The sequence below is a fragment of the Chaetodon trifascialis genome, chromosome 16, assembly GCF_039877785.1.
Source record: "Chaetodon trifascialis isolate fChaTrf1 chromosome 16, fChaTrf1.hap1, whole genome shotgun sequence".
Classification (NCBI taxonomy): domain Eukaryota; kingdom Metazoa; phylum Chordata; class Actinopteri; order Chaetodontiformes; family Chaetodontidae; genus Chaetodon; species Chaetodon trifascialis.
This window is the reverse complement of record NC_092071.1, coordinates 12,511,486-12,738,853: the sequence shown is the minus strand read 5'-3', so window position 1 is coordinate 12,738,853 and position 227,368 is coordinate 12,511,486. Positions and strand designations below refer to the sequence as shown.

Below are 227,368 nucleotides of genomic sequence, written 5' to 3'. Positions count from 1 at the left end.
GGCCACATATCACCGGATTCTATTTCACTGCTTTGATACAGATTATATGATAATAGCCCCCTCCGCTCTTGTGCCAGTAAATTAGGTTTTGTGCGGTGCTCATACATTGTGCAGCAGTGATGCTTTTTTCGTTATTTATCTTTTACATGTTTCTGGATATGTACTGATGCTGTGAAAGGTTTTGGTTATGTCATTTCTGCTTTTTGGAGTGTACGGTGTCCCTGAGAGCTCAGCGCACTACAACACTAGAAAACACATGCAATAGACAGAACAAAAAGCCAATGAAGAAAACATCTTCACCAATTTGACAAAACAGCATTAAAAAAAACGAAAAAATAAACTGCAAAGACGTCTTTTCATTTTGTCTTGTCCCCTTGAAACTCCTGTTGTTTTGTGAATCATTTCTCCTTGTAGTGTTTTCTTAATTTGGCTGTTTCTTTCATCCATTTCTGTGTTTGGCTGTGTTTTCTGCTTTGCCGCACGCTTCTGTATATGATCGTGTTTTCTGTCTTGCAGCTTGTTTGGTTGTGTTTTATTTTTTTTTCAACTCGTTTCTGTCTCGGTTGTGTTTTCTCTTTTTACTGGTGTTTTTTTCTAAATGCTCCATATGTTTTTTTGACCTGCACCTGAGCTTTCGGAGACACCATACTCACCGAGCATGAAAGATGACCTACCCATAAATAAACAATGTAAATGTCATTATATGACCCGACGGCTCATGACATATGGTTTGGACGGATAGTACAAGTGGGTTTTGAGAAAGAGAAATGAGCATGAAAGAGACTCAGTAAATCTGCGAGAACATGCGAACATACATGTTATTTCATGTTTGTCAGGAGTCAGCACATCTCAGCTAAGGCCATCCTGTGAAAAGATGGTGAGAGAGAGTGCATGTGAGTGTGTTTGTGTGTTTTAGCCATGCATTGTCAGCACAAGTCTACTCTACCTGCCATCGGGGAGCTGATGCTATGCTTTTCTTCAACATTACCTCAACGTGGTCCCTCATGAATGTGAAATTTATGTATTCCAAACTTTTAAAGAAAGTTCTCCGCAGTCAAACAAGTCACACACTGTACAGCCGCTCAAAGTCACATAAACTATTTGAAAATAAAGGGGAGTAAAATATTTATGCCTTAAGCTCATTTAAACCCAATCCTTTGATTGCGCTGTCTCGCGTTTCTTTTTCATCCTTTTACTTTACTTACTCCTTTTACCATTCTTTCACATGGAGACACACACACACACACACACACACACACACACACAAAATAAAACTGTACTTCTGCTCATCTCTTTCTTGACACCTGCTTTTTTTCTTTTAAAACTAATCCTCCATCAGCATCACCTTCCTCTAAATCTTCATTTGTGACAGATGTGACAAAAATAACAACCAATTATCAGAGATGAAGCACATGAAGAGGATAAGTGCCTGATCCTTTTCCTCGGCTTATCAAAACGCAGCTGTAGTAACACCTTCTGATTTACTGTTATTGATGGAGACGTTACAGAGAGTGTGGCATTTCTACTCTGATATAGTCTTTTGCCACGAGTCTTATTTGTAGCAGGAATCATGTCTGCTCAGTGTTCTCCTGTCTCTCGCCTTAACAACCCTGTCAAGGTGTCTTAGCAATATGTCAATCCTTATACCAAACAGCAGGTCATTTGTAGGCTAGACTGTGAGCTGAGCTGATTGTCAGGTTCTCTAAATGCCTTTTAGCTTGCGGTGTGGTTAATATTTGGAAAATGTTTTCAATTAAAATATGCTTTCCCCTCTTGTAGGAAAGGGTGAATTCACTTTTTAAGTGTATGGCTGTATATTAAGTTTGAGGGCTCCCCTCATCCCAGATGAGCCTGACAAGAAGATCCGTGCAGCAGAATGCCAAAAAGAAAACCATATAGAGGTAAATGACAGAGCAGAGTTGGGTCAGTCTCCTCTCTGCTTGCAGACACGCTGCCACAGTGTGGGATGGTGCTGAATGAATGCAGAAGCAGTCAATGCCGAACACTGTGATCACTCTTCTTCCAGCTCTACCCCACAGCGGTCTTACATTAAATTCAGCCTCCGCCTATTTCCTGAATCCATTATCAGTTTTAGTCTATTCATCTTCCACATGCCGCGGCTGCGGTATGAAGCAGTTCCTGATACGAACTCTGGTGGGTGCTCTGAAACCTTAGATCTCCCAGCCTTAAAGGTAGACCCCATCTACCCATGACAATGCCAAATTTGTAATCATTTTGGGCACCTGATGTGAGCTTGTGCACAAATATGTGTTTGTAACAGAGTGGGTTTGGGTTTTGTTTTTTTTGTTTTTTTGCTAATGTGTGTGACTTATATTGACTTCTGTTTTGTGGTATTTCAAGCCATCTGTGGTCACTGTCACACAGCATATACTGCCAGTAAATAAAAAAGACTGGCTCTGAAGTGCACATGTTCCTGTAATAGGTTACTTTTTTTAGATTTTACCATTTCAGTGTGAAAGCTGGCAGGAGAGAATACATCACACCTCATCCAGTGCTGCTCGAGCCCAGTTAGATAAACAGAAATGTGAGTTTATACAGCTATGTGTTGTTATTTCAAAACTTAGTTATCTTGTGTTATATTTATCTCTATATCTCTATCACTAACTGTGGCATTTTGAGTTTTGCACAATTTACCTGTGACACTATGGGACGCATTTTATTTGTAAGAAAAATAATAAGCTAAAGATTAAAGAAATAAAATTAAATGAACATGAATATATATATATATATATATATATATATATATATATATATATATATATATATATATATATATATATATATATATATATATATATATATATATAAAATTTGTATGTCATTGGAATATACAAGTATAAATATACAAGTAGTATAATATACGAAATACAGTAAATATCAGTGATGACGCCTTTACAACAGGCTTGTTTCAGGCCTTCTTTAGTATTCCCCTCTTCAGTCTGTGTTTTTGATAAGGTACGTTGCCATTCAGGGGTCCTGTCTCAGGGGCTTGTTTCAACACACAACTTTAATGGGTTGAGGGGAAAAAACAACGTAATGATGTTTAGAATATGAATTTGAATAAGATGGAACAAGCCAATTAAAGATGTGGTGTGTCTCAGTGGGCATGCATAAGTGGCCCTGACTGAATGGAAAAGGATGTTTAAAAAAAAAAAAAAAGAAAGAAAGAAAGAAAGAAAGAAAGAAAGAAAGAAAGAAAGAAAAGAAAAGAAAAAAAAAAACTCTGGAAGTTTCCCTTCTGCTGCCTGTCAGTCAGCTGTGTGGCTGGAGTTGCATAGCAGATTAGGAGGTGAAGGTCTGTTGTATTCATGAGCTTTCCTGTTTGTATGTATCAGAGGAGAGCTAAGTTGCTTTTTAGCTCCTCGAATCATTGATTTTAGATAATAGATAGATAAATAGATAATAATTAATTAGAAGTGTTCAAGTCCTTGGCAGTTTGTGTTTTTTTGCGTCTTCAGCTTCAAGTTTAATTCAAGTTTGTAACAACTTGGGTCTCCTTGATAGACGTTGTGGTGCCCAATGCTGGCTGGATTATGTTCACAGGCAACATTATTTTAAGTGAATGAAGCAACAAATTTACGTACCAACCCGGAGCGGTAAGAAGGTGGTAGACAGCCAAATTAAACGCAGTGTTTTGACACCAGAGAATGGGCCTGTATGTGTTTAGCTTTAGGCAACAAAAGCCCTTTGGTTAGGGAAAGTTTGTTGTATTGATTAAACGCAACTAAGCACGCCATGTCTCTTTATCTTTGCTTCAAGTCACTGCAAACTTTTTCTGGATGACACTCAGACCGTGCTGTTTTTCCTGAGCCTTAATCAAATCATGTGAGCGCCTAAGAGTAACCATAAAAAAGTTTATTTGTTGCTATGAGAATTAAGTATTACAGAAAGAAAAGCCATTGTCAGTGAAAAATCTACTGCTAAGTTTAGTATCAATGTTTTGCAACTCACCATTTCACCAACATTTCCTTACTGTGTTGATAGAAAACATAATAGGAAACAGGGTTCCTTATTATCAATGTTTTGCTAATAATTACATGCATAAATAACATTGGGAACACACTATCATGATTCTTGTGTTTCTTGCCCGGTCGGACTTCGCTTTAGCAATGTCGCATTGTTCTCAAATCAGCAATTACTGACGGCCAAATGTGTTTTAATGAACTCAAATTATCCTTAAAGTAACTGCTCTGTTTAACCACTTTACTGCTGCATGCAACTGCACACTGCAATACAGTGAATGTCCACTGAATTAGTGTGTATAATACACTGCAGATTGCTTGTCATTACATCTATTTATGCGCATACATATGTGTGTGAGAGTGAGTGTCACTGTATGTGTGTGTGTGAGGGTAGGGGTCACTTGTGTCCTCCCCGGCTTTGAGCTTATTAGTGTCAAACAATAGGAGGAGAGATGATGGGACAGGGCTCACCAAAGTGAAACCAGGTGAGAGATAGAGGTGTGGGTGGATGTCGTTTTCATTTTCAGCTGTTACATATTCAGCAGGCAGAGTAGGGCAGGGCAGGAGTGGTGCACTCTACTTGGTGTGTATAATGACATAAAATGAGGGTACTGGTGACGAGAGGTAATGTAGGAAAGATGGGCTGCAAGAGGGGAGGCTACCTATTTGAAAACTACTTCAGCTTAGTCACATTCGTTTATTATTACAATTAATATGCTTTTGATTTATATAAAATAGGTGCATGTTCAGGATGAATGTGAAATGGCACAGGGCAGTAGCAGAGAGAGATGGTTGGTATTCAAGGAGAAAAATTTAGTGCGTCGTGATAGCACAGGGATAAACAGGAAGGAAAGCGTGGATAGAGGGAGATGAAGGCGAGAAAGAGAGAGAAAGAGAGGTGTGGGTCTTCATGCTATTGGCTTCTCTCCTTTTCCTGCCCCTCCTGCTCAACCTCAGGCCCATTAAATTTACTATAACCTTTGCTACATCTGTAATGTGGCATCTCAGCTCCCCATCCACCCTCCCCTGGGACACCAGGATAATCTCTGCTAAGCCTTCATGAGAGAGGGATTTTATCCCTCCACTGACAGATAGAGAGAGACAGAAAGAGGGAGAGGGGAAAAGAACTGGCTACTGGAGGATAACAACATAGATAATGAGTTAGCTGTCAAAAGATTTTTTTTCTTCTTCCCCTTCCTCTCGTCCCTGTTCCTCAACTTGCCCAGCTGCTTAATCATTTGCAAGTTGCTTTTGCACTAGCTTAATATTGTATTAAGTGGACTGTACTGTATAGAGGAGGTACGGTAATACTGTGTGTGGGTGTGAGTGTGTGTAGATCTGTTTACACAGTTACATTGTGGGGACTCGCCTCTTTTATTATGACAATACACAGGTCCCCATAATGTAAATGATTAAATTTTAGGGTTAAGGCTTGGGTTAAGGTTAGATCAAGGGTCAGGGTTAGGCAAGTGGTAGTTATTGTTATGGAAACACAACTCTGTGCATGTGTATGAGAGAGTTATTTTTTCCCTTGAGGCTAGGTGTTTACTTAATTACATTTATAAACTGTAGATACTGTCAGAGATGTTTTTTACAGAAATACTGAAACTTTTACCTGCTTGATTAAAGGTTGAATCTCGTCCTGATCAGGGCCAGCACTGCGCCATGAAGTTATTTCAGTGTGGTGGCCACAGTTGGAATTGCAGGTCACGTGATGCACACGGGTCCAAGCAGACTTTTACCCATACACAACATCTTTATGAGTCACGAATCACAAATACTCCTTGTTGTACTGGAATTTGAGCCATAAGGATTGAGAAATCTGTAACAGTCATGTCATGTAAGTAATTTTCAAGCCTTTCACATGTGTGAGGAGGCACCAGGAAATCACCCAGCGCTGCCTAAGAAGGACTCTAATGGCCCAAAACGTGGAACTCTGGCATACCCATATGTCTTTTTTTTCAGCAACTATATCCATTTATCTTACATACAAGGTATTAATTCCAAATCCCACCAAACCAAATCACTCTTTGCTCACTCTTTTTACAGAAAACCACTTTTCTTCTTTAACTAGTGAACTTGCATATAGACTGAGCACTGATTTTGAGAAATAAATCCAAATTACTTTTGTTGAGGGAAGCAAACTTTTTTTTGACAAAAACAAACTCTAGAGTCTAGTTAGGGTTATATATGCCTGTCTTTATTCATGCATGAACAGTTCACAAGCAAGCATGGTCTCAACAAGAGGACTGCTAGGTACAGAAATAACAGTTATGAGAATGATTTGTAGCACTGTACCATGAACTTTTTGACCTCAGCTATAGTAATGATCACTGAGCTCCAAACTGTAAGGAAAGCATAGAGCATACTTTAAAAATGTTGGGGTAAGAGATGCATGTACTTATGTATATGTATATGGTATCTTTTGGTATGTGTAGTACTGCATGTTTATATGTACGTGATGGAATGTAATGTATAGAAAGAAGTTTTCACACAACAACAACAACCAGCAAATACTGAGTTGATTTTGTCTCCTTTTTTAGAAATACTGGTTTAACACAAATGAGCTGAGATGAAAGGTGTTGATATTTTTTTTTATGTATTACATAATTATATTGAGGATTATTTAGGTTAAAAAAAAGTTGCTTCAGAGTCAATGCAATGCTCAGAAATATCAAACTGACAGCTTTAAACATGTTGCTCAATATTTCAGTCAAAAACTCACCAACATGTTGGAACTTCTCCTTTTTGTAGTGAGACCCAGATTAAGATCCAACATAAAATTCTTACATATTAAAGGTGGTGAGGTGCTTTCATAGTAGTCTTGCACTGATCTATTTCTATTACCTGGCAGTGATTAATGTCTGTTCTCTTGCTCGACAATAACTGCATTTTGATGCTGTCCATAACATAATTGAACTTGTGTTGCCAATTTCTGGCAGGACTGTGAATTAGTCACCTACCTGTATGTTAGCTCACTTCATTTTCACCATCCCTCTTAGTTGGTCTAACCTGTACAGCTCTGTTATGTACAGTATATGGTGCTTTGAAGCATGTAGGTACAAATCTGATACTTGTCTGTTTACTTTTGGTGCTGCTTTTCTGTCGTTCCAGCAATCAGTTCCAGCATCAAATGCATTACGTTTTGGAAAGAGCACACACGCCAACCTTGAGAGAGACCTGAAAGATTTTCAAAGCCAGTGGTGCGTGTGCGTGTGCGTGCGTGCGTGCGTGTGTGTGTCTACTTGCACTGGCTACATCTTGAGGACACAAGATTATAACCAACAGAGTGAGGACATTTTTGGAAAACATCATTCACAACTTTATGGGGCTGTTTGAAGGTAAAGAATCGGCTTTAAGGGGCATTTAGTTTAGGGAATGCACCGTGTCAGTGGGGGTCTTCACAAGGATAGAAGTCCAAATGTGTGTATGTGCATGTGTTCACTGAGTTTATCCATCCATCCATTTATCCCTTTCGGGGTTGTGGGGGGTGCTGGGGCCTATCCCAGCCGTCAACGGGCAAGAGGCGGGGTTGACTGCAGGGCACAAACAAACAACCATTCACACGCACACACACTCACTCCTAGGGGCAATTTTACAGTCACCAATTAACCTAATGAGCATGTTTTTGGTCTGTGGGAGGAAACCAGAATACCCGGAGAGAACCCAGGCATGTACGGGAAGAACATGAAAACTTCGCACAGAAAGGCCCGACCCAGGAATCGAACCAGCAACCTTGTTGCTGTGAGGCACGCGCACTACCTGCTGCGCCACCATGCAGCCCTCATTGAGTTTATTTCTTTTTAATTCCAGTAACTTGTGAGTGTATCAAGAAAATATCAGGGCAAAATAGAGACAGTGAGAGACAGCGAGAGAGAGAGAGAGAGAGAGAGAGAGAGAGAGAGAGAGAGAGAATAATAAAAAAAATGAGAAATAAAAACAAGCAAGACAACTGTGTTTTGCAAGCTGTGCCTTCATTGTGCACATTTCTTTGAAAAGAGGACCATGGTTGGGTCAATGTCAGGTCAACAACAGCAGCTGTTTGATGTTGACAAGCTCGACAAAGACATAACTCTTACTACCAGTGAGCCATGTCATGGGTAAGACCCTGCAGACACCTTCAGTGCCAGTAAGACACACACGCTGGGACAAGAGCCCTGCTACTGCGGCCAAACACAGAGTGACAGGAGAAAGTGGGCGATAATACCAGTGGCAGTGGGAGCCAGTATGACAGGTGGGAGTGTATAGAGCCCAATTATAAGAAAGTGTGCAGGGAGCAATAGGCATGAGGAATACACACATTTTGCACATCCCCTATCTCCAGCTTTATGGGGATTGTTGTCAGATAAAGATCAGAAAATGTAACAGAAAAAGGACTTTCAGTATTTCAGAAATGTGCTCCAAAGTATATTCCTCAAGCAAGGACACTGGTGGGGGAAACTGTGCTCCCCGACAAAGGCACAGTTGCTCCGTCGCTTACAGAGTGGATAACTCCCAATGGATGGGGTACATTTTCTTTACTTTGCTTGCATACTTTTTTATATGACAACAGCTTGCATCCCTTTTACAGCTTCTTTGGTGACCTGAGACTTTCAGGTCATATTGCAGACCAAGAGCAAATAAACATAAAAAGTGCATGCTTGTGTTATTATTATGAAGTACAGATCATCTGGGGACAGCGGCCAGCCACTGCAGGGAAGTGAGAGGGAGAGAAAGAAAAACACCACTGCCACACTCTCTGTCAGATGAACTTCTGAAGAATGTTCCTGTGTGGCCTCGAATCCTGAGCACACTACATCACGATAGCTCACGGGGCATGTGGGTTTATTGCACTTCTTAAGCAAAGTTGCGAAAAGTTAAGGAAATATCCAGGAAAATGTCACGTCTTTGCAAATATCGCCAGGTTTGGTTAAAAAATGCAGATTTTTGCAACTGCAAGACATCAGATTTCTTGAGAGACTCATCTTTTAACATAAAGTCTCCATAAACTGCAAATGAGCTGGACCCATTTCATTCCTCATTGTTGGGGAGGGAGGGCTTCTCTCACAATACAATCAGCTCACAAAACTCGATGAATGCTGGATTTGGAGGCTAACTGGTATGGTCTCGTTGGCAAAAGTCAGCAGTGTAAGAATTCAGCCTACAGGAGATGAAAATGCGACTTTATTAGAATTCACAACAACCAGTGTGTGTAAGATAGAATTTCTCCGACCTCATTTAGGAGCAGGGTTTTCCATTAGTCAAGTGTTGTTGCTGCTTGCTTAACCAAGGGGAAAATGGGTTTTTAAAACTGCCACTCCTGAATATGTTCACTGTGTGTGTATGTGAGATCCTGTTCATATTTGTGTGTGCGCACGTACATCTCGGAGGTGACTGCAGTGTGAGCTTGTGAGTACAGGTACCGCTGTTCGAGAGTGCACAGAGCAATGGGGCACTGTCTGCTGGATTTAATGCTGACAGAGGGGTTCAGCCTAAGGATTTGACAGTCATCGCATTCTAAGTTAAGGGCTACTGCTGGGCAAGAGAGAATAAATTTTAAATGAATCACTCTCAGACTACAAAGGTACTGTAGTGGTATGTGCTGTTTCAAGGAGGTCTGAGTCAACATCATCACTGTCGAGGCTATATCTGCATATAGAGGCACAGATGATCACAATAATCAAGATCATGGCCGCAGCCAGAAAGAAAACAATCAAGTCAGAGCCTCAGTCGTTCACGCTCGGCATTGCGCATCACCATGGTGCGTCACAACCTGCCAGTTCCATCCTCCTTCTTCAGCAAAGGCATTTCAGGCACTCACAGCAGGTTATTAGTGGAGTAAGAGATATAGACATGAGAGGGAACAAAGAGGCTTCCTTTAGAAAAGAGAAGAGAAAAACAGAAACCTAGTCTTCAGTCACACTCAGGAACAATGTGTAGGAACCAATAATCATTCTCTCAACCAAGTCAGCACATTAGCTTTGAAGGCAAGACCCATCCCAATTACCAGTACATCTCTTATAAATACCTGACAGCCAATGGGGAGCTACTCTACAAGCAAACCAAAATAGGAACAAACATCATAATGAGTACTGCACACCTTCATACAACACACAGAAGTTGTAGCTGAGTATGCACAGTAATTCAGGACTAGCCCGGAGCAAACTGGAACAAAGGGATCACAGCAAGAATGAGACAAGAAAACGGGTGTCGGGGGGGGGACCAACCCACTAACACAAACTCACGCACCCTTCAAGATGAGTATCATTCTGAGTCTCACTGGAACAATTAGAGTGTAAAGGAAGGCTGAGCTCCTGACGGCACATCTTCACTGAGGATTAATTAATTCCACTGTAGTCTGTAAGGATTACAGCAGGAAAATGAGGAGGGGGGTAAATCAGATGGAAAATATTTATAAAAACACCTTAATTGACAGTTTATGTGGAATGTAACCTCAAATTTGATGTTTTTGCAAATTGGTACCGAGTACATAAATAAAAAGAAATTAAAAAAACAAACAAACTGCACATTGACAGAAGGTTTTAGTCACATTGCCTTGTACAGGTCACCAGTCATGGGAGTCATGCTTGTAGCCCACTGGTTCTCCTTCAGTCACTGTCTTAAAAAGTTATGCAAGCAAAGACTAAACATGCAAAACCCCACTCGCCCACCCCCCTCCAGCAGCAATGTCTTATTTTTCAGCTCAGCCACTGGGGAAGAGTGTGAGGAGAGCCCAGTGCTACTTCAGACAGATGGAGATTTGCAGTTGAGAGGTGATTTCACACTCAGGGGATCCATCATGTGTTAGCAAAAATCACTTACAGATAGGAAGAAAGAAAAAAAAAAAAAGGAAAAAAAGGCATTTTTTATGTCGGACACCTCCACATACGTACATTTGGATTTCCACATATTTTTTTTTTTTTTTTTACATTTGCATATTCTGAGGGGGAGGAAGTGTTATCTTTTTCAGACAGATGTAGGTCTTTGAACCTGATCATCACTGATGTATTGCATGATTTAAACCCGATCATCTCGACGATGATCATCAATCAACACTAGCTTCGTTATGAGGTGCGTACAGAGACTCATTAATTCTATGCTGTGTTCAGACACATGCATAAGTTTCAAAGCGCGTGCCCTGTACAAATAAATTGCTATTTGATTTCGGTTCTACTAAAGTATGGAGAAGAAATATAATTTTCCATCTATCCTCATGTGAAAAGTTCACTTGCTGTAGCTTAGGCAGTGTAGTTTTTTGTCTTTTGCCTTAGGCTTTCAGCAAAGTTTGCTGAACTTTTTTCTACTGTCTCTCTCTTTGTATCGGAAATGAAAGCTAGCACGGACTTGGGTTTTCTCAAAGTATCATGGGATTGTCTGTGCAAGTCTTTTGTACTTTTCAAGCACTCCTCATCATCTCCATCTCCCTCTCTCTCCTCTAAAAGACCCCTGTGGCTTGTGCTCAGACTGCTGTACAGTAGATGTATGTGTGCCTGTGTCCATGAATAAGTACATAGGATTTTCAGTCAGTGCACACCATGTGTAACTGAAATGTGGCGTTAAATAGCAAGAGCACAAGGTCTCTTTGACGTCTCATAAAGTTTTCTCTCTGGGGTTTCCTCTATACACCTCTTTCTATCCACCACATACTGTTTGGCTCGTTTCCATATCAACTATCACACACTGAAATTCAAATTAAAGTTAAGCTATTGGGATTCTAACCCAACTCTAACAATAAAGATGCTAATTACTGTCGGACAAGAAGTTACACACATTAACTGGCCTCAACAGCTTTATATAAGATCTCTTATATCATTCGCCTTTAGGTTAAAATTTATTTCTCAATCTCAGCTGAATATAAGACATTGTGTTCTGAATGCAGCATGCTAATTTTTTGTCAAAATGCATATCACAGTTAGCTGCTGCACTATTTTTGGAACCTGTGCAGCCCCAAGGGAGAACTGTGCTATTGCTTAATGGAGTTCATTCAATTGAACCCAGAACAGGCTGGCAGTTGAAGAGCTACTTATTGCTCATTTGGAACTCAAGGATTTTGACAGCGATAGGAATGGGGGTCTCTCATATTAAAGAGAGGAATTCATTTTGATGCCTCATTATTTTACAATTTGGGTAACAGAAAATGATATCTCCATGTGTCTCTCAGTAAGACTGTACTCTGTGTTTGAGTAAGAGTTGGTAATGCGGAGGCTGAAGGCAGTGTTAAGCAGGTACAGAGCTACAATGTCCAGAGATACTTTAGGCCAACAGAGGTTAAGTTCTCAATGCACAGTGTGTGTGTGTGTGTGTGTGTGTGTGTGTGTGTGTGTGTGTGTGTGTGTGTGTACATACAATACACTAGTGATGGGAGTTCTGGCTCTTTTGGCTCCGAAGCGGCTCCTCAGATTTTTTGTTGCTTAAATTAAATTATTTCTTGCCAAAATAATGTAAAAAATTTGTGTAAAATTAATAAATTAATTACTAATGTACAAAACATACTTTATGTCAAATTTTACTGCATTTCCTGCGGTCACTCATTTTCTCACCTTTCCAGCGTTTTGTCTCTGTCACGGCCCTGTGTGTGTGTGCATGCGCTGTGTCTGTGACCCCCGCCCCTTCCCCTCCTGCTCAGTGCGTACACATCATGTAGTTGACCAATCACCTGCGGCTTGAAGAGAAAAAAAGTTGAGGAAAAAAAAAAAAAGGAAATGACAAAGCGGCTCCCGCTCCGGCTCCCATGCAGGAGACCGACACATCACTACAGTACACACACACACACACACACACACACACTGTGCACCCTCAGCACACATGCAGATGCGCACATGCACACACTTGGTTGTGAATCCACACACTCACAGCCAGCATGTGCGAATATTGGCATGCTGCACAGTTCCTCACATCGTTTGCAGTATATATTTGTTCTCATTGAGACAAGTATGTTAAGCAGTTTATTGCTGTCATGGAAACACATTTACCTTTTGAGCATATTTTCTGGAAAATGAGCTCTTTTGTGTTTGTGTGTTTATGCCAGAACGCTGAGTCAGTGCCTCATAATTAATTGCAATCAAAACACATCTTACTGTGTCCTTATTGTCAGCTAGAAATCAATCTGGGTACATTTAAGCAGGTTGGGAAGTGGACATCTGATTTAAATTCAGTCTGAGCAGAGCGATGTAGTGGTGAAACCTGAAGAGCCATTGTATAGACAATGACTTGATGCTTCCCTCCAAGAGACAGACAGAAATGCAGAGGTCAGAAAAGACAAAAGTCAGGAGGAAGACGCTGTGGGCTGCAGGAACGTTGCTGAATAATGAAGAGAGAGAACAGGAAGTGGGCCAGAGGAGAAAATTGATGTTTAACATCAGACGCCGAGAGATCGGACATTGGATGATGAAGTAGTGTGCCAGCAGGTCAACTATGTATAAAGTTGTGCTTTAGAGTCTCCAGAAAATAAATGAGAGTTTCAGGCTGTTCTTGCAATTGAAGGTGATAACCTGCAGAGTGATACGTTACAATCTAGTCTAAACTCCTATGTGCTGTGTGATTGAAAGATATTGTCTCATTAAGATTACGTTGGCATATCATGTGGTGCTCCTAATTTAGGCATCTTTTCTGTTTTATGTGCTTATTATACAGTTATCCTTGACAAGAAAAAAGGTTCATTTTGCAAAATATAATACTATTTCTTCCTAAAAGCACAGCTTGAATGAGCAACAACTTGTATTTGTGAATGAAGTAAAGAATTGTTTATTATGACAGATGATACGTGATAATGAAGTCTTATCAGAAAGCCTTTTGGGCGCTTAGACTCGGGGAGATTTTGTAATTGAGGGGCATCGCCCTGAGCAGCAGCAAGATAAATCCCCCCATGGAGTCCAGACACTGGGGGTGACTGATGACTCTGTTGACTGATAGGCTAATGAAGATTTGCAAGGGCTGAGCTGTGATGAGGAGGTGGGGGGGTGCGCGTAACAGCAGCATGAAAGAACTAAGGTAGAAAGAGAGTCATATTCGAAAAGACAGCAGTGAGATGATAGGCTGACAGTGAACATGTGTCGCTCTGCTATTGGACAGATGTGACCAGCTGATATCTCAATTGAAAGCCACAGACAGTGACAGCTAAGAAATTATGAGTGAGCGTGTGTGAGAATGAGTGAATGCAGGATGGTTTGAGAAATAAGCTGCAGGCCGACGCATGCCAAAGAATGGTCTTCCTGGCTGAACTTCATTTCTGACCCTCACGTCGGCTTCCTGGTTTGACAAGCTGCCAAGGAACAAATAACAAAGATCTGCCGAGTTCATGAAACACCTTGTAACATAAAAGATTACAAAAATAATCAGAAATCAAGCTTGGGATGTTGTAAATCCGGGAATACTGCTTTAAGGGAACATTTCTATTTCATTTTACTTCAAAATAGTTGGTGGAAAATCAAAGGAAGTTTGAAATAGACAAGCTCGTTTGAGGCTCCAAATGAGTGCACTGACACCAGCTGGACATTTTAGGAATGTGTGTGTGTGTGTGTGTGTGTGTGTGTGTGTGTGTGTGTGTGTGTGTGTGTGTGTGTGTGTGTGTGTGTGTGTGTGTGTGTGAAATTCTGAGAGTCAGAGCTTCCTCCTTATTGTGCCAGCTTCATACAATGATTGTTATGTGCATATCTTGACTGAAGGGACCGGAAACCCTGAAACAAAAGGAATTCTGTTTTAAGGTGGACTTCTTCTTTAATATTTAATTGTTTTCATCAACGCCAAAGCTTGTCTTTGTCAGAACATTTCTTATAGCTCCTCCTTTGAGAACAAAGAAATCTGCTACTTGAGGTGAAAGAGAGAGGGAGAAAGACACATAAAGAGACTGACACACTGACAGCTTGCAACCCTGTGTCTGTGTGTGTTTGTGTGTATCCACGTCTGTGTGTTCAGTGTTGTCAGGTTGATGCCCCGGGCGAGTTATTAAGCAGCAATCCTGGCGCCTCAGGCCACTGTAAGACCTTTACTGTCTCCTAATGCAGCCTGGGACTGTGTGTATGTGTGTGTTGATCTTTGTACATGTGAGCACTGGCAACTGTGTGTCATTGCATTTGTGTACATCTGGCATACTGAGGAACGGTCACAAAATGTGACCTGCGATATGCAGGTGGGGGGAAAAAAGAGAAATGTGTAGTTGTGGTTACACAAACGAAGGATTCTCTGGAGATAGCCACGTCTTTGCTCTCAGCGTGTGTTTGTCCTTATCAGGTGGGGAATGCTTCATTTTTTTTCCTCCCCCACCTCACTTCAGAGTTTGCTTAGGCTTGTGCATCATTTTAGGCAAGTAGCGATAAGTCTCCTCTATCAGAATATTTCAGCAATGTGTACATTGTGTGCCAGACTGCTGCTGGCACATCAGACCTATTCTGGGGCCCCTCAAGCTATGTTAACAAGTTTGCAGCACGACTAAAAGTGAATGGGCTGGAGGATGGATGTTCATGTGTGCCTGCGTTGACGGGGAGACACATCCATACGTGTGTGTGTGTGTGTGTGTGCGTGTTCTACCCTGACCTGCAGTAAAGGCTGTGAAATTGTTCAGGTCAGAACTATTTACTAGACTGCTGTAAATGCGTGTGTGTGCCCTCCACACATCCATGTTCCATAGCTAAATATTATTGCTGGAGTCAGAGATTACACTCTTTATATCCCTATTACCAGCTGCTCTCTCACTTCCTCTGCCTCTCCCTCTACCTCATATTCATTTTCGTCTCTCCATCCACCGTCTGCTTTCATATGTCTTCCTCTTTCACCACGTATCGCTCTCCCTTTTTAATTCTCTGCTTCTCTTGGGAAGCACTGGAGTCAGGGAAGGGGCTTAAACATCAGGGTAAACGGGGTGATATTGCATTTTGACACGCCTCATATTATTTCCCCTTCAATTTCACTGCTTGGCGAGGAATGTGGGACTTTCTTCCTCCCTGCATCTCCTCTTCTCACCCTTTCTCCTTATCTTCCTGTCATAATATGGTGCAGGTGGGAAGGCGTAGTGGCTGAACAGATTGCACTATACCTTCCAATTCCCTCATTTTTTTATTCATTTGTTGACTGTCCTATGTACAACAGAAGGGGCTACAACAGCATGAGGAGACAGGAGAGAAAAAGTAGGAGACAAGGAGACAGCGGGAGATTATTCATGACAAACTGACATTGCGCTGCACGGCCAGCAGAGGTCAAGCAATTTCATTTTCCAAGTTAAACTTTAGCTCAATCTTGCATTGGCCCCTGCTTCAAATAAATTTACTAGCTATTGATCATTTGGCTTCGCCCTGCCTGGGAAGCACATGCACACTCAAAAGTGCAGTTACACTCAAATTTCAAACACTGGACAGAGCTCTGGATTTAAAACAAATGGTCATCCAATGAGATCATATTATTGTTTTTACATGATTTAAATCTTTCAACACAAAATATCCACCATTAAACCATGAACTAGAAACCTGTTTCCATTAAATGCTTTTATGTCTACATGGACAGGAAGCGCTCCAACCCGTAAGCGTTTCGTTACACAGTTTCTGTTATGGCTGTTGTTTATAGCCTGCATAGGCAAAGAGCTATTTAGCATACATATACATTAAGATCAGTTTTACTATTGCAGCAAATTGATGCATCATGTGCAGGCAGTGTGACTTCAAGTGGGACAAACTGTCCTGACCCCCTGCACATACGTGCCGCGTCCCAGCACTTTTCCAGCTCTTTTGATGCATCCAATTTTTGTTTATCGACAGCTACATTAATGAGAAACATCACCTTGATGTATGTGGTGTGTCATAGCAACCATAAATTGTGTGCACATATTGAATGTTGAATATTAAATGGCATAATCAAGCAGTTAATATGGCTAGAATCTTTATTTTAGCTGTTAATCCGGTTGAAATTCTGACTAAACTTAAGGGCAAAGCTAAAACTCTGGACTAAAGCTTGCTTAGTCTCCCAAAGCATAGATTAGAGGAGAGTTTTCTGCAAACTAATCTTCTCTCAGGTCAGATTTAAGGTCTTTGTGCTTGCTGCAGCTTTTGAGGTATGTGTCCAAAAATCACTCCTATAGTAATATCATGGATCTGAATAGCCAGTCAGATTGTATCCATGCAGAGAAGCACTGCTGTGGCAGAGTCATCTTCGCCCAAACAGCACTGGCATTTAAACAAGATGAACACAAGCTGTTTATGTTTGCTTGTTGTTTAATGATGCCCCACGGTTATCTTCTGGATGATCATTAATGTAAATACATTGATTTCTGGCAAAACATTTTTAATAAACTGTAAACAATCTCATGGAGTTTATGAGAGCGCTCTGATGAAAACACCTTAATTTGCCTCATCACCAATGGGATGTAAGCAAGCGAGCAGCTTTTAACACAACAACATGCAAATTATTTGCACTGTCACTCGCCATTTATCATGCAGTAATACAGTTTTTAAGAAGTACATTCATCACTCAGTGTCACTGTCATCATAAATCCCTACACACACATTGTACATTTCATTGTATTTATTACTTATTGCCTCATCATTCTTTGTATATATATTGTTTATTGTTTATTTCATATTTTTGCACCACTTATCTTGTTGTTCAGTCTTTTCTCTTTTGTGCTTTTCTCCTTGTTGAGCTGTATGTCTTTATTTTCCCTATGGAAAAACCTAGGACATAGAACAGAGTGCAGTGTTTAAACTGGAATCAAATTCCTTCCATGTGCACACATATTTGGCCAATTAATGAATAAATGAATTTACTGCAATTTTATAATTTTCAAACCTCCATTTAAATTATAACTAACCATTCCTAATTATAACTAACCCCTCCATCTGTTTAACCTCCTCCCACTCCTCTGCAGCATCCTGAGTTGCTTCTTTTAAGCTATAAAGTTGGATCTTCTATAGTTGCTATTTCCTCTCTCTTTTTGTATTCATCCCCCTTTTAAATACGGATTCAGGAAATACAAAAAAGAACACATCGTGGGTTACTATATACCACAAGTTTTAGATGCTTACGTAAGTTAACCTACGTGAACAAGTTGGTTACTGTGGGCTGAATTGGTAGGTCACATAAAACAGTGCATTGTTTCAGCTTATATAAAAATGACTGCTTACTACAATTTCTTTTGCCGCTGTTATTCCACAGAACAATGACCATGCAAATTATGTCTGCCTCTGAAGCATCTACACAATTTACTGGTAAAGTTAACTGTAAATCTATGATTTCTGATTTCATTTCAGAGATTTGACAGCGACCAGCTCGGATAACAAACATTTAAAGGTGATGGTGAGCAAACTGGATCGGTTTCTGACCACTCTGCCTGCCTCCCTCTCTCCGCTGTTCAATCTACCTGCCTCCCTTGACTGTCTGACAGGCAGATGTTTGGGCTGTGAGGTGAGGAGGTGACTCCACTGGGAGTCCTCTCCCCAGTAATTGGCTGTCACACACAGCTTCCCAAAGTTGGCAAATCGGATTTCTTGGCATCCGTGAACATGGGGGGTAAGGCCAGGGATAATATGGCAAGGTGAAGGCTTTAACTGCAGGTGCAAGTGTGTGTGCTTAACCTCTCACTAGCACTCTCTGTCCCTCTCTCACTTATCTACCTCTTCGCCTGTCTTCTTTCACTCTCACTCTCTAACCTTCTCCTGATCTGATACTCAGGTTATTCCTCAATCTCTGTTTTTCTTCCAGTGGTCACTTCTTACTTGTTGACTACCTCCTCACGAATCCTCCTTCTTTCCTTTACTCTCATACTCTAAATAACACATATTGCTGGTCTTGCCCAAGATTTTGTTGTTTTTTTTGTTTTTTGTTTTTTTTTATGTACTCATCAGTGGAGATGCACAGGAAGTTTTTCCTCCCAAACCTTAAATGAGCAGGAGAGAGACAGATTCAGGGAGAGATGGAGGTGAGGATATCCAGTCAACAGTTCAGCACACATGGCAGAGATGTGGCTCTAGGTTCAACTGCAGAGGTTTTATTTAGGTTATATTTAAAACAATAACCTGCTTAAAAGGTTTATGGAAGTAAAAATGTAGTTTACTGTAATTAAAACGGAGTGTCAAAAGGCAGGTTACCAAGCTTTACAATGTTATGCTGTCTCTGGCTAATAATGAATAAAAGCACTTTATTTCTGCACAATCAAAAATAAAAGGGGAGAAATTAGCTTTTGTATGACCATTTCATTTCATGCCACACATGCTCTGATTCAATAGCACCTTCAGGTGCAGTGTGACACTTAGTGACAGAGTGAAAGACGAAGAAGCGGCATTAAATCCTTGAATGAGTTAAAAAAAAGGGTACAGTTGGTTGGTCTCAACAGCACGCGACAAGACAAAACAAACAAAAAAGGAGTGTAAAATATTAACATGAACAAGAATATCAAGCTAATGTCAAAAAAGAAAAGTAAAAAGAACCATAGATAAAAATACTCAAGCGAAAGAGTAGCAATCCTATCCTCTAATATAGCCACCATGCCAATATGGCACAGTTTAATGTACACCTCTACCTCAATAATTTATTCAGTCTGTCCTGGCACACGGCCAAATGCGATCACTGCTGGGGCAAGTTGCACCTCAAATAGGAAGAAGATTCACATTCCTGCAGTATCAACCGTGTCAAAATGAATTTTCACATGGAGAAACTCAAGCATTCCGGCCGGCAACCCACACGATGCAAGACAGTCCGACGAGTGTTATCTCAGCTGGGTATTTAAACTGATGCCAATTAAAACATGTACGCCTCACTCACCATGTTGCTGTGGTAGCATTCGCCTCACATGGAAAGCGACAGCTGGGGGCGAGCATCGCAGTGAGGTGGCAGGTAAGGAGAGGCGGAAGCAACATTAAGGGGAAATGGTGCAACAGCCCTGCCGCAAATACACATGCAGATCTGAACAGCCAGCGCCGCAGCTGACCTTAGCCTCGGTTCAGCTGTGAATGTAAACACCATGTAGCTTAATTCCTAACCCTCACTCTTTTTCCTAACTTATTTTAATCTCCTCTGAAAGTGTGAAAATATCTGTAATTTCACACAAACTGTACAACACTAATCCGCCACAAGCTCAGACCGGTCTTTAACAGTAAGTGGATAGTTCACAGCTTCCACCTAAAGCCTGTTTGCTAGAAGGAACTGAAAAAGTTCAGCTGAGCAGATGACAATAATGCTGTCCGTTCAGGACACCGTTCTGCTATTAATCTCTACAGCATTTGCTAAAAGCTGGTCATGTTGGTTTTGTACACAGAATTTAAATTGCAAGCTGATTAATTAGCAATAGATTTAAACTCTCTGTGCAGCATACCAATGTCAGGATCTGTATTGGAGCAATGTTAAATTGCATCATCTCTATCAAATAAAATCCAAATACAGAGTTTGAACGCATCAAGACAGCTGTAAAAATAGTGAACACATGAGGAAGAAATCATGTTATATGAAGAAGAGCACTGCTGTCATCTAACCTAAAGGTGCGCACTGTGTTTGAAGCATTAACTTGTGACACGAAGTCTCTTATATTATAAGATTTTTTTAAGCAATTTTTTTGTAAGTCTGAGGCTGGGACATGACTGAAAAGCATCAAGAAACGCACTCAAGTCCCCATCCTGCGTGGCGGTCCCCTGAGACAAAGACTCTTATTAAGTTCATATCGCTTGCCTCGGGCTTAGCACCAACAACAAAGATCTGTTTTATAATTATTGAGTAGCAGACAATTACAGGACGTCCAGTTTTTGATGCAGTTAATTAGTGATCAACCAGGGCTCAGACTACCAGGGGACAAGAATGATATCTATAGTCAAGTGTCATCAGTGTAATTATGATATTAAACATCAGCTTGGGGCAGTGGTTTGGGGCAGTAGATTGGGATATACAGTTTGTAACTACTGTACACTGCACCAACTACAGTGTTGTCACTGATGCAGCTAAGGCACGATGAGTTTAGGTAAAACAGTTTGTTTAAGGTAACATGGTGGTCAAGTTGCAGAGTGGTTGACTAAATCACTAAAAGAAACCAATGCTTATCTTTGAATGGCAGATTGTGAGGCCATCCATCCACCGTGTCCTCCTCCTGAAGACTTCTTGTGTTGGTATAACAATACGTGCTGCCTCTACCTTTGCTGCTGAATGCATGTCACTTCAACAAATGATCAGTGCTGACAGCCATCATTTCTACACCTGCAAAAGGTTGCTTACAAGTGAAATGTGAACAGATTCAAGCTGTCTGAATATATGAGTCAGTGCTGGCTGGATTTCATTGGTGTCAAAGTTTCAAAACAAACCTTTGCGCTCATGATACACATTAATGTCTACCCACCATTGAATGAGAGGCTATTGTGTCTTACAATTGTATTCCTACTGGTAGCATCACCCTGGCATGCTGATCCCTTGTAGATCCACAAGAGTTGTGGGACTTTCATAGGCAACAAGGAGCCAGCTGCCGTTAGTTGTGATTGGATTTCATGCAGCTCTGCTCATTCTGTTGTGTTGAATTTTCTCGGAAAAGCAACCGCCTCCCCCTCCGTTTCCTCACACTTTGGTGTCCAGACAGGATAAGAGTAAAAATCTCTTTTGATTTTCACACAGCTCCTGTGTCCAGTCTGGCAGGCTATCTGCTGCTTCGGGGCAGTAAAAATAAGGTTTCATGGATAAAGACTAAAGATGATTAAAGGTTGTGTCAATGGGACGGTGTGACAAAAATCTGAAATGGTGTGAAATGTCTCAGTAGCTTTCAAAAACATTTCATACGACCATCACTTCACAAAGCCAAGCACAAAACGGCTTTATTTTGGATTTAATCTTTACTTGGTGAGGTAACTCCTCTATTTCAAGGGCGACATGAGCAAAAACCAGCAGCACAGGGCATTTGAGAGAGACCCAACAGGACCTACCAATGAAATCATACACAATTACTTGACATATAAATGTATTATACATTATTACAATAATTTATAGCAACAGGTTAATAGACCTGTAATTATTCATATGCTAAGTAAAGATCTAACAGTGTTTATGAGAATGAAGAACTCCTAAAACCAGAACAAACAGCATTAAAACTTGAGCCAGTAAATAAATCAGGCTGTTCCAAAGAGAATGAAGTGGCAGCATTTCCAATCTCTTCTCTGTGGAGAGACTTCAGATTTTACGTCTTGATAACAATACAGGTTCAGGTATTAGTTTTTTGGGAAAGGTAACAGTAAAAGCACCCTGGAGGACCAACTGGGGTTATGGGTATATTTTCCTGTTGACAGCACATAGCGCAAAACATCATTTGAGTAGAGAAAATCAGACATTGAGTGTCTGCAAAAATTTGCCTGCTATACCTGCAAATTTTATGTAATAAAGTGGTCAGTGTGTTGTTTATCAGAGTGAATGCTTATTTTCCAAGACCATTAATTAAAAAGCCCCACAATGGGTGATAAGAATTAAAGTCAAACCAACCCACTATTAAAGTGTCCATTTTCATCAAATTTGCCCAAACTAAATACTAGTGGAGCTCTAATTACAGCTGTGGCCGAGCTGCTCTGCTTGCTACTTTGTTTTTCCTCTGCTTTTCTTTTTTCACATTTTATGCAGCGCCCTTATATTTATATCTTTTTCTACAAATATATCTTTTTCTGTGCACCACAGCGAGAACACATTTATTTCTATGATCAAGCAAAGGCTCTCTTGGCTAGATGAAAGGAAGAAATTTGAACTGGTCAGATAACACCAAAGGAGCCATCAGTAGAGTGTGTCAATATAGGAATCCTTTAGCCCCAGGCTGTTCTGAAAACACGAATGCACCCAAATGGTAGCACAGCGTTCAAGTGTGAGATAACCTGATGCAATTTAGCCCACTATGCTGTGCCTTAGGAGCCCACGTCTTTTCACGACCTCGGGTTTTACATTTCCCAGAAATTAGTGTTGGTTATTGTGTTGAGCGAGTGTACAAAGTGTGCTTACCAGTTGCAGAGTAAAGACATGCTCAGAAGAAGAGCACCAAGCACAGGTGTGACTGCAGAGTGAGAGACTGAGGGCGGAGGAATCACTGAAAATGAGAAGAGGGGGTACCAGGGAGCAGGAGAAATGTAAAAAGTGTGAGTGTTTGTTACCAGGATGCTCTCTCGGTATGATTGGGCGTGAATGCACATATCTTCGATAACAGCTGAATGAATACACATGTGTGAACGCACACACATGCACAAAGACACACATGCTCTGAAACATTTATGAGCTGAATAAATAAAGGACTTCTACTCTCTCTTTTCCACAGACTGCATGTGTGTGCGCCCTTATTGATATGTAAATTTGTGCACAGTAGAGATTTGACTTTACATCCTCTATCCCTACAAGTTGAGTAAACCTTAAAACACAAAAGGTCCACAGGTTAATAATTAATAAGCGGCATGTGAATTTGGTAGTGTTTGCGGATCATGCTGTAGGTGAGTGTGAGGCGTACCAGGAGACCTCGACTACACGCTGCTGCTAACGTGGAACTGTCAGCCCACAAGCACCAAGGCTCCAAGGAATTGTGCCTCTGCCAGAGCTGGATATAAACTCTCCTTATTCTGTCGTCTTTCAGCAAAAGCACATCACCCTCTGCAGTTGCATGCAGGGTTTTGGGAGAGCTGGTTAAATTCAATAGTGTGCTTTCAGGTGTTGCAAAGGAAAACAGTATAAAGTAGAGTGTACTTTCAATATGTTAATGATCTAGATTGCTGGATTACAATCTTTATTTATGGCTGTGATTCTTCTCACTCGTTTTTTCAACTTTTCTTCTGTGCTGCAAAAAAGTCACACCCGAATGAAAGAAGAGGATTGAGATTATTTAAATACATCAGAAAAAAGGTGGACATACACACACCTTTCAGTTGACTATGAGCAGGTTTACTAACAAAGATTCCGAAGATTTGTCAAGGAGAAGAATGTGAAAGTGGTGAAGTGACTGGCAAAAATAAAACATCCAGTATATGTCAGCTACAAACTCTACAAGTGGGTAAGAGACTACAGCGGATAAGACATTACTGCTTCACTGGAGTCTGAATATCCATACATATAGTGTACGATGATCCCCTGAGTGCCTTCATGGAGTGTCCACAGATCATCCAAGTGGCTGCAGCCGGGTTTGCAGCGAATTGCATAATTCATTTTATGAATTATCTATCCAGCATGAGCTTTTGTTTTATGCATGTCTGTGTGCATTTTATGTATTTCTTCATATGTGTGATATAGGCTGAAGTTTTGTACAGTTGAGAGAAAGCTCAAGGAAATAAACATTATCTGAATCTCATGCTAAAAAGACCAGGAGAGCGACTGTAGAATATGAATCAGTCCCCACAAGGAAGAACCAAGAGGAGCGAAAGAGGGAGTGGGGAGTGATGATAATACAGCCGCAGCAGTAGTAGCAATTGAAAGCATGAGGCTGTCGTCCCAAGAGAAACAATAGCATCAGTCATTTCAGTCCATACCCAGTGATGACATTATGTTTACATTCAAGTGACAAAGCCCTTTAGTGGCCATAGGAGTTATGACTGTCCGTGTGGAGCAAGGGAGGAAATGGTCTGACTTTGTAGAGCTACAAAGCCCACAGAGATAAGGCATGGATGAGTCAACCAGACGTCTGTGTGTGGCACTGGAGATTGCCGACTGCTGTTGCCTACTGACGGTAAACACTGGTGTCTCGAAATTCTCTCAAATATTCTCAAACCTTAACCAAGATGTAGTTATATCAACTTTAAAGCTATTGTAACCCTTGTTACACTATAATATCTATCAATAAGGTAGCTAAAGATGGACCAATGTCAGAAGAACTAGAACGGCAGGAGCCCAAGATTTTGAATGGCAGTAATGAGAATCAGACATGAAAATGAGTTTCCATTAACATTTGTATTAATCATAACAGCATAGGAGGTTGATCACAAATAACAGACAAAAACAAGATAAAATAATAAAGTGTGCAAAAAATAAAACCCTTTTTAACCCTGAGTTCAGTTTTCTGTTTCAGTCAATAGATCGATCGTTGGGGCCCAAAACTGTGTTTGTGTAGTCTATCCTTCCACACCAGGAAATGAGGAAAGGGATCCTTCTTCAAAACAACAGTCTGTCCAATCCTTCTTTCAATCCTTGTAGATTGGCTCGCCATCCCGTGGGTGTTTTGTCTGGCTTCAGAGTTGTGGAAAATTTGTCCGTCTACAAAAACCTGACCTATAGACAGGTCACACACCCACAGTTACATTTATACACTCATCAATATAGGTTATATTTTACTTCTAATTTAGCTTGAAATATCAACAAGTTTTAATAAAACCTATAATTCAATTCATATTTCAAATTGTTGCACAACAAAACATGCTGTGAATATCAAATTCAGTGTAACATTACTTCAAATGCTCCACAAAATTACCTTGATTTAAGATTTTACAATTACATCTATCCAACCCTTATCACATAAGGCAGTTAACTTTGTACACAGGAGTCACTTAAGCATCATGGAAAACACAGACCACACAGATTAAAAAAAAAAACAAAAAACTGTGCAGCATAAGGTGCTTTAATCTACACCAAAATGAACACAAACCATGACGTAACAGCAGTAAAAAAAAAAAAAAAAGTTTACTGAACTAACATGGCTAACAGACAAGAAAACTGTGGTTTGCTAACTGCGTTTTCTTCCACATAAACAGCTAACACTATTAGCGTTAGTCTATGGTATTTTACACTGTATAAATTAGCCTAGCGGCTAGCAGATTTTTCCGCTCCTAATTTTTCGACAGATAACGACTTTTCTTACTCATCACTGAGTGGTCTGAATCACCGCACCTCCGGACAGATCAGCACAGTTAATTTCAATGTCTGTTTGATCCAAAAAAAAAACCTTTGGAGCAGAGCTACCATTATTAATGCAGCAGCACAAGATGAAGAAGATGGCGGTCTCCCGCGTGCCAGACTCTCCACAGACTTTATAAGGCACTTCTGATAACCTGGGTTACATAATGCTATGCAGTAATTATTGCTTACTGTTTGGAAACAGCACAGTTGCCAGAGCACTCACAGCCCAGTGTACCACCTGTAGCATCACAGACCTACTTAAGGCAGCAACTCAACCACCATATACCTGATAAATAATGCGCTGATCAGGTGTTAATGGCATGGTTTTTGTATATCAACAAACAGCTACGCTAATAGTAGAATTACTGGTTTAGCCGTCCTTAGTTTAGCTTGCTAATATGCGTAGTAGTCGATAATAATTACCTATTATACTAATAATGTAGTTAAAATGCCTGTCAAGTTACAGACAGCAGTCAATGAGCCAACAGCAATATTAGTTAATTGTTCTTGTGTCCATACAGGAGTCCTGACCTCGGCTGTTATTGGCTGGGGTCTACACACCCACTGCCCAAAGACTGCAGCCCAGAAACATCCGGACCACTGCACAATAAGAAGACAACAAGCAAATACAGGCAGAGGGCAGGTGGTGAAAATGCAACAGCATAAATGTTCAGTCTGAGTGACTACAGAGACAAGATGCCAGACGTGTAAATGATATGTAAACACAAAAACCACATACGCCATTTCCCACACATAAACTGGTATCGATAAAAGAAGAATGCGAGCACTTCAGGCATACTTCACACCAGGCATACACACAGTTTTGTAGACATAGCTGTGGGTGATATGATAAAGACATTAAATATAAGGTGAGAAACATAAGCTTGTAGTAAAACACTATTTGTTTAGGTTTGCAAATTTCACTGATTGTTATATTGCTACAGTCTACTCGGTGTCATTCAAAGGCACATTTTTAAACTTAATTTTAAAGTATTTATGAGGGATGAATTATGCCAGTCTTTTTAAATACTGTAGATTTGAGCCATTATTTCCCTGTACTAATGCTTTTCACTTTATCCTGAATCATGAAGCACCTTGTAAAGCCTGCTTCAAAATGAGTGCTACAAAATCATTCATGATGGTACATGTGATTAATTAGTAGTGTGGGAACTATAAAAAGCCACAGTTGTGTAACTGTAACTGTCACACGTTATGACAGCTGTTGTGGTGCTAGTGGAGAACCTCATCAATGCGACACAATCAGCACAACTGCACTTCTTATATGTCATTCATTGACAGGTCTAATAAGTGGTGGAGTGGGTACAAGTATCACTATGCGAATAGATGTTAAAAGATATTTCTGCACCCGTATGTGGCAAACTGGGGAAGTGTAAATGAGGTTTGTGCACGTGTGGCAACTCCATAGTGACTGAGACTCACATTTGAATATGCATATTTTCAGGTTTTCATTGGCTTGTTTTTAAGCGCATTTCCAATTTGCATATAAAGAAAACTAAGTGGACAGAAAATTTGAAAAAAATCACATCACGGCAGTGAATGGAAACGCATTAATTCAGACTCAAAATCTGGTTAAGATTTGCACTACATTGGATGGAAAGCTTCAGGGCATTCAATCGATCGCAACTGGACTTTGTCAGTTTGTCTTGGAAGACGTTTCGCCTCTCATCCGAGCAGGCTTCATCAGTTCATGCGCACCGGACTATTCACAGGCATTGGATGGAAAGCTGGTTAATGTCTTTGTGCTTGCATTTTTTTACACATACAGTAAGGCCCCAGATGCTAAAGGCCTGCTTGAAAAAGGTGTGCTCGTCATACTCATCAAGTTACTCCCCCTGGAGTCTCAGCATTGCACCAGACGGCAAAATCACCCTGTTGCATCATCCAAAGTAGCAGCATAGCGAACTAACTGCCTGTAGGACAGGTATTGGGCCTGCCTGTGGGAAAGAAAGTAAATTATTAACATGTTTTGTGAGAAACTCTGGAATCTGTTGTTCCAAGTTGTTGTCCATCACTCCCTTTGGCTTACAGTCTTCGATTTGTCTTACACTGCTGTCAAAAGAATAAAAGCAAAAAGAAGGATTAAGCCCTACTTGTCTGCCCAGCCACTCTTTATTTGACTCCGTTTGGGTTCCAGATTACATCAGAACTCTCAGTGGGTGAAGCCTCCATCAATATGTGGGATCTTCAAAACTGTAACTGGGTCAGCTGGTCTTTATTAAGTACCTTATTTCTTAAAGCAGATGAAAGTGTATGAATTGTGATCACTTATCGGGGAGAAAATAAGACATGCTTTAAGGGTCTAACCTGTCTTCCTTTTCTACTCACATTTCTCACTCACATTTACAGTGAAAGGCCCCGCTGCTTAATTCAATATTGTATATGTGTGATGTGTGAGTGTATTTAGTTTTTGTGCAGTCTCACAACTCAAACTTCTTTTGAACTTTGAAAATTGTTTGATGGCCTTATGGGAAATTTTACTCTTTGAATGTGGTGAATTTCTAAATTGCAATGATAAATCAATGACTACAAAGAATCCAGATCTTAAATTAAGTTTGGAAATAAAGTAATAATGAGAGTTTCGGGGTCTTGCTTTGAATAAAAGTCAAACACCTTTGTTGTTGTTGTTGTTGTTGTGTATGTGTGCTAGCGAATTGTGTCAATATGTTTAGCCTCACGGGGATATGGTTGATTCTTCCTGATGGCGCATCTCTCCGATCTTTTTTATCCACGAGGGTGGTGCTGGCTGATCTTCACAAGGAAATGTACTCTTGTCTGAAATCATCTTGTGCACCGTCTTTATCACGGTTGCCATCTTTTTCACTTATCTCTTATGTGGGGGGAAAAAAAAAATCATATCCCGACGCATCTCAACACCTCGCATTTCTGGGCTGACATTTATGTTTGGGGGATGTATTTTTTTTCCCATCCTGTGAATCAGAGTGTAAGTCAAATGAAGATTTCGAAGCATCAAGATATTTCCAACGCACATGCAATTCTAAATGTTATCTAAAAATATTCATCTAAAAGTGATAAGCATCAGTACTGTATCATCGGCCAGGTTTTGCCATTTGTTGCTGACAATCAGAGTAATACTCAGTTAAACAGGCTGAGCAGGTGAAGCAGAACGCCTTTCTAGACTCACCGTGTCGCACTGATACCCAACAATCACAGAGGGAGATCCATTAAAGAGAAGATTTTTTTCATTGACACAAGCATAATGAAACGCAGCCAAAGTACAGGTTAAATTTTGAGAAAAAAGGTGCAATGTTCACACTCTAGTTAGCTGGAGACATTGCATACCTGCACGGCCCAGTTTGACTGAAAGCAACAAGGTCCCTCTCCTTACCTGGGCTTTTGAACATAAATCTACAAAACATAAGGAATCAAGCCAGCTGAAGAAAAAGTAGAAAAGGCAGATTCAGGGGAAAAGGGAGGTGAAAACCTACATGGAATGCACAAATCACGACAGTGTACATAGTGATTGCAAAACCTTATTTTACTTTAGTTTCTAGGGTACAATATTATTGCTGCTGTGTGCATCATATCAGGAGATATTTGGCTGTTTTACCACATTAAAATGCATTAAAATGATTTCAGTTGGTGCTCTTTGGGATTGTACATCAGTAGTGTTTCTGAATTCCTCAGTCTGTTCTAAGACGGATGTTCTTATATGCATTTTAGGTGTAATTTGTATGACCATAAACATGGCAGCACTTGAGGAAGAAATGGGAGGGAGGCTGATGGATTGAACAGTACAGGAAGGGACAACTAGGCTGATGGGTAGGTGTATAGAGAGGTTGATGGATGAAGTGCTGACCTTTGTGAATGTCAGTAACCATAGGTGTGTAATCCCAGCTCCCATCTCAGCCCTTCATTATGGAGACATTGCCTTTTAAAAATGCCTGGAAAGTGTTTACAAAGATCAAGATAAAGAAGAACTGGAGTGATGCCATTTTTGTTACAGACATTCTCGTGGTCAAGCAAAGTGCACTGCTGAGTATATTACCCTTGAATGGAAATGCATAGTGCTTTCACTGGGATTTCAAAACACACATTTTAACTGCTGACCTTTATGTAGCCCAATTTCAAAGCTATAACACCATTTTTTCAATATGAATGCTCAATACAAGATACTGGATAATGCAGCTTCTTGACACGAAGATGTATACTGAGTTTTAGTTGAAAGTACTGCTTTCAACAGAAGGTAGGCATGAAGGTCCATTTTACACTGACTCTCTATCCTTGATGCTTGAACACTTTTTTTTTTAATGAATTGTTATATATTTTATGTTTATAGGAACATGCTTTGAACAGCACACACTGTGAATAAGGACAATGCTGAGTGTATTTTTGGCTGAGGTATTTAAAGCCGCTGACTAATAGTCTAATTTTATTTTGGTATACACTTTGTCACTGCATTAACATGTACAGTTTTTAACAATTCTGTTTATACGGGCAGTTTTAAGACTGTGTGCTTCTCCATTTCCACTGATGGCTCTACTGTACTGTACAAGCAGGACTCAGACCCTGAAAGCAATCAATTGTTTGCAAGGAAAGAGTTCAAAGCAGAGTTCGGCAACAGGTAATCACTCAGCAAGGACAAACAAAGCCGACAAGGGGCAGGCAAGCGGGCAGGTGAAACTGGGAACAAGCTGTGGTCGGGAACAAGCATGCAAGACACAGAGATGAAGGCTGGAATGCTAATGGTGCTTTCACACCTAACCTGATCGGTTCAGTTAAAATGAAGCCTGATGCGTTTGCCCAGTTGGTGTGAAGGCTGTCAATTCAATCCTGGTACAGACCAAACAATCAGACCCCTGAGAGGAGGTGGTCTTGGCCCAATTTTTTGGCCCACACCAGGGTTCAGAGCAAAGGAACCATAGGTGTGAGACGCTGACAAGCTTAGGCCTGGTTCAGACTACATGATTTTTTTGTCTTAAACGATGGTCACCGTGTCGGATTTAACGATCACACTGCCAGAAACTCGTGCTGTGTCTTGGTCGGGTGACAGGCAAGACTACACATATGACCCCGAGCGATCACGACATGTCTTCCACATGATCACGCAGCCATCAGTCAAACTGACAGAAGCGTTGTGTGTGATGCTGGTGGTCTTATGTACCGCAAAAAAAAAAGAAGAAAAATGGCTATGGGCTCCAGCAACTTCAGCATCCCTTCTCCTCCTCGCCATGTTTACCTGTTGCGCTCTGGAGAGAGCACCTGACACGCTAGACTTTGCGTTGTGTTGTCGTGGATGTCACACTACACAATAACAGACCTCCGACTGTTGTTCATGATCTGCCACGATGGTGGTAATTCGTTGGCCACGACAAAATCTGGTTGAAATCATGTAGCCTGACCCTTTCGCGTTAGGCAAGACTTAAGACAAGCTTCTACAACAAGCGTTTTATTTGCGCTGCCTTTTCGAGACATTTGGTATTTATGTGGGATTCACAGGAGCCACAGTAACTGTAACGTTAAAGTCACGTAGGTGAAAATGTTGAAAATCAAACATATGGTGTAAACTAATTTAGTGGCAGATACAGTAATGCTGTGAACAATTTCAGTAAATAAACTGCCAATTTGACCAGTGTCTGGGAAAAAAAGGCTTCTGGTCTCATCGTTTCTCACCTGGTGATAAGCCTGTTATCTGTGCCTCCCCGCTCTGCCTCTGGCCCATTCTCCTCAACACTTTGGCCGGTCCAATCAGACAGGCAGCCACCTCAGAGTTAGCCAGGGACTCAGAGAACCACGCTGAGGGGACATGGTGACTGTCACTTCAAATTATGAAGTGAATAGAAAAATGCCATTTCTTTTGTAGTGGAAGGCTTGGGTAAGAAATGATGAATCATTCCCATGCTATTTGCACATTTTTTAAGCAATTTTCAACTAGGGCAAATTCAAATTTTCATTTTTAAAGGCAACAGACGTGACCACAAACTTTAAGTGCCCACTCTAGCAACATTTAAAATGAGCAAGTGAAGCAAGCAGATGATAGTCCCTCATAAGGTTCAATTAGTGCAATAGAAAGACTAAGACTAAAAGACTAATTGAGACTAATGAAGACAAATGGAACTTTACCAGCTTTACCAATGAATCTCCCTTTCATTATTTATCTTTATATTTAACCTTTTTTCTTGGCACTGTTGATGCATTAACAGGAAAGCTTTTGTCGATTAGTTCTGAGTGCTTTTCTACATAAACATCATGCAGCTAGGCCATTTTTAGATTATAAAATAGGAAATTGTTCAACTCAAATTTTTTTTTAAATTATTAACTGCTTCACATGAGACGAGAAGAAGAGACGTACTTTATTAATCACTCCGCAAAACCACATGCATTACATGCACACGCCATGCTTATGTGAAATTAATTCCTCCGCGTTTGACCCATCCTGGTAGTCCTTCCTCCATTGCAGACCAGGAGCGGTGGGATGCCAGCCGACAGCGGTGCCCGGGGACCCAGTTCCTTCCTGTCACCATTGGTCAGGTGGTGATCTTTGTTTTTAGTGTTTTTTTTGTTTTTTTTAATGGAGGATACCCCAGGTGAACACGGGGAGAACATGCAAACTCCACACTGAAAGGCCCCTTTCCTTGAGCAGCAGGCACCGAAGGCATGGTGGAAGACACGCCCCCAGCGCCCCAGGTGGGAATCAAACCCAGGATCTACTAGCTATGAGACATCAGTGATACCCCTGTGCCACCATGCCACCGTGCCACCTAACGTACATGTTAAGTCCATTTTTGCTGCTCTGTTTTTATGGCATTATCGTGTGCTTCATACATTACAGCTTTTCTAAGCTGCCTGTTTTGACAGCAGGAATACTCAAAGGGCAAAGTATGTCTCTGACTTGCTGTTCTCATCGTGCAAGTGGGTAACAGTGTCAGTGCTGACCAGAGTGGATGAGTCAACCTGTTTCTCCAATGTAATTAAGTATACAAACAGCCGATTGCCTAAAAGAAACACCCTATTGCCATGACAAATAAATCCTTTTGACTGAATGATCTGATGCTTTGTCTAGGATTTCCTGTAAAAGACCATTTTGACCACACGGAGGGCAGAGCTCCTGTGTTTCTCTACCAAAGCCAAATATGTTAACAAGGCAGCGGACTCCAACACTCTGGGACCTCCTCCAAAGCATTCTTGGTACCTATCCAATGTTTGGCTGCATATGTACCGTATATGGTTGCCTGGGCTTGCAGGTGGCAGAGAGGAGGCAGATGTTGGACCTTTGTTGTTCCCTTGTTAAGTAGGCCTCTGGAGAGCCTTTTTTTTTTTTTTCCACATGGCCATATTAACAAGTCCACTGCCACTGGCTTTCACATCTTTTCTTTCTTGGTTTCTTTCCTTTCCCTTTCCAAGTATTTCCGTAAAACACAGACGCATATATGCATTTCCCTCGGTGGCAAATGTGTGGGCACAGACAGACATGAGTCACCTAATGAGATCAAACGGTGTCTGATAAAAATGACAAAACACAATGACACAAGCAGCTTCTTTCTGTTTGTGTTCTTCCTCGAGGAAAATCTGGATGAGTCAAAATGCAAAAGCTCATTGTGGTGCCTTTGATGCGAATTTCAAAGGTACATCAACATTTTTCCGGATATATTTGTTTCTGTGCAGTGTATATCCAGTTCTTTACTGTACTGACTTCATCGTGTTTGATTACAGCGACTGAACTTATTACAACTGAAACTTTTAAATGCAGTTTGTTAAGAATGTAAACAACATGATGTCCGTCCAAGACTTGAATATACTGAGCTTCATGGAAGATATGCATGCAGCAATCTAGTTCCCAAGCAAAGTACAGCTCAGAGTGCCATGTCATGGCAAACATACTACTAAGTAACCACTCATGCTTTCTACCATCTCTCCCTCTCGGTTTCTCCTGTGTCTCCCCTCTTTCATTCCAACCTTAACTTTTCTCCCCTCAGGCTCTTCTTTTTTAATCCTCCAGCAAACCTCACTCTCTCCCCTGCGTCTAATTTTCTCCACACTCTCACCTAACTTCAACCTTACTTTGCGTTCTTTCTCCTCTAGCTAGATAATACCTTCTTGTCTTGCTGTTTTCTCTCCAGCCTGACTGATGATGCTGTTCGGATGATGTAAGGTTGCTGCAGGTGTGTAACACATTGTCTTTGGGGGGCTGAGAAAGACAAACAAACCGAACCAAAGACATTTTATCATTTCTTTTCCAGGATTCTCTCTGCTTGTATATCCAGGTTGTTCAGCTTAGAAGGCCTGTGATGGTTTAGTGAGGCTAACCTTCCCCATTTTTGCCCTCCTGTTCATGCCTGCCTCTCTGCAAACTTTGACTCATGAGCTCTGAATATTTAATAGCCTTTCCCACTCTCTCCCAGTAGAATCTTAAGTCTTTTCTTCTCTTCTCCTCACCTCCAACTTTCTTACAATCGCACTCATCCAAAGCATTTTCTGTCCCTGAAAATCTATGAGGCCGACATTGGCCTCAAAGATTTTCTTACCTCTCCTGAGGCAAAGATTGCCACCTACGAGAACTTCACCGTCAATGTCTTACCATGCATTAAGGATGTGGGTGAGCGGTTGTCTTTGCATATATCGAGGGCGGGGGGAAAAGCAGAGATTATTCTCATGGCATCTCTTGTGAATATCATTAGTGAAGTGTGACAGGAAAGACACAAATTCACTATGCCAGAAGTATGCCATGGAGAGAATGTAAATGTTTGAGAATGATGAATTCTTGGGTAAGGTGCTGTTTTGTTTTATTTTATTCCCCCAACTCATCTTTTAGCTACAACTACACAGTGTGGTCACTGTCCATAGAACAGATTTTTACTCTGCTCTCGCCACTCTAGTCTCTATCTTGTAAATTTGAAATCCGTAACAATACACAGGAATTCGATCATGTGCCCCAGACAAACATACCGAGGCAATAGTGTCACTGTAGTAACATTTTGGGGGATCTAACACTGTGCTTTATTTGATTTTTCTTGCAAAGTGACTCAAGAAGTGAGATTCAAAGGGATTGGAGGACAGATGCTGTACATGGCAACCTTTGCTTCAAGGCTTTCTCTAGTCAAGGATTGGCAATGGCAGCCATTATGGTCTACCAACTTGGACAAAAGTTGCAAAGTAATGACGGCACTTCCACAACTGCCAAATATAATACAATAAGAACGTGAAAAGTAAATCAAAAGAAGGTTATTGCAGTGAAAATTCAAAGCAGAATATATGCCCACCATGTTGATTTTGCTGACAGAAATTTCAATTGGTGCCATTGTGCTGAGGTGTTAACAAGTATACTAATGTGTACTATCTCTCAAGCATTAACAAGATTAAAAAAAAGAATGGAAAAGAAGAAAAAGTGTAGCTGACATTGAATTCAGACTTTTGTTTCCTCATAAAAACAAAACATAAAACGTCAGGACAGCGAACCACAGCTTGTTAACTACAAGATACATAAATCCAGTCAAACGGCATGTAAACATAATTCATGACATAAGAGTCGTACTTGTGACTATTAAGAATCACAGCATATTGCACAAAGATCTGGTCTACTCTATGTAGACTGCATAAATGTGGGCATTATACAATGTCAGACCGTTCAAAAACACAGGCGTTCAGAGAAGCAAGGTCAACATTGTGTGTACACCACCAGAGCTCCAAGAAAATAAGTCTGACAAAACGTGTTGTGAGGGTATGTGAACAAGTTTCAAGAAGAAACACTGTGGCACTGCAAACTAAAACTGACACGCACGTGTTCGGCGTGCAGGGTGTAGAACTGGACGGTGGGCCAAACCGAAGACTTTCTAAGACAAATCTGAAGATTGAAGGCAACAGAATGGCACAGAGAGAGAGAGAGAGAGACTGCTCTGTCCTGAAACCCAGCTTCAATTTTTCTCAAGTGTCCTTTACAAAGACATGAAATCCCCTCCAACATTCATGCTCTGTGGCCTGCTGTGCTCTGACCTCTGTGTTCACTGCAAGATCAATAAAGTATCACCTCGTTCTCACATTGTACTGAATGTGGACGGTTGCAGGTCCAAGCAGATAGGAGCAGAGGATGGAAGCTCATGAAAGATTCTTGATCAGATACAAGAGAGGAGGAGAGAATTGAGTGAACCAAAGCGACCATAAACATTGCAGCACTGCTGAGACAATACATGGATTTGAGCTGTGTAGACGGCAATCGAGTTTCTGGTGAGGTTAGCTGGAGGACACTGGTTTCAAAACCTTGCCTGGAGAGACCGGAGTGAGAGGAGTATAATCAGCGAGGTTACAAAAGTTTGTGGGAGAGGGGAGAAGGGTCATGGTTGGGAATAAGTGCTTGGGATGTCATGAACCTCTTCTTCAAACTAGCTGGCAAAACACTCTGTGGGAAAGAGGAGGAAGTGGAGGTAGAAAATAGTTTCCTGAAGCTGAGGACTGGGAATCTTTTACTGGTCAATTGTCAACCACTTCAAAGGATCTTAAACATTCTGGATGGTTTTTCTACATTTCCAAATGTTTGTACTGTACAAATTGACTAAATGTTAGGGCGTGTAAGGGGATACTGTGAGAGTGAGGTTCTGAAGAAAACATGAATGAAGCCGTGAAGTGAAATAGAAAATTCAATATTCTCAGTGCACTCAGCATCTGAGGCTTTAGAGATGGGAAAGTTATCTGTCCTTGTCTTTTTACCATATACCTAATAATAGAATATAGATTATAGTCTTATTCGTGCAAAAGTGAGTCTTTGTATCATGCTTGAGGGTGTGTATGTATGGATGGGCACTTGCGCAGGCATACTTTGTATAGGCACTTTTATAGCTACTCCATAAAAGGGAGGCAAAACATTTTATCTGCTAAATAAAGGAAGTGCTACCAAATACAAGACTGTGGGGAAAATGTAAGAAATCATACAAAAGAATTAGGCAGGCACATTACAATTAATATTCAAAAACAAGACTGTGAAAGTATTTTTACACAATATATGTGCTGCCAGTATTTCTTTTTGTAAGGTCTTTCGATTCACAGCACTTGTGACCTTGGCCTGAGGCATATCCAACACTAAAGTTGAGCTGGTGAAGATATGATCCATCATTACAAAATATTCAACAACAAAGCCTATTAAAAGGATAATTCTGATCAATGCAGGCTGGCATTGTTTGCATGTGACGTGTTTTTCATGGAACAACATCATATTTCAGGGATCTTTCTTGATAGACTTTATCTCCACATGACAGTGGTAAGATGGGCCAAAACCATTCAATACAGCAGAGGAAAATCCTCACACTGTTTTTATACTGTTTGAAATAAGATAGACTAAGAAACATGACGGTTGGCCATTAAGCCTGTGGTACTGTCTACACATCTGTAGTAGGTCTTTGTTAAGATGCTGCATGTAAAAACGCAGCCAGTCCAGAGGGGCTGCAGTCAGCGACTACCTGCTCAGTATATTCATGACATAGCCTCCCAGCAATGACAGTGACAGGTGCCATAAAAGCCCTGAAAAGAGTCAAGGATATGAAAGCAGACACGTGCACCAAGGAGAACTGAGGCATTAAATGTTAAAATAAACACCCACATTATCGTCTCACCCACAAGCCAACACATGTGGTGCAGCTGATGAAGTTACATTACTCTGCCTGGGAGATTGTTTGTGTATCTTTGAAATATGGGCTGAGGTGGATACAGTAGGCTAATCACAGATACGGAGTCCATGCTGTGCATTTCCATCTCTGACTAGACAAGTGGATTTGGGCTTCAAATTTTGCACATGGCAGCTATGCTTTTACTGGTGGCACTTTGTCCATTTTTGGCACATACTAAGCTGTGGCTTCTAGCTCAGTACTCTGGTGCTGAGAGGTTCATGGACTATCCTGAGGGGCCCTCTGACAGTATGTGGGGAGTAGGGGGGTGGGGGGGGGTGATAGGAGACTAGACTGACACCAGGGGCTGATAGCAGGACTAAAACCACTGACTCTCTACCTGACATACACACACAAACACACATATGCACACACAAAAGGGGCTGAAAGGAGGACAAAGCCTGAGGGTCTCAGTAGGGAATCCATCCTTGGAAAGATGGATTTCAAAGTGGAGGTACCTTGCTGCCTCTACCCTTCCCTCCCCTATCTCCTCCTCTTTCTCCATCCCTCTCTCAGCACCGCAAGGTGAAAAAATGACCTGCTGCAATCAAGAAAAAATGTCAGCTACACACACACACACACACACACACACACACACACATACACACACACACACACACATATATATAAATGCACACATGCACTACTTGCACTACATGCAAGAAGTGGACACGCACTCTTTTTGCCAACCTCTCTATCCAGAACACAACAGCATCCAGTTAATGGCTATTATCAGCCATAACTGCTATGCCAGTTTCGGCAATCACGTCATCCGGGTAAAACACATAGAGAAGGAGTGAGGAAATAAAGCGTATCCCAGTAACACAACACAATTTTACAGTTGTCGGTGTAAGTGCCCCAGTGCTTGAACACAGTTCACCTACGTTTCTGTCCTGTTGCACTGACAGAGAAAGATGGCGCAAGTGAAAAAATAAAAGGGAGAACCAGTTGGGTACACAGATGAAGGAAAACAAACAAGGTCATGTAAGAAACTAAAAACTGACCTCCTATATGTGAACATGCCTTGGACACAGACCTGGCACGAGCACACATTTATGTGAGAGAATCCTAATTATAGCCTTTAACAATAATGCTGGCAGCTCTCTAATTGCCAATTAACTCAGGGTCACTGCTGTTATCTCTCAATCGCGCCAGCGTCTCTGCTTTGCCCCCTACTCCTCCTCCAGGGAAAGAGAGAGCTTTGCTCCTTCCCTTGCTCATTCCCCTCTGTGTGCAGACCCAAACCGAACCACTGTTTAATTTGTTGTAGTTCTTTTGAAAAGCTGTGCAATAGCGAGGGACATGACAATAACTAAATGGTTATCGTTTTGTGTCACCACTACAGAATTGTCTGCGCTCCGGCTCGCCCTGGCTGGTCTACATTCTACTCGACTGCCACTAAATCACCTTAACCCTCTCCTAAGAACAAACACACACAACAGCTCATTACACACACACAGACACACACACACACACAGACTAAGCCACTAAATCACAGAGAGCAAATGTGACAGGATACCTAATCTAACTGTAAACACATTTGCAGTTAATCCTGAAACAGAAAAGGCCCTTAGAAAATATATAATACATAATAGGAAGAAAAAAACAAATTCATCTCTGGAGAGACAGAGAGCTTGAGGTGAGAGAATGGATGTTCAGTTTAATTCAAAATAACCCAAACTCTCATTTAAACTGACAAATACACACAAGCACTCTAAGTTGCGTGTTCAGGTGTCTGCACCCTTATCACCACTTCATTGAGAGCAGATATAGAGTTGTTAGGAAAAGTGCACACACATTACTGTACAGCAGGTGCAAGGCTGTTAAAAAATCAAAGTCAACAACCCCAATTCACATTTTTTATTTAACCCTTATTGGCCAAAGTTTCGATCGAAAATTGATCTTCCTGCGCTGAAAAAAGAAAAACACAAATCATAAAAGGGAGCTCTGCTCTGGTGCCAAACATTGTCAGTTCATGTTTAAATACACATTTCTGCATTGGAGATGATGTTTAGTGTTCCTGCTGCTCAAGTTGTATCTTACACACTACAACTGCAATAGCAAGATGTTAAGATGTGTTTTTCTGTTGCACACATTGGGGTGAACATGCATGCGTGTGTGTTTGCGTGTCTTTGTGTGCAGTTTTTCACATCATTGTTTGAGAGTAAGATGAACAATAATGAGCCCTGTCCAAGCCATCACGTAAGAATAGAAAACGCCAGAAGGACTACGCCTAATAAGACACATAATGGTAAACTTGTCAATGCATTTCTCTTATAAGTAGCCTGCTTGGTATTTCAGAGGAGTTCTTTAAACATGTCCCCAACAAAAGACCGAATAGGGGGCAGGGTGGATGGGGAGATGAACGACTAAGCGAGTATACCGATGAAGGTGGAGGATTGGAGCAGACAGGAAAAAAGGAGGTATTAAGGGCAGTTACAGCCTGAAATGGCTTGCAGGGTCTTAGCACTGAGGGGTAATGAGTAAATAGCTCTGTCGAAATTAATTTTTCTCAACCTGTTTCTTTCCAAATGCATAAGCACATGGTCTCTTCTTTTGATCGATGCCATTTGCCAGAGATGGGAAAGGTTAAAAGGATCAGTGGTTTCATAGATAACCTCTCTTCTCCATTACATAGGCTGCATTTACCATTATCCTTACCAGGCAAATCATAGCAAATACCAAAGCTGTAATGACAAGGTTTATAAATCCTATATTCACACAGTGTCAAAATAATATCTCCGGATCACTGAAATGGTTTCAGTTAGTCTCTGCGATTAGCCTCCCTGACCTTCACATCAAGTCTAGAGTGAATCAAAACAAAGGTCACATGTTGTGTTTGGGTATTTGTTTAACCGTGCACACAGGAAACACTGAAATGCTCAGCCAATGAATATTACTTGTGTCCTCCAAAACATCAGAAGACAATGTACTGTTTACTCAGTCCCCAAGACTGCAAGATCTTAAATGAAATTGGTTTGACAATCCAAAAAATGTGTGTTAGAACTTAAAGATGATATTTAGAGTGTATCTGTTTGACCTATGTGTGATTTTGTAGTAACAACAAAACAGTTTCAGGGAGTTGGAGTGCGTACTTTCATTCTCGTCGCATGTTAGAGGTCAGTGTGAGTATGGAGTGAGCTGGAACACGCAGAGGCTCAACATTGTGCTGAGGAAAACCTCCGAACACACAATCTTTATAGGGGAATCCAGCCAGTGATATTACAGTGAAGGGACACTTCCTCTAGCATAAGGCCCCGATTACAGTGTGACAAATTCTCTGAAGCTTCTGAGTGTGCAGGAGCCCAAATAATGACACTGTGCAAAGGAAACAAACCAAGTGACCTGCCTGCATGACGGCACTGGTATGGCGGCTGTAATGCCTAAATCTACCACCTGACGCCAGGTTCAGACAGGAGCCAGAACCACCACAAGGTGCTGCCTGCTTCATTTAAGCGCCCATGTTAACCACTGGGGCTGTTCAGATATAATTTATCATGGCCACAATCTGATTAGCACATCGCCAGCAAACCTCGCAAATAAACACACCTATAATATATGATACACTATATGAATTATGCATTTGGTATAATTGATCTGATGTATGATGAAATATACATCCCATGCTTGCCAACCTTTGCCTGCCCTTCAACCAGCCAATAAGTAATGAAAATGAATGGAAATGAGAGAAGACCGATGGGGTGATCAGTTTCACATGTTATGTCGGATGGTGCTGATGACTGGGATTGGAATTGTAAATAGTGTATGATCTAACGCCGCTAGTATCACCTTTGGGCTAAATGATCACGGAGACATGTGACATTGGATGTCAAATAACATGTTCGGATGTCTGCACCAATTTGGGAAAGCACAGCCCGCCTGCATTTGCTGCATACAGTGAATGATGGGATGAAAAGTGATTTTCATGTGGTGATAGTAGCACTGTTGAACTGGTTTGTTGGTTAATATGATGTTGACAGAGAGTCATGCGAGTTGGCCTCCACCCATGTTTTGATGAATCCAGTTACTCTTGTTTGTGTTTCAGGTGCCATTAAATCATATTATGTCTTTGGATTTTTTTTTTCTTAAATGTGCTGTTGTGTCTTTGTCCACAAGTGACAAACCTCTGGCCTCCTCATCATCAACCACTGTCCCCTGTAATAGCAGAGGTAAGACGAGGGTTGGGGTTAAGAGGGTTAAGAGTGTGTGTGCCTCTTTTTTTGCTAGAGAGTTAGATCTCTACGCAGGTTTTAGCACCAATTTAACAAATTTAACATTTGGTGTGTTTTAGAGATGTTGGTAGGTGGACTTAGCTTTAGTAAGATTCAGGCTGGCTGTGTAATCATCTCCAGTTTGGTTGCTTAACCAAATGCCGAAAAGGTTAAACTATTCTTTAAAGGTTCAGCCTTGGATTTTGGATTTATATTGGAAATAAGATGCTATTTTATATAGATAAAAATATTACTAGGGGTTTGATTTATAAGTGCAAACAATGAAAGTTGTGAACAAGTAATCAAAATGTTTTTATGTGTATTTTCTTTCTGCAGCCGCTTTTGAGGCCAAATATAAGCAGGGGAGAATGCTAAGAAAAGGAATCTATGGAACTGTCTTTGCTGGCCCCCGCAGAGACGACAATCTACCTGCAAGACATGCCATACAACACACAAACACACACACATGCACACAAACACACACTTTGATTCATGTATCCACCCTATATGTTGTATAAGCCAATCAAATGTCTGTGTTTCTGTCCTGTAGGTGGCCATAAAACACATCCCCCGGGACAGCATTGAGCGCATATCAACAGTAGGTGAAGTTAATCATATGACATAATTTCTTGATATTTCTCTTTTTATACTTGGTACAAAGATAAGATATCCGCATGTTCCTCTTGTAACTCATACAATGTAACAGCTAGAATACTGTTTACTGTTGTATATGCGAACACACAAAGGTTTCATTGTTTGTTTTTCTTCTTATATAAAGTTTCTGGATGGGAAAATTTGGCAGAATCCCTATGGAGTTGCATAGGGATTCCCCCCCCCAAACCGATGACAGTGTGGCAGCTCGCTGTTTGGAATATCGCATGGACATCTGCCCTTGAGCCACAGCCATATGATTGCCCATGACAATAAACATACACCTACAGCACAATCAAACACACAGAGAAACACACGCAGAGCAATGTATTAAAATGTGATTTCTGTTTGTCTCCCCAGACTGCCAGGATTTTCTCTTGAGATGGTTGACCAAGAGGCCACGGGCCCGACCGACCCTGAGGGGACTTAAGCGCCACCCCTGGCTGAACTGATCCAGACTGAACCTCCAAGGACAACAGTTGAAAGTCCGGCTCTCCTTCGCATCCGGGATCAACTCTGCTGTAGTTCCCATGTATCGCTCTTTTTGAAGCTGCAGACGTGGGAGTGAGAGATGAGTGGCCACCATGTTCTTGCGGAAGCCAGGAGCTGATGCAGATCAATTGCCAGCTTCAACACGGACCCAGCCACTCTGGTCAGTCTCAATCTTTGACAACGCTGCCGCTTCAAACACCCAGCTGTCCGTGGAGAGGGGACCTCTCTTTGAATTGCCTCTCCCGAGGTTTCTTCTGTTTTCCTTGTGTGCGTAGGACTTACAGGAGTTTTTCTTCGTCTGCTTTGAGGATTCGAGCTGGGTTGGAAGCTTACTGATAAGGGCCTGAATTATTCTATACATGGGACTAGTCAATAAAGTAGTTAATAATATAATATAATATAATATAATATAATATAATATAATATAATATAATATAATATATATGGATAAAAAATTGACAATATAAAATAATTTAAAAAACAATGTTGACAAATAAATACATAACTAAATAAATAACAGAAAAAATAAGCCTGTTACTAAAAAGCAAATCATCAAGGTCTATTAATTAATTAGCAATTATCACAGTTTCTTTGACACTGTGAAATCGGTACACTATAAAAAATGACCCAATACAAATTAGTTTGATGTACAGTATTACGAGCAAGAAATATGTGACTAAAAACAATATTTGTATATTTTAATAGTAAAATACTATTCAAGTAAAAGTACTCCTACTTAAAAGACATTTTACTCAAGTAAAAGTAATGGATAGTAAGACATTAGATAGTTGTGGGCTACAGCTCGCCCTGCCTCACTAACCCTGATGTGGAAGAGCAGAATCCTGACTGTTCATTGATTAAATCATTTTGTAAAAAAAACTTAGGGTACGTTGAGTTTTTGCATAAGAACGGCAAAAGCAGTGCAGTACTACTTATACAGTAGTATGAAAGTGTGGGGAAAAAAATAAAATTAGACTCATTGTCTCAGAATGATGACTTGATGAATGATGATGATAAGGATTTGAGTATGGATGTGGATATGTGTCCCTACCAATGTCAAGGTGCTGCTGGATTTTTACAAATCTCAAACAGTTATTTTAACTCTGCTGTACCGAATAGTCACGTTCGATGACAAATATCATTTGAATTTCTGTTTGTTTGTTTTTTTCATTCTCTGTAAACGTGGTATTTCTGCATAGTTGCAGATAAAAATTAGGTTACTCTAATTATTATTATAAAAATTAAGAATAAACTAGTATTGATTGTTTCTGACTGTTGTGATCCAATTTCTAATAACTGCAAGTCCAAAAGTCAACATTGTTGCATGTTTTTAGCAAACAAAATATCTTGCTGACGTTTGCTTTCCCACTTGCAGCACACAAGGGGAGACTCACTCTTGTATCAACGGGGCGGTCTAGCAGCAATGTAACAGCAAATCACACTTATATAAGCACAATAACAAAAAAAATCTATTCTGGCTCTGACACGATTATAGCAAATTACTTGCCGGCGTAGTTTGGGTCTTTTGAAGTGGAGATGTTGATGTACTTATCAATACTCAGTGTATTACCTCTGGTAGATGGCGGCCAGCGCTCACCCAGCCTGAAGAAGCAGGCAGCTGCTGAAACCACTGAAAGTCTGACCCTGACCCTAGCATGCGCTGGCTTGGAGCTATGTGATCACTGAAAGATGTTGAAGAAATGTAGGATTTTAACATTGCTGATGATGGTGATCCCAACAAAGTCCAATGCCAGTTATGCAAATATATGTTGATGAAACTTACAAATTATAAACATTAAAGAAAGTTGATGTAACAACTCGGATCCAGAGCTGTTTATCGGCTGGAGGAGAGTTTAGAGTTTATCTGTCAAACTTCTGGAATTAAAAAGTGGATTTATCTTGATTTTAACTAGTCTGCAGCAGCGAGCCATGGGCGTCCTTAACAGTACTGAAATTAGTCTCTCTGGATGACTGCTTCCTGGAGGAGAAATGTGGTTTACGTCATAAACGTACAGGGGAAGGGGCAGAAGAAAAGAGACTGGAAGGAAATAACATAAAGAACTGCAGAGTTCAGTCAGAGGCTGACCTGAGAACAGACACAAGCACCCTCAGTGCCTGACATTGCTCACTAGTTAACGGCTAATTTACAGTGTTCTGGCTGTTTGGGGCAAGTAAAGACAAATTATATTGTCATGGATAAAACTGTCAACAATCTTTGATACCAGTCCCCCCCCCATTTAATAATTAGGATCTAATTTAGGGTCATTTTCATACATCAATCATTAAAAGAACATAAAGTCTTACGTCAGTCATGTGAACCAATGTAGTGGAAGGTTCTATTTCCAGCTTTTTTGTATTTCAGTGTGTGTTTGTGGTTCTTCATTGTTGGACTCAATATAAACTTTTTTGAGGCATAAGTAAATTTACCTTTCACTTGTCCAGGGCAAAAACAGTCGAAACCATCCAAACAGTCTCAACATATGTAATGTTTTCACCTGCATTCAGATTAAGACAAATAAGTAGGTCAGTTCAAATGCACTCTAAATAAACATTTGCTTACTCTTTGCTGTTGTGTTTAGGTGCGGTGGGACATTTAAATTCTTTCTGCTTTTGAGTCTGTGTGGAGGCACTCTTTAACCTACAACTGATTTCAATGATGAATTCAGCTCTATAGATTTCGGCTGACATTATCATTATTTAGTGAATTACACAGCGGCTAATGCTAGCTAGCTAACATCACTTGTCAGAAAAGTTGGGTTGCCCCTGGCAGACGCCACATAACATAACCCCTTCCTCTAAGCTGCAATGCACACAGTGAAATTCACCTCTCCAGCTGTTGACTGATGTTCGCTCTCTTTTCAACTCATATGGTGCAGTTGTTGATCTGCTTGGTGCTTTCCTGGCTCTTGGCAGGGCGGCGGAGCCTGAAGGAACACTGTACTTCGTGGGTAAAATGTTTGAACTGAAAGCAGCAGGGATCAAGTCCTCATGGGTCTGTGAGGAACAACAAACATGGAGAGAAACGCATTCATTTCAAATGGTATCCTGAATGTACTGATTTAACTAAATAGTAGAGTAACGGGTGGCACATAACCTGCAGACTCTGTAATTAACTTTTAATTTGTCCAGTGTGGTAAGTAAATTGCTCCTCTGCCTGTCTTAGAAAAGTGGACAAGCCTTAATGTTGAGCCCTGTTTGCTTAATGATCACAGATGAACTAACCAGCTTCAACACACACAATACTCCTGACTGAAGAATTTCAAGATAAACACTCTTTGTGAGGAGTAGTCATGTCACTGTCAGTAACCAAATAACTGATTGGTTCATTCTGAGTCATTCCCTCAACTTAAGACATTCCAGTAAATCATCTGTGAACATGAACAGCCCTCTAAAAAAGGCAGAGAGGGGGCTAAAAGCAGCAGAGCGTAATCTCTAATGTCATATCAAAGCACAGCCTTGAGCAGCTCCATTGAAAATGAATGAAGCGCTAACTGTGGACACGCAATATGCTTGTCTAAACTTTGCTCTGTGTTTCCCTGTTTTGCTCTTTTATTGTCTCTGTAGCTTCTCTTTCAGCTCTCTCTCACTGTTCTTAATGATGCTAAATGATTTAGTTTCCAATTGATTTACTGTACGTAACTTGCAAATTAAAAATGATCCCTCATACAAATGGAAATTATTCATGAATAATTATTAAGAAATGAAATTAACATATAGAACATAGCATATAATAATCTTAAATCCATTATCATTCACATACCATATCATGCAAGTAGACACTTTTTATGCCTCTGCGTTGGCAGCATCCATGGCAGGCAGCATAATATTTTAGGGTTGTCTGTACAGCGCAGATACGTCCATCTGTCCCATTCTTGTGAACGCAACATATCAGGAATGCTTTGAGGGGATTGCTTCAAATTTGGCACAAATGTTCACTTTATTTTTATTTATTTATTTATTGTGGTTTATCTAATTTTGCTCCATTCAGTTGATCTCAGTTGCATCCACATTCAAGTTAATCAATCACAGATCTAACAAATCTGCTTCAGTGGAGTTTATAGTCTGACAAGCCTCGACTGTCACTCATAATTACACTGCTGCCAGTTAAACCTTGGAACCTGGAATATTCCATGTTTGGGCTGCTGTCAGTTTATTTCTCCCACCGACACTGCACCTCTCTCTAGTCCCAGTTTGAACTACCACACTTGTGAATTTTGTTTATCCCATATCTCAGTAAATTGTGTTTCTGTTAAATCCTTCTCTGCTGCATGGACAATGCAGAGCAGAGCCTCTTCTGTCAAATGAAACTATTTTTCCGTGTGATGCATGCAGTTCGGAGCAAAAATAGATCATGACAATGAACCGTTGATAGTCATATGGACGTCACGCTCACAACATTCACCTTTCATCAAGTTTCATGTCTAGCCTTTATCTGTAGAATATGTCAAATACATAAAGCTGGACTGGGGTTTTTTTTTCTTAACATCTGAAGCTTCTTCTGGTCACTGCGACCTCACATCTGTCGCTTCATATCTTGGGAATGCCTTCAGGGAATGTCTTCAAATTTGGCACAGACAAACTCAAGGAGGAACTGATTAGATTTTGGCAGTCAAGGTCACTGTGATCTCACAAAATACATTTTTTTTTTTTACAAAACCTATAACTCAAGAATTAATACACTCATTATGACAAGACTTCACACAAATGTCTCATGATAAAATGATGCCGTGATGACATTTTATATTCAAAACGTCAACTCATAATGTTCAGCAAAACCCTTTTGTGGCCATTATTCAACGCCCTGACTCGGGAACAGAAGGGGAGATTGTGACCATGTGTTGTATTTGGTCTGATGCTGAGTTGGTGACACTTGTCTCGGGTGTCCACCTTGAAACTGTGCTGGGTTGAAGATGTGTGTGAAGCATCCACATTTTACAACTTGTGGCTTCTTTGCAGCAACATCCATATTTTAAGCATTGTAGTTCACCACAAGCTGATTGGTTTTGCTGATATTGAGCTTCAGGTGATTGTTGTTGCACCATGTGATGAAGCTCTCGATCAGTCTCCATACTGCTCTGTAAAAAAAGGTCTCTTAGTGAAGACAACATGTTTTTCACTACACAGTCTGTAGCCCTCTGCAAGAGCACATTAGTGTTTTGTTTTTATTTTGCCCTTGCCTCACCCATTTGTCCCATATACTGATATATAATCTTATACACATACAAATTATTTTTTTATTTATTAAGTTTTCCCAAAATGAAACTGGTTTGAAAAGAGTAATAATTAAGTTTTATTCACACAAACACAACCTTCAATTTTCTTTCCCATGTTTTCATTCAGCTGTTTTAGTGCTCATGAAGATCCAAAGAGATTGACTGGAGTTACACAACCTTAATGGATCACTGTGCTGTTGGTCCTCAGTCACGTCTCCAGTGAGACTACTGATGGATTAAATCAATTAGATGAGCCATATATTTGTTTCTTCCACCGTGGATGCAGAGGGGCACAGTGGGGGGTTCCGGCTATTCACCTACCGCAGGTGACGCACAAGCACACAGTGACACATACATAAACATTTCCACATACTGTAGTATATGATATGAATAACAAGCGGTCTAGAGAGAATTAAATCCCATGTCTAAGTATTCTGAGTCCCATAGTTTTTTATTCGATCGCCACCCTCCAGCCTGATATGAAAGCTAAAACATGGAATTGTTTATCAACCGACTTCTAACGAGCTACAAGCCAGCAAAAGAAAATGAACACCAAACACCAAAATCTACCCTGGGAAACATGCAGATGTGATGGTCACTTATTTAGATATGCAAATGTTGATGCAAACACGGTCTCTGAAACCGGCACACCACAACAATAGCCCACGAATAATGGAGATGTGTTCAAAGCCCTGTCGATATTTGTTCATAGATTTAATTTGCTATTCCTGTTCTGATTTATTAATTGCTGCATTCGGTGTGCATGGAGGATTTGTTATTGTTGTTGTCCTTTGGCTGTTTGTCTGGACCAATTATGGTTGATCCTCCCGGGAGTAGACTGGACTCTTCAGATGTCTGCTTATAATCTATTGATTCCTTTCATCTCTGGTTGCTGTTGGCTGGTGTGCGTGTGTTCGTGTGTGCGCACATGGGCTCATGTGTGTGTGAGGGTGTGTTTGTGAGAGACAGATGGGGGTGGGTGGTTGTGTCTGTGTGTTGGAAATGAGTCGATCTCATTTACGCTGGTCTCTTCACCCGACAGGGGAGGGAGGGCGCCTCGTGCGTTGGTTGCCTCTCTGTTTCCTTCCTCCTTCTTTCTCTCTGTTTTCCCACATATGCTCGTAGCATTCTGTCGTTATCGTCCTCTCTCTCATTTGTCTCATACTCTCCCTATATTGTACTTCGCCACTTATCTTTGCATTATAACCCTCTATCTTAGTCTGCCAATCTTTGGCTGTCTACCTATTCACTCTCAATTTCTATCTTTGGCTATTTTCTATTATTCTGTCTATTTTTATTTCACTAACATTCACTCAGAATCTGTTTTAATCTCTTACTCACTCACTCTTCCTCCGTGTACTTACTCTGGCTCCGTCTCCGTCTCTGCCTGTGTCTTTCACTGTCTTATCAGGCAGTGTTAACTCAAAATCACACTTGCCAAAATAGCGGGATGTTGATGGCAAAGGAAATTGTTTCAAACTTTGTGCGAAAGGGTAATTGTTGAATATTCAGATTCAGCACGTCAGCCAAATACCAATGACTATCATGGCCATGCCAAGGAGGCAAGCGTTTGAAATTTTCAAACAAACCGCGCTGCTACGATGAAAATTAATCTACTGGAAAGGTGAGTTAGCTTGTACAACCTTCATCGCAAGGGCTTTGTTGATTCAGCTCAACGAAGGTCGCCCACATAACATGGCAAACTGGTGTTGAGAAAAATATGTGGATTCATCTGAGCTTCACGCGAGTCTTAGAGGGTCTGGATGAATTCTCAATGCCACAAGTCTTTATTGTACCCAATAATACATATTCAAGCATGCTTTGTGATCATCCTGCCATAGACCGACAGGAAATTTGAAGATTTCAAAGCAACATCGTTCAGTGCTGAGATACAGGCAATGCTACATCCAACAAAAAAGATTTTTCCAACCTCAGATCCACCTTTATATGCAGTGCATTAATACTAAGTATTGGGTAAGTCTTTAAAGCACAAAATTCAATATAACATCATGCTACAACAAACGCCACAAACACACACAATCTTCTTTCACACAAACAGATAGGACTGGAAAATCACAACGCTTTACTGAGGTGTTAACCAGGTGACATGTGTGATACATGTGTCTAATCATCAGGAAGGATATCAACAACTGCGGTAATTAGCCATTATAGATGTACACGTACACACATATGCAGATGTACAATTAGCCATCTCGCTCTCTGTGTCAGCAGTTGTGATGTGAGTGGAGAGATTTTGTTGCTACAGTGGATGCTATGACTTGATGTGATAAGCTCCCAGAGTGGAAAATCAAGCGCTGTCTGGTCTCTTTACCATGATCATGATCCCATCACCTCACACTCATTATACAATTTAGAGCAGCCATTTCGATCAATCACCACCCATTGTAGCGGCACTGTAGCAACCTTGAGCCTTTCACAGCCTTGGGCTTTCTAAATAACTGCCTCAGAGAGAGTGAATAGGACCACAGTGATTCTGTCTGTCAAACATTTTCTCTCTGCACTCACATTTTTCTGTTTATGCATCTTTTTTGTTTTGTTTTGTTCCTTAACATAGGTAATTATTTCTATCTGTGTGCAGCTATGTAGCTATATACATGCATAGCTTATTTGTATTTTCATGTGTTTGTGTGTGTGTGTATTGGTGTTTCAGTTTCGTGCTAACAGTCAATGGTAATTCATACTTTGCAACAACCAGAGCAAGCAAAAGAACACAAAAATTGCATGTTTGCTGTTGCTTCTACCATCTTGGCACTTTTTTTTGGCTTCACCTTTCTGACTTTCTACTTCACTTCAAATTTGCTCTTGTTTGGTCACAAAGTTAGACATTGCAAGGGAGCTGCCGTCTTCTAAAGTTTCATGTTGAGATCAGGTGTTGTTATCATTGCATACGAAATTGCATCAGCAGTAATTGCATTGTTTCAGAGCTGCCTTAAAAACAACTGTTTTGCACAACTGTTTTGTTTCATTGCGCTTTAAAGGCGAGCATAAAAAGAGAGAGGGATTCAAACACCTTGGGGCAGAACTTGCTTCTTCAGCAGTAACAGTAAAAAGGCTTTGTGGCAAAGCAAAGCACCATTTTTAGAGTGCAATTAGGGAGACTTTAATCACTTCTGACTGCTCACACCATGTGTATTTGTGTGTGAGTGTAAGTGTGTCCATGTATTACTGACGTTGTGGGGACATATATCTGTTTATACAGTCACATTGTGGGGACTCGCCTTCCTTGTGGGGACAAAATACAGGTCCCCATATCTAAATCATTAAATTTTAGGGTGGAGGCTGGTATTAAGGTTATGGTAAGGTTTAGGATTAGGCAAGTAGTGGTTATGGTTAGAGCATCCAGGAAATGAATGTACATCTATGTAATGTCCCCAAAAATGATGAAAAACTAAAGTGTGTGTGCATGTGTGCTTGTGCGCACTTTTCTACACCTTATGAAAAGCAGCTGACAACGTGGATTTTACCCTGTCCCTTGTTCATCCTTTATGGGCATCTGCATATGTACATGCATGTACGTACATACACTGTTTGTGGGTGGGTGTCACTACGCCCTCGTATTCTGCTGAGCTTGAGGATGAATGCCACAAGGATGGTAGGATTTTAATTGGAGCTCCGTTACTGAGGTGATTGTACTTTAACCAAAGGTTTTGAGAAAAAAGACGGGGCACACAGGAAAGGGAATGATACTAAAAAAAAGAAGATGAGTAACCAAGCTGTAAGGTAACAGCGCCACTCTTAATAAATGGATCTTGGACTGTATTTCAAATGTAAGCAACAATGAGGAAAAAGAGTCTCTATAAATCAAGAAGAGTGTCGGCATTGTGACTGACTGAGCTCTTTTTTCCCTGGAACTTTACTTGAGCTTCACGGGTGCTTCATCTAATGACAGCCAAAACTTTACCCATGAGGTGTAGGAGGTGGAAGAAAAGCCAAAGTGAGCAGTGGAAAAGAAGTTTTCTCACACAACCAAAATTGTTGCAGACTTATCAAGCTATTGTAGATTTCAAGGAAAAAGATGCCCCCTGAGAGTCCCTTGCCTGCCCTACTCAACGAGGTCAGGTTCACTGCTGATTACGTTCTCCACATGACCTGCTGTGCCTCAGTCTCCGTCAGCAGGGGGATGCACAGTGGTGGCACTACACTGGATAGGGACAAAGTCACTTACGTGGATGAGTCGGACTCTCCTGCGGGTCTATTTGGGTCGTCACTTGAAGCCATTTGGGCGAGATTTGAGCAGAGGAAGAAGGAGAATCAGTCCCGACATAGCATCATTCAAGACAGGACGTGAAGTCCAAGCAGCCCATGGGTGCCCATAAGCCTGTCACCCCGCTAACGCCTCCGAAGAGGTTGCTTCCATCTGCGAGTTTGGGCTCTCTGCCTGTGCCTCAACCAGTCAATCATCACGCCAGTTGGCTTGGAGCAAGGGTTTCCCTTTCCCCGTCCATGCCCCCACAACAAGGTCCTAACTGCCAAGAGGGACAAACCTCACTAATCCTAGCTAGCTCCAGGAGTACGCGGAAACAGCTTTCTGTCGCTGGCAAAGATGCAACTTACATGTTCAGTTTAGGGCTACACTGCCATACGGTGTCCCAGCTACTCCTATAGCTGCCAGTTTGAGTGTGTTAGTTTCATTTTCAGATGGACATAACAAGCATTCATATTGTCATATTGTGCTGTCTTGATGAAAGCAATGAATGACATAAGGATGTGTAGGAGGGGAAGATTATCCTAATTATAATTTCCTGACAACTGAATGATGTATGTTGACCTAACAGTATTTTGGTAGACTTTTGGGATGTTGTTTTCATGGTGGCATTTGCTGTAGCATGGCATATTCTTTAAAATGAGCTACATAAAGTCTGAAGAGTGGCACAGTAGGTGCAATCATGAAAAGAAAGTATTAAATAGCCCTAAAGTGTCTCTACAAAATCTTTCCACAATATCCTTTAAAGGTTTCTTCTTTTCATAACATCATTCAAAAATGACACCTTGAGAATGTTTGATTTTGATTGAGGAAACATTAATGGGTTCTGAGCACCTATCTTTTCACTTACGGTAGTCTTAACTTCCTTTATTGCTGTATTTGTGTCTGTTTCGCAGTGAGTGACAGACAGACCGACGGCAGTTTAACTCTACAACTGCTGTCACATTGTGATCTAAGATTGTAGGTCCTTCACGGTTTTTGTGACTGACTTGTCACTATGTGCAGAACTAATGGCAGTCTGCAGCTCACATCACCTGACTCTCATTGCGTTTTATGTTTTATAGTAATGTTTAATATTGATTTGGTTGCAACATATTACTGTAAGGGATTACTTTTGTATTTATTTTTGTAATGTCTAACCCCAACATTGTTTGTTTTACCTCACACTAAGCGTAATAATATTAATAGAAATACATATCCCTTGTCGAGGAAATGACATCCCCATTTTGCATAAAGTTTCTTATTAATGTGAAAACATTTGCAAATAAGTGTATTTTTATGCAGATGTACTTGCTATGTAATGCACTGATTAGCAGTGACTAATAGTATAACTGGAATTGTTGAGTATTTCAATTCAATTACAGCTGGAGTGCATGTTTTAAATTGTTGAACATTGACACATCTCTACTTCCATCACCGCCTCCTCCCTTATTCCCCACCCCTTCACTTCTTTCCAGGCTTTTTTCCTCATTGTCGTCTTTGATACGTCTCCCTCTCTGTGATTCTGTTGCTCCCCCCATCCCTCCTCTATCTTAAGACAGCCTGGGCTGAGTAGAAGTCTGCTGTGGGATAACTTCATTACAAAACAACCAGGGGAATCGAGAGAGGTTGAAAAAGAGGAAGAGGGGGAAAGATGGGAGAGATAAGTAGCAGTGTTGTTATAAAGCTGTCTTCTTTTAAGCCTTCATCTCATTTCTCTGCTCTTGTCCTTCACTAATAGAGAGATAGTCTGACATTAACTGAAGAGACACTCACCTTCTCCAGGGTACCACAGTAACAGAAATATCACATCACGGCTTTAGATAGCGAAGTACAAAAGTAATATTTCTATTGAATTCTTGTTGGTTTGGATTCTTTTTGCTGGTGAATACAGCCAAGAGGCGACGCTAATGCTGTGTAGGGCAAAGGGGATTTTCATGTCCCTTACAATGTGATTGAATTGTATTGTCTTTACAGTTTAATACTGGGAGCTATTGTCATGTTGTGTATGCACAGTATGCGTGTACATATAAAAAGAGAGAGCTGTGAATGTGCATGTGCGCACGTTTGCGCCTGATATTTGAACTTTTTTCTGTGTATTTTTGCAATGATGGCAACCTCACTTGCCTCAAGGAAGCTTGAGTTACTCATGATGCAACCAACAATCAAGTGCTTACTTCAAGCATTTTAGTTTATGAGATAGTTAATCACCCTCTCCCACATTCATCTTCAGCGTGTTTGTCCCCCTCCCCCCTCTACTTTCTGTCTCGGTTGTTCCTTTGTGCCCCCCATCCCCCCTCTTAAGGCAACGTGTTATTACTGTAATGAAATATAATAGACAAGAAGAGATGTTTAAAGCTCAGCCCATTAGGCTATGAAGCAGTCATCCCACTATCATTTTAAGTTTCTTTAATTGAATCCCAACAGGCAGAAGCAAGTGTATGAAGTCAGTCTTTGGTTCCTCTGTGTTTGTGTGTGTGTGTGTGTGTGTGTGTGTGTGTGTGTGTGTGTGTGTGTGTGTGTGTGTGTGTGTGTGTGTGTGTGTGCATGGGTCCACGTATGTGTCTGTGGGCATGCATGTCAGTGTTTTTGTCTTGTAGCTGCAGTGTAATATCCTTCTCTGGTTGAAAGATATTTCTCTCACAAAAAGGTTTTGTAAACAAGAGGAACTTGAAGACACTTTGCCCCAAGGCAGCAAGGCTGCTATCTCTACTATGTACTCACTTGTGCATGCATTTGTCTTTTGGGGTTCACAACTTCAAAAGTGACAAAGATGGAACAGCAGACTGCAGTGCGATCAGTGCTACATATAGAGAGGGTGCATTCGATTAAAACTGTTAAATACTTGTTTAGTTGCCACTATGGATGGTCTTGGGGGTGGTGGAGATGTAGTGTTTCGCTCAGGGACACGATAACAGGGTGGGGTTTTTTGCTGGGAGTTGCACTTGCTCCTATCAAACCTGCACTGATGCTTTAAAGCAAATTGTTTTGATGGTTCAGATTTGAAGTCACCTCCATGCTTTATCATCATGATGGCATGGGATGGTGTCAAGGCGTGATTCATATTTAGAAATGAGGTGTAACAGTTAGTTGCACTCCAAAACTGTCAGGGCACCAAGACGAAGAAGAAGAAATCACCTTTATTTGTCACAGCACAAAGAGTTACAGGACTGCACACGCCATGCAAGTGAAATTCTTTCTCTGCATTTAACCCATCCTTGGTCCGTCTTCCTCCGCGGCAGACCAGGAGCGGTGGGCCACCAGCCAACCAGCGCCCGGGGACCCAACTCTCTTTGACACCATTGGTCAGGTGGTGATCTTCTTGCATGTTTTTAGTGGGGTTATATTTTTTGATATTTTATGGAGGATACCCCAGATGAACACGGGGAGAACATGCAAACTCCACACAGAAAGGCTCCTTTCCTCAAGCAGCAGGCACCAAAAGCATGGTGGAGGACACGCCCCCGGCGCCCACAGCGAGAATCGAACCCGGGACCTTCTAGCTGTGAGGCAACAGTGTTGTCACCATTCCGCTGTGCCACCAAGTCATCAGAAATGCCAATGCTTGCATAATTGGGCTTTAAAGACGTGTGCTAGATTCTCCCATTACGTGTGTCAATGGGCTCCTCTGAAATTCCATACTCTGCATGACAAACAGTAGTTTGCATCTTCTGCAAATGAGAGCCTCCTTGGAGACGTGCCACCATGATAACCTTTGCCAACCAACCTCACCACTGCCTACATTTGCAATAATTATGCAATTATCCAGCGGTAATTGTAATTGTAAATTCAGACATAATTGATATTAGGTTGTTGTAATGTCACATTGCACTGTGGGATATTTGTACTGATGCAGAATCCAGTTTTCGCATAGTGAGATATTCAAATGTAATATGCAACTCACGTACTATTTACGTACTATGGTTTGAGATATATCAAAAAATCTCACATGCCATTTTAGCATATTCAATAGTATGTTTGTGCAGAATATGGGATGGGCCCCGTCTCACTCTCCCTGCTGTCACTCCAGACCCATAAATGCATTCACCAAATGGCTCGTGGCCGCTTAATAAGTGCAAATTAGAATCACGTTTTTCATAGCCTCTGTCTCCTTTCGACTTCTCATCGAGTCCAAAAAAATTACACAAGCAAGTAGGCTCTACGATGTTATGTCACAGGAAATAACAACTGTAATGTTCACAGCAGGATTTCTGTCGTTTTTTTGTTCCTTAATGCTTTTTTCTCTGCTTCTCGCTGTACCTTGCTCTCAGCCCCCTGAGAGTTCCTGAGCTGAGAAAGGGGAGCGAAGCAGGGTAAGAGAGGTGGTAATCAAATGCAGGTAATAATGGATAAATGAGGTCTTATAACAGAGACAGAGGTCTGCAAAGTCCCTCTGCTTTTCTCATTTAGCCTCGAAAGTTCTCACATTCAACCTAACACTCTCACCTCTAAAAGAACGATACCTATTTCCCTTAACCTTTCAGAGGGAAAGCTTGCTCTCATCCATTACAGCTATTTTTTTCTTTTTATGGCAAAATCCAGCATCATTTCTCTCACTTTTTAACCACTCTCTAACACTTTGCCCAATTTTTATATAGCCTCTTTCACCTTTATATTATTTAGAGTTCGCTCAGTCCTTGGATGGAGGAAATAGGAAAGGTATACCAATACAGAAATCATTGCACTGTTTTTGTCTCTGCTTTGATTTACATTTTTTCTCTCTTTTAGTTTTTTGATTGACATGCCAGCACTGTGTAAGCTCATCAGCAGTGGAAAAATGGATTTTGACTACCAATGTGTGTATGTATGAAAGAACCAGCAAAATCTGAAGGCAGCTGCCTCCTTTAGCAAAGCACAGTGGTGATTTCTACTGTCCAAATCATTCTCTTAAGGAATGCTGAAAATTTCATTTGCTCCTTTATTTGAGTCGATTTCCAGCATTTCATTTAATGAAATCTGTAGATATTATTAAGTCAAAATACAGAGAATCCAGGTTTCTTTGTTTTGTCTTAAAATTTCTACCCAGCATGCCTATTCCATCGCAGGGTTTAAGTGCTGTTCTCCCTCTGTTGCCATGCAAAGACTGTTGAAAGGCACTGGCACTTGAAAACAGACTGGGCCATTAAGGCGCTTTCACTGTTTCTACAACCAGTATTTGCCCGATGCATATTCAGGCACAGAATAGCGATGACTGGGCTAATTCATTTAAGATAATTAAGTGGATTTTGTTGTGTCATTTCAGCCATCCCTTGTCTTCTCCATCCTGCATTTTTTCTTTTTGGCGTAACCTTCTGGAGAAGCAATTAGGCCGGTGATCCACTGAACAATACAGACAGCACCCGCCTCTTCCCTACCTCTTCATCAGGAGAAATATATGTTTCCGGGTCTTGAATGTCAGTATGAAACTTATGACGTTACCATGGAGATAAATGTGTACAGGCTGCATCTTTATTGTCCATATGTCATAAAATCATGACAGTGTGTAGTTTCATACCATGTGACATTCCTGCCTTGCTTAAAAACACCTTATTTTGTAACCAGGTGCTTTTTTTTTTTTTTTTAAACACACTCCTTTCTTTTTCCTCATCTTCTGTTTCTGGACTAATTCTGCCCCCTACTGGGTCTAGTGCTTTTTTTTGTTTTGTTTTTTAATTATTTAATGTTATTCTAATTTTTCACTTTACAGCACAATAAGCAGCTGTTGAGTGTAGCTTTCAATATGCAACCTTGTCTTTAACAAGATCTCATGCCCACATTCAGGGATGCGTAGCTGCAGAATGTGCTGCTCACGTTCATAGTGTCTTTCCAGTGTCATATTCAGTCAGGACGTAGCAGGAGTAGCCATCTGTTGTGACTTCACATGCGATGTGATTTCACAGGCTGCTTTTACTGCCTGAAACTATCCTGGCCTCCTCAGCCTGTCTTTATGAGACACATCAAGGACAACTAGCTTGTAAAGTGTGTTTGTGAATATGTGTGCGTGCTTGTGTGTGTTTGTGAGCAGAGAGATTGCGTGAGAGAGGGATAAAGGCAGAGAGTCCACCATCTATTGCCCTGTAACAAAGGCTGCTCCTGTTAAATCACCCAGCTGAATACGCATAAACACTGAAATGCATCACTTGCAGAGGCAGGCAGAGACATTCCACCATTACACCGTTCCAGCTACTTGACTCAATTTTTCAAATATTTGTCCTCTAAATAGCTTCACTGGACAATTGGTTTTGCTTATTCAAGTATATATTGAAATAAACCACTTTGCAATGTCTTGCCTTAAAGGTGCAATGTGTAAAATATGGTCATCGTTTCTGTTGAAAGCATCCAAAAACACAACACAATATGACAAAATAAGAGCTCCAATGTTATGTCAAAGACGTCTATGTATTGTGTTGCAGTGATACCTGCTGAATTTAGCATGCTAACCAGCTAACCCTGGCCCGTCCTGTCTCGTAATACCACTTTGTATCACAAGACTCCAGATTCAGAAGACTCCAGTCAGCTAGTCAGAGGGTGGCATGGTGGAACGGTGGAAACAGTGTTGCCTCACAGCTAGAAGGTCCCAATTCGATTCCCGCTGTGGGCGCTGGGGGCGTGTCTTCGACCATGCCTTCAGTGCCTGCTGCTCGAGGAAAAAGGGCCTTTCTGTGTGGAGTTTGCATGTTCTCCCCGTGTTCACCATAAAAAAAATACCCCCACTGAAAACATGCAAGAAGATCACCACCTGACCAGTGGTGACGGAGAGGAACTGGGTCCCCAGGCTTGATTGAAACTTGTAAATGACAAAAGTTAAAGTAGAGACACCATCTAAAAATGACACTTTTGACTTTGCATATTATGATGCAAGGGGAGCAGACTAAAATGGCATCCATAATTGACAGAGGTATGTCAGTACTCAAGAATTCTGAAGCAGATTACAGCCTAAAAATCCCATTAAGAACTGAATTGAATAGAATTGAAGGGACCCGCCATAAGTGTAGTCTTTCTGCTGACACTCTGATGTTAATCCCACGTTAACGTCATGTTGAATTTACCATAGATGTGAGCAGCCGACTGGGAAAAAATCAGCATGTCAACCTCCTAGTGCTAATTACAAGCAGGATGTGTGGGAATTTTTGTTGGCTCCGATATTTCCCACTTGGCATTACAAATTGCATAAAGCTTGTCAGCTGGCAAACTCAGCAATAAACCCACTGACGTCAGCAGTCCAAGGTAATGTGAATCAAAATGATCACTTGTCATCATGCTAATAAACTTCAAAAAGCCAGTAATGTACATTTGTTTGTGTTGGACTTAAATTGACACATAAACTATGTTGGATTTAGTCAGCTCAAAGAAGCATCTCCAAAAAGACATTAGAAAACAGAAAGACCAACTTAAAAAATTAATTGGCTGCCAGAATTAAAGAAACGGGGCAGTTGCACCTTGGGCATTAGCTATTGATTTGTGTTGAGTTTGCTGCTTGGAGAAATCTTGCTCCTTAATTGGTCCCATTACAAACCTGCTCCCCGCTTGCTGATCATATCAGATGAGTACCACAAACTTTGCATTCAGACAGTTGAAGGAAATGAAAAGCTGCTTTTGCCTTAATGTCACCTGATCGCACATCACAACTGACACCGCAAACCGCTCTGACACACCCTGACACACCTACACTCTCCAGAGATAGCAGCAGATCCCAGATCAAACCTAACTGCACACAGATCAAGCAGTTTATCAGCAGATCAGCTCTGACACAGCTGCCTCATGGCTGCAAAACAGTTTCAGTGACAGCTAGAAGCATTTACCATGCTGCATCTCTTGCAGTACCTCACCCATGACAGATCCAGAATCAGCCCTCTGGACAGCGGTTGAGACCATTGTTCTGAAAGCATCATCTTTGAGATGGTTTTTGCATGAAACCACTTTCATCTACCTTTGTTTTATTAACCACTTTTTCCATATAAGTGCAGTCACCTTGCGTGTGTGATCAATTTCGTCCCTGCAGAGCTTCAGCACATTTCTACACGATCTAATAACAGGTTTCCCGTGATTCCGTCATTTAATCCAAGACATCACCATGTGTGTTAAGCACATCTTCAACCATTTTTCCCCCTTGTGTGTTTTAGATTCCTCTGTGCGTGTGTTTGACTCCTCTTGACTCTGCAGGGATTCAGCTCCACATTTCCACATCCTCGTGTGACTCCAGAGGCAGCGTACTTCATCATTAGACTGTTTTCAGCCCTGATAATGAACAAACACAACCAGAGAAAGAGGAGCAGACCGAGGGAGGAATGTGCAGAAAAATAAACCCAAATGAACGTGGCGATATCTGAGCAACATAATTATGATATGATGTTTGAATAATCCTCTTTATGAAGGGTATATATGCTTTCCAGATGGAACACCAGATGCACATTCAATATTTTTCTTTTTTTTTCTCTTATTACAGTACAAAATTCAGTTACATATTTCATAGTTAAAAAAAATACTGTGAGGTCTTGAGGCAAGAATGCATATTGGTTTGTCGTGATACACTCACGTGTTGTGGTCAGAGGAGGAGCTGTAATGTCCTTCCCTCAGATTCCCCTCTGGAGGCCTACACTTGAACGGTTTCATTTCTTCACTTATGGTTGATTGTCAGTGACAATCTGAAGTGTCATTCTCCTACACTACAGTTTCTTGTAGTGTTTTTCAAGTTTGTCCTGTTCAATGTCCTGTTTTATTTTGTATATTGTCCAAAAGAGTCATGAGTCTGGAACGGTCAAGGCAGGATTTTTTAGAGTATTCTGGAAACTTTTTTTAATGATTCCTATTTTTTTGGGACATTTTATGCTTTTTATTCTTATCTGTCAGTGGAGAAATGACAGTTTATTTCACCAGGATAATGCACTCATGTGTATTAGTAGGGGTACAAAACAATATTACAATTAGACATATCAATAATTACAGTCTGTTGGTCAAAAGTAGTTGTGTCTGGATTTCAGTTCACATTTGAATGTTAGTTTGTGCTAGACGAGCTTGTTCCCTTACAGACCCGTCTAACCAATTCCAGGTAGTAGCACCATAAGACTGTGGAATACACTGCTCCAAGGCCTTTGCTGCTGAATTCATGCAACCATTAGGGGCTGGAGCCCACCTAAACAGTCCTGTCAGCAAAAGAGGAGCAATTTGACACATGGATTTAAAGACGACTGTCGGTACAATCACTTGAACTCTGTCTACTATGCTGCCAATACCATCCGTTTGCATTTGCAAGTTCTTCAATCTTTCTGTGGTCTTTCAAAGTAATGCTTTTAATGAGACATGCAGCTGTTTCAACAACCTCCATCTTTTTCCACTGAATAGTGACAGACTATTTTGCACTTAACCAACTGTGCCAGAAACCAGCTCATATATATATGCAGAACAGTCGAGATCTATGTACACCTCCATGTGGCACACCGAAACTGCATGGGGTCAGGCTAAATGGGGAATTTAAAAGGAGGCATATGGACTCCTTTCTTGTGGACAGGATTCAAACAGTTTCATTGTAACAGAGTCAATGCTGAGCCGAAATGAGGGGAGAGAGAGAGAGACGGGGGATGACATGCAGCAAAGGTCTCCAGCTGGACATAAACCGGAGATGCTGCCATTAAAATAGGCACCTTTGCCCCGAGGCAATCAGAGCAGCTACTTTTTATTCTCAGCATGAAGAGATTATCGGCCATTATATAGCATTTTCGACCTATGGTAGCAGTATAATGACATGGTAATCTGTGACATGTTAATAGAGGCAAAGTGACCATTTTTTTTAACCAAAAACAAAGCACTGTCAGAATATAGATCTTCATTTAAAGTTCTGCCATCTATCGTTGTTACTAGGGAATGCTGTAGATTTAGATGTTTCATTCAAATGCTCAAATCTATCCATTTCCCACCCTTGACAAACACTGTTTGTATTGCTCTAAGACTATCTTTACCAATGCTTGGGTTGATGTCGTGTTCTGTCAAAAGTATTTTCAGTGAAGTACACATTTTTGTCAGCAGTTGCTTTAAGTTCTCAATTCATAAACACATCATTTATTTGTCATGCTTGACTGCTGATAGATGTAATCACCACTGAAGGAAATAATAACCCTGATAATAAAATCCCTCATTACATAAATTGGCTATACTTGTAATGAATTGTGGTGCATTACAGGAAGATTATACAGTAAGGATTTTAGAAGCATAATCATCATAATTAACTCAAGAAATTATCAAATATCGTCAACATGAACATCAGAATATTCACTTAATTAGATGTTGGCCTCTAATTAGCCATATAATTGCCTCGTACGAATTCCAGACCTTAATTCTCCATGAAAGATATACATTATAGTTTGCAAAAATAGCTAATAGGACATTTCAATCATCTATTCAAAGAACCAGCAGCATCAGTCGATAGAATCAGTATTTCACTAAAGGAGCATTTTGAAGTTCAGAAATGTTTGGCCTTAAATCTTGGAAATGGAACCAAATAATGTGGAAGCTGCAGCCTTTTGGTGGACGGATAAAGAAATGTACACAGACCTGAGCTGTCTGATCTCACTGCCTCCTGCCATTGACTGCGGCCTTCAGCTTCACAAGATGATTCAACTCATCACACACACTTCGGCGGGGGGGGGGGGGGGGGGGGGGGGCTACCTCAGCTTCATGGTTGAGTCAGAATGTGTGTGTGTGTGTGTGTGTGTGTGTGTGTGTGTGTGTGTGTGTGTGTCTTAGGCCCGGTGGGTAAGTATTTATTTGTGCTTTTCTTTGTGTGGCTGCTTCCACCCTTTCATCGCTTACAAAAGCACGGACTTAGCGTGTCTGTTTGGGTGGTTCTGCTTTGTATTTGTGTGTCTGATCTGTCTGGCTCACAGGAGTGAAAAGGTTTTTTTGGGAATGTTGTCTCCTTAAACACACAATACCAAGAAAGTCTCTCTTTGGGTCAAGCTCTCTCTCTCTCTCTCTCTCTCTCTCTCTCTCTCTCTGTCTCTCTCTGTCTCTCTCTGTCTCTCGCTCTCTCACATCCCTTTTGTTGGTCTCAGTAAATATCTGTTCAGTCTGACTGTACCTGCCTGACCTCGATGCTGAACTCTCCAGCACTGACTCAGAATTAGAGGTGGCAGTGGAAAAAGCGAAGCAAAAAGCAACTGAATACCAAAGCAAGTGAAGATTTTTCATTTTTTCCCAGGCTCCACAATAATCCAGCAAGCACTTTATAGAACATATCATAAAGTCTTGGGGCATGAACATGCATTAATGCCTGGTTCAGACTACATGATTTTTTGGTCTTAAACAATGGTCAGCACATCAGATTGACCACACTGCCATAAACTCTTGCCGTGTCTTGGTTGGATCACTGGCAAGACTACCTGAGCAATCACAGCACGTCTTGTTTGACGATCTTGCACAAGTTTGGATGTCATTGGGGAGGAGGGTGAAGCAACTGTCAATCTCACTGATAGAAGCGTTGTGTGTGATACTGTTCCTGTCTAGCGAAAAAAACAAAACAAAGAAAAAACAGCTGTGGATGGGCTAGAACATTAAAAGCAAATGCAAGAGGAGGCGTAAACTTCGGGCCATTCAGTCATTATTTATACATCTAGTATAACATCAAGTTATACTAGATGGGTAACATCTAGTTAACAATTAGCAAGGAGCAGGCTTAGCTGTGTTGGCTGCATCAGACAGGCTACTTTAACATTTGACCTGGAATTAGTAATGATAAGAATATTCTCATAGTTAGGACCGGGGATAATGAAGTGCTTCCACGATTTCTCTCCAACATTTGTCTTTTTTGGCTTGGTCATGGTGCTTCCTCCAGGAAATGTCCAATAGGGAGGGGTACTACTGCCACAGCTCAGCAAACGTTTCCTCTCTTTTGTCGTCCTATCTGAATCCGGCAACCTCACCATCCCTCCTCCTCCTCTTTACTATGGTTACCTCAGTACGCTCTGGAGAGAGCACCTGAATTCTGACATGCTGGTCTTTTTGTCAAAGGGTCCTAGGGGGTCCCAGACTCTGTACAATAGGTTGCTTAGTATGTCAAACTACGTCACACTACACAGTGTCGGCCACAACACTGGTAATTGGTCAGCCTCGAAAAAATCGGTGCAAGATCGGACTAGAATTGTGTTGATCCAGACATTAGAAAGACAGCCATGATGTAAACTACAGCCATACTGCTTGCCAAAGATAAACCTTGTAAACAACAGGAATGCCTGTTCCATACTTGTCATCTGTGTTTCACTAAAGATGAAAAGAGAAGCAACTGTTGACATGAAAACCACACAAATGCTAGATGGTGTCAGACTGTGGATCAGTTAATAATACTCCAACACACTGAGACTGGATTAACTTCCTCTAGTGATGCTGTCACAACACATAATAAGACTGTGGCCCGTTGGCAAAGTGACTCATCAGAGTGACTGGTTAGATGTTGCCATACAGTAGTATATAGAAGCTATTATCACGATGAGAGCTTTACTTATGCACTATTAAGTACCAACTGTTTATTTTAGACGCCCCAGATGATTTCTGATCCTTTAGTAAGTTTATTTAAATGTCACCTACTATGTAGTATTGCTTAATGTACGAGAAAGTTGGGCACATTCTTTGTCCTAGCTCAAAAACTCTGGTGACTAAATGGCGTCTGGCACCAACATCATCAGGCCCTCAGTTAAAAAAACAATTTTGCTGTGAACATTGATGCTCCTGGGAGGAAGAGACTTACAATCTTAGTTATATATTCTAGCTATGTAGGGCCCTATGATTTCTGTGATGCAGAACACATGGACGCGCAGCACCAAAGCTGAATGAACTGAAAAAAAAAAAAACTATGCCGCTATGTTTTGGTGTCTCACACACACTCACACTCACACAAACAGAGTCATGTCAAAGAGGTCCTCTGAGAGAGCGAGAGGCAGCGTGCTAGCAAGAGCTCATCACTTCAACAAACTCTCAGAGGTGCTACTACATCAGCAGATTCAAGACACAAGGTTGTTGAAGGCTTCATGGCTGTATGCGTTAAGTCAGATATTCTGTTGGAAGAAAAAGTGAAATACTACGTCCATTTCTGGTCAAGCATTGTTCACAAGGAGGTGCATTGCCCAAAGACAGTTGCCTCCATCAGGCCCACTTGCTGGGTGTGTTCAAGCTGCATACGCAGGCTGCTTATTAAAAAAACACTGCAGTGCAATGTTCCATCACATTCAATGAAATTCATTCAATTTTGCATATTTTCTTATTAAACTGTTAAAATTGTATTCATCCACCACACAATTAGACACTCTTTCTGATGACAAAATGTGCTTCATTTATAAAACACAGAATTCAGAAAAACTTCAGAAAAGGAAAATTCAGAAACTGGGAATAAATAAAACAGAATTTGAAAACAATAAATTGGATTTAATCTAGCTCTAACCAAGTTGTCATCAACTGATGTTTCTCAGAAGTCTGTGCTGACTTCTTAATCAAATGGTTCTCCATTTTTCTGCTGGGAGTGGATATGTGCATGTGCAAATATTAAAATGTGAGATCTACTCATCAATGACAAAAAAGAATTGATGGACAGAGTTGAGCACAGCGCAATGTTTAGGTAATTACTTATTGTAACATGATAGTGAAACACCTTTCCTCTCACTTCATGTGAATAGATCAGCTAACATTTTTTTTCTGTGCATCCCTAATATGCTAATGCTAATATTTTTACATTTGACTCCAAACTAATTTAACTTCAAAGTCTGGATGCAGTTAAAAGGGGCCTGATTAGGCATTGTTGCAGCTGCACAGCATTGCTGTGGTTGCAAGACTGAAGCCAGCAAACTAATGACCCAGAATATCTAATAGCTATGATGTGTATGCAGAAGGTTAGGAGAGTTAGGTCATTAAATAACAGTGAGGTTACATTCCCCCTCTCCCAAAACTGTTCCTGTCAGTGCCGCAGAAAGTTTGGGAAGTTTCAAAGAGGTTTAAAGGTAAAGAAAAAGAGAATCACTTTTCAACATTGTTATACCGAGCTGCTGTTTGTTCTACGTGGGGATGGAAAGGGTGAGGAAGGCAGTCGGTGTTCTTTCGCTTTGTCATTAGAAAGTTAATAAATTTGTTAGTTTATGTGACTTCAGTCTTTTGTAGTTGCTTCTGTGCCAATATTTATTTCTCTCACTCTCACACTCTCTCTGACACGCACACACACAGCTGTCTATGAATCCCTGGAGACCAATTTGCTCCTGCAGCTGGCATACTGTAGGTGGTACAGGCCATGGGGCATTTACCCATTTACCAAAGTAATGAGGCTTACTACTATTCATGGATCTCTTACTCCTCCACTTTAAAAAAGCTGAATACTCCCCCACTTCCTCCCACACAGAGGGAAGGAAAGTTTCTTGTTGACTTTGGCTCAACCTTAGTCGAAAAATTCCTATAGCACAAAATCAAACTCGACTGAAGTGCAATTTAGTGCTCTTCTAAGGCACAATGAGCCCTAAAGGAACCATTCCTCACACAGGACTGCCATGGGGCAAGAGCAACAGCACAAACACATCTATGTTTAACAAAACAGCCCCCACTGAAAAGAGGTGGTCCAGCAAATACATAACCTGAGGGAGGCAGCAAGGTGTGCCAAAGAGAATTCACCAGCTGTGCAGGACCAATAAATGAGCAGGGAAAGAAGAGAAGAGAAGAGAAGAGAAGAGAAGAGAAGAGAAGAGAAGAGAAGAGAAGAGAAGAGAAGAGAAGAGAAGAGAAGAGAAGAGAAGAGAAAGTGTGCAGTGATTTTATATTACTAAGATCCCACCTATATCCATTACTTCTCCGGATATCCTGCCAGGATACACTTTTTCCATGGCAGCGCAGCAGCTGACAGTAAACAGAAATCTTTCACTGCTGGCACTGATAACAATCAACAACAACAGTTTGCATCCGTTCTGGAGAGGCCTCCTCCTGTGGAGCTATTGACGGGCCCTTGACATAAGTGGAGGTGGCGAGATAGAGGGTCATAGCAGCTTACACTGCAGTGACAGCAAAGAGACACTGACATTTAAACTAGCACAAGCACCCCTTAGCTAGCAATTGGTTGACAGCGAGGCTTGTGCACATAACCCACTGAGTCGACTGGATAATAATTAAGAGGTGGAGACCAGGCGTGATAAGGAAATTAGAATGATAATTGTCCTCCTGCTTGAACTTCAGCTAACAGCTTTTTATCTTAGAGAACAATATGTGCAAGTTACTGTAAGTCTAAGTTCATCATTTCCCAAGAGGGCAATTTGAGACGCACATAAAAAGCTGGACAATAAAAAGAGGACATATGGCACATAAAAGCACATATAATATAGAAATACAACGCATAGGAACTTGGCACAGTACAAACATGAAGCATGAAGACACATACATAGCCAGGGCATTGTCACTCCCAAAGCATCAAAACCAGCAGCTCAATCAATTGCTTTTTGCTTCAAACTATGACGGTAGGCGCCTGTCGAGCATCATTTCTGGAGGAACTCTTCAAATGTAATGTTTTGATGATGTAAAATTAAGAGTGAGAAAAGTGTATATGGAGGATGTTGGGGTGGCTGGATGGATGTCCTATGTGAAACCAAAGGCGTCACAGTATGTTGAGTCTCTTACCTGCTGCCATTTTCCTTCCATCCGTTCACATGCTCAGTCAGTACTTTTCCATTGTCACTCCCCTGCCAGCCACACCCACCTGCCCACTCACCTGATCACACACCTGAGATTCATTCAAAATCAGTCTAGTATTTAAGTTGCTCTCCCACATTCAAGGTCAAGACCAGCAATAACTATTGGACTGAGCCCTTGTTGCTGAATCTGCCTGCCTGTTCTCCCTTTCACACAGTAATTATCTCAACCTTTTGTCTCTGTCCTCGAGTCTTGCCCTGTACTTTCTAGATCTTTGTTTTTCTGTGACTGTTTGATATTTGGTTTACCAAGTATTTCAAGAGAATCTGTATTCCATTGAGGGACTATACTGACCAGACTGAGAGACTTCTGAACTATAAGGTTATTTATCTGTCTCTGTCCAGCCTTAAATTAAAGTCGCTATAAGCTAAGCTTGAAGCAGAGGGCCACTGACCAAGCTGCCTTATTTGCAGAGTTTGGAGGGAGAACATGTTGCTATAGCACATAATATCGCATGCACAATGCTCCAATAACAACACGCAACAGTGGGAATCACACCCATCACAACTGTAGGTCCCATTATGGAAAACACCAACTCACATCCCGCTGCTCATGTTCAGGAGACTAACAGGCATCAGCACAAATGAGTTTCTGTAGCTATGGTCATAACGGTGGGCAGTATATACAGGAACCAGTGGTAGGAGTAGAAACTTGTGCTCAAGTCAGGAAGAATTTATTATTGAGTAGGTGCATGTTAAGACAGCTGAGGGACTGGAAGATTCAAGCAGACAAATGAAAGCAAGTTGCAGTCCCCACAGAGATCGTCAGCAGCAGTCTGAGGTCTGAATCTGAATTACAGTCCAACACTCAGCCATCTGTTTACTTGCTGGAGCTCACCCTGGTGCGGCAGGAATGGTAGATGAGGGCAGAGTACCCTTTGTGGATTTGTAAGCCACATGTATATGAGTTTAGGGATTTGTGGATGGGATCAGAAAGGGCAACCAGTGCCTGGCTGAAGTGAGAAAATACAAGTTGGAGTCAAATGTATGGAAATTCATTTTGCCACTAGAACACAGGTTAAGCTATGATTTAGTGTTGCAGTGACAAAGTTTTGCTCACAGTCTTACCATTTGCCATATGCTGTTATAAGCTTCTGTTTTGTAAAGGTACGCCTGTGTTTGCTGATCCACTTACCCTGTTAGCCATGTCTAGCTGTATAGATGGTGAGAATATTAATGATCTGGTGAGTTAAGAGCAGTCTAAAATTCCATCTTTCTTTCTTAAGTTAAAGAGTTAGTGTTGAGACTTCTTCAACTTCCTCATGTTGCAATTCATGAAAATAGGCCAGCATGTTACAGATTTTCTGAATTCATATTGAGCAGATGATTATGCATTCACACTGTGTGCTGAAATAGCTGATACAACTAAATATTAAATAAAATCCCATGCAAATGATCTCCTAACTTTCATCCTCTCCCCAGACTCGAGCTAAACCGTGTCTCGTCCAGATCGCAACAACACGATGCAGCAACGCTCCTGTCCCGCGGCGGTCCCATGTGTCCTGCATGATTCTGATTTAATGTCAGCCTCTATTGTGGATGATTGCAAGTCTGATCAGCATTGATGGTGGATGTGAAGCACTGGGGCTCTGTTTAACAAAGTCTCTTGGAGTTTGCATGTGCAATGTCTGAATAAGGAAAAACAAAAACACGGAAGATGAAAGTATCTTAAGTGGGAGGTGCCCACTTCATAACACCAATGACAACAGAAAGCCCCAGCTCTCATTTTTCATCCCATCTCCAAACATAAAAGGAAGTTTCCCCTACAGTCAGTCATCTTAAAAAACATACCAGTTTCATCAGATCCATGTGAACTGACAAAGGATCATCTGTATTCTTCTACACTACCCTTTGTGCATGTTGCAAAAATGCCTGGATGTGAAATTTAAGCAGCATAAATGTCTCTCGACAAAGCAAAGTTCAAGTGAGAGCTGTGGGACTTTTTTTTTTTTTTGGAATTACATTCCAGAGAGTTGTTGGGGCAAGATTTTTTCTTTTCCTGTGATCCAGCCTTTATTCAAAGAGGAGAATTCCCCTGGAAGTCACTTTTTTTTTTTTCACGGGGAATTGCAAAGCACTAAATTCAAGAAAAGCAGAAGTATTGCAAGTTAATGGCATCAAGCAGTGAGCTGCTTTGCCTTTAATTTGCCTTTTGCCCTCTCCTGCCCAATGTTCCTGTCAGTAAAAGGAGGCTGAGAATAAAACCATGTGCAGCATCTACGATATATACAGTGTGTAAACGTGTAGTAATTATAGATTAATTCTTGTTTTCATTTTTACATCTCAACTCAATGCCATTTCCCAACATCAACTGCTAAAGCTTGCCGCCCTTAGATAATAACTTGTCCACAGCATTTTGGTTCACCTTCGGCTACAGTAGTTAACTGACAGAAGCATGACATTTGTTATTACTCTATGAGAAAGCTACCACATATCTCTCTGCTACACTGTCAAAATGACTCAATCAGAATTTGTGTTATGGCCTTGTGCCTGTGCAGGTGTGCGTGCGATAAATCAATTTCACATAATTCTGCCATGTTTGGATCACTCTTTTCGTTCTCCGACAGTGAGAATTACTTGTACGTCAGATTTCAGTCGAACTCATTGGACATGGAGTAACTCATTTAGAAAGCCATCAGTGGCACATGCCCTTTAGTGACACAAATGACCGTCCCCTGCTCCGTGTTCCTGTGGTTGTCTTCAGAGTTTAAGGTGCAGCAGAAGTTATCACAATGGCATACACCCACGTCATGAAGTCCATTGGAGGGCCGTTGTCAGCGCACCACTCTGAATGCACCGTCATCTTGCTCTCGAGCATTGGCTTCACCGCTAACGTTAGCTACTGCAGCTCTACCTCTTGGCTGGCTCGAAGCAACTCTCTGAGCTGTGCAGTGTAAGAGTTGAGCAGAGCATTCTTACTTGGCTCTGCTGCCATTGCCACTAACTCTTGTCTTCTCCCCTCCCTCCTTGACAGCCACATTTTGTGGTCAGGCCAGGGCATAGTAAGTACTTTTGCAGCAGATATGTAGCAGTTAAGCGGCTTGTTTGTGCTACAGTGCATTCTTTACTTAATTTAAAGCTAACTTTTGAAGCTGTCTGAGCTATCATGTTGCTTGCTGAGGTACACTGGGGTACGTTTGATTAAAGCAATGAATCAAAATTGTCAAATACGTAATTGTTTTGTTTGCACAGGGACACAAACATGACTGCAGTGGAGGGTGAAGACACATATAATAAATGCTGTAAATGCATTTACACCTAAATAAGGCTTTTAATGTACTTTGAACAATGTGAACTCCAAAGTTTGCATTCCCACAGCATTACGCCATCATGTTTTCAATCCACAACTTCTATAATTAATACAATGTGAGTTTAAGTAACACTGCTTCATGCACTGTCCAACTTGTACAACAGATATTTTGGTAGGGTAAAGGAAAATATGACATCAAGCATGGAGAAAGTAATGATGACACAACTGATTTAGGATTTAAAGGGAAAATATAAGGCAGGAAAAGAGATCGAAACTGATTCAGAATCAGGTGATGGAGAGGTAAACTAGTATGGCTGAACTAAATGTAAGGAGTATGTGGACGACGGTAAGGATGGTGGGATGACCCAGGGCAGGGTGCTGGAAAATTTCCCTTATTTTGAAATCCCAGTGTTGACAGGTATGGAGTTTGCCCACCTTTTTCAGCAGCGGGATGATTATCTATCTTGTGTAATGTGATGGTGGTAGAAAGGAAGCGAATATTTTAAAGGCTTGTTTGTTTTCAGCTCTTCATCTGGTAAGCAACCTTTTCCATTCCTCTGTGCTGTGTTTCCTCCTAATGGCAAGAGAGAAAGAAGCATGACTGGATGCAACACAGTGCACGATATTAGTCAAAAAACTTCAGTCATTTTCAAAAGTCACCCCTTCTTAAATCGGATGATTTTTCTCACTCCTCACACACCCTTTTCTTCGCCGCCCCTCATCCTCATCCATCTCCTCTCCGGCTCTCACGCTGCCTGTGGCCCAGCAGCAGCAGCAGTTTGTGTTGCCACAAACAGAGAGGAGGCAGGAGAAACCCACCATGACAGGCAGATAACAATGCTGCAACACCACACTAATTGGCCTGGGGCTTACAGGGAGAGTCTGGTGTTCAGCAGCCTGGTATTTTGGGATGTGAGAGCAGAAGGGGGGAGGTAGGTGGGAAAGGGGAGGGGGGGTGGGATGAGAATGGGGGACGCAGAGAGGCAAGGAGTGTCAGTTTTGATTATGGATGAGTTGTGAGATAAGTTGAGTTAGGACATGTTTTTGTGAGGTGGAAAAAATCGTGTGTGTGTGTGTGTGTGTGTGTGTGTGTGTGTGTGTGTGTGTGTGTGTGTGTGTGACTGTATATTAATGTGCGTTTGTGAGTGTGGGTTGTGTGAATACACAGCATGACTGCTCATCTGCCACACAAATCTCTAATCAGTGGAGATGGATGATGCTTTAGCACATTTTTTTAAGAGTGATCAAAGAAGGTGCTCATAAAGTACACTAACATAATTTACCACTGCAAGCATTTCATCTACAGATAAACAAGTATCTTTGATGCTTATTCTATAAGCCTTTATGTTAAAACCTGCAGCTTTGGATGTTTCATTAGTACGTTCAACAAATGCTTTATTGATTTATGTCCTTGACGCCTCAGAAACAAGCTACTATATATACACCTACTCATAGCATCAATAAAAAGTACATTAGACTCTCAAAACTACATTATAGCACCACCAGCTATCCACAGGCTTATACTCACTTCATATAATTTCATCCAATACTTTTCAACTTGTTGGTCCTGTTAGCTGTTCAGAAAACAAACTGCACCATTAATCACACGCTAAAGGGAAGGCTGACCTTTTTGACTTAAAGCGGTGCACTCGGTAGCTCAAAAATCGAGCCGTATCAGAAATTGTACGTTTAATCATTTAGCTACTGTAGTGTGGAACAATAATGAACCAGTGCTGGAACTTGTGTCTGATGTCTCGAGAATCCAAGTACCTCAGTGGTCTGGGGCCTGCACCAATAGACTGCACACTGTTAAAAAGAAGCTCCTGGTCTTCACATTTCTCATTTAGTGATAAGCCTTTTATATATTACTCTGCACTCCAGCCTCCTCTGTTGTGTTTCTTTCTCGGCAATCCCACTGGGACTCCACCTGAGAGTTTGTCAGGGATCAGGGCGCATGAGGACGTGACAGTGGGCACTTAAGTGTCTGAAGCAAAAAGAGGAAGACATCAATACAATATGTGCATTAATGTCTGTCTGGGTGTGATGGAACAGTGACATCACTTCCTACTTCCTTCCTCTGTAGAGATACTAGAAAGCATCTTGATGCTATCTGGGGAAAAAGCACCAAGATTTCTTACAGGCTTCTCATATTGTATTATTTGAATATGTTTTCAATCTCACAACTTCATTTCATGTTATTTCTGTTTTCAAAGCATATAGAAATGCATATTGCGCATGCTTAGGCACACATCCACAATCACTTCGTTGGCAGATTAATTGAAATATGTCATGAGGAAAATGGATTTGTGAAAACAGAGTGGGGGCTGCAGGAAAGGTAATGATAGAATTTTAATGGACTTGCAGCTTGTAAAATATGTGCCTATGTTTGTCCATTTATGTGCATGTGTGCATTTTATGAGGAATGCATTATCTACTGTATATACATGCTTTACAAATCATATTCAATCCAAACCTATATGTAGGAGCTTGCTGAGGTAATAATGACTTATTGTGGAAAGTGATAACTTAAAAAATGTATTCTTAATGCATGTTAGCACTGTTCCATTTAAGAGAAGCAACACTCAGCTGCTTTGTTACAATGGTGGGTTTTAACCTTTCCAACTAAACACTACGCTACTGTATATGACAGGCTGCCGGCTTTTCATGGGGCATTTTTCTACAAATAGCTTAAACTACATAAAGTCATCTACCAAGACAAACCATAGCTTGTGACATTATGGAATCCGCTCTGTTCTTCTTGGGAAATAAAGTTTCATGGCTCTGTCAAATCCTAAAGGTCAGCAATGGTCATTCTCATCAGTCTTGTCAAAAGGCCACATTTAGCAGCCTCCTGGAGACTGTTCACATAATGAGAAGACTCTGAAATTACATGAGTCTTTCCCATCCAATGGCTGTGAATAGGCTGTTCCAATACGTAGAGTTCAAAAATATAACAAAAATTTTAAGGACAATACAAAAATTACCAGGAGAGGGGGGTCAGAAAAAGGGGAGGATATTGTAATTTTGATTTTTTTGCTAGAGGTAGGGTGAGCAGACTTTTTGGGAGAGTGCAGTGAGGGTCATTTGTTTTTGTCTTGAATCTAGATTTCATTTTAGCCTTGCTTTGCAATGTACTGCATCGTTACACTTGTCACTTGTGCAGTGGTTCATAAAGGTGCACTTTGCCACATGCAGAGGACAGCAGTTCTGCTCTCTGTATGGTGGTTTTATTAATGCATGCATTGGTGGGGCACATTAGAGGTTCAGTTCAGATGTTGAAATTCAAATTGGGGTGCACAATTAAACAACTTCTTGCACCAATTCTATGTTATTTTGACATATTGTGACTGTTGCTGCACAGCCCTTTGATAGAGTAAATGACATACAGATGTGTTAGTGTTCTTGTTTATTCCATTGTTCTACACCTTAAGTATCTGAAAAGCCATCAGGATTTCAAACAATGTCAAGCATTGAGAAGAAAGAAGGAGATGGCTAGATTGGAGAGCGAGTCACATCCGTTTCTCCCTTTAAAAGTCCTCCAGGATCTTTTTGGGAAGTTTGAGCCAATCAATAACCTGTCAGATAGAAAGCCTTTTCACTTTTTGGCCTGTCCACCCGCTGCTGCTCAACTCGACTCAATCCAGCTCTCTCCTTGTTTTCAGCCTTTCTCTAAAACGCGTTTTATTACCTTGACTCTATTGAGTGGGCCTGCCAGCTCAAAGAAACATTGTCCCCTCTTACACTGCTCAGACTCTTAATAAAAGAAGGGTCACGGTGTCAGAGATGCTCAGCAAATTGGGTGGTGGAAAAACCTCACATTACAGAGTATGAAGTTAGTCCTGTAAAACCAAACCTCCACTCTGCCTCTCTCAAGTGTGCTACTTCCTACCGACATTTGCCGCACTGCTGGCTTTTGATTCTGTGGACTGAAGAGATTTTATCACCTCAAAATTGATTGTCTGAGCTCTAAAAGGACTTAGAGTGTTTACAGTAAATCAAAGCTGCAATGGTTTCTTTTTCGGCAAGATTTAAGGTGATATACAAAAATATACATTTTAGGTTTTCAAATTGAAGCGTTTTCAGTAAACATTTAACATTAAGGTGAATAATGCAAAAGTAAAGGTCAAAACTAAATTAAATGGTTTTAATGGACATGTGATAATCTAAGTAAATTTACCGGTTTTAGCTTTTGCTGCTATTCTGAACCTTGTGTGTTGACAGAACTTGAGGTGGAAACAGGAGGTCACACCTCATTCGTTCCCTTTTCACAGCATCATTGCTTACGTCCTTTTAACGTGGATCTGGCTTTTTCCGAACGGACAATTTTAAAATCATGCCATCATGCTGCTATACCATGCTCACTAAGAGTCAATAACATGATCCAATAAAAGCCAAACATGTTTGCAAATGTATGCAGTCAAGGGTGATGGACACAGTTGATCATTTTTGACAACTGATTTTGATTTATTTATCGTAAATTTGTTTTCCTCGCGGCTCATCTCAGGTCATCTGGCAATCTGAACCAACAAGGTAAAAAACCCGGAGAGGTTTGCCCTCGGGACCAGAAACACGCCTCACCTCAGGTAATCATCGGTTGTCAATCATCCATCACTTGGAGCTTGTCAGTACATGCTCATGGCATCACATCATTTAGATGATTGATGACCAGTTGGGTTAAAAAAAATAGCAGTCTTACAATCTATTCAACAAATACTGTGGATTTCCACATGCACACGCACAGGCACACTCACGCATAAAAATAAACTACTTTAGTTCCACATGTATCCTGCTATTACTCACCACTGTGACACAATTAGCCATTAATTAAACCTGTTTATCCACAGTCTTCTTATCATTTATGTAAGGAGATGGAAGGAGGAGCACAAATATAGTGTTCAGGGAGGAATAAGCTGTTGAGAAGGCCTTTTTCTGTCATCAGCAAACAGAAGAAAATGTTCTCCCAAGCAGAAAGACGGCCAACAAAGACGCTCTCCTCGAGCTCCACCCTTTCTTTATTTCATTAAACTCTCCATCTCTTCGCAATCCTAAACTCCAGCTTCCCTCTCTGTGTGGTTTCTCCTCAGAGGATCTGTTCATTTCCTGCTTTACTTCTCTTTGTGAGCTCATGTTCACCTCTATGGCTTTTTGCCCATTAACAAGCAGTCCGCTTGCGCATCAGATAGAAAAAGATTGTTTTTTGAAGTCAGTAATTCACACATTACCGGGCGTGTTAAAGCACTCGAAGCAACACAACACAGTCACCGAGAATACGCTGACCTCCTGAAGACTGTGCACAGCAGAGACAGCAAATGTGGTCCTTAAGTTGCATAAACACCTGCCCTGAAAATCAGACTGACAAGGGCCGTAGCTATTTTACAGCACTGCTGACATCAATTCAATTAGAATGCTTTTAATGCATCAGTCACTGAGAGTTATGGTGACTAATGGTGACATCTGTAAATTGAGTTTCCTGGAAAAAGTTCAGTAATAATTGAGAACGCAGCCACTGGTGATGTCACAAACTTAGGCAGATGTAAAATTTGATCAGTTAGAACTAAATGAAGTTAAATGAAGTTTTAATTCGGTCTAAATTCAATATTTCTTTTGAGCTAAATGAAGGATAACATACATTAAGTTCGCTTATTACAAAACAGGTACTGTCAGTAAGAATGCATTGCTGAAGAGGGAAAATGTAGACAGTAGCTGACTTCTGTCTGTCCATCCATCAGTTCATTTCAATTTCCAGGATTTGTATGTGACAACTCAGAGCTCATTGTACTCATATACATATGTTGTACACACACGGTATGCATTTGTGCTAAATTAAATTCAAAGTCAATTGAATATGTGTGGCAACAGTGTGCTCATCATCATCAGTGTCAGTGACTCACCACTCAGACTGTACCCATTGGCTCAATAAACACATAATGTTTATTACTAGTCTGCCTCAGAAATAATATTTCACTGACTTGGAATGCACGAGGTGACAGTCAAGGCTACATAATGACTGCTCAGCCTAGCCTGTGTTACATCTACATAAATTAGTATGCAACCCCAAATTTGTGATTTGTGATCTACAAACTCTTTCTCTCTGGTTCTGAAAATCAAAAATGTGGGTTAGTCCTCAGCTCCACTTGTCCAGTAATTGTTCAGCATCTGCAGTGAAAAGTAAGTTAGGTAATGTTCATAAGTAAATAAACAAAGTAAAGTTAATTAAAAACAAAATAGATGAAAATAGATGTACTGTAACTGTATTGTAAATATACCACACAGCTTGATTTTGCATATATATAATTTACTGGAAGCCAACAGCATTCAATTTTCAGAAAATGTGCTTCATCTACTGCATATCACTAATAATGTACCTGTGTGTACCCTGCACCCTGATAGAAGGTTTTAATTACAAGTATGAACATCAAATAGTGTTGTTTGCATCATTGTTAACAATGTAACGGCCCTGACCATTGAATCTGCTGGCATTCAATGAACTGATCTCGCTGCTTGGAGCTTCAATTTAATCATTGCAATTATTGCACTTCAAACAGACTGAGCCACTGTAGATGAACATCAGTGCAGGCTAATAGGTTACACAGATATTGGTTCCGTGTGGTGTAGAGAGTTTTTCATCACCTATTTATATGACAGTCTGAATGCCAAACATGGTCAATGGGCCAAAGCCAACCTTGATGTTGCTGGTTTTTGGGAGGCTGCCACTGGGCACACTGCAGCTTAATAGTAAGATCAACTCATTTTGAAAGAGCTCAATCTTCAGCACATGGCAAAGTCTGATGCTCAGCAGCTTCATTCCATCTTGCTTTAACTTTATTTTAGTTTTCTGTGGTGCAATTTCTAAAACATGGATTCACTGATCATTCACTAATGGCCGCACTTTCAACATGGCATACATTTATGAAAACCTGCCAATATGCTCCGTATAAAACATCTAATTTATCACACAAACACACACGCACGTATTCCTATAAAAGGTGAGTGTTAAGCCAGGCACGCTCCTTCATCGACCCACGCAAAATGCCTGAAAGCACATTGACCATGGTAGCCCAGTGGGACTGCAGAGTCAATATAAACCAACAGGAGCGATGATTGATTGATCCCCTGCTACCCTACTCTCCTTCTCTCCTTCGCCTCATCATGCCCTCCTTCCCTGCCCCACCTTCACTCTCCCTCCAGCCTCTGTGGGCTCGTTCAGACCCCGTAACTTCACTGCAAATGTATCCAAATTTGATCAAGATCCAGTAGAGGAGAGATTGCAGTTCACACCTGGCATCGGAGTCCACATTAAGCCACACCCAAAATTGGAGTTTTCAGTAACGCTTTTGCCATTAATCTGACTTTGCAATCATAACACAGAGAAAAAAAAATAGATCTAAATGACCTGATAATGATCACGGAGAGCAGGATGGGACAGGAGGAGGCTTAACAATCTGAGACAGCAGAGCTAAGTTACAGCCAGTGCACAGTTTGTCTCTGTACTGAAAGAGCAGGAAGAAGAAAAGAATTGGCTGATGTCCCATTGTTTTGGCATTTTCAGTGTGAATGAAGATCTTGACAGAAACAACTTGAAAATGCCAGTGTGGACAAATGTTTCCACAAAAGAAAAAAGAAAAAAAAAGATTTCACCAGTAGTCCAACTTATGACGCCACTTTTACATTTTACTTCCCTGCTTAGCAGAAGGAAACGATGAAAGATGAGAGTTGCCATATTTCCTCTCATACCAACTTTAAAAATGTGTCAGAGATGTTTGGGAGATTCGGCATATTGTATGCACTCTGCAAAGTTCACCAGAAGTCTTTCAGTGTGGTGAATATTGATTGGATGGTACAAGCCCAGTGAATCCACAATACGGTTTGCATTTAGAGCCACTTAGGATGGCATCACCCAAAACACATTTTGTTTCCAAGTGTGTACAAGACCTTTTAAAAATCTTTGATCGCACTGGCAACTCATTCGCCTTCCTATCCTCAGGTATTAAGGTCAAGCATCAGCTTCACACGCATCCTTATTCCTTTTGTATTGATGAAATACGTTGCTAATTAGTAAGCCGACACACCAGATGGTTTGTTATGCAGAACCATCTGGGAAGTCGTCCATGGAAACTGTTTGGAAAAGGGCAGGCACTTTCAAAAAATACTTGGCAGGTGATTGGATGAACCATCTGTCTATCACCATCCATCATGGGCTAACTTCAACCCATCAGATCAAGGAACCATATGATGTAGCAAGAGAGCGAAACTCTTCCTGAAGCCAGTCGAGAGAAGAGTGAAAATATCTTTTCCTTTGAGAAAAGCCTTCAGTGCTGTTCTTTGAATCTCTTTTAATGAAGGAATACTGTTTTCTGATACACCTGAAAAATGGGGATTTTTTCATAAGATGTTGGGACATTTTCCTGCCATTTGTGTGGCAACAAACCTGGTTATTTCAAGCCAAAATATGATCTTTTCCAAAACCCAATCAAGCGGTTTTTGAGCCGAAACCCAACACATAGCATAACGTAGCAAAGATACTCAAAGTTTCAACGTACAATGTCTGTTACGATTCCGGACAATCAAAGCGATTGCTGGACCAGAGGTGCAGGCAGGAGACAAGGAGCCGTTAAACAAAGCAATGGTTTATTACTGACCAAAAATACAGGAACATAAAATCAGCCCAATAAAACAAAATACCACTACACCATGGCGAGCGGGTAGGAAGCTATAACCATAGACCAAGAAATGAACAAAACTGAACTCAGACTGTCGCTACCAAAAACCTCGGAATAACTCTAACACAAAATCAGCCCTAAGAAACAAAATTCACTACACCGTGGCGAGCGGGTAGGAAGACTAAACCAGGACAAGTGAAGACAAAACAAGAACAAGAATTCAATACTAACAATACAAGACAATACTAGGCAACTAAAGGAACAAGGCTAAGCAGAACCAGAAGACTATGGAACGAGATCAAGAATAAGAAATGGCTGGAAAGTCGTGGCATGAAAGCTTAGACAATCTGGCAGCTTGCCCATGCTGCCACGCTGCTTATGAGTGTCAAGCAATCAGTGGAGATCTGCCTCAGGTGCGACGGAGAGTAGCAGCACCGCCAGGCCACACCTCCACTGCAGGCAAGGAGAGAGAGCCATCAAGAAAAACGATTACAACATAACCAGAAAACATAACCAGAATAAAAACACAAACCATAACGATGTCAGCATTTATCTTGGCGATTGAGCTGCTTGCAAAGTAGGCTAAAAAGTTTAAGGTGGATTATCAAAATTGTCCCATTCGAGTACCATGTGAAGTTCTCACTTTGTTATCATTTTATCTTTCGGGGGAAAATGAGGTGTTTGTGCTGGACTGGAACTGAGGTAGAAATCGTGGTTCATGATGAACTCCCATCTGGACCCTTTTTCAGGGTACATATTTTAATGAGCCAAACACAGAAAGAGAGACAGGAAGCGAGGTCAGCTTTAAACACAGTGATTAGCAGTTCAAAGAGAACAACCAGGGTTTCATCTACCTCTCCTCCTCTAGGCTGTCCCTCCCTTCACACCCAGTTCCTCTCATCTTCAAACGGCCCGGGTGGAGGGTGTAGGGTGAGGGATGGCCTCTCCTGGGTCAAGCTACAGGGAGCATTGATGGCAGGAGGATGGAAGGCTGGAGGGCAGCTTTGTTGCCTGCTTGGCCTCTCCCCTTGCTGGGCAGTGATTAAATCAAGGCCCTGGTGTGAGGCCTTCTGCTGGGGCAGCAGTGGGCTTCTACCCCCAGTGAGCTTGGATGTGTCCCTAAGAAGAGATGTTACAAAGTGCCTGTTATTTGTTTTCTGAATTCATTGTCATTCTAGTTGCCTCGCAGGTCTCTTTTTTTTCCTACCATGGGCCAAATACATCACTCACAGATGTCCCATACCTGCCCAGAATCTCAAGTTGTTATTGTTAACCCACTGGATATCAAACATAAGATCGGGTTGGATTTTGATGCTCTTCACTGATATACTTCACATAGCCCTTGGGCGAGAACAAAAGGCATTCTTTAAAGGTGACAGGAATCACGAAAAGGTATATTCTGGAGTCAAAGCGCTGGTGAGAGAGCCCTTCAATTAACATTCTTTGGTTGTACACACGGACGCGCCAGATTTTGATTAAAAAATTCTCAGTTTTTACCTCGTTTTTTTGCAGAGACCACAGAAACTTTGAAATTATTAACAGTACCCTAAAGCTTAGAAAAGTGTATTTTCAGACTTTTAGTTTTGAGAAACAGGTGAGAAAATCTGGGTCAAATGATGTATGGAAATGAGCCGTCCCTCTGCAGCCATTACCGAAGTACTTACGAGCAATCCCCAGTTGTTCACGTGGAGCTGCTCAATGGCAAACAGCAGAACGTGGCTGCCCTTGGCGACTCCCCAGTGGGAATCTATAGAACTGTATGAGCGTGACACAGTATGGTGCTGAAAAGTAGCATGTGTGCTCAGCCAAAGCCTCTGCATACATAAACGCTGAGTTCGAGGCTAAGAGAAGAGAATTTAACGTGGAAACATTTTAAACATTGTAAGTCCCTCCTGCAGAGCACCAGCCAGTGATTGCTGTGCCCAAGGTCCTATTCCTGCCGGCTTGACAGAAAGAAAGGGGGGATGCATTCACGGAGAGTTATTCCTATGTAATTACTCTGAAATCAAGAAAAAAAAGTCTCTTTGTCTTCACACGTAAACTTTTGGGAGATTCGAGCCCCCTCCTGCAGAGTAGTAGCGAGTGATTGCTGTGCCCCAGGTCCTGTTCATGATGGGTTGACAGAAAGAGTGGAGAAATGCATTCAGGGAGAGTCATCATTTATCCCTGTGTAATTACTCTGAAATCAAGGTGCTGAAATATCTGTACTCAGGCTGACGGAAGAGAAAAGCCCCTGAAGGACTGTCTGAAACATACGCTGCCTAGGAAATGAAGAGACGGAGAAGAGAGGCAAACCGGAGAAAGAAAGTGAAATGAAGAGATGAGAGGGGATAAAAGTCGATACAAGGTCAAGCAGTTTTAAAAGAGATGGTCTAATGAGCAGTCAGATACAATGATTAATCAGCAGATGGTGATGAGGAGTGGAGTGGAGAAGTGTTGGGAAAGAGTGTGTGCACACTGTGTGTGCTGCTGTGGTCAAATAGTTATTTTAAACTGCATGGAGATGAGTCAAATCTTCGGCGTCGGGATGATTTGTCTCAGCTATCACAGCTTGTCAATCACAGAACAATGAGCTAAATGGTATTTAAATGCATTGTCTGTAACGATCAAAATGTAGGCTGCTCATTGCATTTATGCGGTGCTCCGTTTGGCCTGAGTGGGAACATCTGCTGCGGGAAGTGTGTACATTTCTGAATGCGTGCAATTGGGTACAATGACGTAGTTATTACTTTAGTTTATACTAAAATGTTGTTGAAATTCCTCTCTGAATTAGCTCCCCTTCATCTTCTAAACATCCGCATTGAAAATTCTCTCTTTTCATTTTTTCCTGCAGTAATTCTCTCAAACAGGAGTTTTCTCACTCCCCACCCCCCTTTCTGCCAAATGAGAAGTTTAGTTAACACATCCAGCACTAATCTTAGGACCATTATGAGCATTGCAGGGATGAAAGAATGGTAAGGGAGCGGATGAAAAGCAGGGAGGGCTTTCGCTGCTTCGCCGCTGTGCTGTCCGCTGATGAGGGGCTTTTGAGGATGTTTGAGTACATCATTAAGGGGAAAATAAATCCTTAATTCTCTTCTCTTCTCTTCGTTTCTCTTCTCCTCTCAAAGACAGCAGTTTTTGAGCCCCATCTCTAATTCAACATGCATCTTTTACACACGTGCGCGCACACACACTCACTCTTATCAGCTATACATGCACTCAAGTGTGTGTGACTATGACAGGAAATGAATATTTAAGCATTGAGCCGCAGGTGTAGGAGGCGCAGCCATTTCTTGAGTCTTCTTGAACGCATCATTTATTTACCAGTTTGGAGCTTCAAAGTGGGTTTAAATATCATAATTTTCTGTGTGTTCGCTTTAATCAGGCACATCATCTCCTCCACCCCCCTCCACTTCCTTCAACTTTAGCCTCCATCTGCTTTGCTCACAGGTGCTGCGGGGAGGTTCTCGGCGCAGCCTCTGAAAGCGCGTCTCCGCTTCTCCCTTGTCAGGGGTCACAGATTAGGGTGTGCTGGTTTTCTTAAATCACCAACGCAAGTCCAACGCCTGTACTCCCGAACACACCCGGAAGGGGCGAAGCTGGCAGAAGAGAGACAGTCTTTGAGATACATGTATGCAAAGCAGGTGTGTGTGTGTGTGTGTGTGTGTGTGTGTGTGTGTGTGTGTGTGTGTGTGTGTGTGTGTGTGTGTGTGTGTGTGTGTGTGTGTGTGTGAGGAAAAGTCCTGATAGAGTTTCCTAGCCTGGACAGGATGTGTAACTGTGGCTAAGTCTCCCAGTGATTAGGCTTTGATGTTACCTTGAGTGATAGATGAGAGAGGAGGAGGAGGGTTGGAGGAGAGGAAAGGTGATGTTGCTGACACAGCAGTTTGAGACAACTTTCTTCTCCACACTTTTTTTTTTTCTTTTTTCACTTTAAGTCTTTGCCACTTTTCTATCCACACTCCTAAAACCCGTCACGAAAAACAACCGCCTCACTTGAAAAGATGGGAAGAGCATCAACTGGAGACGGGGGGGCGGCAGGGGCAGCAGCCGACGGGAAGGGGATTTGAAAAGGAGCATGAAACGGGGAGTGTCAATTTTTATTCTAATGCACCAAGGAGGCAGCTGGAGGTCACTGCCGTATTCACAAGTGTGAATTAACACCTAAGACAAACACACCCCCGCACCGCAATCAGCTCCACTCGTCGGCACATGCTGTAAACTCTGCTGTGTGACACGAGCAAGGCAGAGGGGAAATAAACACACACACGCAGTCAAATGGATCATCGTGCGCACAACACATACGAGAATGGACGGCAGCATTTTCTTCACTTTCTAAATAACCGCGGAAACAGACAGTCCACGCGTGTGTTTCCATTGTGTCGTTTCTCAGAGCTTTTGGGTCCATTTGTGTTCAAATAGCTTGTGTCCCTGGTAACAGAGGCAGTTGGTTACTTGATTTCATCTTAGTGATTGATAGTAAGAATGGCACATGCACTTGTTATTCCTCCTCAGCCGCGGGAGGAATAATGTACTCTGCGAGCACAAAGCATACAGAGAGTCCAAACAGAAATTACCTCAGTGAATCCTGATCCCCTGTTAGAGATAAGTATAATTAGTTATCCACAGTATTCCGTTCTTTGCAGCTTTGTACATGTGTGCTTGTGTCACATCATTAATCTCGTGTCTTCAAAGGAGGCTGTTACCTGAGCGCTGGGACAGATGAAGAGCTCATTCCAAAATTAGATTTCTGTCTTTGGCAAAATTGACTTCCTCTATTATATATATGTATGAAAAAAAAAAACTGCATTCATCAAAGCAAAAGCACATGATTCATATTCTGCAACGGATGAAATGTTTGCTTTAAACACAGATGAATTCTGACATCTTTTTATCGTTTAATCTAAGCGAATATGCTGTTCTATAGCTTGGCATTAATGGGAGTCAGTCAGAGGTGGGAGGTGTAGATCCTCTTGGCCTTCCCTTACAGTGCCTCCTTTTTTCTTTTTTTGATTCTCATTCCATCTTCATTACCTCTTGACACGCACACTGTGTATTTAATAAGCCCGGTTATTCAACCCTGATGTTTGTTCCATCAGTGCAAATGAAACCTTGGCTTCTATAACTTTGCTTTTACAGTAACTGTATCCTGCGGGGGCAATTTAAAGTGGCATCACACCTGCTGCAGAGCCTAAAACGAGGAGAGACATACTCCCTTTTTACCACGGTCCCCTGCACACACACAGCCAGATAATGATATACGTATCATACAAATTAAATTGCTTTTCTTACACAAATAATCACCTGAAATGGTCACACAGTGACTGCTCCCTCTCAGCGATTAGAGGAGTGATTTGATGAGCCTTATGAACATTTGAGTAGCAGTATTGATGTCATCTATATTCATGCTGGCTTATTTCAGATACATTCACTGGATCAGGAAATGTCATTGTATTTCATTAGCATTTATACATGAGTGAACTATGAGCATACCATGGCCACAAATAAGACCCAGCTTTTTGCTTACAAGGTGCTACAGTGCCCCCAAGTGGTTCGGTTGAAGCTCGAAAGACCGATCAATCCTCGTGTCTCCTTTGAACTGTGAGTCAGTCCTTATCGGGCCAAGACGGGGCCACTTTTGTCTTTCCATCCTCAAGCTGTAACACCAGCAGGACACACCAGTACAAATAGTGATGTTCTGAAAGTCAGAATTATGGAACAATTTACATTTAAATTTAATGTGCATTCACTCAAGTACTGTACTTAAGCAGAACTGGTAGTGACTTTACTTGAGTATTTGCATTTTCTGCTATTTTATCCTGCATTTCAGGGGGAAATATTGCACTTTTTACTCTACTGCATTTATTTGATAAATTCAGTTACTGTACAGATTCGCCTTATCAAGACATAATATATGATATATTATCATAGATTAATGTGCAGCGCAGCATGTTAAGTCATTGACCCCTTGTTTACCAGCTGCAACATTCAACTGATGTGTACATTAATCTATCAATGATTATAATTCAATAATATGAAATATCCTGAAATGGGCCATTCTACATCATTTTGGTACTTTAAGAATATTTTGATGCTTGTACTTTTGTACTTTTACTGAATGCAGGTCTTTGTATTTCTACAGTTAGCTTTACTTCAGTAAAACATCCGAGGAGTTCTTCCACCATTGCTTTGCATATTGAAGAACCAAAGCGTTCCACATCCTTAAAAGTCGAGGTTAGGGGAAGCTCCAGGCTATGAGTCGTTTCCAATGGTGGAAAAATGGGTACAACCAAGGACACGGTGGCGGGCTGCAATATGTTCTCTATTTGAAACTGTTCTTTAATAAAACTGTTGCAGGCTGTGTATGAACTCAGTGCTCCAAAACGCAGGCCCTCTGATGTGACGTTCAGAGAAGTTATTACATCCATGAGCTCTGAAAAAAGTAAATCAAATCATTTTTGTCACTCCCATAACTGAAAATCGTTATCGTAATCGTGTGTTTGTTCATTTCACTTGTTCTTACATATCCAGACTAGTTGGACATACATGAGCACATGCAGCACATTGACTTTCCATCGTCATTACTCATTTGTTTCAAGCAAACTCCGGTTGCATTGCCTGATAGGTTTCTTGAGTAAAAACAGGGAAATGTTTACCACCGTAGCTTTATCAGTACAGCAGCTGATTGGTCGCAGGATACTTGCACTTCTTACGACATCACAATATGGGAAGATCTCTGCTCCAATGATGAACGTGTAATAAAGAGAAAAGGGGCTCTGGGACTTTAAAACTGAAATGCTGCCATTAATGGGAAGATATTTATCTCCAATTATCGTTTTAATGGCAAAGGGTCATCTTGATGTTAATTAATCACAACATATCACTCCAGCTTCATCTGTGGTGACACTTTAATTTCGGCAGTTATTATCACTACCACAGCATGTACTACGCTTTGTCAAGCAATGGCTCTGTAATGACCCTCGCTAACTGCAGCTCATACGTCTGGCATTTATTAAATGAGCTGAATGTCTTCGAAGTCCAGAATGCATATGATGTGTTCCTATCAGGAGAGATAGGAGGCATAATGTGCTTAACATGCCGCCATACATGCAGCAATCAGGTGCAATTTTAGAGGTATGCATCTGGATCTTTCATCTTCTAAGGACTCTTTTTCTGAACGCTGTTGTCAGGTGAGCAGATAAATGAAAGAAATAGCCCAGAGGTAATGAGGCGTGAATGAAAGGAGAGGACATTTGTTGATCAAAGTCAACAATTTCAACAGGTTTTATGTCACTTGATCTATCTATCTATCTATCTATCTATCTATCTATCTATCTATCTATCTATCTATCTATCTATCTATCTATCTATCTATCTATCTATCTATCTATCTATCTATCTATTCCTACATCTGTATTATCCTATCTGTCTATGCGTCAATAAACTTTTATGTGAGTAAATACTGAACGTCGTGTCTCGAACTGACTTTGGCTCCTTTGAGTTGTGCACAATAGGCCCTTCTGGCAGCAGACATTTTGACTTGTCACAGCAGGAAAAGCACAGGCGTTCCGAATAGCATTAATGATGGCTCTGTTGTATAAACCATGACAGTGTGAACAATAGCAGGACCCTCAAACTGAAGCAGCTGAATGGAATTCGGGCATCACTCATTTTATTATTTACTCCACCTGTGCTTTTCGTACTGTGGCATGTCAAAACATCTGCTGTCGGAAATGCCCGTGTTGCGTGCGATGACAATTTAGCGAGCTGTAATTATTTTTCTAATTCTCTCTCTGCATTTTTGGTAGCATATTTGGCTCACTTTAACAGGAGAACGTGCACGCTAATTTCAGTTTATACCAAGCACTGATGACCACAGGCTTTGTTAATTACATCAGCAGTACATACATGCCTAATGTGGATGCAAAGTGTGTTGCTATAATACGTCCATGGCCAACAAACAGAGCCAGTTGGAAGAAGTGTACACCATATGCAAATACTACTTCAGCTCAAAGTTGCCACTTTCCTGGCAATTTCTATCATGGTGATTTCCTGTTGAACAAGGGGACATGCTGCATGACAAGCGTCATTGTCAGGCACAAATTAACTGTTTGGCTGGATGCGTTACAGTGACATTACATTACTGGAAACTGTCGTATTGGGTTGATTTGACCAAGGCTGTCAAAGTCAATCCCATACTGTTGCAAATACAAAAGTTAAGTTCTGAAGACTCGTACAAATATAAATAAGTGTTTTTTCGCTATTGAATGCTGTTATGGCAGCATTATGAGCTGTCAGTCACAACTGCAGTAGTCTTGATCTGAATGCAGACTCACAGCAGATCGGTTAAAGAGAATTTCAGTGGTCATGGTCACATTTGGCAACATCATGGAGATATACTGTATTTAAATCTTTTCAAAGATATTGATGTTATTTGCATTTCCCAATGCCTTCATTAGTGTCACAAGTAGTTTATTTAGCCTTAAATAATATGGTAACCTGCATTTGTATGTGAATGTGTAAATGAAACAAGATACCAAATAATAAATATTAGCATATAGCACAGGATAGAATTATTGTATTTGAATTTGTATTAGCCTCCTATTGGATAAGCATTTTCACAACAAACTATGTTAGCATTCACTGAGATACTGAGAATAATTTTACACCACTTTTTGCTTGTGTTTTTAATTTATGTATTCACTTATGTTGGTCATAACTGTGCATATGACTGATGCGCGTCTGTATCGTTTTGACCAGTAGAGGGTAGTATTGTGCCGGTGACGCACGTACGCCGTCTCAAATCTAGAAGACGAAGAAGAAACGTAATACCTAACAGAAAATGGCCGCCTGTGAGTTTAGGGATAATTTCCCACGCCTCCATGCACTGTTTTAAGGTGTCTTACGTTTGAGCATGCTTCGTTGCATTTAGTAGAAGAACACAATGTTTAAAAAGGCGAAACGAGCAAATTTTCGACGGAGGAATGAGTCCGACGAGGACGAGCAGGAGGAGAGTCGGCAACCGCCACTGGCGCCGACATCGTTCGGGCCTGTTGTGGAGGAAATCCCGTTCATGGAGACATCCAGTAACAGCGTTACCGGAGCACCTACCATTACGGATAACTATCATAGCAACGGTTTTCAGGCGAACATTAACAGCTTAAGAGCTGTCAAGAAAGAAAAGAAAAGCAAAGATACAGCTCCGGTGCCTGGACCCACGAAAGCAAGTTTACTGAGTTTCGACGATGAAGACGGTAACTATTGCTAAGTTAGCTAGCCGGTCGGTTAACCTTAACTAGATGAAGGAGATGTCCTGTGGTGACAGGTTGAAGCATTAATGTTAATCTGTCTGTTTCCGCTTGATACAGAAGTCGTATTAATAAGTGCATAAAACATTCATAGATGCGGGTAGAGAAGTACTTGACCGGCAATCATCCTGTGACCATCATCTTTACCTGGATGATGTAACTCACCCCTCATTTTCCCCGCTTGACCACCTGTTTCTTAACAGAAGGATCCGAGGTGTTCAGAGTGAAGAAATCCAATCACAGCAAGAAGATCGTCAAGCAGCTGAAGAAAGAATACAAGGAGGATTTGGAGAAGGCTGGATATGTCAAACAGGAAATCAAATCAGGTGGGTTTACATCAGCTGACTGACCATGCGTTACGTTACCTGCCACCTGCGCCGTCACATTAGTAATATGAGAATGTCGCTGAGCGCGAGGCATTTCAGCTAACATGTAGAGCTGCAGCGATTCATTGATAATCCATCAGCTTTCAAATGGAAGTTTATCAGCAACTATCTTGATTTTCAATCAAGTGGTTTGAGTATTTTTCTAAGAAAAAAGTCAAAATTCTCCGATTTGCTGTTTATAATATCATCTGCAGGTGACGACATTTCTGTGCATGATATCAGCACATGTTCACAGAGGTTTGCCATGCTCATTGCTTACACTTGTTGAGCGCTGATTGAATAAAGAAACAAGCAGCAATCAGATGCCAGTCGGAGTCTTTGCTGGTCAGTGCTCACCCCAGATACCTGAAACTTGGCCAAAGCTATAAGGGGGATCTGAACGGACCAGTGCTTTAACATAAGGCATAATCCATCCATCCATCCATCCATCCATCCATCCATCCATCCATCCATCAATCAATCAGCTTTCCTCTTGGTTCATCTTTGTCTGCATCCCATTGCCCTAGACGCTCCGCCTCTGCCGGTGGTTACAATCAAAGAGGAAGTTACCAGCAGAGCAGACAGTGAACAGGGGGAGGAAGAAATGGAGGTGGACAGCGCTGATGAGCAGGAGGAAGAGGCAAGAAATCAGAGTGGCCAGGCACATAGTCAAGTCTCCAAGAACAACAACACTGGAGCAACTTTCAACACGCTTTCCTCCCTCGGCAGCCTGCGACCAGGTATTATATGCACACCCACACACACACACACATTGACTGCTTGTTCACTGTTTTGATTATCATCTCTGGCACAACCAGTCTAACGCTCATATGAACACTGTTGTAAAGACTGGGCCAGCTCCTGGTCTTGCTGATAGCTTTGTACTTTCTCGGAGTGTTATGTAACCGGAAAATCAGCAGGTTTTGATTTCATAACATTTTTAAAATTGAAGCCTGTTTCTAATCTGAGAAAGAACTTTGTACCCTGCTCTGAATTATTGGTCCTCTAATCAGTCATTGAAGCCCCCTTGGAAGTGCTTTCATGTCACTGCATACAGCACTAAGCCTCCACTCAGAGCTGTTTCCCTCGTACTCTAGGAGAGATCCCCGATGCGGCATTCATCCACGCTGCCAGAAAGCGCCGGCAACTGGCTCGAGAGCTGGGAGGTGACGCCCCTCTGGTAGAGACAGAGGCTCCTAAGAAACGCCTGGTGGGAGAAGACCAGGACGTCAGCGACGATGAAGACGAGGAAGAGAAGAGGATCCGCTTCAGCGGAGTGAAGAACAAAAGTCAGCGACAAAAGATCGCTGAGGAGATAGGTACCGTAAGCAAGTGGTGCACTTTCAAATTCATTGATAACATACTGCTATTGTGAATTAGTTGTCTCTTAAGACGTGACCATCCCCCTCATGTACGCAGGTATTGAGGGTAGTGATGATGAGGCACTGGATACAGGTCAGGATGAGGAGGTGAGCCGTTGGGAGCAGGAGCAGATAAGGAAAGGAATCAGCATACCCCAGGTAAGATGTGCTAAATTTCTGAACAGCTGGAAAATATTTCACCTTCTTGCATGACTTTGACCACAGATGATGCATGTTTTTCTCCAGTTTTCTTATCGTTTAATCCTGTGGTGCTCTTCTTTTCTTTTATAAGAAGTTTGGATTTAATTTAAGTCTGGATTAATTGATTAAACGATAAGTCGAAAATCACCACCTGAGTCCAGCTGTTTGATTTCATTGTATACTGAGTATCTTTTGTTTTTGGAGTGTTATTTGGACAACACAAGCCATTTGAGAAAGCTTTTTTGGAATATTTTCTGGCATAGGCTAAACCGTTAGTCAAGAAATGATTGAGAGATTAATGGATGATGCATTAACTATTACCATGAGTTTCAGCCCTGATGAATTGGTAATAGACAGCAGCAGTGCTATTAGTCATCGTAGTAAAACCGTTATGTGTTTTCCTTGTTTCTAATGTCTAGGTTCAAAGCAGCCAGCCAGAGGAGAACACAGTCTACTACCAGAACAGCTACGAGAGCCAGCCCTATGGCTCCTCCTACAGCATGCCATTCACCTACAGCACCGTGGCACTACAGACTGGCAAGCCAGCCAGCCGAGCAGACAACGGCTCTGTTCACTACGGGGCCCCTATGAGCGATCTAACCCCGGTATCCATTGATTTGGTAAAGAAACGCCTGCAGGATAGGTAGGTTCAGTGGAAGACTGCAGCAACGTCTAATGTCAGTCTTCAGCTCAGCTGCTGCAATTTCTGTGTGCTGTGGTCCTGAAGAGAAAAGATACCTGCAGATCTGAGAGCCAGAGAGGCAATGTGGGGGTCTGGAGGTGGGGTTGCTTTAGTCCCCTTAATTGCACCTCCTGTTTGGAGTGCATTATTTTAGCTTCCTTTCTCAGATTTCATGACGTCTCTGTGTTTATTTGAGGGGTGCACGCTGAAACATTTATGTCAGCTATAAAGATTAGACTAGCTTTGTGTTTCTTCAGCCCCATTTAAGTCACCCTTCCTGTCTTTCCCTGTATGTCATGTGTCCGTAGGCTCAGCCAAATGCATGCAGGCCACAGCGCAAACGCCAAGCGCTACAAACAGATTGAAGAAGACTTAGCTGCCTCTGAGAGCACCATACAGCAGCTGGAGGGCTCGTCCAATGACAATGCAGATCAATATAAATTCTTGCAAGAGATGCGAGGGTATGTTGGAGACTTGCTTGAGTGTTTCAGTGAAAAGGTAAGGGAGAATTTATCTGCCGTCTGATTAGCTGTTTTCTGTCTTGTGTCTGTGTGATCTCTGGCCACTTAACGTGGAGTTTAAAGGCGTAGAGGCTAATAAAACATGCAGTATTGAGAAACGTTAATTGAGCCATGAAAAGCTGATTTCTGTGTTGACTTAATTGTTAATTTTTTTAAATACTCTTATTAGCGGTGCTGACAAGCCAATGTGACTGCAAATGAGTCACTTTGGGCACACCCCATGAATTTCCCAGTTGCTTCACAACTGCTCTCAATTGAGTGAGAAATGTGATCTATTATCTCAGTGACATGCTTTTGCCAGTGGCTGTTGGATAGAAACAAAACGCTCTGACTTCATAGTGAATCAGATTACGTTTTCAGCTGCTTAAACATAATTCATTTATACTCGTCATTACTCATACAGCGAGGAAACAAAGTTATCTTAAGATGAGTCAGAGGTGTAAGAGAACCCAACATCTACAAGTCTAGTCTGTTAAATCATAATGAATTGATGTTTCTGGCACAAACTACTTTTACAGCTACTTTAATGCATGTCCAAACAGAATAATTCAGTCTTGATCCTGCAGCAGCAGAGCAGCATCTGCACGGGACAGAGAGAGAAGTGGCCTGCCAGCTGCCAACGCGCATTTCCTCATCCACACTAATTTCTGTTTCAACCCTGTTAGGGGACTGTCATTGCACAGAACACTGTGATGGAAAGAGCGTAAACGTCGAGACTGGAACTGTATATTGTCAATGTTGGGTAAAAACTCCAATTTTGTGATATTAATCCATTAACTTCACAAGCTGAAACGATTGGCTGAACATGAGATCATAGTGTTGAAGCTTTCCTTCAATGGAAATATGACATTTTGGACGTGGGAAGTTTTCACCCGACACTAGTGATATTTTGGTTCCAGTGTTCTGTTGTCCATCTTGCCCCCTCTTGTCCCTCCAGCAAGACATCCCTGTGACTCGGAGCCCCGCTTTTGTTTGGGTTAGAGGTCACAGAAGGCATCGTATCTTTCAGGTACCTGCTGTCCTGGAGCTGGAGGCTGCCATGCACCAGTTACTAAGGCAACGGGCCTCACGACTTGTCCAGAGAAGACAGGATGATATTAAAGATGAATCGTCGGAGTTTGCAAGCCTTTCAAGTCAGTCCATCTTGAAGGTTTTTATGATTTATTTGAACAGACCTCGTTAGTTCTCTGTATGTGGGTGGGTGTGTGTGTGTGTGTGCGCGCACTGTTCACATCCTTGTCTCCCACTACCCCCGTTATGTTTCCCTCATGAGCGTGATTCAGGTTAATTGTGGGGTGATTGTGAGCGAGCATGTACGTACGTGGGAAATGTTTATCAGAGGAGCTGTTTCAGCTGCTCTTTAATGGCCGAGTCTCACGGTCAGCTGGGCGGTTGTAACTCAGCTCAAGCAATGAGTCACAAAGTAAAAGTTAAACTCTGTTAGTGACTTGTCTCTGTCACTGTGACATGTAGGAAGTTGCCGGCAGGTAAGTGATTAGAAAATACCGTAATTATTTGAAACAAATATGACGTGTTATTGCTGGTTTATAGGTTAGATTTAGGCCCAAATTTGAACGTGTTTTAGAAGTTAAAACTATCCTTATCACCTGCTGTTTTAAACTATTTTGACTTATTCTAAATTGTAGTACTCTTTATGTTTGAGTGCCTACAACACATATGTCAATCCTATTCCACAAAGGGCCGAGTGGCTGAAGGTTTTCTTTCCAACCAAGCAGCAGCACGCCAGACTTGATTCATTTCATCAGCTGATCTCAGTCTTTAGACAGCTGATTGGTCAGACTGCGTGCTCTTGATTGGTTGGAGGAAAAACCTGCAGCCACACAGCCCTTTGTATAATAGGTTTGACGTGCCTGGCCTAGAATAAAGAAAAAGGTTATGGTTATGTCTCAGCTTGTCATTGCCGCTTCTAACATGGCTCCTGTCTCTTGCAGGTAAAGCTGTCATGGCTCCTAATCTTGACTCGTTTGGTCGAGACCGCGCAGCGTACCAGGAGCACAACCGTCAGAGGAGGATAGCAGAGCGAGAAGCACGACGGTACGAAGCTCGTCTGTGCTCAAAGACATGCTGTCAGCAGTTATAGGCTTAATTTCTGTGAAGTTTCTAGACTAAAGGCACAGGTTCTATTGCCCCTGTGTTTTTGTGCTTGCCCCAGACCACAAAATACCATCTGAGCTTTGCTTTTTGCACTTTTATTCCAGAAATACAGCTCTGACTGTAGCTCAGTTTGTTAGGCATCGGTTTGCCATACAAGAGATCCAGAGTTCTGACTTTCGCAGCGTTGTTTCAGTTCAGTGCTGGTGGTATTTAATAAAACATCCTGTCCTTGCTTTTCATTGTCTGCCTTTGTGCTGATGTGTGGGTGCAGAACTCGGCGGCGACAAGCTAGAGAGCAGAATGGAAAGAGGGCTGAGCACAATGAAGGCTTGTCATCTGATGACGAGGAAACCTCTACTGATATCACCAGCTTCAACATGGAGAGAGGTACATCATTAAGTTGCTGCTAAAATCACAGCATAGACTGTAAGGAGGAGAACAGGCAAATGTGATTTAACACAGACGTGACTGACACCAGACATTCTGTGGCTCATGGCTAACCGAAGCCTTTCGTCTCCTTCAGATCGCATCATCAAGGAATCTAAGAAAGTGTTTGAGGACGTGGTGGAGGACTTTCATTCTCTTGACTGCATCAAATCTCATTTTGAAGTGTGGAGAAGAGACTATGGCGAATGCTACAGAGACGCTTACATAGGCCTCTGTCTGCCCAAACTCTTTAACCCTTTAGTCCGCCTGCAGCTCATCACGTGGAACCCCCTCAAGGTAAAGCATGCGTGAGTGTTTTTACTCCAACGTTTTTTAAAAAGGGACGAGTGGATTCTGAAGTGCATTTGTCTTTCGTTTCCCTGTCCAGGGGCAGTGTGCGAATTTTGAGTACATGCTCTGGTTTGAGTCGCTGCTGTTTTACGGCTTTGAGGAGCACAGCACTTTACAGAGAGGAGATGGAGATATCAGCCTGCTGCCTGCTATTGTGGAGAAGGTCATCCTCTCCAAACTGACAGGTGGAGAAACCTGCACAGCTGCATGTAGCATACTGAGATTTGCTCGGCATAACAATGGAGGCCAGTATAAAATATGTGTGTTAATGTATTGGGGTGTGTGTGTGTGTTTCAGTGTTGGCAGAACAAGTGTGGGACCCACTGTCGAGCAGTCAGACTGCCAATCTGGTGGCTTTCATTCACAGACTAATGAAAGGTTACCCCACTGTGCTGCATGGGGACAACCGCTACACACAGGTACTGTCTGCTCTAAAATAGGGCTGGGCAATATGGCAAAAAATCTGATCATGATAATGTTTAACATATTGATCAATATCGGTATATATCACAATATTTTCAGAATGACTGTTTTTTTTGTCAGATGTATTTCTACTGTGTGTTAGATCTATAAAGGATGTTACTGCATGAGCTCAGGAACACTTTGTAAAACAGTTGTCGGTAAAGACAGCTCGTTTGCATTCTGTTTTCATTTACATTTCACACAGTGTCCCAGCTTTTTTTGGAGTCTGGTCCTGCCATCTGTGCAAACATAATGTGCTTCATTTTGAAAATAAGAGATTACTTTGACTCTTATGGTAGAATTATTGTCCACTTGGTTTCCTCTTTTCCCCCTCTATCAGGAGCTTTTGAAAACTATCGTCTTAAGGACCCGGCGCGCTCTGGATGAAGATGTCTTTCTTCCGCTCTACCCCAAAAGGTGTGTAACACAATTCTTGGAGGTATTTCTTCAACGTGTATTATGAAACTCTGAAAAAAAAACACACTTTTAATCTTTCACAGTGTGTTGGAGAACAAGAATAGTGGCCCCTTCTTATTCTACCAGAGGCAGTTCTGGACCTGTGTGAAGGTACTGTTGCATGTGTGTGTGTCTTTGATTGTACACCAACCACTGATGGCGATTTTTGCCTCTGTGGCAGCTTGTACTGCTACTCGGATATTGACATTCTGTGCTGTTGCTGCGTGAGTACAGTCTAAATCTGTTGTTCCCTCTGTTAATAGCTGCTGGGCAACATCCTGCAGTGGGAAGGTGTCTTATCCATGTCCTACTTGAGGGATCTGGCTTTGGACAGCACTCTGAATAGATACATCCTCTCTGCGCTGCAGACCACAGATACTTTGGAGGAGAATGTTCTTAAGTGCCAGAAGGTAAGAGACATGCACATCAGTTGTTTCGTGATTATTGAGTAAACAGACTACGCAGCTGTATGGCAGATGGAAATCCTGCTGAATACCATTTACTCATAAAACTCAACACACCCCTCTTTGGCTCGTATGCGACAGAACACGTGAAATGAGAGCGAGTCATAAAGAAGCAGGAGTCGTGACCCATCCGTCCCTAACTCGACAAAGACGCCTCCTCAGTTGGTCATCGCTGGCCGTTTGCGACTCACTCAACATGGCGATCCAGAGCGGGTGTTGAACTTGTCCCTTCTTGTACCTTCTTCAGGTGCTGGAGTGTTTGCCAGTGCAGTGGTTCTCCGGGCTGAAGGGCCAGCAGACATTGCCTCAGTTGGAGCCTTTCTGTCGCTACCTCACCCACCTGGCCAACTCATTGTACCGCAGCAGTTTGGGCATGTCTGATGTGGAACGGCGCAATGCCAAGTAAGAGGAACGCTCTGAATGTACAACTGTATGCACAGTTTGTCTAAACTCGGGGAGCTTTAATTCAGTTGTAGCTCCATCTGCTGGAATATTATGGAAGGTACTTAAAGAAGGATGAATTGTCAGGGTTGTTTTGTCAAATCACAGAAAAATTTATTAACTAGTGTTCTTAGATGATTCACTTAAACAAACCTTTAATGTTTTGTTGTGATGCCAGGAGGTTTGTCCATTCCTAATTTAATCCATATCTGCCGGCAGGGACCAAGTGAAAGAGGTCGTTAAGATGTTGGGCCACATGAATGCCCTGGACCACATCATCACCATGGCAGCAGAGCACGGCATTAAGGACATCAAGACACTTTTGGAAAACAAGTCATAGAGGAGGACACGGCAGCAGCTACTTTTCATTCGTGTTTTGTTGCTTTCAGCACACTTGAAGCCATGTGGATCACTGAGCTGGATTCATGGAAAAAGGCGTGCATACGTAAAACTCAACTGTTGCTACCTTAACTGAAAGAAGAAGGTAAAAAAAAAACCCTTGGTGTAAATATTGTGAATAGTGTAAAGACTCGCACACCTATCAACACCAGACTGATGCTGAAATGAGGCCTTGTCAGCTCAAAATAACCACTCCGTTATTCTTCACGCTGGCAATATTTTACATGCTTAATTTATTAAGAGTAAACAGTGTATTGCTGGCATCTCTTTGTAAAACATCAGATCCCTAAATTTAACCATATTCAACTTGGACCTCTGTAAAAACTGCTTTACCACCTGTTTTTCCGTATGTGCCAAAAGAACTTTTCAAAGGTAGAAATTTCACACTGGCAAAGACTGACAACCAACTCGTCTCCCTTTGCTGTGTTGGACAGTTGGTCTGGTTGTTGTCTCACCCCCACTTCGTCCTGCAGTACTCCTCCGTCACCTATGGACTGCCCTGATGACCCTATCAGAGCTTTGTAATTAGATTTGTACAACTTTTGTTTCAGTATTTTATTTGCCTGAGAATAAAATATCCATTTGATGATCGCCGTCTTGTTACACTTACATGAAACCTTTGGCTTATGAGATGGTTCTCTTCATCGTTGGACAGATTCTGACCATAAAAGGGACAATCCTAAATTATTTCCAGTGTTCCATGAATGCCTCTCAAGTTTTTAATGACGCCCTAATAGACTGAAGCAGAATCATCACTCATGTGGACATTTTCCTGGATGCCCAGTTTGTTTTTGTCCACAAAGTGAGCCTCAGTGGAGTGGCCGATTCCACAGAAGCTGACTGCCTCTCTTATTATCAACAGCCCGGAGACCCCTGTTTATGTGAAATAACCATGAATTTGTTGACTTCAGCCAGTTGCCTCTTGCAGCAGTTGGTCACTACTGGCTGTTGCACAACTAGGTAATGAGCGGGCGGGGCTGTTTGTCTCTGTATCCCCTCCTCCATCTGAACAGTAACCCGAAACCTTTAATTCCTTTTTACCACCTGTAAAGAGGGGCAAAACTTTGCTGAACAGCGTATATCGACATACTTTCAGTTCATCGTTTTTTTAGATTCCTCGAGGAAACTCATCCGGGCCCGAATCGCTGCTTCATGCACGCCTGCAGGGTAAATAAGGTAAAGAACTGCTCATACAACGATGCGTTATGCGACGTAGCCACATGAATGCAGATTATAATGCGTAATTACTAACTCTCTAGTATTTGTACCCGGGCCAGACAATATTCAGCTGACACACACCAGCCAGAGCGCTGTAGAGAACCGCGTTTCCGTGCGTAAAGCTGACTGGCAGCGTGAGCGCAGGGAGCTGAAAGCAGACACGCTGGAAACCGCATGCTCCTGTCGCTCAGACCCCATTTTAACTGCTTCTCTGTAAGTACTGCGGCTCCCTGTAGCATGCCCGTGGAAGAGGCATCACAGCTCAATTACATAATTTCATCTTAATGCAAAGCGCACCTCAGTAGCCGCTCAACAGTTTCAGTCATGTTTGGCTGATTCTACAAATCGGGGTTCCTTAAAGTGTGTTTTGTTACTATGATTAAGGAATGAGAGCGGTGAAGCCTGAAATGTGTCAGGAGCTGCAGCTTAACCTGCCCGCAGAGGGGTGATATTGATGATGATGATGATGATGATGATGATGATGATGATGTGAGAAAGGAAGCTGTTGTCTCGACTGGAGTGAAAGCAGCAAGTGGCCACACAGAGTAGACGAGGAAATGCAGAGCAAGCGTCAAAGCAGAAGTGGTGGAAGAAGTGCTCACAGCGGAGTGACAGAAGCAGAATCGGCAATAAAATAAAATAAAATAAAATAAAATAAAAAAATAGTGATGAAAATCATCCAATCAAGCAAAAAGTAGTTTTTTTCATATGCTGTCTTAACCCATAAGAAAGTAAAGTTGTGTTTACTTGTGTTGCAGGTAAATCCCTCATTAAATAATTACTGAAACATGCAGTGTAGATGATCATGGTGTGATAGAGCCCACACAGTGATCCAGTTTGATGGCTGGAGGTGTGACTCAGCAATGCTCACCAGGGTTTGACTTTCCAACAAAAAAAATTAAAACAGCTTAAAATCCAGTAGACCTGACAGTGCCAGTTTGTAAAAGTAGAGTCTTTTTTTTTTTTTTTTAAGTTTGACAATAAAATGCTAAATTAACCATATTCCAGATTTAGCCATATTTGAAGAATGGCTTGGAAACAAGTGACCTTTCAGATCTTGATGACCACAGACCAGGTCAGTCTAACTTTAGCTGGTGTTAAAGTGGGTCACTCGTGGGCAAGCTGCTGACTGTAGGGCTGTTTGTACTGAAAGTGCGTGGAAGCTTTCCAGGTACCCTGAGGCGGCTGCAGCATCCCAGGACTTCACATTTCCTCTTTGCCTCACCTCCAGGCTTACCTTTTAGCTTAGTAATAGCGTAACCTGTAGCTTTTGTTAACACTCACAATTGAGATGACACATGTTGCAATTGGTGGTATTTGACTTGTCAAAGCATTGTGCACAAAGGAGGCAAGTGCAGCTGCCGTAAATAGATTGCAGTGTGTACAAAACATGGGTCAGTGGCTTATTGCCATTTTGGGTAGAAGTAATACACAAACAGCGTGAGATTCTGAGACAGAACTGGTCCCCACATTGCTGTCTGTAGGTGAACAGAGGGAAAGGGTGAGTGTTTTGTTTCCTGATGGATCTGATTTTTTCTCAGGTCTGTGCGAGGGAGCAGGTGAAGGGCACTTTACCTGTGTTTTGTACCTCGACGTAAGCCAATGGTGTGACTTTACTAAAACAAGACATGGCAAACTGACAGTGTGCTCTACTGGTAATGCTCAAACATGTTTTGGGGCAAAGCTTTTTCTTTTGTGGATACCCCTTATTTAGGAAACATGGCCTGCCATGTTTGCTGAGTGTTTTCTCCACTGCATTACCCACATCTGCTGCTCCTTTTTATCCACGGAGGTGCTGAAGTCTATGATTTTTGCCACAGACTGACTGACACTGTCGAAAACATCATGCACGACATGTTCAAGGTGACCCTGAGGGACAAGCCGCCGCCACAGTCGGACAAACTGTGTTTACATGAGCAGACTAACAGATAAAACCTGTGTCAGCTTGCAGCATAATTAAGACCACATCAGGACAATATTGCAAACACAACAAGTAATGTGATATCGGTAATGTTGAAAGATGGTTCCTTGGGGACTTGCCAACAAATAGTTCACACTCAACTGTTGCATGCCGTTCTTTCTCCACAGTGAACCCACCTCCAGGAGCAGGCCCACTAAGATAGCAGCGTGTCCATAGTGAGTGTATGCATGTGAGCAGTTGCCATATTATTCTGATAATCTCTCTGACGAGCATCTCTAAATCAGTGTAAGGTAATGCTGTTATGGCAGAAATAAAAACCATTGTCCCACATATCCGTCTGTTATGGCTTTCCGTGACAATGGCGATCAGGCGTTGGTTCTGGTTTTAGGACATGCACCATTAAATTGCTGCCATATAAATCGAGTTACTTTGTAATAGTATTGGAAAGGACTCCTAGCTTTCCTAAATGTCAGTGTTACATTCATGGTCTACTTTCATTGGTTTTGAAGGCTCACACCCCCTCTCCTGCCCATCCTCTCCCTCCCACTGATGGGCACTGCCTCCACTTTCCTCACATCTCATCTGCCAGATCATTTTGAAGCTGGCAGCGGGTCGTGTACGTGTCTGTGTGTACACAAAGATAAGAAGGGACCGTATTTTCAATTTCGCAAGGTTTTTGTCCCAAAACTTTTGAACCTTTGGCATTTATTCATGTGGTAGCACTGTGTTCAAATTCAAACAAAGCACGTGCGTGCATCTGCTTGCATGCAGCAGTGGAATGTAGTCGAAGTGCATTAAGTCAAGTGCAAAGTTAAGGTTCTTGTACTTAACTTGAATATTCCCATTTAGGTAAATATATGCTTCTTCTCTACTCCACTGCATTTCAGAGGCAAATATTGTACTTTTTACTCCACTGCATTTGTCTGACAGCTTTAACAGTATGTCAAGTAGTTAAAATGAACACAGCCTTAAACAACCACAGCAGCAACAGGCACTTAAATGCAGCAGTAATATTAATATAGAAACATTAGATATAATAGTAAAACACTGACTGGGACCATTTTTCTGCAGAATGAGGACTTTTACTTTTGGTATGTAGCTATCTGCTTGCATGCATTAGTTACACCAATGTATTGTGTAGAAATGGGTTTCTGTGACTGTTCGGATCCATGCAACCGCAGAACTGTGATAATATAAGAGAGAGCACAAGTGGGCATGCAGAGTTATTACTGTGAAAATACATTTATTGAGGTTTTCACGGTCAGCCAGCTACCGCTGCATTTTGACCATGCTTGTGTGTGCATGCTGCTTGGAATAGCCGAGCCATGTGATTCCTCCAGATTCTATTTCAGAACAGTGGCCGTCAAACACCCTGCACTCTTCCCCGCAGCTTGAAGAATAGTTAACAAATGCGTCTTTTAATCCTTCTATCTGTCAAACCTTCCGCTCAGATCGACAAGTGAAGTGCATCTGTGGGTGGTTTCAAGTAAGTACTCCATGGATTTTCTCATTCCGCCACGAGGGAACAGGATAATGCCATTTTGACATCGATCTACAGCTTTGACACTGTATGCAGCATTAACAGCGTGTGTTTCATCTCGCTTCCTGTTTCTGACACCTGAGTTTGTTTTGAATGGTCAGATTTAGTTCCCTTTAAGGTGTCATTATTGGATCTGATTAACTTGTATTGACAGAGACAGAGATTTGACTCAGCAGTTGCATAACTTGTGCACCCAGCAGCCTATATGAACCACAGGAGGGGTCATGTGGTTCATATAGGCTACTTTGCTCTGTGTTTAGTGTCTGCATGTGTGTGTTCGTTCCTGTAAGCACTTTATCATTACCCTGGGGCATTTGAATCACATTGTCACTCAAAGCTTTTATTAATGAATACCCATATAGGCATGGGCTCAGCAGTCTTAAAAAACGCTGGTTTGGTCCTGTAATTTAATAGATTATTTGTTTAACAGCTGTTTTTTTTTTTGTTTTTTTTAGGAATAATGAATGAAACAGACATTTCTTAAATTACTAATTTGCTCTGTGTTTGCACTTGCAACATGCATTTACTTAATATGGGACATGTACCCTGTGCTAACAACTTTTAAGTATAATTCTGGCATTCTACTACTCATCAATTAATCATTAGTTGACCAGCCATTACAGCTCTAATTAAAAGGCTGGTTCTCACTGTAGGTTCATAATGATGACCTTGCACCTGTGTAATTCTTTCCACACCATTTCTAAAGAGCCTCACCGCTGATATGGTACACCGTTCATGATTAGTGACACCGTGTAAACAATAGTGACCTCTACAACACTGGATAGCAGCTGCAAATGGGAGAGGCTGCATTTAATGACTTCTGATTGGTGTTGCAGTTTCAGCTTGGTCATGGTGGACAGTTTGGGGCAACAAAAAAAACAAACTGTTTCATTGGGATAGTACTAGCACTGAGCCAGCTTCAAACTATAGGAAAGTGTTTTTAAGTGTTTGAGGGAAGATTTTTCAAGCTCTTCTTTACGTCCATAGAGACTGGACTCAAGTTCAACCACAGTTACTCTAATGTATTTTTTAATATGTGGTCTAGTAGGTCAGGTTGGAAAGTTGTATCTGAGCCTGGATGTTTTCTGGATTAAAAAAGGCTATAAGGTTGTCACCTTAGCCAACCCTTATGTGGAAGTTTCCATGAGGTGACATGACTGTTGCACTGTCCACATGACCTTTCTGGGTTTGTGTCATCAGTCAGTGGGTTCTGGAGAGATTCCATTATCTGGAAATGGGTCACGAGGTTTTGCTGCTGCATGCAACTAACTCAATTCCCAGTCTCTCTTCGATGGGACATACCACTAGATATCTGCCATACCAGCACAACTTTACATACATTGCTGCCTAACATTGTTTACACCCCCTCCCCTCTTTTTTTTCCGCTTTCCATTCTCCCAACTGCCCTCCTTATGTTTTTTTCTTCTCCCAAATATCAAGTATTACCTCTCAGTACGTGAGCTCAGCACTGGGGAATGTGCATGAGATGTTGGACAGACTACTGACCCCGACAATCTTCTCAGCAGCCACTTAGGAAAGAAGTCTTACAGCTGCGCTTGGCCTCCAGAGGGTACAGATAGTTTCAAACTGCAGCGGCTGCTCATTCCGTTCTTTCTGCTTTTAAAGTATTTTTTATGGTCACACACTCTCCTGTTTGGATGTGAGTCTGTTTACTGTAAACGCGTGGGAAAGTCAGAAAGTAGCATGATGCCAAAGACCGAGAGTGTTTAATATAAAGGGTGACTGCACTGATTTTCCACATGAAGTCCAGTTTGCTTGTCATGAGGATGACCATTTCGCCTGTATAGACAGTTGTATAATGTCTACTGTGGGTCTAGATGAGCTTTTCAAAGTTTGAGAAAAAAACAAAAACTAGAGTAAACTTGAATAACATGGTCAGGGTTTATTCTGGCTCTTGTTTGAAGAGAAAGGTGTGGGGTTTTGAAAAAAGGAGGATGCAGTGAGGATCTAAGGAGCGTGGCCCATACTGGAGCGTAATAATCACAATGTTTTAGCCTCTGCTGCTTCCCTCGTGTGAGCCCCCCAGCTGTATGGAAGTGCAATATTATCAGTTTAATTTCAGCTTTACGTTTTAAATTTATTTTTAATTAATCAAGGAATATATGATATTGACTGTCACAGTTCAGATTCTATTATTTTGGCCCTTCAGGTATTTTATGTGCTTTCTGCTTTGCTTTCTTGTACTATGAGCTCAGAGAGTAATGGTGAATTGTCCTTGTTTGTCCTGTATGATCCTAAGCAGAGAGATATAATAGCAAAGCACTTCTTGGTAGGTAACACTGTGATGAGCCTCCACAGTGTGTTTCAAGAAAGTGTTTCTGTGTCATGAGTTGTAATTCTTTTTGTGTTGAACAGTCTGTTCAAGAGCTCTGCCTCCTCTCTTGTGAGTTGCGTCCTGTTATGTAACATATGTCGGCAACGTATCCGGCAATAAGATGGATTATCCCTATAGGCCCCTGGTTTTTTTGGCTAGCAGTCACAGTGTGGATTTGGGTTGCGTTATATAACTCCCTAGGAAACAGTGTTCTGCTTAGAACAAGTCTGTCAAGCACAAGTGAACCCCCTTAACCCAATGTGTGCCACTGCGCAACCAGTGTTTCTTGATGTCGTGGATCGAGCAGCATACAGGCTACTTTTGACGTATATTTGTTTTCAAAATGATATTGAATCAGTTATTCAGTGGTGAGCTCTTGTTATGTGATTACCCACAGCTTTACATTTAGAGAATACTAGCTAATTGTCTCATGAATATGTCAGTATGAATGTATTTGAAGGGCTGTGAATAAAACTGACACCGCCATAACCATGACATGACACCTGTTATGAACATGAAGATGTCTTTATGAATGTGTCATTTGGTCATTTTATTGCAAAGTTGACAATTTTTCAGATGTCTTTGTCATGACAACTTGACATTAATCAAGACAGTACACACTAAAAATGTGCTTATGGGACAGCTAGCTACATGGCTAACTGAGCTAACTGGCAAACAGCAGTTAGCAGAAGTTACTTTAGCTACAGTAAAGCAAACGGTCCATCAGGAAATGCTGTAAATGACCTTGGTACTGTATGGTACCATCGTTAAACTGGTCTAATGATACTTAATGATATCTTAATGAAAAATCACTGTAGTTCAGAAAGCACTAGAGTCAACAATAAGCGTTCAGAACTATGAATCACTGTTCCTCATCGTTCCTCTCCCTCTACTCCCATTAGGGTGCGTGTGACCTCTCCCCCTCTCCCGTGTGACCTCTGAATCCCGGAATCCCTCTACCCCTCCCCTCCCTTCTCTGAGACCAGACTGTGATCCATGGCGCTGGAGAAGCTTCTAGGTTTCGGGAAGCAGTTGCTGAGGGTGAAGGTGGTGGACTGTAACACAGAGGACTCCCGTCTGTCCCGATGCCTGAACACTTTTGACCTGGTAGCCCTGGGCGTGGGCAGCACGCTGGGCGCTGGCGTCTACGTGCTAGCCGGTGCTGTTGCACGAGAGAATTCAGGCAAGTTGGCATGACTGTAAATGATTAAAAGATATCCTGTGAGTCAAATCTTAAAGCCTCTAATCATGATATCTGTTGTCCCCCATAGGTCCTGCTATTGTGCTATCTTTCCTGATAGCAGCCTTAGCCTCAGTGTTAGCGGGTCTATGCTATGCTGAGTTTGGAGCCCGAGTTCCCAAGACAGGCTCAGCTTATCTTTACTCCTATGTGACTGTAGGGGAACTCTGGGCCTTCATCACTGGATGGAACCTCATCCTCTCCTACATCATTGGTAAACATGCTCAACTACTATGTTGTTTCGCTTTTTGTTGTTAGCTTATCTAGCTTAACTGGTCTTTCTCCATCTCAGGCACCTCCAGTGTGGCCCGTGCATGGAGCGCCACCTTCGATGAGTTGATAGGGAAGCGCATAGAGCAGTTCTGCAGAGAGTACATGGCCATGAAAGCACCAGGTGTATTAGCAGAGTACCCTGACATGTTTGCTGTCCTCATCATAATCACCCTCACAGGTAGGAAAACTTCTTTCTTTCTTTCTTTCTTTCTTTCTTTCTTTCTTTCTTTCTTTCTTTCTTTCTTTCTTTCTTTCTTTCTTTCTCTCTCGCGTTGGCACATATTCAGTTGATAAATTTCAGCAGAAAGATACCCCAGTCTGGTTATCAGTTTGTAATTTTCTCTTCCGTGTCTTCTCCATTTCAAAGGTCTGCTGGCATTTGGGGTCAAGGAGTCAGCAATGGTGAACAAGGTTTTTACCTGCATCAACATCCTCGTCTTGTTGTTCATGGTGGTTTCTGGTCTGGTCAAAGGTACTTTGAAGAACTGGCAACTAGACCCCGAAGAGATCCTACACGCCAATTACACTAGTAACTCCAGCCTCAAGTAAGAAATAGTTTGTTTATTTGGATGAAGTGACCCTTTTAAACAACAAATTCACCCAGTACAGGCTATTTTTTGCTGATTTTAATGAGTCTTTTCTTGGCTGTTCAGTCTGACAGACATTCTGCCAGACAAAGAGCATTTAGGAGTGGGTGGCTTCATGCCGTTTGGTTTCACCGGTGTCCTGTCGGGAGCGGCGACCTGCTTCTATGCCTTTGTTGGATTTGACTGCATCGCCACCACAGGTCAGTCCTGGATGAACCACAATACAGTCACTCTGCTGGCCATGTTCCCCTCTTGTTCTACTTCTCATATCTCTTCCACTGCCTCATGGGTATGTTGCAGTTTTGGGGTGGGGCTGGGGGGCGGGTATAACTGAATCTGGAGTTGGGACCATTTCAATCTCAAGCCTGTCTAAACATCCAGGAGTGTTACATGAAGGGCGAGTGGAACGCCAAGCACCATGATGCAGGTTAGGGGTGTAAATCATGGTACGAGGTCTGGGGTGAAGTTTGTGCAGAGCAACACCTTTGAATGGGTATGTGTCTTCATGTAGTTCTCTTTAAGTCATTCAAGGCCTGATTCAAGTGAGCGTTTCTTCTAGTCAGCCAGCTTCCTCAATTCTATTTGGCTAGCACAACGTTAACCATGAATGATTGTTTGAGTTTGCCTTGTAGGCACACACGCACTCTCATTCAGCCTAAAGCCATTTTATCATCTGTTTGTATGTGTGCGTGTGTTCCAGCTAGCTAGAGTTAAATTGGCATGAAGCCATTATCCCATCCCCCTTTACACATTCATGCACAGACATAGGCACACATACATCCACACAACTGTTAGCACTGCTTATGACCCCTGACCTTCCAGTAGTCTGGGCCAATCAGTAGCCGTCACTTGTCATGAATAGTAGTGTAGAAGAAAGAATCTGGGCAGCGTTTGACACACTCCATCATCGCGATGTGATTTCACCGCAGAACAAGACAGGAGTGTTTGCCTGAGGAGCTCTGTTGCATAATCGCTTGCAGCTGAATAGTTGGGTGTTTCAGTCTTGTGGGTGCACAGGGAAAATAAGCTCCTTGTTGAGTTTGTTGCAAAACATCCTGCAAAAATGTTTCTTAAATACGTCTATGTGCCCAGTTTTCCATGTTGTGGAATTCTGCCAATGCAACCATAAAAGATTGACTATCGTATGCAATTCAGAATCTGCCCAAATCTTGCATTAAATTGTTAGTGACCAACACACAGTGGTAGAGCAGCTAATGGGCTATTAGGCTGATGTATCAACAGTTGCACAAATGACTTGATGAAATGATAGCCTCAAAACTTGAATGTCCTGTTCCATTCAAACTATTTACAGGCTCAGCTGACAACTTAGTGTACAATTCAGTTACTTTAAATGTTATAGATAAAATGTTATTATTAGAAAGTAGTTCTCAGTGTAACTGAAGCAGTTTGATCTGCGACACTGAAGAAAATGTACAGTATGATGGTAACCCAGCTTATCTGGTTCCTGTCCAATAGAATGTGTGTGCTGTATGTCTTTAAGTGGTGTTACTGCACTCAGTGCTGAATGTCTACTCTCTGACAAGTTAATTTAAGAGTACATTCAAGAGCATAATCCACTCTTGACTTGATAAAAGTGTGCTTTTCTTACTTAATACAGCAGTTTATTGCAGTGAATTGTTTTGTCTGACAGATGAAATGCATTTCTGCATTGTCTTCCATTCAATAGTTCTTATTTGTGGCACTGCAATAGGCGTTGCATTGTACTTTTTGTCCATCTAACTGTGCCCCCTCACGTTTACACCCTAGGTGAAGAGGTGAAGAATCCCCAGAGAGCCATCCCTATTGGCATCGTGTCCTCGCTGCTCATCTGCTTTGTAGCGTACTTTGGTGTTTCAGCCGCCCTCACCCTCATGATGCCGTACTACCTGCTGGACAACAAAAGCCCTCTGCCTGTAGCCTTTAGATATGTTGGCTGGGGAGGAGCCAAATATGCTGTAGCTGTAGGATCTCTTTGTGCTCTGTCTACTAGGTAAGCAGTTCCACACACCTGCGTTAGTCTGCCGTCAGTTATAAATGCATGCTCATGTACTGTAGTTTTCTGTCTCAGCTAAACATGCAGACTCACACATGTTGCCATTTCTGTGTGTGTGCGCATGAGTGTATATTTAACTTCGGAAGGCATTCAATCCCTTAACTAAAAATAAGAGCATGGCTAAGAGTATATTGCACCAACAGTCTATGTAAGTGATTATGTAACGCCAACTCGTGTCACCAAGGCCACCAAGGCAAGCTCCATTCTAAATTTGTATTCGGTTTTTATATGGTGATATTATTGTCCATACACACTTTATTTAAATGTGCTGTATGTATGCTGTATGATACTTCTTGTATATGTGAGCTGGTGTCTCTGTTCATGTGTGTTTCACGGCATTCTTGTGGGTGTAAGTGTGGATGCTATATATCCTGGTCTTCCCCCCCGGTAGCCTGCTGGGTGCTATGTTCCCTATGCCCCGTGTGATTTGGGCTATGGCTGACGACGGGCTGCTTTTCAAGTTTATGGACGGGATCAGCCCCCGCACCAAAACCCCATTAACTGCAACCCTCACCTCTGGCATAGGGTCAGGTGAGACACTAACACGCATGTTTCAAAACAGCACTCATGGTCATGAAGGCTTCTTTTTATGCTGCTTGGCTGCTCTGGCCAACCAGTTGTAAATTCAATTTGAACTGTGTTTTGAGGAAACCTGCCAGAAATCAGCACTCCAGCATGAAAAGGCATCACTAACTGTCTCTAATCCTGTCTTTCAGGGCCAGGTCTCTGTGACGTTGGCATACCTCTAACATTGATCAATGGCTAGACTTGATTTTTTTTTCATCAACTTTATGAGACTTAATGAAAATTGCCTACCTGCATCTTGTTAGTGTTTGAAGGAATGTAAACACTGAATAAAATTTTGGTATAAAAACTAAGATTGTTACATTGTAGCAGAATAACCGCATGTGCAGCACCATGTTTGCTATCTAAGGGGAAGAAACTTTGCATGCTGGCATCAGAATATCTTTGATTTAACATCATGCCCCTGCTGCTCTACAGTGCAGCCAGTCTTGTGTCCCATTACTCGTTCTCCTGCCCCAAATTTGCGGCTCCTATCTCGCCAGCCATGTTTGCTTCCTTTTGCTAATTCTTCCACTTTCTGACCTACCGACCTCTTTCAATTCTTCATTTCCTCTTGTTCCACTATTCTTCACCTACAACTGTCACCCCCCTCTCCCAGTCTGTTGGGTTCCATGTTTCCCCTGCCGCGTATCATCTTTGCCATGGCTCGGGATGGGCTGCTCTTCTCCTTCCTGGCCCGCGTCAGCGAGAGGAAATCCCCCATTACATCCACTATAAGTGCTGGAGTTATGTCCGGTAAGATGAATAGGGAATGTGAAAAAAAGAGGGGAAAGGAAAATAGAGGTCTGCTTTAGAGGAGAGGGAAGGAAAGAGGGGGGTTAAGAGGGCTGGCCATAGTGTGAGGAGGAAGAGTGTATGAGATGATATGAGAGCTGAATTAAAGAAAATCAAAAGAAAAAAAGAAGTATAACCTGCATGATCAGGGCACAAATTGCAACAGAGAAAGCCTGACTTAATCATGACTTGTGAATCATTTAAATATATTTTTCAAAATCATTTGTAACTGTAGTTTCTACTTGGGTTGTGTCGTAGCAGATACTAATACACTTGCTGTGAGCTTTTGATTTGTTTCACCCTTATGACAAACATGTTTGTGACCTACACACATAAAGTCTACAGCCAGGCTAACAGCTCTGTGAGGCTATACAACGCAGTGCTGCCCTGAGCTAAATGCTAACGGCAGCTCCAACTCTCCCTTGCTCTTCGAAGCTATCATGGCGTTCCTGTTCGACTTGAAGGACCTGGTGGACCTGATGTCAATAGGGACGCTGCTGGCCTACACACTGGTGGCTGCCTGTGTGCTGGTGCTCAGGTAAGGTATATAGAGTTTAACCAGGGACACCCACGTCCACACCTTTTCAAGAATTGTTGAAACTTCATGCATGAATGCAAGGTGGAAATCACACTGGCAAGCAGCTGGAGAAGCAGAGTAATTTCCATGGTGATGCAGCTTGAGGCTGAAACGCTTTACAGTTCGAGCACCACCTTCCTGCTGCCACACGTATTTTTTATCTCTTTTTAGCAAGCGGTGAACCTTAGCTTGGCATTCATGTTGAAAGAAGTTTCATACTAGAAAGATTTTGACTGACTTAGTAAAGTCTCATTGGTAAAACAGCGTGTGTTGAATTGTGCCAGGTACCAGCCTGAGCAGCCCAGTCCGGTGTATCAGATGGCGAATACCCAGGAAGATGCAGAGCTGAGCGACAGCATCAGTGCCCCCAGTATGGGCATCCTGCCGGGTATGGAGGAGAGGTTCAGCTTTAAGACCCTCCTGTTCCCAGACAACCCTGAGCCATCCACTCTGTCCGGTTTCACGGTCAACATCTGTGCCTCCGCCATGGGTAGGTGATCCTAAAAGGCCTACTTAAATACAAGAGCATGCAATAAATATAAATTGTGAGAGTTGATGTGTTGATGTGTGCAGAGTTCCACATGAAATAACGTAAAAACATCATGTGCTTCTGCAGGAACGTTGATCTTGGTGTTCAGTATACTGGCAGTGCAGGGAGGCACGGCTGTGTGGAACATCATAGCCCTCAGTGTCATCTTCATGGTGTGTCTCCTCCTCACCTTTGTCATCTGGAGACAGCCTGAGAGCAAGACAAAACTTTCCTTCAAGGTTTGACTGCAGACACTCACTCTATGTAGAAAAGTATGGATTAAAAGCAGTTGCTTCGGGATGTTTTTCCAACACCAGCTCTGGCCCTTATACTCAATGATTGCCGTGTTTTCTTTCTATGATATTTGACTCTTTAGGTTCCACTGCTCCCCTTCATTCCAGTGATCAGCATGTTTGTCAACGTTTACCTGATGATGCAGCTGGACAGAGGCACATGGATACGATTCTCTGTCTGGATGGTTATAGGTAGGTAGTCACCATTACCATCATCAGAAACAGTTCAGGTCCAGGGCTTACACTGACTTACTAGGTACCGTAATTGCAGTGATCCCTTAAAGGAAAACAGTCTTTTGACTTGACACCGTCATTTGAGTGTCTCTGGCTAAAACAACCATTCTCAGACTTTTTCTGGCATGCCAAATAAAGTTCACCCCACAGTGTATATCAGTCATTAATGATGGTAGAGGAAGCAACGAATCAGAAAGGATCCAAGCGGAATGTTAGTGAAATGAATGTCAGGAACGATAGCATCAGTTTTTTTATTTTCCCAACATAAACCATTCTACTTGCTTTCATGCCATATTTGTCCCCCCCTGCTCCTCCACACCCCCACAGTGGAGCCTGCCCCAGTAGTTTGAGAACAGCTGGACTAAAGGATAGTTGCTTTTCCTACTGATACACTTCACTGCAGATTCTCTCAGACATTGCGTAATTGCATGCTTAATTTAAGTTTAGCGAGTGTATTACACCAATGTTTTTTGCTTGGCTTTCTCAGGTTTGGTGATCTACTTCACCTATGGCATTCATCACAGCGCTGAGGCAGCTTTGGCCCGCTCATCTCCAGACACAGAGATGAACAGCTTCAAGCACGAACAGGAATTGGAGACCATGTCTCCAGAAAAGGAGGCTTTCCTGCACTATGCGATCAATGCCAAGGAAGAGGACGATGGAGATTTGTAGGAAGCATTAGAACATGCTGCGTACATCTCAACCCGCCCCGACGCCAGTCTGTCTGTGTATATTTGATCGGACAACTCCCAATCCGTCACTGATACTACTCCCTTTTGGGGAAAGTAATGATTTACTTGTGATGTTCCCCCTTAATTGCTGGGTAGAACAACAAGATTTCTGAAGCCATAATTGACATGTTCATTATTTCATTTTGTAATAAGCTTGTTACCCCCTTTTGCTTGGCCTTGAGCTTCAACTGCTCATCACTGCTTGGCTGTCTGAGGGGGGAGGGCTCATGTTGGAGACACGAAACATGTCTGTGTTTCAGGGAGGTTCAGAGATAGTGGGACACCATGATATTTGTTTCTCTTCAGGATGGGTTGCAGTTCTTTGGAGAGTGTCTAGGTTACATTGCTGGCAGTAGGGCTATGTGCACAGCTTTCATCTGGGTGTCAAAAGGTTCAACAGAAGTCTTTCTGTTACAGGTCCAGAGTGTAGGGTTTAGTGGCATCTAGTGGTGAGGTTGCAGATTGCAACCAGCTGAACCCTCCCTTACAGAGGCTGCAAAAAATGTGAAACGCATGAAAGGCCCTGTCTAGAGCCAGTGTTTGGTCCGTCCATTCTGGCCTGATGTGGAAACATTGGCAGTGTGGTGAACTGGGGGCTTGACCCCCCTGTCAATATAAAGAGCTAATTCTCAGATAACAAAAATACAGCAAGTCTTATTTTCAGTTGATTAGACACTAATGAAAGCCTGACGATGAATATTATATGACATCTTTGTCAATAGATCCCCTAAGTTCTACACACTGCAACTTTAAAACATAATATCTACTGTATATATCTACAAAATTCTTCAAATCAGGTGACACACTATTAAAGTGGTTTTAAATACAGTTTGGAGCTACATTCTGTTACATCTGCCAGCTCTTATGTAACTGGTGTTGACATGCTGCTGCAACCATTCTCCCCGACAAATGAGAGCTTGCACAATTCACACTTGGCTTGTCAATGATATAATTACCCCTGTTCACTAGTAGAAATGGATGTTTGGGCCAATGGCTGCACCTCCTTTTGTGGACCAGCAGGGAGCCGTAGCGAAGTCTCCATTAACTCCAGTTAATACTCCAAAGGACTGCATTGGTAGCAACTGAGGCACCAGTGTTTTTCTTACAAAGGGGGAAAGCCTGGCATCCGATTGCGGTTATACGCTGTAGTGTTTATGCACATGCACCTCTTAGCAAGGAGCAGCCGTGACCAATCACAAGCTTTGGGTCTGGCTGCAAATTATGATGCAGAAACTGCTGTAGCAAAATATTGAACAGCATACCCTGTTGGACAATTCCATCCTCTGATAGAGAGATTCAGAGGGGGTGATTTGGTCTAAAGCCCACCGGGATCATTTTTAATTTTCTTAACTGATAACCTGATTTTATATCCTCCTTACATTAATAATAGCCATTGTTTAAATACTCTATTTTGGGATATTTTATACCCTTGGTAAATATATATATAAAATCTGATATGTGAATCCTAATCCATGTCGATCATCAGGTGATGGCATTGACAGTGGCTGAATGTCAGTTAATGTCATGTAACATTGGATGATAGTGGATTTTCACAGCGCTGGCTGCTGTGACTTTTTGCATCTGTAGCTTGTAACATTTAGAACTTTAAATGTTCAATTTGGATTAACTATTTGTTCTCTATGCCTTTTCTCATGCTTATCAACATCTTTTTATTACCCTCTTCCTAAAATGTGGTAATTTCCAGGGTTTTTAAGAAGAATTAAGAAAAAAAAAAGCCTAAAAAGAATTTCACCACACTTGCATTTATTTCCATCCTTTTTTTGTGCTTTTACATTTTTTTCTTTTTTCATAAACTTAAGAGCACTAATATTCTTCTTCAGTTTTTCAGATTTTGTGCTGCTCACTCTCAGGCTACATAAGGATCTATGCAACTTTTTATGCAGTAGTACCCCCTCAGCTGTCAACAGGCTTTAGTATTATGTTCATGTTATGTTATATCACGTTCCCATTAGTTTAAAGATAGAAACATATATAATCAAGATTGTGTACATAAGATATTGTTTATAATTCATGCAGTAAATTATTTGTAAATTGGAGAAAAGGCTTACTTTATGTTGCCCTGTTTGTGTCGAACATAGTGTTCCCTTTGTTGTGCTTACATGATCAGTGCAACTGAAACTTTACCCACAGTTTTGGTGAAGTTGACACCTTCGCTTTGATTTATCCATTAATGCCTTACCCATGCATTTTAATAACACTCACAAATTTGCAGTTTCACTGATCAAAAGCACATGATACATCCCATTTCCCATAATTTCCTTTATTTCAAAGAAGTATAGCCATGCACTGTATAACATACCAAAACAACAAGAGTATTTTTTCTGCAGAGCTTGTGTTTACTTCTGAAATAAATACCATGTATATACACACACAGTACATAAATAGATTAAAGGAGCTCCTTATTTCCCCTTTGATGCTGCATTAAAACCTCACTGACCTTAGCTTTCCATCCGTGATACATGTGCCACATAATTATCCTTTTGATGTTTAAATCCATCAGCAGGTGGATGCACAGCTGCTTGCCGTTTATGTCATTTTGCTGTGATTACATCACGTTCTCAGACTTTTTCTTGGCCGTTTGCTTTCAGTGTGTTAGTATAACTACATGTAAATGCTGAAAAAGCACAAAAGCAGTGTCTATTTGAGTCTGCCACTCATCGTCACAGGTTTCTCATTTTGTTATCCGTCTCTGTGATTCTCCTCAGCCTCACTGAAGAGGAGCCTTTTTTTCTTCTCGCTGCATTTACGCACAAAACTTTTTGAAATTACCAGTCTCATATTGTCATGCTGTCGACATGGCTGTCAACCAAATGTGCATTGTGGTGAGCAGGAGAGTTAGAGCTTTTCATCCATATTAGTTTGTACAGCTGTCAGTTTATCAGTGGACGACAATGTGGAAGCTTCCAGGTCTCCATCAAAGTGCTCAACAACCGTCTGATATGTGACTGTTTCTAAAAAGGAAAAAGCTTTTTTTGTTGTTCTTCTTGTTATATTTCACTGTAAAAGTCACTGTGTGTGGGATTTGAATTTCTTTACTTTGGCGCCACCTGTTGGTATAATCGGGACCGACCTAGGGATATTGAATGAGAGTCTGAGAATAAATCATGGATTTTCACACAATCGCAAATAAATCCCACACATAGTAACTTCACTGTTATGAGTCAAGAATGTCTGAATTGTTTTTGTTTGTCTCCATGTTCACCGTTTCCCCCTTTTATTGTTTTGTTTTTGTTTTTTTCGGTTTCACGCATCAATCCTGTAAATAAAACGAGCCTCTCAAAAGCCAGACTCCTTCGTCCGGTGGCTGTTCTAGGAGAAACCCTCTTCTGGACGTATAGCGTCGGCACTTTTCATCCTTACTTCTCACACGATCCAGCAGAGGGCGCACATGAGTTGGAGATAAAAGCCGGGGCGCCTGAGCAGAAGGATGCTCTGCCAGGTGTCGGCTGCAGCATCAGCACCGCTCCTCCTCCTCCTCCTGTCCGCAGCATCTCTCTCTCCCTCTCGCCTTGCACTGCTTTCTGCCAGTCAGAGAGAGAGAGAGAGAGAGAGAGAGAGAGAGAGAGAGAGAGAGAGAGAGAGAGAGAGAGAGAGAGAGAGAGAGAGAGAGAGAGAGAGAGAGAGAGAGAGGGGAAAGACGTGCTTGTGTTTCGTTTTGCAACTCCTGCATTCGGCCGACATTCTTAAACGAATCAACAGCAGAGGAGCCTGGAGGTAAGTCGCACAACGGAGATCAGCCTGCGAGGGTGTTTGTGATGCTTCTTGAGCCAGCGTCGGTTTCTTGAGGAAGTGTCGCACGTATTTTTGCCGATATGATTGGGTCTTGGTGCTGATTCGGTTCGCTCATAGCTAAATACGGATTTGATCCTTTTATTTTGGCAGCTCCGATGCGGCGTAGGCTAGTTTGTGAAGGGATTTGAGAAATTTCAACCTGTTTGTGAAAAAAATAAAAAATAAAATAAATACAAATAGAAGGGGGAAAAAGAGACTAACATGGAAGTTGACCCGCAGACTGTAAGTAGATCAGTGGGTTGAGGCGGAGAATAGCGGGGTTGGAGAGACGGTGAGGTCAGACAGGGAAGAGGAGGTTGGTGTGATGGATGGAGCAGGTCAAGTCTCTGTGGATGATGCTAATGATCAGGCATAGATTATCCAGGCTTTAGACCTGACTGCAGCTATGATCCACTGTACTGAGAGGTGACAACACACTTTGAAGGAAGTTGTTTTTTTTTTTTTTCTTGCCCAGTCAGATTTGTGTGAATGCCGGAGTTTGCACTGCAATTACGAGTAATAGAAATAAAAATGGATAACAAAAAAAAAAAGGTTCCTATCTCTAACTGTTTTTCCCTTTAAATAAATGTCAGAAAAGATCTTTCATAATTGTGTTTTGGTGCTCTTATGCTGACTCAGCCGTTGGAAGTGGTTTTTGAAGATGGAGCAGTGTGTGAAGTTGAAATAAATAATTTAATAAAAAAATATGCTTTGTTCAGAGACTGATCAAACCCTCAAGAAATCACTTTCCACAGATAGTGGTTTCCTATGTAAAAATACTTTTACCTGTCTAATTCTTCACTTTCATTTGCCAATAAAGGCAATGACACTGCCTTGCTCCCGCAGCTGTGCAAAGACATCATGTCTCAACATCTTCTAGCTCTGAGGAGCCTTAATCAGATGCACAGTATTCTATGTGCTTTAGCTACTTTTAGCAACAATTCCCATGTCCTCAGCCTCACCTGTAGGCCTCTTAGAAGGAAGGAGGGGAGAGGAAAGACAGGGAATGATGGATCAAGTAAAGGTGAGCAGATTGAGGTCATGTCTTTCACACTCAGCTGCCTCTTGTCCTGATTGATCGCTGTCTGATGATCAGGCTGTCCTTGAGACTGTGGGGGTAGTTTCCCTACCTTTGCGAGGGTGTATGTTGTGTTTACATGACTAAATTAGTCATTTTAACATTTTCAGCTTTGCAACTGTGTGGAGGTTGACGTTGTTTGGTATCTAGCTGCGCTGCCCAAACATGAGGTCAGTAGGTTCAACACTGAGATGTCGTGCATTAAGTAAGTGTGGTTTTTGTGCTTATTGGGATTGTCTGCTGCTATTATCGACCTCAATATCAGAGACTTCCCGCATTTATGGATCTTCTAGTCCATTTTGCTAAATCTTGCCAATCCCTCCCGGGCCATGGCCTTGTGACTGCACGTTGTCTGCTGTAGCTGCTGTAGCTGCTGTTCCAGATGCTGATGCGTGTGTGATTGATTCATTACATCTGACCTCTGCGGTGTCTGAACAGCGATCAATTCAGCAGATCTCTGCCAGGAAAACCACTTGCAGTCAGTGGATGTGTGTGTTTGTGTCAGTGCTTGGGCTCAGGTGCTTGTGTGTTTTTGCAGGTACAACAGTTTGTCACAAAGCCCATGAGTGTAGCGCACCGGCACGACCTTCAAGGTCATTTTATAGGACAGAAGGAAGGAGAAGAAGGAAGAGAGAGGCAGAAAATAGAGATGATAAGTGAAGTGAGGGAGAGAGGGGAGGAAAAGTATGTCAGTATGTCCCTCAGTATCACGTGGAATATGTGTATTTCCAAGGGTTTTTTTTCTTTAAACGTGCTTCTTTTTGCTTTGGACAAAAACATTGTTCTAATTAATACCACAGTGTTAAAAGTAGATCCGTGTGCGCTTAAATAATTTGGAGGCCTCTCTTTGCTCAGGATGTGAGTGCATGTGCGTGTGTGTGTGTTAGTGTGTGTGTGTGTGTGTGAACACAGTGTTAATGAAGTGTCAACACACGCGTTCTCAAATTCACACTGTCTTTTGTCTGGAAGGTGGCAATGAGCTTGTTGTAGCTCCTCCCCTGCAGTCACAGGCAGGACATCAGAGGGTGAACAGAGAGGCACGCCTCCACGAATGACACACATGTACATACACACACACACATACACACACTTGCCTGTCCTGTGGGGAGTCAACATGAAAGACCTTTCCCTCGTGTGTAAGTGTGTGCATCAATCTGCTGAAAATAAAGTCAGTGTACGGGAAGAGCTGCAGAGCTTCCAGTTTTCTAATGTATGTTTGTGTTCTCAGTCATTTTAATTATATTAGTCAGCAAGCTACAGTACTTATTAAGCAAATGAATGCTATGCTGTGAATGAACTGAAGTCAACAGTGTTATTATGAGGACTGAGCCATAAGAGCTGTACTTAACTTGGCAGTAAAAAGCCACAGAAACATTCATAGAGTCCACACAATTCATTTTTTATGATACGTCTCCACACAGTCTTTTTGAGCCTTGTCCACGTCCCCAAAAATACACTAATCTGCCAGAATAGCAGCAGCACGGCAGCATATGTGAATCCTCAAACTGAGCAGCACTCTTCTCTGATATCCCAAAAGACTTCTTGCCCCATCAACTCCCTTTGTCCAATCTATGAAAGCAGTATTTGTGTTGCGCACACACATACACATACAGACAGAAGCAGCTCAAACCATGACCTTTTTTTTTGTTTTGTTTCTGCACATCACCACCACCCAAAACCCTCAGCTCGCTCTATTCTTTGCTCACCTCTCACTGATCCTTTGCCGGTCGTCCCTCCCCCACATCCCCAGGGTTTGCCACTTGCACATTACACATGCACACCAACACTTACACATTACAATACTAACTAGAATCCCCCACATTCCCATCGCCCCCCCCCCCCCCCCCCCCCCCCACTCTCTGCAGCAGCATCATTTATTTGTATTATCATATTTTCCTAAAATATACAGAAGTGACTCAGCCTGTCTGAGTTGCACTCAGCTTTTCTTTGTCTGGGCTGTTTCACCTTTGCCAGCTTTATGTCTGACTGTGTGCGTTTGTGTGAGCATGTGCCAACTTCCTTACGGTCCCACAGAGAATTCCACCATCGCTGAATTCTTTGTCTGCTACTGCTTTGCATTTGAAGTGAGCTCCCATCCTCACCTCTCCTCTTTGTCCCCTCGTACAGTTTTGCCCACCAGCCATGCAAGAGTTAACATTTTTCTCTGCGACAGAAGTGAGGGTAGTGGGTGGAGGGGCTTTGCTAATAACAATGCGGTGCAACCAGCAACCAGCGTGGACAGACGCCCCTTTTTTCCTCTCCACCATGCCACCCCTGTCTGGATCTATCTATCTTTTAACTGCAGGGCTCAAACAATAAACACAAGTCTCGCGTCTTCCTCCTCTTCCTAATTCTCCCCTCCAGACTGGAGCACTCCGTTCATTTCTAATCACGCTCATCTTCATATCAGTTCCTCTTTGTTTTTTGTTCCCAATCCATCTAATTCCCGTTGTCATTTCTTTTTTCATTTCCTGCACATTTGTCCTCCCTTTATCCACCTCAACCACAATCCATCTTTACGGGCTGCACAGCACAGCATAACTAGACAGTGGAGCAGCACCATGTCTGATTTAGAGGAGATTCATTCCCAGTACTCACCAGAAGCAACACTGCAAAAATAACAGTTAAGGGGATGGAAAATTTCATCAGCAAGTGTGTTTTTGCGTGACAGACCTGTATTTTATAAGCCACATCTTCTCTCAGTGAGAAGCTGTCTCTTTGTCTGTGCTCCTGCTGCAGTGATAGTCTGGATGTGTGTAGTTGTGCATGTAGGTGGTACCCATGTTATTTATATGTGCAACTTTGCACATGTGCATGCAAGCACACGCTTTAAGCTCACACTCATTTCTGGATGTGACACTTTAAGGGGGTTTTTTGTATCCTTTTTTGGCACAGTTTGCCGTCTCGTCAGCTAACGAGACAAACCTTGTGTGTGAACATGTGTTGGTGGACGGGCGTGCGAACATGTGCCTCCATTTTTCATTTCGCTTCGGCTAATAAATCCTATTATTGGCATTTTGTGATTTTCTGGCGATTTCATCGCAGGTAGCGCACACCGACTGCCTGCGCACAATAAGGAAATAAATCAGCTTTTATTGCAGATGATCTGATTTTCTCATTCTTCTATTCAGTTAGGCATGACCACCCACTCTGACCCAAGATCCTGCAGAAATCCTGTTACAGGTCCCCCTGCGATCCAGAATGACTCCCCTTGGGGAGCAAAAACTGTGTGTCTGTGGGAGTGGAGTGGGAGAGAGAGAAAGCAGAGGAGGAGAGAAGGATTATTTGGGCAAATGTAGTCTGCTGATGTGGCGTCTATAACGATGAAAATGGGATTGATCACTTGGCCCTGCCCTCATTAACTCTGTATTATTAAGGTACAAGAGGGGCTGGAGGGAGGGAGAGGAGGAAGAGATAGAGACAGACATGAAAAGATTTTTTTGAGAAGGGGATGAAACCGATTGGAATCACTGAGGGGACAAAGCTTAATTGAATCCAGCTAGGAGCTACATTATACTGCAGTCGGGGAAGCTTGTTGATGAGAAGCGGCTCTGTTGCTGTTTATGTGTCTATACATAAAGTGCAGAGCAACAATCAAGCAACTGGAGGATACTATTTTTGGATATCCCCCCGTTCTGCTTCACTGTTCTCTGTGATGCTAATCCCTTTGCTCTGCATAGTGAGCTATTGCTCGGTGCAAACATACAAACACCCGGCCACAGTTTAGTGAATCATCACTTGTGAAATTCTGTCTACAGGGTGTCTGTTGTGTCTTCTGTGAAAATGGAGCGTTTAGCTTATTTCAGTGCTATTTCTGTCTGTGTTGTGTAGCTGACAGAGATGGGAGGAGAAGGAACGGATGACTAAAGCTTAGCTTATTTCTGAATAGACTTTCTCACTAAGCTATATCCTGCTGGATGATTGTGAATAGATTACAAGGACAAGGAGAAAAGGAATACTTTTCCAAAATGGACAAGAGGATGATTGTTTATGTGTGTGTTCAGGATTTACTGGTTTATTTGCAGTGATACTGTATGTGCAGAAGCCTTAAATATACATACATGTCTGCACAGGGTAGATGCTCACAAGTTAACACTTTCACACACAGATTTTAACTCAATCCAGCCTCGGGAAGGTGTACAAGGATGATGTCATAAGAGATTAATTACATGGATGCAAAGACACAGTATGTTCTGTGTTAGAGGACTGGGGTTTCATCTTCAACTGGTATACTGCATTTTAATGGAAATCCTGCGCTAAATCTAATTATGTTGTGTGCAAACATGCAGGAGTCATAAATTATGGTGGCACACATGTCGAAGCTCTGTCCATTTGTGTTCCCCCCAACTCTTTTGCTTCTATTTCAGTGTGCTGGAATTCACACCTCTGCAGAAGTATGTGTGTGTATATATGGATGAAAGAGAGATGGCACAGAATGTGTGTGTGCATGTGTGTGTGTGTGTGTGTGCGTGCATGCATTGTTGGGGTTCTCCTGGGACCAGGGAGCTATAAAACCTGTCTGCTCTCCAGCGGGGGAGGAGAGGAATAAAGCAAAGTGCCAAAGACAAATGGCTCCTGTAACAGCCACATGTGCTGCTGGACCGACAACAAAGACACTGAGAGCAAGCGCGTGTGCATGTGTTGATTGCGTGTGTGTCTGTGCAGGTGTGTGACTGGCACACAATCTGCTCACATTCACATACGGTCTTCGTGTTGTAACATGTGTATATATGTACATCTGAAATCTAGAAAACAAGTTGCGTGTAACACGTCCTGCCTGGCTTGGCTAAATCGAGCAATTTAGAGAAAAATGTACGAGATTCTGTGGCAAATTTGTTCTTTGAAATAAAATTGCGTGCAGGACATAACTGTGATCCACTGAATGAAAAGAAGATTCACAGTTGTTCATATCTTCTCACCTTGACACTTGAATTCCCCTCTTATATTGTAATTCCACATCATGAAAACCTAAGGGAGAGGGGGGTTGAATCTTTTTTGAAATTACAAATATTTTCTTTTGACCTTCCCCTCGATATAAAAGAATACACCGCCCTCCCCCACAATATTTCAAAATATTAACACAAACATACCACCAACAAGATGGATGGATGAATATTCCAGCAACCTCTTATGTTTGACTAAAGAGCTGCTCAATGAACATTTATTACAGGCACAAAATGACTGAACCGAGCACAACTCTGTGAGCGCTGCAATATTCTCGCCCCATTCCCTGATTCCCTTTAATGAAAACACATGTGAATTAGATCAGATGATGCTATAACCTGATACATATGAGATCTGACTGTCCCTCAGATTAGCTATAAGATGCCTGCGTGTGATGGGATGTTTATATATATATATATATGCTTTATCAATCCAAACCAAATCCAATGCTTTATTTTAACAATTTTCAAGGTTAGGAAAATGCTTGAATTCTGCAAACTTAATTTTATTTCGCCTTTGCATTTATAGTTACAGTAATTTAGATGTGATGATAAAAGCTTCCAGAGTCTGGAAAATGTAGTTTTTGGCACCTTGAAAAGTGCTTGAATTCTGCTCTAAAAGCTGTATGAACCTTGCCTTCAGCAAAGTTTCTACACTTCCTCAACTGCAGAACAGAAAGGTATTAAATGGAAATACATGTTTCATCAGTAGGAGCAGTTAAGGGCTCATTAGCATTACATATAGTAAAGGATTTCAATAATTACTTCTGCCTGCTCTCCTGGGCTTATATGAGCAGGTCGCTTCAGAAACGGGGCTGTATAGCTCGTACTATAGAGGTTCAAATGATGTACACCCTTCCATCAGGATAATTAGAAAGCTGTGGCTCTCCTGTGACAACTCTCCTCCCCTCTGTATCCATCTGCACGTCTCATCTCTCCCACCTCATGTCTGCTTCTCATGCTTTCACCCACATAGACCTGCTCACTTTCAGAGAGAAAAGACAATGAAGAGGGCCCCTTTCTTTTCCAATTCCACTATAGATTTTATTTTTCTCTCCATTTCCTGTGAGCCATGTTCTCAGCTCATCATTTCTCACCTTCTGAGAAGAGTTTTCTATGGTTAAATGCAGCACTTGACAGGTTAGGAGCCCAGTGAAAACTACAAATTCCAGTCCTTGGCTGAATTTGATCACTGCTGAGATATCGTCTTATCCTGCCTCCACGCTCTCATCGCTTCAGCGATGCGTCTATCTACCCACTTGCAGGGATATGATTGCTCCTACATGATTATTATATACCTCGTCGGGGAAAAAAAAAACCTGGCTTTCACACAGCGACTGTGTGTATATTGTGTGTATATGTCCATGCATGGGTGTGAGTTCACATGTGAAAGCATTGCACAGCAGAATATATGCATGAGCTGTTAGTGTAGAAGCATAAAGCTAACCTTCAGAACAGCCCGCCTCTTTCTAACACTGACCTTTTCCCCTGATGGAAGACGCATGGGTCAGGACGCGCATTCTGCAATTCCCAGGGATATGGCATTGCCATGACAACCGAAGCAGGACTGTTCAATTTTTCTTTAGATTTGCCTCCTGCTGTTTTCCCAGAGGAGCTCATACTGAGTAGCTACCTCAACTAGTAGGTCTCACCATCAGGTGATACAAAGCCTGCCTTCATTATACATTCCAGCCAAGATTACCTCAACATGCATACATGCAAGAATAATATTAGTCTTGTACTCTCTGTTATTCCATCAAAAAGTCCAAATCAGTGCCTCTTTTAAATACTTTAATTCTGAAAGAATCTAACATATCACCACCAGGTAAATTTATCTTACCTATTCATCATGGGTAACTGGTACAGAAATAATGTACTACTGTGCACCATTAGCAACAGTGCATACACAACTTGTAAAGTCAAACATGGTACTCACTGTCTTTTTTGCAGTGTTTCCAACTCAGAGAGATGAGGCTCTGATGATCATAGACATTTGGTGCACTTTCATAATTCGTATTCCAGTCAAAGGATACATCAAATCAGTCCCTCACCATCACTAGTTCATCCACTCACTCCCATGTGATCCTCTTTGCTTTTAGCATCTAAGTAGGTTTGTCACCAACATAAGGCAATGCGACAGCGGGGAGAACCTGTCAAGTTTTTTTCCTCAGACGCGTCTCCTGAAGAATCCCAAGATACACCTAATTTCTGATGCTCTTTATCATCACCACAGGCCCTTTTGTTCACATAGTCAGACAGGCTCTTTTGTTCTCTGTCTCACTGTGTTTAGGGTTTTCCCAGATTGGTTTTGTCTGCCTTGCTGTGAGGTGATGTGCAGCTTATTGTGGTTCAGCCACTGTGACCAAGCTTATAGCACTCAGCGGCCCAAGACTGCTGTCATCAGCACAACCTCCTGTGCTACATCAGTGCTCTAATCGATGTGCCACCCACTCTCTAATACAACTCTCTGTATCATTCTCTCCCTCCCATTCCTCTCTTTCCCTGCCTCTTTGAGTTTTGTCTCTTTTATAATTAGCTAATTATTTGATTGTGTGCACCAGCTAAGGGTAAATATTAGCAGGGTGCACGGAGGCAGAGTGAATTATCCTACATGTTGTTTGTTGAATCTCAAGCAAATATTGCCAGTAAACAAATGCTTATTTTGAAAAATATCTTCCATCAATATCTGATGGCAAGTGAAGATGCATTTCAGAGTATTAAAAGTTAGTTATTAAGGTTTCAGAATCCTCTAGTAAAACAACCTTTTTTTAACCTTATTCAATTCACCAAGTCCCCAAAAGTTCTGTCAAATGTTCTTTGAACACACTCTTCAGGAAAATATGATAATATCCCCGAATTGCTTTTAAGCCGACGGCCTTCAGGAATACAAATCATATCCTTGAATGTTTCCCGTCCCAGTGCATTTGGACAAAATGTAGCTCTACTCCCGATTGGAGCAGCCGTCTTAGCAGTTCACTCTGTTCACTGATGTCGCTGCCACAGGACACATGGAGAAGGCACCTGCTAATGAGAACAGACTCCCCCCGCCACACATATAATTAGAGGGTGGGGGTTCTGTCTGAACTGTGGAATCCACTCATATAGTTAGGGTGATGGTTTGAAGACATATATTTGACTACACAATGACCATCTCAGTCTAAATATACAATAATCACTGCCTGCACTGACAGATGACTGCACGCAACAGAGGCTGCGTTTGACAAACAGGTGAACAAAAGATCCTCAAACGCAACTGAGTCCATAAATATTCTGTGGCTTTTATGCTTCTGGTTCAAGGCAGAAGGAGAATTCCTCAAACAGCTCTTGCATAATTATGGAGAGATTGAAATGTAAAGAGACACCTGGAAGTCTTTCCTCCGAGAGCAAAAACATAACAGAGTCATTTCATGTTGTCAGAGTCAGTATCCTTTTCTCACGTGTGCTTGTTTATTGGTTTGGGTTTTTTCCTCTTTTCATACCGCTGTGATAAAACTATCCTGCTTTGACACGGTGTGACAAAAGCTCTCAGACATTTGCCCTCCCTGCCATCTGCTCATCTACTGACTGTACATGTTTCAGTGGCAGCACATACAGTCGGTTACTTTGAAATGGAGTCTACTCGTGGTGTCGCAGCGATCTAAATCTCGGTTTTCTGTCCACCCTGCAGAATGCTGATTTTAAATAAGGCAGGGTGCGCTGCTGTTGTGGGCGATCGAATCGTGGCATTGGCTAAATCAGCCATATGGCATGTTAGAGAAGGCATGTTGAGAGAAGAGTGTTAACCCTCCTGTAGTGATCAGACCTACAAAATGGATTTATCCCTCCTGAGCTGGTGTTTTTACTCCTCAACTGTTACAACATAATTTTAGCTTGCATTGTATTTTTTGGAACATATTTTGACTGCAGATGTTTTCCCACTATCCTCTACCTTCTATTTTTCAATGTCTCTTGAGGAAAAAAGCTCATTACAAAACAGGTTGCACCCTTCCCTCTCTTCCTCCTTCCTGTCTTCATCAGCCATTCCCAGGGTGATTCCTTCACTTACATACAGTCTGTAGCCTCAGCTATCCCTCTCTTCTCTCTTCACTTGTCTCTTTTCTTTCTGCCCTCCAGTGAACAGCTATCATTATTTGATCATTCCTATTATTAATGCTGTACTACTCTTGCTGGTTACAATATGAGCATAATGCTCTTTGTGTATTTAGCCACGTTAAATTTTACACTCAAGCAGCACAATTTAATGTATAGTGTTTTGTATCAGAAGATGTTCATAAAAAATACAAAAGCCTTTAGAATAGAAACAAGGTAGTTCAGAGACATGTCCTCTTATGCCTCCACAGTCTTGTCCCATGGGCAGCCTGTTGTGTTTAGTTTGAAATGACCATCCATTGATATGAGTCACACAAATAAAGAGCTCAAGCCTCTGGGCTATGCACAGTTGATTTCTGAAATTGCAGCTACCCAGACCAGACTAAATATAGAACACCTTAAGTGGCTCTGTGGGAAAGAACAGAATAACTTCTGTGAAAGTCTCTGCATTTCAGCCATACTTGTTGGCCTTTCTTACAGTTTCCTTTGTTGTCTTTGCTTTCAGGTTGAACAGACCTCCCGCTTTCTGAAGAGCCATCAAAGACAACGTTGTTAACTCACAGTAAATGCGAGTTGAAGTGAAAAAGATTTCATGAGATGACATTTCGTCCCTGGAATAATCAACTGAAGGGCCATCATCACACAGACCCTGAAGAGGAGAGATAGGGAGGAAAGAGACATTTGCAAGTCCATAGATGGCCTCAGCACCCTGCAGGTGTCTTTGAGCACGCCAATAGAATCGGTCGGTCATGAGCATCCCAACTGGTTACCAGGGACTGAGGGCCAATGTTGACAGGGGAGAAAAGATTGGTAACAAAACCCAGATGCAGTTCCCCCAAGCAGGGGATGATAATGCCAATCGATTGTCCTCAATCGGCAATCACGAAGGAAGAGGGCTTATAGAGGATGCAGGATTCAGCACAGGCTCAATTCCTCCTTTGGTCTCTCAGAGTGAATCTCCGGACAAGTTAGTGATCTGGGGTTCTGAACAGCAATGCATGGAGCCTGATCTCAGAGAGTTTGAGTGTCAGGAGATACATACGTTTTTGGGAAACAGGGATCAGGAGGAGGACAATGAAGAGGAAGACGATGGAGGTAGTCTGAGAGACGGAAAAGATGAGGGTGCCATGTCCATATCCTCAAGCTCAACTGCCAGTTCTGCTTCTATCGGAGTGAGGAGGAATGACAACGACAGCAACAAAGTGGAGGGTAGAATACAGCGGGGTAAAGAGGTGCAGAAAAGGATTGCCTGTCATAGCACTGAAGAGCTAGACACATGTGTGACAGGCTCAATAGAGAAAAGGGACACCAGGTCAGGTAGGGCAGGAGACAGGGAGAGACGGAAGGGAGGTCTGAAGGAGTCCAAGTCGGAGACAAATGTGTTTGTGTCCAGTCTGTCAGCCGTTTGCCTCAGCGGGAGCCTGTCAAGTGCACTGGATAGTAGTGGAGAAGCGCCATCTCTCATCTCTCTGTCCAACTCTAAGACCAACCCATATCCCAATACAAACAACACTACCTCAGCCCAGACCAGAAGAAGGGCAGCCCCTGTAGATGCCAACCAGAACTCCCCACCATTACATGCTCAAGAGAAACATGGCCGTCCTCAATACTACAGCCAGGATCATAGACAGGAGGATGGAAGTCAACATAGAAATGGCTTGTCCTCTGATGGGGGCCTGGGCCAAAGGAGGAAGGCGGGATTTGAGGAGAGGGTGATGCCACCTCGACGACAACAGCTTGTCAGACCCCTCTGTCAGACAGAGATGGGAAGATCAACGAGTTTGGTAGAACCAAATGCTCACCAAGCTGAGACAGGGCAACCTTTCTCTAGTGACCCCTCTCCAGATTCACACAGCAATGGGTCAAACAGAAAGTTTACAAAATCGTCTCTACGCGAGCCGTCAGATTTCTCCCCCCTGTACAAAGCATCTGGATTCTCGCAGCCCAGACAGCCCAACCAGGCAGCCCCAAGAGAGGCTCCACCTGCTGAAAAACAGACTGCTGCAGCTGCATGGCGTAATTCAAGTCCTTCCAATCCTTCCACTTCAGAGAAGAGACCCCAGACTCAGCTCACATACAGAAGGAATTGCTCCAGTCCCAACAGGACGGGAGTTGATTCCAGGTCATCTACCCCTCCCCACTCCCCTCTCAGGACACCCCAGGGTTCACCACGCAGGCAACCCTCCATGTACCTCGTTTCCAGGAGTGTCTCTGGGGTGATTAGACACATCCCGTCAGGATGCAACCCTGCTGTAACAACATCAGCTCAGGGCTATAGCAACAGTTGCATGAGAGCACCAGTCAAAACCAATATAAGCACAAGTGGAATCCCCAAAGCGCCTCCTAACAACCAGCAGAGCTCGAACCACAACGCAAGCCCCAAAGAGAGCTCCCCATCACCTAAACTTAAACCTAAAGGAGTTCGGCCCAAAATCATTACCTATGTCCGAAAGAATCCTCAGTTCAAGCCTCAGGCTTCTGACGGACCTTATCAGGTATCCTCTCTACCATCCCGACTCTCAGCATACACACACGGCCAAACAGCCACCTCCTTCAAAGACCCCCCTAAAGACCCCTCCAAGTCTGATGCAGAAACCAGAGGAGCCCCAGTACTCAGTGCCTCCAATCTGCTTTATGACAAATACCGCCAAGAGATGCAGACAAACGTCTTCCCATCAGGAATGCTGAACAGGACTATCAGGCCCCCTGGACACACACACACTGTCCCTCCTGCACACACACACAGCCACACAGCACCCCCAAAACTGGGCAGCAAAGCAGACAACTTCTACGGGCCAACATCAGAGGTGGGTGCAGTCTTTATTATAAGTAACTGATTTTAAGGTCTTTGTTATACATATTTCTTGGAAGACAGAAGCATGTATTCTGATCGTTTTTGTTTGGTATTTGGCTCATTCTCATTCAACAAAGGATTTTCTATCATGCTGAGATTCTGCATAATCCATTACCACAACACATTCACACAAACAGTGAAGGACAAAAATAGCATTTAATTATGATGGTTCCCATATCAATTAGCAGGAGAGAACTACTTTGTGATATACAGTACGCCACCATATGCATTAAGTACAAAGACAAACCCCTTCTGTTAAAGTAGTTGACTCTGCATATCGGTTTCGCGAGCTGCTGTCCATAATTTCTGTCCCACAGTAAACCATGTATAATTGATCACAGCTCTTCTCTCCCACTCTCACAAGAGCTGCTCATTATCGCTTTAAAATCATTCCTTATTGATTCTGATTAAATAGCTTCATTTGGCATTCATATTCATACAGCGTCAAACACCAGCATGCGGAAATAAATACTTAATGCATTTTGAAGTACAAAGCCCACAGGGACAAGATGATTCTCAATGCTTTGTATGTCGCCGCATGTACAGTACATTAGCATTTTGTCCAGCACGCAGGGTAACGCCGTTGAGAGACAGCACTTACTCTTGAATTACGCTGCAGATGTTAAACAGGTCAAATTTCTGGATGTCAGTTCCCCTGCAGGTCTGTGTTACATTTTCTTGCAGAGCCAATAGTATCAGATATGCTGTGATCCACGTTTCATCAGACTGTTTATTTCTTCTACTCACAGCTGAAATCAGATCTGTGGGCACACTGCAGTCAGACAACCAAGATGGTTGTAGAAATTGCTAGCTATTGCACATGATCAGCCTTATCACAGTCTAAATACAGAATGTCTGATAAAGAAGAATGTAGTCTTTTTGGATATAATGACAGATGTAATACATAAGTATGGCGATGGATAATTAGATTACAGGGTGAAATGTTTTGTTTCTCAGTATGCTCACGATGTCACAGGAAAAATATACAACATTAAACATGTCATGACAGTCAGCTGCTAAACACATTAGCATGTAAGTGAAGGGCAGCAGAAAATACCATTGGATGCTCATGGACTTTCCTTTACAGACAATAATTACATCTGCGAGGGCTTCAAGGCGATTTTATAGTCATAGCAGACACATGCATGTATGAGAAGGTAACAAAGTTACAGTTTGTGTACAACTCATTCAAATTAACTTTGCCCCTTTTCTTGAAATACCTAATATTTGTTTTCAGTTGGTGTCCCAGGGTAAATTATGGGGAGTAGAGGACAGAAATATTGGATTTTCTCTGGAAAAAGGAAAATGACTTCTGTTGTAATGTCGGACTATTTTTGCAATTTACATTCTAAAAATGAGGATATAGTGTTTGTACTTTTCAAACACTTCATCATTTTGATCTCTAGGTGGGAAGATCTGCCAGTTTGAAAGGGAATACTGCTGAGGACGCGCTGCAGGCCCGCACGGCCAGTCAAGCCGGAGGGAGCGGCAGTCTGCTGCGCTCTGGCAGAGGTCTGCGTCTGGGCCTGGGGGCTGTCACCAGAACCGCCACGGGCTCGGCCAAGGGCAGAGGACCAGGTCAAGCTCAGAGGTCAACGCTGGTCTTCAGCCAGCCAGTCCAACCTGTCAGTCCAGCAACCAGTCAGAAAAGCCAAGATAACACAGGTAAGTAAAACATTTCCTCACAGAAAACAGCTAGAATCCCAGATGGAGATGGCCTCCTTTCAGCTACTGTACGTGTCTGATTTTTATTTCAGCAACCCAAAATTTGACACGCTAGAGAGCTACCTTATCTTTCTTCTCCTCTGCAGCAGCAAGCAGTGGTGGGACTGTTCCCCCCTCAAATTGGCGTGAGATGAAGGCAGCTCATTAAAATGCGTTCTCTGAGATTAATTTTGGCTGATCTGATTGGAGGGCTTTAAGAAATACTCTGAGGGGACTTTTCCTGCTCCAGAAGGCAGCCATCTACAAAACAAAATAAATAAATAAATAAAAGCTGGCTCAGACTTTGTGCCCCCACACAGCGAATTTCTAATTCAGATAATTCAGATACCACCTCTGACTGCTGAAGTCAGATTTACATTACAGTTCGACTGTCACTGGAATATTGAAGTATGAAATTTGCTCACCACCCTGCACACTGCTGGAAGGCCGTGCCATTTATCACTTCCATGCATGTTTGATCTGCTCTCTCCCTGAGCGCGATAAACCGGACAGACACTCAGGAAAATACACATAGACATACTGTACACGTGCATGTGTACACTCACAGATACCCAGAACTGCACAGACCTGATTGATCAGCATAGTGTTATGATGTGCCAGGCTTCCTCATCATAATCCCTATTAATACATATGTATGGTGTCTCACTGCTGCCTGGCCCTCTGGGAACTACAGACTTTGAAGTGCAAAGCAATTAACTCTTAAGTAACGTCAGTATTTTCCTGCTGGAATCATCTCTCATCCCTGCTGTACCCTGCTCTACACACACTGCATGGATAAAGACCAGCTAAAATATGTACTGTATATGCAGCATTGGTCAAAGTTTTGCTAATCAATGTCTGGACTTGTGTATGCAGGCTATGTAATTACAGGATTTCAGTGTTTTTATTGTTGTTGTTTTCATCTGGAGAAGCCTGAGCCATAACAATGTGCCAAATTGTGGTTTTCTAAGGTAACATTTAAGGTACCTGTGAAGGGAAAATCTCTTCATCTTCCATACACATATTATAGTAATTTTGCTGTAAAGCTATTGTGAAACAGTCAAAGTACTCCAACTTCTCGCATAATTACTGGGTAGGTTTTAAACTCTGGTATTGTCATGTTAATGAGGATGATCCACTTATAGGACAGGACGTCTGTGCTGAAGCTACTGTGATTTCTGCATATTGAGTCTCTCGCCCTGCCTTCTTGAGAGCAGTAAAGCTTTGCTTGAGTACTTCAGCAGAGATTGCAATGCACTCAAGTATAATATTTAATAACATGCAATTTAACGGTTTGTGGAGGAAATCCATGCAGGTCGCCTGAACACACCTTGGGCTGTAATTAAAATTGGTCGGTCATTATAGTGCTCATCCCAGCCGCCTGTCCCGTTTTCGGAGCCCAGTTTACATAATTCATTTCGAGTAAGGATGCTCTCTTTTCAGTGAGAGCCAATGGATGTTTTCAAGATGTTTTCATTTCTCAGGGCTTGTTGAGAAACTGAGAAGTGGTGCTTCTGACCCACGGGCAAAATAAATGCTTTTATTCAAATCTTTGGAATGGCTGAAGGGAGAAAACTGCAAGTCCAGGAAAACACACAGGGATTTATGATTTATGAAGCATTTTCAAATGTGCATGTTTGTGAATTTCAGTGCTGCTTTGGTAGGCTACTTTATCAGATGGAGGGTGTTTTACAGGTGCAATTGAACAAGGAAGTGACAAATGTAGGAGAAATGCAGAAAGAGACTTATTGTGGGACTATAACAAAGACAGAAGGACAGTCAAAGTCATATTTATAATTTCATCACCTCCTGATTCCTTTGTAGATGCTCATGAATAATGCGTGTTTTCATTTAGCAGGAGCACAGGGCTGTGATATCCAGGCTAAAGTGGATGTTTGTCAGGCTCACTCCCCCCACCTCCTCTGAGAGGGGATGAATGGAGTGGGGCACAGGAGGGAAATGAGGACATTTATCTTTAATGAACCTGACCTTCTCACTCAAGAGGAGCGAGCTGCAATCTAATAAACAGACCGCATGGCACACAGGCAGATATTGAGGAAGGAGGATAAGTGATGAGTGTGAACAGCAGCACCGATGTTGCTGGAGGGGAGCTCCACTTTTCTCCCTCTTTCTGTCCCACTTTGTTTCTCATCTGGTATTCTTCGACTTGGAGTTTTGTCTAGTGCTGATGTGCTGCTTACCCTGTAGCGTGCACTGGAGCACACCGCTGTGCCAAATGGAGAGGAAAGGAGGGCTGCCCACCTTATCTCTGCAGCCAGCAGGGGATAATACTCGTCTTCTGCACTGCTGGCTGGGGCAGCCAAGATGGGTCTTGTCTCCGAGGCCTGGGGATTTACCCACTGCCCACTGTGTGTGTGCAGCCTTGGTTGTTCATGCCTGCACATTTCATCTGTTTTGCTTTTGGAAACCATAGATTACCACGAGGGAGGATTTCTTCCCATTGCTTACTGACAATAGCAACCACAATTGAGCTATGATTACTTTTTTATCCTCCCTTTTTCTTTGATTCCCTGTCTTTTCTTCTTCTTCTGTAAAGATGTCTTCTCCCCTCTTCATTTTCCCCTCTTTTAATACACCGATCACCAGCCGTTAGTCCATAAACAATAAGGAATTACTGATCATGTAATGAACTATTAAATGCAGGCAAACATGGTGTACATATTGGAAAGATATATCTAAAGATCTAAATTGCGGGTGTCATATTGATCATAACTCTGCCAGCATTAGAGAAATTGCTGGCCACCAGCCCAGTCTGCAAGCACGGCCAGAGCCAAAAGCAGCCGTTAGCAGGTTGTTGTGTGTATAGTTATTATATTTGCTTGCTGTAGCAGCCAGAGTCATAACACAGGAAACTTCCTGGTGCCCACTGAGAGCTTAGTCAACACGGCTGGATGAATGATTCACAGGGGAAATAAACATCACAGCTATGCTGAATTCCCTGCATTTTGTGTGGTATGTGAGTGGTTGTTAATGAGTTTACAGTAGCCAGTCAAACTCACAAACACACAGACATGCACACACAATTTTATTCCCTATTGTCGCTGTGCTCTCTGTTCAGCGCCATATGCTGCAGCATAAGTTGAAATGCATGGAATGATGTGTTTGTTAATCGCTCTCTGTATACTGGCTGGCTGCTGCCTATATTTTCTGTCATAATAACGTCAGTTCAGCTGAGGACGCTCAATGTAGACTTTACAGTATACAATACCTGTTGAGAAGCTGTTCACTAAGTGTTGTCTAATAATACATCAAAAAACAATTTAACGCCATTCTCCATCTTCTAACAGACGACCAGGTCTTCACCCACCATGCTCCCGCTCCTCCTCCAGCCACAGCAGCAGCCCAGCCCCAGGCCGCGGCCTCCAGGTCTCTGCTTCCCAAAGCAAGCCAGTCAGGCCTGCGTCCCCCGGGCTTCAGCTCCACCCGTCTACCCGCCGGCCGCCTGGCAGCCTTTGGCTTCGTCAGGAGCTCCAGTGTGTCCTCCGTCTCCTCAGCCCACTCTGCCGACAGCACACAGAGTGACCCCTGCAGAACAGCTCACCGTGAGTCCACTCAGTTCAAATCTGTTGCGCTACAATTTCGAAGCCTTGATTCTTACTGCGAATTCAATTTCCCAAGCACGTGTCTGTCTTTGTTGCAATGCACTTTTATCTATTTGTTAATCCCAGTGAGCCTTTCACAAACACCTCGTTTATCACTGCATCATGAGTACACTATTACCATCACCATACTGTCTTTATTGCCGTATCCCCCTCATGAATGCAGTTTGCATAAACAGCCCCCTCCCACATTCATTATGTTGCAGTTTGCCTTCTCTTCCTGAGCTCCACCCCACTTACAATTTACTCTTCACTCTATATTTTCATAAACGAGCTGCAGGTCGATAACAACTGCAGAGCCGGCGTTTTGAGAAGCACATTTTCTATATCACACAAAGACACAGTGGAAGGGATGTTTCTGGCAACAGACACAACCTGTACAAGTGTCTTATTGTTAGTGGTTGGGTATTATGATGCACTCAGGTTTCACTGTATTCAAACATTCATTTGTTGTGCATGTGTCACATATGAGTGACCCAAAAACGGTCCCTAATAGTAGTTCATTCATTTATTGTCATAAAGACTAAATGTCAGAACATGGTGACATTGTGACAAACTGCTGAGTTTGCTCAAGGATGATTCTTATGATTGATGAGTAAAGGCTGATTATGCAAAATTGATGTGATATTACGGACAAGAAAGCAAGATGATTCTCAGTTGGGACTTAAGAAAAGAAGAAAATATGATATGATTTTCCACAATTCAATGCAAAAGTGATAATTCATCGATTCAGATGCTTAACAAGGTGTTTGACAGCTCAGCTGGTTTTCTCCTGAATGTATGTAAAAACAACAGCGCGTGATGTCACTCCCCAGACTCATCAGTAATTTAACAGGCTCTTAACTCGGTCTGTGCTGCAGATTCAGTCGGTATCAGCAGAGATAACTGTGCAGTGTGGATACTTCTCGTTTTCACAGTCTTGGAGAACTGGAGGTGCACTCACGGACGTGATTTCAATGCTGCTTGGCAGGCTGGTTGGTTAGTTGGCTGAATTTGTGGTAGCTTGCATGTGTTTTTAATGTGACCTACATAAGGAATGCTTGTTCTTCCTCTCCCAGTTACAGTTGACGTAAGCACCTCCACTCTCACGCACGTCAGGCCCCCCTGTTATGTCATCGCTCCTATCCCTCACCAACCCCCACCCACCCCCACTTTTGTATTCATACTTGTTTCATCCCCCTTTCTTTTCTCCCAGTGGTTGAAAATGAACACAAACTGTGCAGTCATGTGGGGAGGGCACCTTTACAACCAGAGCTCCATGGGGTGTTTTTAAAAATAAGACATAAATAAAATGGAGGTTTGAATTTTTGAAAAGCTTTCACGCATGCTGACACATTGATTTTATCATAGTTTTCATCAATTGTTTCTCCATGTTAGGATAAAAACATAGAAGAAAATACAGTTTCCATGACACTTGAGTGCTTGTGTGCCACCAACTGCTGCCCGCAGCTGTATATTTTGATTTTTCTATTTCTGTGTTGGCTTGCTGTCAGAGACAAATACAACATAATCAACAGTATTGAATTCACCCGCCCCTTTCCTCCGGATAATAGCTTCATTTGTGTTGTATTTTTCCAAAGAAATTGCTGCTGATATCCCTATCAGGCATCAATGAAGTGAGATTCAAGCAACAGGAAAGTACCAAAAGATCAGAAGTTTATTCTCAGCAACACGCATCAGGCTCGATGTGACTCTTTATTGTAACAAGCGTATCCACTCGGATAAATATACACAATGTAACAGTGACTTCTTGCTTAGCATAGCTTAGTATATTTTCTATTTAAGCAGCTGTCAATATCAATATGCAGGTTTGCTCCAGCAATCTATCATAGGCATTTTGACCACTGTATATTACACCTGCTAACACTCACACACATACACACACGCACACACAGCACAGGAACACCTGCCAGCACAACGCAAAAGACTAGAAGTTTTAAAAGCGCTGCCTGCAGCAGAATGTTCCTCCTCCCGCTGTTGAACTCCGAGCACAGTGAGACCAAAATGGAATCAAGGATGATAGACATGAGAGGCAAAAGATTAAGGGCCTTTGATGTTCATTTCTGTGTGTGTGTGTGTGTGTGTGTGTGTGTGTGTGTAACAGTGACAGAGGCAGGAGGGGGGTTGCGGAAACATTTACTTCCACTTTGACTCTGTGTGTTGCTTGTGACCTTTAGCTGTGAGGCATTTGAACTCACCGCTCTATCTGAACTTTGCAGACTAAAGTGGGCTTGACTGTAGACACCTCTCCCTCTCTCTCAGCGTGTGAGCACTTGTTGAGCTGTAATCAGAGGGTTGTCTGATGCCTTTTTGTCTAACCTTTCTTTGGGAAGTTTGCAAAGTTTTTTCTTTTCTTCGTGTAAACTTTTTTTGTTCTTATCGTTTCTGAACCTGGATTCAGTCACCATGCATTTGACCATGCAGATTAACCCCCGTAAAACCATTTCATTTCCAACAGGCCAGGTCTCAAAAGTTAATAGAGTTAGAGCCCAAACCTGAAACTCTGGGTAATTTTTTTTTCCCTATAGAAAAGCTGCAAAAATAGGGATAGGGATGACATTTCGTTCAAAGTTAAATCCTTCCCGCATTTCAATTTTCGATATTGTCAATTTATCTCCCACAAAAAATCGCATTTTGAAATCCTCATGTAGCCCGAGGCAGAATGTAAAATACTCTAAGTGTGTGTTTCTGAGTGAAAACCACTTGTAGACTGATGATGATGAAATACCAGAGCAGAAAAAGGACAGAAAAGTTAAGTAGGAGTAATGAGAGCTGGTAAACAATCATCAGTCTCTAATTTCCAAAGGCTCCATCTCTGTTTGACCTATGCTTATTTGTGCTGGTGAGTGTGTGTCCGTACAGGAAGTGTGCATGTGGCGATTGTTTGCGATACGTGATTTTCCTCTACCAGCTGGGAATCTTTGCCCCCTCTCGCTGCGTTGCAACTCAGATCAAAGAACATCCAGATTGACAGATGAGTTCTCACACGTCTTTTTGCCAAGGATGTCGGGGGAGCTGCAGCAACCCAGTACCTCCTTCTGCAACAGAGAGAAGAAAAGCCGGGCTCAGTTGCTCGTTTTCCCCATTGATCAGCAGGAAAAGCGGACTCCATTAGGGCTCTGGATGATACAGATACGAGAAATCGTTAAGGAACAGAGCGACGGGGAGGAAAGGATTGCTACTGAAGTGGGCTAGAGGAAGTTTCCCTGGAGTTTAAATTCCTGTCATAGCTCGTCAACTTGGTCCGATCAATGTGCAGATGTGTGTGTGAGAGGAGCGGGGGGGCAGGGGCGAATGGATACATGGCTGGGGAGACTATGCTCTGATTGTCAAAATCACAGTTAGAATTCATCAGGACTCCCAAATTACGCACACATAAAACACATTTTTTACTCATTCCTTATAAGCCAATGCAAATAATCATGGTTTGAAAATCAGTCGTCGAGATCTCTGTCTGCACCCTAACATGGCGTTAAATGGAATTTTGTTCGTGGTCCTCATAGCGCTGAAAAATTACATTTAAAAAATTCAACAGCATAATCGTGCCCCAGAAACAATATTTTTACTCATGATAATAATTCTCTGCTAGAAAGTACTTCCAATTAAAACAGTTGGCAGCGTCTGCCATAGATTTTCAATGCTGGGAGCAAACCGCAAAACGAACTTCCATTCAACAACATTTTATTGGGATGGAGCTTGAAATGATTTTAGAGATGTACTTTATATCTAAAGCTAAAAGCTGGCTTAATGAAGCTAAAACTATATGGCTAGAGTGTTTTATATCAGCGAAGAAAAAAATTCTCACCTTCCAGCTATGCTGTAAGTTACTTGGAGTGAAACAAAGCTCAGATACAGGAGACCTTAAATGAAAACACAATTACTCACACACTCTCACACTGAGGTAACCAAGGTGACACTGAGCTAAACTGGTATGGCTGATCAATTCTCACTGTATGTTTGCATATAAGCGTTCATACAAGTGAGTGTGTGTGTTTGTCTAGCATCTGAGGGGGTTATAGGTTACTCTATATGACATTGATTAGCCATTAACCCAATCCTCCCTTTAGCCCAGTCGCTGACACCCCCTGAGGTATTCCAGGGATGTGTGTGTGCGTGTGCTTTGTGCAGAGAGCATCCGTGCATAGAAGAAACGGCGAGGATACGGTGTTAATTCCACTGTGATTGACAGGCTCCATTAGATAGTGGACAGGAGGCTGCAGCAGAAGGAATCTGATGAAGCCTGTGCCTTTGAGCCACGCTGACTCCGCGATGGAAATTCAATCGCCAAAACAAACTTCGTGTTATTAGAGCGCTATCACCTCTATCCGTCTTCTCTTTAGGTGATAATGAAATAATGGTGGAAATCAAACGGACGAAAGGGAAAACCGAGCAGACAGCTGATGGGAGATGAAGAGCTGAGGGGAGATGCGGTGATAAAAGCGAAATTCAATGAGTCAAAATGAGCAGAGGGGAGAGGGAGGATGTGAAAGGGGAGAGAGAGAAAAAAGAGCGGAAAGAGAGAAGCATGGAGGAATTGGCGTGGGGAGGAGAGTGGATGCCATACCCCAGATGCCATGGCTCAGATCTGGTCTGTGACTCATGCTAGCTCGCCGTGAACAGATGGTTTCTATGGTGCATGTGCGCACACAGATATTCACAAACGCACACTAGTAGAGCAGCAAATTAGAAGGGCCAATTAGATATGGCTGCCATTCTGCGGCTGAGGAGAGGAAAACTAACATGGCAGAGGCTTACTGGAGCAGCAGTGTGAGGACGGGCTCAATGGGCCCGTTCATTAACTGATAACTCCCAGCGTATTTCATCCAGCGCCGTGTTAATCACTGTTTATGAGCTTAACTGATGGTCCAGACTGACAAAAATGTTGGGAATGTGAAAACAGGAGCATCAAAATCAGATAAAGGTCACTCACTGTAAGATGTGTGTGCTCATAGGTGTTATGCGTGTTAGTATATAAGAGTGAATTATTCTAAATGAAAAAAATCATCTTTATGATTCTACATTATGCAGAAAAGAGCGACACGGTCATCTCGTTTTTCTCCTGTAATTAACACGACAGCATCTTCTTCATCCTCTCTCCTACAGAGCGACCATCATTTCTGTCTCTCTTGCCAGTAAATTACTTTTTGTTCCGCGGCACGTATAGGCTTTCCACCCTCGCTGGTGTTTTTCCAACAAAACGGTTTCATCCTGTGGACGTTTAGCTTTCATATCATCTCTCACAGTTTCCATTTATGTTCCGCTTTACTTCAGTTTAATGCTCTGCTGTCTCCATCGAAACAAGCCAATATCCTCTGTAAATATCTTTTTCATGGTAGAATTGAGTGAGAGATCTTAATCAATAAGGCTGTGCGTTTTTTTTTTTTAGATTTTGGAATACATAATGCAAGATTCAGCTGAACCGTTTTATCAAGACATGACATGATGAGGAGAATATCTTTGCTTTGTGGCTTTTCTTTTATTTGCTGCGTTCTGTTTCCATCTTTAGTTTTTCATTTTTTTCCACCTTCTAAGCAACTTACAGAACTGGAACTCAGCCTGTGGCTTTAAAACACCAATTTCAAGCTTTTGAATGTTTTATTTATTCCTTTTTCCTCGCATCCTCTGGTGAGGTTTTCTTACTGTTTCTCAATGTTGTGCCAAAATCCTTGGTGATTGTGCACTCTGCTGAGTTTCCTGCAGTGACCTTCGCACGGTTGGCGAGGGTCGTGTTCGTGTGAAAATCTCTGCTGCTGTTCAGAAAGGTTGTGGTGGAAAAGGAAATTTAATTCAGCAGGGTTCTATAGAAACCTCTGTGACAGCAGACAAATGCGGAGTGAAAACTGAACTAAACTAAGTGAATGAAAGGTGCAGCAACCAGCAGAGCTTCCATGGAGTCGACTGTGTAAAAGTGGCTCTCAGTGCTGTGTTCAAGGACACTTCAGCGGGAACGATTCGAGCTGTCAGCGGGGTTTGAACCCAACCCGTCTGGGCCTGTCCCCCCTTTCAGTGCCAGAACTTCAACTGACTGTGCAACCCTCATTCTTTTCCTGATCTCACTTAATCCTTTCAGAACCTTGGTTCCTGTCCTGTCAGCCTTTCTTTCATTGGAGTACTCGACTGTTGATTCCAGACTTCACTTCTTTATCCTCAAGCATGCTTTTGAGATTCCTAAAAAAAAATCTGTGATTTATTCAAAAAGCTTACAGTTTGACCAGTTCCAGTAAATGCTGATCTACCGATCAAGAGGCTCTTCTTTTGACCAGAAGAGGAGGAATACTTCACATGTCCTTCTGTTGGACCTTTAATCTCCTGACATCTGGGTCCTGACAGAGGACAGGAGGCCTGTGAATGCTGCTGTCAGCTCCAGCGTTATCATCTATTCTATCTCAGTCTGCAACCCAGGTCTAGTCTCTGCGGGGCCATTACTTTGTGCTCTATGTATGCAGCTTTGACCTTGACTTTCACACACAACGCTTCAGATGCACAGTTGCGCACTTTTCATTTGCATACCTTGTTGTTGCCGGGAGGAGCCGATTGTTTGAAACACAAAGTTAGGCACAGTTTGAAGGCTGCTCAGAAGTTTTTTTTTGGGGGGGGGGTCTTTTGAGTTTCTCTTCAAACATCTGAAAATCTTTAGCTTCAAAACCACAGACCTAAATTATGTGATGTGTAATACTCAAAGCTCAAAATGTCTTGGAGAAACAGTTTAGCAAAATGTTCAGCAAAGGGATGAATGCTGGGACGAATGAATGCTTCTCTTGTGACAGCATGAACACAAAACTAAACAATATGATGTGTGCATCCACTGGTAGAGAAAAAGCTCCCTGTACTTTATGACTGATGGATGAAGAGTGACATTTCAAACCAGCTTCGAACGGCTGACAGGAAGCAGCAATTAATAAACAGGACCAATCAGAGACTCTGATGAGTACAGTCTTCAAGCTTAATTACACACAATGTCTTTTGTAGTGAACAGTGCTGAATGAAGCTGACATCTGTCTGTGTGGTGTAATCAAACAATTCAGGTTATACTTTTGTACCATAGCATCTACAGTACAAACATACATAAATGCATTAACTCAGTAAATGCACTAAAAAGCACTGAACTTAAATATTTCTTTGCAGTATTTGTACTTTGATTTATAATTTTTTTATGCTGCTTCTACTGCACAACATTTCAATGAACTTATACTTTCAGAGGGAATTATACTTTTTATTTATCTATTACATTTAACTGTCAGCTATAGTTATAAAACGTATGATTAGCTTCTCTATCAATTAAACTCCCCTGTACATATACATACGTTCATAAAGTAGCATTAACTCATTTGTTACTGTTGCTTGCTTGCATGTAATAGAGTATTTTTACATGATGGAAGTACTGCTTTACTGAAATAGAGGATCTGAGTACCTCTTCCACTTCCACTGTAGAAATGCTCATAAAATTATGAATAAATTAGTAAGGAAATACATAAATTATCCTTCCCTCCATCAGACCCACCACCCAGCTCACCAGCTTACCAGCTGCATACCCCAATGAGTCCATTTGTAGCAGATGCTGCTGGGGTGTTTTTTTTTAAGCCTGCAATACAATTCAAAGCATTCACATATTTCCCAGGGACTGTGTGTGTTTTGAAGAATAAGAGCTTTTTCTTTGTCACGTCAGCACTGCAGGCTGCACCTGGGCGTGTGCTGTAATCAACCTGGACAGACTACACCGTGATCAAATCCTTCAGGACAGCAGGAGAGTTTCTTTTGCAGCATGTGAATGTGCTGATTTAGCTGACAAGCACAGGAGGCTTTATGCAGCGAAATGAAACACCTCCGAGCTGGAATTTGTACAGTCAAATTAAAACTGGTCCTCGTGCAATTGGCGTGCGAGTGGCTACGCTGACTCTTTCAATACATACAGCAAGGGAAACCTGTGAGAACCCACGGGGCACGCTTCAGTATCCGGTTCCTCTTTGGTTGGTGTACAGGACTGACATGTAAGAGTCAGCGTTATTCTACTGGCATTTAACCATAAAGTGCAAGGTGCTCCAATAAAATGGTCTCCCACTGAGCTGGAACAACCTGCTGTCCTTTGTTCTCCGCTGTGTCTGCTTGCTCACGGTCCCTTTTTAATATCTTTGGTATTTTTCACCCACCATCATAATACGCTAAGCTTGCCACTGGCTCCATCGCAGCACCATCCTTTTTATTGCTCTTTTGTTTGCCTCATGTTGATCCCATACAGCCAGCCTCTTCCTTCCTCCTCCGTCCTATCCTCCTTGCGCTGTTATCCATCATCGGCTGGCACATTGCCAATCAGTGATGCATATCAGCTAGCTTTTACTGCTAATGAAATTCATCCCTTTTTCTCTCTTCCTCTAAGCCCCTGAATTCAACTCTGCTTTTTATCATTCACAGCATTCCTCAATCTTGTGTCTCTGACTGCCCATCCTCATCATTCACTCTCGCTGTCTCTGCTCTGCGTTCTGGGAATTTGTTCGTACATATTTGACCTATGACTAATGAGCACACTTCTGCTCATATCAACCAGCCAGTTGATACATGTCAACCCGTAAAGACGGAGCACCAGTCAAAGCATTCGAGGTTAACGCTGAAGATTTTCTTTCAATTTCAAACAAAATCTTTTTATTTTTTGTTTACAAATGCAATTTCTATATTTAAGACTAACCTGTGGACGTCCTCAAGCAAAGGATATTGACAGTAATTACAGAGCAGAGAGTCCAAGATCATATCTGGCCTGGCCGCACTGCCCCGTGCCCTTGACTGGTTAATGAGGAGGAAATATTGTAAACAGCCTCACTCATCAACTCTTGGAGGAGCTCTGAGATGAAGGCAGCTTTGGGAGTGTAACATGCATCACTAATATACGGTAGCAGTTAAGAAACTATAGACAGGCTTATGTGCAATGTAAGCATTTTCATTAATATTTATTATAAATATATGTATTTTTTCATTTCTACCATTTAAATGCGAGCAAATTCACTTCCAGTTCATTATATATTCACACTGAGGAATGGCTAAAACAAATTCTGCTTGTGTGTCCCTTTAATCCATGGTTGTTTTTTTCTGAACTTTGGGTCTTATTTGGGGGATATTTGACACAGGAGGTTACATTACAAATGACAAGCTGACAAGCTCTGACCTCTGAGCAGCCGTCATAATCTCGCTCCGCTTCTTATTCTGAAATATCTGGTTGATCACGTGGGACCAGCTATCTCTTCATTCTCATGGTCACTTCCTTCTGGCACGTCTTCATTTTCAAAGTTACTATCTTCAAAACCCTCCTGTGGCTCAGGAGATAGAGCTGATGCTCTGCTGATCACAGCGATGGCGTTTTGATCCCTGGCTCCCCCTGTCCAAGTGCTGAAAGGTCCATGGGCAAGACAGTGAACTTAAAATTTGAACTTGTGAAAAAACTCTTTCACATAGCTCATGTCTCCAACCTTTTAACAATTAGGACTCTTGTACACCAGATAAGAACAACTAGTATGTTGCCTATTGTCTAAAGATCCATAGCATGAGTTTATATGCATGCATGCTGTTATGTTTAGGAGCTGCATGTAGGAAATCTGGTCTGTAAGTAAATTAGCTGAAAATTAATACATGCACCAGCACTGACTGTCTGGCTTACGCTATATTTACATTCACCTTCCTCATCTTTATATTTTTTCATTTTTCATTCTTTAACTGTCAAACTTACACTGCTTGGTGGCAGAAGGCTATGTTGACGTGTTTTCTTGAGGTAAAAAAAAGCATAACGCTAAGAATTTTTTTTAAAAAAGGGATGAACTATAAATTTATAGATCCTCTTTGTAAGCAACCTAATGAGTCAATGTCAAGCCTACTTCCTAACTCACTATTTAAAACAATGCTGTACACTGCTGCTCAGTAGCTCAGTGCATGTGTGTGTGTGCGCGCTTTGTGTTCCTGCACTTGTTGTATGTGCACAGGGAGGTGGAATACTTCGGTCACCAACACAATCCACACTGACGGCGAAGATGCTCCTCTGAACAGATGAGGCACCCTGCTGTGTACTGTTCTAACACTGAGCTCTCACATTAAATAATGCAGACCAAAAGAAACTCTTGATATCTGAATTTTGACAGCAGCTGTTTTTTGTTTGTTTTTTTTTCCAAATGTACTCATCTCCGAGGACGTGGAGACATGAAAGCCGTGCTGCATGGTTTAATCATCATCTCATGGCGTCTTATAGGCAGCTTAATGTTAGATTGTTCATCCCCTGCTTGTCACTCGAAGAAGGTGGAGAGTTGCAGGCAATCTGCCATTATTGATTGGGGATGAGATGAGGATGAGTGTGTGAGAGTGTGATTGCGAGTGTGTAAACTATCCACTAGTCTTTTGACGGATTATAGCGACACTGTAAGCCAGGATGAGCAATGATCAGTGCGCATCCCTGTGAGTGTGCATTGTATTTGCTTGTGCGTGCATGTGCTCAAGTGTCACTGTGTAAACATGTGTGTCAGGCTGTGTGTGTGTGCAGAGTAAGTGTCCAGGGTAACAAAAGGATGATTGAGAGGAGCGGCAGCAAAGCCCAGAGATTACAAACCATTTCTCAGTCCAGTGAACTTAAATTCAGCCATCACACAGCTCTATCAGACGGTAGAAAAACCAATATGTGATTAGACAAAGGGGAAGTGACAGTTGAGATATGACAAATCAGATGGGGAAGATGTATCCTATCATATCTACCAGAAATTAAAAAGCATAAAAATCATATGTGCAAAATCCAATTCTGTGTATTCCAGGTCTGAGTGTGAGCGAGGAGCCTCCTCTTCACAGAGTGACCACCGGCCCTCCGTCCACAGATCACCAGAGAGGGGCACCGTGTCGCAGCAACAGCCTCCAGCCGCCCTCCACCCCGGCCCTGCCCCGGCGCTACCTGCCCGCCCAGCCAAGAAGCTCCCCTGGAGGTCAGTCGAAGTTTTTGCTGGAGAATTTTCTGTAGTTTGTGTTCTAAACTCAAATGTGGAAATCCATGGGAGAAGAGGCGTGCGGTGTTGTCTTTGGAACAATACAAAGCAACTCCACCGCTTCTGTTTTTCAGCTTTTCTCTTCCTCAATTTACAGCGTAGCGCCTAACTAAGCGCAACCTCCTGCTCTCAGGGATTGTTGAAAGGCATTCTGGGAAATGCTTGAAGCTGCTTACTTAACACTTCACTTCACTTACAGAATTTATCGAGCTGTGTTAGAGATATCCAAGAGTGAAACTGCCTTTCGAGTGTTCATTTCAGCCATTAATTCCAGTGTACTTCTAGTGTACCCCTGCTCATGACAGCATTTTCTCATGCCCTAGAAACCATTAAAATACTGAGATCCTCTTCTGGCCATTGTGCCTGTGTGATCTGTTGCGAGGAAGTGTGTGATGCACACACAGTTCTATTTTTCCCCACATGTGGCAATTAACACCAGAAGCCCTGTATTCACACTGCACTCACTCGCATTTATTGTATGTCTTTAAACTTCTGCAGTAGCTGATCGAATAAAAGACAAAGAACTCTGCCGTAACAGGATATGTCAAAAAGAACTCATCCTAGCCTGTGTTATGTGTCAGGTAGGAAAAAGACTCAACAGCAGACAGGCAGATAGGGAGTTAGGATAAATAGGAATTTATTGAATGTGCAAAGAGGCAACTTGTAGCTGGGAAGTCCGGGGAACAGCAGGTGAGGCACGAGGTAATGAGGTGCATGGTGAGCAGCTCTAAGATACGCTGGAGCGCACAGGTGGTGTGAGTGCTTGTGTGGCGGGCATGTGGAGATGGAGGCACAGGTGAAGCAAGGCTGATCCAAAACAAAGGAAAAGGAAACACATAGACAGACACTGAAAAAAAACTAACAATTGATGGTAATAAACACCAGTAACACTGATAACTGGCCAACAACACCACTGAGTAGCAGAAACAATCTGGCGACATGTCTTCAGCAGTCCACTGTCTTTATACTGTGCTGATTGTGATGAGTCCCAGCTGAGCTCCCAGCCACCTGGAGAACCACGCCCAGCCTCTGCCAAAAAAGGAAGCGCACAGCCCCACAGTACACAATAAACAAGAGTTCATCCAAACCACCACAACCTGAGTAGAATGCATCATAGACAGCAAAACAATGTAGACATCAATGTCGTATTGTTGCCATCAGTTTTTTCCTCCAGCCAGGTCTGTGTATGCAGACAGCGTAGCGACTGTGAGAAAATGTCTCTCACCCCGTCTTTCTGTTTCCCTGAGCTGATTTTAAATGTGCTGTAAATTATTGATGAAGAAATACCTGAGGAGTCCCTGTCAACCTGCAAGTCATGTGCAGACACCACTTTTTATCTGCGCTCTATAGTCGACTTTTGTCTGTCTGTCTGTCTCAATACCAGCACTCACACATTTCGTCAGACACACACACGCACATGCACACCAGTCGACAGACACCTCTGTCCTGCTGTGTCCCTGAGAGCTTCAGACAAAGACTCTCTGTGCAGAGATAGCCCACAACAAGCTTTCACCTGAGGCTCTCTCACATACACATGCACACACCTTTGGACATCGTGCTCAAGCTCAACGCGAACATGCCGCCGTTCCTGCTAATCACACAATTGCATCATTTTCATCATCAAATATAGGCTGAAAAGGTGGCTGCAAAGGTAAAAAAAATCGGATTTGAACATCACCATGTTAGCATTGTCATTGTAAGCATGTTAGCATGCTGACTCCTACACAGCCTCACAGAGCCGCTTGTGTGTCTTTCAAGTCAAAATATTGTTTTTCAATTGTAATTTTCTCCTACAGCCCAGTAACTGTGAGCAAGATTTTGGACTTGCTGGAATGCATATTCATTTACTTTTTGGCTTTTGTACTTGTTTCCCTTTGCTTTCACACTGTGTGTTCAGCTGGGCTAAACACCTCACAGCTACCTCTGTACTGAACACACAGAGACAAAATCTATTTTGATGTTCTCACCTAACTCCCGATGAGAGCATTTGGGAGAGTGTTTGTGTAAAGTCGATTGCACACTCCGACTTCAAAACCCAGTTTAAGACAGTCTTGGTAACAGTACAGTGATGTGGCAGCGTGTGCGTGTGTGCATGTGTGTGAGTCGGGGCTTCACTTGGCGGTAATGAGTCACTCTGAGAGCCACGTTTGCATGACCACACCAACACATGCACAGTGAACACACGCACACAACCACACACACCCTGTCTCTGCAGACCTGAAGTGTCTCTCCAGGGTTATTTGGGGGATTTGTTCAGGATCAGAGGCTTCTCTCCCATTACAGGTCCAATTAGTTTCTTTTCAAGGCCCCTCTCCTTCTCTCCTCTCAGCTGCACAACAACAAATTCCCTGCTAACCTCCAGAAACCTACTTCCTTATTCACTATCATCGCCATTCTGAGCTCGCTGGGTAACACATCTCACAATTATTGTTTCAAATCCTGCTTTCTTTCCTCCCACACACCTCACCAACTGCGCGACAAGAGCGCCTGATTGTTGTCTCGCTTGGCTGCAAAGTGTGTAATGTCACAGAGAGCAGTGAGGTGATGGGCACGTCTCCTGCTGTATGCTCTGCCTCCCTTTGACCCGGAGCCCCGTGGGACATAGTTATGCTACGCAGCAGGGGGGGAAGATAGCTGGAGATGAAAGCAGAAGAGTAACAGAAAGATTGAAAAAAGTTGGGAGAGGAGAAAAATCAGCAAAGAAATGGAAAAGAGGAAAAGGAGAGAGTGAGGAAGGGTGGTCGGTTTGATGTTTGAGTGTGTATGTATGAGGAAGTCTGATTGACAGGATGTTATGTAAAACTAAATGTCGTTGCGTGCTGATTAAAGTAAGCCAAATTAACACCCACTGATTGGTTGTGTCTTTCTTGATTAACAGTAGGCAGGAAGGAGTTTCAGCGGAGTTCAGAGGTCACGCGTTCTCTCCCGTCCTCCCCAAAGAGGCTGGCGGTGGTTCCTCCCAAGCCTCAGTCCCCAGGTGAGTCTTCTCCCTCGTTACCAAAGCAGCCACCTTTACCCAATGACAATGCAAAGTTCAACAAAAGGACGGCAGTCACAGTACAAGTGTCGCGAATACCACTAATGATGACTCCACTCTATTCAACAGTGTGTGAGAGTGAACCCTCCTGTACGTCCCTGATGTTTTCTGTGAAAAAAGCTTTTTTAAGATTTTCAGGGCAGACATCTTGACTTGTTCAAGCCAGAAAAGCCTGCAAAACAGGCCTTTTGTCAGCATTTCGATCACAGGTGTAATTAATGCCATAAATTATGGCTGCAGTCAGTGCAGTTGTTGCAGCTCCAGCCCTCTGGTGAAGTGCATGCTGACATACGGAAACACTTGAATAGAACGGCATCACCATGAATGTTATTAGTGCTTTTCCTGCAATGACGAGTCAGAATGTCTGCCATTAAAAGTGCCAGAACCCTGCTGGCTTGCCCATTTTAAAGTTAATGACTTACACCTGTGTTTGACGAGTCAAAGGCTTTGTCCATTAGATCTAATCGGGTGCTAATTTGGCTGGTCTGGCTCTCTGTGGCTCCTATTCTTCCTCTTCCAGCCCACTTGATCGTCTGCCTTCCCAAACCTTTTCCAAAAATAGTCTTTATTTATATGACCTTGTTTTAATCCACTCACACCCGGAGGCGGCCTGCATCCATTTCAGATATCCAGCGCTGGACGTTCGCAGCTTCAAATGGAGATTCATGATGCTTAGCACTTTCTTAAATGCTGCGATTTGATCCATGCAGTCTGGAAATTTCTTCCTCTTGGCTCAGAAGTGGTAAAATAATTTTCTAACAGGATTGCAGAGGGCCTCCCCATCTTAGCATAGCTGACACACATCTCCTCAGGCGACGCTTCTCTCTTTGCTCATTCCACTTTTTTTCACTGAAGTGCTGCTGCTGCTGTTCACCCGTCTCTTTACTGCCTCTATTGCTGGACCTTGTCTACTCCCACACAGTCGCTAAATAAGAACCTTTTTTTTTTTCTTCTCTCTGTTTCTCAGCCCTGTAGCTTTTCTGTTGTTTACAGATATTGTCAGTTTGTTGCTTCTACTTGAAGCTGTTCAGGACAGTGTGCCAGGATATTGTCAGTGTTCTGAACTGAAAATGAAATAGACCTCATGAATAACCAGGCCTCACACCCTTCAACCACAACCCAGCAGGAACACACACACACACACACACAGGCATTAGTGTCCGCACCCCACAAGGTCTGCCATTACCTTTTCATTATTCCCCCTCCATCAGCCCCTCTGCTATCATCTGCATGCTGCCTTCACACTCAGCCACATAAACTCATTTGGTATTCACTCAACTCTGCCTAACCTCTCAGGTAGAGCCTACAGAAGTACAGTGTGTGCGTGTGTGTGTGTGTGTGTGTGTGTGTGTGTGTGTGTGTGTGTGCGCGCGACTGCAATAGAGGAAGACATAATTTACATAAGACTTCTAGTCATTTTCAGATACCGGGAAACCTAATGTGCCTTCAAGGTAAAGACACCGATGAAGATGTATAATTGAAACATTTGCTGAAATTTGCAGTTTTGCGCATTTTTAGAAGCAAAAACTTGGAATATAATCTGCTGTGAAAACACATCTCCTTTTTTTGACCTTTTTGTATTTAGTTCTTGCAGAGAGCTCCCCCCATTTAAGGTAATCTGCACACATACACTTAGAAGGACATGAATGTCTTTTCTCTGTATTGACCTTAAACATCTATCACCATTACAATCATTCAGCACCTTCGGGTACCTTCCCCCCTCTTTTGACTGTATTCTTTGTCTCTCCGCTCTCCTCTCTCATTTAACCGTGGCCCACAGCACTCCCCTTATTTCATCCCCCCGCCTGCCTCTAACTGACTTATTACCTGGGACCCTGCACCCCAAGCCCAGCCTCACGTTGTCATGGAGACCGCTCCTCAGCAGGCCTGAATTATATGGTTGAGGCAGGTGATGCGGAGCTGCAGCGATTTTATATAGTGTGAATATCTTTAAAGAATTTACTGCATGCGACTAATGCCGTGTCGTGGTGCTGTGCATCTCCATGGGCTACTGCGTTCACACTGCATGACAAGGTGACTCACACAGAGGTTAATCTGACTGCTTGTACATCAACTGCAGCTTAATGGCTGTGTCCCCCCAAGGAAAAAATGCTGTCATATGTTTGTCTGGCCTTTAAATTACCTTCATCATTAATGGAGCCTTTCCTTATAACACAATACAAATAGTACACTCATAAATGTGGACTGTAACAGTGTCTATATGTGATTGCACACTGCAGCTCAGTCATTTCTTGATACTGATCACATTCGTCATGAGATTCGATGGTCCATCATGAGGAACGCCAGACCGGGAATTACCCCAAGGCTTCCTCAGTAGAAATGATTCAATTATCTACTATCATTTATCATGTGAACATGAGTCATTAGCAATAGGTGAGGTCAAATCTCCTCTGATTTAATGCTCTTCAATTTCATCATTTTAGATGGATGTGTCCTAGTTAGGTTTAAGAATTAGTACATGACTAATTAATGGCATATCATATACTATACGTTATTTGAATATTTCACTATCACATGTGAAAACATATGACATGGAAAAATAATTTTTTTCTGGAGAAGCACATGCTCATGCAGACTCATTTCAAATTTGATTTAATTTTCTGTGTTTGTTTTTCCCCCTCCCTGCAGTCCAGTCAGGGCAGCGACCCTCAGCAGCACTGCGAGGGTCAGCTCCCCCGGGGTCCCCTCGCCGCGTGGCTCCCCTGAGGCTGCAGCAGGAACAGCAGGAGAGCCTGCAGAGAGAGAAAGAGGAAGCTCAACAGAAAGAACGGGAAAGGCAAGCAGAGGAAAGGGAAAAAGAAGAGCAAAGGGAGGAGGTGAGGTTCTGGGAAAATCTGCTGCACCACTTGGAGTTTGCACTGTTCTTTTCTCTTTTTGTTAATTCTATTTCATTCTCTGTCACTTAGGTTCAGAGGCTGCAGGGACGCTGTGAGCAGCAGGAGAGGCAGCTGAGAGCTCTAAGGGAAGAGCTGAGGAAGACTTCCTTGGGTCTGGAGGCTTTCATTATCACCACTCAGCATTACTGCCTCAAGGTATCCAGCTTGAATAATACAATGCATACACTCAATAAAATTAATATTGTCTTACATGATAATATATCCTGCACTACCTCACACATCCACACAGAGTCACAATGCCACCCCTCACAATCCCACTTCTGATTAACAGGAGTTGGTCTAAAGGTTAATCTGTGCTCCTGTGTAGATAGATAACAGTGCATCAACCTTTCCATGGACTCAAAGCCTGGATTGTAAAAAAACACATGCTCACACACATGAACTCAGGAACACATACAGTATTTAACACCATGAGGTGAGATTCACAGCATGGTCCACGTGCAGCATGATGAGCAAGAGTGATAGCGACTGTGGGAAGGGTCCTCCAGAGTTCAGTGTGTCAGTGAGCTGATTTCATCCAGCTCGGTGTCTGATGGAACGATTTAGCCCAGTGTTTCTCAATTCCAGTCCTCGGGCCCCCCTGCCCTGCATGTTTTAGATGTTTCCTGCTTCAACACACCTGATTCAAATGAGTGGCTCGTTATCAGGCCACTGCAGAGCTTGATGATGAGCCGATCATTTGAATCAGGTGTGGTAAAGGAGGGAAACATCTAAAACATGCAGGGCAGGGGGGCCCGAGGACTGGAATTGAGAAACACTGATTTAGCCTCTGAGGTGTTACAGCTGTAATACTGCTGTCAGGCTGTCGAGGGACTTCTTTATGGTCACTGTCTGAGTCCTGCAATCGGAAGACAGGAATGGTTTGAGTGTGGGCCTGTTTGAGCAGGTTGGAGCTCCCCCTGCTGACACCAGTCTGACACAGCAACTTCAGTATGCAGTACATGCTTGCATATGCTCTCGTTGTGAATGGTCATTATTCATATCAGTAAGCAACATCTACAGTTCTGTTTCACCCAGACAGCTCATGCAGATTCATTCAGTTCAATGAGGATGTGAGGACCTTTGTCTCAGATCATTTGCAAATATCATTATCCTCTGGTTTATTATCTTATCTTCTTCTATAAGGCTAAGAACTTTTGCTGTTGTTTTATTGGGGGATTAACGTTCCTTCAAGTTCGTACTTTGGTCAATGACAAAGTGCTGTTTTCAGCTTTATTGTATGCTAGGTAGTAAAGTAGTAGTAAATGTTAATATGCTAGCATGCTAAACTAAGATGATGAACATGCTGAACATTATACTTGCTATATATTAGCATTGCTGTCATTGTCATTGATGTTTGCATTTAGCTCAAAGCACCAATGTGCTGAAGTTTAAACCTGCTGCAGATTCTTAGTCTTCTCACATTGCCCACTGGCTGTTTCAACTTTTTTGTCCATGCTCTATAATCAGTCGTATAAATGGTACATGTCACCTGCACTGTGTCAAAAATGTATTCATTTCCCATTTTCAGAATAAAACAACTGAAGAGAATCAAAGGAAATTATCCTTGGAAATGCAAAAGATCAGAGAGGAAATGGGTGAGTGAGAAGCAGCATTGACCCAATATGTTTAACCTTTAATCGATCAAATCAGGCTACTGATCCCTTTTTCACAGCAGACTTTGACGAAGCGCAGCAGGAAAAGCACAGGTGTTACTGATGACATTAAGGAGGGCTCTGTTCCCAGTAAGACGTGACAGTGAGCCAGCCTGAACAATACTACTGAAGCCACTAAATGGAATTCAGACATCATTATTTTATTATTTGCACCTGTTATTTTCTTCCCTTTATATGTGAAAATGTCTTCTTGAAAAAGGTCTATTGTTTTATTTGTTGATTATCTTTTCATTTTGCTTTGTTTACTTTGAAGAGATTAATAACTTATACTCTGAGTAAATTGCATTAATAAAGAAATTAATTTCACAGTTTGTTTTTAACATATATCTTTAGCTGAAATGAGAGTGAATGAACCCTGACCTATAAATATAAATAGGCATAAGCATAAATATAGAGTAAAACTATGATTATTCAGGACTCTCTGATAATATAACATCATAAGATACACTTTGCTTCATAACAGCGTCCAACTCGGCGCGATGGGAGAGACTTCATCTGGAAAAGACAGCGCTGGAGGTGGCGTTTGAACGAGAGCTGCAGGAGCTGCAGCTGCAGCAGGAGGCGGAGCTGGCCGCAGTGGAGGAATCGCTCAGGAAGTGCCACTCAGCGGAGGCTGAACACCTGAAGGCCGAACATCGGTCAGAGATGGAGGAGCTGAGGACTCAGCAACAGGAACAGGTGAGACAAAGTCATCATAGGAGTTGAGTGTGTTTTTACATTAGCTTTGATGAGATCTGAACCTCACGTGAAATCTGGTCAGTCTTTAAAGGGTGCCACTGTGTGTGTGTGTGTGTGTGTGTGTGTGTGTGTGTGTGTGCGTGCGTGCGTGTGTGTGGGTGTGGTAGATGGAAGAGATGACAGTCAACCATCAGGCAGCCATTCAGGAGCTCAGAGACATGCATAACATCACCATGGCAACACTGCATGAGGAGCACGCCCGTACCATGAGAGGTATGATTTTAGATCTCATTTAAAAAACACAGTGTGACACCAGCACTGCCAGAAGTGACACCAGCTCTTTTTTTGTGCTCCTCAATCTGTGTGTAGACTTAAGGAAAGCTCACGAGCAACAGAAGATGCTTCTAGAGGAGGACTTTGAGAAACACAGACTTTCTCTGCAGGTATGATTCCATTAGACGGATACTTAATGCTTTTTTTTTTTTTTTTGGTTGATGCACACTGGTATGCACTAATGTGATGTATGTTCGTGGATGATTGTGCAGGATCAAGTGGACACTCTCACATTTCAAAACCAGAGTCTGCGAGACAAAGCCAAACGCTTTGAGGAGGCTCTGAGGAGGAGTACGGACGAACAGATAGTTGTGAGTTTACCTGTCCACTAACTACTCAAGCACATAATAACTACGGGCCACTGGAAATAGACTCCAAACAGACTGCTAATAAACTGAATTGGACCGACAAGCTTCAGAGTGTACATGCTATCTTTCCAAACTTTGTCTGTAACAGGATGCTCTGGCTCCGTATCAGCACATTGAGCAAGATCTGAAGAGCTTGAAGGAGGTTGTGGAAATGAAGAACCAGCAGATACACCAGCAAGAGAAGAAGATCTCTGATCTGGAGAAAGTGGTAGGCTCAAATAAGCTATCTCGAACCCCCAGTCGCACCACCGCCACCATTACACAAACACAGATATGCACGCTGGTCTAGATCAGAGTTAATGTCCTGGAAGATTTCAATGTTCCGGACAAACGGGAGAGATTCCAGTCAAATGTTATTTGTGTTTATAGATCCTATTTTCCCATGTTTTTGTGTCCAAGTGACAAATGGGGACAACAGTTTTTGAAATCGATGCAGTATTGAGTGAGAGCGCTGCAGTCGACATCCATGAAAGGGACTGCAATTTAATTCTTCTGGGTGTTTGCATACCGCTATTGCCACTGACAGGCTCATATTGTTACATACATTGTTACATCTGACAACGTTATGGAAAGGGTCCCTTCAGAGATGGATTTTTGGGTTAAGGAGTCCTTTTTGCCGCTATATCACTCTCACCAAAGCCACCAGACTCTGTTTACAGAAACAGAAATTTTAGAATGGAAAAACACACTTCATTCAAATGCAACATTACTGGACGACACAAACCCTGGTCTGGATATCCATGATGGTCACGTCGTCTGGTGAATGAAATATTGGGCTGTGGTTGTGTTCTACTTTTGAGCAGGCTCAAAAGAACGTGTTCCTTGAAGAGAAGGTCCAGGTTCTGCAGCAGCAGAACGAAGATCTGAAGGCTCGTATTCAAATGAACCTCACCCTGTCCAGGTAAGGAACATTCAGTCGCCGTCATCACCATCAGCACTGTGGACTTTTTAAACCATAATACGGTATGTGATGTTCCATATTCCCTGCTCCCTTGCTAAGGTTAGCTTCCTCTGTGCTGTACTCCCTGCAGGCAACTATCAGAGGAGAACGCCAACCTCCATGAGGAAGTTGAGAAGGAGAGCACCGAGAAGAAGAGGCTGAGCCGGAACAACGAGGAGCTTCTGTGGCGTCTCCAGACCAGCCCCCTCATGTCCCCTGCCTCCTCCCCGCTGCACCGCTCCTTCTCCACCTCCCCCGTCCCATCATCCCCCTTCTTCTCCTCCTCACCTGTAGCAGGGTGCGACTCCCCCGCTCACTGCCACGGCTGTCCCCAGCAGGCTCAATACTCCTCCCCCTCCCACAGAGCCGTCACCAATCAAAATTTCTCCCCGGGACCAGCCACGCCCACTCACAAAGCAGCAAGCAATCAGAATTACTCCCCTGGCCCGGCCACGCCCACGCACAGAGTGTCAGCCAATCGCTGTAGCTCTGCTGCTTGTCTCAGCTCTTTGCAGAGATAAACTCACATTTCCCTCTCTCTCTCTCTCCCTCTCCCCCCCTCTCTCTTTCTCTCTTCATCTTCTTAACATTCTCTTTCATTTCCTTCACCTCCTTTTCCTTCATGAATGTGAAATGCATTGAAGTATGTGTTGGGGCTGCGATCTCAAGCCATCACAGGACAAACTGGACGGACAGTGCAGTCAAAGTGCTGAGGTTGCAGAGTCTTGATCTTTCTCAAGCCTCTACAGCTGGTGGCGTCCATCATGTGATACAGTACCACATGAATAGTGTGATGGAAAAATGGATGTTAGCTCAGTTCCAACAATCCCAACTTGTATGTAGACTGGAAATGTAGACTGTATATACTGTATGATAGTGACACAGATAGTGTCGACGTGTAGTGAAGCCTCCCTGCATGGGTAGTCATGAGTCCCGCACAGACGGAAACAGTACAGATGGAAAGTAGCACACTGTTGTCACCAGAACACAATACTCTGGTGTGTTAAAAACACGGTCACGTCCTTGATAAAATAAGCTATTTTCTCTCTTGTGGGGATTAGCTTCTCATAGTCAGTTCTGTTTTCAGAGATGAGTTCTAGTTCTGAGTCATGAACTGAATCAGCTTTCAGCAGAAATGGGTTTTGTTTTTTGTTTCTCATTTGGAAAAATCCCTAACAAAGCGCCTTATACTCCCACCTGCCGTCTCACCAGCAGAGAACAAGCAACATTTTATTTCATAAAGGACTTTGGATAAAGAATTGGTTTGCAAATCAAAGCGGATCTTGTTTTTCGGCCTCCTCGAGGTGTACTTAACATTTTGTAATTAATTCAAGGCTGATAGTTTCACTTGTGTGGGACGACCCTACCTTCAACCCCAGCCATCTTAGCTGCAAAACACAGAGGACTTAAATGTTCAAACCTTGCCAGGTCTTCCTACAGTGTCTCACCACATGAGCTACTCTTCACTTTCGGGATCCCTCAGGTCAACTTGCAAAAACTACGTCTGCCATTTTGTATTTACCTCAGCGGGAATGTGCAGTCTGTTGTGTCTGTAGCTCAACAGCAGCAACAACACCAACAACAACAACGACAACAACAACAACACAGCTACCAGGGAGCTTAAAGCTAAGGGGGAAACCCAACACAGGAATTTCTGTTTTCAATGTTGTGGATTTCTTTCAAATGTGATGCTCATATCTAATTTATTTGTTACATGTATTTTGCTACTTAAGCAAGCATGTACTGTGAAAGTCTTCCAGTCTTAATGTGAAACTTATTGCTGTGATTTGTCTATTTATTAAGCTTGAGCTATGAAGGAAATGAGCGTTTGTAACTTTGAAAATAATCACCTATGGGACAAAAGTGGAATATGTGACATACCCCAAGAGAAAGGAGATATGGAGCAGATTTGTTTGACTTGTTGTCATCGTGCAGACATTGGTGGCGTTCAGGGGACTGTCTTATGATATGACATGGGTCTATAAGCTATGTAGGTTAAAAATAATACAGGTTAACCTTCTGTTTACCTCTTTGTGACTAGTCTTACAAGATCAGCGTATACCTGTCCGAACCTGTGTTAACCTCTTCACAGCCTCTTCTGATGCTTCTGCTTTGTTTAACTGGACGACACTCTTTATCCGTTTTCAAATGCTTGCAAGCTACGCTGAGGTCTCAGTGTGCAAGAATATATTGTTCAGGGAATTATTTTCTAAATTTAGATTAGAAATACTTTCAATTTTAATTTTTTGTATAGCTTCTCTACAGAACATTATACACACTCAAGATGTTTCCCGAGATAATTTTCCACTTCTATAAAATACAACAGAGAAACCAACCTTTGGTATATAAAAATGAGAATTATTTTATAGCATACAGTATGTCATAGCTGCCGCCTGTACTGTAATCTACTGGCTAGCTTACCCTCAGGGTCCTAATCTTTCATCTGGCTTTGAACAAGTCAACATAGAATACAGTATTACACAGCGTAATCTCAGTGATTTACTCGCACGTTAGCAAACAGAGCTAAAGCTGTTCAGACTACACATGAAAATGAGCTGCTGTAAATAAACAAGGCCAGTGAGAGGGGATGAGGGTATGTCTGCGTCGGCAGACACAGCAACATTGCTAATGGGGGCAGGAGTTAGGGTTAGTGACTTATGTAATATTGTTAAAGTTAAGTAGATGCATGATGGGGGCGGTGTGTGTGCGTGTGTGTGTGTTGTAGGGGTATTGAGGCGTTGAAATTCCTTCCAGCGCCCCTGATCACTTTTTCTGTTATGTTACAGATTGAGTAGATGTAACCTTTTTACCAGCATGTAAAGGAGGACGTTTCTGGGTTGCCAGTTTTTCAGTAATTTACCTTTAAGTAGATCCTTCATTGCGATACCAGCACTTTTGACGGCCGAGAAAAAGTAAAAATGATTCTTTCGTGGATCTTTGGGATGTTTTTGTATGATACGTACACAGGGTTAAATACTCTTAAACAAAAGAATGTCAAGTACACAGCATAGGATTTGAGAAATGTATCTCAATTCTCACTTATTTTGTACCTACACTGATGATTTTGAGAATGTCTTTGCATAACGATCAATTGTAGGAATTTGTCAGTCAGAAAGTCACTGTGTTTTCAAATGTTTAGGATTACAGTTCACCTACGTCATTGAAAGATTCTTCAGGGTCCTCCTAAAGGTCACTTCAGGTGCAAAAAACAGAGCCTACAAGGATGCAACCAAGACTATTGTTTACAAATTACAGCGTAAAGTTACCAATTTCATCTCAAATTAATATCTCACCTTTGAGTGGACTATGATTTCTAAACAATGAACTGGTATTGTAATGACCCTCCAATGTGTCCTGTGGACATCTGTGTCTCACTATGCGCTGAATGTCAAAAATGTAATGACTGCATTTTATACAAGTCATTCATGTGATTTTGTTTGATATAGAAGGACCTCTTGTCTGAACACTATGTAGCAGCCATTTAATATGTAGCACTTGGTTGAGCCTCCCCACAAGAAACATGGGTAATTTATCTAAGTCATTCGGGATTTTTTGAAACGTCCATGTTGATTTGTAAATGCTGTTGTAGCAAATGTTTCCACGGCTTGTCAACTTTCAGCACTAGAATTTGAATTTGTGGTGGTAAGCTATACAATTACCCCCCATGGATCTGGTCCAGAGACAAAGTTTACTGAATTTGTTTGTTCTGGCACTGATTGTATGTCTGAATGTAAATACATTTACAACACGAGTTGTGTCTTAGTGCACCAACAAAGTAATAGAAGCATGTTTTTTCTGTCTTTGCTGTTTCTCGCTCCCCCTTTCTCTTCTTTTAGCTCTCTGCATCTGTGATGGTCGAAATGTAACTGTAGCGTAGGAGGCGTAGAGGACGAGGAATGAGATAGTTCAACATGTAATGTATACGCGATATGTCGATGCTTTTATTTGTACCTTTTGGGGAGAACACAGTATTAAAAAATATTTAAGAAAAAACATGTCATCTCCATGTTTCATTTAAGGATAAGTGTGTAATGCCCAGAGGTCAAACTAGCACTATATGGATTCTAGTGTTGAGCAAAAGCTTTGTAAGCTTTATGGATAAAACTTCAACAGTTACTTTTAAAAAGTTTACATTTATTATATCAAAGTATGCAACTGATCAGCACAACAGTATCATAAATGAAATATTATTTATTACAAATTTTTACCAACATAATGTGTACTCTCAAGTCAAATTTTGGGTTAGCAGGCCTGGCCTGATCCCAGTGCGAACCATAAAGGATGTTCAGCCTGAAAAGATGCCGACCATAAAACAATAGCATTATCTTGCATCGTAGCAATATATTTTACAAGGGGCCACGGAAATGTTCCCTGGCCCCACCTGACTCCTGTTTGACTTAACAGTGATTTTAGAGGATGGGCGAACTGATGTGTCACTGAGGAATCACTTCCGCATGAAGTGAGATATGACATCCATGGGCAGGGGGAAGATGATGGTGGAGTTCTTCTCTGCTGCGACGGTGTTGAGAGTCTGCAGGTAGCGAAGCTGCAGGGCTGACGGGGACTCTGCAATCACGAGGGACGCTTCTTTCAGGGCACGAGATGCGTTCATCTCACCTTCTGCTGCAATTACCTATACGTAGATCAAGACAGAGATTAGGGAAGCGCACAATAACGACTAAAAGTAAACAGCTTAGCGCCCTTTTTCGTCCTTTAATTTCTAGTCATTGCTTGTGTGTCCAGACCTTGGCTCTGGCCTCTCGTGCAGCCTCTGCCTCAGCGGCCATGGCTCTCTGCAGCTGATGTGGCAGCTTCACATCTTTAATCTCCACACGCTCCACCTTGATGCCCCAGTGGTCAGTGGCTTCATCCAGGTTAGACTGGACAAGACAGAAAGAGGAAGAACTTACACCTGTAACATACTGATTATTCCACACCACCCACAGATGAAATTCAAAAAGGGTCCATTCGAGATGAAGAATCAAGGAAGACAAGGCAACCAAAAGCCTTCCACAGACATCTGTTCAAACATCACAACTTCTTAACAGCATCCAACAAAAAAAAAATAAAATACACAGCTTGTGTGTGAAAGTGTTTAGCTTTAAGTGGGCTTTAGATTCTGTACCTGCATGCTGTGAGCAATGCCCTCACGGTCAGATAGGAGCTCAGACAGGTTCTTGGTCCCCAGGACATTCCTGAGGGTTGTTTGAGCCAACAGACGGGTGGACAAGTCAGCATTAGACACGTTGGCCACAGAGGCGATAGGGTCATTGACCTTGAAGTACACCACTCCATCTACGCTAACTGTAACTGAGTCCTTGGTCAGGATCTAAGGTAAAAGTACATGACAGTTTGTGTGTGTGAGTCCACTGATTGAACACAAAGTATTTCATAGGGCTGCACATTGTGTTGTTGTACCTCTTGTGGCGGGATGTCAAAGGAAATTGTTCGAAGATCCACTTTCACAAAGGAATCAGTGCATGGCAAAATAAAGAAAATTCCTGTGGGCATGCAGAAAAAAACATGATCTATCAGTTAAAAAAGAAAACAAATTGAAATTAACTTTAAAAAAAAAAAAACAATACACACAAATGATTTCCCTGTAAGCAAGTTTTATTTTAACAGTTAGTCAAAATGAATAAATAAATCGTGCCTACCTGGTCCTTTAGGCTTCCTGTCTGTAATGCGTCCCAGTCTGAAGATGACAGCGCGCTCATACTCCTGCACAATCTGCAACAACAGCAGGAAGACCACAGCCGAAACTCAATTCACTTTCAAATGTGCGACATAGGAAATGAGGGTTTCAGCTCTTCACCCCAGTGTGCTCGTCGTACTCAGTTCACTCACCTTCAGACAAAACCAGATGGTGATGGGTAAGAGGATAATTGTGAAGATGCTAGAAAGTATGACAATGAACCAACCAACGCATCCTAAAGACCCCGTTCGTTCAGCTGCAGAGAGAGAGAGAGAGATAAGAGTGTGTTTACTTCTCAGGTGAAGGGCTTGTTGCATAGGTCTAAATGTCAATTGCAATGCAATCAACAAGAAGACCCAGCAGCGCTTCCACTCTGTTGTCTTCATGTTCAGTAGGACTGTTTTTGGGTGAGTCCTTTGGAAGCAGCTCCATTCTACTTGAATGATTTTGGGCATCTACAACATGGCCTTGAACAACACATTTTTCTTCACAAATGAGCAAGGCAAAAACATTATTGTACAAGACTCTCTGCTAGATGGACAAGCCAGTGGCCAAACAAGTGATGTGAATACTTTGTATCCAAGTCTGAGGAAACTCCAAGAAAAGGAGAAAAAGTTGGATTTACATATAATCACATTATCAGACTACTGGAGGGAAGAGATGATCCCAAGAGGACTACGGATTAAGAAATTTCCATCATTTGGCTATGACAATGTTGAATTCAAAAGGAAATGGGAGGCCATCTTAAACAAATGCTCTCTTGATTTGATTCTGTTATTAATTGAGGAAGCCAAGCAACAGAAAGCTGCTCTACAATCAGAAATAAATGAAATGAAATCAGTAATAGATTCCATTGATCCCTTTGAACAAAAACTTAAATTTGAGAGCAAACTAAAGGAGGACATGGAGAAACTAACAAATCTATTGAAACGAGAAAAACTTGCCAAATTTCGAAGGGACCAAAATGATTATAAGGAAGGAAATGTGTACACATGGACTCATAGATCCACTCGACTCCTACAAAAAAGCAAAAGAGTCTGTTCTGTCTCATTCAACCTCCCCACCAGTGATGAGGATGAAAACTTCACCAATGCAACAAATTCTGGAGAGGAGATGGATTTTTTACAGCATCAACACCCTCGACCCAACAGAAACGAAAAACCAGGAGGGGGAGGAGGAAAAAGAGCAGGACAATACAACAGAGGAGGACAAACAGAGAGACCCCAGACACGCAGCTTCCACCAGAGGACGACACTGCAGAAAATGTGATCAACATCTCAGGTATACCCCTCTCCAAAGAATGTGTGTCAGCATTATCTAAAGGACTGGGTTATGCTCCAACACATAATACAAATGAATTTCAAACAAAAATAGACCTTTTCAAATTCTACAGAAGTCTGCATCTTAAAGTGTGGTACAATCAAAACTGTCAACAAAATCAAGGGGAACGCAGACAAATAACATCATTTAAACCAAAATCGACTTTTTGTTTGTCTTAATGCCTTCACCAAAACAGTGTCACATGATGTAGAGAGACTTTTTGAGAATGACAAACAACTAACAAGATCAAATATCACTAAAGGAGAGTCCATCCATCCATCCATTATCTATACCGCCTATCCCTTTCGGGGTTGCGGGGGGCTGGAGCCTATCCCAGCTACAATGGGCGAGAGGCGGGGTACACCCTGAACCGGTCGCCAGCCGATTGCAGTAAAGGAGAGTCACAGGCCATTAATTGGCTAAGGAACAATGATGATGTCATCATAAAGAGTGCTGATAAAGGAGGAGGTGTGGTCATTTGGGGAAGAACTCAGTATGTCCAAGAAGCACACAGACAACTAAATGACACACAGCACTATTCCCCCATTAACACAAATCCTCTTGCTTTATTCAACATTTCCAACTGATGGATTGATGTTGAATAAAGCAAAAGCAGAACACTGGATCACAGAGAATGAATATGCTTTCCTATTAGAAAAAAATCCAAGACTGCCTTGTTTTTATATGTTGCCTAAGATCCATAAAAATTTGTTAAATCCACCTGGCAGACCTATCATTAGTGGAAATGGGTCAATTTTGGAGCCAATTTCAAAATTTATTGATCACCACATCAAACCTTTTGTTTCAACTTTACAGTCTTACATTCAGGACACTACCCAAGTGTTAAATAAGATTGATGAAATAAAAAACATTGGAGATGCATATATGATCACAATGGATGTGGAATCATTATACACGAATATTGATCACAAAGAAGGTTTAGAAGCAACATTTCCTACAAATGAGAGATGAGCCATTTCCTCCAACGGATTTTATTGTTGAACTCATAAGATGGACATTGGAGAATAATATTTTTCTCTTTCAGGAGCAGCTTTACAAACAGACACGGGGCACAGCGATGGGCGTAACCTATGCCCCATCATATGCCAACCTGTTCCTAGAAGTGTGGGAAGATAAATTCATTTGGAGCCCTGCCAATCCCTATCTGGATAAAATAAAATGGTTTGGACGATACATAGATGATTTGATATTTTTTATGCAATGTGAAGAACATGAAGTGCTTGATTTTCACAAATATTTGAACAATACCAACAGAAGTTTGAAATTATCTTTGGAATACAGCAAGAAGGACATCAATTTCTTAGATTTGAAAATCATGAAAACAGACGATGAAACAGCTTCCATCCTAAGACCCTTATAGATAACATTCCATTTGGTCAGTTTCAGAGACTAAGACGTATCTGTGACACAGATGAAGAATTTGATGACAAGGCTATAAATATGGCAAACCGATTCACTGAGCGTGGATACAAAAAGGAGACAGTGGAAAAAACCTGAAGTATCCAAAGAGCACCTGTGTTGCAATCAACAAGAAGACCCAGATAAGAGTGTGTGTTTGAGTGTGTTCGACATATTGTGAAACCCCTGAAACACATGTGAAAGGCTTTTATAGCAAAGCTAGAGATGAGAGCAGGTTCGCAACAAAAATAAAATAAATAAGTGGAGCATAACGAGGGGAAATCTGCCATAAAAGTCCAAAAGCTCACTGATCAGAAACCAGTTTGATATGACACTGGAGCTCATTGTAAATGCCCGTGTTGTGTTTATAATACTGATTAACATTGTCCTCTCAATCATACATATGACAACATTATTAATAACCTTATTGATTGTTCTTCTGGTTTCCAGCTTAGATCTAACAGAGAAGCTCACACGCAGAGGTGCTCTCAGAGCAAACAGAACATTTGCTCATGTAACATGATCTCTGGAGTGCCACTTAGACAATAAGAGAAAGTCATTAAGGGAGGGAAGCTTAATAACAGCTGGCTGCATATCAGCTTTCATCTGCACGCATTTCTCAGGAAGGCCATTATGGTAAATGGACTACATTTATGTAATATTTTTCTGGTCTCACCAACCACTCAAAGCACTTTACAGCACACGGCACATTCACCCATTCAGTATCTTGCCCAACGCAGACTGGAGGAGCTGGGGTTTGAACCACAAACCACAAACCTTCCTCAGCCCCCGACTAAGCACCCTGCAAAATCACACTGTCATAGGATGATATTTGTATTGTAATTTGCAAAAAGCCTCAATTTCATGGCCTTTGTCTCGCTTTGGTTTGAATTTTCTTTGTCTAGTATCAGCAAAAAGCAGCATTATTCTCTGTTTGTAGGTTAAACCACAGGAAATGTAGCTTCCTGTGGAAATTTTACTGTTGTACAAAGCTGTAAAATAGCATTACTAGGAGGCATATGTTGAGATTATAATCATAGTTTACAGTGTCCATCTTCATTATAGCTGTATTTTTTTCAGTTAAATAGGGTTTAAAAAAATACCTGTTTGTTTGTTTGAATGGAAGATTATTCAGAATCTGTGCACCCAGTTCACTTGTCATTGATCTGTGCTGTATCACCCACAAATAACTGGATGCAAGTGTACAAACCTCACACATGAAAACAAGCCCGCATCAGCAACCAAATTAAGTAACGTTCACACACAAGCCAAACTCAGCTGTTCAACATGGTAGTTCCCTGTTCACCTCACTCCACGGAGCATGACTACACACACAAACACACGCAGTCACATGCTTTTGGGACTCCTTATCTCCGTGGCATGTGATTTTTGTCTCTATGACGATGGGAGTTCTACTTTGCTCCCAGCCTCTGTGGCTTCTTTCCACCTGCACAGGTGAGCTCTGACGTATACGCCATACATAACACAGTGCATTTGACTTTGCAAAGATAATGTACACTCATCATGGAGCTCAGAGGAGAGTAACCAACACCTTTGTTGATCTAAGCTTTACACAAGTCAGGTGTTAGGTAATGTTTTACCTTATTGACACAACCAGTTATGTAAAATTAAAGCTCTGAAGAAAAAACAACAGGAAAGGTAGTTTATCTTACATATTAAATCTTCATTGCTCATTCCTCTTCTCTTCTGGCTTTCCATTTGGTGCTCCATTTCCATATGCTGGTTGAAAGTGAAGAGGGAAGTGTGTTGACTGAGTTTGTTGAAGTGAATCTAATGAGGGGGGAGTCACCCAGCCTTTTAAAGCTATAATGCTGAAAGAAGGTGTAGGTGTGGCTGCAACTCCGAGTTGATCATCAACAAATTGCAATTTTAATGATCCTAACGCAGAGCTGGAAAATTTCACTTCCAACTGGAATGAGGAGTGTGACATGTGACATGTTTATATGGGTCATTGAAAATTTCCACGTATATGTTTAAGTAGATTCAGATTCCGATTCTGTTGATGAAGAAAGTGACATTCTTCCAAAAAACATAACTACATAAAGGAAGATTAAATGTGCCCTGAAATCAAACTGATCACATTTTGAGATTTTTAAGCATTCATCAAATTGCAGATGTTAATTTAAAAGGTTTGGTTTAGAAGTGACAGCCATCAAAGTGTGACTAGAGTGGAAAAATTGCTAAAATAGTTAATTGCTCCCATGAGTTACCACAACTGGGTCTTGGAAGTCTTATGACTAACACATGACTGATAGCATTACCTGTGTGTTGTGCAATCTTACAGATACTGAAGATAAGCACCAAGTAAAGTGCTGAATGGACTGTACATTGTATATAAGAAAATAGAATAATAATTGGATATCAATTAAGGTATATGCTGACAACATAGTAAACAACTATCCTGATTAATCCTGACACAAACTGTTACTTTTAACCCTTTACCACATAATTTTTGATTTTATTTTTTTAACCACAGCACTGGCAATTCGTCAGACTGTAGGCCACATTAAAATTCTTTTCTTTGCGGTGTTTCCAATATTTTGTCCACCTTCGGTAAATATATATCTCTATATATAGAGATATATATCTCTATATATAGATATAGATATAGATATAGATATACAGATAGATAGAGATAGATATATGGTTTGCACACAATAGAGACACAGCAACAGTTACAGCAACCAGCAGTTTACTGACAAAATAAAACAGGTGCAAATACAAAAAAAAGGGCAGAACAGACAAAAACAACAGTGTAAGAAACATGTCTATTACTCTCAAATAAAGTAACTGTCTCTGAGTGGACTGAGGTGTACAGTAAATGAAATAAAATCACTGTTTTCACTGTTTGTGAAGATTACAGACATTTTACATCTCAATTCCACAAGCTGCATCAATAAACACTTCACGTTGTTCTCAGCAACATCTGCATACAGTACGGTTGGTCAAATACTGTAACAGCAGTACTAGCGCGGTGACGTCTGGCAAAAACAACTTTGGAAAAATGCAAATTGCTGAAAGCCACAAATACATGTTCACTGAAAACAGCACAAAAATGACTGCCATATGCAAGTTTCTGTGCACAATACTCCCACTCTTGACACAGCACGAGCATTAAAAATATTCATGGTGTGGCCGACTGCGCCATACGACTCAATGTACCATGAGTCGGCTAAAAATTTCATGTCATAATACAATATTCAATTCAGGACGATCGATCAGTATCATGTCCTCTCCACTGAGGCTGGATGTGAAACACTACATGAGGATACTGTCAAGTCATTACATGATATCATGTACATTTTTCAATTTCTCTATAATTCATTATTCACTAATAAATGTGGATAAACTTGATTAAAAGCAGCCAAGTCCAGCTAACATTAAAACCAGTCACAGTCTACTTGGAAAACTACAACTTTGACAACTGATATTTACAACTGTTTACGATGAATTATATCAGACACACACCGTCACCCCCCGCACATTATTTCAACTGTGTTCCCAATAGTGTTCCTTGTAGTCGTTAATCACTCTGGCTGTAACATATGCATCACTGCTCCTCAGGGTTCAAGGCCAAAAAATAACACATATCAACTACGGAGGGGTGGGGCAGCATGTGCACCGGGGGTCAGCATGTAAGTGTTCTCTGTGTACTGTAGGTTTCACTGCCAGCCCAACTGGGGGTGCAGGCCTGGTTGGAGGGGGAAGGGGTTTCCTGGGCCTGGAGGGTAGTTTGTGAAGCTGTTGGGCTGAGGAGGAAAGCTCTCCAAAGCAGATGTGGGATGAGCCTGGAACGAGACAAAGAAGAACAGTGTTACTGCAGCAATGAGATATATATTCAAATACTTTAACTGTGCGTGTGTATCTTACCTGCAGCAAGGCGGACTGCATGGTTGGGTTGTGGAGGCCACTGAGGGCAGCAGGGGAGGCAGAGGGAGAGAAGCCTGGTACAGCAGGGAAGGACAGCAAGCTGGGGAAGCCGCTGTTTCCTGGAGGCTGAAGTCCACTGCTCAACCTGTAACACGCAGAATAATTACTGTCACACTACACACAGTGTTATTGTGATTACAAGTTGTACTATTCAGCATCATTCTGTACCCACATGGGTAACTCGTATTGACAATTGTGTTTGTTGTACTTTAAAGGTGTACTAGTTTTCGTTGCTGCGCTCGTCGTTTACATAGCTCCCTCTTGGTCATTTAAAAGCCCTTTCAAGGACACCACCTGTGTCTTGAATGCATGAAATGTTGATAAAGGGTCAGACCTGCGCTTGCAACAGGTCATTGACAAGGTAACATGCTAAATATATGGCTGACAATAATCGCTGCGCAGAGCTTCGAGACAACAGTAGGTGTAGCTGCACAAATGGACTTTGCACTTGAGAAGTGAAGTGTTTCCATTTAGCACATGAAATCCAAAGTGGAAAATCAATAGACGTGATGATTTATGACGCCATTGCACACGCAAATGGAAATCAATGTCACATGATTAGTCCAGAGCCAATTTTGACACCTGACTACTGTGTTTACTAGAAATAGAGTATAAAATAGGACACACGCTATGGTCTTTCATGTAGACTAAATGAAATTATATCAAGAAATCAATATGAAAACATGGAGTTTATTTCAGATTATGCATATGACAGGGCTTCTCTATACTGGTCAGTACAAATGTTCAAAGCTCACATACCCAGGCTGGAAGTTGGAGCTGAAAGCAGATGCGAAGCCTGGCAAAACTGGCGATGATGATGGAACCCCAGCCGCCGCTGCTGCTGCAGCAGCTACAGCCTGCAGTGGTGCCACCGATGCAACTGAAGACGGAGTGGCCCCTGTCAGTCCCATGAAAGAAGACAACACAGGGCTCCCAGAATTATGCCCTCCTGAAACCCCCAATCCTGGGAAGGCAGCAGGGCTAGGGCCAGGCGGAAGGCCTGGGAATATAGAGGGGGCAGAGGTGAGGCCCAGACCGAAAGGGGAGGCTGCACTGGCGGCAGCGTTGGAAGCCAGGCCTTGGTAGATGGAGGTTGGTGGATGGCTAGAAATGTTGCTGGTGGGAGGCATTGCTGGCATGGATGCAGGAATGGTGGAAGGAGGGAGAGAGGAAGAAAGAGAGGAAAAGGGGGACAAGCCAGGATAATGAGAGGGCGCTGGGCTGGATGACAGAGCTTGGAGGCCGGTGATGGCAACAGGACTAGAGAGAGAGACTTGAGGAGAACCTGAGGGGTGTGACAGACCGAAGGAACGTGCCAGGGCAGCCTGCGCAGAACCCGGCACCACCAGAGAGCTAACAGACGGCGTGCCCGAGCGAGAGGTGCCCTTGAAAGCAGAGGGAATGGGGCTGCTGCTGCCGCTGTTACTGCCCCCAGTGTGTCTGTTCAGGACTCCAGCCGCAGCCATGGCAGCCTGAACCTGTGCAGAATGGATGGGGGAGGGTTTGGGGCTGAGACCTGGGGTGGAAGAGTTTGGAATAATTGGAGTGGATGATCCAGGAGTGAGAGATGGTGGCCCAGAGGGGGTGTAACTTCGGATCACTGACCCAGAGGGGTTACCTGCTTGTGGATGTATACCAGGGAGGGTCTGTCCTGACTGGTGGTCTGTGGAAAAAACCTTCTGCTGAACTGGGCCGATGGAGTTCGTCTGAGATAAGGGGTCTGGGCCGCTGCGGGAGGTAGCAGGGGTGCCTGGTCGGGAAACGGCATGGAAGGGGGAAGAAGAGAAGCTACCAGGTATAGGAGTTCCACAAGGGGTGCCGGAGGGGGTGTGGGCTTTAATGACAGATGAGGGTGTAGGTGTAGCATGGCCACTGGGGGTCTGTGGACCTGCTTTGATCACAGACGGGGATGGAGCAGGGGCGGGAGAGGGGGCTTTGGGGTTGTGAGAGGGCACCATGCCGGGGAAAACTGGCGTGATAGGGGTCGTGGGAGTCGGCTGGACAGGAGAGGCCTGGGGCGGGACAGGGGTCGAAGGCGTGGACCCATGAGGAATGAGGAGGGGCCCGCTGTTCACTCCAGGTGTGGTGTTCTGTGGATTTCCCGGTTTGGCGTAACCTGGAGGCATTAAAAGTTCAGAGTTGGTTTAAAGAGTAATCTGAAATCATGAATACTTAATTACATCTTTTTGTTTGTTTGTTGTCTGAGCAGGAGTGTTTTGTTCTGCTGTTATTTCAGAATGGGTTAAAACCCAACAAGCTATTGTGGAAGAAGCGATCCACTCACATCTTAAAAAAAAAAAAAAAAGAGGAGAGACACAGCAAGTAGGAACAGCAAGAGAGCATCCCTGCGTGCAACTCATTACATGGAAATTCCAACAATTTTCAAGATTGGAATATGTCTTCTTCTTACCTTTGGGGAAACGTTTTTGAACTTATTTGGCTCGATAACCTCAAATTGACTTTCATCACACACCGTTCTTAACTCAAGGCTGCTTTGGACATTCGTCAATTTAATGAACCTTGAGGCATCTTTGCACTCATGACCACATATCTCCCCAAAGGCCCTTAAAGATGTATTTCAACTGTGAAAACTGAGTTATCCCAAGCAATGCATGTTAAATGCCAGCATACAGCATGATTCCAGAAAGAAAAAGATTAATGACATTAGTTTGAGGCTATTCCCAGACCCGTCCTCACAATTCACCAAAACATACTTCTACAATGACTGACCAGAAAACAGAAAGTAACAGACGAGTGAAATGTATCAGTTTTAACACTAAATATCTTCTCTTGAAAAGGATTTGAAAGGATCATTGCATTCTGTTTTACATGTGTTATATCAAATATGCCTGAAATGTGTTTATATAATGCAATCTCATATGACAGCACCCCTTTTAATAATAATCACAGAACTGAATCGCCATCTTTCCAACAGCTCTAAATGAAAGGAATTCAAAGCGCAGCTGTTGTCTTTGGGCTGATGCATTTTTCTGGTCACTCAGTGTATTCCAGCAGAAATAAGAAGCACATTTTTCACCTGATAAAGGCTTTAAGCTTGAGAAGCGCAAGTAAGCAGCATGCCAGACGGTTAGGCAGCAAGCTTCAAGGAGTCTCTATTTGCAGTCACACGCACGCACACGCGCACACACACACCCTCGACTCATACCTGCTACTTTGTGGGTGGAGTTGTAGGGGGGAGGGGGCACGTTGGCTGTTATAACCCCTCCCATAGAAACAAGGCCTGCGTTGTTGTATGCACCTGAGTAGCAGTTGCAGATATTAACAGCGTCCACCACACGTTCATACATACACACACAAACATGAGAATCACCCCACCGCTAACTATACCTCGACCAATCCCACATGGAAGAAGAAAAAAAACAAAAAACTTTATCTAGAACCACTCAAAGCAGAATTATTAACTCCCGCTGTCTTCCATGTCTGTTTTCTTGGCATTGAAGTTGCACACAGTGTGCGACTACTCAACAGGTCAGGGGGAGCTACTGTCAGGACACGGGTGTGTGGGTGGGTTGTTTCTTACTTGGTGCGATGGTAGCATGGGGTCGACACGGTGGTATAGGGTAGGGCACAGGCCGATGAGGGTTGTAGGTTGAAGGGAACTAGAAAAAGAAAAGACAAAAGATATAAGAGTTACCTGATCAGCCAATTCTGTCTCATTAGAATCTGTACAGCAGTCAAACCTCTGCGCTGTATGGTCATATAAAAGCCAACAAATGAGGTGTTTCCATGCAGCCGATGGTGGAACTGTATAATTTTTTATAATCCTCCCATATTCCAAGATGATTATGCTTATGTACCAGCAAATAAATGAAGCTTTTAAAGATTACCAGAAGTCAAACGTCTTTTATAACGTCATCAGTCACCAGAACAGTGCAGGTTTCATGTTTTACGTCTGTGTGTGAAGAGTGACCGTTAATGTGTTCATACTCATGTGTTCCTGTATGTGCTCCTTCTTCTGTGCAGTCTTTAATGGAGTCCATTTAGCACACTCACCTTGGCCTGTCATTGGCTGATATAACATGGCTTGACACGTAGTACCAGTCAAAAGTTCACACCTTCTCAGTCAATGTTTTTTGTTTATTTCTATTATTTTCTACATTGTTGATTAATAATGAAGATGTCAAAACTATGAACTAACACGTGGAATTATGTGGTAAACAAAAAAACATGTAAATCTTTGGTATTAATTTACGATGTAGAAAATTATAAAAATAATGAAAAACCATTGAATGGGACAGGGTTTGTCCAAACCTTGAAATCTTTTTCATGTGTAGATAATGAGCCATGTGAGGCCTCATCACTCAGTCATGAGATTTCCCTGAGGCTTCCTTGCATCATTACATCATTGCAGTCAGTGCTTCCTATTCTAGTGCTTACAGGTTTGAATGGTCCAGTAATGCGAGAAGCAATTCCTTTCCCCTCCATGTTGTTCGCTGTGTCCTCTTTCTTTTCGCCTTCCTTCTTCAATGGAGGGATTCCCTGTGATTATAAACAAAATAAACAATTTTCCATGATCAGGTTTATCTTGAACAGATGTCTCAATAAAAGTCTCCTTCTATATTTTATCTACAGACAGAGCTGAAGATCACACAGATTCTGAACATTGTTCTGTCCACTGATATCCTGAGACATGGAGGTGGAACGGGTTAAACTAGAGAGACCGGCACACACTTACAGGGAATGTGCCGCTGACCAGGCTGGGTCTGCCTTTAGGGTATGGATTTCCTGGTATTATACCACAGGAGGAGATCATGGCTACGGGAGCTTTGCAGCCAACTTTACACACCTGGAAAAACAGAAGTAGTGTTATTTCAGAACTTGCGTGTGCCATCTGCATTAAAGATAATATAATTATTAGGGAATTCAAAGATTATGCATTGATTCATGCAGACTAGGGGCTTCATTTTACACTGCTCTTCTATTTTTTTTAATTGCATCAATCTGTCCCTGTACGTCTCACTAAGCAACTGTTATTTCCTGGGATTTCATGATTGCCAAAGGGACTGCAGAAGGTCTTTTGATACCAAAACATACACATAAGTTTAGCAAATAGGCCTTAGATGCTAACATAGCTACAACGCGACACCATGAAGATGAATTCGTCTGCTTACCTGCTCCAGTATCCTGCGAGCCCGCTTCTTCTCAGACAAGTGTATGCGAAAGAGATCCTCCACAGGGCGATAGTTCTGAGCGTCTGAAATGTTCCTGTGCAGAAACAGAAATCCGTTATTTAATGAGAAACTAATCAATGCAACAATTTCATGACTGACTGAACCAAATAGGCTGATATTACATTTTCAACATTTACTCACAAAGCTATTAGTTCGAGGACGATCAGTCTGTCCTTTGAGAAGGTGAAGCAATTCAGGATAGTTGCAACTTTGGTTGTAGGGATTGCAACCATTTTCTATGACAAAAGAAGGAGAAGAAGCATGTTTAATAAACACTTTAAAACACACCAGAGAGGAGGCAACACAAAATAATGTATTTTAAAGTGTCAATAATTTTGGTGATGTAGCTGTTTCTATACACTTCTTTTTTATATATTCTTTTTATCTACCTATAAATGGATAAACATATTTATCAATGCAAACCACAATGACTTCAAACCCCTGTAACTCACATGCTGCAGAGCTTTAACTGCTTTGACCTGCGGCTCTGCCCATGAGAAGTACTTCAGTATCTCCATCACCTGCAGATGTTCAAGACAGCGTTATAATTTACAATAAAAGTAGAGCTGTACTGCTCTCATATGGAAGAAGTATGAAAGACCACGCCAATTTTGGCTATCATCTATAGATAAAAATAAAGGAGAAGGAGAGGAGTTTTCCACATACAAACACATTTGTTTGGCACGAACATTTGCAAATACATATTTATCCTCAGTGTGCATTAGCCCAAACAAAGTTTTTGTGATGATATGATACATTACATGACAGTGCCGCTGACTGAACACTTACCTGCTCACTGGAGAAATATCCATGCACCTGCTCGATGGCCCTGATCCGCTGATCGGTCAAGACGCACTGAAACAAAGACAGAAGAATTACCAACAACCGAATCTGAGTCGATTTCAAATCTGAAATCTGACAGACTACTTGGGATTAGACGCCCCTTACCTTTCTGATCTCATCCAAGACAATATCAAATGATTTCTTATCCATGTTTGTAGGTTCAAACAAATGTTCACCTCTTTGTCAAATAAGTGATTACACTACGCAACGGGTAAATACACTTTTCACAATACAACAGATAGGATAATTTAAGTTAAAATGCATTCGGATGACTTTAAGTCTAAAAACGATGTTAAAGATCCAATATTACCAATTGTAATTCATAATGCTGCGAAAGCATAATTTACAGCAATGAATATTCGCAGTAACGTTGAATTATTAGCAACGTAATGAAGCTGCATGGTCTTTACAGTGTTTTTATACGATACAAACTTTCCGTCCGTGAACAATGACTTCAAAATAAGAGAAGCAGGGTCTGCAGTGCAAAACCTGTCTGCACCAGATTTGTCCGCAGCTAACAACAAGCTAGCCAGCTACAGCGACCATTATTCTGAACAGAGCTCACGAGAAACACACGAGAAAATGCGAAAAAAAAAATATTTGCACATCTGTTCATGCAAGCTTAGTTGAAATCCGATGCTTGCGATAGCTACGATAGAAACCAGAACCTTTAAAAATTCATTTAAAATATCTCAAAATAACGTGCTCGGAGACATAGCAGTCTTGCTAGCTTCCACTGACAGCTGGCGCTATCAACGTCAACACAGAAAAAGACCATCTGAGGCAGCCTGTCAGAAAAGGCACATTGTGCGGCAAATTATGAAAAACAATACAGTTTGAATATATTGCTATTGCAAAAAAAAGTTGATTTATAGTTTTTATGATTAGAAATTCCATTTATTTACAGTGAAATCTTTTTTATCTTATATTTTAGTGTTTCTCTTCAGGCAGTGTCAGGCCAATTCTGCTTAACGTACCGGAAGTAAACATAAAATGGATCTCGGCAGCAGAGTTCAATAAGGAATTGTAATAATTGAGTGAAAATGGACCGCTTTTCGTGGTCAAGTGGACTCTTAGAAATAAACGAAACGTTAGTGATTCAGCAACGAGGCGTCAGACTGTATGATGGTGACGATAAGGTATAGTTTTGATTTCTAATTGTGAAGTTTGAGGCCTGACACAACACAGCAGCTAAAACTTATACGCAACAATGTTAATAAGAAGGTGCTGATGAAGTTCAGATAGATCATTATGATTTTGTGGTGTTTAATATGTAGTGTAAGGTGATTATAACGCGATAGGTGACATGGGAAGTTATTATAAGCAAATAATAATAACGCCATGTATTTTCCTGTCATTTTACCAGGCTAAGCTGGATGTTGGAGTTGCCTTGTTGAGCACCCATCGGTTGATCTGGAGGGACGTTAAAAACCATGTAAGGCAGCAGTAAACGCGTCAAACCGACCGATTTATCCTTCTACATTTTGAGCGCTGGCTGTCATGATGACTTCTGTGTTTCCATCTGTAGGAATGCTGCATAGCGATGCCGCTGCCACAGATCATCTTCTTTGAGGAGCAGGCTGCAGGAATAGGAAAGAGGTGAGAGTCACGAAATACATCTTGTGGTTTTTAACAACAGAAATTAGAATATTTCCACAGTCAAGAATGATCATTCGCCATTAATAACAACAATAATTTCAAAGTGGCAAATTATTTTCATCGTCATCCATTTCATGTTGTTGCGTCATTGTTCCTATAGTGCAAAAATAGTTATCCATCTGCACCCAGCACCTGCCAACAAGGAGCCAGGTCCCTACCAACACAGCAAGTTCTCCTTCATCAAGCTGTCCTTCAAAGAGCATGGGCAGATCGAGGTAGTCCCACTGGCACAAGCAGCTAAAAGGGCTTTTTTGTTTTAACTGTTTATACTTACTGCTCTGAGACTCCTCATTTGGTCATTTTCTTGCAGTTTTACAGGAGGCTAACAGAGGAAATGACTCAGAAGAGATGGGAGAATACACCAGTTTCACAACCCATCCCAACAGGGAGCTCTCAGGTGAGGAAGCTGAACAGACGTTCCTCCTCATCCGGCGAGAATCTCTCCCTTTCCGCTCTATTCTGTTTCTGAAATTTGTCTGATAGAGATGCCAGAAGGTTACAGGATTTGTTTCCACACTGTAACTGAATCAGTCAAAGCGCCAAATGCCATTTCTGTCAATTCAAATAATGTTCCACAGGATGGCAGTGTTGTCAGTACATTCAAAGACTTGACAATTAAAATAGTCCCAAAGTTCTACCTCTGATTACGTGTTAGGGCTTTTCAAAAAGCAGTATTGGTATGCATGTTATGTGAGATTAGATGTAGCATCCCACAGCAGGACTTTGCTGTTACACTCATTGTACTTGCATTAGTGTCATGTGTCTCCAAATAAGATTACATTAATTTTATCATGGTTCATAAACATTATGAAATCATAGTCACTAAAATTCATTAATGTAACAGTAGTCGACTGTAATTTGTTCCCTCTGCACTGTTTGTCTTTCCTCGTCCTTCGAGGCTTGTTAGCGACGTGTTTTAAATGGCTCATGTGTTTCACTGCATGTGTTTTTCTTTCCCCTGTGCTCATGTAGGCAGGAAGGACTCGTGCAGTGGGGATTGTTGGCATCGAGAGGAAGATAGAGGAGAAGAGGAAAGAAACGGACAAAAACATTTGTGAGGTGCCGTAAAGTGAAATACTAAGAAATGCTTTGAAATGGGAATATAGACTTCAGATTTGAGGAGAAACTAAGTAAACTGCCCCTGTGTTCTGCCATCAGCCTCCTGAAAGCTGAAGTCATGTATTTAGCCTTCTTTTGATGAAAGCAACTGTGAACATACTGAGAATACAGAGTGGTTTAAGACGTTTCTATGAAAGTGTTTTTGTTTTTTTTTTCTGACACAAAAATTTGTCATGATCAGAATTTATTGAAACTGACATGAAGTCAAGCTGACCACAAATTCCCATTAGACAACCATGAAGTTTGTGTTTACAGAGCAGCTGTCTGACTGACTGCTTTTTTTATGCTTTTTTTTTATGCTTTTTTTTTTAGCTGTCTTTAATATGAATGGGATCAAATCATATTTAGCTTTATGAAAGGTATGACAATGAAACAAGTGGAGATTCAGGGTTCGGGAGCATTTTATGATCAGCCAGAGGAAGAGTGGGGACGCTGTGGAATGATATTTGAATTATCTCTGTAGCCATGAGGTTTTGTGGTTTTTTTTAACTGTGAACATTTTTGAGCACTATTACTCATTTAGTATCTTTTTTTTTTTTTTTCAGGCTTTTGAGGACCTCAGTAAGCTGATGGTGAAGGTAAAGATTGCTTTCCTCTGTATGTTCACACCTTCCTGTCCTTGCGGATTTATAACATAATTATTGACCTTTTAAAAGTCTATTTTATTCAATCTATTGATAATTATGCTGTGTGATTGTTTAAACATCACAATCATGGACATCAACCCTACGTAAAGGTCAGATACAATCCTGATTCCAAAAATGCTGGGACTCCGTGACGAGCAGAATTAAAACACACTGTGATAACTTGCCAATCCTTTTTGACATATACTCAATTGAGTACATTATAAATTTAATATTTGTTTCATCGAATTCACTGACTTTTGTGAATACATGCTTATGCTGAATGTGATGCAGCAACACGTTTCAAGCAAGTTGGGACAGGAGCAACAAAAGACTGGGAGAGTTGTGGAATGCTCCAAAAATGCCTGTTTTGATCATCGGACAGGATATTACTACATGGGCTCAGGAACATTTTTGTAAAAACCGTTGTCAGCAAACACAGTACGTTAGCCAATGACTGAATTCTGTTTTTATTTCTGTTTTACGCAATGTCTCAACCTCTTTGGAATCGGGGTTGTACTGCTATACAGTGGGATTTACTGAAGTATCGTGTGCTCTAACAGGCCAAAGAGATGGTGGAGCTGTCCAGATCCATAGCCAACAAGATCAAAGACAAGCAGGGAGACATAACAGAAGACGAGGTAAGAACTTGCAAAGAGAAAGAGGAGGACGATTGATTCAGTTGAAAAAGTCATACTCTCCAACTTCAGCGGGCCAGTATGCACACGACTTGTCCAACCTGAGGCCTGATGCACATACATAACAGTAGATGATGCCGTTACACCATGCAGTTTAATTTTCAAGTAATTTGCAATTCATTAACAGTTATGTTCTGCTTTATAGACAATCCGCTTTAAATCCTACCTGCTGAGCATGGGTATTGCCAACCCTGTTACCAGGGAAACGCACGGATCAGGAACACATTACCATTTGCAGCTGGCTAAGCAACTGGGAGATATGCTACAGGCCCCTCTGGAGGTAGGTGTGAGTGTTTGTGTGTCACATGTTTTACATCTACGCTCAGTTCAATCATTTTAATCTCTTGCTGGATCTATTTGTCTCGCTCTCTTTCTACCACTCCCTGCTCTCTCAGGAGCGTGGTGGTATGATGGCTCTCACCGAGGTGTACTGCCTCGTCAATCGCGCTAGAGGAATGGAGGTGATGCTCCCATCAGTGCGCACATTCACGCTGCACACAAATGTCTCTGTTGGCCCGTCAGATTCTGAAGTTCCTGTTTTTTTTCCCTTCCCACAGCTTTTATCCCCGGAAGATTTGCTAAACGCGTGCAAGATGTTTGAGTCGTTGAAGCTCCCGCTGAGGTGAGATTGAGTTTCGTTTGGGATGTTTAATTTATCTGTGCACAGTTTCATGTGTTCATTTGTGTATACAGACCAGGCTTTGTGTATATTAAAGGACCATATAGGAAAGGGTTGGCGCCTGCTTCACAGAGGCCAGGCTCTTCCTGCCCAGCTTCCTGTTGTTGGAAATGGTGTCCAGCCCTCAGTAACTGTCATTTCCTGTCACTTCCTGGTGTTTGAAAATAAACACTGGTCCGTTTCCTCGCCACGCTGGTCCTCGTAGCCCAGAACTGGCTGCTGTTCTTTTAGCCATGTCCCTATTTTAGCTTAATAAAAGATCACTTCATCATAAAGCTGTTGACTGGATCTCTCTCTCTCCTTCTCTCTCGCGCACACTCTTTCCTTCATCTGTCTTGTCTTCTTTGTAGGCTGCGTGTGTTTGACAGTGGCGTGATGGTGGTCCAGCTGCAGTCTCACAGCGAAGAGGAAATGATAGCCTCAGCACTGGACAATGTAAGCGTTACCGTTACAAACATTATACTGACACTGACGTGGTTTAGACCGATCAAACAGTGCTGTCTTGGATATATATGTTTTTAAAAATTCCATGAATAAGTCACAGGCTAAGTTTCATCTTATCCCCTGCCTTGTCTCTGTATCTCTTCATCTTCTTCTTCTACAGGTGTCAGACAAAGGCTCTTTGACAGCAGAGGAGTTTGCGAAGCTCCTGGGTCTCTCCGTTCTTCTGTCTAAAGAGCGGTAAGTAAACTCATAGATACAACAGCGACACTTTACCAAGACTCATCCTGTCAGTCTCTCTCTGAGTTTTATGACACAATGCTGTTCTAACCATGAGAATATTGTATTCAGTCGTCTGTGCTTTGCAGTTTATTGTTCTTTGCTGCTGCATTGTGTCACACGCGTTTCCTCTTCTTCATCTATTTGTCTCCTCCTCTCTATTCCCTCGTCATCTCCAGGTTGTTGCTGGCTGAGAAGATGGGCCACCTGTGCAGAGACGACTCTGTTGAGGGTTTGAGATTCTACCCAAACCTCTTTTGACCAGTTTACAGTCATTATTGCTGAGATGATAACTCAAACTAAGTACAAAAAACCTGGGTCGCACTGTCTCTGGTGACAGGTTGGATACATAATAAACAATCTTCTTACCACTACATGTACATACAGGTGTACAGCAGCGGAGTGCCTGCTGTACTGTGAGTGCAGTGATGTATGAGATCTCTGCAAATCCAGTGGAGGTATTACAGGCACCAGCTATTTTCTGTCTAGGTCTAAGAGAAAAAAGAAAAGTTTATCAGGAAGATACTGTTCAAGAAACTGTAAATACTAAACATGCAGCAAAGTGCCCCCAGATTTGCCTTTTCATCACGTGTTTAGTAATAAATGGGTTTGGGAAAACTGACTTGAATGATATATATTTTTTTTGCAACGCTCTGATTTTGAATTTCATTGATGACATGTTTTTGTGTCACACAGCTTACGCATTTTTTTTTTTTTTTTTGTAGTGTTATGAAAAACTCATAGCCACAGATCACATGTTTTCCTAAGTAGAAAATACATTTATTTAATAAATGATTAAGGAATGAAGCTCGTCATGCTGTCCTATCTTCCGAGGAAGGAGAGAACATCCCTTGAGCTAAATACCCCACTTTCTGTTCAAGAAGAAGATAAAATAACATGCCCGGTCTGCTGTCAGTTTGGTTCACAGCGTATAAATATAGGGCACACTTCCAAATGTCATTCTTCAGGCAATTAGCTTCATCGCTGCAGAGATCGTGTTGTAAAAAATCCAGTTGTGACTGTTTTGAAGCCAAACGGGAAGGTTTGCCCTATTAATTGGCACAGTGAAGCACTTGGAAATCGCTTAATCATGTCTGCTGACAGCATATCATAAAGTGTAACTGCAGAAGTAGTAATGAATGTGTGAAATATGAGCATATTAAGTTAAAGTAGCTGCATGTCTTAATGTTGCTGCAGGGAGTGTTATCACTGTATTTTTGTTTTCAATCTCGTGCGTCCCTGTAGGGCTTTTTTTTTACACACAGAGTAGAAACGCTCTTTGTTCTCATTGTGAGCTGAGCTGAGCTGTAAAGGGTGTTTCATCTCCAGAGAAGCTTCCTGTTTTCTGCTGGCTCTCTCTCTCTTTCTCTCTCTCTCTGTAGGAAAAATGAAGGTCTGTAGTGCTCTACAGCTGATTAGATTACCCTGCCATGTGGCTCACTAGATGAACTCAGTTGCTTCAGGAAGCCGTGAGAGCCGAAGCGAGGCAGGTCTGATCATAATGATTAGGGATTCGTGCACGGCACTGAACTTCTGGTGGATGTTTTTCTATACAAAATAGGTTTTGTTCTTGCATGCTGAGGATGACTGATTTATTCAATGGTGCATTATAAGCTCCTGAATGGCTTAGTGTCATCTGCAAATCTCAGTAATGCCTTGTCAGTCATCTTATGTGAGGGGAAAGGTAAGGTGATTGTGTGAGATGAATAGTTCTGCAGTTTACGACCATGCCTCCATTATATAATTTTTTTTTCTTGTCCTGCCTCCAGGGCTGATGGGCGTACTCAGGGCTATTCTAGCTGAATATCACGAGTTTCTTTTAAATGTAATCTTTTAACCCATTGCATAAAAAAGATTTATGTGTGATTGTCACTTGAAAGAGTGAATGCGTCTGGTGAATCTCATATTTCCCCATGTAGTCACTCTCCTCAGGCACCTGTGCTGAAATCTGTCCGTGACTCAGGCGCCTACTCAAACTGATAACAATCAGTTATCAGTCAGTCATAGTGAATATTTCACTTTACACTGTATACGTTTAGTTTTCTATAATGTCCTTCACTTGTTTACCTACGTAAACTTAATCTCGCACAAATAAACCTGCCTGTGAAGGTACTGCATGACCCCTTCTGTATTTGAGAACCAGTATTTTGGAAATTAATAGGAGTGTCTCAATGTAATCACGGAAATTCAGAACCCAGTTGTAAGAACCACTTCCAAACCAGTGAATAGTTTTGCTTCATTTTGCCTGTTAATCCTCCCAGGCAGGAATGTAAAGGGCGGTGGTGGAAGAAGTACTCTGTAAGTACAAGTAGCAATACTACAGTGTAAAAAGATTATTCTGCAAGTTAAAGTCCCACATTCAAAGTCTTTCTTATGTTAAAGTACAAAAGGAGTATCATCAAAATATACTTAAAGCACCAAAAGTAAAAGTATTCATCATGCTGTATAGCCCTTTTCAGAAGCCTATATATTATATTACTGGACTGTAATTAGTGATGCATTAATGTGTACATCACTTTAATGTTGCTGTTGGTAAAGGTGGAACTAATTTGATGTAATTTGTTAACATTAATAATAAAAATCTGCCAAGTAACCAGTAACTAAGGCTAGAAATGTAAAAATAGATGTAGTTAAGTAAAAAGTACAGAATTTGCCTCTGAAATATTTTTAGAAATATTTCCTCAATTCTATCTTTTTTTTTTTTTTTTTTTTTTTCTGAGACAAATTAGCTTATTGGTTTATTTGCCATGACGTCACAGTACGTTGTCTTTAGTGTCCCTCTCCATTTGGGAGGAACAAACACAGTCATCGAGCGCGAGCCGCTGCTGACCGTGAAGTGACGGGTCTCCTCCACGCGCTCTCAACGCGGGCGCGCGCCCTCGCACGGCCCCGTCGGATTCTGTCACTCTCGTCCCGCCGACTGTCACTGCAATTATTAACAGTTTATTATTAGCAGAAGAAATGCGTGAGCGGCTCGTGGAGGGGCCGTTCTTGGGGTCGACGTGTCGGATAATTGAAGAGGAATAATGGTGAGGCGACTCAACAAGACATGTGAGTAGAACAGCTCCGCTTTTATAGTGAAGGTTATGATCGTCCCAAACGCAGTTAAACTTTGATGCTAAAACCAAGATCTAGGCTTAAGATCACTCCTAAGTTTCATATTCGCGCGCACTTAAGAAGTGATATAACAATGATGTAACAGAATTAATAAGAAGGACATGCTGTAAATAGCCTGTCCAGCCTTCACTTATATAGGATAAAGATACATTAAGTGAGACAAGTGTAAAGGAGAGAAATATTCATGCAGTTTGTTTGGGAGAATTAATTGCAGGACAACTCTTATATTGAGTATGTATTAATTTTATTGATTGATACCTTATGTGAGGTTCACAGAAGCCTCGAATTTGAATGGAGGTGTAAAATGTTAAATAAAAAGAAAAGAAAAGAAGAAGAATGAAAGTTTGGTACCCCAAATTTACCCCAAACTTTGGAGTCTATTGTGTTTCTAAGGAAATAATTGAAAAAACAGTGAGTGAGCAACCAAACAACAAGGATTTGTCTCCACATCACAAACATTTGTTATGCCTCCATACCCATTGTGAAGATGAAAGGAAGAGGAAGACGCTGCTGTAAATCCAGAAAACTCATGGTCACAGCTTCGTGCTCCAGCCTTCCTGTTTTTCATACCTCAGATCAGTGCACCGCTCCTTCCATGCCCTCTCCTGTCTCCAGACACCCACAATTACAACTGGTTGCTGCCTTCTTGCGGACTATTTCTTTATTCTTAATTTTTTTCATTTGTGGTTATTTTGTGTTTTGCCTCTGATTTATAGAGGTCGGGGTGGTGGAAGAGGACGGTCATGTGGTGTAGGAGAAAGCAGAGGCACGGACATCGGAATGCCTCAGGCTGTCTCACTGCTGCCCTTTCTGCTGGCGCTCATGGGATACGGTGAGTGTCACCGAACCACCTTAATAGCATCGCAGCTCTGATATTAAAATCACCTGATCAAGAAAACAGTTAAATTGGGGTCTACCACACAGTATTCTGCCATGTGCCCTCAGTGAAATGGGAGAGGGTTGAGTTGAGCTGAAGGAAAGGAGCGAAGGGGGTAATGGAGGGTCAGCCTCTTCCTCTTCCTACACCCGCTTTGCTTTGTGAGGATGTGAGGTCTGAGCAACAGGATTTACACACCGCACCACACAATAGCTCTTAAAATAATGTGCTGCAGCATTTTTGCTTTTTCCCCTGGTAATGATACTGTACGAATATGCTGCTAAGCAATTAACTACTAATTGCTGAAGATATTGTGTGTATGAGCAAATTCCATCATTTGTGGCTGGAAAATCTATCGAGAGGCCTGTACTTTACATGACTTTATGAAGGATTTTTTTGTGTGATGCACAATTATGCTGCCAGAAGTAGCACTATGGAAAAATCGTGTCACATTTCACCCAGACTGATGTCTAAAATTTATGAGATTTCCAAATAAAAAGTACATTTGACTTGAAGTTTTCCTACAGTCCAAACATAAATTAGACAGTTTCATGAGTCACTGTTCACACCTAAACAGATATTAGGACATATGACTCTAGAAAATGTCATGTTACTGAATCACTGCAGTCAGTTCAGCCTGAAATGCACCCTGTGGGCATCAAAACAGACAGTCATGTCAAGAAAAAGGCAGGCAGTTGATGTAAAGAATACACAAAGAAACAATAACAAAAACATCTGTGAGACCACATTTACCCATGGGCATCCTTAAAAGTTAGTTCAAGACACATGAACAGTCGCTAACATGTCATATCTGACTTCTGTGCATCCTTTTCTGTAGCGTTTGCGGGGCTCAATATCTGGCCCTCCTTCCACATTGCCCTAAGCAATGCCAGTGTATTTGTGGACTTCAGCACAAAATCCAACGGCAGCACCGTCCGCAGCACCAGCCTCTCTCTGGTCAACACAGAAACCAACACCACCCTTCTGACGAGGACTCTTCCCGACAACCAATCGGCCGGTAGGGTGGAGTTCAACTGCTCTTGCTTCCTGTATGCGGGAACTTTCCGGTTCCTGCTGAGGCAGACCAGCATCTCTGCTGTTTCTCATGCCAATGGCACAGACGATAAAAGCACAGAGAGCACTACCTGGTGGTGGAGTTCAGAACTGCAGGTGCAGTGGCCCACCTTCCACATCGCTGTGGAGAGGGCTGGAAACCACTCAGGATCTTTTCAGGCAAGACAAACTCCATCTCAATCTGAAGTTGGTTTAATGTGCTGCAGCATGACGACCAGAGTGATTAACACGCGATTCTTCTTCTGTCCCTCTCCAGGTTGGGATATCCACTAATGAACACTTTCAGGCTTGCTCCAGCGGCGTTGACTCCGCTCTCTTCCTAGAGGTCAGCTACATGGAGTACAACCAGATCGGGCGAAACAGCATCGACAAGGTGCGAGCTCGCACGCGACACCCGATCAAACCCCTCCGCTCCCAGAGTGTTGAGCTGGCCTGCGCCTTCCCCTTCACAGAAAGAGACTTCATACGAGTGGCCCTGCGGTCTCCTCATACAGCACAGGATGTGAAGAGCTCTGGAGCTCTCTACCTGTCTCGTATCTTCTCCTATAAGCTGCTGGTGGAAAATGGCAACGCTTACCGGAGTGGCTGTGAAGGGACCATGACTGTCAGACTGATCACCCCACCTTGTGCTCACATCAGTGGGAAGGTGTTGCTTTATAAGGATGCAGGTCTTGGAAGAGGAGTTGCCGTTTCCTCTGGCACGGGAGCAGGTGGAACAGCGCTGCTGGGGTTTGGACCAGAGGAGCCCTCTTCTCCTCCCTTGGCCTTTAACTGGCTGACGCAGGGAGAGAATGAGACAGAATTCAACTGCTCTGTGTTTTACCCGGGAAGGAATAAGTACTGCTTTCGCTTTGTTTTCAACTTCAGTCGCTCCCCTAGTCCTGCACAGACCTGTTTGGTGGTTCACAGGAGTGCAGGTGAGATTTAAGAGATCACACATTCACATTCAGTGGCTGTCAAGAATACATTTGCACTTTGCTTCTGTTTGTCATTTAGCAGTGTCAGCGGCGCAGGGGTGCAGTGATTTATTCAGTAAGACCGGAATTTTGCTCTGTTCCTCCAGATTTTGCCAAATAAAATCCAGTCACTAGCTGAGAAATGGCCTCATTAAAGAGCAGACAAGAGGCCTGTTTTGATTTAATGATGGCTGAATTCCATTTAGTTGCTTTGTTTGGACCCTGAAGGACCTGCTATTGCGCCTGCTGGCTCATTGTAATTTCTACGCTTTTACTACTACAATACCAATTCTGAAAAAGTTCTGATGCTGTCATCAACCTCACTGATTTTTGTAACTATAAGCTTATTCTGAATTTGATACCAGCAGCATGTTTCAGACAAGCTGGGACAGGAGCAACAAAAGAGAGGGAAAGTTGTAGAATGCTCCATAAACACCTGGTTGGAACATTTCATAGGTAAACAGGTTCATTGGTAACAGGTGATATTGCAGCATGATGGCAGCATAGTAAAGGTCTACGTCCAAAATGACATCAGTCACTTTCATGGTGTATTATTGCGCATTGCGTAAGTCAGTCTATTTTAGGGCATGCAAGACTGAAATAGTCATCTTCTTCTTTGTTGATAGTGTGGTGGAGGGGGACCAAGTATGTCACAACAGCATAACAAGATCACACATTATTCATGTAGTGAGATATAGAGTTGCTACACTGAAATTTTAATAGTATGTTATTAAAATGCAGTGTGCGGCTGAGCATTATCAAATGAAGATATGAAAGCAGTGGCTATATTTAAGAACACTTCAAAAATTAAGTGGAACATCCAATGAATGACATGCTTCATGGTCATGTTGACACATTAAGCATAGTCAGTTCTAACTATTCAAGCAGGGAGTAAATCACCAACAGCTGTCACATCCTCATAATAGAAAGACGCTTGCAGCTGTGTCGGGGCTTTGTCTATTTTGGGGATAAAGCACTGACTGGTTGACGTCATGTGATATGATGGTTGACCCTTCATCAGCTCTATGTGGAAGGGTCTGACTTTTTTTATTCTTCTATTGGCTTATTCACAGGCTTGTGCTGTAAACTGACCAATTTTTCTGCAATTGAGCATATTTTTCCATTTTTCTGCAGAGTCATGGGGCCCGTGGCAGCCATGGAGTGTGTGCAGTGTGAGCTGTGGAGAGGGGGTGAGGGAAAGAGTGCGTGAGTGTTTGCTGCCCTCAGGTGTGGGAGGGATGCAGTGCACTGGCATGGTGAAGGAACAGTCCATGTGCTCTCTGGAGGACTGTGCCGGTCAGTCTCTTCACCCCTTATGTCCTTTTTTTCATTTCCACTCCCTCCTCTTTCTGCAGAATTTAACTTTTAACACAGTTGTCTCCCTTTCTTCCCAGTATTGCCTGTCCCTTCTCCGTCCCTCTCCCCTACACCTGTCGGAGTTGCACCGCTCGGTGGTAACATGGTCGTGGTGGTCGGTATCTCCCTTTGCCTGGCTGTGATTCTGGCAACTGTTGTGGTGACTGTGTGGAGAAAGTTTTGCAAGACCCCTCAGTGCAGCTCTGTCCGCAGAGGGTCCATGCATTCCCCTGGAGGACGCAAGCTCTCTGATGAGGCCTCCATTTGTGGCCACAGCCTCCAAAGACCCAGCCTGTCTGATGGCCATGGCCCACTTGGGGCCATGGGTGTGGGTGCCGCCCAGAAAAACAATGCTGTCCTGGGCAGTCAACCTCTCCCCCATACCCTGGTGATACCTGTCTCACAGGACCCAGAGAGGCTGTCCCCCACAGGTCAGAAGATGTTGCCAACAATATTTGGGTATGTTTAGAATATTGCTTACTTTCATCGCACATAGAAAATTATTGTCAGACTTATTCTGTCACTCCTAAGTCTGAGAAAATACTATTTCTCTCAAGGTACCGATTGGCTCAGCAGCAGTTGAAAGAAATGAAGAGGAAGGGGTTAAAGGAGGCCACACAGCTGTACCATGTCTCTTCAAGCCCGGTCCATGACACCTTGTTAGAAACGTCAGCTTCAGCCACCACCTCCCCCATCCCGACACCAACTGGATTCGCTCATCCCGCACTCCCTTTGGGCCTCCAGGACGACACCAACCACAACCATTTTCGTATTGCAGCTCCCTTTTCTGAGCCTCCAGTGCAGACTTCTAGGGTCATGCCGGACAGACTGAGTCCCAGAGTGGAGCTGGTCTTAGGTCCTCACGCCTCCGCTCATGCAAGTGGCGGCAGCTCAAAATGGCGTGACCGCACCGCTGACTGGGTGGAGATGGTGGAGAGGAGCGGGTTAGGAGGTTTCAGAGGAGGAGGAGATGCAGGGATGGGAAACTCCTGTCATAAGAATCCAAATTTCCGCAGGACCTCCAGTTTTAATGACACCAAACCCCAGCCTCCGCCCTCTGCACATTCCAGACAGTTCAGAGAAAGGAGCATGACCCAGGTCACCTGTCCAGCTTTATTTATGTGTTCATGTATTGTACGTCATATTTGTGGAGGTCTGTTTAAGCCTTTTTAATTAACAAAGATCAAATCTTTTCAGGTGGGATCTCGGACCCTTCCTGAAGGAAGTTGTTGGACCAAAGGAGGATGGGAGAGGCAGCCATACCGCTCTTACCCCATTCCAGAGCACGGGGCTTCGGAGTGGACTAAATCCAGACCTCAGAGAAATGACCAGAGGAAGCATTGGATAGAGACAGCTGTTTCTTCTCACAACAGTGAACTCAAACACACGGGAACCAATACAAACAGCATTTCAGCATATGCAAAACACACTAAAGCAGACCTCAGTGGCACTGGGGAAAGGCAAAGGAGCGGTGAGACAGAAGGTGGAGTGGTAATCTCAGGGATTGGGGGTCCAGCCACAGGGCTCGTCAGCCTGAGTGTGGATCGCGCAGAACGGGCCGAACAGAACTGGAACCGTCGCGGCCCATCGCCGATCCAGAGGAACATCTTGGCTCGGAAATTAAAGGAGGCTCAGTCCTGCTCTGGGGCCAAGGGGCGGCAGCGCAGCTCCACCTTTAGTGTTTCATCCTCGGAGCAGAGGAAAGGTCGCTGCCACTCTCTGCCGATGTCTGGAGACTACAACAGCAGTGGCGGCTCGCCCTACAGGCTGAGTGAGGCAGAGCAGAGGATGCTGGACCTGGATCTGTCCTCAGCATATACAGGGGAGGAGGAGTAGACCGGTTTGTCGTACCACACCAGGAAGGAATTGCCGTTTCTTTTGAACCTAAAAACCTCTCTGCTACATCTGTGACTTTTACACATACATAAACACAACACAAACACGCACACACATCAATGAAGATTATATTGTATGTTGGTGAAATACATTAAATTGCTTTTTTTTTTTATTGTGTTATTATTGTGTTAATATTTAACATTTTGATTGGAATTATATTTGAACATATTTTTGTCTTGTTCAGAGTTGTTGTTCTGTTTGTAGGTTTCATTGTATATCAGCTGCTGGCACAGTGTTTACCATAATAAGTCATATTTCTCATGGCCTTGTACTTACAGCTATATGCACTGTTAAACACAAACATCAATGACAGTATTCAATACACTACAGAAGACAGCTTAGTCTTATCGTTCTGCACTGCTGAACGTGCTGCTTTTACCATGCTGTGATCAATCAGGCCCGTTGTACAATACTGCAGTGTAGTGAGAACCACTCTCACTATGATTTAGTTCACTGTTCTAATTTGTGTGTATAATATCAGCAATATCAAGCATTTTTCATGTATTTTCTGCAAAATGCACTGAGCAGTAGTATCCAGTTGTACCTAGGACAATCAAATATGAATGTCGGTGAGGCATTGTGGCTGAGATGCTGTTTGTTTTTATTGTTTGAGTAATATGATACACTTTATAGAAAGCAATGCTGACTGGAGAACAGAAGATACTGTTGAATTGCAATATGATAATAGTTGCAAATAATGAGGCAAAGGGAGGAATTAAAATATTAAGAGTGTAAACATGACATCAGCCTTTGCCTCATTCACCCAGCCTGGTTTTTACATTTCCCCCGCTCCACTCCCCATGGCGTCCAAGAAAACCAAAGGTCGCACCTTCATGGTGGCATGTCGAAGGGAATACCAAAGGCCCTTCCAGGTCCCCCACACCACACCATTGTCATACTGGCCCTTGTACTTGCCCTTGCGGTAGAACTTCCCATTTAGGTTGGCTGCATGACATCTGTAGACAGTACACAATGTCAAGGGTGTAGCATTTTTTAAATATAATATATTATAAGTGTGTCCTCAGCCTGACCAGTATGGTTCTTTCCATGGTATGGTAATGATAATACACACTTGTTTGAAAGGTCTCACCTGTTGAACCACCATCCTGCCTTATTCTCCTGAGCACAGCTGCCCTGAATGTAGCGGTCATTGTCCTGTCAATAAGCATTGCCATCATCAGCGTTATCACTGTCATCATCTGCACAGTTATTAGCATCATAAAAATGCTAGCTTAGAATAGTAAAAATCTATTACTCACCTGATCTCTGGTGCTGAACTGCATACCGTTGAGGCAAGCAGACCAGTGCTCCACCACCCCGCCACCACCAGTCAGAGCATCCCCAGCTTGCCCACTATACAGTTCATACTGGAGACGATACTTGTCCTGGAATAGGTGTAAAAGCAATGTCATATTAATAATGTTTTTGGGGAATCGCAGTTACTTTTGAGATAAAAAAACAGAACTGTTGTTCTTACAGCCTCATCTGCGATCCTGAAGTTCTCATAAAATGCATAATTTCTCTTTCCATCCCAGTCCATTAGCTCTATCTTCACCAGGTTCTGACCTTCAGGGCAAAGAAATGTGAGCAAAACATGAGAAAAAAGCAGCAAAGCAGGGAGAACATTTAGACCCTGTAAAACAAGAGTATTAAAAAATAAAATGCCACTTTTAAAAGGAGATGCAAATGAATGATTCTGGGATTTTAATAATTTCTGACCTTCTGAGAGTAGAGAGTAAATGTGCTCATTCCCCAACCAAAACTCATCATTCCACAGTTTGAAGTCACCAAAGCCATCTCTGTAGTCCACCCAGTCTCTGAAATGAGAATTGGGCAGATTTTTCAGCTTGCGGCTCTATCAACACCTACATTATACTCTGGGCTTTGCAAGGATTTGGGGATCTAAATATTTTTAAATATACTGCACACGGGCTACTCTCTCTGATTAAGCACCTGTTAAAGTCAACTTTTCCATGCCGACGTTTCTGAAACACTGTCCATCCTCCTCCATCTTCCATGTCACAGTAGACCAAAAAAGGCTCCTTTTGTGATTTGGGTCTGATGCGGTAAAATCCACTTGGTGGTCTCAGTCTGTCAAACAGCTCAGAACAGTCTGAGAGGAATTGAAAAGGCCTTAAATATTACTTATTATTATCGTCACCATTATTTACTTACTACTGTTAAATCATCCACAAATCTCAGTGAATATTAAATAATTTCCAGAATTCTTTAATGCACTGCAGACTAATTTAAACTATAATTTTACTATAAATAAACACCCAAACACTGATATGACGTGAGCATTTCTTACCTTTGTCGTGGACAATTACACTGCCTGCAGGTGGAAGTGGTTTCATTAGTGCCATATCAGTGATGTCTAATGTCCCACTGCTGTTGTGGTTTGCACCGGGGCCTGTGTCAGCTTCAGGTTTAGTATTAGGCACAGCGGATTGAAATGGCTTGAAGTATTTGTGCATCTGCAAATGCTCCACCTGCCAAGTTGCTATCAGGAGTTTATTCTCCAGTTTCCTTATGCTGCTCTTGAGAGCTGCGACCTCTGGCCCACAGAACTCCGTTGCCTTAAATGAGAAAAAAAGATTTTCAAGTCATACGTGTTGCTTTTACTTTCTTCTGGTACCCAGAGAGGGGGCAGTAAAAGCATAGCGCCTTGGACTGTCTAGGAATGACAGTTCTTAAACAGCCCTGCCTATAATCTACGCTTTTCGAACCACACATTTTCAATTTGCACCGTCAATCCAAAAACAAAGAGAGACACCCCGAAGCCCTCAAAGAGTGCGATAAGCTACATACTGACAACGCTGTGGAAAAGGCCATGGCTGGTCGCACCAGAGCCAACAACAGCAACACTCGCACGAAGCCCTTCGCTGCAATATCAGTCTGAAATCATAAATAAAACACAGATTGAAGAATAAACAGATACTGATGTAGAAACTAAGATTTGTCAGACTTTAAAAACTCTGCAGCACAAGCCTTACCTTCATTTCACACCGTCTCGCCTTGTTTTCTCCAGGTTCAGTGTTCTTTTCCTCTAAAGATTTGTCAGTATTATTTATAGGCTGGGCTGGTTCTGCATGGTCCACATTAGAGGATTCAAACTCGACCAGCCTTGCCAAACACTGAACTCAAGCCAGTTTGTCCTTTTCCTCCTCTATCAAGCATTCTAGTACTTGGAAAGACAAGCTGATCCCAGACCTCATGGACAAAGGGTGTTGAGAGTATGCCATTCCTTACATGCCTGAAGTACTGTCCTTATTTTTGTTTCCTTTTTTGGTAGATAAAACCTGTTGATGTTTTATTATTGTGCTTCATTTCACAGAAATCAATTTGATCCTCACACCAAGGGTTTAGCTGAACATGTGGGTCAAAATCAACCATATAAAGTCAGGAAAATTGTTCCAAGTAATGCAGAAGTTAAAATAAAGTGATAGCCAAAATGGGAGAAAGTGTAGCTCACACTACACAAACGCTATAGAAACTGACATATGAGATACTGAGAGAAAACAACCCAGTAAAAAAGTAAGAATATGAAGAAAAATGGATTTTTATCCAAAGACCTGAAGAGTCAGTTCACAGCAGCATGAACTAAAGCAGAAAGTCCTCACATTGATATAAAAACACATTGCGTGTGATGGCGACATGGCTCCCCCTTGTGTTAGCATTTGGTTACTGCTTAAAAAATGTTTTGAATAATCATTTTATATTTTTATTTTGGACAATATTCATTGTGTCTAAAGTGCATTTTTAACTACGTCATTTCTTAAAGCCGTGTTATTTAGGCGTCATTGAATTTTTATTTTTAAGTTCGTTTAAGAAAAGCCATTTGAAAGTTTGTTACTGGTGTTACAGCCTGCTGTTTCGCCTTCGTTTGCTTTAAGCAGCTAAAGTTCAACATAATGCTGTACTTTCTTTTTGTCATGATAACGTTATACCTTTTCCTCGCAGCCATGTTTGGACTGTGGAGACGAAGCTAGCTGGCGTTTGGGAATGTAACGTTCAATTAAAACCAGATGTTACAGAGAAGACGGGGATGAGAGAGGACGGAGCAGCCTGTTGTCTCAAATAATATGTGTAGCTAATCTTTAAAAGAAAGCTCCGTAACAGTCACAGGAAGGTGATGGTCAGGCTCAGTCCGCTGTGGTGTCAAAGTGGGTGTAAGAGGAAAGATGAGTAAAGAGCAATAAGGGGAAAGAAAGCGCTTTGCACAGAGCTGCAGGAAGTCCGAAACCGCTACGTTTGCACAAAACGACGAGGAAAAGTGGATGGACTGAAGAAAAAAAAACTCTACCCGGTTAACCTTTGAACCGTCTCTCTGTCTTCACAAGAAGAAGTCACAAGACGAAGTCCCGTAAAACTCCACGAATGACAGCACGAAAGGTAAGCGAGCGGTCCGTTTAGCTAGTTTTGGGGGGCTAATTTGGTGTCAACAAACAGTCCGAAAAGAGGACTGTGTGAGGGGAAGCGGGCGGTTTGTGTGGTGAAATGTTTCTCTATTTTTTGTCCTCTTTTTTAGACCTAATAGTGAATCATTGATGCTTCACTTTCTCAAAAATTAACTTGTTTGCTGGTCGGTTTTGCATCAGGACACTGGCTCCTGGATGCTGATGAGGCGTTCAATGATCAAACCGTTTCTTTCTTTCAAGGAGTGGATTTACGTGCAAGACTAACGTCAGTATTTCAGGGCAGGACACAAAGTTTTTGCCCTCTAGTCTGTCTCTTATTTTTCCACATTGTAACTTTGGAACAACGTGCTGAACAAGGGGAGTTTTAATCTGTCTACGCTTCGCATGCAGAGACCACAAGTTCAGGACAAAGCGAGGAGGGAGACACACACATCATGTCCTCTGTCTATTTCAGTCCAGGGTCGGATTCAGGTGTAAATGGGTGAGGAAGATAAAGTAACTAACATGGGAGGATGAACCTTTTTTCTGTTTGTTGCTGTATATGTGCTGTCGTCTCTTTTCATCCTACCTTTTGTGAAGTTTACCCTGTCTGTCCTCTGTCTTTCTGTCTGTTAGAAACATTGCAAAGATGGAAGATGCTAAAGTGGAGATTGATGATGGAAAGGATGAGACGCTGGTGCCAGACACAATGTATCAGTAAGTCTGAACAGCTTGGACCACAGACAGTTTTGTAAACTCGATTCAGAAGCACATTTTCTGGCTAACATGACTGTGCAATCTTTCCTCCTTTGCAGCAATATCCGGACGAAGATTACACCTTTTGTTATGTCCTTTGGATTTCGGTGAGTGTGTTTTGGGAACTTTTTTGCTGAAATGTTGGCTCATCTAGACTGCTGATGACCAGTTTTGTGATGCTGTCCGTCTTTTCCTCCAGTATCTTCGGAGTGATACTGATCCTAGTGGACTTTGTGCTGGTTATCGTGGACATCTCCCTGCCAGCCAAGAGCAGAGATGTTGGGAATGCCTTAGAGGCCGTGTCCCTGCTCATCTCCTTCTTCTTTCTCGTTGACGTTCTCCTGCGGGTCTATGTGGAAGGGTGAGTCAGGAAGGAAGCCACAGAGTTCATGCATGTTTGCCTAATTTATGGGATCTCAGCAATCTCAGTCTCTTTGTGTTTCCTGTTTTCTACATTGGGTGGTGGATGCAGTGTCAATATTTGTGCAGTCTTGTTGCAGCCTTCCAAATAAATCCTACCTTTGTGAAGCTTGTTTGCTGACACTTTTAATAAGGAGTTTAATTCAGGACTCAGATTGCAAGATATATATTATAACTGCATCCAGTATTCAAATGTAGTGAATCCACATGTTAAGTTACCTCTGCACAGCTGCTTGCCTGTGAACGTTAGAGCCAGAAAAGAGTGAGGCAAACGTTCCCAGAGTTCTGTGTCAGCAGAAATCAAGAGTGATTAGCTGTTAAACAGGAAGTTACAAAGAGGAAGCTGGACAGGAAATGTATGGCATGTATTCAGATGGTCCTTGGGAAACATATTGATTCAAAGTGCAGTGGGCGCTGAGTATAAACGCTCCGCTGCAGTGATGTTTTTCATGTGGATTGAGATACTAGTAGTTGTATGATCTGCTTTTCTCTGCTGCACGTTAGTCGTCTCATGTTGTGTTTATCTAACCACCTTTCAGGTTCAGAGTTTACTTCAGCTCCAAGCTGAACATAGTAGACACCTGTGTTGTGGTAATCACTCTGGTGGTCACCATGATCTACACCTTCACTGATCTGTCTGGAACCAGTCTCATCCCCAGGTACCTACTTTTCCCTGCATTCCCAGCTAAATACAGTTGCGTTAGACATCTGGTGACTTTGTAGTGGATAAAGCATGACATAGGTACATAGAAGCTCTCTTAGATGTAGCTCTGAGTACCTGGAGATCCATTTATAATGATCCTCAATAGTCCACCCGCACAGGTGTTTTCACTAATGTTGCCTGACGAGGCCTCCTCCGAGGACTGTGCACAAACCAATCAAAAGAGTTTGGTGACATCATGCAACTCCCAGTTTAGCTTCACTTGACTAAAGGTCTAATCAGCCTGGATAATTGGAAACACCTGTGTGTGTGTGTGTGTGTGTGTGTGTGTGTGTGTGTGTGTGTGTGTGTGTGTGTGTGTGTGTGTGTGTGTGTGTGTGTGTGTGTGTGTGTGTGTGTGTGTGTGTGTGTGTGCAGGCCTTTAAGACTACTACAATTAATATAAATATAACAGTGTGGCTCATCCTCCTGTAGATGGAGAACCCTGCTGTACAGTCGACCCTTTAAATACTGCAAACAAATCCTCCTTTGGGAGCACTGTTTACTGTTAATGTATCACCAGGGTCTAGGCAATAAAAACACTGCTGCTTCCTTGGATTTATTTCATGGTGAAATGATACATGCACTACGTTTACATGCAGTCAAGTAACCCTTTCATAACCAGAATATCAGCAATAACCTGGTTGTGCACTGCCATGTAAACACCAATAACCCGAATATGACCCCTGGGTTACTCCTTTTCTAACCCGAATCGGAATATCCCCATTGAACGGAACATTATTTTGTGTTCTGCGCATGTTCTATTTGCAAGGAATCACGCATGTAAACAGGTTATTCTAAATGTTTCAGAAACTGGAATATTGACCATAACCCGAATATTGACTGCATGTAAACGTAGTGAGTGTTCCTCTTTCTGAACTTCTCTAACCTCAGACTGGACCATCAACAATCAGTGCAGTGGACATGTAAAAAAAAAAATGATTGAAGATCATATTCTCCATGTTTTCAAATACTGATTACTAATATAATATTGATTTCAACCATATTCCTAAACCTGAATGTCACCTTACAGCAGTGTTTCTCAATTCTGGTCCTCGGGCCTCAATGACCCCCACGTGTTTTAGACGTTTCCCTCCTCCAGCACACCTGATTCAAATGATCAGCTCGTCATCAAGCTCTGCAGTGGCCTGATAACGAGCCACTCATTTGAATCAGGTATGTTAGAGCAGGAAACATCTAAAACATGCAGGGCAGTGGGGCCTGAGGACTGGAATTGAGAAACACTGCCTTACAGTCACTACTTAACATGCAGTCAATATTCGGGTTATGGTCAATATTCCGGTTTCTGAAAACATTCGGAATAACCTGTTTACATGTGTGAGCAATCAGTGGTAATCAATTGGGATATCCCACGGACAAGGTGTCGATGCACGGAGAACGTCATGACGCAGCATGCGTCATTTCAGCTTCTTCTTCTTGTATCCAAAAACAACAACAGCAACAGCAGCAGGGCGGATAATGAACAGCCAGGGCTGGTGCTGACCCACCACCAGTACTTGACACTATTCTGACTCACTTTCTTCATTCATGGAAGGCGAGAACGTGAAGAAATAGGAAGTGGAGCCGGAGCTGTGCCATCCATATCCATGCTACCTGCACTCAAAAGACCAAGATTCCTTGCGAATAGAACATGCGCAGAACACAAATTAATGTTCTGTTCAGTGGGGATATTCTGATAGGTGTATACATGACCAAAAATTTGGGTTAGAAAAGGAGTAACCCAGGGGTCATATCAGGTTTTTAAAAACCAGAATATGAGCATACTCCGGTTTTTCAAAAGGTTTATTGGTGTTTACATGGCCATGCGCAACCCGGTTATTGCTGATATTCCGGTTATGAAAGGGTTACTTGACTGCATGTAAATGTAGTGAGTGTGTAGAGCGCCATAGACCCTATTATTGTTTTATTATTTAAGTTGTTTTTTTTCCTTCGTTCTTCATCAGGGTGGTAACGTTTCTTCGTGTCCTGAGAATACTGATCCTGGTGAGGGTTTTCAGACTGGCAGCTCAGAAGAAGGAGCTGGAGAAGGTCACCAGGAGGATGGTAAGGCCGAATCACAGGATCACTGTGGCATCAAGAGAGAAGATGTGTACTACTTCCTGATCACTGACTTGTTATTTTTTGTCAGATTTCTGAGAACAAGCGGCGCTATCAGAAGGATGGATTTGACCTTGACCTCACCTATGTCACAGGTAGTTGTTAGATGCTGTATGACACAAAAAAAAACGTACATGCATGTAAGAAAAAACATCTAAAATCAATCACTAAAAGTGACACCCTTTAAGAAGTGGAGCATTTGTTTGCATCTTTACCTTCTGTAGACCGTGTCATTGCCATGTCCTTCCCCTCCTCTGGGAAGCAGTCATTCTACAGGAATCCAATCAGAGTAAGTCAAACCTAAAATGGGTACATGCACGCTAAATGAGCCCACCTCCATCACTCGCCTGTCCCCAATTTAATAATTTCAAAAAGAATCCATTCATAGGCGCTATTGTTACAAAGAACTTCCAACGTAAATGAGACCCACAGACCTAAAAGTATATACACCTTCTTTATCTGTGCAGGAAGTGGCGAGGTTCCTAGACACTAAACATGAAGGCCACTATAAAGTTTACAACCTGTGCAGTAAGTTGGCACCTCCTCTCGTCACGCACTGCATTCCCTTTTTATGTGGAACGGCACAAATCACATCAGTATCATGTTTTTGGTTTCCAGGTGAGAAAGGCTACGACCCGCAGTTCTTCCACTACAAGGTTGAACGAGTGTTCATCGATGACCACAATGTCCCCTCCTTGGAGTGAGTCACACTTTCTGCTGCGACGTGTTGTTTTCGTTTCACCTCCTCCTTCCTTTTTGCCTGTGATTGCACTGGAACGCTTCAGACTGCAGCTTCACGAGAAGGCCTTCCAACTTGTATCAGTGTCTTCATCATTGCACGTTCTACTGTCTGTCCCAGGGACATGCTGAAATACACAGCAAACGTGAGGGAGTGGATGTCCGCTGATCCCCAAAACATCATCGCTATTCACTGCAAAGGAGGGAAAGGTGACGCCAAAGATTGCTGCTTGTTTCGTTATCATTGGTGAATTATTTGAGATGAACATCAGTTTGGTATATAGTTGTTGTGCAACTGTCACCCTTAGTTTACTCTCTGCTGACCACTTAGTGTTATAGTTTTGCATTTTTCATTCATTTTCATATCAAATAATCCATAATACTACTGCTCTCCTTCACAGGACGCACAGGTACTCTGGTGTGCACCTGGCTTATTGACAGTGACCAGTTTGAGAGCGCACAGGTGCGTCTCTTTAATTTTCAGATTAGTTCAATCGAGGTTCAACGATTCGGCGAAACATTTTGAGACAAGGCTACTTCCTTACATTCATTTTCGTTTGTGCACCAGGACAGTCTGGAGTATTTTGGTGAGAGGAGGACAGACAAGAGTCGGAGCTCCAAGTTTCAGGGAGTGGAGACTCCCTCTCAGGTAAGAACGAGCCACTCAAGGCCAAAAGTAGAAAAAGGTTTTAATAGAGGACCAAACTTAAAAACTACTCCGTGTAGAATTCAAAATCAGTCTGACTGGCGCCTCCTAGTGGTCAAACACTAATCTGTAGCAGCAGAGTGTGATTCACACTGGATACATGTAGTATATATACATATATGTGTGCAGTATATGTTTACATAGAGTAATTTTACTTTTCCTTAATCTTGACAGTTTAAGATTTAAATGCTTTCAGTGCTTTGTTTTAAATGTTGTAGCTCTGTTGTGTGCGTGTGAACCACAGAGCCGTTACGTGGGGTACTACGAGGTCATGAAGACTAAGTTCAACAGACAGCTGCCTCCACCTAAAAGCCTCAGGATCAAGAGCGTCCGCATCCACTCCATAGCAGGTAAAACACAGCAAACCAGCAGGACACACCTTTACATACCTTTTTGTGCCTGGGTTAATACCTGCTTTTTCCTTTTGCTCCTACCCAGGTGTGGGTAAAGGTGATGGCAGCGATCTCAAGATGAAGATAATTGTGAAGAAAGAGCTGGTTTTTCAGTGTGTGTGTGCCAAACAGGAGAATTGCACAGTACGTGTCACACACCTGGAACATGCACACCTCACATCACACCACACTGATTCATTTGTTGAGTGAGTGATTAACAGACTTCTGCTGGGTTTAAGGTATTTCCTGATGTGGGGAGCAATGCAGCCGTCATCAGCCTGCAGGAAGGGCCTGTCGTTGAAGGGGATGTGAAGGTCATGTTTGAATCAAGTGCTGTGAGTCGACATCTTTTTAAACTACCTATGGAAGGAAAGCTGGTGTTCATCCTGATTGTCCAATCATTCTCTTTATCTCCTGTTTTCATCTCTCCTTTTAGGGTCTGCCAAAAGGATATGAAGATGTTCCGTTCTACTTCTGGTTCAATACTTCCTTCATAGTAGACAACAAGTATGCTTCTGTTGCTCACATGCCATTATTTTTGTAGTTCTTGACTCGAAAGCTTTCATATTCTTCTTTGGCATTAATGCTGACCTCTGAACTGTCCACAGGCTGTTTCTGCCCAGGGAAGAGCTGGACAACCCACACAAACCGAAGACCTGGGACCTGTACAAGGAGGACTTTGGTGTTACTATGTTCTTCACAGAGCCATAGTAAAAGTCCTTTAGAAAGATTACAGGGATTTGGGGTTTTGCAGTGGGGTTCTACAAGGTACTTATCAATGAATCAGTGTATTACCTACAGTAGATGGAGGTCACACCCCCAGTTAAACTGAAATAGATTTTTAGGTGGGCATACTTCATGTGGCTAAGATATGTTTTGTTGCTGCCCCCGTCCACTGCAGTAAACTGGTCAGCTTCCTACACAGGTACTCCTGCTCCGTCTCCAACTGAAGGCCATCTACTGCAGGTAATACACAGTTGAGAAGTACCTTATACAAGCCTCCTTAAGAAAAATATCCCTTTAAGAGGATAAAATGGCTTGTTACAATTGCATGATTTAACAATGGATGGTATGCATAAAATGGTAGATTGAACACTAATTCAAGAAATGAATGAGTGGCATAAAAGCACTTGTGTTTAAATGTTGTGTGCAGCGGGCGTGTCCACTGAGTCAAATCATGCAGACTGCAGCGTTGCTCTGATGACTCATGGCAACTGAAATCTATAATGCGGGATATGTGAAGAAAGGACCGTGAAATAACTACTCATGTCTACCAGTGAATCAGTTGGAATCTGTGTGTGTGGTGACTCCTTTGAGTGTCTGGAAATAAAATGTAAAAATCCCAGACAGAATCAGAAAAACATTTGCACCTGATGAACTGATAAGATGAAAGTTTGGGCTTGATGCAGTCCATTTCTCCAGTTTTGAAACTCTTCCCAGTGCTATTATCAATTCATCCCCCTTTGAAGCACTCATTTAAACCTCACATTTTTAAATGCACTGTGTAGCTATTGTTGTATGCACCAAGTTGTTCATTTGTAAAGACCAACGGAAGGAAATATACTCTGTGGCAAGGGGGGAAACCGCTGAAGTTAACCAGAACACATGATGACACGAGTCAGTTACGAATGTGCTAATAGAAAAGATGTCACACAGCTCCACCTCGAGTCAGTCGTGGAGGCAGCAGGCCTTACTGCCTCAGCTGATTACATGGGTTTTAAATCCATGGTGTACCTTCTGTTTTGTTGCCCCAAAATAATATTAAACATCCTTTTTAATTTGCAGTCAGTATTTTTCCCCCTCACAAACAGTAGTGCACAGTATCAGATTTGATCTTTTATTCACAATTTTTACAATCTCTTTAAATTATTGCTTATTTTACAAGTTGCATTACTTGTCATGCTTATGTTACACCGCAGGTCACGTAGGCCAAGATCCGAGAGCCTTGCCATGCTGATCACACTTCGGGTCTGTCGAACTTGATCTCTGTTAAACCTAAACGATAACTAGCCAACAAAGAATTAAAGTGCAGACTTAAGTAAACCTCAATAGGAAATACTGTGAGGCGTTCAGGTTTGAAGACGTCTGGGCTGAGGCAGATGATGCTGTTCACTAAGGTGGATAAAGTACTTCACAAACGGACCTACATCCCCACAATGAGCCGACTCCAAATGAAGTTATGATACTGTATACAGTGTAGCAACAATGCAAAGCTCAAACCTGAGAGAAATGATGGCTGAGGTCCCATAATCTTTGTACTAGCTTGAAATCCCAGCAAACGTTCACATTGCACTGTGGGAAAGGTCAAAAGGACAGATTGTCATTCGTTTTAATACAAACTTTCTGTAATGTTTCTCAATTTTAAGAATTGAAATTCTCGCCTAATCTGATGAAAGCTTTAGGATTTTATGAGGCCTATCTTGATAAGCCCCAAGGACATTAAGGACATTAAGAATTTTGATAAAGGCTGCAAGATACTCCGTACTAGAAGAGCGTTTAAGCAGCTTTCAAACTTGAAACACTGCTGTTAAGGACAGATATGTTTAACGTTTCTCCCCGATCAGCAACAGCAGATCTGCCACAACCTCTTCCTGGAGAACTTGCAAACATTGCAAAACAGCAGTTGACAAACCCAAGGCATGTTGCAAATCACAATCAAATTGTCTTTGTAAAACATTTCTCATAGCATACACTGTCATCTACACACAATCCACATATACTGGCAGAGCACGAGTAATAACTCGAGTGACTTTATGTTATCAGGCCTATACAACAATCCATGTTGACCAACCACCAACAGGAAAAACTAACTTTTTTGGCTCTATTGCATATTTGGTCATATTGCTTATTCCCACACGCAGACATTCAGTCAACACAGGGTTTTTCTGGCAGCCCGGGCCAAGTTTCCTTCGAAACCACTGAGGAGGTCGCATTGCTCCAGCTCGTCGGACCGTCCGCTTCGCAGAAAGCACAGCAGTGTAGTTTTGCACGTCTCCTTACAGGGCTCCGACACGTGTCCTTTATGTCTCAGGTACCAGAACCTCTGGAATATGCGGTCATCTTTGAGAAAGGTCTGCATCAGCCCGTCGTAGTCAGAGGGGAACAGGCTCGTCAGACCATAGGCTTTGGTGGCACGGTATAAAAGTGTCCATTTGGGGTTCTGCTCTGGGCCACTTGGCGCTCCTGGACTGTGGTTTACCTCTGTGAGGTTCAGGATGTAGGTTTCGTGGTCGAGCACCAGTCGAGAGCTGCCTTTGTAATTCCCATCCACATAGTAGACACGGTAACCTGAAGAGAGAAAAATGATGATTTTCTGTTTTTAAGCGGCGTGCTGCTTCTGAAATGCTGACTTTATGAACTCACCTGGGTTAAGATTAATGTACGTAGTGACACTGGGAGCAATGAAGGACACTCCCAATGGACGGGTCATGGTCTCCTCGTCATAAAACATTTGGAACTCATCCAGATGCGTATGACCAAAAAACTGTCCGGTAATTGTACTTTCATATCTGCAAACAAAAAAAAAAAAAAGGATTTTAAACAAGACAGAGAGAAAACTTTAAACTTGTGTCATCTCTCTTCTAACTGGTTTGCTGCAGGAAGTCAGGCTGTCACATTCAGCAGCTTTGACCACAGTGGGCTGCTGACCTTTACAAAAAAAAATCAAACATGCATATTCATTAACTAACGGAGACACACAAAACCACATGAGACATCTGATCCGGCCATGCAAACAAAAGAGGAAGAGAAACAAGGTTTGCTAGTAATAAGACAACCACATATTCAATGGAATAAAATGCATCCCAGATAACTGATAATCTGGACTGATCTGGACCAAATGCTGGAAATACACCAGACGCTGACAGTAGCATTTAGAAACTGACATTGAGGAACGTCTGTCCCACATCACATGCGAAGGTCTGAAACTGTCACATCGTACATTAAAAAGAAACCAATGCTGAGTATAAAGAACGTCTGGTCCTTTCTCCAGCAAGTAAACAGAACACACGGTGATTTACAGCCACTGCAACTGTCTTTACTGCACTGCTACTTCCGTTTCTGACCGTTCTGGGAGTCTGGATCTTTAGGTTTAAATGATCGACGGAGCTACCTGTTGACAATGTGATAGTAGTTCCAGCTCCAGCTTCCAAGACACAGGCCAGGTGGGATGTGACCAATGATATGTACCTGATCAAAAAGGAGGGAACGCAGAGGTAGATTATTGCACTAATAAAAATGTATTTCAATTCAATGCCCGGTAGTAAATAGAGGGAAATGAAATGAGATAACCATTGAGTCATTATCCTCATCTATAATTAGGAATTGGGTGGGACATCAACCTGTGTCAATAAAACCACATTGAACGTTTTATCAGCTTTACAACGCTCAGTGACTAAACTGAACGTCTCACCCAGAGTCTCCTCGCAGCTTTCTTTTTGCTGCTCGACTCACCTTCTCGCCCTTGTCCTCACTGGCCTGCAGAACATGGACCAGCCACTGCAGCTGGTTCGCAGGATCGGTCGAGTTCACCATCAGCCAGAAGTTTTCCCGAGCGCAATAGTTCATGTTGAGAGAGACCACCCTTAGGCCAGGCTGGATCTCCATTGTATAGAATCCTCCGTACCTGAAATTGCACCCAAAGGACGTGATTGAAGGACTCCGAAAGTGAAATTCAGCTCTGGGGGCACCCATCAAAAGTCCGAACCCTGTATACAGGGAATAATATTCTGAGAAATGTGACCACTTCTGCTCACAAACAGAGGGATGTGAACTGCCAAGTGAAACTGCAAGAACAAACAACATAAACACAGTTTCTACTTTAAGATCCACAGCAAACCCTTTGCTTGATGTTATGTCTCATTTAACAACAGTGCTTACTGTACACATTTAGACGTAATAAGAACATGAAACAAGAACAAGAACCTCAGAGTTTTCAAAGCTTGCTCAGGTAACCACGGTGCCCATTCCTCTGCCATTGTATCATAAAGCCAGGCGCAGGATCGGTTGCCGTGAACAAAGGGCGGAGGGAAGCTGTTCACTGGCGTGCTCTCATGGTTCCCTATAGCAGGGAAGACCGTCACATTTGGCCCCAGGTGTCTGGACAGACGACAGAAGGAAGAGGCAAGAGTCAATAGCTGTTTGGATCAATTCCAGGTGACACATGACAAACATGTGAGCAAAGCAGCAACAAAAACATGTTTGGAGTCAGAGTACAAGGCCGCTTTGAGGTTAAATTAGTGTAAATGGATAAGCTAGAAATTCAAAGCAGCTGTAAATCACCAGAAAGATCTGACATTTCAACCTAACCTTTCATAAGCTACTCTTTTAAAAACGAAGTTGCCGTTATCTATCTTCTTATCAAAGAGCTCAAACTGAAGAGAAAGTTACTTTTGGATGAGCCTGGAGACGACCGTAAGCTCTGACAGCTGCTGCTTCCTGGTCTGAGACCAAACATTGTGCGCCGGTATGTCTCCGGTCCAGTAGACCCAGTCCCAGGGTCCAGCTTTGGCGACATTTTCCAGGAGGTTCTCCACCGTCCGTAGAGGCAGGTCACACTTACTGTAGGTTCCCCAGTACCCGGCCTCCCTCCGCCTCCACCTGGGAGGGACTGAGTCGTTGCGGCAACACAGAGGGTCCTTGCAGTCTGCGCTGCTGCCGGCTTCATACTCCTGTGGGTGGAGACGATTATTTGTTTTTTAAGGGTATAGCTTCATTTTTTCACATGGTTTCTGATATGCAAACTTTCAGGCACTCAAAGCTCTAGCATTTTATCCCACAGAGAGGCTGATCCCTCCACAGCACACACTAACCTGGTCCCAGTGGATGTCAGTCAAAAACAGGACCCTGCTCTGTGGAGAACCAGGTTTGGGTGGAGAGGGTGGTGTAACAGGGGGCTTGGGGACTTTCGGTAAGGTGATGTTCCAGGGCGCGTAGATGTCAAATGTGCCACAGGAAGGGCCCACCAGCAGGGCGCACGCTTCAGTGGGCCACAGCAAGGACTCCTGCAGAGCCCGGATAAAGTCGTCCCTGAACAGCTCTGTTATTTGTCGGCACACCTGCTCGTCAGCCAGATGGAGACGCACACATGCCTCACCGACCGCCCGTGCCACTCGCTCTTCATTTGCATTGCTCTACAAGAAGCAAGAAAGGCATAACAAGATTAGATAAGAGGGGCTTTTCGCACAATGCTTCACTGCTGTCAAAACCTCAAACTTCCTTAGAAACGAGTATAATTCCTACTTATTAGACCACAATGTCTTAGACTTGACAATGGTCACACTCTCGGATGGGAGACGCACTGAAGTGTCCTTTTGCACTTTTGATTTGGACAAGAATAGAAAAAGTTTTTTGAGGTCAAACAGCTGCAGCTATTGGACAACAGGGGCACTTGAGGTCAACAAAGGGACCCTATGATCAAATGTCTCAAGCATGTTTTTTGTGCTAAATCAGCTATAAGCACCAGGGGATATTAAAAGATTTTCAGGGAGCAGGACAAGAAGTGGACCTTCTCCATATGGGGGGCCTCAGTGTCACATGCTGCGTCTGTTTATCAACTTGAGTAACCCTGCTAGGTTATTCAGAGCAAAACTGCTCTTAACTTAAATATGATCAATAAGTAGAATCTGTGGACAGACCAACAACAGGATGTGAATGACAATCATTATTGTCTTACCACTCATGTCACAATCTTAAATAAATACGCTATCTTGAATTCAATCTTTTCGAGCCAAGAAAAGCTACGACAGCGACCTCCAATCAGACATTCAAGCGATCATTTAACCCAGAGTTCAGTCCAGGAGGTCAGAAATATTTGACTGGCTACAAAAAGAACAAGAAGAACGACAAACAGAAGAAAGGAAGGACAATAATGACATTGATCAGGGTCATTTTGACACTACGGTATATCTTAACTTTGGCGGCAACCTTCATGAAGGTTATAATACTCCATTTTTTGTTGAAAATCTTGAAGTGGAGTTTAGTTTGGAGGCTCTGGTGTGGCTCTTTGTGGAGTAACTGATATAAAATAGGGTGGACAAAATGTTAGATAGTAGAAACACCTCATTATAATGTAACAACACCAAAAAACTGAATCAACCCCTCTTTGCACAGCTGCACAGACTGAATAATATACTCTTTATCAAAGTAGGATTTATTGTATTGGCTGATGTATTAAACTGCATTAGTTTAAGCTAAACCAGCAATCAGTCAAAATTTCCTCACTGATGAGAAATACACAATGTTTTAATACATCATTGCATATTTCCTTTCTTCTGATCATTTAATGCGCAGATCTGTGGATAATGCACATTTCTGGTGACACTGCTCAGCCCTGCAGTGCACCACCATCCTCTTCAGCATCACAATTAAGACAAAATGTTCAAACCGTACCAGGAGGGCGACATCAAGGATGGTGAAAACAGCTTTGCACAAGGGGCAGGTGATATTTCCCCAGTTAAATCCGACCCCCGTGCGGCCAAGCTGCTCCATGAACAGCAGCCTGGGCTGTTCTGGGGTCGGTGCCGGATGACAGGACCCGAACAGCAGCAGCAGAGTGCAGGTTACGAGCCCAGAGGAGGGCAGCGGGGTGCAGAGCCTCATTGTTCCGGCAGCTGGTATCCTCCGTTGGCAGCCTCTATGGGGGGACACGAACAAAACATACAGGAAGTAACACTCAGAGGTGTAAGTTAAAGTTTCAGCTTGAGAATAAATGACTCGCACACGCCTACAAACTGATGCGAAAGCGCAACAGAAGTGACAGCTAGCAAAGTAGCTAGCTACTCTTGTGCAGCTGTACCTCCAAAAATATCTGCGGACCGACGAGGTGGTCGTCGTCTTCCCCGGCTGAGGTGAACACAAGCAGGTCGGTGGATTCAGAAACAGCTCCGCTTCCACAAACAAGGCCGAGAAGCCCCTCTTCTGGGTGCTCACCAGCTCACAGCTCGTTGTGGTGAGCGTCCCTCTGCTCCGTCTTGTGAAAGGCACAGACAGTCAGCTGACTCATCACGTGCCTGATTTTTTTTCCGCCCTTTCATGTGCGCAATCTGAGCTGCGGCTGATTTATCTCTCAGCCGGATAGAAGTTGTTTCTGCAGGGAGGATTCATTGATCCTACAGCAGTTTTTTTTTTTTTTTTTCCCCGTCCCATTTTTACCAGCATGCTTGTACTTTCTGCCTTCATGCCTTCACAGCAGGAACAACCTCCACGCTGCACTGTGGCTTAGTCCAAAAACTTTAAATTCTCATCATAAACCCACTCCCATACACATCCACTTTGATATAAGATCTTGCAATAAAGTCCGTCATTTGTTGTTGAATGGAGCTGGCTCTTTCTCTGCCTCAAGAAAGGGGCAATGAATCTTTCAAATGACAGAGATATTGAATTATACGTGTTCTTTGAGAAATCTGCAAACACAGTCTGTGAGCTTGACGGTTCATTAGGACCTTGGAAATAGTATTTAGACAAGCAGCTTTCAGTCCATATTGTGGCCTTCATCACAGGACAACAGCAGAGCTTTAGACTGAATCACCTCCAAACCCCATCTGCTGAAGAAAGCCGCAACATTTGGCTGGAAACGCTCCAGCGCTTATGCAAAACATTTATTTTGGTAAACTAATGCAAGCATGACATGTTCCACAAAAAGAGGATGAGATCTTGAAATAAAAGGACAAGGATTTGTCATAAATATAAAACATTTATTGCATTGGTATTCGCTGGTGTGTATGAAAGCATTGTTTCTATACACATCTCTTCGCGTCCGTCTCCGTCTGACTCATCACTGAATATAATCCACACTGGATCAGAAAGTTTGCAAATGTTTCAGTGTGCATGTTTCAGCCGTAATAAAAGAGCAACATAGTCAGGCTAAAGAACATTTATACCCCAAGTTTAAATTATACAAGAAAAGCAATATAATACTTATTGTTTGAATTGTGTAGCTGAAGTGGTCTCTGACGTTATTTACAGTGGCTTAGCAGATATGTGATTGGAGTGAAGATAAGGAGTGGTTTGATAAAAAAAAAAAAAAAAAGATGGTAACAGGAGTGTACAAATTAAGGCCAAGGCATTCACTTGTCTTGCATCTTTTCCAGGATGGGGACGATCATGTCAAACTTGGGCCTCTTGGCCGGGTCTTCGTTCATGCAGAGCCTCATCAGCTTACAGATATGAGGTGAAATCCCTGGTGGAATGGTGGGCCGGAGACCCTCGAGAGCCACCTGAGCGACACGGGGGAGGGAAGCGAGACACAAAGTTGCTGTAAACATCCTAAAGATGGGAACCTGTAGAAGCCATGGGATGTTTTGGAGGTGTGCTGCAGCCCCCTCAGCACCCCTACTTCCCACACCCGTAGCACCAACTTACCTTCATGCCTATCTCCATGTGTGAGAGGTCAGCGAAGGGGACCTCTCTGGTCACCAGCTCCCACAGTAGCACCGCAAAGCTCCACATGTCAGCAGATCTCCTGTTGATGTCTTCAGGCCTCTTCTGCAGGGCTGGACACAAAAAATGGGACAAGGAAATCCATTAACATAACCAGATTACTCATCGGGTTTGTTTGTATCCTGTATCACGGGCAACACACCAGATGAGCAGTGTGACTACCACTGACTTTAAATTATACAGTACAGTATGTTCCTCACTGAATGACTCATAAAGAGTAAGGAGGCATCATGGGGGGAGGAGGTAGGCGAGATGGAGAACAAAGACTGAAAACGGAATAAATACCTTCAGGGGCCATCCATGCTGGAGAGTACATACGACCAGGACACTGGAAGGAGAACTTAGCATCTGCCATGCTTATCCTGGCTGTCATGTCCTCATCAATCTGCAAGTGAGTCACATCATCAAATGGCGAGCCACAGCATCACCGTAGTTATGCGGCGGCAGTTATGGATCTTTTAGTTTAGAAACATGGTTGCTTATAAGCCAGTGGTCAAAGACAGTAGAGCAGTGTCTTACCATGACATGCTTACTGTTGAGGTAAAGACGTGAAACCATTGGTTCTAAGGTGTGGAGGAAAGCCATGCCGCTGGCGATGTCCAACGCGAACTTCACTGCCTGGCTTTGGTCGACCACCAGAGCTGAGGAAGAGGAAGACACAGGAGTAAATCTACGGGTATAGCGCTGTTCCATTTTATACACGTGCATAAATGTAAAGCACTTACTGGTGCCCTGGTGGAGTATGTTGAAGAGGGATCCATACGGCATGTAGTGGGTGATGATGATGGGGTGAGGGGATGGAGGTGCCTGACAGGCCCCGAGAACAGGCAGAATGTTTGGATGAGAAAAGATCCTATGGAGACATCACAGTAAGAGAGAGAGCGTGTGGAAATGCCATTTTAACAAAAGAAAAAGAAGGGAAAAAGGTGAATAATTACATCTTCTTAGAAGGGGGGTGGTTTCTCAGATGATAAAGAATTAACAATTTCACAGTTCAGAGGAAACGCAATTAAAAAAAAAATAATTAAATGCCCTGAAAAGCTTGTTCTGCATGAAAACTCTTCCCAAATCCATGTTATTATACACATTTGTAACATCTGTGGCCCTTTACAGTTAAGCCGGGCTGCAAGATTTACGCTTTCATTATCTGCGGCTCTTTCATAATACACGTCAGGTGATATGTTGCCCCTGAAATTTTCAGCGTGCTCGTCCCAACTACTTTTATGTTCTTGAAAGGGAGCGAGAACCGAATGCGACATGAAAGCACGCTGCCAAGTCCTTCCAATTGCACACTCACTCACATTCATTAATCTGGCCCGCTCAAAGGTCCTTGTGGGGGTCCCTGCTGAACCTGTCTCAACATGCTCGTGCGAGCTGACTGAAAGTCCTCTCTCGAAATTGTCCGCACATATTTCAGATTTCACGTTCCAATGGATGACATGTTTGCTGCGATGGTATTTGTTTGTGCAATTTGTTTTTCACGCTGTAGAGCATCACACTGTAAACAGCTGTCAACGACTGCTTCGCCACTACTCCAACCAAAACCCATTTCCATGACATCTAAAATTAAAAACTCCTCTCTCGGTTGCACAAGAAGCCACCAATCACAGTCCTCCTCGCGTCAGCACTGTGTTTACAGGATGTGCATCCAAATGCTGACTAATGAGCTAAATGAAAGCTTGATATCTCCATGCTGTGTGCCGACACCGCAAGATGCTGTTGAGGGCTAACCAAAACCACAACATTTACTTCATTGTTAGGACACTGATGTGTGATTACCTGAGTTTCGGATGCTCCTCGTTGAAGTCTCTGCTTTTCCTGGTGGTCCAGTCTCTCACCTGCAGCACCTTCACTATAATCTCGTCCCCCTGCCACCGTCCCTGCCATAACTGCAAACAGAGCACATGATCTGTTAAACCACAGGGGAGCTGAAAAACAATGAAAAAAATAAAAACCTGACACTGGAGTAAAGTGCTACTGACCTCTCCGGACTGGTTCTCATTGATCTTTGCCAGGAGCGAAAGTTGCTTATAATCAATACCAGCCTGCTTGTTGAGGGTACCATTACCTGAAAGAGCCGAATAATCAAGCAAAAGTCGTGATTTGCAGCAATGATTCTTGGTCCTTTGTACAAATTGAATGTTACTCACGAGGTCGTGTCCGCATGGTGCCTTTCCAGAAAGTTTCCTTATAGGGGACTCTGGTCATACTCTGGCCCATTTTCTCCGCCTTTTCTAAAAGCAGACGCAACAACCACAAAAATGAATTGGTGATGCCAACATAATGTTTTTCTTTTCAGAGGAAATAACCTGTTGAGGCCTTAAAATGCCCACAAATGACCTCTGACCTTGAAGCAGCTGTCTTAGGTGAGGCTTGGCCTTGTCCAGAGGTGTCTGTCCATACCTGTTACAAACGCACACCTGGGCACCACTGGCCACTAAGTCCTAAAAAAAGAAAGGTTGAACTGTGTTGTGTATGGATGGGATCTTTAAGGTTTTAGAATTTGAAGCAGGGACGCTGGGAGCGGTCGGGGCTCCACTGCTTTACTGTAGTGGCCACTTCTCCCCAGAAGAGGGCCTTTTCAGCTAAGAGAAGTAGTGGAGTGCCTGTGGGTGTATTGCACTGTACCTCTGCCACTTCGTCTTGGCCCCAGAAGCAGGCGTAGTGGAGCGGTGTGTTTCCATGCTCATTGACTGTATTGGGGTCGGCTTTGCACTGGATCAGCTGACAGTCGCAGGTCAAAAAGTGAAAAGATTACACATTATTCAGTGTAAACACAATTGTGACCATATTCAATATTCCTTTTTTTTATGTAATATGTATGTTTTTAAATATATATATATATATATATATAATTTATATTTTTTTATTTTGTATGTAATACAAAATGTGTATGTACCTTAGCTACGATGTCTCTATGTCCATGACTGGAGGCGAGATGTAACGGGGTGTCATCTCCGCGATTCATCACATTAATACGGGCGCCTCTCATGATGAGCATGTCAACAACGCCGCTCCTCCCTTCCCTGCATGCCCAGTGGAGGGGGCTGAAGCCATGGTCATCACTGAAACAACAATCAGTCTTTTAAGCAGTGATAATGAAAAAAAGTGGAATGAGAATATTCTTATAAGACGGTGAAGACATACTTAAAGTGTGGTAAGGAGGGTGCTGATGCTCTCTAAATGACTCTGAGGCATACACCAGCTGACTAAACACTATTTGAGTGGTTTTCTCTCTGACACACAGCCACACAGGTTCTCACACTCGCAACCTACCAGTCTTTATTTAGACTTAAACACATGCTTCCTCACAGCGCCGGCGGCCTAAAACCCATCTGAGGGCCAGCCTGGTGATAAATATGCCTGGTGCAAGCTGGAATGCCTGCGAACATACGCAGACAGCGCGCACAGCACTGCAGCAGTCTGCAAGGAGCCAAGCTGTCACCTACGTGCGACTGGCCCCTTCACCCGAGCGACCCCCTTTACATTCGCTGACCCATTCTTGCAGCTCCATGCAAAGCCACAAAATCTACACTCTATTCAGCAATAAACCTCAGGAGGGCTTGTGTAGCCTGTAGGAAATAGCTGCAGTGCTATCCCATGCTGAAGCGATATAATCACATTCTCTGACAATTCCGATCCAGCTCTGTGGACAGACAGTTCATAGTCTGACCAACCCTGCGTGCTATAAAAAGTAACGGGGGAAAAAAAACTCAGGAATGACAGAGCGGAAAATACACAGTGGAATCCTCAGCTACACATTCTCTGTAAGTCTCTCTCACTCTCTTTCCCTGTGTCTTCCTGTGACACACATACAAGAGCAGCTCCTGGGGGAGATCTGACATTTAAAAGTCTGACAGTTTCAGTCTCACCCTCCAGTTTCTGACTTTTTGAACCGAAAACAGCAGGGGAGGGAAAGTAACACACTTTCCCCACCAACATATAAAACTTATCACACATTTTCGGGGAAAAGAAAACGGCTTGTTCACACAGCCGAGCCTCCTCAGCCAGAGCAAAGGCCTCCAGCCTAATGACTGGTCTCTCAGATGTTTACGCGGGGCTGCAGCGAGCTGCCTGAGAAGCTCCGTCAGCGAGGGCCTGGCCCTGTATGGAGCTGAACAGAGGAAATGGCCTTGGCTGTTGCGTGGTTGGCTTGCAGCTCGGCAGCCCTCAGAGTCAACGTCAACAAACTGCACATATATGGCCTGGCCCAGGAATGAGATAACTGAGGTCTTTAGCAGTGAGGTCTTCTCGCTCCTTTCTAGTAAGGAAATTATGTAAACAGGCACAAGTGCTCTGTATATCCTACACACACAAACACAAACATCAACAGGCATGTGATTTATGAGCATTGTAAATGAATCTACAGCTTATATTTTAGATTAAATCACTGTTTTTAATACACGACATGGCATAAACTGTTCCCAGAGAACAGGGCGACATCTTCAAAGTGGGTGTTTTGTCCAACCCACAGGAGCTTTTAAAAACGAAATATTCGGTTAAAATGCACTGATCTTATGTGCTGTTTATTCATTGTCTGTCAATCAACTGAATCGTCTAAGCCCTATAATTTAAAGTCCGGCTATGCTTTTCAGTCCAGCGTAGAATGAGTTTTAGGCTATATTCTGTCGTATGAGTCATTTATGTCACCGCACAACCACCCAAATCTCTCTCTCTCACACACACACACACACACACACACACACTGGTGTTTCCATCTCTTCAGAGGACATTACATAGACTTCCATTCATTTCCTGGAGACTTATCCAAACCCTGACCTTAACTTACTTCACCTTAAACTCTGATGGCGAGTCCCCACAGTGTGACTGTATGAACAGCTTTATGTCCCCACAAGATGAGTAATTATACACATGCACAGTTTTTAGGGATTACATCATAAGGAAAGGAATCTAAGAAGAAAGTGGAAAAAAAAAAAAAAAGATGGACTGGAATGACTAAAGCTGAGTGACGCTCAGCAGCATGTGGAGCTGCAGGGAGGGAGAGAGGGAGAGAGAGAGAGAGAGAGAGAGAGAGAGAGAGAAAGAGCACAATATGGAAACTATTTGACCACCTCTAATGTGCCAGGCATCACTTTATATGCACGCTCACACACCAGCAGGGCATCACCTCACCCACCATAACCAAATGTGGAACTTCTGCAATAAAGTCAACTCCAATAACAAGGAGACAGCGCAGACTTTCCAAACTATGCCAGACTCTGACACCCGGGAGAAGATGAAGGTGACGATGAAGCTTCGCGTATCCGCAGGGAGCGTGTGCACGTGTACGCGCTCACCCCAAGTTGAGGTCATTCTCCGTGTTGTCCAGCCACAGACGAACGGCCACGGAGTTCCCTTCCCGACACTGTGTGAAGATGTCATCCATGGTTGTGCTGTAGGCTCTTGACCGGTTGCTCTTTCAGTGTCCTTTGAGATCAGGAACATGTAGCCTGCAGAAAGGCGTTCAGCAAAAACTCCTGGTGTAAGAGACAAGGTTTTTCTTCTCAGACATAAATATAAAGGTTTGCGTGTATTATTTAGCCATGCATTGTGCGTCTTGCAGGGGACAGAGCGTCTTGTGTTAGGCTGATGTCCATAAAGTGAAATTAAAGTGTGAAAAACACTCCTCAAGGGAAGCCTGGCTTTATTTTGTATGGTGGAGCAATGTTTAAGTCATTAGTTTTATACGGATGTTAAATGTAATATTTACAGAAAAGTATCTGCCGCACAAAGACACACAAACAGGCAGCCAGAGTCGGACGGAATGAAATGAGAAAGTCCACAAACATCTGCACATTCCCACATTTCCCCTTGGCTTTATCTTCCTCCGTGGACTCGGATGGGGCTGGCCTATTGGCTCACTTTGAAATCTATTGTTAAAAAGTCACTGAAGTTGGACATCCACAACAAAAACTCCCCAACCACAATGGAAACAAAAGTAAACATCCAAAACAAAAACGTTCTCAAAACTCTTACCAGCTGCGGATCGATCGATTTCTTCTCGGTTCCTTGCTTCTTTTTTTTTTTTCTTTCCTTTTCCTCCCCCTGAAAGTCGGCCGTCTCTGCAAATTTAAGAGCAGAGAGTCGTCGGGCTGAGTCCACGCCCCGCTCCTCCGAGCTGATGTGGGCTACTGGTGAGGAGCTGCGAGGGGCTCTGCTACTGGCCGCGCTGTCCCGGGACGCTGCACAACAGCGCCCCCCGCTGGAGGCAATGCGATGATGCCGCTGCACCCAGAGGCCGAAAATACCGAGGTCAGGTGAGGTGGCGGAGGGAGACGTGTGCAGCTTATAAAATTCTATTTATTAACACTGGTGGAATGTAACTAAGTACATTTACTCAAGTACTATGCATGAGTGTGAATTCGAGGTATTTGTACTTTATTTGCGTAAATCCATTTTATGCAACTTTATACTTGTACTCCATCACATCTCAGAATCATGTAGTTCTTTTTACGCTTGTCTGACAGCTTTAATCACTCATATAGCAATTTCTCATACACTTCCCGTGACGTGAAAACCACCTATCTCCAAATTTGGTGATTTTGAATGTTTCTGATAAACTGCAGGATTAAGCGTTCCTTTATGGGTCGAGAAAAGGCTCAAACGTCTTATGATAAATAAACTATTTTGAAAAATAAATCCCCTTGGATTAGTTGGAAAATGCATCATCACAAAGCTGAAAACGGGGCTGCTGACTATTACGGAGATAAGTGGCGCTGACACTGTTAACAGAACATGATGCATTGCTGTAGATTAAACTGAGCAGCAGTATGTAACTCAAACGAGCTCAACCTTAAACACCTACAGCAGTAAAATGCAGCATACTCATGAATCCAGCAGTAATATTAATCCAAATATATCATAATAATAGTAAAACACTGACAGGGACCATTTTACTGCAGAAGGTGTACTTTGTCTTTTCATACTTTAAGTACATGTTGCTGATAATACTTTTACTTGCAGTATTTTCACAGTGTGTATTGCTACTGAGTAAAGGCTCTAAGTACTTCTTCAGTAGTGTTTATTAATCATTCATCTTTAACTGTAATTTGTCATGATTGAGAATGCATTCATTGGTATAAAGGCTGCTTGTCACATGTATAAATGTGAGAATATGATGTACCAACAACGGCCACCTGGGATGTAGTGGAGGGAAAATCCTCAGGTATGGTTTCTGAGGCTGATACGGATATTAAAATCCAAAACTGAAAGTTAATAATGACTAATATATTGGTTGGCTTTCAGGTTCCCTCGCCAAAACATGTTAATTAAAATAGAACTGGCTTCATATTTTTCTCACAATCGGTTGCCCTTAGAGTACACTGAGAGGCAATAATTCACACAGCTTATTTTTTTGCCAGCTCATAAGTGGAACACAGGAAGACTGATCATCGACAACTACAAAAGAGACATTTTGTTGAAATACTGCAAAATGCCTTTTCAGAAAAATGATACCTATTCCATGTGCCACTGCGTAATTACCAAATCTGTTTCCTCGACTAGCTGCTTCCTGACGGGGCCATAAGTCTCTCTGGCTCCGACTCGCATTGCTGTGCTGAAGAGCGTCACAAACTTTGTGTCTGAGGAGTGAAACCAGTGGCAATGCTGCTGTAAGATGGCTTGTTATGGCTTTGCTGCTGGACTAGCGCACAGCATGTTTAGTGTACAGACAGGAAATGATGGGAGGAGGAGGAGGAGGAAAAGAGAGAGAGAGAGAGAGAGAGAGAGAGAGAGAGAGAGAGAGAGAGAGAGAGAGAGAGAGAGGTGATGATAGGTGGCAAAGGTCTTGAACTGGATTCACACCCACAACCAACAGGGTGTGTACACTGCTGCACCAGGACATCCGGCAACCGGGGTTGGGGGGGGGGGGTCTTTAATGATGAAAAGAAAACACCCAAAAAAGTGCTGATTACTTCAATTTTATTACTGAAGATTATCCAATTTTACATGTTGAGCCCTCCTGGATCCTGAAAGTCCAAACTGAGGTCCCACAATGATCAAGCCAGGATAGCAGGATGTCACTGCTATCACACACATACACTGATACACACTGTGACACACACACTTTTGGCAATACCGTGTCAGAAATGACTACAGAACTGCTATTCTTACCATGTGCAGGATCAGTTCATGTCTGCGGGGTCCAAAAATGTCAAAAATAACAACAATGTCCTTTGCGAGCTAACAGTTTAAAATGAGGTCTTCAAGTTGCTAATTTTGCAAAGCAAACAGTGGAAAAACCTCAACGATTTACATTATGAAAACAAAAAAGAAAAACAAATTCTCATATTTGAGATAGTGTAGTCAGAAAAGCTTGTAAGACATAATATATAATAGTTAATAATCTCAGAATTTATGCCACTCTATTAATCATCTATTGTTTCACATTTGGGTCTGCCAGCGATGAGTTACCCATCAGATGTGGGTCGTTTCTGGTGGGAGTCAGACATCGACAGACCCAGACTGGGCGTCATTAGTGACCTGATGGCGGGGGAAGCTGTGGGGCTCTTTCTTGCCCGGAAAGGCTCTCCGCGGATTTGGGTGCAGCTACTGTTGACACAGGCACGTCTGCTGATATGGACGTTGGGTTAGATGGCATAGACACAGGCGCTGAGCTCTCAAACTCAATTTGGGCGCCAGCTATCTGTGGCTGAGGAAAGCCTGCGGTATAAGATGGTCCATTCCCAGCATCATTAAGTACTGAGGGATATACTGCTTCAGTCGCAGGTGTAAGTGCTGTGGCAGCTGATAATCGGACATCTGTTGTGGAATTGGGCACAGCGGAGTCGAGCTCAACTGGAATACCTAATCCTGCTGGCTTTGAGAATGAGCCATGAGCCTCTGGCACGACATCAGCCACTGAGGGACTTAACAGGGGAGGCGACAGCGGAGATGAGGTGATGGGGCTTTGAGATGCTGCTGTGGCTTCTGTGGCAGGAGGCCCCATGTTTGCAGAAGCAGCTGCCTCTGCTGCCTTGGCGTTCTCTGCGGCCTTGCTCTCCATCTCCTCCATCCGGCGCTGGACCATCCGGGGCATCAGCTGCACGTAGGTGCCCATCAAACGGTGGTTAGAGCGAATCAGCTTCCCTGCGCAGTTGTCCACACAGCGCTCCTGGACAGAAAATGATCGGTGATGAGTGGGTAACTATAGTATATGTTCATGATTCACCATATGGCCTACCTAAAGTATGTGGACTGCCCCGTTCACATGCAGTCTGGGGCTGTCCGCAAGGTTTGGACAGGGCTTCTTGGTGTCACTCACTGAGCATGATACAAGTACTGCATGCAACAATATTCTATACTGCAGGTTGATATGCAACACTCACATATGTGGTTGTAATGTTCATGTGTCTACATACATTAGGAAAGTTATAAAGCACAGAAAAACAATCACATTCAGCGTCTGTATGTAGATATGTCTGCTCACACAGATGGCAAGGTATCTATGAGTTCGAGTGTTCTTACCTCGTCCATGGTGAGGTTTCTGTAGTTGAAGTTGCTTGTGCATCTCTGGAAGCAAATTTCAGTCATGCGGTTGTAAACCAAAAGGAAATCCCGCAGCTGCAAGAGACATAATCAGTCAAACTCACCATCAAACTGTTCCTGTGCAAATGAGCCTACTATATATCCGACACCGCATGTGAATGCGACTTACATTTCTCAGTTGTTGATCGGGATCCATCGTGATTCAGTCTGTGGTTCGCGGCTTGCTAGCTTAAATGCTACCACAGAGAGCCGGGCAGCTAATAGATTATGTAGCTAAGTTCCGGTTTTCCCGAAACTTAGCTGACTGAAGTGAATGAAAGCACAATTCCGCAAGACGTCATTCACCTTTCAGCATTAGCGCATCGGTAACGGCACCCAAACATTAAGTGATTCGGGTAATACATTCAGATGGCATGACATTCACATGCGCGCTGCCATGTTTGTAACGAAGATCGTCTCCGCCTTGAAAGACGCTTCACTCTATTGCATAAAGAAATGTTCCATTTCCGGTTTCCACAACTGCGCCTTTCTAGACTTATAATAATACTCGTGACAATTTAGTTTTCATTAAAGATACATAGAAATTCTAGATTTTATTTATATTATATATACATGTATGATGCAAAGGTGTTTTTCTTAAAATAATTATTAAAAATACACAGAATTAGACTAATAAACTCGTGTTAATTGTATGTAGGAAAGGAGGACATGGTCATTTGGTCAAATACTCTCCTCTTGCAGATATGAGAATAATGACCATTTCCCAGTAGCAAAGGCAGACTTTGTGTGACATTATATTGATGTAAAACGTCCCGAGGGTATGCTTTTAAGACTTGACAGCAATTCCTAACATACTTCATGTTTTAATGTGTTTTGGTGTGAGAGCTCAGACAGGAAGGAGATTGGGTGGATGCAAAGCTTGAGACAAATCTCACAGGTGATACTACACCTCAGGGGTGAAGGCCATAAATCACCAAACAACCAACCATAAATCTCAATGTCCCCGGTTCATGTCCAGCTGATGACTTTTGTTGCACGTCATTCCTCTCCTCATTTCTTGTTATGTCTTTACTGTGCATGAAGGGCTCCAAAAATAATTATTAAAATAAACTATAAAGTCACACTTATTACTTCGGGCCACTAGGGGGACTACAGGCCAAACACCATTCAGGAACTACAGAGTAGCTACTACACATCCAAACTCATTAAAGACAAGTTGACCCAGTTCTTTTTAAGAGATTATTGTAATAAAGAAGAAAGGCAGAGTTAATCAAAACCACAAATGAATAATATCCTCCTTTGCCAAAAAGCCTTTCTTGCTGCAGTATAATAGAGGCATAACACTGTGGCCTGATGGTCTATTTCAATGCTCTAAAATATTCTTTCTAAGCCACATTGAGGTTTCTAAGAGCATTTCTCATCATTAAAGGACATATTCACAATTTTTCAAGTCTATTTTACAACGATAGTCAAGCCAACATTTGAACATTGAAGCAGTCTTTGTTTGCTGTTTTTATTCCTCCTGTTCAAACTGGACATTACGAGGTTCGTTCTCAATGTGCTATCAGAGTAAGTGTTCGGTGGATTATTTATGTGTTTAAACTGAGTCTAAAGTTTATTTGGAGCTAATATTCAGCAGTCTACTTTAGATAAATCAAATCTTGTAAGTACAGAATTCTCCTCTTGGTGTTACTATGCCTCCACTGCAGCTCAGCTAGAAATCGCTGTCCTGGGAAACACAAAGAGGGAATCTTATTCTAAAAGCACTCTAATTTATTTGATTTGTGTAACTCAGACTGCTGAAGCCTCATATGAGCTTTGGGTAAAGTTTAGGACTCACTTTTGCACAGATCCAGGACTGGAACGAGGATTTTTATCCCCCTTTACGTTCACTGAAAGCACATTAAGAAGGGATCTTTACATTTCCAGTATAAACAAGAGCCATTCCAGTATGCAAAACCTATTTGATTATTCATACCTGACTATTGATTTAAGACAGAACTGAAACATTGTGAACCTATCCTTTAAGACACCGCTTTCAATTTAGCCATGATACCTTTGTATAATTCCTGTGTATTCCTGATGTAAAAATTGCCTAAAGCTGAGAATGATTTTGCTTTTGACTTCAATTCACATCATTCCACCATCTGCGATGGCAAGAAACCTTTAAAACATTCACTCTGTTTGAGGTGGATGAAAAAAATTGTTCCTTTTATTATGTCATCCAAAGCAACCACGGAAACATCCTGTGCAATCCAGCTGATTGACATACAGTGGAAAAAATGTGATGAAGAGACTGATACAGTGCGTAAGCACTCCTGGCAATGGGGTCAATCATGTATACCTATTTTCTGAATTAATTTTATGTTTAAATGAGTTTTACATGTAAGTTCGGGAACAAAGACCATGTTCCATTTCCACACAAAGGTATTGAAGTTCACCTGATCCATTCCCTTCTCCTTTGACTCAATTTTCACATCCCTCCGCCTCAAAAATCTCTCTTTTCTCTTTTCCTTCTCTCTTTTCTTAGACACTAAACAGAAATCAAAAGCATCTGCAGGGACAGTTCCCCCACCCAGAGTCTGGTCTCCTCCACTTCCCTTCTGTCTCCCCACCGCCAGCTGACAGCTGATCATTGCACTCCTCCATGCATCTGTCCATGACCTGCATTTCTCCCCTCGTCCCTCAGCCTTTCTCCCCTTACCCTTTCATCCCTCATCCCACTTTTCTCCCTCCAGACCCTCACACATCCCTTCATCATCTGAGCTCTCCTCCATCCATAATATGCATGAAACTATTCTAAATCCATATCTCATTGGCTCAGTTGTTGTCAGTGAAAATGCTACTAATTCCAACTTTTAATGTGACAAAGCCAGAGTGGCTACATATTATGACAAATATTTCCACGTTTAGGCACACCAAGTTCATAATAGTGCCCAGTTATGTGCGTGTCCCTTTATATAGCTTCCCTGTACTGTACGTCAGTTAGATCCAAAAACCCCTGAGACCAAAAATTAATCCATAGAGGGGAAGTAGGCCACAGTCAGCTATTGAAAAACTGTCAACAAACAGTTAGTGGGCTGCAGGCCTCTGACTGCTGACTTCACATCAGAGCTCAGTCCCCTCAGCAGAAAGCAGGGCAGTAAATTATCCTTCCTGAGTGGGGATTAGAGAGAAGGAAATAATCATTTAAGCAGATGGCGCGTTAGCTCATAAGGGTACTAGATTATAAAGCTAATGACCATTATTATAACTCTGACGTGGAAAATCCTCTGTGGGTGACATTTACATTACAGTGAGCCCACAGGGGAAGGAAAATGACATTATTTATAGCTTTCCCCTTCTTACTTTCTTTCCTTTAATTTCATCTTTACGTTAACGTTATCTTCAGAGCTACATGACTGAAAAGAAAATTCACCTGTGCTTGGGCAAGTTATTCATTTATTCAAGAAAGCGTCACCTCTCGACGTCTGGCCATCGCCTACAGCATGGAAAACGAATACAAAGATTTTTTTCCCCCCTTCACGCTTTGATATGAGGCGTCTGCTGATGTCTGACTACTATGAGACATCAAAACAGTGAGAGATCTTCCATGTCCTGTGATGATTTGATGTTTTGTCTCTAGCAACAGACGAAAAAAAAAAAAAAATTTCCACGTGGCCCTTGACCTCTAAATGTCACACACAGAGTTTCCTTTTCTCTGCATATCCTCAGCGTTTATTACATCCTCTGCACAGAAAGGTGCGCCTTTTGTTCCCAAGTTGCTGAGTTCAAGAGGTGCTTTGTTGCATCACAGAGGAAATTGCTCAACCATGCAACGCTTGCTGAATATTGAATATGGCAAACAGCAGCGTTCATTCTCGCAGGCACAGTAATGGACTTTTATTGGCTTTTTCTGGTGGCCTATTCAGTCTGAAATAAGAAAACAGTTTAAATATGAAGTTTGCCTCATCTTATTGGACACTGTCATGGCTTAAGCTGCTGATGAAATGATCTGTGCCACTCTGAACAGTGTCTACCTCTGACAGCTGTGTACATACGCTCCCATTGCTACAATCATGCCTATCCTTTCTTTCCTTGCTCTCTTGCTCGCCTTTCCATTCTCTACTTTCTCTTTCCATGTCCTCTGTCTCTTGGGCTATCTGTTGACTATTCAGGTAGATGCTGCTGTGTGAAACCATGGTGCTTGTGTCTCTGGAAGGAAGTTGAGCATCCATGTCCGCTTCCACTTCCAAGAAGGCGTTCACAGGGGGTGTGAGGTGAACTGGCAGCTGATCTTGCAGTTTGTTTCGTCCCTGAGTGAGGCCTTGCTGATGCCGATGCTTCTTCTTGTGTTTATTTGCCACTTTCAGATCCAGTGAGGCGTAATTCAGGTCAGGCTCTAAAGACTGCTTTCAGACAATGGAGACAAAAATGGTTGGTAAAATCCTGTTTTGTTTTGTTTTTTAATGGTGATGAACAAAATACTGCAATGCTACGTGCCAGTTATACATATTCTGAATTTTAGGTGGAATCCTGTGGCTGTATGTTCATATGTATTTCTGTAAGGCAGTTTATTTTTAGAACATTTTGTGCTTAATTGTGTTCACAGTTTCTTTGACCACATGTCAGCGGTGCCTTCCGTTCTGAAAGCAAATCGGTCACCATGGGTTTAAGCTGCCTGCAGGTTTTACATGAAATGCACACCACCCTTTATTCAATTTCAGCGCAAACAGAACAACAAACACACCACAGCACCAGCATTTACCAAATGCATTCAAGTAGTTGGTTTGTAATATGAATCTACTTTGTACACAACTCACAGACCCATTTGTGCTTGTTACTTTATTACTTTGTGCTTGCTACCTTAGTGCATGTTATATTCAATGCATTTCATCCTGTGTATCAGAGATGCAACAGGTTTAACAATGTCACTATCCTACCACGCATTCCAGGTAGAAACACATGCAAATCAGGTGGAATCAGAAAATTAATGACACCAAGCAGGTGAAAAATGAAGCTTGAGCCACAGCTTGCAATAGCATGTTAAAGTTTTTCTTTCTGTTTCCCTCTGCGATAATGCTGTCAGCTTTTAATGATAATAAAATAACATACAACATGGCATGTAACGACATCACATAAGGTAAATATGTAGAAGCTGTGTGAGAGCTGTGCATGCACGCAAATGAGCTTCTAAAGAGATATCGCACTGCTGGTTAACAGGTACTCTGAACAGACAGTCGCAGCACTTACCTTCATGCAATCTCTTGTGTGTTGCATGGTCATCATCTCGTAACAAACCTCTATAGAACCTGAACAAATCAAACACACGATTTGGTCATTTGTTTTGTATTCTACAAACTATACTAGGCACACATAAATCACACTGATGAATAGAATAAAAACTGTACTCTCAGGACAGCCTACAAGAAACATTTAGTCAGTCTCTGTTTTCTAAATGAATATATTTAATTAGTGCTGCTGTGAAGAGTACATTTTACGCTGGGGCTGCATTGGTTTTTGCTTCCAAACAATCCTTCTAACAGTCTAGTTAAACTCCAGAAAACAAGATCACAAAGAGGGGCATACACGGCTCTGCCGAGCGAGCTTGTCTTATACTCTAAATACCAAAATCACATCAAAACCAGTTACTTAAAACAGTCATTGCTCAAGAACTTCAGATACCCCAGGGTCGTAAAATCTTTCTATCTGGACAGTTTGGATCCATTCTCAAGTCAAAGAGTGCATAAAGATTGCACTGACCCTTTTCAATTATTCAGCAGGCCGTATACGTATGCAATATTTTTTACCACATGCATACATTTAGAAAATAATGTAGATTTTATCGACTTTCATCTACTGACTAAATTACTGCAAACAATGCAATTAAATAATGGAAAACTAAAGAGGATTTAAATTCAATATAAGATTCTATACATTTTATTCTAAATGCATTTATTTAGGAGTTAATTTAAGGTGGAACCTCCATGCAAATGAAATACACACTTTGCATGTTTCTAAAATGTGGCCAGGTGGCATTTGCAAAAAATCTACTTTCTATAAAGAAGGAAACAATCATATTAGAAATATCTAAAAAAAGAAAATGTAAAGCTCATACACAAAAGTATTCTGTGATGGACTCAGTGATACACTGGCATTCCAAGAGAAATGCAATCATTTCCTGTTATTTCTCTGCAAATGTGACAGAAAGCAGGCCTGTACTCACTCCTTCTGTCTGTGCTGATGTTGCCATAGATTGGATTTTCCTGTTGCTCATGATGATTGTGGGGATTTTCCTGCCGCTCATCATGATTGAGGTTATAAAAATAATGCCCTTCATCCTGTGAAGGACTTCAACACGACAGAGAAGAGCAATTGCACAGTTTATTTTTCACAATAAGATGTCATTTGTAGATAAGAAAGAAAATGAAATTCTGAAATAGCTATTATTATTTATAAAGAAATAAGATGTATATATATATAATAGGCTGACATGCACACAGGTTTAAGCCTGATTAAATAAATAAATAAAAAGCATACCTTTCTCCTTCAAAGAAGTGTGGGTCGCAGCACTCATCGTCTGTATGAATAAAATATTTAGCAATTTATAGAAGGCCCTGTTGTCCTTGTAAAAGCTGAGAGACATTTAGAATCAGCTTGTGCTTTAAAAAGCAAAACAATATGTCAGAGCTGTCTCCACATGAAACCATACCTTGGCACAAAGAGGCTCTTCGTCTGATGCAGAAGATGACATTGAGACACAAAGAGATCAACAAGGCCAGAGATAGCAGCACCAGACCTACCACTTCTGTTTTACAATCTAAAAGACAAACACACACTGACCATTAACACCCGAAACGGTCAAACTTCTGTCAAAAGTGACGAGTTTTCAAAGTCAGCATGTGGAATTTCAAACTTTTTTTTAGCAGCTATTACTAATGTTGTTTGGAATTTCCCTCTGCACATCTCAACAACAAACAGAAAAGATGAAACATTTTTTAGAATGTGTCATCACCTGCAACCAAAAGCGACAACAATACAGTACAATTCCAATCTCTGACCTTTAGGTGGAGGAAAGTTGCAGCCATTAAAGAAAGTTATGGCCATTTTAAAATTCTAAGCGTACGCCATGAGTGTATCTGCCATACGCCATATCATAGGCAGTAAGGTGCTATATGGGACTTCTAAGGATGGTTTTTCAAAAAAATAGTCCAATGATTAAAAAAAAAAATGTATTGAGCCACTTTCAGCTAAAAACTGCTGACAACTTCCACAAGAAATTCATTCTTCCCACTGTCATCGTAGTTTTTCTGTAAATGTTAAATTTCTCTGAGTAAAAAAAACAATATTGTTAAAAACTGTTTCAGAAATCACATGTGCTTCACATGATAAAAATATGTGCTATGACATCAACAAAACAAGGTCATGTGTGACGAAAAAGCTACAAAAAACAGCAGTGTACCGCTACATACTGTAAACTGGTTATGAGCTCATTGTGCTGTTTGTTGTAATCAGTCAATCTTTGCTTTCACCTTTTGTTCTGCCCTGTTCTGCGACATATGCTTCAGGAATAGCTTAGCTTTTCCTGTTTTTGTGGTAAAAGCAGCATTTAGAAGAAATCGCAACAAAAAAACCATTCGATATTCACATAAATATGCAATGTGCTCATGTTAGATGTAAGTTTGAAAATCTAAATAGAATTTTCAAAGTCCTGAAAGTTGGTCTGATCCTACCTGTCATATTCCAGCCGTCTTGAACAAAATGGGTTGTCTGTCTGACACGACTGCTCTCAGGCTACGGGCATCACAGTGTTCAGTCAGTGAGGTGTGCTACACTGTAGTCTATTTTTACCTTGCCTTAGTTACCTCTCTCTTATCACAGCGCTTTGAAAACTGGCTGCTCTTCAGTTACAAACAGGAAACAATGTAACCTCATTCTGAGGCACTCAGGCTCAAAGCGATTGTGAGGTACAATATAATGTCACACAGATCACCATGTTACTGTCTAAACATAGCAATGGTATCAACTTCAGTGTTAATTCAAAAATGTGTGAAATTTGAAAAGTTAGCCCAGAAGCAAGATAAGAAACATTTCATACTAAATACTTTTTTTTACTTTACTTTTTTTTATTCATACTTTCAGAATATTTCAATTGAACTCCTCGCACTGATATACTGAACCTGATTCTGAATTTTAGCTTAACACCAAGTCTAAATCCTAAAATAAATATGCTTGTGTTTACACCATGTTTTCAGTTCCCAGACAGCGAGCGAGTCCACACCACGCATGCAGATTTGCTTTGAGTACAGTACAAGACCTTTACACATGATATGAATTTTCTGTGTGCGGGGGGCTTCAAGAATTTATATCCTAGGTACACACAGGACGCTGTGGTTTTGTTACTGTGGTCGGAAAATCAAATGCAAAAATGCAGTTGTCACAGGTTTCTCACTAGGGCTAAATGTAGAAACGTATGTGAATGTGTATACGTGTCTTACTCACGTTGTGGGGACATATTTCTGTTTACACAGTCACACTGTGGGGACGTGTCTTCCTTATGGGGACAAAACACAAGCACCCATAATGTAAATCATTCAGTTTTAGGTTAAGGAAATGAATGCAAGTCTATGTAATGTCCCCAGAAGTGATGGAAAGACAAGTCTTTCTCTGTCTCTCTGTGTTGGTGTGTGTCAAACAAAACTAAGCAGAGTCCACATGGTTTGAGTCTGCAATTAATTTAAAGCAAATTATTAATCAAAACACTTTAAAATTAAGAAAAACAGCCAGTATTTACTCAAAAATATAAAAAGTCGAGTAGGATATCCAGTGGTTGTTATATTTGTTAGCCATTTAGCACATGTGGTTTGTGGTTTTAGCCCTCTCAGTCTGTGGTACATGTGGACAACATGTATGGTCTTTGATACAGGCCCACCAGCGAATTTGCAACATCGGCACTAAACAGCTTCATTGAAGGACATCACTGGGCTGCAGGGCAGGAAATCCTAAATGACATCGCAGAGTTACAGCAGATCTCTAAAGGACACCCAATGTAAATCAGCCATACAGCTCTGACAGTTTGGTTTCAGTCGCAGTGAAATGCTTGTTTACTGCTGCATAAGCTGTAATAGCACGGAAATCCAAATGACGGCCTTAAAAAGATACAGTGAATATATGATGTGCAAGATTGTCATATAAGAAAAAGTAAATAAAATAAGCATCTGAGTCAAATTAAATCAACTTTTATTTTCAAATATTTCAAACTTTATCATGAATTATAATACATCCATCCATTATCTATACCGCCTATCCCTTTCGGGGTTGCGGGGGCCTATCCCAGCTACAATGGGCGAGAGGCGGGGTATACCCTGAACCGGTCGCCAGCCGATTGCAGGGCCACATGCAAAGACAGACAAACATTCACACTCACACTCACACCTACGGACAATTTAGAGTCATCAATTAACCTAATGAGCATGTTTTTGGTCTGTGGGAGGAAGCCGGAGTACCCGGAGAGAACCCACGCATGCACGGGAAGAACATGCAAACTTCACACAGAAAGGCCCCGCCTGACCCGGGGATCGAACCGGCAACCTTCTTGCTGTGAGGCACCCGCACTACCTGCTGCGCCACCGTGCAGCCCTGAATTACAATACATCTGAAGCAAAAAATAAAACTATAAGTACACTTTATCCATAACAGCAAAGAGCCCACCCCAGACACACACACAGCCAACATTTGCACAATTACCTACAAATGCCTACAACTATTTTGTAACTGCAGTTTGAGACGGACCACAACTGGAAATAATGCATTCAGCAATTCTGCATGAAACCAAGACAAGACACGTCTTCCACTAC

At 42.3% G+C, this 227,368-nt stretch overlaps 13 protein-coding genes across 18 annotated transcripts; 6 read left to right on the top strand and 7 right to left on the bottom strand.

The window, feature by feature from the left end:
- Positions 1-88,544: 88,544 nt before the first annotated feature.
- On the top strand, positions 88,545-97,868 carry paxbp1 (PAX3 and PAX7 binding protein 1). The gene is made up of 18 exons (XM_070982613.1): positions 88,545-88,984; positions 89,242-89,364; positions 89,931-90,143; positions 90,501-90,722; positions 90,823-90,923; positions 91,385-91,608; positions 91,956-92,145; positions 93,178-93,301; positions 94,121-94,223; positions 94,555-94,670; positions 94,807-95,006; positions 95,098-95,245; positions 95,358-95,479; positions 95,863-95,939; positions 96,023-96,089; positions 96,242-96,388; positions 96,690-96,844; positions 97,103-97,868. Exons 1-18 carry the CDS (start codon positions 88,675-88,677, stop codon positions 97,221-97,223), a joined length of 2,763 nt encoding a protein of 920 aa, XP_070838714.1. The 5' UTR covers positions 88,545-88,674; the 3' UTR covers positions 97,224-97,868.
- A 7,424-nt stretch (positions 97,869-105,292) lies between these two features.
- Positions 105,293-112,547, top strand: slc7a1a (solute carrier family 7 member 1a). The gene is made up of 12 exons (XM_070982394.1): positions 105,293-105,479; positions 105,568-105,750; positions 105,829-105,987; positions 106,177-106,338; positions 106,483-106,596; positions 108,164-108,386; positions 108,841-108,980; positions 110,244-110,346; positions 110,670-110,875; positions 111,002-111,153; positions 111,291-111,399; positions 111,929-112,547. Exons 1-12 carry the CDS (start codon positions 105,293-105,295, stop codon positions 112,111-112,113), a joined length of 1,923 nt encoding a protein of 640 aa, XP_070838495.1. The 3' UTR covers positions 112,114-112,547.
- Positions 112,548-115,799: 3,252 nt separating this feature from the next.
- On the top strand, positions 115,800-159,224 carry mtus2a (microtubule associated tumor suppressor candidate 2a). 2 transcript variants are annotated; one of them, XM_070982392.1, is made up of 16 exons: positions 115,800-115,907; positions 126,580-128,881; positions 130,335-130,593; positions 133,941-134,195; positions 145,031-145,195; positions 148,134-148,232; positions 150,942-151,129; positions 151,220-151,345; positions 152,721-152,787; positions 153,329-153,543; positions 153,711-153,816; positions 153,913-153,986; positions 154,089-154,187; positions 154,333-154,452; positions 155,048-155,145; positions 155,276-159,224. In XM_070982392.1, exons 2-16 carry the CDS (start codon positions 126,824-126,826, stop codon positions 155,703-155,705), a joined length of 4,359 nt encoding a protein of 1,452 aa, XP_070838493.1. In that variant the 5' UTR covers positions 115,800-115,907; positions 126,580-126,823; the 3' UTR covers positions 155,706-159,224. The 2 variants fall into 2 exon arrangements, with proteins under 2 accessions (XP_070838493.1, XP_070838494.1); XM_070982393.1 differs by lacking the exon at positions 115,800-115,907 and having other exon boundaries at positions 125,886-128,881.
- An 86-nt stretch (positions 159,225-159,310) lies between these two features.
- On the bottom strand, positions 159,311-165,388 carry stoml3b (stomatin (EPB72)-like 3b). Its single transcript, XM_070982395.1, has 7 exons — positions 165,292-165,388; positions 161,032-161,135; positions 160,842-160,914; positions 160,603-160,685; positions 160,310-160,513; positions 159,930-160,064; positions 159,311-159,817 (listed from the first exon to the last, which is right to left on the bottom strand). Exons 1-7 carry the CDS (start codon positions 165,353-165,355, stop codon positions 159,629-159,631), a joined length of 852 nt encoding a protein of 283 aa, XP_070838496.1. The 5' UTR covers positions 165,356-165,388; the 3' UTR covers positions 159,311-159,628.
- A 926-nt stretch (positions 165,389-166,314) lies between these two features.
- On the bottom strand, positions 166,315-174,361 carry proser1 (proline and serine rich 1). Of its 2 annotated transcripts, XM_070983078.1 has the most exons (12): positions 173,710-174,361; positions 173,551-173,616; positions 173,214-173,282; positions 172,903-172,997; positions 172,702-172,795; positions 172,266-172,376; positions 171,968-172,069; positions 171,111-171,189; positions 170,736-170,828; positions 168,329-169,685; positions 167,510-167,654; positions 166,315-167,427 (listed from the first exon to the last, which is right to left on the bottom strand). In XM_070983078.1, exons 1-12 carry the CDS (start codon positions 173,752-173,754, stop codon positions 167,302-167,304), a joined length of 2,382 nt encoding a protein of 793 aa, XP_070839179.1. In that variant the 5' UTR covers positions 173,755-174,361; the 3' UTR covers positions 166,315-167,301. The 2 variants fall into 2 exon arrangements, with proteins under 2 accessions (XP_070839179.1, XP_070839181.1); XM_070983080.1 differs by lacking the exon at positions 170,736-170,828.
- A 198-nt stretch (positions 174,362-174,559) lies between these two features.
- Positions 174,560-179,907, top strand: vps36 (vacuolar protein sorting 36 homolog). Its single transcript, XM_070983641.1, has 14 exons — positions 174,560-174,743; positions 174,971-175,039; positions 175,133-175,203; positions 175,364-175,478; positions 175,574-175,660; positions 176,236-176,322; positions 176,928-176,960; positions 177,569-177,646; positions 177,849-177,983; positions 178,099-178,164; positions 178,261-178,325; positions 178,733-178,817; positions 178,987-179,063; positions 179,282-179,907. The coding sequence occupies exons 1-14, from the start codon at positions 174,648-174,650 to the stop codon at positions 179,361-179,363; spliced, it is 1,146 nt and encodes a 381-aa protein (XP_070839742.1). The 5' UTR covers positions 174,560-174,647; the 3' UTR covers positions 179,364-179,907.
- A 3,034-nt stretch (positions 179,908-182,941) lies between these two features.
- On the top strand, positions 182,942-189,004 carry LOC139345298 (thrombospondin type-1 domain-containing protein 1). Its single transcript, XM_070983900.1, has 7 exons — positions 182,942-183,051; positions 183,935-184,329; positions 184,427-185,087; positions 186,261-186,422; positions 186,521-186,941; positions 187,040-187,580; positions 187,680-189,004. The coding sequence occupies exons 1-7, from the start codon at positions 183,000-183,002 to the stop codon at positions 188,316-188,318; spliced, it is 2,871 nt and encodes a 956-aa protein (XP_070840001.1). The 5' UTR covers positions 182,942-182,999; the 3' UTR covers positions 188,319-189,004.
- A 149-nt stretch (positions 189,005-189,153) lies between these two features.
- fgl1b (fibrinogen like 1B) lies at positions 189,154-191,512 on the bottom strand. Its single transcript, XM_070983901.1, has 9 exons — positions 191,375-191,512; positions 191,190-191,276; positions 190,690-190,957; positions 190,332-190,491; positions 190,098-190,195; positions 189,856-189,944; positions 189,638-189,763; positions 189,469-189,533; positions 189,154-189,334 (listed from the first exon to the last, which is right to left on the bottom strand). Exons 1-9 carry the CDS (start codon positions 191,378-191,380, stop codon positions 189,154-189,156), a joined length of 1,080 nt encoding a protein of 359 aa, XP_070840002.1. The 5' UTR covers positions 191,381-191,512.
- A 1,158-nt stretch (positions 191,513-192,670) lies between these two features.
- tpte (transmembrane phosphatase with tensin homology) lies at positions 192,671-200,391 on the top strand. Of its 3 annotated transcripts, none has more exons than XM_070982916.1 (19): positions 192,671-192,773; positions 193,190-193,280; positions 193,415-193,495; positions 193,594-193,641; positions 193,734-193,895; positions 194,494-194,613; positions 196,619-196,718; positions 196,804-196,867; positions 196,997-197,061; positions 197,240-197,300; positions 197,391-197,472; positions 197,632-197,720; positions 197,912-197,973; positions 198,079-198,159; positions 198,461-198,566; positions 198,655-198,752; positions 198,848-198,943; positions 199,045-199,115; positions 199,217-200,391. In XM_070982916.1, the coding sequence occupies exons 2-19, from the start codon at positions 193,234-193,236 to the stop codon at positions 199,317-199,319; spliced, it is 1,536 nt and encodes a 511-aa protein (XP_070839017.1). In that variant the 5' UTR covers positions 192,671-192,773; positions 193,190-193,233; the 3' UTR covers positions 199,320-200,391. The 3 variants fall into 3 exon arrangements, with proteins under 3 accessions (XP_070839017.1, XP_070839020.1, XP_070839018.1); XM_070982917.1 differs by lacking the exon at positions 192,671-192,773 and adding an exon at positions 192,859-192,873; XM_070982919.1 differs by lacking the exon at positions 193,190-193,280 and having other exon boundaries at positions 192,694-192,773.
- A 40-nt stretch (positions 200,392-200,431) lies between these two features.
- On the bottom strand, positions 200,432-206,571 carry smpd1 (sphingomyelin phosphodiesterase 1). Its single transcript, XM_070982978.1, has 9 exons — positions 206,404-206,571; positions 205,998-206,241; positions 204,419-204,739; positions 203,997-204,277; positions 203,532-203,705; positions 203,061-203,232; positions 202,720-202,796; positions 201,972-202,117; positions 200,432-201,896 (listed from the first exon to the last, which is right to left on the bottom strand). The coding sequence occupies exons 2-9, from the start codon at positions 206,205-206,207 to the stop codon at positions 201,478-201,480; spliced, it is 1,800 nt and encodes a 599-aa protein (XP_070839079.1). The 5' UTR covers positions 206,208-206,241; positions 206,404-206,571; the 3' UTR covers positions 200,432-201,477.
- Positions 206,572-207,283: 712 nt separating this feature from the next.
- ilk (integrin-linked kinase) lies at positions 207,284-214,182 on the bottom strand. 2 transcript variants are annotated; one of them, XM_070982976.1, is made up of 13 exons: positions 214,023-214,182; positions 213,344-213,523; positions 210,946-211,111; positions 210,675-210,770; positions 210,394-210,490; positions 210,197-210,280; positions 210,029-210,114; positions 209,826-209,935; positions 208,772-208,899; positions 208,566-208,687; positions 208,332-208,431; positions 207,969-208,099; positions 207,284-207,823 (listed from the first exon to the last, which is right to left on the bottom strand). In XM_070982976.1, exons 2-13 carry the CDS (start codon positions 213,430-213,432, stop codon positions 207,674-207,676), a joined length of 1,359 nt encoding a protein of 452 aa, XP_070839077.1. In that variant the 5' UTR covers positions 213,433-213,523; positions 214,023-214,182; the 3' UTR covers positions 207,284-207,673. The 2 variants fall into 2 exon arrangements, with proteins under 2 accessions (XP_070839077.1, XP_070839078.1); XM_070982977.1 differs by having other exon boundaries at positions 207,544-207,823; positions 213,344-213,496; positions 214,023-214,071.
- Positions 214,183-215,950: 1,768 nt separating this feature from the next.
- timm10b (translocase of inner mitochondrial membrane 10 homolog B (yeast)) lies at positions 215,951-217,986 on the bottom strand. The gene is made up of 3 exons (XM_070983214.1): positions 217,702-217,986; positions 217,512-217,607; positions 215,951-217,158 (listed from the first exon to the last, which is right to left on the bottom strand). The coding sequence occupies exons 1-3, from the start codon at positions 217,726-217,728 to the stop codon at positions 216,520-216,522; spliced, it is 762 nt and encodes a 253-aa protein (XP_070839315.1). The 5' UTR covers positions 217,729-217,986; the 3' UTR covers positions 215,951-216,519.
- A 3,318-nt stretch (positions 217,987-221,304) lies between these two features.
- LOC139345136 (uncharacterized) lies at positions 221,305-225,268 on the bottom strand. The gene is made up of 6 exons (XM_070983633.1): positions 225,245-225,268; positions 224,224-224,331; positions 224,052-224,091; positions 223,738-223,862; positions 222,765-222,823; positions 221,305-221,920 (listed from the first exon to the last, which is right to left on the bottom strand). Exons 1-6 carry the CDS (start codon positions 225,249-225,251, stop codon positions 221,486-221,488), a joined length of 774 nt encoding a protein of 257 aa, XP_070839734.1. The 5' UTR covers positions 225,252-225,268; the 3' UTR covers positions 221,305-221,485.
- Positions 225,269-227,368: the final 2,100 nt, after the last annotated feature.

Bases quoted from the DNA above. Each gene is read 5' to 3' on its own strand.
- stoml3b (XM_070982395.1), bottom strand. From the start codon at position 165,355: ATGGAAATGGAGCACCAAATGGAAAGCCAGAAGAGAAGAGGAATGAGC. The intron at 160,686-160,841 runs GTAGGCACGATT...GCATGCCCACAG, and splicing joins CAGGAAGCCTAAAGGACCAG to GAATTTTCTTTATTTTGCCA. The intron at 160,514-160,602 runs GTACAACAACAC...CTTTTACCTTAG, and splicing joins TTGACATCCCGCCACAAGAG to ATCCTGACCAAGGACTCAGT.
- tpte (XM_070982916.1), top strand. From the start codon at position 193,234: ATGTCCTCTGTCTATTTCAGTCCAGGGTCGGATTCAGGTGTAAATGG. The intron at 194,614-196,618 runs GTACCTACTTTT...GTTCTTCATCAG, and splicing joins GGAACCAGTCTCATCCCCAG to GGTGGTAACGTTTCTTCGTG. The intron at 198,567-198,654 runs GTAAAACACAGC...GCTCCTACCCAG, and splicing joins CCGCATCCACTCCATAGCAG to GTGTGGGTAAAGGTGATGGC.
- vps36 (XM_070983641.1), top strand. From the start codon at position 174,648: ATGGACCGCTTTTCGTGGTCAAGTGGACTCTTAGAAATAAACGAAACG. The intron at 175,479-175,573 runs GTAGTCCCACTG...ATTTTCTTGCAG, and splicing joins AAGAGCATGGGCAGATCGAG to TTTTACAGGAGGCTAACAGA. The intron at 178,165-178,260 runs GTGATGCTCCCA...CCCTTCCCACAG, and splicing joins ATCGCGCTAGAGGAATGGAG to CTTTTATCCCCGGAAGATTT.
- LOC139345136 (XM_070983633.1), bottom strand. The intron at 224,092-224,223 runs GTATGGTTTCAT...TTATTCATACAG, and splicing joins AAGAGCCTCTTTGTGCCAAG to ACGATGAGTGCTGCGACCCA. The intron at 221,921-222,764 runs GTAAGTGCTGCG...GTCTGAAAGCAG, and splicing joins ACACAAGAGATTGCATGAAG to TCTTTAGAGCCTGACCTGAA.
- slc7a1a (XM_070982394.1), top strand. From the start codon at position 105,293: ATGGCGCTGGAGAAGCTTCTAGGTTTCGGGAAGCAGTTGCTGAGGGTG. The intron at 106,339-106,482 runs GTAACTCCAGCC...ACATTCTGCCAG, and splicing joins CCTACACGCCAATTACACTA to ACAAAGAGCATTTAGGAGTG. The intron at 110,347-110,669 runs GTAAGGTATATA...GAATTGTGCCAG, and splicing joins GCCTGTGTGCTGGTGCTCAG to GTACCAGCCTGAGCAGCCCA.
- smpd1 (XM_070982978.1), bottom strand. From the start codon at position 206,207: ATGAGGCTCTGCACCCCGCTGCCCTCCTCTGGGCTCGTAACCTGCACT. The intron at 204,740-205,997 runs GTACGGTTTGAA...TGCTTCTTGTAG, and splicing joins TCCTTGATGTCGCCCTCCTG to AGCAATGCAAATGAAGAGCG. The intron at 204,278-204,418 runs GTTAGTGTGTGC...CTCCACCCACAG, and splicing joins CTGACATCCACTGGGACCAG to GAGTATGAAGCCGGCAGCAG.
- proser1 (XM_070983078.1), bottom strand. From the start codon at position 173,754: ATGGATAAGAAATCATTTGATATTGTCTTGGATGAGATCAGAAAG. The intron at 172,796-172,902 runs GTGAGTAAATGT...GTTTCTGCACAG, and splicing joins GTCCTCGAACTAATAGCTTT to GAACATTTCAGACGCTCAGA. The intron at 169,686-170,735 runs GTATGAGTCGAG...TAATGCCTCCAG, and splicing joins CTCCACCCACAAAGTAGCAG to GTTACGCCAAACCGGGAAAT.
- timm10b (XM_070983214.1), bottom strand. From the start codon at position 217,728: ATGGATCCCGATCAACAACTGAGAAAT. The intron at 217,608-217,701 runs GTAAGTCGCATT...TGTCTCTTGCAG, and splicing joins CCGATCAACAACTGAGAAAT to CTGCGGGATTTCCTTTTGGT. The intron at 217,159-217,511 runs GTAAGAACACTC...TTTTCTGTCCAG, and splicing joins GAAACCTCACCATGGACGAG to GAGCGCTGTGTGGACAACTG.
- LOC139345298 (XM_070983900.1), top strand. From the start codon at position 183,000: ATGCCTCAGGCTGTCTCACTGCTGCCCTTTCTGCTGGCGCTCATGGGA. The intron at 186,942-187,039 runs GTATGTTTAGAA...ATTTCTCTCAAG, and splicing joins ATGTTGCCAACAATATTTGG to GTACCGATTGGCTCAGCAGC. The intron at 187,581-187,679 runs GTCACCTGTCCA...AAATCTTTTCAG, and splicing joins GAGAAAGGAGCATGACCCAG to GTGGGATCTCGGACCCTTCC.
- mtus2a (XM_070982392.1), top strand. From the start codon at position 126,824: ATGAGCATCCCAACTGGTTACCAGGGACTGAGGGCCAATGTTGACAGG. The intron at 151,346-152,720 runs GTATCCAGCTTG...TCCCATTTTCAG, and splicing joins CTCAGCATTACTGCCTCAAG to AATAAAACAACTGAAGAGAA. The intron at 153,987-154,088 runs GTATGATTCCAT...ATGATTGTGCAG, and splicing joins AACACAGACTTTCTCTGCAG to GATCAAGTGGACACTCTCAC.
- paxbp1 (XM_070982613.1), top strand. From the start codon at position 88,675: ATGTTTAAAAAGGCGAAACGAGCAAATTTTCGACGGAGGAATGAGTCC. The intron at 94,224-94,554 runs GTACGAAGCTCG...GTGTGGGTGCAG, and splicing joins GCAGAGCGAGAAGCACGACG to AACTCGGCGGCGACAAGCTA. The intron at 95,940-96,022 runs GTGTGTAACACA...AATCTTTCACAG, and splicing joins CTTCCGCTCTACCCCAAAAG to TGTGTTGGAGAACAAGAATA.
- ilk (XM_070982976.1), bottom strand. From the start codon at position 213,432: ATGGATGACATCTTCACACAGTGTCGGGAAGGGAACTCCGTGGCCGTT. The intron at 208,688-208,771 runs GTAAGTGCTTTA...CCTCTTCCTCAG, and splicing joins CATACTCCACCAGGGCACCA to CTCTGGTGGTCGACCAAAGC. The intron at 208,100-208,331 runs GTATTTATTCCG...TTTTGTGTCCAG, and splicing joins AGCATGGATGGCCCCTGAAG to CCCTGCAGAAGAGGCCTGAA.
- fgl1b (XM_070983901.1), bottom strand. The intron at 190,958-191,189 runs GTATGTAGCTTA...TTCTCATTTAAG, and splicing joins CCTTTTCCACAGCGTTGTCA to GCAACGGAGTTCTGTGGGCC. The intron at 189,335-189,468 runs GTGAGACCTTTC...TACTGTCTACAG, and splicing joins GCAGGATGGTGGTTCAACAG to ATGTCATGCAGCCAACCTAA.